This window comes from Lissotriton vulgaris, chromosome 5, assembly GCF_964263255.1.
Source record: "Lissotriton vulgaris chromosome 5, aLisVul1.2, whole genome shotgun sequence".
In the NCBI taxonomy this organism is placed as follows: domain Eukaryota; kingdom Metazoa; phylum Chordata; class Amphibia; order Caudata; family Salamandridae; genus Lissotriton; species Lissotriton vulgaris.
Window position 1 is genome coordinate 1,450,888,982 of NC_141693.1, and position 288,358 is coordinate 1,451,177,339.

Here is a 288,358-nt window from a genome sequence, read left to right on the forward strand (position 1 = left end):
TGCATTCTGCACTATTTGTAGGCGTTGAACTAATCTTTTATTTATGCCTAGATATAGTGCGTTGCAGTAATCAAGCCTCGAGGAGATGAGAGCCACCGTGATCTGTTTCCGGGCTTCAGGGGAGAGGTAGTGCGTGATCTTTCTCAAAATTCTTAGAACACCACAACAGGTAGAAACCGTCCTGCTGACTTGTTTGTCAAAGGAGAGAGTGGTGTCAAGAATTACGCCCAGATTGCGGGCGGTTTGAGACGGCGTGGGACAGGTTCTAAGGGCAGGAGGCCACCAGTACATTGACCAGACCTCCGGTTTACCTCCGAAGAAGAGTACTTCGGTTTTATCCCCCATTTAATTTCAGGAAGTTCTTAATCATCCAGCGCGCAACTGCTTCCATGCAATTCCTGAAATTAAGGGTCGTGATGTTCACTGATTGAGAGAGAGATACCATAATCTGAGTGTCGTCAGCGTACGACAGTACTTTCAACCCGAACGATCTTACAAGCCTGGCAAGTGGGGCCACATAGATGTTAAAGAGTGTGGGGCTCAAGGACGAGCCCTGAGGGACCCCACACTGCACAGGCTTAACGGGGGAGAGGAAGTCACCCAGGTTGACCCTTTGTTAACGCTGGTTGAGCAAATACGTCAGGAGGCTCAATGCTGGTCCCTCCACTCCCATCTCACTAAGGCGGGAACCCAGAATGGTGGGGGACAGAGGGTCAAATGCAGCTGTAAGGTCGAGGACCAGAAGGGTGGTCTGGCCACTGTCGACCTTAGCGCGAATGTTATTGATCACCACTGTAAGGGCGGACTCAGTGCTATGCGCCTTACGGAAGCCGTGCTGAGAGGGGTCAAGCAGGCTGGAATTATCCAGGAAGGTGCTCAGATGATGATTAAGGTGGGCCTCGAGTATCTTAGCGGGAGCAGGAAGCAGGGAAATGGGGCAAAAGTTTTTCAAGATCGCGGGGTCTAGAGTAGCCTTCTTCAAAAGGGGCTTGACAATCGGCATCTTCCATGAAGCCGGGAAGACACCTTTGGAGATTGCCAGATTCATCACCTCCAAAAGAGGTGGCAGTAAAACCTCTCTACACTCCTTAAGAATCTTTAGAGGACTAGGATCCAAGGGGGATCTGGATTTAAGCTTATCCAAGAGTCGATTCATGTGTTCAGGAATGAGAGGGGGGAAGTTAGAGAGGTTGTTGCGAGGTCCATTAGCCGGACCTTCCAAAGGAGGAACAGCCAAGAGGGGGACAGCCTCTAGATCTAGATTAAGGACTTCTAGGGCTGTGTGAATGTCCATAATCTTGGTGTAGAAGAAAGTGGAAATCTGATCGCACAGATTCTGGGTTGCAACAATAGGATTGGGTGGCTGAGAGAGAGACAGAGCATCTACGATTTTAAATAGTTCTCTGGGGAGGCTGTCATTTTTGTAAAATGTGCTTTCTTTTCTGCCAATACCGCGGCTTTGTACCCCTTAAGCAGACTTTTATGTTTAGCCCTTTCCTTCGCATCAAGATGGGACCTCCAGAGTCTCTCTTGTTTCCTACAATCCTGCCTTAGCAGTCTGAAAACCAGGGGGCCGAAGGACGTTTCCTGGCGGAATAATGCTGCTCAGCCGGGGCTAAGATATCAATAGCATTCGAAATAGAATTGGCCAGATCAAGGGCAGCCGTGTCAGTGTCAATTGTCAGAGGGGGCTTGAGATTGGTCATCACAGTGGCAAGGGACTCATTATTCAGGCCCCTGCAGTTCCTTTTCAGTTCACAGTTGTTGGGGTCCACTATGGGCACAGAGAGAGGTCGAGGTGTGAACTCAAGTGGGACAGCCATGTGATCTGACCAAGATAAGGCTAGGGGGGACCTATTTCCAGCCTGGGGTCGTTAGTGAATACCCCGTCCAAGGTATGGCCGGCTAAGTGAGTGGAGCTTCCGACCCCTTGCTACAGGCCACAGGCCGCCAGAGAGCCTAACAGGAATACGGTGTCACCCGAATTCGAATTTTCCACATGGAAATTGAAATCACCAAGGATAGTCAGGTTTGGCTTATTCAATGTACGGTTCCAAAATTCCCAAAAGGTCATGGCTAGTGCACAACCCACTTATGGTTACTTTCACATACAATGTACTGTAGTGCTATCATTACGACTTGTTTCTCTACGAATTTCTTTGGGTCTTCCTTATTTCCGTTGCTCCTTGTGATTAAATCTGCTTTTGTAATTTGCCATATGAAATAACTTCCAGTTGAGATCTTGTTCTCTGTATACATTTGTCATTAGCTAGGCATCTTCAGCTGAGTTTGTCAGTTTTGGCATTCAGAGATCCTGCCAGGTGCTGAACCACTGGGAAAATGCCCTGATGTTCCAGCCAGGTCCAGAGACACAAGTCTTCTTGGCAAAGGGTCCACAATCCCACCCCACCGTGTATGTTGCAGTACCATATGACATTGGTGTTGTCCGTGGCCATCTGCACAAGCCTTTCATTGATGGAGGGTAGAAAAGCTTTTGATGCCAGTCAATCGTCCGGAGCTTCAAAAGGTTAATGTGGAGTCCAGATGCCGTCTGAGATCAGAGGCCTCTGATCACCAACTCTCCCAGATGGTCACTCCCGCTCAGGAGTGACACATTCGTCACTACTGTCAGAACTGGTTGGAGAAGGGAGAGAGGCCTGCCTCAGACCCAATCGCGTTTCGTTAACGACCACAGCAGCTCTTTTGCAGTGCCCTCCAATATCTGAAACAAGCAGGATTTTGGAAACCATGAGGTCCTGGAGCCTTAGAGTCAGCCTCACCAAAACCCAGGATGTAAGCCGAAACACTGGTATCATAGCCTCAATATCCTCGAGTCGCCAATATGGAAATATAAGCCTGAAACAGCACTGATTACAGAAGAGCGCTAATGAAAGGGAGCACTTGAGAAGGGATCAGGTGTGACTTCAACAAGTTGATAGTGAAACACAAAGAGCACAGAAGGTTCCCGTAGTCAGGAGTTGGGAGACAACAGCCTGGGATGAGCCCATTTTCAACAGACACTTGTTGAGATAAGGGAAGACTGGCACTCCTGATTGACAAAGGTGAGCTGTAACCACCGCCATCACCTTGGTGAAAACCCAAGGGGTGTTGGTAAGGCCAAAGGGTAGCAGGGCAAACTGAAAATGCTTGTGGCCTACCGAGAACCACAGGTAATATCTGTGGGTAGGAAGGACTGGGGTGTGGAAACGAGCATCCTGCAAGTCCAACACCACCATCCAGTCATCCGGGTCCAGGAAAGACAGAATTTGTGCAAGGGTAAGCATTTTTAATTTCTCCTTCTTCATGAAGAAATTGAGAGGACGCAGGTCTAGGATAGGCCTCCGTCCGTTTTGAGCACCAAAATGTAGCGGGAATAACAACTACAACCTACTTCTGTTGCCGGCAGCCTCTCTACAGGTTCCTTGGCCAAGTGAGCCACCACTTCCTGGTGGAGTAAACAAAAGATAGTCCTTTGTCAGCCTGTCGGAAGTGGGTGGTATGATTGGAGGGGTAGCCATGAATGGGAAGGAGTAGCCCCTATGGACAGTCTAGAGAGAACCCAGAGGTCTGATGTTATTAACCTCCAGTGGTGTAGCTGACGGCATATCCTACTGCCTACTGGGTGCCCATGATGGTCAGACAGCAAACTAAAGAGGCTTGGAGGATGCAGATTGCAGTTGGGTGGTTGACTAGGCCAACCTCTGGCTGCCTGACCTCATGTGGTGTGTGGGTGCTGCATTCTTGGCCACACAGGAGTTAGGAAGCTTGTGAGAGATAGTGACTTGATGGGTAGAGAAGCAGCCGGGGCAACGAAAGGTGGACTGGGGTTGACATGGGCCATGGAAAGGCCAAGGGACCTGGCCGTAGATCTGCTGTCCTTGGTGCGCTCCAGCGCCGAGTCTGCCTGGTCTCTGTAGTGACTGGAGCCATCAAAGGGCATATTCATAAGTGACGCTGGGGCATCCCCTGAAAAGCCAGTTGGCCTTAGCCAGGCATAGCACCAGTCCGGATCTATATGTGGATCCCAGGGGCTTGACTGGCAACGAGGGAGGACCCGCTGGTTGTAACTAGTAGGGGCTGCTTTTGAACCCGTGGGGCCCGAAAGCAAGCCAGTGGGGAAAAGTCACCAAAATATAAGCTGCATGGCCTCATAGAATTTCCGGAATGGTTCGGAATTGCTACGGCTCCTGGAAACTCATGGAGGTGTTGAAATGGCCCAGGCTCAACCGCGGAGCCAGGGCTCGTGTGACAACGATCCCACGTCTCTTCGGATGATTTTGACGGATAGGGTCAAGTTGAAGCCCTTATAGACTTCTTGCTCGTCTTCTTTGTGTGGGCTTACCAGAGTGGGACGACTTACACTTGAACGGAGATCTTTGGCTCCATGCCCAATTCGGGACCATCCGCATGACCGGGATCAAAACCGTCACGTTGTCCCACATCACGTGGAAAGAACTTGAGGGATCGCTAATTCAAGGCCTTGGGGTGCATGGCGTGACAATCGGCACATGTCTTGGCATCATGGTTGCGCTCAAGATACCAGAGACGGACGAGGTGTAGGTCCGTAACAGACATTTGCCAGTGACAGGCACCGAAGGGCTTGAATCCAGCCTTCCTCAACATTCCTGCCATACCTGAAGATAATGTTACAGGGAATAAGGGTCCCATTAAGTACACTTTTAGAGAACACAGAAAATTCTTTACACCGTTCTACGTGAAAATAATTGCACAATTTAATGAGAGATGTTATTTATTCACATCCTCATCCAAGCATATATATGCAAAAACGTATTCAATGGATATAAATAAATAATGTGCTCCAGAGTCGATCACAGAGAGTGATCGACTCTGGAGGGCTGAAGTCTGGTCCCGCGATTGAGTCACGGGCTGTTTTTTCCTGCATCGTTTGTACCACCTAGGAGCGATTCCTTGCCTTTACCTAAGTTATTGTGCATACCGTTGACCAGGTGTTAGCGCTCTCTCTGACAATAGGAGCCTACGGGCCCAACCTTCCTTTATATAGGTCTGCAAATATCCTCATCCAAGCATATTTATGCAAAAACGTATTCAATGGATATAAATAAACAATGTGCCCAGAGAATAGCGGGGGAAGAGGTGGGGTTGGTAAGTGGTTTGTGAGGATTGGGGTTAGGTGAATAGTTTCAAAGGTTCAATGTGGTCACAAAATGAATAGTTGACATCACATAGGTATGTTTTTAAGCCACATAAACAACATTTGCAGACCTATGCCATATACTAAAACACAATAACAATAATCTGTTGTTCATGGGTAGGTGAAGATATAAAAGTTGACGTTTTGACCCCCGAATGGCATAGGTTGAGTTCCACCTTATTATGGGGTCTTCCTCAGGACTAGAACGTGAAGTGGGGTGGGGAGGGGCACCAGAAAGTCGCCGTAAGTGTGGGGCTGAGTCAATAAAGGAAAGGTGGGCCCGTAGGCTCCTATTGTCAGAGAGCGCCCTAACACCTGGTCACAGGTATATACAATTACGTAGGTGAAGGCAAGGAATCACTCCTAGGTGGTACAAACGATCCAGGAAAAAACAGCCCGTGGCTCAATCGCGGGACCAGACTTCAGCCCTCCAGAGTCGATCACTCTCTGTGATCGAATCTGGAGCACATTGTTTATTTATATCCATTGAATACGTTTTTTCATATATATGCTTGGATGAGGATGTGAATAAATAACATCTCTCATTAAATTGTGTAATTATTTTCACAGAGAACAGTGTAAAGAATGTTCTGTGTTCTCTAAAAGTGTACTTACTGAGACCCTTTTCCCCCTGTAACACTGAATACCCAGGTCCCAGTACCTTTGGGTCTACCCTTCTATGTAATGATACCTGGAAAAAAGTCTAAGATAAACGTTGACAAAAAGTCAAAGACAGTCAAATAGTGATTGGGGGCAGATATCTCCAGATCTGCACTGACTGTCATGGAAAGAAAAGAACGGACATCAGCATGCCGGAGTGGCGATTATACAGGCACCTTGCACATCACATCTGGCGCGGACAACACTGATGCCAACACGAGAAGCCGAACGACGCCTCCTTCTAGTATTCAGAGGTACTGCTCACAAAAAATGTTTGGATCCAGTCTGACATTTATGGATAATTCTATGGTAAGGAATCTGCTTCTATAAGCCTCAATAAGATACAGCTCTTCTCATAACAGGGAAAATTTCAAGCACACAAATCAATAAAATAGGCCCTTTCCGAGAACCCTTTGGTAAAAAAATACATGATACCAATTACCGTGGAATCACCATGACTTTTTCCTTCAAATATTTCTACCAATTTGACAGAAACAGTTTTGCCATTGAAATAAAATTCCAAAATATTTACCAATTATTTAACATACAGTCATTGACTCAAATTTTGATGTCATTTTTCAAAACTACTGTAGTTCCAAAATGTATTTCAAAATGCCCTCATGTGCCTTGAACATTACCGTACGAGCATGGTCTTAAAATCATTTATGTTTTTAAAACAAAACTGCAAACTTAACAGGCATGACAAGTCACAATGAGGTCTACTTACGATCGGTTTGTCCCGGTGAGTGTCCACTGCTTCTACATTCAGGTTGATCATCTCCACTTTACATCCTTAAACAAATGGAAAAATAAAACCCAAAATTAGGACACTTCTTCTGACTGCTACAGCTTGATAAATGGTCTAGTCTGCTGAAACATTTTCAATGTAAATGTTCAAATTCCTTTGCTGATGTACATTAGGCTTTAGATTACACTGCAGCTGGTTTTCAGGCCACCGACTGGTGTATTTGCTGGTGTTTAAAAGACAAATATTACATGGTGAATACCGTCAGATGTGCCACACTTACTCTGGCGCATTGCGCATCGTATCGTGCATGGCAAACGACATCTCCAAAAACTATTTCAAAATGAAAACTTGTAGGTGGAATTGGAAAGAGTTAAAGGGAGTATGAAAATAGATTTAAGGAAGGGCACAAACGTACTAGACACAGATCTCACAAACACTTTGGAGAGAAAACTGAAGGACTAGAAGTAACAATGGTGGGGAACAGTTAATAAAAATATAACATAAAAATGTGGATGGCTGGGGTAATGGGGGAACACGAAATGGGCACAGGTATTCACCTTGGAAAATGCGACTGTTGTACAGAGGCACAAAATTAACACTATTAAAATATCTAAGCGTTTTCTGCAACTGTAATATTCGGTAAGGCACTACAATTAAAATAATCTTTAGTGTAAATCCATTTCTTTACTCGAAAATGCAAGAATTAATTTTTCCACTAAATCACAATCAATACCATTGACCTTTCTGATTATACGATTAGCACAATCTCAAGATTATTTCTGTTATAGTTTAGGAATGGCCGCAGTTTATAGGTTTCTATGTGGTGATCAAGACAAAAGCATGCTATCTTAGGACAAGCATCAAAGTAATAACATCTAATGAATGCTACCAACATTATTAATGTAGCCCTCTATTTGTTTAGCTTAAAACGTTGTGCAAGACAACCATTGCCTTCAATAACATTTGCAGACAGGCATAGCCAACCCAGATCTTCTCAATTACCAGAATAATTAATAGTGTTGGGCTAAGCACAACCAATCCCTATAATTCCCACCCCTCCAACTCCTCTACACACAATAAGTATTCTGGACTCACCTATGTATGCTGTGGGGTCACCACTTCCCTCCAAGAACATGATAGCTTGGACTAAGGTGCAAACTTACACTGCAGAGGCTAGAATGTCTTCAAAAGTCGAAGTCTGGTAAATACTCAAGCATTAGCAAACGTGACTAAAATACAATGATTGCTATGTCTGGTAAAGTTCAACTTAAACCCGGGATAGTTGTTTGAGGCAAAGATGAAATTGTGCAAGGCAGTCATTAAACATATATACCGTATGCAACAGGAGTCAGTTTGAATACGGTGTGGAGAGGACACTTCATGTAAGGCAACTCATCTGCAACAAAAAACATAATAAAACCTTTAACGTCCTATAACGCAGGCTTTTTAATTATTGTGCTCAACAAAGGTTAATGGGCAGCAAAGACTTAAGTAATCAAACAAATACATCAGGTAGACACTCACAACATGTGTTGCATACAATGAGAAAACCAACCATGACAGAACTGGGACTAGACAGAGGCACAAACACTGCAATGGACAGACAGTTAATTTATTGTATTTTATTTAGCATTGTTGTAATTTCAAACCACACACTTGATAGAAGTAAGGAAACTTCAACCATCTACAGAATTCCCATTTCCAGATGATGGAGACAGGGCCCAAAATTCGATAATGTGGAGCTTTGAGGGGGTAGTGATCTTCCCTTAATTTTGCTGTAAAGTGTTGGGAGTAATAGTAATTATTTCTTGAAAATGGCCGACCTGAATGAATGAATGAAACGGATCTTATCTTGCGCAAACTTAGCCCAGTGGGCGTCAAGGCGCCTAAATCAAATATAGTAGCTAAGCCCCCCACTCAACAGCATTCTCTCATTGATAGGCCCTCTTAAAGAGGCAGGTTTTAAGAGCCTTTTTGAATGACTCAATTGTGGGAAGGGTTTTTATTTCGATAGGGATCGAATTCCAGAGCTGAGGGGCAACCACGGAGAAAGCTCTGGCTCCCCATCTGGCTAGTTTAAAACGCGGAACAACCAGTTGACAGAGTCCCGCAGAACGAAGGCCTCTTGTAGGGACATAGCGCGTAAGGAGAGAGCCAATAGCACTAGAGGAGCCTTCTGTCAAAGCTCTGTAGGCCAAACACAGAATTTTAAAAGAGATTCTGTGCTGGACAGGTAGCCAATGAAGTTCTTTCCTGGCTGCAGTAGCGGAGGAGGTTTTAGGAAGGGCCAGGACAAAGCGAGCTGCAGCATTCTGCACAATCTGCAGTCGATGTATGAGGCTTTTATTGGCTTCCATATACAGAGAGTTGCAGTAATCTAACCTCGATCCTACCAAGGCAACTGCAACCTGTTTACGTGCCTGGGGGGGAAAGATACCCACGGATTTTGTTGAGTATCCTGATCACACCCCAGCAAGTGGCCACGGTCCTGTTGACTTGAAGGGAAAGGGAAAGCGAGGTGTCGAAAATTACGCCAAGGTTTCTGGCAGATTGGGAGGGGGTGGGGCAGATGCCAAGAGAAGGTGGCCACCACTCACTTGACCAAGCATCTTGGTCCTTCCCAAAGATCAACACCTCCGTCTTTTCGCCGTTCAGTTTCAGGGAATTTATAGTCATCCAGTCTGCCACATACTGCATGCATACCCTGAAACTGGCGGCAGATGTCCTGACAGAGGAGTGAGCCAGCGACACCATAATCTGGGTGTCGTCTGCATAGGACACCACCTCCATCCCCTGCGATCTTACTAGTCTTGCCAGTGGAGCCACATAGATGTTAAACAGGGTCGGACTTAAAGCCGACCCTTGTGGCACCCCACACTGCAATGACTTGGCAGGGGAGAGGTGGTTCCCGAGCATCACTCTCTGCTCCCTTTCCAACAGAAAGGAGTTGAGGAGACTCAAGGCCGGTCCCGTGACACCAGCTTCCCTGAGCCGAGATGTAAGAATGGCCGGGGACAGGGTGTCAAACGCGGCCGTGAGGTCCAACAAAACCAAAACCGTGGTTTGGCCAGAGTCCACTTTGCGTCGGATGTTATTGACCACACAAGTGAGGGCGGACTCAGTACTATGATGTTTTCTAAAACCGTGTTGCGTGTTGTCAAGGTATTCGGATGATTCAAGGAAGGAGGACAGATGGAAATTCAGATGCGCCTCAAGCATCTTGGCGGGGGCAGGGGGGAGGGAGATCGGCCTGAATTTTTCAGCAAGGCCGGATCGAGGGACGGCTTCTTAAGGAGAGGTTTCACAATCGCCTTCTTCCACACAGAAGGAAAAAAACCCTGGGTAATAGCCTTATTCATTACCTCAAGCATAGGAGGAAGAAGGCTATTTCTACACTCTTTCAGTTTTTTCAGAGGTAGAGGGTCCAGGGGGGAAGCAGATTTGGTCCTGTCAAGAACTCAGGTGTCTGGCTAGGGAGAAAGGGATCAGCAACTTTGATCGCTGTTATGTTATGTTAACAATTTATGTATTAAGCGCTTGTACGCCCATAGGCTTCATGGCGCTATCGAAGGGAAACATAACACGCAAAATACTCAGAAATAGGCCTGATGAAATAGCCATGTCTTAAGAGATTGTCTGAAAGTAAGAAGATTTGGATTCATTCTCAAAGAAAGTGGTAAAGAGTTCCAAAAGGGGGCTGCGAGATGGTCAAAGCAGCAGCCGCCCAGACGTTTTTTCTTAAAGGTCGGGACAAGCAATAAAGCTTTGTGGGCAGATCGAAGATTCAAAGAAGGATTGTATCTAGAAACAAGATTTTTTATGAATTTTGGGCCTATGTTTTGTAGGGTCTTAAAAATAATACTTCCTGTTTTAAAGGCAATCCGCTGTTTCACAGGTAGCCAATGCAGTTGTTTCAGACCCGGTCTAATAGACTGCCATTTTGGTTGTTGCAGGATAAGCCTGGCAGCTTGGTTCTGTACAAGTTGGAGTCTTTTTAACAGGCCCGCTGGAAGTCCAAGATAAATACTGTTTGAAAAGTTCAGTCGGGACAGAACAAGGGCAATGATAACCTGGGTAAGTGCAGGTAGTGTCAGAAACTGGGCTATTTTTTTTATTTTCCTGAGTTGAAAGAAACTAGCGGAGACCACTGTACCAACTTGTCCCTTAAAGGAGAGATCAGCACTAAGTGTGACTCCCAGACTTTTAACCGAAACAGATTTCGTTGGTGGAACTCCCATACTAGATGGCCAAAAGAGTGGATTCCAACTTAAATCACTTTTCCCAGGCAAGATTAATTCTGTCTTGCCTGGGTTCAGCTTCAAGTGGTTAAGGTTCATCCAACTCTGAATGTATGTCATGATGTTCTGGAATTCCACCACGGAGTCTGTGTTATTCAAAGGAAAGACAAGTTGGAGATCATCCGCATAGTTGTAGATGGTAACTTTGGCATTCCTTAAGAAATGTAATAGTGGGCGAAGATAAAGATGGAAAAGTAAAGGTGATAATGATGAACCTTGAGGTACCCCGCATGTAATGGGAGTTGTGAAAGCTGTGAAAGCGCCAAGTCGCACCGATTGCGAGTGTCCTGTGATGAAGGAAGTGATCCAGCTTAAGGCCGGGCCCCTAAGGCCGGCTTGTTCGACACGACTGATAAGAATGGAGTAGTCAACCGTGTCGAACGCTGCCGACAGGTCAAGAAGCTCAAGGGCCTGATGGATGCCTCTGTCAGCATTGTGTCTTAGAGTGTTTTGGACAGCTAGGATCACGGCTTCCGTCAAATGACAGGGGCGGAAGCCGGCCTGGTTAGGTTCCAGGTATTCGGATTCTTCAATAAATTTGGACATGCACGAGAAGACATGGGCTTCCAGAATTTTTGATGCATAGGGTAGGAGAGAAATAGGTCTATAGTTCATTGGGTCATGTGGGTCTGCTCCTAATTTTTTAATCAGTGGGATGAGCAAGGCTTTCTTAAAGCTGCTCGGTACTTTGCCTTGCAAAAGGGATTCATTTAACATCGGGAGAACGCCATGTGGGATACTCAGCACCACCTCTCTAAAAATATATGGAGGGCAGATGTCATCAGGTGATCCCGACTTGACCGGTGCCTTACCGGGCGGAGCATTAAGGCCAAATTAAGAAGTTTGCATTCTACTCTCTGATAGATCATTAGGGACAATGATAATGGGGAGATATGGTAGGTGTTTTTCAGCCCTTTGCAGTCTCTGGGGCATGCTTAGCATTTCTGTGGAGAGACTAGAGAAGGCACAATTGCAACAAACAATGTGAGAAAGGGTGACAGATCACACGAGCCCCACCTGTACTGTCTGCAGAAGCAGCAAAAGTGAAGGAAGAGGTTGTTGGTTAATATTTTATGGAATACAGGACTAGTCGAGTAAAAGGGACATAGACTTCTAAACAAGATCGATTTATATGCAAGAGCTCCAACAATAGAAACCCAGCCAAATGGTAGCACCGAGGTTCTTGTAGAAGCAGGGATCCAGTTTTCTGTTTGCCCTCTACTGAAGTAAGACAATTTTAGCTCATTCATGGGTGTAAATTAGAGAGGCAGCATTTGTCATGGTGTAATTGCCCATTCTTGATGTGCATCAGAGCGTCATGTGGGCACAAATGGTATCGTAATTTGCGAAGTAAATGTACAAAATGCTCCAATGAGCAAAAGTGCTATTCATTAAAACAGGTACCGAAGCACTGTAGTGCAGTTAAGGCATAACAGTAAAGCAGTGCTGTTAAGAGAAACAAAAAGTAAAATATTCCATAGTGAATCCCACCAACAAGACCGACTTGTACTGCACAAAACATGAGCAAAATGTTAATATTTAAACAATAATTAGCAAGTAGAATCAACATGAAGTACCCAATAGGTAGACGAACAAAGCCTTTTCATTGTGATTTTAGACAAACGCATTTTTTAATTTAAGAAATCTGGAGCAGAAGTCATTCTAAACAACTGGTATTCCATTATTTCCATCAAGTTAAATGCTACATTAAAGGCAGAATCTAACCACACACAGCAAACTATTTATGTAACTCTCTAAAACACATTCCCAATTAGGTGTCTTTTTTACAAGGGTCTTTTCGAGGCACAAGTCTGACAAACATTTAGCAAAAGCAATCTGTGCAGACACGTTCAAGTTGCACATACAGGTACTGCACATGCCTACATAAAAGTCTCTACATTCGGTGAACTGCTACTTTACACATTTTTGAGATGTAAGATATGAAAGAGTAGACGTCCCTAGGTATCGAATATGGGAGCTTGGAATTACGAGGTAATGGAAGAGTTAACGAAATTTGAATCTCACATCAGTAAGTCCTTTACTCATACAAATTACACCTTTTTCGTGAATCTTTGCAAACCTGGCACCAGTTATTTGCAAAGCATACAGTAAGTTTAAGAAACTTAATGAATCATGAAAAACACAATGAAAGATCAACTTGGCAGAATCTTGTACCTGCACTCTGATCTAGGAAGTAGGCCAGAAGACAGCGCATGACTGCTTGATGGCAGACAACCAGGACATTGCCTTGTCGTTCCAGCTCCATGATGACCGGTTCCAATCGCTGAACCAAATCTTGGTACGACTAGGGAAAAATATTCATATTACCAAAAGATATAAGAAACAAATGCACACCCTCTAAACACTTTTGGGATCAAAACCACATCACATCAGCAGATTTTGAACAATCTTCATGTAAGTACTGTAAACCACAACTGCATTCTTCCTGAACTACATAGTGAACAATCATGACCAATGCTGCAGAAAAGTCGGTCACGGACGACCTTGACCTGAGGTATTTAGAAACAAATGTTACAAAGGTGTGACTCTATTCTGGTCACATCTCCTGTACCTCACCATGGCTTTGTTGTGTGAACTCTTGCTCACACCAAGCGGACAGCGATAACTCTGCACAACAGACATTCATTTAAATACTAAAATGCAGCCGCATAGCTCTAAAAACTGGAGATAAAACCAAACCCATTTTAGTACATTGAGAAGGAGCCTAGAGCATGTACGCTAAACCATATGCACCAGAACCACCAACGCTTCCCTTTCTCTTATTAACCATCATTAGCCCGGTTCAAAGCTCCTCTCCCCGCATTTGATTAATACAGCACCAATAAAAGAAGTATTCTGCACCAGGAGCCTCCCGAAGCAAGGTCCTTGTTTATTAGAATTCTAATAGTGTAAAAAGAGAAAAGGTAACTTAACAATGTATTGGGGTGCAACCCACGGCATCCACTACTCAGGAGTTACGCATTGAAAAGACAAATGAATTACCATTGACACAAATCACCTTTAAAAACAAGTTACTTACCTCCGGTAATGATCTTCCTGGTTAACACTAACTGCAGATTCATCACTTTTTGCATTATCCCCCGGTACCAGGCTGGATTCAGAAAGGTTCAGAGCATTCTGCTCACTGCTCGTTGGAGTTGTTCCACAATGAAAATGACTAGCGGCACTCATGCACTGTGACCTTAGTTACTTTCAAGGCTGCCCACGCCCCAGACAGTAAGTCCTTCTGCAAATTTGGTATATTAAGAGTGTGGCTCTCTAGATTGAGACCATTTTAGATGGAAAAGAAAAGGGAGGTGGGAAGGTTGAAGAAGAATCTGTGGGTAAATACAGTATCCACCTGAAAGATGGTTACCAAAGGTAAGTAACTTGTTCTTCTGATGAATACTTCTAAATGCAGATTCCTCAAACTTGTGAATAGACATTAGAGCAGTACCTCCCATGGTGGTGTGTCGGAACAGCCTCACACCAAAAAGTTCTGCAGAACTTAACAGGTAAAATGCCACTCTCAAAAGACCCGACTGTCGAGGTAGTAGTGCTTCCCGAAGGTGCGCACTGAAGCCCATGAAGGTGCCCGACAGACTTCCAGGACAGGCAATCCACACGCTAGAGAAATGCTAGCAGCTCTGACCCTTGTGGAATGGCCACAGAGCTTTGGCTTTTTCACCAGTGCATAGTAGATTTTTGTGCAGAGAACAATCCATTGGTTAGATGGCCCACTTCTGCATTGCTTTGTCCTGCTTTGGTCCAGAAACCCTACAAAGAGCTGGACATCCGCTTGACAGTCCTTTCATATGATCTATATAGAAGCTCAATGGCCTTATAGGGTGTAGGAAAGTGCCTCTTTGGATATGGTTACCCCCCACTTTTTGCCTCGTATCTGATGCAAATTTGACTGGAAGTGTGCTGGAGACCAGCTAGTCAGGTCCCCAGCACCAGTGTTTTCCCTAAACTGTATGCTTATTCAATAATTGGCACTACCTTTAGACCCTTGTAAATACCTAGTATTTGGAACCCCTGGTACCTAGTGCATTGGACCTAAAGAGCGTCCTTAACAGCTGCAGCACAGGGTGCGCTCCCCGCCCATCCCTCCCCAAGTTCACACAAACCACCACAGCAGTCTACGTGTCTTGGAACAGAGAAAATCGAAGAGCTGACATGGCCCACATCCCTGTGTGTCATGCCAGCCAAGCACAGCACGTGTACAGGTAAGTCACCCCTACGGCTGGCCTTACAGACCGAAGGCAGGGAGCACTATAACCATTTGTGGGTATATCTATCTGAGTGGATGTGTCCCAGTATATCTAAGGTCACAGTTAGATATTACAAATGCGTAGGGAAGCCATAACGGGTACATGGGCTGTACACTCTTGATTACGAGTTCCCTTCCTACATGATACCTTCACTGTACTCCAAGGTGTTTGGTACCAAATACCTTGTCTTAAGAAACCCACACTGATGCCAGTGCTGGATTTATTTATCAATAAATGCATGCAAAGGGCAACTTAGAGGTGCCCACTAAAAACCTACCGACTACTAGTGTGTTGACGGACTGGTCTTAACCAGCCAGCCACCATAGACAAGTTTCTGGCATCCTGAGGTGAGAGCCTTCACTCTTGGAGGTAAGGAGCAAAGCCTGCTCTAGGCGGAGGTGTTCACACCTCCTCCACGCAGGATGGATATTCCAGGGAGGGGTAGCTTCAAGGGCCCTGCCACCTTTGTTATGAGATCCCAGGCCTCTTCAAATAGTGGAGGTGCCCAATCCCCTGTCCGTACCCTAATTTGTGGCGACAATACAGGTGGGAAAAATTTGTAATGTTAGGGGGGGGTGCGCCCACATTCAGCCAGCACCACCCCAAGGGCGGGCCAGCTAATGTGAACTTCACTTTTCCAACTCTTCCATCTGGTTTTGGAAGGAATTAGCCTTCTAGTGAAAGGGTTATGCCCACCTCCCACAGAAATGGTCATATGGAGGGCGTAGACACCCCACCTAAGGTAGGTAGTTCATTGTCCACTACCTGTCACGCCCCGTAAACGCCCTTGAATTTAGTATGTGGACACCCTGAACCCTTGAACTCAGACTCGATGGATCAACAGTAGATTGAGTCACTGCCTGGCGAGAACTGCAGCAGAACTTTGGCACAAAACTTATGCCATCCTCAGACCTCTCTTGACAATCACGACAGAGTGAGTCGTCCTGGAAGCTGGAAAAATATCAAAGCCTTGGGTAAAATGTCAGCAAACACTGAAGGTTTTCCTTGGAGTAGAGGAGCTTTCCTGCGTGCTGCAGGCACCGACATGCAGAGTCCGATCCACCGTCTTGCAGCTTCCCGGCCCGACCGCAGCAGCAGATGACCAGGAGAAGGCACTCATGCTCTGGAAGGTAAGATAAGTCACCCCACAGAGTGAAGACACCAGGACCAACCGGAGCTGTGCAGCACCAAGGCCAGGGTACCAGACGCCCTGCAGCAAACACCGACCGGGAGTGTCTACTCTGGAATCTCACTGCACCAAGACCAAGCAGCTGTTGAGGGTCATCAGGATCACTGAGACACACTTCGAGTGTGGCCCAGCTGACTTGATTTGTCCTCTCCCAGCAGTCTGTGCCTGACCGCGAGGTGCCTTTCTGCACACCCAGCCCTTCTGACCAAACCCCTCTGCTCCCAAGCCCCCAGCCCAATGATCTGTCTGTGCACCCGGGCTCCATGACCCTTGGCGACCTGAGCCCCATTTGGGAGCCCTCAGTCGTGCCCGCAAGACCCCCTGTGTAGCTACATTTCAGGTGGCCCCCTCCTCTTTACCGCCAGCTACCAGCCTCACAACTGCCCTGCTCCCGGTAGAACCCAGGCAGCTCCCAAAGAACTGCAGGTAGTACTGCCAACCTCGACCCAATACTATCCTGATCCAAGAAGGTGAACCCCTGAAACCGACTGTACCTACCTTTATGTACCTTTGACTTTCCTCCCATAGGATTGCATTGTGCCTAAAAGCACACAGGTTCTAAAGTGTTAATTGCATGTGAAAATTTATATCTAAAACTGTTCTTACCTTGAAACTAAGTTCTTGAGTTTACATTATATATAAAAAGGTGTTTTTTTCTAAATTCGTCTCTGATTTATTCTTTGAGTTTGCCTCTGTGAGTACAACTAATGCTTAGCACTACTCTCTGATAAGACTAACTGTTTGCCCACACAACCACAACAGAGCATTAGTATCATCTACTTAGGCTTTCTAAACCAAGTGGGGACCAACTAGACTCTCGGCACAGAGTACTTTGTTGTAGAACATTATATAGCTAGCCACCTTCCTACATAGGGACGAAGCAATAGAGTTTCTGTTCCACCTTAGGGTGTGAGGCGGAGCAAAGAACACTAGACGAGTGACAGCCTGACCGTTCTAATACGAGTGACTACTTTGGGAAGAAATAAAGCCAAGGTAAGTAGAACAAGCTTGCCAGGAAAGAAGGTAGTGTAAGGTGGATTTACACAGAGCCTAAAGCTTGTGCACACATCTAGCCAATGTTATGGTGATGTTCACACATCCAGCAAATGCTATGGTGATGAAAAAGAGTGTTTTCAATGTCAAAAGTCTCAAGGGAGAACAGAGGTGCACATCAAGAAAGCAAGGACTACATTCAAGACCTTTAGGGGCATCACAATAAGGTTTGGTAGAATCAAATGTTGCAAACCTTTCAATAAAGTGATCACCACCAGTGGTTTGAATAATGAAAGCTGTTCCGGCAATCACAAGAAGGCTAAAAAATTAAAAACAGTTCTTTTTGCAGAAGCCTGGATATAATCTTACCCCTCTGGCTAGGCTAGGACCTCTCTGACAGCGCTTAGAGACCTGCTGGTGATAATGCGCTCAACAAATTTCAATTAACAATAACAATAACAAAAGAGCCAAGGTAAATTCCCTTAACGGTGCCAAACAAAGTCCTTGCTGGGCTAGAGACAAAATATAGTAAAATATCGGACAACTTTGCTTGTAAAAGGTAAATCTGTTTGGGGCCGACCCAATCCACAAATTTGTCCAAATGGTTGTCGTATACTGATTCTGTGAAGGAATGTCTCGCCGCCAAGATGAAGTCATGACAGGTTGAAGGAGGTCAACTGTCGCTGCTCAATCTCCAAGCATGGTGATGTAAAGTTGTGCATGCCCAGATGCAATATGCTGCCCTGTTGCCCCGCTGCTGTGACAGAAGGCCCCTTAAAGCAGAAGTTTGAAAGAAAGACTGATACCATGCCCAGGAGTTCCACGAACCACAATCTCCCACCCCAATCTGGTGCTATTGGATGACTTGGACCCAGTTGTTCCAGATCTTCTTCAGAACTCATGGCAGGGGAGCGAAGGTATACAGGAGGTCTGAACGCCAGTCTAGACTAAAGTCATCTCCAAGGAAGAGCTACTTTACTAAGTTCAGTGCAGACATGCTGACATTGCATCTTCTCAGTACTGGAGAAAAGTTCGAGTCAAGGCTCTTCCCTTTGTTGGAAGTTGCCCCGCGCCACTTCTGAGTGCAACTTGAAATTTGTGATCCGCAGGAGACATCTGGTTGAGTTTGTCCGTTCTAGCATTTAAAGATGCAGCCAGGAGGGTCACCACCAATAAATTCCTTGGCGGTGCAGCCACTTCCAAAGGTGCTGCTCCGCCTGAAACAGGGCCAAGACCCCAATTCACCCTGCTTATTACAGTACCACATGGCGGTGATGTCTGTAAGCACCGGCACCAACCGCCCTTTGATGGAAGGCAGGAAAGACTTCAATGCCATGTGAATCATCCTGAACTTCAACAAGCTGAAGTGGAGTTCAGTCTCTACTGAAGACCAGAGGCCTCTAATATCTACCTTTCCCAGATAGCCTCCCCAACCAAGCAGTGATACATCCTTGAACACCGTCAGTTCTGGGTGGGCCAAGGAGAGGGGCTACCACTGACCCACTCATGGTCCAGCAGCCACCACTTAAGATCTTTTTTTCTTGACACAATGCAGCAAGTTTCCCTGATGTTGTGCCCATTGAGGTTTCAGGTCCCATCTGTAGAGCCCGCATATGCCATCTTACATGTTTCACCGGCAGGATGCAAGAGACTAGCAGACCCAGTGCCTTCAGTGTCATCTGTACTGAAACATCGGGATCATAGGCCCAATGCCCCGGACTCCCTGTTCTGGTTGGAAACCCAAAAAACAGTATTGTATCCAGAATAGCTCAGATGAAAGGGAGCGTCTGCAAAGGAGTTAGGTGTGATTTCAACCTATTGGTATTGAACCCTAAGGATGTTAGGAGGTTCTTTGTCGTCTAGAGGTGGTTTACAAATGCCTAGGATGAGCTAACCTTCAAAAGCCAGTCTTTGAAGTAAGAGAGATACAGGTACCTTTTGCTAGATATGCTTCAACCACCACCATCACTTTTGTGAACAACAGAGAGACACTGGTGAGCCCAAAAGGGATGCCTGCAAACTAAAAATCGTCCTGGTCCACTGTGAATCATTGGTAGTGTCTGAGGGCCTACTGGATGGGATGTGAAGATAAGCATTCTTCAGGTCCAAAGCCACCATCCAGTCTTCATGGTCTAAACCAGATAGAACCAGGCTTAAAGGAGTATCTTGAAAATGTCCCTCCGCAGGAAGGTGTTGAAGTTTTAAAATAGGATGAAGACTGCAGTTCTTCGTCACATGGCAATAGTGGGAATACCACCCAGTTCCTACTTCCAAGGCTAGAATCCTCTATATGGCCCCATCGGCCAAAAGGCCCTGCACTTCCTACCGTTAGACAGGCAGACAGATGGTTCTACATCAGCCAACCTGTAAGAGGTGGAAGACGTTGTAAGGCGGAAAGGAATGAAAGAGCATAGTCCTGATGGAAGTTTGGAGCACCTATTCGTCTGTGGCCCTGCCCTTGGAGTAAATATTCTACCTACGTTTTGGCAAGGAAATACTAAAGCGGTTTTGTGGTTGAAGCCATTGGAGGAGCCGAGCACTGCACTTTGTCCCTGCTGTCCTCTTTGTCTCCGAAATGCGTGGCCTCAGACACAAAAGATCTGAAAAGCTTGAGTTCTGGAGAAAGGGCCTAGCATTAATGTAGAGGAAATCTTCACTGTAGCCACTCAGCTCAAAATTGCAGGTGAATTTATGTTGTGGGAGCAGAAGCGCGTACTGTGAATCTACTCTGTTCAAAATGCTCCAAGGCAGAATCTGCTTTATCCCAAAAAAAGGCGAGCTCTGCAAAAAGTCATGTCCGTTAAAGAGGTCTGATCTCGGGGTAGTGGCCAATCCACGGAACGTGATGGCCATGAGCTAGAGGAGCTCCGGTACCCGTGACTCTCTCCAAAACATCCTCATCGACTATTCGTATCCCGAGTAGCGGGAAACCTGAGGCAGGGATCGTTGCTGCGGCTGAGCCCTACTTCGGCGGCCAGGACCCGACACGCTGTGGTAGCGAGCGTAGGGCAGGGTGACGTGAATCATCGAGTTGCCCCGCGACGCAAGCCCGCGGTTGAAGCATGGGCCCTAAATGCAGAATAGACTTGGCGTAGAAGAATCCAGCACTTCGACACAGCGCAGTGGCCTCTGTGACGGGGCGGGGGGAGGAGTGTTTGCAGCAACTTTGGAGACATGCGCGGTGCAAAGGTGATCGCCGCAATCGCCCAACTGTAGCTGCTCCTGGCAGAAGAGGCCCACACGATCGTCCCAGAGGGCCAGATATACCGAGATGAGCCCGGCATCCCGCCGCCCCATGGACTAGGTGGCGGACGCCGGTGACATCGGAATCCCCCACCCCTCCTGCAACCGTGAAAGGAGCCCCGGCCCGACCCCCTTCCTCCTCCCCTCCCCCTCCTGGCAAGCATCGGAAATAACTACAAGGGCCCAGAGGCCCACCACAGACCTCCACAGGGACTGAACAAAAGAGGCCTTCACGAGTGGAGTCGGTGGGGGCACTGCAGCGGATTGCCCCAGAGGAGACAAAGAAGTGTACTGAGGGCCTGGTGGATGCCTAGCTCCCTCTGGACCCAGCAAAAGTGTGCTAGAGGGCGCCTGGAGACTGGAGGGCAGACGACTGGAGGGCAGACAACTTACTGGCAGCCACAAGCAGCAACCTTTGGTGAGTGAACTGGCTGCTGTCCCCCTTGATCAATGGGCGCTCCGGACACCCTACATTGGAACCCATAATCTTGAGGGCCTTCCACACAGCATATACGTTGATAACATTGCAGTCAAGAATCCTGATTCCTTCACTGGCATAACAAGGGGTCCTGAGCACCAAAACTGCACAACCCATCACCTCGCTGAGGACTGGGGGTACAGGGGAGCCACTGAGAGATTGTCGGGGACCAGAGGCAACAAACCAGTACAGCAGAACAAGCTGGATGAATACACCTTCACTAAATCAGTCCCGCCAGAACCCCAACAAGAGGCTACCGCCAAGACGAGTGTCGAAGGGTGCCAGGCAGAACGGACACTACAGGATGTAATGGACGCTATCCTGGGGGTTCGGGTCACCCTTGAACAAAGGACAGATGCGATTACAATGGAGGCAACACTCCTATTCTATTCTATTCTGGGTTTGGTAAAGCGCAACAGCTGCCCCAGCAATGGGGCGACCCGGCCCTGAGAGAAGTCACAGAACCTACCAGGAAGAGGAAGGGGGGGAAGAGGAACAGAACTAGCCGGAAGGAAATAGGAGGGTCTTGATTGCCTTACGGAAGGCAGAAAGGCTGTCTATGGAGCGTATGTGAAGAGGGAGAGCGTTCCACAGCTTGGGTCCCAGGACCCTGAAGGAGCGACCTCCAGTGCGGCAAAGCTTTGCTCGGGGTACACTCAGAAGGAGCTGGTTAGAGGAGCGCAACTCACGGCTAGGAACATAGGGGCAGATGAGGTTTTGTAGGAGAGTGGGGCTTCCCTGCTTGAAGATTTTGAAGATCGTGATGAGGGCTTTAAATTGAACTCTGGATTCAACGGGCAGCCAGTGAAGTTTGCGGATGGTGGCTCTGGCTGAGCATCTGCGGGGAAGGCCGACCAACGTTCTTGCCGCCGCATTTTGCACGCGTTGAAATCTAGCAGTTTCTGCTTTGTTTGCGCCTAGGAGGAGGACGTTCGCGTAGTCCAGGCGAGATAAGATAGTCGCTTGGACAATCAGCTGGCGAACCTTCGGGTCGAAAAAGCCAAGTATGGGACTAAGATTTCTCAGAAGACCTATGCAGGTGGCTGCCACCTTTTTGGTGTGTGTCTGGAAGCTGAGAGTGGCGTCCATCCAGACTCCCAGATTTTTGACACTGGATTTAGGGAGTGGGGTGGTACCAAGGGATGACGGCCACCAGTGCTCGTTCCAAAGGCTGGTGTTTCTGCCAAGGAGGAGCACCTCGGTTTTCCCGGCGTTCAGTTGTAGGTAATTGTCCGTCATCCATTGTGCCACTGCTGCCAGGCCATTTCTGAACCTGGAGGCCGCGATGGAGGGGCTTTCAGTGAGGGTGATGACCAACTGGGTGTCGTCGGCATACGACACCAGCGTCAACCCCTACTCTTTGGCCACTTCCGCAAGAGGCTGTACGTATAGGTTGAAGAGGGAGGGGCTCAACGCTGAGCCCGGGGAACTCCCTGTGTTATGGGATAGGGTTTGGAGAGAAAAGGGGGGCTGACACCCGGAAGGATCTGTCCTTGAGGAAGGAGCGGAACCAGGTTAAAGCAAGGCCAGACACGCCGGTCATCTCCAGACGTTTAAGAAGAGTGTCGTGGGATACCGTATCAAAGGCTGCGCTGAGATCAAGAAGGATCAGCGCAGCACTCTGACCGGAGTCTAAAATAGTCCGGAGATATTCGGTGGTGGCCAATAGAGCAGACTCCGTGCTGTGGCCAGTCTGAAACCATTTTGGGATGGGTCCAGGATGCCATTTAGGTCCACATGTTTGGAGAGAATGCCGTTGACATGGGCTTCTGCTATTTTAGACAGCCAGGGGAGAAGGGATATAGGTCGGACGTTTTCCGGCTTCGAAGGATCCAGGGAGGGTTTTTTGATAATGGGCGATACCCATGCCTGTTTCCAGGCTGTAGGAACAGTGGCGGATGAGAAGGAAAGATTGAGTATTTCGATCATGGGGGGTAGGAAGAAGTCAAGTGAGTCCATAAAATGAGTAGGGCTCATAGGATCCCCGGGGGAGCCAGATTTCACTTTTTTGCATAGTTTGATTAGGTCGACAGCAGAGATATCAGGGATTTGGTTGAGAGGGGTGATATTGAAGGTGAGATTGGTGGGTTCAATGGGGTGAAGAGGGTCCTGAGAGAAGGTTTTGTAGATATTCTGGACTTTCTCTACAAAATATGTGGCAAGCTGTTCGCATTGTTCAGTGGATGCAATTTTGGGAGAGGGTGACCTAGGGCTCTGAAGCTCTTTGACTAGTTTGAAAATTATTTTAGCTGGATTTGGATTGGAGCTGATTTTGTCAGCATAAAAGGCTGCGCGTGCAGTACGGATAGCTTTTTGATATGTTTTAAGTTTAGATAAAAAGTTGATTTTATCCTGACAGTCAAAGTCTTTTCTCCAATGACGCTCAGCTCTTTTGCATTCCTTGCACACCCTTCCCTAGTAGAGGACACCTCCCAGCTACAGCGCAAAGTCAAAGACCTTCTGGAAATTTGCGGAGGAAAAGTTGATTACGAAGCGCGCACCCGCAGTAAAAATGCGCGCATTATTGGGGTTCCGGAAAAAGCAGAGGGGCAGGAGACGGACCTCTTTGTAGAAGATCTCATACTCATCCACCTCCAGCTGAAGGGACTGTCCAAATTATTTGTGATAGAACGGGCCCACCGAGTACCGGGAGGGAAGCTAAAGCCAGGGAAGCCGCCTCGGCCGATCCTGGCAAAAATACTGAACTTTCGCGACCGAGATGTCATCCTCCAAACTCTACTCTGAAGGAACCACATTTTCTTCTATGGAGCAATTCAATTTGCAAAGGCCTTTAAATAATAAATGGCAAATAAGTAATAGGCGAGTGTTTATGAATCAGCTTCATGCAAGGGATGCATACAGAAGCAGACCACTGAATAAATACATTGATCATCATTCTTCTCTCCTGGAAATCAGAGATTCAAGAGTACACTAGAGGCTGCCTTACCAGGGGGATCTTAAATGTGTTTGCTTTTGTGCTGAAGATCTTCTAGAGCAGTTCATTTTTCTTTGGTCCTCCAAGACTCTTTACTGCTCAAATGCCTCAATGTAAAACAAGTCATGGCAAACAGTCCCACATATACTGACCAAGAGTCACAACACTAGTCCAGTGTGTAGCACAGATTCGTTCAGCCCCAAAAAATAAAAAAAGCGTTTACACCAAGGTATATTGAGAACTGCTTCAAATGACTCTTACCAAGCAGACAAATGAGCATAGTAGCTTTTTATATTAAATATACAAATAAACTGGATTCTTTAAGTGTATACTATAAATAGGTGTAATATTCATTTTCACATAAGATTTCATCTATTACAAAAAAAGTGTTCGCGGATTCTCAGTTAGAGCGGAACTAGTCAGTATTGATGACAATTATGATTTCAAGATGGAGAAAGCATATTCAAATATTGTTATGCCACCGTCCGTCCTTTTTAAAAAAAAAAAAAAGTGTAAAGCTTTATTTTTCAGTTTTACACATACATGGACAAGGTGTATAGTACATTGCAGTATAGAGTATCGGCATCAGCAAAAAATATATGCATTGTGATATGCATGACATGATACATCCATTGGTGTAGGTGAACATTGGAGCGCGGGGAAAAAAATCAAAGACACACCATAAGACATTTAACATGGCACTTGCAATACACGGAAATATTTGTTACCATCAGCCCTCCTTAGTGCAAATAAAACTTCAGTGCGAGTACTAGGTAATAAAGACTTTTCAACTCCATGGATGCCTGTCTCAAACAATGCTCCTAGCCGACCCCCTCGGGAACGATACCACTAGCTGTCTGCGATTTATGCTCAGATTGTTTCTTAGCAATGTAAGTCTTGTATGGTCCCCAAATGTCCACCGGCCTTGAACTAGGGATCAACGTGGCGTATTCCTCGCTATGAGTGTTGCAAAATGCTAAGCTGCGAAGCCATGACTGTAGCGAAGGGGCCCTATTGCTACCCCATAGTAATGCAACCTCCTGTTTAGCTAACAGGAAACCTAGCGCTGCCAATTTCCTGACCTTCCTAGGAAAATTGACCACATACCCCAACAGTGTGATCTCAGCGGTTGGTAACAGCGGCATGGAGAGATGTCCCCTAGTGTGACGTGCACCTGAGTCCAGTATTGCTGTATTTTAGGACATGTCCAAGAGAGGTGGGCAAAGTTGGCAAATGGAGCCAAGCATTTCTGGCAATGGTGAGGCCTGGTGTGGTCTATCCTATGGGACCATGTGGGTGTGTGGTACATTCTGCGGAGAAACTTAAAATGAAGCAGCTTATGCATGCTATTCAATGAGACCTCTTTAGTTGCCCTGCAGCATTGTTCCCACTGGTCGTCTGTAATAGGCCTGCCCAAATCTTCAGGCCGTGCGTGTTTTAGCATCAGAGAATGGCCTGGACATCACACATTGTTTGTATAGTTTAGAGATCAAATGTGCGCCTGTAGGACATTCGATAAGCATGGTCAGTGGTGGAGCCGGCTTGGGAGCCGACGGAAAGGAAGGGAACGTGGCCCGAAGCATGGAATGCATACGCTTCAGAACAAAGGTGTCCATAAAGGAGCACTCACTGAATCGAGCCTCTTCCGACACCGAGAAGACATGATCATAAGGAAACAGGTCGCCTATCATGTGGATGTGAAATTTCTCAAGTGTACGCTAAATCAAAACCTCCCCCATTATGAGAAGCAAAGAAGGATTAGGTAGTGGCAACGCCGGAGAGTATAACTGGATGAGGCCCAACAGCCTACGTAGCCTGTCCCACACCCAGCAGGTGGTGGAGACCGTTTGGATGTCGCGGGATTCCTGGGGAAGCCCGTGGGCAGGTGAGCGGAAAGCTTCCGCGGGAGTACCAGATCAGCTTCCGGTTTCAAATATGTGCGTCCGGGTGGTATCAGGCATATGCATAACAACATTGTGCAGACAGGTAATACAAATACATGTCCTGAACCCCAAAGCCTCCCCTCTCATACGGCAGGGTCAAGGCCTGCCATTTCACATGCGGTATCTTCTCCCCCAAAAAGAGACGCAAGAGGAGAGTACGCAGTTGCAGAAAAAAAGGTCTGAGTGAGAGGAATAGGAATATTATTAAAAAGGTATAAAAACCGAGGAAAGACCACCATTTTAATTATAGCCACTCTCCAGGAAATTGACAGAGGCAACCGCAGCCATTTCACAATCTGTGATTCCAGGGAGCTAATAGCCCTACCATAATTCAGTCTGATCATAGCGGCGGTGTCCAGATAGATATAAACTTTGAGATACTTGACAGCGTTTTGGCACCACTCAAGTGGAAAGTCGCAGTCCCAGGAAGTTGTGCTAGCAGTCAACAGGAAAACAACCGATTTATGTCGATTGACGCTGAGACCTGAGAACCTACCAAATCGAATAATTTCCCGAATAAGGGGTTCGAGGTTGAGATGAGGCAGTCTGACATATAAAATGGTATCGTCAGTGTAGAGAGAAACCAGAAGAGGCCCAGTGTGAAATTGTAAGCCGCAGTGTAAATGTTTTTCTTGAAAGTGTTGAACTAGTGGGTCCATTGCCAGTATAAAAAGTAACGGGGATAAGGGGCATCCCTGCCTCGTGCCGCAAGATAGATTAAAAGGACCAGAAAGTGTACCATTCAGGCGCAGTCTAGCTGTTGGTTCGGTGTATAAGAGAGCAACCGTAGAGACAAAACATTCGGGCATACCCATACGACGCATGCCCGATAGGGAAAAGGGCCATTCTAGGAAGTCGAATGCCTTCTCGGCATCAAGGAGCACAGCGGCGGCCGGCGTGTCAGGATCAATCCTGTGCAGCACTGTGAAAAGAGTCCGCAAGTTAAGTGTTGTAGATCTATGAGGCACGAACCGATTGGGCTGGAGAGACGATGGATTCCATTAATAAAGATAACCGAATTGCGATTACCTTCGCCAATATTTTATAATCAAGATTCAGTAGTGACAGCGGCCTATAGGAGCTGCATATCTCGGGGTCTTTGCCCGGTATGGGCAGAAGGATAATTACAGCTTCCCTGAACGCTGGAGGAAGTCTACCCACTTCCAGAGTCTCAGCATACACCTCAACTAATCTTGGGACCAAGATATCTTTATACGCTTTGTAAAAATCGGCCGAGAATCCGTTGAGACCAGGAGCAGAAGAGCAACGCAAAGCTTAAATCACCTCCAAAATGCTATCCTGAGATATGGGAACGGATAGGAAGTCCTGCATATACCGTTCTAAGGAGACCAATGCAATTTCCGCAAGATATTCCCCTTGTTCTCGCAAGTCCCCTGTAATTCTGGAGGTGTATAATGGTTTGTAGTACGAGAGGAACGTGTCGCATATGTCTGGAGTGGAGTGCAATATCGTGTTGTTCGGTCTGATGAGTTCAGTGATGTAAGCTTTATCCTGGGGAGGGTGTGTGCTAGGATCTTTCCGGGTTGCTCGCCCTCCCCATATCGCCTAGCGACATGTTTGTTAAGGAACAATAGCTCTCGTTCCGCTGCCTCCCTAAATTCAAGCAGTAAAGCTAAGCGCCAGGAGTCCCCGGCCTCCGATGCCGTTACCATTAAATCTCGGTCCAGAGCAGCGATGTCTGTCTCAATACGGTTTAGAGTAGAGCGGAGATCTTGCAGGACCCCTGCATGTTTAGCAATACAGACGCCCCTGATATATGCCTTAAACCTTTCCCAAAGTACCGCCCAGGTGTCCACCGACCCAGTGTTAATTTCAAAATAGTCCTCAATAGCCTCTCAAGTTCCTCATGAAAAACCTGATCTGAAAGAGCGCTTGCGGGAAAGCGCCACTGCCGTTCATACCCTCCCGGTCTGGGAACGTTAATCTAATGCACGACCGGAGAGTGATCTGAGAGTGTGCGTGGTAGAGTAACCAATCCACCCGTCCAGCCAGCAACTCCAGGGGAACCAACCAATAGTCTAACCTAGTCCATGTGTCCAGAATAGTGTGTGTAATCTACAAGATGAGGGTGTAGTTTGTTTTCAACATCTATTAAGGAGAAGTGGCTACTTATGTCTTTAAGCGCCAGTCATGAGCGGGGTTTAGTGTCAGGAGAGGAAGAAGTGCTATCCCTGGACGGATCCAACAATAAATTGAAATCTCTCCCTATTATCAGAAGCCCAGGGTCCAGTGTCAATAGTCGCACCTGCAATGCATGGTAGAAATCAGGGGAATCCACATTAGGACCATAAACATAGACCAAAGAGATTTTATGTCCCTTCAATGTACCGGTCACAATCAACGTCCGGCCCTCGCCGTCCACCATCATCTTGTGTAAAGAGAAGGGGATTCTTCTATGTATGAATATGGCAACCCCCTGGCATACCTACTGTAATTGGAAAAAAATCTATGGGAACCCCAGTTCGCTGCAACAGGAGACAGGTGTGTCTCTTGCAAGAACACAAAATCAATGTTATGCCTTGCGATGTAATTAAGAACTTGTGTTAATTTTCATGTGTTGTTCAGACCCCTAACCTTCCATGAAATCAAGGAAAGCGCTGAAGGACCGGGCTGACAACCTAGATGTACCATTGGAGAGCAATCACAACAAACGCACAGCAATGTAAATCAACCTCGTGCCGTATACCAGGAACCTGAGCAAGTACTACTAAAGTTACATGAAAAACAAGCAAATGTCTCACCCACCACCCAGCCCCATACCAACCCCTGCGAGGCAGAACCCAACTCCCTTCACCAAATGACGGTGCAATGCAATCGACCAAATCAGTGCAGGAAACAAATTTACACACCACAAATTTATCCTGAAAAGTAAAGAAACCTTGGTATTCACAATGAGGCGCAGCAACGCCACGCCGGTCAGGCATTTTGGAACGCGATAATATCAAACAGAATAAATTTGCACTCATAATACAAACACAGCAGCACACAAAAATGAATGCAATGTCAATTCAACCAGTCCCGGGATTAGAGAAGAGCTTAACGCTGGCTTCCGACCCACTTTGCGGAGGGGAAGTGGAACGCGGGGTGGGCGACGCTTTGGTAGGTTTTTTCTTGTACACTTGACAAAACTCCTGTGCCTCCGCCCGTGTCTCAAAGATGCGGAACCTGCCGTCCACATCTACCTTCAACCTCGCCGGGTAGAGCATGCCGTACTTAAGACCCATATTTTTCAGGGTGGCCTTACCTCCATGGAACTTGCGCCTCGCCTCCTGGATCATGATGGTGAAGTCGGGGAAAAAGGACAACTGACTCCCCTGCCACTGGACATCCCCACGGTCCCGAGCTGAGCAGAGGCCTCCCTAAAGTTCATGAGTCTGGCGATAATGGATCTTAAGTACGGCAATAATGGGTCGCGGAGGAAGGCCCGGGCGAGGGCCCAGCGATCTGTGAGTGCGCTCTACTACAAATCCCTGCAGGAAGGTCTCTCTCCCAAACAACTCAGTTAGTAGTTGCTCCACAAAAGTGTCCCTGCGCCCGGTGGTGCCAGTCTCCGGCACTCCAATAATTTGGATGTTATTCCGGCGACTGCGAGCCTCCAAATCCTCATTCTTAATTGCCACATCCTTAAGAATCTTCTCCACCCTTTCCAGCCGTTTCTGTGAGGTCGATGCCCCGTCCTCAATGTCCGAGACCCTCGCCTCCACCACATCCAACCTCCGGTCGTGCGCCTGGACTTTTGCACCCATGTCAGCCAATTTCTTGTCTAGCGCATCAAATCTGCCGTCCAGCGTCTTGAAACCAGCTCTCGACTCTTTTAGCGTAGCTGCAGTAAGGGAGGCGGAGTCTTCTGAGCCTTGTGCACCATCCGCCATGTCGGGAGGGTAGTCTGAGGTGGGGCAGGGGGCTTTATCGAATTGAAGTGTGCGTTGTTTAGGGTCTTTTCTCCCCATGATGCAGGGAGAGTAAAGGTGCCCCCAATTGCCGCAGGAGCCATACGGGTGTAGCAAATCAGCAGGTTCGGAGATGTTCAGGGGCGTCGCGTGGGAACACCCCAACAGAAGAGCAACTCAATGGAACCTCCCAGCGGTCGGCGGTGGAGTAGGGCATCTATGGCAGCACTGAGAAATGGTAGGATTCTGGCAGCATCCCAGGAAGGCGAGAGAACGGCAGCGCAGCCCAGACCCCCCACACAGAGAAGAGAGCAAACGAGAGCGTAGGTTGTTTAGTCAATGATGGAATGCAAAATGGCCACAGTGGAGTGAGCGAGGAAATGTCGGTGAGCAGCAGGGACAGTACATGTGTGTTAGGCCAGTCCACAATGATGTAACAGCTGTGGCCCAGTGCTCGAGTAAAATAGATCCCCTATGACCCCCAACCAGCAGAGAGCCAAACACGAGGAAGCAGACGGTGTACAGCAGCGTTGTATAGCCGGGGAGGGAATCTCGGTGCTCCACACCTGATCGCGCTCACCTCCCTTAAACTTGGCAGCGCTCCCCTCTAGCTCACCCGATGGGGCCCAGTGCCAACGCAGCCCCCGGTCTCAACAGCAAGGCCCCCTTGCTAGCCCGCCTCACCCCCGCCAGAACCAGTACGCTGAGGCCCAGCGCAGCGACGCCCACAAGGCCTACGGAGCCCCGCGAACGTCCCACACACAGCGGGACCCGGCAAACAGTACCAGAGGGGGGGACGGGAGGGGGAAGCTGATCCAATGGGGCAGGGGGAAGCCAAAATCGGCACCGAGCACCCACCAGGGCCACTCTCACCGCTATCCTCAGCGTCCGCTCCACATCCGGGGAAAGGCAGACAGGCTGCACCCATCTCACGTGCAGGCTCTCCGCATATCAGCTCCGCCTCACACAGCGAGCCGCTCTGTGCCTCAAATTGTTCCACTCATGCTCCCGGGACAGATGGAGGGTGACTGCCGGTAGGGGATCGCTCCCACATCATGAAAAACGGATTATATCGGAGCCCGTATGGCGGAGCTTCAAGCAAAGGCGGCCTTCTTGGTCGCCTCCGTGGCCACGCCCCTAATGCCACCGTCCGTCCTTGACTTGTTCTTCTAAACTCATGCCACAAAATCAGTTAATTGGTCATGGTCTGTGTTTCCTTAAAAAGATATACACTGGGTATACTGCAACTCAATGAAGGGAGCTTGGGCCAGACACTAGAGTATCGTATTCATTTTAATCTAGACCAAAACAATTTATTCCAAGATTGGGCATTTATGTCCGGAAATGAACAGACACAACTCTACTACCAGTGAGAGAACATCTGGGAATTGTTTGTAGGGGGAGATATACGACCTTGCTATGCTATGGTCTGCGATGATTATTCACAAGGGATGTGACAGTTGATGCACAACTGTTATGTTCACAGAACTTTGTTTTTTCTGCTCTTTTTCCGTTCTGTGCGTTATAAAAGGACCACAATTCAGCCTGCTAATTTTTTGTATACATATCTCTACCTCTAATTCTCCCGACGGACTTGTATGCTTTGATTTGAAAAATAAACAATAATTAAATAAATTTACAAAAACAAAGAATAAATACCCAAAGAACATCTGCGAATTTTTCTGGGGCTGAAGAAAAAATATACACATTAATACTTCTGGAATCATCGATGACTTTTGACTACATGTTATTACCATAACATCTGCAAACCAGGGAAGGAATAAAAAGGTGCAACTTTTTCTTTGTTTACATTATTCCTGGAAAGCACATCAACCAATTAAACAGATCTCCATTCATATCAAAGAACACAGACATCACTTGTGTAATCCCACTTCTCCATTTATATTGAATGCATACTCTTCTTAATAACTACTCCGCAAAGTATAGCCTGCCTTAACAGTCATTATTGACGCGTAGACTATTCTAATGCCGTACACAAAGGCTTACGAGCCAAATCCCTGTGCTAACTTCCATTGGCCCAGAACCAAGTTACAGACTGTTTTGGTCTCATGCAATCCGATCGCGAGTCCGCTGCAAAAGGAAAAAGGGAAGAAGTCCATTGTGCTTCACCCGCCCCGCTGCCGCTTCGACCGAGACGCAAGCAAACTCGTGGCTGCAGACTCAAGCAGACTACACCCTCCTCCGTACGGATTAATCCTTTCCAATACGGAGTACCATCCCTTGTGACTCCACCCTGACGGCTACTCCAAGCGTAGCCAGCATCCAGTTACCCGAACCCGTGAGAACTATCTCTCCACCGTTCAGAACTACTACTGCCAACTCCTAGCGACTGCTCCAAATTAGTGCCAGGCTGTCGCATTGTAATGCAGGCATTAATTATAAAACTGTCCTGATGATGATCCCAGTGTATTATGAGCCCTTAGGGATCGAAACGTCGACGCACTATACAGTGTAACATATGATTTAATATATATACTTGAAATTGTTTACACTGTAGGTTGAATTTGTTGAAAACATTTACTGTAACTGCAAATCACCCTCTGGCTCTAAACTTGTTTCTTGCCTGAAAAACTTTCTTTTCTCTTCTATCTCTCTCGCTGTGATTGGTTTTTCTAACTTTTTTTGGGATAGGTACAGGATTGTGCCCCATCTCGCCACTTACCTTGGCCCCCCTTTGGGTCAACACGATTCTACATTATTCCTTAAATAAACTCACGCCCGGCTGGGCGTTGAAAAATATAGCCCTGACTGTAGTCTATATTATTATCCTCTTGTCTTATTGTAAACCCTCAGGACCACTGTTTTCTGTAATAAGGTAACTAACCCATGGTCCGAAGGCCTCCGACTGGGTTCCCTTGTGTTCTAAAAACGATAAGACAATGTACAGCAGAGATGGACATAGTAAATCCGCTACCTTGAAAAACAAGCCAAGTAAGGGCTGACCATAGAAACAACAACGCAAACATACCAGGGTGTACCCAAGATTGCGCCAATAGTAGTAAGCATGCCGCACAGCTACTCCTGGCCCTGGCGCAAAACGAGGACAGGGCGTCATCTGAGAAAGAACTGCGCCTGAAGTGAAGGAACAAGGGCCCCGAGAGACAGTGGCCATTAAAAGAAGAGCAGTCATTATAGAGAAGAGGATCACTAACGCTGAAAAAACAGAAAGACCTCGTCAAGGCAGGCAAGGGAGAGACCGTATGGCAAAGACCCCATGCCTGAGAAGCACTACAGACAAGTGGAGCCAATTGCAACCGAAGTGCAATAGAGCGATGCTAACGGGAGGATAGCAGCAGAAAAATAGGACAGCCTGACCCCCAGAAGGATGTCCGTGAAGAAGACATAGGAGTGTACCAAGGCTAAGTCAGTCACCCCAAAGCCAGCAAATACCCCACATAGGAGAAGTCTCAACCCCTGCAAGGGGGGTCCTCTTGGGTAAAACACACATTCAGAGGAGTGGAAGGATGACAGAACCAGCCATCCGGCTGTACTGAACGAATACTGAAATGGCGGAACAACCACTTACACTATCCAGGCACTATGGAAAAACCCAGGATTTTTTTTTGTTTTGTTTTTTTGAAAAAAAATCTAACCAACAAGGCAACATTGCCCATGCAGAAGAAAAACACGAGGCAGGAAGTCATGCCGCAAGAGTTAAGGTAGTCCAGACAAGAGGCGGGAGACCGCAGAATGGTCGAAAAGGTCCTCGCCATTAAATGGCAGATCCCTAAGAGCATCCCAAACATTGTCTGGGAAACTACTGTCGCGCAGCCATGCATGGCGGCACAAAGCCACAGTCCAAGCAAGAACTCGTCCCACCGAGTCAGCGGCGTCAAGGGCGGAGCAGAGGGAAAATTGCAACATTCCGCTGCCATCATGCAGAAGACGAAGCAATTCTACCAGTGGCCCTTCTGGAATAGAAGGAAGAAGGTTCTCAACCAAGTCCCAAAGAGTAGAGTATGTGCATGCGAACACGCAAGCCGTATTTAATGCGCGGATACCAGCACTGGTGGAGACGAAAAGCTGGCGACCACACATTTCCAACCACCTAGACTCCCTGGTGGGGGGTAACAGTGGCAAGGCGGAAAAAGACTAAGTCAAAAGCCGCCTGAACAACTAGGCCATGAGCTCTAGGGTGAAGGGACAGGCAGAGCGGATCATACGGGGCAGGACGGTGTCGACGTACAATGGCCCGATCAACAGGGTCACCAGAGGAAGGCCTTGCTCATGTGCCAAGCATGATGTCAAACAAAGGCGCCCCAAGGGGCAGCAAAGGCTTTACCTCAACTGGCTCCATGTGGATAAGATCCAACAAAGGATCAGAAGGCAGGGAATCCACAGGGGGCTGAAAACGAAGAATAGATGCCACCCTGTGAATAGCCCGTGTGCGTAGGCAGCACTAGCCTCTGTTGCCAACCAGGGAGGTGACAATCAACCATTGGTAGAAGATAGTTAGAGACTAACCCATCTACTAGACAGCAAAAGTGGAGGAGCCGGAGGCTGATCCGAAGGCCACGCAACACCAGGTACCTGCACCATTGACCGAAACTACCTCAGATCTTGGGAGTCCAGAGGTATGTCAACCTCTTGCAAAAGAGGAGGCATAGGCACTGGCCCCGGTGACGACCGATGCCGCGTGCGAGTCGCATCGATGTCTAAGGAGTTGGGTGGGACACCAACCTAATGCAAAAGAGGAGGCGTTAACGTCGGCACCGGTGCCGACCGACGCCGAGTCGTAGTCATCTGGACGTCGATGACCTCCAAAGGGGACGTGGCCATGGGGCCATCCGACGTCGACCTCACTGCAACATGTGGGGAGGAAACACGTCAACAGGGCGTCGAGCCCGGCACCACCTCAGATGTCTTTGCAGGAAGCTGCTCAGGGCTATGCTGTGACTGTAGGGGTGGTCTGGACGGGTGACTGAGAGGGCCCTCTGGGTCATGTCCTGTCGGAGTCGTATCGGCTCCGGAACCGGAGTCGATGCACACAGCCAGTGCAGAGGACGAATCCACCGGCGAGGACCCGACACGAGTGCCTTCCACCTCTATGGACCCGAAGGCACACCAGGGTGAGGGGGTGACCCAAAGTAAGAGTGGAGTGCTTTGGAATAAGCCTCCATTTCGGCACGCGTCACTCCGACACCCGGAAAGGGAGGGTACGGAGGAGGCGATTGCCGGACGCCTGTGCCTGGCAGGGAGAGAGAGGAACGGGCATCAGCATGACACGTATGGGAGGAAGACCTCCGCGACTTAGGTTTGTGCTTACTCGCCTCCGAATGACGTCCGCGGAAACTACCTCGGGAATGGGTTTGATCCCGAGAGGGAGAGCGTTGAGGCGAAGGTGCAGGACCGGACTGCCGTGTGGCCAGTAGTTTCATACAACGCTCCCGTAAGGACTTCAGTTTCATTTGTTGACCGACGTCGCACTCTTTGGAGTCGTGGTGCACTCCTACAAACTACATTCAGATGGCGTGCGGGTCCGTTACAGACATCTGACGTGCACAGGTCTCACATGCCTTAAAGCCAAAAGGCTTTGCACACTGTTCCGGGACGCCGAAGGCGTAGAGAAGACCCGAAAAACAGGCCAAGGAACCGCTGGTTTTCCAGGATCCGCGTTGGGGTGCCAAAAAGAAGAAAAACGGAGGTCAGCCCGCCGGGAGGGGCATATACGGCTCCGCTGACATCATGTCCAAGGACAACGTCGGGGCAGAGCCGTGCGGCGCCGCCGCCTGGCGCGCATAGGTGCTGCTCCGGAAAGTTCTCCATATACAGTCTGACGCCTGGGGGTATTCTAAGTTAAGGAATCTGCTGCTTGATGTCTCTATCCGATAAACAGAGATAACTTACTTCTGTTGTGAAATGCAGACAATAAGCTTGAATGCCGGGAGGGGCATATACGGCTCCGCTGACATCATGTCCAAGGACAACGTCGGGGCAGAGCCGTGCGGCGCCGCCCCCTGGCGCGCATAGGTGCTGCTCCGGAAAGTTCTCCATATACAGTCTGACGCCTGGGGGTATTCTAAGTTAAGGAATCTGCTGCTTGATGTCTCTATCCGATATACAGAGATAACTTACTTCTGTTGTGAAATGCAGGCCATAAGCTTGAATGCCAGTTACACAAACAATATGTTTATCTATCCAAGGTTGATAGAATATGTACCAATAAATTGGCTAACTGGTATTTATAGCACTTGAAAAGAAACTGCATTATTAGGCTGTCTAAATCAAAATATTAATCATTATTGAAAATAATTCTTTCATATAAGAATTTATTTTGTTTTATTTGGCAGGCTCACAATTAGAAAGTGAAGCAAATCTTAATCACCATGGATGATGAACAAATAAAAAGAGGGAAGCATTCCTTTGTTGGGTGCTAGAGTAATGTAATGTAATGTAATGTATAATGTATAGGCATTTATATAGCGCACTACTTACCCAGAGGGTCCCAAGGCGCTTCGACCGCTGCGAAACCCTTCCTGACTTCCCTGAGAGATGGTCCCTTAATGGGTATCTCCAGGGTGAGACCAGGCATCCCCGGCGGTCTGGTGGGGCCGTAAGTGAAGATGAGGCAAGCTAATGCCCAGAGTTGCCGAGTGTGATCGCTGATCAGAGTGGGCACCGAGGAGAGAGAATTATCGAGTCCGCTGACCCTGGTCCAGAAACCAGCCGCTCCGGGAATCGAACCCTGGTCCCGGGCCGTCCTCTGCTCTCGGGTCTGCCGCCTCTAACCAGTGTAACTAGAGTAACTTAGATAGAAAGGTGCCCACTTGAATATGCCAAGACAAGCTTATACTGCTATTAGGTATATTGATAGACTAGGGCCACTGGAGAGAGCGGGCTCTTGGGGGGCGTCCAATGGCCCTGAGATATGTCCTGCAAGTTTTCATTCCTTTTGGGATAGCAGATGCTTTGTACAAATGATCCACAATAAATAAATGGGCTCAGCAGGGCATCTGAGTCAGTCAAGGAAGTGAGGAAAAACCAGGAAACAAAACCATCAATCTACCAGATGTTGATGTGATAGCAATACAACAGACTAGTTATGTAAGACGAAACGGGACGGAGTGGTATTTTTGTTGCAAGCTGTAAATCTGAACTTGTAACCTAGACATTTTAACAATTAACATCACTTGCAAGGAAAGTTCAAAGTAGCAGATCTTACAAAACAGTGTTCTGCTGGTTACTCACCTCGCCACCTGGATAGCGATAAAGGTATTTATCCTGATCTCTCATCACAAATTCATCCGGATGCTGCTCCTGAATCTCCTTGTAGGTCATCTCTTCGCACACACCCTAGAATATGAACAATATGAACAAACAGCAATAGTAAATTAGTTGTTATCAAGAGGGTATCATTCAATGACAACTTATGATGCAACTCCTCTAATCATGCTTTCATAAGGCAATCTATAGATTTGCTATCTAATCACAGCTAGATATCACCTACAGCCTTGGAATGTCTACACTTGTTAGTAGGTTTTGAAGCGATCACCTAGTCCATCCATACTTCCTGAATGAGCAACCAAGCCCAGAGATTGGCTTTTTCATACACTAGACTGCCATCGCTTTTTCGAACCGAGCACAGGCTGCATAACGTCTGCCATACACGAAGTACAGCAGAAGTGTGTGGTCTGCTAAGCATCTCCCCACAGCAGTGTTTTATTCAGCTTTGTGGTTCTTGTGGCCTTCTTGATTTGATTTGATTTGATTTGGGGTCTGAGTTAGAGTTTGGCAGATGATTACTTTATTATAAATGCGAAGGGTATCCTGTTGACCTTTTATTACAAGTGCCATACTATATAATGCAGTTGTAATAAGGCGGACACCAAGGTCTTCCTCAGATTTAATTCTGATCTAGGCGTGATATTAGATTATTTTCAGAACTTCCTGCTTATTGGGATTGTGACACATTGAGTGGCTCAGAATGCATTGAAGTTCAGTTGTAACAAGAGTCAGGTTGTAAACTCTCGGCACTAATCATTTCTGACTAGAATCAATGATGTTTCTTCCTAAACCTAAACCAAAGCACAACATCTGGGCTTTCTTTCCAACACGGTTTTCCTGGTTCCTGGAATTAATACAGTTGTGGCATGTTTTATTTTGACCCAACTGAAAGTATCCTGAAAAATTTTCAATTACTTACATAAGATTGACAAATTAGGAAAGTTAACACTTATCTTCTTCCTAAACAAATTACAGCTGAGCCCCTGAAATGGGAGTTCCCAAATTCCTAATGGAGATGTTGCATTTTGTGCAGAACACTGCCACCAGCCTACATTCTGGTCTTTGTCACTAAGACATCACATCCTGTTAGTCTGATCTGATAAAGAAGTCAATTTAAAAAGTTGTGTATACTGCCCTCTCAAAAAGAACGGAGATGCATGCAGCTGCCAAACGATCTGCAGAATCTCTGCTCACATGCAAGCAACTAAATTTAAAGGCTACATCTATCAACTACAGAAGCATCATCAGCAAGGACTCCAACAAAGCAGAGCACTCTCCATGGCCATAGAGCACTGAATTAACCCAAACAAATACACCCAGCAAACAACTCCAAGAAATATTCAGTCATCGACAACTTTAAGGACAAAGAAAATATAAACAGCATTTAACAGCACCTTGACAGCTCACTCGAACTGGACCTCCACATGACAATTCCATCTGCAACACTCAAATGATATGGTAGCTAGGAACATTCAAAGCAAATTATTGGAGCTGCCTCCCCCAGATGTATGAACCTCCTCGGTAAACTATTTTAAAAAGCAGCCTTTTCACAACTGTGTTTGAGGAACGTAAGATAATATCAGATCAGCAACCTGGCTTTAGACCAGTTAATGGCACGGAATCTGCCCCAATATTTACATGGGATGATCTACAGCTCATAGCAAAAAATAATGTCCCTGTTGCCCTACTACTCCTTGGTCCACCACCAGCATTTGACATATTCCTCTTGCAAACTCTCCTAGAGGCCTCAATATACTGAAATGCCTCGTACTTCAGGGAAAAGAAAAGCCTTGTATTCCTACCTCCTTTTATGTCAGCTCTTTACACCCAACTGTGTAAAGGTCTCATAAAGGATCCATCACTTCCTTTTCTTATTTAAAATCTACTTCACTCTTTTACTAAATAGGATAAAATCCTTCAATCTCTATAGTATAATTAGGCAGATAATACTCAAATTATCCTACAAATGGACAGAACAGAAGCCATCCAGTGGATGGGCGGGCTGCCTCCTAGCTATAAGATACATGGATGATGAACGGTCATCTGAAGCTTTACATCACAAAAACAGGGATCATAAACCTGTGGACAATGGTAAAAATATCAACCAAGGTTACTGCATGACCCTTCAACCATATTCAGAGAAGTGAACATAGAAGGAACCATGAATTCAAACCTGTTCCTGATACAACAAGTTAAAGTAATGGGAAGAACATTTCACACCTTGAAAATCTTACGCCAGATCTACCCATATCTTGGATACCAACAAAAGGTGGAAGCCATTCGCACACTTGTGATATCTAAGCTGAACTATGGCAGTGGCATCCATCTTGACACCGCTCTGCTTCATTATACAACAAATTAAGAATGCTGCAGCAAGTCTACTTCTCCATCTATACTGCAGGGAACACACATCAATCCTACAAGAACCACACCTGCTACCGGTAGCAAGAGAGAATGTTCAAAGGACTGCACGTAGTACCCTAGCCTCCCAAGGAAAAAGACTACTGTGCCCTAAAATAAAATGTACACCATACAAACAATACAGACAGCTATGCTCCAGACTGGCCCATAGCATCGTATTATAGCTTACCATACAGAATCCATAGGAGTATATCTTCTTTCAGTTCAAGCAGCAAAACTTTGGACCCCTCCACCAGCCAAGGTCTACTGTACTCAAGAACACTTAAAGTACAAGAGAGTGGTGAAAACCTGGCTGTTACCACGATAGCCACTCCCATTTGCCATTCCAACAAATTAGAGCATTGTAATCCTGTAGTTAATACATGCTGCTGGCTACAGCCTCCAGGAAGCTCCCTATCAAAACGGAACAGCCACCCCAGAACACCTACACTACTTCTGGCTGCTTCTCTGTTAAACACTAAGGGGTCTCACAGGAGCATGTATCAAAGACAGGCTGCATGACAAACATTAATCTAGCTTTAGCACATAGAAACAGGTGATCCAACGATTTCAGGATGGCTATATGAACCAGTGTCCTGTCCAGACCATTGCAACTAGCCTCCCCTACAGTAAGTGGAAAGGCAAATCACAAAGTAGGCCTACTATACAAAGATCTCTCAAACAATGCTGACTAACGAAGAACTAAAACTTTTTCCGGCACTGTAGGTTCACAAGCTATATACTCTGACCTTTGCTTCTCACCCTACCATGACAATCACACAAGAGGACTGTATCACCGTCCCTCCGGGCAGATCCTAAACCCTCTTTTCCGTCCTCCTAATACATGTACAGCCTCATAAAGCAGCAATATGATCAAACTTAATGCGATAACCAATACAGAAACCGGTCCGGAATCTACCTTATAATAACTACAAAAATAAACTAGCATTAGCAAAGTCAGTAGGTCTTCCTTTTGAACCTATTGGCTTTGACAGTGTTTTTTGCAGATACTGTACAGCACTGGCCACAGACAAAAAGAAGAAACCTAAAGGCACGATGACGCAACCATTGTTGCTAGTTGTGTCATTCTGTAAGTGGGTGCGTGTGTGCATCACCACGCATGGGTGTGCCTACAGAATGTCATAGGTATCAATTTCTTTATTTGAATTGAAGAAGGAAAGCTACTGAATAAGACGCAAGCCAGAGTGATAATAAAACCAAACAATGGTAAGCAATGAGTAGTCTGAAGCCCACTGCAAGTTTTTTAAAGCCCTTAATAGGTCTTTCTCAAACAGACAGCTTACATTGCCTGGTAGGCAAAACCAAAATAATGGAGCAGGGTTAGTAGGAGCTAACTAATGCCGCCAGCATATAGCAAAGCAAAACTAAAGCATGTATTCCTTATTCCTTTCATTCACCAAATTAAGTGCTTCATCCGATGGCCCAATAAGCGTACCTCAGTGGCCATCAAGCACAACATGAAAACACACATAGGTTTAATGTTTAGACAACCCTCTCCCAACCAAACACCCTACACGATGTTGCATGCTACCTATGTGGCATACCACTTCAGCACCCCACCTGGGAATAGTAAAATAAATATATATACACCGATGCTCTCAAATTCAGACAGTCTGTCAATTCTCACACCAATCTGGAAAAACATTACTTGCAAACTATAACCCAGTCAAGCGCCTACCATTCCAAAGTAAGATCAAATCAGAAGGCCATCAGAATCAGCTCCATGACAAAAATCATAAATAATGCCTTCCTTCAGAAAACCAAGGCCTCCTCCATGCTGATGCAGCATTCCACACCCTTGATCCAAGTGGTTGATTTGTAAAAAACATAAGTGCTGGGGCTATCGTCAGGAGGTAGCGTGTACCAGCCCATTTTCTTGATACCGCTGCCCAAAACACAACCAACTGCTAATGACAAAAATCATAAATAATGCCTTCCTTCAGAAAACCAAGGCCTCCTCCATGCTGATGCAGCATTCCACACCCTTGATCCAAGTGGTTGATTTGTAAAAAACATAAGTGCTGGGGCTATCGCCAGGAGGCAGCGTGTACCAGCCCATTTTCTTGATACTGCTGCCCAAAACAGAACCAACTTCTAACCATGGAAGTGGGGAGAGGATGCGGTGTAATGGCCAGAGCTGTAGACTTAGGAGCTGGGGAACCAGGATAAAGTCTTGGCGTCGGCCCAACATCCTGTGATTCTGGACAAATCACTTAATCTCCCCATATTGAATGTGTCCTTAACTGATGAAAAGCGCCTTTGTTGATGATTAAGTGCTGGTGCTGAGCACCGTAAACCACTGGTACAAATTACGCACGGCTTGATCCCCAAGTGAATGCAACAGTCTGGCACTGACCTACAATGGATGAGTTGTGCCTGATGAACATGTTGCAACAGGACAAAAGGAGCTCTTCTAGAACATGTCAATCCCACGCAGCATTCTCCAGCTATGCCTCCTTTTTTTCGAAGTTTTATATAGCGTTTCCTTGCCCGAAGGTATCAGGTATCAGAGCACTTTACATGAGCACCAGTTGCGTTACATAAGGACACATTCATTTTTGTTGGGCACGAGGAGATAAAGTGATTTGCCCAGAATCACAGGATGTTGAGCATCGTCGCAGAGAATCGAACCCGGTTCCCCAGATTTTAAGTCGACCACCCTCGCCGTTATGCCAAATCCTCTCTCCTTGCTCTCACTTTTAATTTTCAACATATTTCTGGCGCCAATTAATACCCTGCTCGCTGACATGATCAGCATTCGTTCGTGTGAAGAGGACGTGCATCTCAGGGCGTCACATCTGACCACAAAATAACCCAGGTGAAGAATTGCCTCCTCACTATCCAAGCCTTGATTTCTGTGGATTATCACAAATTGATACAAAGACTATAACAATAGGATTGAGGCAGCACTTTATTGGCCAGCCTCCCAGACACCTATTAGACTCCTCTGAAAAGCATCCTTCATAAAATGGCACACATCATTCATCGCATTTGTAGTTTAACAAGTTAACTCTAATGATCAGATACCGCTACTGGCTCCCCATACACATTTGCATCACCTTCAAGACCTGTTGAATAACCCCCACGGCAGTGTACTGTCTCCCCACCGTACCACTTTTATCCAAGATATGGTTTTCAGAAGGCTGCAAAAGACAAGCAGCAGCAGCAGAAACATCGGCAGCCCAAGGCCAGCCAAGGCAGAAAAGGGAAGATCGGAGAGCAATTTGCACCTCTTCGTGTTAAGGCATGGAATTCAATTAGTGAAAATAAGTCAAGCACCGTCTCGCCTCTATTTCAAAAAAGAGCTCAAACAAGATCGTATTTATTTTAACATTCATTTATTGAGTTTTTAAACACGAAAACGACAGTGTCTGGTGAAGTTTGAAGCCCCATTCATGAAGTGTACTAAAAAATATAAAAATAAAACCATATCTCAATAGTGGCGCCAATATATACTGCGTACAATGATTCACAGTGACAGTGTAGAGTTACATGTATGCACAGGGTAGCTGGCAAAACAGCATTCCAAGTGCAGTTGTCCTATGATGCTTAAGGGTCATCAATGGAAGGCCAGCAAAGATCCCCTCTGGCCAGCACATACAGACTGGGAAGGGACCCTTAGCGACAGGGTTTAAGGAACAGCAGACAAAAAGTACATTATTCATCAATGAATTAAGAAGAAGGTGTTAAAATCCATCAAGGACATTCTGAGTAGCTCAGCTACATCTGCCACACTAAGCAAGTAGTTGGTCTCGTCTGTGGAGGCAGTATGGTAGCATAGGTCTTAGCCCTTTGATTCCAAAAACATAACATCCTTAAAGCCAGGCCCGTTTCTTAAGAATGGGACCCCTCATCTCACAACACGCATTGATTAGGAAGCAGTATCAGTAAAGCAGCCAAATGCCTGATCACACTTGGGATGTCAGCGAGATAGCCTAGCAGCAAGATCAAGGGTGTGTTGGCCACACAGGCAGACATTATGTCATTAATGGCCCACATGTCCACAACTTCTGGGTTGAGGTCATATAGACAATGCCAGGCGTAAATATTTTGCAAGGTCAACTGTGCATCTAGCGTATCCTAAAGAGTGTGTAGTATCAATGCCATGTAACAACTTGTGTGTATAATATAATCTCAGGAAGTAAAAATGGAAGAGTTTATGTCTATAGTTTATAGATACATATTTTCTAATCTTAGGAGAACCTCCATACCCTTTCGGATACCGTCACACTGAGGTCAGCTTGATCAGGGTTGATGCTGTGACCAGAAGGCAGGCACATTTTATTTATAGCATTTCAAGAACTACTCACCAGTTGTTGGGGCTAGAGACATCTGAATCAGTGAGAACTCCTCAGGTTTGCAGGGTTTATTATACCAACATGTCATAGCAGCCTGTGTGCTGGTAATCTATAAACTAGGGTGTTAGTGTCATCACATCCACTAATATGTTTGAGGGTGAGGAAACGGCCTTCAAAGAAGAGATTTAGCAAACCCAGATGGCGTAGAGTAAATCTAAGGCCTACACGACTTTCTGGCCAACAATCACATCGCCCAATGCGTGCACCTGATCATCTCTATGAACCTGCCTGGTTTGAGCTGCTTAGTGGCTAGATGGTGTCCAGTGACGCCGGTGTCAATCTGGTCCCTATCAGTAAAGGCAGGGTTGCAATCCAAGAGTAAATTCATTAAATTGCAAAATGTGACTTTATAATTAAAAAAAAATAGCTCTCCAAATCAGGTACTGCAAAGCAGACTCATTCATATGGCCAGTGTGAGCAGGGGAATTACCCCCCCGCCCCCCCCCCCCCCCCCAAAATAAAAAATAACAGTCTTAGAGTTCGCACTCAGGTGAACATGTGTCTGCCAGGTGATATGAAAATATTGATGGAAAGGTAAAGAAACTTAGGGAGTACTGAGCTCAGGGAAAAGCAGGGCTGGAGTCAAGGTCAGAAGCAGGACTGGAATACACAGAACTATGAGTACAGACAAGAAGACTAGGAAAAGTCTGCACCCTATCTAGGTAAGACAGAAACATATTGTATATTAAAAGGCAGGTCATTAGGATTGAAGTAGGACTTGTTTCTATTATTGCCTTGCTATTAAAAAGCAGGATAAAAAACAGGACCAGATACTACAAAATAGCCAAAACTTAGGAAAATGGGTTCAGAAAATAAGGGAAACTGAATCAAAACAACAAGCCAGAATGACAGTACCAGGAAAACAACCGAGCACAAGGAGACTCATCAAACGTCAGTTGTGAGCCTCTGCACACTGAGCTCTCAGGGCTGAAATGAGGGTAGAAGCAAAGATGCAGTGAGAGTGCCAGATGTAAGCAATGAGGGAACTACCAACTGGAACTTGGAAAGGGGAAAACCAGCAACCTCAGAAGGCACGAGACAGTAATAGAAGGCCAGAAACGACATACGGATCGGAGACAAGAGATTAAAACGTCCAGAAGGCAGGTACAAAGGGGTCAGTATCCAGGATCCGGGGATTCAGATAGAGAATAGAGTGCCATCGCAAGGACATAATTGAGGCAGGGGTTGGAAACATAACGGACTACAGGGACAATGATGCATCTGGAAATGGAGTGGAGTCCTGGACTGGGATGTAATGTGCAGCTGGAAAAGCAAGTTGTTCGAAAGAGTTCTGTCATACAGCTGTACCCCAGCGTGCCCTCGAGAGTGCCACCAGATGGGAGGATGGCAGAGTCTTAACACAGACGTCCGATAGTGATCCACCCAGCTTCACATTCAGCCTGGCAAGAGCAGAAGCATTCTTAGAAAGCGAACTACTGTCCTACCTACATTCTCATTACGGTTTGTGTTACTAGTAAGCTACCCATACAACAAATAGTAAAGAATGAATGTACTGTCAGTCGTATCTCCAGCATCTTGGTGGAAATAAAAAAAAAAACTGTTCTTCTGTCTCCAGCTGATCTGTGAATGAAGGCAGCAGGAGGCTGGAAAGGGTAGGAATAATACAAACCACTTCCAGTCTGATTAAGAAGGTGTCGGTGGTGCCCATCGACAATCACAGACACAGTTAATTACTGACCATAGCATATTTTGCTAAATAATGAACTCTACACTACTTTCTGCTAATAATAATCAACCTAACTAAATATGCCAAAGCTAAGCTAATTATATGAAGCTCAGGATTTAGAGCTTCATAGGAAGTTGTATTGCTCTTTTAGGGTTTTGTAATTGATCTGCTTTGAAGTACATAAAAAGGCCGGGTGGCTACCCACACATCAAAGAAATCACAAAGCTTAGCAACTGTGAAGGGTGTATCAATAAGGCTTTTATAACAGGAGTGGGATTTTTACCTAGGGTGGGTGTTACTATTACACCTACACAGAAAACATTATTAGTGTTGACTTTTAAATAGTAAATAGATTTCCATGATACACTAGGCTCTAGGTGGGTCCATGGGTGCTTTTTCATCCAGGGCTAGGGATGGTGCTGGCCTTCACATCAGCAGATAATGAAATGGTGGTCCACCTTGAACTTTCCATTGAAATATATTGTTCCGGAGAGATGGACATTTAGTAGGTAAACTGATAGTTTTGGGTAGGTGGGATAGGTTGGGTGGCAGATTGCCATATGATCCGTCTTCTTCCTGAAAAAGTATTTATGCTACCAAAATGCAACAGAAACCCTTTCACATTTTATGTTACACACAGATTCACATAAACAGTATCAGAGAGTCATGCTTAAGCTAATATGATCTGCTTGGTGCAGAGCAACAGAAGCACTAGGAGATGTGGGAAAGAAGCGACAACCATATCACAAATTTGCTGTTTGCAGTTTCTTTCACTCTCTTATTACAGTAGTAAAGTAAGAATTATGTCCTGTACCAAAAATAAAAAGTTATAATCATGCTCACGTTAATAGAACTTGAGTCTTGATTTGTTTTTTTAAACCTTGACTATACAACTTCTCTCTAAAAGAATCTAATAGGGTAGGGAATTAAGAAAGGGGAAAAGTGGAATTGCTATCGTCTTATTTTTTTATTTAAATATAATTCTCATCCTTGCAGTCTGGCCATATAATGGTAAGCATGCCCTGCCTCAAGAATACAGAAATATAATTTTTACACATTCATGTTTCCTTCTCAAAATAAAACCTGAAAACCACCACCCTTGCAACAGCCCTCAACATCCCTTTTACAAACAACCAAGCAGAAACATTTAGCTTTCATCCCCACAATGAACAGATCATAAAGAATGTCACTCACTGCATCAATCTCATTCAAGATTTTCCACTGTTCATAGGCTACCCCAAGTGCTTCAGCCGTCTGGATCGTTCTCTTCAATTGGCTTGTCCAAACCTTCAAGTCAACAATTTCCTGCTCTTCAATAAACTGACGAAGTGCCTGGGAAAACTGAAACAAGGAGGTTTTTATCATTAAATACCACTTTAAGAAGAAGCACACGCTCCGGAAAAAAATTAATTTGATATGTTTTTGACAAGTCAAAGAACTGCCATCTATGAAGAATAACATTATGGTGGTGCCATGGTGAATATAAAATTTCCTAGCTATTGTGAAGGAAAGTCTCAATTCTATAAAGGACACAGAGGCGAGGATTATGCATTAAACGGTCTCCATTTATTGCTCAGTAGTCCATATTAACTTTATCAAGATCACAAACAATAGAACAAGAAGTCCCATGAGTCTTTATAACAAAAAACAATGTCTCCCATTCACAACTCTCTAACTCTCCATAAGACAATCCACAAGGAAACCCACTCTCACTTTTTGCGTGTGAAGAACAAGTTACTTACCTTCTGTAACTCTTTTTCTGGTAGTTACAGTATCTGCCTGTGGATTCCTCACCTTGTGAATATCCCCCTGCGTCAGCAGCATTCGGAAATTCTTTTTGTAGTTTCGCGTCGACGTGGACCGACGTCACAGAGGCACGGCATCGCGCGCGACTCCGCTGACGTCACCGACACCATATCAGGCCCACGCCAGCGTGATAACATCAGTTCTGCCCTTTTTTCCGTGCCTTCAAGGCACACGGACTGACCGATGACAGAAGAAATAAACACAGTATACACAGTACACAAATGTCAAAATAACACACATAGTGTGTAACCAAAGAAGGAAATTAAATGCGCAATAAACATAATAACCATTTCCTTTGACAATATATATATATATATATATATATATATATATATATATTACCTACTGGCGGTCGCCAGTAGGTATATATAGTTAGGATTTTTTCCCTATGGGATTTCTGAAAATTCTATGTCTAATAACTTTGGCGTTTGTGGACGGAATCGGCTGAAATTTTCAGGAAAATGGCACATTTTGTTTCTGAGCAGCTCCTGGAAATTTGGGGGGGGTTTCGTCAAGGGGGGGCTGAGAAAAAAGGGGGGTCCCAAAACGCGTTTTTAACATTGAGTTTTCCATAGGGCGGTTGGACTCACTTTTAGCTCGAACGGCTGAATGGATTTGCACGAAACTTGGCAAAATTGTAGGGACTGTTAGCCCGATGTGCCTTTGCTAGGTCTCAATATATGTGCTTCAGTGGATTTTGAGAAATTAACGTTTAAATCAAGATATATATCTGTAACAGCGCTCCGGGCAGCGCTCCGGTTCGCGAACTTTTCGCGTATCGGAACTTTGCGAAGCGAAGCTGATTGGCTCTCCGGTGTCTGTCAACATTCTAAACAGTCCGGTGCGGCCGCCATCTTGTCTCTCGGTAGGATCGAGAGACAAGAGGAGGCCAAAACAAAGGGGGAAATGAAGGAAAGGGGGCAAGGTAGACCCCTTCTGACCCCCTAGGATTGATGAGGGGGATATTATAGAGCCACGCCGGGCCCAAAAAAAAAAAAAAAAAAAATCAGATTTTTTCGCCGTAGAGACGCGTCTTGGTTCGCGAACCGGGCAGCTAACCGGGCAGCTAACCGGGAAGCTAACCGGCAGTGTAACCCAAAAAAAAAAAAAAAATCAGATTTTTTCGCCGTAGAGACGCGTCTTGGTACGCGAACCGGGCAGCTAACCGGGCAGCTAACCGGGAAGCTAACCGGCAGTGTAAGGGGAGTCTGAGGAGTAGCTGATTGGCTGTCAATATTGTAAACAGTCCGGAGCGGCCGCCATCTTGTCTCTCGGTAGGATCGAGAGACAAGAGGAGGCCAAAACAAAGGGGGAAATGAAGGAAAGAGGGCAAGGTAGACCCCTTCTGACCCCCTAGGATTGATGAGGGGGATATTATAAAGCCACGTGGGGCCAAAAAAAAACAAACAAAAAAATCCGATTTTTTCGCCGTAGAGACGCGTCTTGGTACGCGAACTGGGCAGCTAACCGGGCAGCTACCGGGAAGCTAATCGGCAGTGTAACGGGAGTCTGAGGAGAAGCTGATTGGCTGTTATCATTGTAAACAGTCTGGAGCGGCCGCCATCTTGTCTCTCTGTGGGATCGAGAGACAAGAGGTGGAAAAAAAAAAAGGTGTAAATGAATGAAAGGGGTAAGGCAGACCCCTCCTGAACCCCTAGGATTGATGAGGGGGCTATTAAAGTTCCCTGGGGGGTGAAAAAAAAAAAGTTGCGATTTTTCGCGGTAAAGGTGCTTCCTGGTACGTTAACCGGGCAGCTAACCGGCAGCGTAACGGGAGTCCGACATATTGTGTTTTTTGAACGTTTGTGATATGTGCACGTGTGGATTTTGTCTAATTAAGGTTAAAAAAATATATATATATCTTTAAGCGTGTTCTGGCGCGCTTACGTTTTGGGTTTGGTTTGCGCTGCAGAGACGATACGTCACGGTTATGCGATGCATCATGAGGCGTCTCACGGGCTACGTGATACGTCACTTAATAAAGAATATATTTTACAGCTATAGATATCAGCTTTTAAAAAACCAATGAAATTCACAGAAAAAACCATAGGTTATAGACCATATATAGTTAGGAATTTGCATTTACAAAACCTTGAAAATTCACTGAAAAAACCATAGGTTATAGACCATATATAGTTAGGGATTAGCATTTAAAAAACCTTATTTTATTTGCACAAAACCATTGAAATTCCATATATAGTTAGTTGCACTAACTATATATCGCGGACCCGCAATCCACTGCTAATGATGTCACATATTACATCATTCATGACATGGTCAGTGACATCACTGATGACATCACTGATGACATCTCTGATGACATCACTGATGACATCTCTGATGACATCTCTGATGACATCACTGATGACATCACTGATGACATCTCAAATGACATCACTGATGACATCACTGACATCTCATTTGACATTACTGATTAAGACATATTTTAACTTTACAGAAACATACAGTCACTGGGTGTTGTCATCAGTGATGTCATCAGTGATGTCATTTGAGATGTCATCAGTGATGTCATCAGTGATGTCACTGACCATGTCATGAATGATGTAATATGTGACATCATTAGCAGTGGATTGCGGGTCCGCGATATATAGTTAGTGCAACTAATGGAATTTCAATGGTTTTGTGCAAATAAAATAAGGTTTTTTAAATGCTAATCCCTAACTATATATGGTCTATAACCTATGGTTTTTTCAGTGAATATATATATATATATATATATATATACACACATATATATATATACATATATATATACACATTTACAATACAACAATACAAGTATAGTAGAGTAGAGTGGACAACGGGGAGGCGGTGGGTCAGTGAGGAATCCACAGGCAGATACTGTATCTACCAGAAAAAGCGTTATCGAAGGTAAGTAACTTGTTCTTCTGATAGATACATCTGCCAGTGGATTCCTCACCTTGTGAATAGAGTCCCACAGCAGTCCCCACTCCCGGAGGAGGGTGTCCACTCTCCTATACCAGAAAATCCTGGAGGACAGCACGCGCAAAGTGACCCTCCCTCCTCACTTCGGCATCTAAGCAGTAATGCTTCGCAAAAGTATGGAGGGAGGCCCAAGTCGCAGCTTTACAAATGTCCTCAAGTGGAACACCCCTAGACAAAGCAGATGTGGATGACTTTGCTCTAGTAGAGTGAGCTCTTCTACCCTCTGGAGGGTCCTTACCCACCAGGGCGTAGCAGATCTTAATGCAGAGGATAATCCACCTCGAGAGCGTGCGCTTGTGCACCACCTTCCCCTTCTTGCAGCCAGCAAAACCTACGAACAGCTGGTCATCCAACCTGAACTCTCGTGTCCTGTCCAGGTAAAAGCTCACCGCCCTCTTAGGGTCCAAGCGGTGAAGTCTCTCCTCCTCCTTGGAAGGGTGAGGGGGGTGGATGAAAGGTAGGGAGGGTAACAGACTGCCCCAGATGGAAAGGAGTTACCACCTTAGGCAGAAAAGCAGCCTTGGTCTTAGAACCATTCTTTCAGCATGAATGGTGAAAAACGGGGGCTTAAAACCAAGAGCTTGAAGCTCACTTACCCTCCTTGCCGAGGTAATTGCCACCAGAAAAATAGTCTTGAAAGACAAAAGTCTCAAGGGACATGTGTGTAAAGGCTCAAAAGGTGAACCCATTAAAAACTTAAGAACAAGGTTCAAGTCCCATTGAGGTACAATAAAAGGTGTAGGAGGAAATTTATTTGTAAGGCCCTTAATGAAACGCAAAACAATTGGAGATTTAAACAAAGAGGGCTGGTCTGGCAAACAAAGGAAAGCCGACAAGGCCGACAAATAACCTTTGATAGTTGCCACTGCAAAACCCTGCTGGGCCAAAGAAAGTGCGAATTGAAGTATATTGGACAAACCAGACCTTAAAGGGTCAACAGACTTCTCCCCACACCAAACAACAAACTTAGACCATCTATAAGAATAAATGCACTTGGTAGAGTCACGCCTGGCCGACAAGATGACATCTACCACATCGTGCGGAAGAGAAAAGGAAATCAGATTGCCCCTTTCAATCTCCAGGCATGAAGGTTTTAGGTCTGGAGGTGGGGGTGTAGAACCTGCCCCTCCATCAGGGAGAGGAGATCTGCCCTGTGAAGGAGACGGAGCCGAGGGCACGAGGAGAGGTGGAGAAGATCTGTATACCACACCCTTCTTGGCCAATCCGGGGCGATCAATGTGACTTGGGCCCGGTCTTGGCGAATCTTCCTCAGAACCCGAGGAATCAAGGGTATGGGAGGAAACGCGTAAAGGAGTTGCGAGTCCCAACTCAACTGAAGCGCGTCCCCCAAGGCTCCCTGCATCGGAAACTGGAGGCTGCAGAATGACGGGCAGTGAGCATTCTCGTGAGTGGCGAACAGGTCCACCCGAGGAGTTCTCCACGTCCGGAAGACGTGACGAACTACCTCCGGGTGAAGCCTCCACTCGTGGTCGGCGGAGAACTGCAAACTGAGACTGTCTGCACGAACGTTCAGAACTCCGGCCAGATGATTTGCCATCAGACAAATCTGATGGTCCTGAACCCAGGAATTGAGACGCAGAACCTCTCTGCAGAGACACTGCGACCCCACTCCTCCCTGTTTTTTGACATACCACATTGCGGTCGTGTTGTCCGTCAGGACTTGAACTGACTGACCGCGAAAGGAAGGGAGGAAGGCCTTGAGTGCCAGACGTATCGCCCGCAACTCTAGAAGGTTGATGTGAAGCAACCTTTCCTCTAGAGACCAAAGACCCTTGACCTCCAGATCCCCCAGATGAGCACCCCACCCTAGAGTGGATGCATCCGTTATCACTGAGGCCAATGATGGAGGTAGATGAAAAGGCTTTCCTTGTAACAGGCTGCCTTCCAAACTCCACCAAGATAGATCCGCTGCAGTTTCTCTCAAGATCCTCACGGACTCCCTGAGATCTCCGCCGTGCTGATACCACTGCCTGCGGAGGCACCACTGGAGTGCTCTCATGTGCCAGCGTGCATGGTTGACCAACAGAATGCAAGAAGCCATCAGACCGAGCAAGCGAAGGACCTTCAGGACTGGAACGACCGCTCCATTGAAAAACAAAGGAATCCTTTCCTGTATGTTGCGAATCCTTTGAGCAGGAGGAAATGCACGACACACAGTTGTATTCAGTACCGCACCTATGAACAGGTTGCGCTGGGAGGGCACCAGGTGAGATTTGGGTACATTTATCGAAAAACCCAACCTGTGCAACAACTGAGTTGTCTCCTGCAGATGATGCAGCACTATCTCTGGAGATTTTGCTTTGATCAGCCAATCGTCCAGATACGGGAATACAGGTATCCCCGACATTCTGAGATGCGCAGCCACCACTGCCATCACCTTGGTGAAGACTCCAGGCGCAGTAGTAAGACCAAACAGAAGGACCGCAAACTGGTAGTGTTGCGAACCAACCGTGAAACGGAGATACTTTCTGTGCGACTTCAGGATTGGGATGTGAAAATACGCATCCTGCAAGTCGATCGACACCATCCAGTCTTCTTCCAGCAGCGCTTGAAGAACCTGTGCAAGGGTGAGCATCTTTAACTTCTCCTGCTTCAGGTAAAGGTTCAAGATCCTGAGATCTAGGATGGGCCAGAGTCTGCCATCCTTCTTGGGGATCAGAAAATACCGGGAGTAGCACCCCTAACCCCTCTCCTGCTCTGGTACCACCTCTATCGCACCCTTTCTGAACAGAGCCAGGACTTCTTCCTGCAGGAGCAGCAGATGGTCCTCTGAACAAAAACCCTGGCAAGGAGGTTAATTTGGGGGAAATTCCCGAAAGGGAAGAGCATACCCATTCTCCACGAGATTGAGAACCCAAAGATCTGAGGTAATCAATTCCCAATCTCGTAGAAAATGGGTAAGCCGGCCCCCAACTGGACCCACATGATCCGGAATGGCGGATCTAGGGCTGCTTTGCTGCGGTGGCAGGGGGCTGGGAAGGGGAAGAGGAGGAGGAGGAGGCTTGACGACCTCTAGAACGAGCTTGTTGTCTTCCTCTGTATTATTTATACAGCGTATTCTGCTGCTGTTGTGGCTGCTGCTGCGATGTTTTATAGGAACGAAAGGAAGACCTGCCAAATCCTCTGAAGCGCCTTCCAGTAGTATCCCTGGTTAGAAGTCCCAAAAATTTCGCTGTGGCCCTACTATCTTTGAAACGTTCCAAGGCAGCGTCAGCCTTCTTGCCAAACAATCCAGAACCATCAAATGGCAAGTCCATCAGAGCAGACTGAACATCCGCAGAGAACTCCAATGTTTTTAGCCACGCAGCTCTTCTAGCGGCCACCGAAGAGCCCATGACTTTCGGCACCGAATCAGCCGTGTCCAGCCCACTCTGAATCACCTGTCTCGCAGCAGCCTGAGTGTCCGTAATTACTTCCTGAAAATCCTTTCTATCCACTTCAGGAATTTTTGGCACAAAATGCTTCACGGAATCCATCATGGCATGGATGTACCGTCCCATAAGACAAGTTGCGTTGGTAGATTTTAATGCCATACTGACTGAAGAGAAGACATTTTTGGCCGCCTGATCTTGCTTTCTGGACTCCTTTTCCCCAGGAACCTGCGGAAAAGCCCCCATAGACTTCTTTGAGCAGGCAGCCTGCACAACCAAACTCTCAGGCAGAGGGTGTGTTGATAAAAAGTCTGGGTCACCAGGTGCAACCCTATACCTACTCGCCACAGACCTTGAAACCGCAGGAGCTGTTAAAGGCTCCTTCCAGACCTCATAAATGGGTTCAGCCAAAGCATCATTAAATGGCAGCATTGGCTCAATAACAGAAGAAGGTGAGTGAAGGACCTCTGTAAGAATATTAGATTTATATTCAGCGGTGGGCAGAGTAATGTTCAACAAGCTTGCTGCCTTTTTAATAACAACGTGATATGGCATCACATCCTTGGAAGGCACATCTGACACAGAAGCCAAATCCCACTCAGGAGACAATTCAAGTCCACTGGCCTCTCTCAGGTCATCAAAAGGATCATCAGAATCCTGTAACTCCCCTTCCTCAACATCTGCATAACGATACCTTTCTTCCTCCAACAGCCTCTGGGCTTCACGCTTCGACCTTTCCTTCGTAAACTAAGCAGACGGATCCGGAACCGACTTCGTCGGGGCCGGAGCCGGCGTGGAACCCGAAGTCGGGCGAGGTAGCTTCATCCGAGGTCGAACAGAATCCTGCCTCGGAGTCGTGGGCACCGGCGTCGATGGAATCGGCGTCGATTGAATTCTGCGTCGAAGGCTTCGCCGGCGTCGGAAAATGCCACTGCGGTGCTAGAGCCGGCATGAAAGGCATGAAGGGCGCAGGAGCATAAGCCTGGGGAACACCCAAGTTAAATGCCATAGGACCCGTGGGACCAACAGGTGCACCAGAGGGGTACATCGCCCTGGAGTAAACTCCGAACATTGCATTCAGCAACTGGGATGGATCCTGACCTGGAGCCGGAAAGGCTGGATATGGACCCCCTGGTTGCTCCCGAGGAGGCGGAGTCGTCACAATGTCGATCTCCTCCTCGGCCTGTGGCACCGGGGTCGACGAACCCGCTGGCACCAACACCTCATCATCACCAACCTCCTCCAACTCACCTTCATTCTCCCGACCAGAAGGATTAGACGGATCCGGAGAAGGGTTTGCATGCTGCTTCGGCGAATCCGGTGAATTCAGACGCGAAGCCTCATCATCAGGTCCTGAGCTTCCGACGCCGAAACCTCCACTTCCTTACGAAGTAGCCTCAATTGCGACTTCGGCCTCAAGCTCGAGTCCTTTCCTGATTGATGACGTGACTCATGACTCCTCTTCTTATGCTTCTTTCTAGAAGACTTTGAAGCATGTGCAGATGACTACTCCGATCACGACCTCGATCGAGACCTCGACCTTGAACGTCGAGACCAAGACTTCGAAGTCTTCTCATCTTTCTTGTTTTTTAGCTTTGCAACAAGAAGCTTCGTCTCCCTCTCCCAGAGGGCCTTCGGAGTCATCTTCTTGCATGATGGGCAATCCTTGACGTCATGGTCGGAGCTTAGACACCAGACGCAGCACTCATGCGGGTCAGTTATAGACATAGTCTTGCCACATTCCCCGCAAGCCTTAAAACCAGTCTTCTTCGAAGACATCTCGACAGAAGAACGAAGATACAGTGAAAATAATCACAGAGTAACAAAGTTACTAGAAAGCTACTGTACGATCCCAGAAAACCGTTAGCGTCGACGACACGGAAAAAAGGGAACTGATGTCATCACGCCGGCGTGGGCCTAATATGGTGTTGGTGACGTCAGCGGAGTCGGGCGCAATGCCGTGCCTCTGTGACGTCGGTCCACGTCGTCGCGAAGCCACAAAAAGAATTTACGAATGCTTCTGACGCAGGGGGATATTCACAAGGTGAGAAATCCACTGGCAGATGTATCTATCAGAATTATACACATACATACATATACCTTAGGATATATATATATCCAGGTGTACCATTAATACTTTTGTATTCTTCTGCGTGGTATAATTCTCATCATAGTGTGCTTAATAGAAATTACACTTTCCTCACAACAGCCAGGAAATGTATATTCTACGTAAGGACCAGGGGCTCAGATTATGCAAGTTCAAAGAGTAATGATCACTAATGATGCCACCTGTCACTGGTTTGAAATATTAACATTTTGAAAGTTGAATCGGATGACCAGTCAGTTGCATTTAGAATCTCTTCCAAGCGACCTTCCAAATACAAGCATAAGATCAGATAAGTTGGTAAAGCGCTGGAATGCCGCGGTTTCTTGGTGCTGAAAGTGTGAAGAGGGACTGCACTGTTCTACCAATGACCTAGTTAGGGGGAACAACACGGATTTTAGCAATTTCCTAAAATAGCTGCCTGTTGGATTGTAGTCTCATAGTGATAGGCATCTGATTTCACAGTTTGCTGCACAGTGTGATAGACTCCTACCTCCCCCTCTTGCTCTTCGAATTTTAGAGATATGAATGAGACCCACATTTGTGGATCTAAGATTTCTCGTGGGAGTGTACCATGAAAACAATTTCTTAATATCAACCAAACCACCTCCATATAGTGCCTTACGAACCAAACAGAGGGCCTTAAATTCTACTTGTTGTTGGATAGGGAGCCAATGTTGGGACCTTATGCCAGGCAAGGAGGGATGGCCTTTAGGAATGTTTAATAAAAATCATGCAGCAGCATTTTGTAATGATTGTAATTTAGTCCTCTGCACCTTGTCAATGCCCATAAAAAGCATAGGCAAAGTCAATAGGTTTTGCCTATGAAAGATCTCTTTGATTTGTCAATGTTTTCTAGACATGCTGCACAGCAGTGTGGGCTAAATACAACCTGGCATAAAGTTTAAAAAAACAAAACAGCGCTACAACAGTGTTGACCGCGTACTAGCATTTTTTTCTTTCAGCCATGTTGCACAGCAGCCTGAGTTGCTATGCAATTTGTCTAGAAAAAAAACATTCACTTGATGTTTTTCATGGAGGACGGAAGTGCTGGAGGGTGAAAACAGTGATGGGGCAGTTAGCAACACAACAGACATGGGAAGGAGGACTTGGGGCAAGCAACACAAGGGAGGTGTGGGGGAGGGGTAGGGAGCAGCAACACGATGCAGAGCAGGCAGGGGTGGGAAGTAAAGGCGAGAATGGTGGGAGGAGGAGGAAACTGGATACACGTAGTCAAATAGAGTGCATGTAAGAAAATAAAGAAAAAATATCTGTGTTAGCCTGCAGCCAATGGAATGTCATTGGTCGCAGACAGTAAGCTGTGCCAGGTCAATACATCACAGAATGGACACACAGTGGAAGCGCATGTAGAAAGCAGGAGGCACTGATCAATCAGAAGTAGGGAAACAGGAGTGACCAAGAAGCCAAGTCCAGTATACAGTAAAAAAAAAAAAAAACTACGTTGGCACTGACCAATGGAAAAAATATTACATATTACCACATCCTCTGCCACTACATCGACTCAAGGAGAACCTTAATCGAATCCTCCCCTCCCCTTTTCAGTTACCCAATTTATGACTGAATAATGTTTAACCCATTTCAAACAACTTAAAATTGAAGTTTTAATGGAGGCCAACCTCGTTGACACGTGAGATAGTGGAGTGTACTGGATAAATAGCAAAGAGTCATTGTGATATATGAATGAGTTGTATAACGAAACAAAATCTGTTCGGTACCTGGCAACCTAAAACCTAGCAAAGAATAGCTGCCATTTATGAAGCAGATAAATGATGAAGGGTATTTGCTACCTGCGTGGTAAGCTGGCAACAAGAGAACAACCTGTACTATATAACAAGACCATCAGTAAATTAAAACAGTAAAAACATCAGTTAGATATCTATATGAGCAGACTGGTTCCAAGTGCTGCAAACTGTCTTTATTTAGATCATGGTATTTGTAATCAGCGACCATTCCGTTCACTGAGCTATGCTGCCGGCAATACTACTAAAGAAACTCTGCTAAGTGACGAAGAGCAAGACAAAGAAAGAAAACATTTTCTGCTTTTTAACGAGCTGATGGATAATTCGTGAAGAATATCTGCCCACTGGATAAATACGGAATACCTCTGCTGTCTAACTGGTATCTGGGTAAACAAGTTGGAGTCTCGGCGTCGGCTCAACAGCCTGTGATTCTGGGCAAATTCCTTAATCTCCCTTTCCTTCAAAAAGAAAGCATTTGAAACTGAGGAAAGTGATTGGTGTTCATTTAAAGCGCTGATTCATTCTGGTCGAGTTTGCACTATTAAAAATGCTAAAAATATAAGAAATGTCCAACAGGTGTCTTTTATTGTCCTCTTTCCTCTGCGCATGCTTAGTTCATCCTAGAACGTCGCACTCTGAGGATTCCAAGAGAAGCACCTAAGATATTGTTTGGTCATGGTGATTGCAGATTGTATTAAATAAAAAGCTCTTTCCCTGGAGTCTGCCACCCCGTTATTGTTCCTGATCACAACACTAGTCCCTTTTGCTAAAACAGCTTGTGGCAACCTCTGTTGTAACATGACAGTAGGGGTAGCACTCCAACCGTTCATGTCAAAGTCTGGCACTTGTGATCACGCAGTGTTAAAAGTAAAAAACACCAGGTCACGAAATATATTTTAAAAAAAGTTGGTAATCAACTCACACCTCACCTAGCATAACTTAAATCCTCTATTTCCCGAGCACAGGAGCCAGCCAATTTGCGTGCAGTTAAAGACAAGACAATGTCAATTTTTGGTAACAAACACACCGCACTGTCATGACCGTAAACTAGAGGACTTTCATCACCGTGAACTGGATGGGGGGTGGGGCCAGAAACAACCAATTGCCAGCCGTGGTCTGACATGTTGTGCCATATTCATTAAAAGAGGACAACAAGGCTAAAATAATAGACACAAAAAATATTTTTGGGACTCCTTCAGGACTTTTCCCAGTGCTCACAGGTCTCAAGTCGATGTGCTGGCAAAGTATTTAAAACAGACCAAACGACAAAGAGCACATATCTACCTACGTAGCAGCATAGAATTGGTAGGTGAAAGAGTGGCGCACTACCAGTAGCGTTATTACACTCAATGTATTAAAAAACATATGTTTGTTTGAAAAAGCAGCACAGTCAAGTGGCAAGCATTGTTTATTCGCTATTTGTACGTCCAATGCGAAACTGCTTGATGAAGACCTGGAAAACGTGCAATTCTATTGTACTGATAGTCTATAACTGTTATGGAGTCCTTTTCCCATAAACATTGTTGATCAGGTAATCCTCCTTCAGTTTTCACTATTTGGAGCAGTCAATATAAAGAAGCAATGACAGGGCTGGAGGCGTATGCCAGCAACATGGGGGGTGAAGAATAACAGTCAGCAAAAAGATGCGCTGGTTTTGGAGTGCTTCAGATTTAAAAAAAATAGAGGGAAGGGGCAGGACAGAGGGTGTGGTGTAACTGTCGACCTTCAAGCTGGGGAGCCAGGTTTGAGACTGGTTGTTAGCTCGCAAGCACGCTTGAAATGAAACAGTTTAAAAAATAATAGTTGTGGAAAAGCGGATGGAAACAGTACTCCAGCACCAGAAAACTGATAAGAGACGAACACGAGGAACAATATGCTACAGCCAATAAAAACAGAGGGAAAGTACAGGAACCAATAAAAAGCAAAGGGGTGGGATGTAAGACACTTAAGATTTATATTAAATACAATAGATTTCTCAAGCACAGGGCAAGTGCTGAGCAGGCGAAACCTAAAAAAGCGTTACGCTCTAAACTTGAATGTATCAATGCCTGTCTCACTCATTACCCAACAAACCCAAACTGAGATAGTGGGAGATGAAACTGGCTTGTAGGACTGCTTGACTGCAATCAACATTTGCCTAGTGCCAGGAGGCCTATTTCCTTAGTCACTACCTCATATACCCTAATGCACCTTACAACACACTTTGGGTTTTCAGCAAAACCAGGATATTGAAACACCCTAGTGTGAGATTTTGTATTTCTAGTCTCTGTGAAAGCAACCCCTTTAAGGCTGAAAATTCTGTAAGACATATCAAGTGCTCTATCATCAGACATGGAAGCATCGCTAACTTCACTGATATCCTTTTCAAGATAGGAACGGATTATTCTTCCAGCAGTCGCGATACTACTTTTAAGTATCATACACTTAAATATATTGGTTCTGGAGAGCAGCCCATTAAATGAAAAAGGACTTGCTAAAATCACCAATGTATATGTATTAACAGTGTGATAAGCAAGTCCCTTTTCTGTTACCTTTGATAGAAAATATATGTACCCTACATCAACCCCCCGATGGGACCCAGGTTCCATTTCAGCCACCAACTGTGTCATCTTCGCCCAGACAAACCTTATCATTTGGTTGTGGATTTTGAGACGGCTTTACTGAGCTTAGAAGCCCATTCTAAACTGTCCAAGACATCCCATTTTCCCTTGTTATCTTCCATGTCATCTTACGGAGAGTCCTGCCCAGCACCAACACATGACCTGATGTGAAGGTCCTTCAGATTATGCAGGTTCTGTTGAAGTAAGACTGGGATATCCCAAAACGTTCCAGAAGAACTGTAATCCAAACTTGCTATCTTCAAAGAAATGTTACTAACATTAGCTACGATTTTTGTCTCCTTACCTGTGCTTCGAGCCTTGTAATTATTGAGAAGGTCGGGGATGCAAATCCTTTGCTTTGGCTTCTGTCCTAAAGCGGAGCATCCATTATCTCTGCCATCAGGTCTGGTTTCCAACTGAAGAAACGCAGAATTTGATGGTCGAACTTAGATGTAAATAGATCTATCTGCCATGAACCGCCATATGGGCATTATCCTTCTGAACATTTCCAGACCTAGTTTCCATGCACTGAAATCTATATTGTGTCTGGAATTCCAGTGGTTCTTAACCTTTTGACTTCTGTAGATCCTCTCTTGAATCATTATTGGAATCCATGTTCCCCTCTCAGTCATGACTAGAAGCCAGGGACCCCACCTTAAACAATTTTGATAGTCTGAAACAATATACTAAAATACATAAACAAGAATTCAGCAAACAAATACACAAACGCTGAATTTAATTTACAAATATAAAAAAACAATCAAAATGTTCATTTTAATAGGAATCTTGGGGCTTTTCAAAATTCAACTGATGCCACCCATCGTCCATACTATGTTCTGTTTGAGGCATTTGCACTGCTCCAATAAATCAATCTGAGAACATTGAATTCATTGTTATCCTCCAATCACAAATTCCTTCAAATTTACTGAATGTTTTGCATGTTTTCACTTTTAAAAATTTGCTTCTTTAATTAGGTTATGTCAATTTCTGGAGCACACTTATCCCTAGTGAGGGTATTTAGACACTTGAGCGGTGTGTAGGCGAATGGTTCCTGCACACTTATTCAAAGAGCAATTTCTTCAGTCTCTTGAGGTACTCAAGAAGCCAGGAGGAGTCTCTGATGTGCTGTGGGAGGCAGTCGTATGTTTTGGGTGTGATGTAGGTGAATGAGAGACCTTCTGCTTTGCTTTTGTGGATGGAGGGGGTGTGAGAGTGAGACTGACTGGATGTGTCTTGCAAGATTGCGGAAGTGTATGCAGCTTTTCAGGTATGCGGGTCCAGGGTTGTGCTGTGCTTTGTAGGTGTGTGTGAGGAGTTTGAATTGGCTGCATTTGTGAATGGGGAGCCAGTGGAGCTCTCAGAGTTCAGGGGAGGTGAGATCTGAGTGCAGCGCGAGAGGTTGAGGATAAGTCTTCCTGTGGTGTTATGAATGATCTGAAGTCTGTGCAGGAGTTGCTTCGTGATTCCGAAGTAGAGTGCATTGCTGTAGTCAAGTCTGTTTTTGATGAGAGCTTGCGTGATAGCAGGTCTAGTGTTCTATTGCAGCAATTTGAAGATTTTTTGAAGAATTGACTGAATGTGGAAGCAGGTGGAGCTCATTGCATTGACTTGTGCGGTTATGTTGAGATTGTAATCCACAATGATCCCTAAGTTGCTGGCGTGGTCAGAAGAGGTTGGTCCTAGTTCTGTCAGCCATCAGGTGGCATTCCTTGGGGAGTTCTTGTTTCCAAAGAAGAGTGCCTCTATCTTTTCAGAGTTAAGATTCAAGCAGTTTGTTCTCATTCATTGTGCCACCATGGTCATGCAGTTGGTGAAGTTGGACCTGGTGGTGGTTGTCTTGTCCGTCAGGGAAAGGATGAGATGAATGTCTTCTGCATAGGAGATAACTGTGATGCCTTGGGATCGCAAGGTGTATGCGAGATGTGTCATATAGATGCTCTCCAGGACGATGCAGTGGGGGACTCACTAATTAGGTTCTTGATGGGTGGCAGTCTGACTCTTTAAGTTCTTTCTGTGAGGAAGGAGCAGATCCAGTGGAGTGCTACTCCTCGGATGCTGATCTTTTGGAGTCTTCTGATGAGCGTGTTGTGGGAAACTGTGTTGAATGCTAGAGAGATCCAGCAGGATGAGGGCCATGGTTTCTCCTCGTTCCAGAATAGTCCTGATGTCTTCATAGGCTGTGGTGAATTAAGTTTCTGTGCAGTGTGAAGCCTAATTGAGTGTTGTCGAGTAGATGATGGAGCTCGAGGTGGTTTGGGAGTTGCTTGTTGATGGAAGTCTCAATCACTTTAAGTGGATAGGGGAGCAGAGATATAGGACAGAAGTTGGCAGAAGGCTTCTTGAGCAGTGCATGGACTGCAGCAGGTCTCCAATCTTCTGGGAAGGTGGTTGAGGTGATGGAAGTGTTGATGAGTGAGGGCTGTGCTGATTGGTGATGTACCAAGGTTGTAGATGTGGTGAGGGCATGCAGTTGTTGGGGCCCCTGAGTGGATGGTCTGCAGGATTGTGGCAGTTTCTTCCCTGGTGACTGTCTTCCATCTGGTCAGATAACTGTCAGGATTGGTGATGGACAGATTAGCGGTTAGTTTACTAGGGTCTGGCTGTTGTGTTAAGTTGATGTAGATGGAAATGATTTTGCTGTGGGAGAAGTTGGATAGGTCGTCGCTGAGTTCTTGGGAGGGGGTGATGTTGACGGAGGGCATGGGTGTGGTGTAGTCCTTGATAATCTAGAAGATTTCCATGCAGCTGTTGCAGCTCCCTTCAATGTGGTTAGCCTGTGCTCTTTTATTGGTGTCTTAGTTGCTGGTGATAGTGTCCAAGTGCAGCTTTGTAGGGGATTCTGTCGGTTGCTTCTTGTCTGGCTCTCCCTTTTCTCTTCGAACTGTTTGCAGTGTCGTTTGGAATCCCGAAGGTCCCCTGTGTACCAACTGCCTTGCTTGTTGCTTCTTCGTTTGTTGAGTTTGATGGATTTAGGGAGTCTGCAGTGTTCTTGATCCAGTCGTTAAAGTTGACAATGTAATTGGAGAAGTTGGGGTTTGGGCGATTCGTGCGGAGGGCATTGACGAAGTATGATTCTGATATTCTGCCCCACTTCTGGGTTGATAGGCAGACGTTGGCAGAAGTGTAGGTTTACATTTGTTGATTTGGAAGTAGATTATGGAGTGGTCGGTCCAGGTAAGGTTGTGTTGTACTTGATGCTGTTCCATGTGGTAAAGATGGGATCCAGTGTGTACTTTGATGAATTAGGTTAGTCCAAGGTTGTTCAGGGTTTCGAGGAGTGATCTGGATCAGGGGTCAATGTGGTCTTCTAGGTAAAAGTTGAGGTCATTGAGGAGTATGAAGGATTTGGAGTTGATGGTGAGGGGGCATTGAAGCCAGTTACGAGGCTGATGAAAGTAGCTTGCGCTCCTGGTGGTCGGTATGCGATGGTACAGTTTTTTTAGAGATTTGCATTGTGAAGTGCAGGAGTTCTATGGATGGGGTGGTGCTTTCCGTGGCTGTTCAGAAGCTGATGAGTCTTTGCAGAGGAGTACGAGCCCCCCCAGCCCAGGCTTAGGAAGGCAGTCCTGTAATGCAGTCTTGTAGCCTTCTGGGATCGCCAAGTGGCGATGTCTGGTGCCAATGCTGGGTTGAGGCAGGTTTCTGTGAGGAAGAGAAGATCCGGTGGATTGCTGCTCAGGCAGGTTCCAGATTTTGGTTGCATGTTTGCTGATTGAGCGAGTGTTCAATAGAATGCATGTGCTTGAGTGCTGGGGTGGGGTGGGGGTTTGCTGTAATATGTGTTGTGTGAGGGTGTTGATGGTGTTGCTGGTGCTTGCATGGGTAGGCTGCTGCAGATGTAGTGGTAGTGGGTGCAGGTGAAGCCTCCTATGGTGTGGGGCGCAGGTGACGGCTCCTACTGTGATGTGTGGTGCAGTGCGACAGCAGTGGGAGGAAGGACTCCTGTCTCGAGCAACTGGAGGAGTGCTGCAGTTTATCGCTGGGGGGCAACTGGACTAGAGTTCCTGGCACTGGGCGCACACAGGCATGTCTTTGGTGCATAAATGCAGCTGCCGCAATTTAGTATGTACTGGTAGGGAGGGAGGGAGGGAGGAGGCATGGGGGCATAGGGCAGGGCTATTCAAGAGTGGGAAAGAATATGCAGGATGAAGATGCTGAAAGAAGAAACAGATAACTAGCAGGGGAGGTGGAAATGAGGCAGGATGGAGTATGGGGGGCTCAGGCTAGTACACAGAGGAGAGCAAAAGGCATGAAAAAGAGCAAGAGAGAGGGGGAGAGAGAGAGAGAGAGCGAGTGAGAGAGTACAAGAGCAAGCGCGAGAGAGAAAGCACGCGAGAGAGAAAGCACGAGAGAGAGAGAGAGAGCACAAGAGAGAGAGAGAGAGAGAGAGAGACCTGGCCAAAAGAGACTGAACTGGGGATTTGTTCTCCATCTTCAATATTATAGAGCATACAACCTTGACTCTATTCAGACTTTTCAATTTCTAACAGTTCCAGGCAGCTGATGTGAAAGTGCCTCTCCTGCTCCGACCATGGGCCACCTGCCCTGCGAAACTTTCTTACATCGGGCTTCTCTGGTATAGATTAGATTATGGCTCTGCCATTCCAGGCCTCCATATGGTTCAAATACCATTGAAGTTCCGTCCTGGCTGCTATTGTGAGTTGCATCTCTGCCGCGTAGGTTAGTCCTTTCGTCAATTGGGTGGCTTTCAGTCTCTGCAGTGATCATTAGTGTAGCGGACCTGGGAAAAATCACCTGGAGAAACAATGCCAGAAGTCCCACAATTCTGGATAGATGCCTCAGAATGCTCTGATCCTGATGCTCCTTCACAAAAATCGTAATTTTTTCCCTGGAAAAGTTTCAACGTCCCCTCTACTGTGCCTAAGGAAAATCCCAAGAAGATGATATTTTGAAAAGGTTAAAACTTCAATGTCGGTGCATCGAGTATGAACCCCAGGTTCTGGAACAGTGACGTGGACATCAATGGGTCCTCCCTCCATTGTACGGCGTCCAGATTCAGGTATGTGTGCGCACGTATTCGAAGCCCTTCAATTTTTTCAAAACCTGCTTGAAATGCACTTTAACACAAGGAGGAACTCCCTTTTAAGGCTGCCTGTCTGCGACTTATGTGGGCCTTTTAACTAGGTGCTTTGACCAATTGCCTGGTCTTGATCTTGATGCAATGGTTCCCCATCAGTGTCAAATGAATCTTCAGTAGCATATGCTGTTGAACAGAAGTTTTAATACTGAATCTCCTCACTATCTGGCTGAGAAACTGCCCGTACACCAGGTGATCGATCAAATCACAGGACAGAAATCTTGCTCATATACAGTGACAGCATTTCAGAAGCACTTCACCCTGACCCAATAGTTCCCAGGTTGTGTTCACATGATCTAGAATTCCCTATCCGTAAACTGCTCATAACCAACTTCCACATGGTTTTCAGAAAATATCTAAAACTATTTCTATTCAGCCATTACCTCTCAACGTCAATGTTGTAAGGCTGTTTTGCACAGAGCTAAGGATGCACTATTCTGCAGTGTCTCCTATTCACTTCTACTGTCCGTGGCTTCTTATTCCCCCATATGCATTCCTTCCCAACAATACCATTACAGATTGATTTTGATATGAAGAATGTAATTCCAACACCATCTGCATCCATGTTCCCACATAATGTATGTGCCATGCGTATTGTAAATTTCCTGTTAACACCTGCATGGTTTTGCAAATTAGCTCCATTAACCCATTTGTGGCTGCTATTTTCCATTTCTCAAATTTATTATTAGGTCTTTGATTGTTCTTAATACTTTTTTCCTGATGCACCACGGAACTCAGTAAATATTTAACAAAACTTTTTAAATGTAAAATTGAAATATTTTACTGGAAAGCACACAATTCTCACAGGGAGAGTTTGTCTGGTCAGCTCTTGACTAGAGCCTTCAACTAGATTATCCGAATTCCTTGTCGGCGACGGCTACTGGAGGAGACAAGAGTCATCTAGGAACGTGCAAGCGAAAGGTAAGGTGTATTTGCAAGGGAAACCCGTATGTCATAGTTTCCCATAGCACTGCACTGCTTGTCACATATTTAAAAATGATGGCACCATTAACACACTGAAAAACGTTAAAATGATTTCTCTCTATTTTCCTTCAATCGATTGGATAGAGCCACTTTCTGGTCGTTCATGTATATAGGTTTACGTTTTATTGATTGGCATGAACCTTACATTATTTTAACTTGTTGATATTGGAACTGTTGATTCTTGCACCCAGGAGCAGCTCACTAGAAAGAGCCTTAAGCTTGGCCTACATTACCAACGGAGAAACAGGAATGCTTGAAGGGATCTTTGGTTTGCACTCGTTGGCGACTTAGTTAGGACAGATATCCAAGTCTCTACCCAACGTCCCATCTAAGACTATTAGGGTGACCATCCTGTATCTCTAGTAAAATATATGCCAATTTCTAATAAAACAACTCACGAGGTTTGTATAGGTTGTAACTTGTACACTCAAGCAAACAGAGAACTTTTAAATCACAAAAATGTCTGTTTCTTGCAAAAATACGTAGGAGACAAAAGATCAGGAAACTGCAGAATGTTATTAAATCTGACATCAGTAGCAACTGTTTTAAACCGAGTTCAGAATTGGCAGGAATGCGTTGCAAAGCACTACATATTAACAAGTATTATAACTTTCAAATTTATACCTGTTTTCCGCGTGCTGAGAGGCCAGAATCCCCACCAATTCTGCCCATAAGATTGCATTCGCTTTCACCATGCCGGCAGAGGTAGATTGTGCGTGACTGGACGTGGATGTTCATGAGATAGTAGACTATTTTGCTTTGAATGTAATCCTGGATTTTATTTACCAAGAACCGCTGTCCCACATTTATCACTTTGATGAGGGAGTGGTCTCTACAAAATAAATAAATAAATAAATAAATAAATAAATAAATAAATAATGACACCACTATTTTATGTGTGAATGAAGTGCTTCGACTACCACCCTCTTTCTGGACCTTTCCTGCCCAGACTCATACGACCCAGCATGCCTCACATCACACGTCACTTAGAGGGTTTCAATACCTAACCACTGCTTGGCCTGTGCTCCACCTACCTACTGTAGGACTCGAGGCCAGAAAGACCGCAATGCCAATAGGTCTAGCACATTTTAAAAAGTATTGCTTTATTGATTTGTAACTGTGTGATTTTGTGGACAGAGGAGTGGGAGGATGCAAGAATGATTTAATAAGTGAATGTTAGCCCTCGTCACACTCCTATGGCCATTTCTTCTGAGTGCCTACTCATTCTACTCATTTTAAATGCCAAACCAGTCAGACGTGCATTTTTAGTAAACACGTATTGCAAGAAGTGGTCCCAAAGATGCACCTGGGTGTTTCCTCTCGATCTATGGCACCGAGCCAAAGCCTTTATGTGCAAGTGGAAGGTAAACCTCACGTGCTGTGTAAACCTTTGCCACGTGACCATGGTCATAAAGCTGTAAGGTAGTGGCATATCTAGTGCAAATGAATGAAACAAACTGTAGCTGCGAGAGAGAACATCACACAGGCAACCATAATGAGACCGGCCAGGCTGGCAAGGCAACTATAGCGAGACTGGCCAGGCTGGCAAGGAAACTATAGCGAGACGGGCCAGGCTGGCAAGGCAACTATAGCGAGACTGGCCAGGCTGGCAAGGCAACTATAGCGAGACTGGCAAAGCAACTATAGCGAGACTGGCCAGGCTGGCAAGGCAACTATAGTGAGACTGGCCAGGCTGGCAAGGCAACTATAGCGAGACTGGCCAGGCTGGCAAGGCAACTATAGTGAGACTGGCCAGGCTGGCAAGGCAGTCTCGGGCGGGAAGGCAACTAGGGCGAGGCAGTCTCGAGCTGGAAGGCAACTAGGGCGAGGCAGTCTCGGACGGGAAGACAACTTGGGCGAGGCAGTCTCGGGCGGGAAGGAAACTAGGGCGAGGCAGTCTCGGGCGGGAAGGCAACTAGGGCGAAGCAGTCTCGGGCGGGAAGGCAACTAGGGCGAGGCAGTCTCGGGCAGGAAGGCACCTAGGGCGAGGCAGACGGGCGGGAAGGCACCTAGGGCGAGGCAGACAGGCGGGAAGGCATCCACGGCGAGGCAGATATCCGGGAAAGCACCCAGGGCGAGGCAGATAGGCAGGAAGGCACCTAGGGCGAGGCAGACTGGCGGGAAGGCACCTAAGGCGAGGCAGACAGGCGGGAAGGCACCTAGGGCGAGGCAGACAGGCGGGAAGGCACCTAGGGAGAGGCAGATAGGCGGGAAGGCACCTAGGGCGAGGCAGTCGGGTGGGAAGGCCCCTAGGGTGAGGCAGACTGGCGGGAAGGCCCCTAGGGTGAGGCAGAAAAAGCGGTCTGTAGTCGGCTATTAAAAAAGAAACAGGTCTATGAGCTCTGTTTACATTTTGCGTGTGCCACACCTTATTCTTCCAAATAGGAAACAGGGTGCTGCTGAGTGACTGTGTTTGGGAGTCTGAATTTAAGGTTATCTTATGTCACTTCTGCAGCACCTGCCATTTTGGCGAGTCGACAACCAAGATTCAAAATGTGTAAATCTCTGCATGTCATAAATGGAAGTTTTGTGTGACTGATAAACTGAACCACATGAGTAGATGACCTGTTGTACACAATCTATTTTGCTTCAAGGATACCCCGAACGCATAATTTAAATACAGTTAATTTACTGTAACAATAAAAATGTCACTGTGGCCACAATTTGTGCCCTCTGCCAAGAATCAAAACACGTGCATTAATTTGTTTGTAATCACTTGCAAATCCCCCAAAGTACCATTAATCCACAAAGTTTTAAAACATGCAGCAGCAGGGTTCACAAGCCGACACCCATAGAGCTTACTTGTCGTAATCATCTGGGTCAAGAGGTTCATATGTGACTTTGTAGCACTCAATTCTTTTCAAGAAATCATCCATAACATTTTCACGATTTCTTTCAGGGTAATCGGGACTGGAAACTTTAACTTCCTGTACTCAAAAATACAAAAACGAAAAAAGCAATTAATGAAAGCCTAGTATTCCACGACGATTCAGAATTTGAAGTGTCACGCAAGGCATACTGTCGCAAAAAAAAAAAGAAAAAAAGGCATGGTCAAAAGAAACATACGAGGTAAAAAGACATAGCAAAAGTCACAAAAACTGGATTAAATCACGAAACAACGCACAAAGTTAGAGCAAGCCAATTGAGATTTTCACGGAGACGTTCACAGAGTCAAAGGCTGTACCAAATGACGAGAAACTAAGAGGAGAATCTGAGTAGCTTTGAAGTAAGGACAGTGTAACACTTTCACGCTTTTCATACTGCTGAGAAACAAGACGGACAGAACATGTCCTGTCAGACAGCATTAAGTTATGTCACCACAATTCTATGAGTTACTAAATACAACCGCTGCAAATGCAGGACTGGATTTAAAGCCTAACGATGAGGGGCACAGGACACTGGTCTTCAAGAGAGGGAACTCCAGCTGGGACAGCAGCAGCGACCACAGTAACAGCAGCACATGTTGTAAACACAAAGAATGCCACTGCAAACTGTAGGATTCGATAAGAGATTACCATGAATACCCTTCGCCTCCACTCTCCTCCAAGGTGAGCCGAACTGCGTTAAAATCCATTCACTGTGGCCTAGAGGGAAACGTGTAACACTTGGCTTGGTTATCGTGAACAGCTTAGCATATTCCAAGTATTAAGATTTTGCTTTGAGGTAAATAGCGTGCGTGTCATAAACGGCCTGGGCTGGTTTTGCTTCAAACATCCACCCGACTGAACCTGTACTAGCTGGCGGAAACTGAAACAAGTCTGAATAGCCTCTTACAATACCAACTCCTGGTACCTATTCGGAACTCCATCGGCACCTTCCAAGAAGGCTGAATGGTGCAGGCGACTAGCAGCAAATACTGCTATAGGAGCACAATGCATCTGCCATCACCTCTGCATTACAAGTAGGCGAGGCCAGGCAGGCAGGAGCCTGGCTACGGGCCAGCCGGAAGGAGTAGCACACTCCTGCCAAGTATCACGCATCAGGTGTGACACACGCATTTCAGTGCGGTGTTCCGCATCACCGCACTGAAATGCATTGTCACACATTTCTGCCGACTCGCCAGCTCGAGCCACAGGCGGCTCCTGTGCACAGCGCCTGCTGCTTCGAGTCCGAGAGCGTGCTGCAGCCAGTGCCAGCAGCTACTCTAGTTCATTATATTTAATCATGTTCATCATATGGCTGCTCTCAGCTCCTGGGCTGAGTGAGAGCGCGGCAGCCCTAGGCGGCTACAATGTAACATTAAACAATCCTCAGTGCTGGCTTCAGGCTGGCGCTGTAATTTCCTGCCGCGCTGCGGCTTAAAGTTTGACAGACACACACTGTTGCAATTAATTAACGGGGGGAGACAAGGCCGCCCTCTCAGTACAATGCTGTAACTGGCTGACACAGCCAGGTTTACTCACCAGGGGCACCAAGGTGATTCACTGGCTATAATCCGGATGTGACGCTAATTTGCTGTCACGTTCGGAGGAAGTAGTGTAAGTGAGCACACTGAGGCAGAAGCGGCGGGCCACTCAAATGGAGTGGGAGTCCTCGCCGTATTGGCTAACGTGCTGCACTGCTGTCTTCGTGCGCAGCTGAGCGCCGCCCGCAAATAAAACAGCGTTGGCGGCCAGCCCAGAGAGACCAAGGGCCGGCAGGGACTCACTCAGTCAGTAACCCCCATGACTCGCTCACTCGCCGCCGGCACCCGCCGCTCAAGAAGAGGCATTGGTCACGATGATTGCGGTCGGTGCCGGCGGCGCAAACTAAACTGCAACCAAGTAGGGGGGACAAGTGTGTCAGCAGCCACACGGTCGGAGAAGAAGACTGATGCAGTCCGGCTGCAGAGTGCATCGTGCTGCAGAGTGGCCTCCGGACGGACCAGGAAAACATCTCTAAACTCGACTAGTTCAAGTAAGTTTATAATTATACTGTTACATCAATGAGGCCGCATCTGAAAAATAAATTAATTCACAAAATGGCATCTCATCTGCAGGGCTGCTCACTCTGCACCGCCTGGCACCTTTCTCAGTGCCGACTAAACACTCTAATCTACTAATGCCAATCACTACTTGTGCTGCTGGCGAGACTGTCTGGTTGTTTCATTGGCCGCAGCACCGCAGACGTCATGTCCTGCCTCCTAAATAGACAGTGCCTGCGGTGTCCAAGAGAATGAAGGCAGCCGGCTGCAATCATTATGGTGCTCCTGGCTCTTCTCACAGCCGTCTGGTGCGGTCTCGAGCAGAGCTGATTAACTACTGCTAGCACAGGCCGGGCCGCCCTCGGACAGTTCATTCAATATAGCAACTGTGCCTGGTGGGGAGAGTGCAGTGCAGGGGTTGTCTGAGTCATGACCTGTGACCGATCGCCACACTAAATGACCGTCCGATTCATTGTAGTGGCTGCCAGGAGAGGACTCGGGGACTCGGAACAAGCTGCCTGAACTAACAGAGCACCGGCGGCATTAAACCAAGCATGATTGCTGTGGAGGGTGGTTCAAGGCATTCTAAGCGCAGAGTCAGTCGCAACCCTGTGGCTGCCTGGCCGAAGATCTGATCACCAAAAACATTTAGTAAATTAACTAGTTACCACTTGCCACCCCCACCAGAATAGTGTACTAGGTTAGTGGTGCACTTCAATTTCTAGTGCTGTGCAGTTATTTTATGATCCTTTTAAAGTATCTCGTCGAAATTAGTTTATTTTCCGATAATTATATGCTACCATAGCTGCCAAGTTTTCAGATCAGTACGTGTGACATTTTCATAATTTTAGTGCCATTATGAGTGACATTTGAGCCATAATGAGTGACACTTTCTCAAAAGTAAAATAAAGATTTAAAGATTAGGGAAGCATATAACTATCAGAAAATACACTAGGCTATCATCGCTGCCAAGGTTTCAGATCAGTACGTGTGACATTTTCATAATTTTAGTGCCATTAAGAGTGACATTTGAGCCATAATGAGTGACACTTTCTCAAAAGTAAAATAAAGCATTAAAGATTAGGGAAGCATATAATTATCAGAAAATACACTAATTTCGACAACGAGATACTTTAAAAGGATCTTAAAATAACTGCACAGCTCTAGAAATTAAAGTGCACCACTAACCTAGTACACTACTTGGGTGGGGTGGCAAGTGGTAACTAGTTTATTTACCAAATGTTTTTGGTGATCAAATCTTCGGCCAGGCAGCCGCAGAGCTGCAAATGAGCTTAGAATGCCTTGAACCACCCTCCACAGCAATCATTCTTGGTTTAATGCCGCCGGTGCTCTGTTAGTTCAGGCAGTGTGTCCCGAGTCCCAGAGTCCTCTCCTGGCAGCCACTGCAATGAATCGAATCGAATGTCCTTTAGTGTGGCGGTCGGTCACAGGTCATGGCTCCGACAACCCCTGCACTGCACTCTTCCCACCGGGCACAGTTGCTATATTGAATGAACTGTCCGCGGGCGGCCCGGACTGTGCTAGCAGTAGTCAATCAGCACTGCTCGAGACAGCACCAGGCCGCTGTGAGAAGAGCGCCATAATGATTGCGGCCGGCTACCTTCATACTCTTGGACACCGCAGGCACTGTCTATTTAGGAGGCAGGACATGACGTCTGCTGTGCCGTGGCCAATGAAACAACCAGACAGTTTCGACGGTAGTACAGGTAGTGATTGGCATTAGTAGATTAGAGTGTTTAGGCGGCACTGAGAAAGGTGTCAGGCCGTGCAGAGTGAGCAGCCCTGCAGATAAGATGCCATTTTGTGAATTAATTTATTTTTCAGATGCAGATGCGGCCTCATTGATGTAACAGTATAATTATAAACTTACTTGAACTAGTCAAGTTTAAAGATGTTTCCCGGTCCGTCCGGAGGCCGCTCTGCAGCATGCTGCACTCTACAGCCGGACAGCATCAGTCTTCTTCTCCGACCCTGTGGCTGCTGACACACTCGTCCCCCCACTTGGTTGCAGTTTAGTTTGCGTAGCCGGCACTGCCCGCGATCATCGTGACCAATGCCTCTTCTTGAACGGTGGGCGCTGGGGCGAATAAGCGAGACATGGGGGTCATTGACGGAGTGAGTCCCCGCTGGCCCAGGGGTCTCTCCGGGCTGGCCGCCAACGCGGTTTTATTTGCGGCCAGCACTCAGCTGCGCACAAAGACAGCAGTGCAGCACGCCAGCCAATACGGCGAGGACTCCCACTCCATTTGAGTGGCCCGCCGGTTCTGCCTCACAGTGTGCTCACTTACACTACTTCCTCCGAACGTGACAGCAGATTAGCGTCACATCCGGATTATAGCCAGTGAATCACCTGGGTGCCCCTGGTGAGTAAACCTAGCTGTGTCAGCCAGTTACAGCATTGTACTGAGAGGGCGGCCCTGCCTCCCCCGTTAATTAATTGCACAACAGTGTGTGTCTGTCAAACTTGAAGCCGCAGCAGGAAATTACAGCGCCGGCCTGGAGCCAGCACTGAGGATTGTTTACTGTTACATTGTAGCTGCCTAGGGCTGCCGCGCTCCCACTCAGCCCAGGAGCTGAGAGCAGCCATATGATTAACTATAATGAACTAGAGCAGCTGCTGGCACTGGCTGCAGCACGCTCTCGGACTCGAAGCAGCAGGAGCCGTGCACAGGCGCCGCCTGTGGCACGAGCTGGCGATTCGGCAGAAATGCGTGACAATGCATTTCAGTGCGGTGATGCGGAACACCGCACTGATATGAGTGTGTCACACCTGATGCGTGATAATTGGCAGGACTAAAGTAGCCACAGACGAACCAGGAAACTGTCCTATCTCGCCCTCCAGATGTAGTAAGACAAAAACAAACATCTTGCGAAAAGTAGAAGAGCTGTAAGAGCTTTAATACAACAAGAATTCTGAATTTTCTCCTTCAACTTAACTTGCAATTTTAATTAAAGGAAGGACAGGAAAGTGCACGTCAGGCACACTGCACCCATAAGACCTGCACACTGCCAACCTGCAACCTGAGAGCAAGCTCCGGACTACATTCTGTGACCTTGTAATGCAGGATTGTTTGCGTTGACGTATAGGACTTCTTCTGTACTCGTTTTGCGTTCTAAGTCAGGGAAGACCAGAGAAATAAGCACTGTCAAAGTCAAAAGGTCTGTTCTTGAAGTGCGTCTTTTCAAGCACAAATGCAAATTTGCTCAGGCAAAATGCTCTCATCCACAGTGCACAGCAGTCAACTGATAAAGTGCACTGCCCCACTGCACCTTCCTGTGCTATGGTAGGCAGACGAAACATATGATGGCACTTGAGCAGACCAATAGATTGTCACTCATTGCCACTTCAGTGGCATGCTAACATATGCTTCAGTGACTCACCAGAACAAAACTATTTTCTGCTTTAAATTAGCCTGTACGATGCGTTTCAATTTTCTGAAGCCCAAATAATTTGCAGCTATTATGCTGATAGCTAACATATTGGTTGTTTGACTTGTGCTCTACAATAGGCCTTCAAACAACTATTCAGCAAATTGGACAATATGAATCATCCTAAAAATGTATTCATTTTGTGTCTGAAAACAGATATAAACAGGTTAATGAAAGTCAGAACATTAATAATATGTTGGGAGCCGTTTGAAAATGCAATCTGCAAAGAACATAGGAATGATAATTGTGTGGCAGATCTGGAAATTGCATAATGAGTATTGAAACACTACCCTACCGTAGAATTCCAATAGCCTCTGACTATAGATGGGGGGCAATGGAAATATTAAATTCTGCAACTGTGCCATTTTCCGCACAGCTTGGATTTGCTGCACTTGCCACATAAATCGTAATTGACTTCATAATATCCTGATTTTAACAATAAAAAACTGGCTTCTAGCTCAAATTGTACTAACATTGCTGTCACATATGTTGACATGCTGTGGCATGCGCTTTCTAAAGACTAACAGATCAGCTTTCTGATGTAGATTGCTGTATTTAGGTATTGAGATGAGGGGAAACATTTATACAGATAGTATTAACATGTTAAAATGACAAAATCATGAAGTAATACTGCCACAATATGTGCCTCATAATTTGCCTTTTTTGCTGGATAATTTATTCAACCCTGCCGCACAATTTGGCCCTCCCCTGTATTAGAATTCCAGTGCTTCGAGCTATAGGCTAAATCTGTATTAGGTCTACTATTCTCCGGTAACTGAAAAGGAGGCAGAACTGGGATTCAGGATTGCCGGAGAGGAGCATCCATGAAGAATCTACATTCCTAATGTGCCATGGTTGTCACTTATAGAGTTGTAGGCAAGGTGTCAAGCTGTTTGTAACCAGTAGCAGTAGAGATTTAGAATCCTATAAACCCTATACTAACATTCGAATTATCCTCCTTCCCAAGCCCTTTAAGTTTAAACTTTCCTCCATAATACAGGTGCCTTGCAAGATAAAAGTACTGAATGTACAAACCATAATATTAGAAGCGATGACCTCTGGATCATCACACACCGACTCCACAAAGAACACCTAAATCGGAGAAAGGGAAATTAGCATGGTTTCCACAACAATTGTATCAAAGTAATCAGAAGACAGTTCTTTGTATACTAGAACAAACAAAATGCAATACAGAAAACAGTTCAGTACAGAACACAAGGCCTAGTAGTTATTTTCATCTCACCGCACAGATGTAACCCTTCGTGTTCATGTTAACGAACAAGTTACTTACCTTCGGTAACAATATATCTGTAAGAAACAGTAGTTAGTATTAGATTCCTTACCTTAGAATATCCCCAGGCGTCAGACTGGATCCGGAAATTTTTGCGTAGCAGTACACTTACGCGTCGGTAGGCGTCGTCTGCGGCTCCGCGTCCGTCGTCGGCGTCGTGATGTAGTCGGAGTACTTAGACGCTGCCTCCGCGTGCTGACGTCAGTTCTTAGACACAGCTTTTCCGCGCCAGAAACGCAGAGCCATGTTAAAAACCAGCACTGGTGCCATTGAAACTAGGGGCCTGAAAGGGGATGACCTTAACCCTAGATATCGGTTTGCAGAACGGGGAGGATGGGAGGGGCAGTAAGGAATCTAATTCTAACTACTGTTTCTTACAGATATATCGTTACCAAAGGTAAGTAACTTGTTGATCTGAAAGAAACAGGTTAGTATTAGATTCCTTACCTTAGAATAGATTCCCCAGCAATACCAACCCCGGTGGTGGGTCTGCGAACCAATAACCACACCAGAAAGTCCTCGAGGACGGAACGGCCAAAGAAGCCATCCCTCCGGACTTGGCTGTCCAGGCAGCAGTGTCTTGCAAACGTGTGCAGCGAGGCCCACGTAGCTGCCTGACAAATGTCCTGCAAGGGGACTCCCCGACCCAGGGCAGTAGTAGCTGCCGTGGCCAGAGTGGAATGGGCCCTCAGCCCAACAGGAGGTTCCTTCTTAGCCAAGGAGTAACAAGCCTTGATACACAAGGCGACCCACCGAGAGATGGTCCGCTTGTGTACCGCCCTTCCATTTTTAGCGCCCACGTAACCAACAAAGAGTTGGTCATCCACTCGAAACTGGCGTGTGCGATCCAGATAGAATGAGAGCGCACGTTTTGGGTCCAGACGGTGGAGCCGCTCTTCCTCTTTTGAGGGATGCGGAGGCGGAAAGAAGGTGGGCAAGGTGATAAACTGCCCGATGTGGAAGGCCGTGACAACCTTGGGCAGGGAAGAGGATCTTATCCGCAACACAACCTTGTCCGGATGGACAGAAAGGAAAGGAGGTTTGGATGAAAGAGCCTGGAGCTCACGCACTCTCCTGGCAGAGGTGAGTGCAACCAGGAAAGCAGTCTTCAGAGTAAGAAGGCGGAGAGGACAGTTGTGAAGTGGCTCAAAGGGAGCGCACATCAGATAGGTAAGAACCAGGTTCAAGTCCCACTGAGGCATCACAAACGGAACAGGTGGAAACGTGTTGCCTTTTAGAAAACGAGTTACAATAGGGGACTTGAACAAATAAAGTTGATCAGGCAGCCTTACAAAGGCTGAAAGGGCAGAAAGGTAGCTCTTGATAGTGCCCAGAGCAGAGCCCTGCTGGCAAGAGAAAGAAGGAAGAGAAGAACCTCAGAAAGAGGGGCAGAGAGAGGGTCCACAGCCTTTGCTGTGCACCATGCCACAAATCTGTTCCACCTGCAGGTGTCTATCGACTTTGTGGAGGGACGCATGGCTGCCAGAATGATATTACAGACTTCAGGAGGCAAGTCAAATGGCCTCAACTGTCGCCGCTCAATCTCCAAGCATGGAGGTGGAGACTGGACAGGTTCGGGTGGAGGACCGTCCCCTGCTGCTGCGACAGAAGGTCCTCCTGAAGAGGCAGACGAACCGGGGGGGATCGACTGACATACTGAGTAGCTCGGGATACCAGTACCTTCGGGCCCAGTCCGGAGCCACAAGGATGACTTGGGCCCAGTCGCTTTTGATCTTCTTCAGCACTCTGGGCAGAAGTGGTATAGGCGGAAAGGCGTACAACAGACCGCAACTCCACTCGCGACGAAAAGCGTCTCCGAGCGAGTGCCGCCTTGGAAATTCCAACTCGCAGAACAGATGAAATTGAGCGTTCTCTTCTGTGGCGACTAGATCTAACCAAGGCTCTCCCCACTGCAGAAAAAGACCTTGCGCCACGTCAGAGTTCAGACGCCATTCGTGATCCATCATGCACCGGCGGCTGAGTTCGTCTGCCCTGGCGTTCAGAGAACCTGCCAGGTGCTAAACCACCAGGGTCACACCCTGAAGTTTCAGCCACTGCCAGAGGCGCAGAGCCTCCTGGCATAGGGTCCACGACCCCACCCCGCCCTGTTTGTTGCAGTACCACATGGCGGTGGTGTTGTCCGTGAACACCTGCACTACACTCCCCCTGACAAAGGGGAGGAATGCCTTCAGTGCTAGACGAATCGCCCGCAGCTCCAAAAGGTTGATATGGAGCCGGGACTCCGCCGGAGACCAGAGGCCTCTGATCTCCGCCTCTCCCATGTGGCCTCCCCAGCCCTGGAGGGACGCGTCCGTCACAACCACGTGCTCCGGTTGGGGAAGGGAGAGGGATCTGCCGCTGACCCAATTGCGGTCCGTGAGCCACCACTGCAGCTGTCGCGCAGTGCCCTCCGAGATCAGAACATGGTCGGACAGGTTGCCCTGATGCTGGGCCCACTGAAACTTCAGGTCCCACTGCAGAGCCAGCATCCGCCACCGGGCGTGATGCACCAGAAGGATGCAGGAGGCCATCAGCCCCAGAAGCCGCAGCATCAACCTGACCGAGACCCGGTATAAAGGCTAAAAGAGTGGAATCAGAGCCTGAATATCCCGGACCCGCTGTTCGGGTGGATAAACCCGAAACTGCGCCGAGTCGAGAACCACTTCGATGAAGAGGAGCTTCTGAGAGGGGCACAGGTGTGACTTCGGCACATTGATGGAAAACCCCAGAAATGCAGTAGGTCTTCCGTTGTCTGGAGGTGGCGGACGACTGTCTGGGGCGAGCCCGCCTTCAACAACCAGTCGTGGAGGTAGGGGAAGCCTGAAACCCCTAACCGCGCAGATGAGCTGCGACCACCGCCATCACCTTTGCGAACACCCGTGGGGCACTGGTTAGGCCGAAGGGGAGCACGGTAAATTGAAAGTGCTCATGGCCTACCGTGAACCGTAGGTAGCGTCGGTGGGCCGGCAGGACGGGGATGTGGAAATAAGCGTTCTGCAAGTTCAACGCTACCATCCAGTCTCCTGGGTCTAGGGCAGCTAGGACCTAAGCCAGTGTCAGCATTTTGAATTTCTCTTTCCGGAGGAAGCCGTTGATGTTCCTTAGGTCCAAGATAGGGCGTAGGCCCCCTTTGCCCTTCTTGGGTACCAGAAAGTAGTGGGAGTAGCAACCACACTCTACTTCTGGCCCAGGAACGCGCTCGATGGCCCCCTTGGCCAAGAGGGCCGTAACTTCCTCCTGCAGAAGTCGCAAATGATCTCCCGATACGCGGTGGTATTGCGGTGGCATGGCTTGAGGGGTCGCCTCGAAGGGGAGGGAGTAGCCCCTTCAGACGATTTGCAGCACCCACCTGTCCGATGTGACAGTGCGCCAGTGGTGGAGGGGATGGCAAACCCTGCCCCCCACTGGCGTCACATGGGCCTGAAAGCACGGACTAGGAGGGTTTTGAGGCGGATGCTGCGGGGGAAGGTGTAGACTGGCCTCGCCGCTGTCCCCGACCGCCGTCACAGTGGTTTCCACGGCCGCCACTGCGTTGGACGTTAGTCTGCGGTGCGTGGCTGGCAGCACGTGTGGGGGCGCCCCTTCCTTGGCCAAGAAAGGAGCGAAAGGCACCAGTTTGCTGGCGCGGGCCGAGAGCCCCAAGGACCTGGCCGTAGCCCTTGAGTCCTTAAAGCGCTCAAGCGCATGGTCTGCCTTGTCGCCAAAAAGGCGAAGGCCATCAAACAGCATGTCCATGAGTGTATTCTGGACATCGGCCAAAAAGTTGGCGGACCTCAACCAGGTGTGGCGACGAATCGCCACTGTCGTTGCCATCGCTCTGCCCAGTGAGTTGGTGGTAACCAGCACACACTGAATAGAATACAGAGCCGCATCCCAGCCTTCCACAAGGGCTTGGCCAAGTTTGGCCTGTACCTCCAACGGGCACTCTGGCAGCACTTCCGCGACCGTGTCCCACAGAGAGTGGGTGTAGCGGCCCAAGAGGCATGCAGTGTTGGAAGACCGCAGTCCCAGACTCAGGGAGGAGAATACCTTCTTGCCGTACTGCTCATACCTCTTGGATTCCCTGTCCGGCGGAGCCGACGGGAATGCGGTCTGGGAATTGGAGGCCTGGAAGACCAGGCTCTCGGGGTGGGGTGGTTGGACAGGAAACATGGGTCCGGGGCCATGGGCGGTGGCGTCTGGCCACGTTCCAATCTACAGGCGAACCTGTAGCGGGCCTGGACCAAGTGTCCAAAAGAACGTCAATCAAGGCCTCATTAAACAGCAGCAGAGGCTCAGCCGAGCTTTACTGCGGTTTAAGGACTTCAGTGAGGAGGTTAGTCCTCACGGCCGCGACGGGGAGCTCAAGGCCCAAGTCCTTGGCCGCCCGCGTTAACACCACACTGTAGGTTGACCCCTCCTCCGAAGCCACGATAGGAGGCGAGACAAAACCAGTATCTGGCGAGCTGTCCAGACCACTGACTGCTCCTGAGGTGTGAGCCGGGAGCTAGCAAGTACATACTGCTTTTTAAATTGTGTATAGCTGTCATTTCGTGACCTGAGCGCTGCTGCCTTTTTAAAACTGGGGCCTTTACAATTTTATCTTTTTAATTGGAATCTGATTCCGTGGCGGGAGAGACAGGCTGACTAGAGTTCTGTGCCCTTAGCTACCTACAGGTCAGAGACTGGGAGGGGGGGAACTGCAACTAGATGGTCGCCTGGACGGCCGCCATCTTGAAGCAGGCCACGGCTGAACGGTCTAGTCTTTCTCCTCCCCTGGTCCAGAAAAGTCGGGATGATGCGACCGCGCGGCGGGTGCGCCGAAGCCGCGCAAAAGGCAAGCCCGTCTGCGGCCGTCCGCGCCGGACCTGCCCCTAGTGCCAGAAATCCTGGTCGAGAGGCCCCAAACACTGTAAGTCACCATACTTCCGACCGTGCGACCCTGTGGGCTTTAGGGGGAGAAGGCAGAACATTAGGCTGTGTTGGCCTAGAGATGTGTAAAAACTTGCTGCCTGGACCAGATCGCTGCCCGAGCTGCAGTAAAGTCTTTCATAAGGTTCTTTGGCGGTCCATTAGGACCATTCCCAATACAGATAGAGGGAAGGAGAAGGGGGAACATGCTGCGGTGAAATGCCTGCTGTTAAACGCCAGATCTTTAGTCAAACACAGCATTGAACTGGTGGACCTGATACAGGAAACTAAAGTAAAGTTAGCTTTCATAACGGAATCTTGAACCGATGCTGCATCAGGCCCAGACAATGTTAAAGCCACCCCCCGACTATGGGTGCCATGTCCAGAATAGATGTGAAAAGAGAGGTGGAGGATTGGCCATCCTCTACCAAAACTCAGTGAGAGGGAATTTCCAGCCGGCTGCGTCAGATCTAGGAGAAGCACTGGCTTTTAATTTTAATTTGTCTGATCATCAAACCCTCAGAGGCTGTTTAATCTATAGGCCCCCGGGGACCAAGGCCCCATTTTTAGCAGCATTAGGTATTGTGCTAGAAGAAGCAGTATGTGCTAAGGCATTTACAGTTTTAGGGGATTTAACTTTTTTTTGGATCGTGCATCGGGCACAGATACACGGGAACTTCTTGAGCTGATGGATGGGGTCGAGCTAAGGCAAATGATGACAGTCCCGACACATAAGGCTGGGCACACCCTAGACAGTGTTTTTTCCAACCATCACAACTTAGCTGTCACAGCAACTGGTCCAATCATGTTACAGTCTTTTTTAACATCACATTGATGCCCCCCCACAGACCAAGTAAGGTAAACAACCCAGCTAGGACAGTCAGGAAGTGGAACATAGAAGGTTCAGCCCTTGATAACCTACTATTATCCTCGATGGAGCCGCTTCCAGAAGATGTAGAGGAGGCGGCGACTGCCTATACCAACTGGGTAGACAATGCTTGTACGCGATTAGCACCACCAAAAACCTACCACTCAACTCGCTCTTGTCCATCGGCCCCGTGGTTTTCAGAGAAGATCAGGGATCATAAAGTTATCTGTAAGAAGTTAGAAAGAATCTGGCTGAAAAATTACTGCGAGGCGGACAAAAAGAGACTCAAATTGGAGCTGGTGGCGTATAAAGAGATGATTGGGAAGGCTAAACGCGTCTTTTTCACTAAGCGCATTAAAGAGGCGCGTAATTCCTCGAAGGAACTCTTTCAAGCTGTGTCATCGCTGGCAGCTCCTAAATCTGCAGCAGTACCCCCTAGTCAGGAACTATGCGAGGACCTGGCCAAATTTTTTCAGAACAAAGTGGAGACAATTTTCAACTCCTTGGATGACCAAGTAAAGGTCAACTCCCCAGAGATTAATCTAGGAAGTACAGTGACCAATAGGCAAGAAATCAGGCTAATAAACTTCTCCCCGATAAGCGAGGAGGAGGTCAGGAAACAGCTGCAGAGGCTAAAATCAGGCTCTCCTTGTGATCCCTGCCCAGCTACTGTAGCTAAATCAGCTGCATTTCTGATAGCCACTGTGCTCACCCCTCTATTCAATAACATGCTGGAAAGTGGGGAGTTTCCCTCCCGCTGGAAACAGGCATCCATCCTGCCTCTCTTAAAAAAAACAAATCTTGATGCGGCCGATTTGAACAACTATCGGCCCATTGCCAGGCTCCCACTGCCCGCTAAGATCATAGAGGGAATAATGAATACTCAGCTGAGTATTTTTTTGGAGGCTGGGCAACATCTGGATCCATCGCAGCATGGATTCCGGGCAAGTCACAGCACAGCCCTGATTAAGTCAGCAGAAGACATCAGAACAGTGATGGATGCAGGAGGCAGAGCCGCCTTGCTCCTGTTGGACCTGTCTGCGGCCTTTGATACGGTCCAACACAGGCTATTGGTGGACCGTATAGGGGCCTGTGGGATTCAGGGTAAAGCTCTTAAGATATTGCATGGTTTCCTTTCCAAAAGGAGACAGGTGGTGGCTCTAGGAGATCTAGAGTCGGACCCGTTTGTGCTCCCATGTGGGGTCCCTCAGGGGTCATCCCTGAGTCCGACTCTTTTTAACGTATATGTCTCCCCACTGGCCCCAGTTATTAGATCATTTGGTTTTAACTTAACTTCATACGCGGACGACACGCAGATTGTGGGGGTCGCTGCTACCCGGGGGAGAGGAAGGCATGGCCGACAGGTTTAAAGACTGCATGCGTGCGGTCAGCAGCTGGATGGCAGGGAACTGCCTAAAGCTGAATTCATCTAAGACAGAAGTTCTCCTGTTTGGGGCCAGGGAGAATTTCTGGACCCCAAGGTGGTGGCCAGAGGAAATGGGTGTGTCCCCCCTCACCAGTTGCTAAGGTCAAAAACCTTGGGATCCTGATGGATGATACACTGTCATTTAGGCCCCAAGTAAATGCGCTGTTCTCTGCAACCCACTATGTTCTGAAAACAGTACGCAAATTCTTACCTTTTCTCCCAGATGAGTGCAGGAAGACAGTGGTGACGGGACTGATTATGTCCCGCCTGGATTACTGTAACAGCTTGCTGCTTAATGCTTAACAAAGGCTGCTTAATAAACTTCAAATCCTGCAGAACGCGGCAGCCTGCCTGATTACGGGTACACCGAAATTTGCCTCGGTTGCCCAGGATCTGGTGAAATTACACTGGCTACCTGTGCGCAAAAGAATTACATTCAAAGCGCTTTGTGTAGTATTTAAGGCACTCAAAGGAGTAGGCCTTCATTGTATGACCCAGCTCTTCCAGTGGTACAAACCAGCAAGATCACTTAGATCAGCCGACCAGGGGATGATTGGGGTTCCGAGAGTCAGGAAAGCCCGCTGGGGGGCAAGGAGTTTCTCCCTGGGAGAAGCGAAAGCCTGGAACGCCCTGCCAATGGTCCTCAGAGTGGCACCGGATCTGATGTCCTTTCGGAGGGCCTTGAAAACATGGCTTTTTAAACAATAAGTTTCAGGTCAAGCTAAGGAGTGGTCAGTCAGCGCCAGGACACCGTCCGGTAACAGTGCGCTTTAAAAATGTGAAAAATAAATAAATAAAATCCCCAAGTCCACCTATCCAGTCCTCCTGGGACTCACACTCACGTGTCAAAGGGTCTTCAGACCCCTCCCAATACTCCTCATCACCCATCCCCTGATAATCAGGGTTGTCAAAAGATGGGTCCGGCTCGTTGAAGTAAAACTCCCAAGCGGCGTCGAAAGCGGTGCCCAGCGGCGCCGTTCCGACTCCGGAACCGGATTGAGGGAGGTATCGGGGACGGCACCACCCGAGGACGGCGCCGGAGGAGACATCTGGGGGACCGGCACCGGTGAGATCGTGAGGACAACCGGCGACAACCCAGATCCAGTGGGGCCCTGCGGCGCCGGACCCTGCAGCGCCGGCGGCATCGGGGCCGAAGCACCCGACCCGCTAGGGCCCCCAGACGGGTCCGCTGGGCCCGAAGGTGCCGCGGAGCCCATCAGAGGAGCGAGGGACCTCATGGCCATGAGGAAGCGCTCGATCTCCTCCGGCGTCGCGTGCTGCCCAGGGACCAGAGGGTGTGGGGCAGGCCGTGACGCCCACGAATCCGACGGAGCCACGTGGGCGTGTCACCCCAAACCCCCGGCCGCGTCGCGCGAGTCGGAAGAGCGATGACGTCTCTTCGACTTCTTGTGCTTACCTGACGACTTCGACCTGGAGGAGTGATTTCGACTCCCGGAGCTCTGATGGCTCTGTCCGGACCGGGACCTCTCGAGGCGCGGGCCGACTGCCGGAGTTCGAGCCGCTTGCGGGACCGCTCCCGCCTAGCTTTCGAAGTCAGGGCCCGGCAGTCTGAGCAGGTCTTGTCGTTGTGGTCGACGCCGAGACAGTGGAGACACCAACGGTGAGGGTCGGTGACCGACATCAGTCGGTCGTAATCCTCACAAGACTTGAAACCTGGCATCCCTATTGGCACCGTCCGGAGTCGAAGACTCAAGAAAAATGATCAAAAGGGATCGTAAAAAGTTTAGTCAAAAAACGACTAAGGTACCACTTTTTCCAGATCTGCACTGCTGGTGAGGAAAAAAGAAGAACTGACGTCAGCAAGCGGAGGCAGCGTCTAAGTACTCCGACGATGTCATCACGGCACCCACGACGGACACGGAGCAGCAGACGATGCCTACCGACGCGCAAGGGTACTGCTACGCAAAAATTTCCGGAGCCAGTCTGACGCCGGGGGATATTCTAAGGTAAGGAATCTAATACTAACCTGTTTCTTTCAGATACTGTTGAATATACCTACTGCAAAGAAAAAACAGCATGGCATAAACCACATATATGATATACTATGTATGACCATTGAGGAGAAAGGGTAGGGAGATCAAGACCGATTCAAAGCTACACCTCTTGTCAATTACCACCCACTTCCCTCATTCAACAGGAGAGCTAGTGCTGTGAAATCTGACCACCCCCTTTCCGCCTCCGAGTGGATGTGTATCACTAAAATTTGAAAAAAGATAGGAGATTCACATGGGGAGGAGGGTCCACAGTAAACTATAGGCTGTTTAAATAATATTTGGGAGTGGTGGGAGGAACAGAGTTAAGATTCTGGACAGTGCAAATCTACAGAGCACGATTTTCTGTTGAATATGTTGATTTGCTAATTACTGTAGATTTTATAATTATTTTTGAAAATTTGCCAAATATTTCCTAACGTTGTCTTAAATTGCTCTTCAGACCAGAGGCCCGATGTAGGTAAATCTCATTTACCGACTCTAGAATACCGAATTTTACCGATTCAGTATTATAGATTAGGGAAATGAGATGTAGCAAATAATTCGGTTACTTTTACAGAATTGGCATGATTCGGTAATTACCGAATCGGTATTTACTGATTCGGTAATTGCCATTGATTCCTATGGGCCTTAAGGCCCATAGGAATCAATGTCAATTACCGAATCGGTAAATACTGATTCGGTAAAATTACCGAATTGTCAAGGGGGACAGGGTGTCACTTTGACACCCTGTTGCACCCCTGATTCTGGCTTGTGTGCCATGTGATACACATACATTCCCTTAGGGCATGTATGTGTGCCACATGGCACAGGTGTACATGCACAGATGTGCATGCACACTGGAATTAGTTATTTACCACAAAATATTATTTTGTGGTAAATAACGAATTCTTAAGGGCCTGTGGCACTGTTTTCAGTGCCACCTACATCTAGATTTACCGATTCGGTACATTTATCGATTCTGTAAAATTTAAGGCCCCTACATATCAAAAACCAAATACCGGTCGGTAACGGCCGAAATCGGCCGTTACCGACCGGTATTTGGTGTCCTACATCGGGCCCCAAATGTGCAGGAACATGAGAAAATGGGGAGACATGACTGGCAAGGTGTGTAAGCATAGGAGAGCTGCCATCATTACAGTTTTTTTTTTAAAACAAACTTTATTGTCTTTTATTTTGCATACATTATACAACTTGAGAGAATCATTACATGCTAGCCTTGGTCAGGCAAACCAGCCCATGGACCTGTTGTTGCTGTCTATATCCTTGTTGTGCCTTGTCCGTTCATGGCAGTGCAGGATTGCCCCATCGTCCCTTTAATTACAGATTATATCCCCCAAAAACAAGGCCTCAAACAACAACTGCGACCCCCCCTCTACCCGCACTGCTGTCTTCCCCTGAGCATTGCTCCAATCGGTGAATATGCTCCCCGATATTCCAACCATAAGAAACAATGGTGCGGCGAGGGCTCCTGTGGAGTCCCCTTACTGTCCCCGAAGATGCCGACGCTAGACCCATTATTGCTTTTCTATTGGGGTACCGCATTTTACCGTTGCCCCGGGGGTGCATTACCTGTTGGATTCTCTCTGGTGTAGAAGCCTCTGAGCCCCTGTCCAGCCTCACTAAGTCTGTCACTAGACCCTCCCATGCTTGGGCCCTCTCCGGCATGCCCACTCCCCGCAGTGCGTTCCTAAGCAGTACTCTGCTCTCGCAACCCGCCCACTTCTCCATCTCGCGTCTCCACCTGAGATCATCGGGCCCCCGGTTTCTCCCAGCTACTAGTGATTTCCCGCTTCGCCAGAATGAATGCCAAATCCTGAAATCTGGATGTGGTTTTGGTTTTAGCAGAGTGTGGAAATAAGTGAAGCAGTACGTGAGCCGGTGTGCCTGGGACCACCCTTTCTGTTACCCTCGCTGTTACTTGTGTCACTTCTTGCCAGTATTGGGTGAGTGAGGGAAAGCTCCAAACCATATGTATAAACATCGCCCCCTGCTCCTGACACCACCATCATCTAGCATCCGCACCAGCAAAATATTGGTTAATAAGTTCTGGGGTTAAATAGGCTTGGTGGAGTATGTAAAAACTGATAAAACTAAACCGGGCATTTCGAGAAACTTTAGGAGCTCGCTCCGAAACATTGTCCCAGTCCTTATCTTCTAGGGGCCTGCCAGTGTCGTCCTCCCATTTGTGTTTCAGTCTATCTAGTGGTTGCGCGGAGTCACGGACCATAGCTCTGAATAAGCAGGCCACCACCTTGATGGTGCCTCCCGCTAGGTTCATGTATTCGCATGTGTGGTGCTGCGGAGGTTCGCCGTCCCTGCGTCCCAGTGTCGCCATATTGCTCCAGTGATCGCCCCGTGTAGGAGGAAGTGTCCTGGTGGTATGTTCCAGTCTAATCTGAAATCCTGAAAGGGAAGGAGCTCCCCATCCCGAAACAAATCCCCAACCTTTGTCGCCCCAGCTTCCCTCCATTCGTGCAGGCCTTGCCACTGCCCTCCGTGAGGGAGAGCCTCCAGTACCTGCACCTCCATCTCTGAGGAGTATGGGCACTTTGATTTAGTTTTCTGCAGGCATCGGCACCAACAGCGGTATATCACCCTATGCTCATTACTGTCAATTGGGTGGGGTCTAATCGTCCTCAGCAGGGTTCGAAACACTGCAGTCCCCTCCGGGGCAAACGGAGACATCCCCCTATATGGGTCCCCGGACCCCGTAATCCAATGTGTAAACCGCTGCAGCTGTCACGCCAGGTAGTAAGCTTCCATATCAGGCAGTGCCATGCCACCCCCTAATATGGGTCGCTTTAATGGAGCAAGGGCTACCCTTCTTCGTCCCGACTCCCATATAAAAGCCGACATGCAGGAGTCCAGCTCCCTGAAACAGGCCGTTGATATCCAAATTGGCAATTTAACGAAAAAGTAAAGCGTCCCATCAACGATAGTGGGAGCTTCCCCCAGAAGGCCATAGTTAACTTAAGCGAGCGGAGCGCCCTCCCTAAATTGCCCTCCTTCACGTCCTCCACCGTGTGGAATATGTGGACCCCAGATAGCGAAAGCAACGGGCTCCCATCTCAAAATCCCCAAATTCATAGGGGGTCTTGCGTCCCTCACCAGGGGGAAAAGCCTGGACATCAGCCAGTTCACACGTAGCCCCGACAAGGAGCCAAAGTGCTCCATCATTGCCTTAGCTCCCGGTAGGTCATCCTCTGCGTAATTGAGGAATAGTAGGTCGTCTGCGTATAGCGCCACTTGATGCCGTATCTCTCCCACCTGAATCCCCTGGTACATTCAAGGCTATCAAACGCCTTTTCCATGTCTATGGGAACACTGCCCCCCTCTGCTCCGCTCCTAATTCAATAATAGACAGTAGCCTGCGTATATTTAGGGTTGTATTTCGACAAGGTATGAATCCTGCCTGGTCCTGATGTACCAGTGGTACCATTGAGGTTCCGTGACGATTGTAAGTGGTGTTTTTGACTCGCACGAATATGGTCGAGTCTGGTATCTATGAACCGCAAATGACGTGTTTAGTGGGTGTACGCAGTTTCGCTGTGCTAACCTAAACCGTTCGTCTGTTTCGTGGGTTTCTATATCTGTACCCACGGGTTCCATCTTAGATACGGCATCCATTTTGTTTCTTGCCCTCAAGTAGCCAGCGAACGGACGCTGTCCGCTTCGCGACCCTGGGATTCCCAAGACTCTTGCGGAAGACACGTTTTCCTTTGAAAGTGTCTTTATGATGAGGGGGATGATACTGTAAGGCAGATGGCCCCGCTCGAGGCTCATCTTGCCGTGCCGGTCTATTGTCTCAGCAGTGCATCTCATTAGGCACGTCTCTTTGATGCTTGCAACTCGTGTTTCCCGACACCACCCCTTTTACACCCTTTCCGATCTCCCCACTGTTTCTGCCTTCCTCTGCACCTGTTTCTGTTCCTTCTTCGATCTGTTTACTGCCAATTGGAATGTACTAATGGTGGGAAGATGGGTTTTTACAGTTGGGAACCACCAAATGTTTCCGTACTTATGTTCCGGGCCCTGAATACATGAAGGCAACCCCTTCTGGCATTTATTATGGGAACCAAGTTGTAAACCTTTGTGTATCATGTTAACCTATGAGAGAAATGTGTATAAAAGGAGCGACCCACAGTAGCAATTTGAAGCAGTCTCCCAGAACTTACACGTGTTGTACTTCTTGTGACTTCTGTGTTCCCTGCAGTAATAAACCTCGAATCTTTGACGCCGAAGGAAGTGTCCCGTGTCTCTGTCATTGGTACGCCGGAACAGGTTACCCACGAATGTTTCAGGTGTTGTCCCCTGGCACCGCTGGGTCTTAGAAAAACCCAGACCTTCAGTTGGCGCCCAACGTGCGGCTGCATCAGTGGTACAGGTCCAAGCCCGACGATCGTGAGGAACTTCGTGTGAAATCTCCGAGGGAAGGTGCACCCCGCTTCATCGATCCTGTTGTCGAAACAAGTGGCCCAACGACTTTTCCCGCGAAGATTCCCGCCTCCTGACGGCTGCGACGGACTGCTGCCCTGACTGTAGACCTGTTTTGGCGCCTGGCGTAGACCTTGGTACAGCGAGACGATTGACGGGCCTTCCTGGTGACGCCATCGATCTTTGAGTTAAGTATTTGTGGGTCGCTCCCAGAGTCCTTAGTTGTGGGTGCTTAGTTGTTGCATGGTTCCATTGCATTTGTGGTTCTTAGTACTTGGTTCTTTGTTGTGATATTTGACGTCTGCAGTCGCCAAAAACCGAGGGTTTTTGCTCTTTGCAGGGACTTGGTAAATCCTGTAACCCTTGAAGTTTGTGAAACTCAGCTAGTGTGCAAGATGCCTGGCCGTAGTACTTTGTTCAGTTGTTTTGGTCGTTGTGGTGCGGATTCCCGACTGGAGGACTCGTGTCCGATACCTCCGGTCGGAACTCCAACTTACGAATTATATAGCAAGCATGGGTTAGGTCCGATTACCTTTAATGAATATTGGATTTGTTACACTAGAAAGGACGGTGTCCTAAGTTGGCCACCTCATGGTAGTTTCGAGACCCCGATTTTAGATAACCTCGAGGCTAAATTGTTTAAGAAAAAATCAAGGCCGGCCAAGTTTGATGCCTTTCGGTTGTGGCGCAAAGAAGCCAAACAGAAAGAAATCAGACAGACAAAACGTAATCAGAGAGATGGAGTGGCTACCATAGTAAAGAAAGCAGAACAGTTTCAGCGAGATAAGGAGGAAAAGGAAAAGGAAGTTTTCGATAGGCTTCAGCGTATGTCTATAGATAAATGTTACCCCGCTTTGCCAACGGAGTCGGATAAGAAGGAGGAATCAGTTGAGGACCCTCTAATGTCCTATCTTTTGAAATCACCACCTCCGTACGCACAGGGTACCGCAGCTCCTGTGGTTCCCCCTGTACCTGCTCCTGTGCCTGTTCCTCAACCGGTTCCTCAACCTGTACCCGTTCTTCCGATTGTTCCTGCTCCCTTGCCTACTGCTGTTCCTACTGCTCCACCGCTTGTCCTTCCCCATACTCCTGCTCCCGCTGCTGCTCCTGTTCTACTTACTCCTGCTGTTTCGTCTGTTTCTGACTCTTCTCTTGTTAATTCCCCTATGTTATACTTCTCCATCCACCCGACGTCGTACCCCCTCTGTTGCTGCTAGCTTCTTTAATTCTCTTGGACCTATTCTTGAGTCCGCTGGTTCGGACGGTCCCCAAAGACGTAGTCAGCTTCCCGGTAATAGGGAACGTGCTGCATTATATAATATGGCGATGGCTTGGATGAAATACCCTCTTAGAAATCCTCCACGCGCAGTGCTTGATACGTTCTGTCAATTCAATATACCAACACAAAGATACGTTTTCGAAGAAATGTGCAAAGTTTTGCGTGATCAAATATCGGCAGATGCATCGAACGATGTATTAACTGCCTTGACTAATCTACAGCTCCAGTTTTAGAGCGGAATGATTGTCGATTCAAATGTTCGACGCGCTGTTGAGCAATTATTATCTTTTCGTCCCTCTATAATGCCTCGAGCATTGTTTGTAGAAGACATTGAGGGACCACTAGAAGCACCTGGTCAGTATCCCATGCGTGAAGTTCCACCAGTGTGGATGCCGGGTAATGCTGCAGCTCAACCTCCGATCTTGCCACATTTCCAGAGAGTGTGGATACATCTCCTGTGGAAACGATCGGAAGTTCTCCAGGTGAAACAATCTTTGCCTGACCCTCGCAAAAATCCTGCAGGGTATTATAAAGAATTATCGCAGCTCGTAGATGCTACGATAATGAATCTTGCCGATATCGATATGCTGTTTGGCAATGTCGTACCGCAACCGGTATGGGCAAAGATTCGTCAAGAAAACCATGTGGCAGAATTAGGTGGTGATTGGGCTGCTCTTATCGCGGCAGACACACGACAAATTGGTGGGGCTAAACCCGAACAGCTTGTTACGGCTTTGCCTCAGAGAATTATCGCTCTAATGAAAACGCTTATGCCAGCCATGAAGGTAAATTGGGACAAACTGTCCGCTTGCAAACAAAAGAAGGATGAGAGCGTCTCTGATTTCTTTACGAGATTTGAGGAGGCTTTCATTGACCACAGTGGTCAAGACATGGGTACCGAAGGTGGTCAGAGGTTGTTTGTGGATAAATTTGTTTCAAATTTACTGCCTGACTTGAGCAACAAATTACGAAATTCTGAAAGTGCGTGGGCTGTTTCTACTTCTGCTCAAATATTGGCTATGGCTCAATATTATGAGAATAGGCAGAAAGAGGAGAACGATCGTGCTGACAAGAAAACGAAAGAGCTTAAAACTAAAGTGTTGTTGCAACAGGCGTATCCTCCGCGTTCGAATCAGAATGACTCGCAACAACGTAATCGATCGCAGTCTCAGTCAAATAGGTCACAATCACGAAATGATTCCTCTTCACAGAGATCGTCGTTAGGGTACAATCAGTGTGCCTATTGTAGACAGGAGGGTCATTTGAAATTAGATTGTCCAGTCCTCAATGAGCGTAATAGTGGTAATTCGTCTAGAGGAGGTCGTGGTGGTTCTCAACAGACATCACGTGGTAGAGGTCGCGGTGCTCAGAACGATCGTTCCACTAACACTTCTGACTCCAATAATTGTTTTGATCAGCGTGGATCGTCACAAGGGCGATCTGCTCAGTGCAATGTGGATGATTATTACGTCGATCAGGATGCTGACGACGGCAATTACTAGGACAGCCATAGACAAGTAGAGGGAGTAGTATCAGTTCCGGTTGATCAGAGAGGGCCTTACGTCGCAGTTGCCACCTCGGGCGTCGTTGAGCCTTTTCTGTTGGACACTGGTGCAGCGAAAAGTTCCATAAAGCATTCGAAACCCCCTGGCGCACCTTTGTCTGGCTTAACAAATTTTTCCGTTGGATTCTCTGGCGCCCCTGTTAGCAATCCGGTTTCACGCCCTTTGCCTCTTACAATTGGGCCGCGTGAGCTCAAAGCTCTGCTGATTTTGACCACTGGGTGTGGTGAAAATCTCTTGGGCCTGGATTTGCTAAAACGTTTGTATGCAACTTTGTATTGTTCTCCTGCGGGAGTGAAGCTTACTTTGGGTGAGAGAGTTATCTCTCCAATGTACTTGTCTCTCGATAAGCTTCCACCGGAATGGAGTTCTCTTCCTGCATCTTTGTGGGCAACAGGTCCCAATGACGTGGGCCTGCTTGACATCTCCCCTTATGTTGTTCACTTGAAATCTAATGTGCGATTGCCACGTATTCCCCAGTATCGTATCTCCCTTGATGGTGAACGAGCATTGTTAGCTATTATCTATGACCTGATTGAGAAAGATGTTATCGAGGAGACACGGGGAAACGTGTGCAACAGTCCTGTGTTGCCCATTCTGAAACGTACTGATCCTTCGAAACCACCTGTTTATCGTTTTGTTATCGATTTACGGGAGGTAAATAAAATTGTGATTCCTCAGTTCCCTGTTGTGCCTGACATCACGGCGCTACTGACTCTGATTCCAGCCTCGGCATCTTGGTTTTCGGTGATCGATCTGAAGAATGCGTTCTTCAGCATCCCGATTGCTGAGGAAAGCAGAGACCTTTTCGGTTTCTCTCTTGGTGGTCGCAGCTTCCGGTTTAAACGTGCTCCTCAGGGCTACTGTGAAAGTCCATCGATATACAGTCAAGCCTTGAAGGGCCAACTAGATGCGTTTGTGTTGCCGGCTGGTGCAGCCTTGATCCAATATGTTGACGACTTATTGGTGGCTGCAGATACTCAGGACATTTGCAAAATTGCCACGGTATCGTTGTTGCAACATCTCTGTGACTTACATCACAAGGTGTCTCCTTCCAAACTTCAATATAGTTGTCAAGAAGTATCCTATCTAGGTCACTTATTGTCAAAGGAGGGAAGAAGGTTGACCCCAGAGAGAATTGCAGCGATTGCCCGAATGACTGTGCCAACAACTCAGAGAGATGTGCGTGCCTTTTTAGGTATCACGTCATACTGCAGGCAATGGATTCCGAATTTTTCATTGCTAGCGAAACCATTGGTGGCTCTTACGTGCAAGGATGTTCCAACTCCTTTACCATGGACGGAAGAATGTCAGAAAAGTTTTTCTGAATTGCGTGACGCGTTGTGTTCGGCTCCTGTGTTAGGTACCCCTGACTACAGCAAGCCGTTTACACTATACGTGCACGAGAGAGAAGGTTGTGCGTTGAGTGTTTTGACGCAACCTTTTGGTGGTAAGCAGCGTCCATGTGCATATTTTTCCTCGACCTTGGACCCAGTAGCTAGAGCATTGCCGAGTTATTTGAGAGCAACAGCGGCAGCTGCAGTGTCCATCCGACAATCAGCAGGATTGGTCATGGATAATATGCTTACGGTGATGGTTCCACATGCAGTTGACACTCTCTTAAATCGTACGAAAACTCAGCACTTGACGAGTGCAAGGTTGTCTGGGTACGAGTTGACGCTTTTGACAAGTCATATTCAGATAAAACGTTGTAATGTCCTGAACCCGGCGACTTTGTTGCCCATTAGCATGGAGTCAGACGAAGTAACCCCTCATGACTGCTACTTGCGGACTGAGGAGGAAACAAAAGGTCGTGTGGACCTTAAAAACACTCCTTTGGAAGATCCCGATGGGACCTTGTATGTGGATGGTTCATGTTTTAAATTGCCGAATGGTGATGTGACGACTGCGTATGCTGTGGTAACTTTGAATACTGTTGTGGAAGCTGCGAGATTGAATCAGAACTCTGCCCAAGCTGCAGAACTGATCGCTTTGACTAGAGTGTGTGTGTTGTCGAAAGGGAAACGGGTGAATGTGTTTACCGATAGCCAATACGCTTTTGGCGTTGCCCATAGCTTTGGACGATTGTGGAGAGAGAGAGGTTTTATGACATCGCATGGCACTAAGATTCAACATGGACAGCTTGTGAATGATCTTTTGGATGCACTTACGTTACCTAAGCAGGTGGCGATTGTTAAATGTAGTGCGCATCGTAAGGTGACGGATGATGTTGGTCGTGGTAATGCGTTTGCAGATGAGACTGCTAAGGAGACTGCCCGGAACCTTAGCACTAGGATGTATGTGACGAGTTCGGTTAGATGGCCTACAGAGACTAGTATGTGCGAGGATACCATCGAGAGTGTGAAAACGATACAGAATGAGGCCACCGAGACTGAAAAGACGAAGTGGAAAGAGAGTACGGGAAAGTTGGATGTGAATGGTTGTTGGATTGATTTGTCAGAGCATAAGAGATGGATGTTGCCAGATGCGTATGTGCTAGCTGTTGTGACGATGGCACATGGGTTAGCACATATTAGCGCGAAAGGTATTTGTAAGTTGTTGTCCCCTGTGTGGAAGAATGATGGTATCACTAAATGTGCTGAGAGATTGGTGAAGAATTGCATGATATGTATGATGTACAATCCTGGTAAGGGAACCCCTACACCTCCTGGCCATTTTGCTCCCCCTTCATGTCCGTTTGAAGAGATCCAGCTAGACTTCATCCATATGGAGCGATGCAATAACCTGAAATACGTTTTAGTTGTGGTTTGAGCATTCTCCCGATGGATCGAAGCCTACCCTCTCAAAGACAATACAGCTCTGTCCACTGCGAAAATCCTACTGAAGGAATACTTTCCTCGGTATGGAATGCCACGGATTGTATGGTCTGATAACGGAAGTGAGTTTGTAGGGAGTGTGATGAAGAGTGTGTGTAAGGGCCTTGGAATTACTCAAAAATTCCATAGCGCCAATCATCCCCAGTCAGCAGGTTTGGTTGAAGGGTATAATGGCACCCTTAAACTCAAACTAGCGAAGATTCAGGCTACGACTGGTCTTTCGTGGCCTGACGCTTTGCCTCTAGCTCTGTTGTCAACAAGGGCGACTGTACACTCCCGAGTAGGGCTCAGCCCCTATGAAATAGTGTTCGGCCGTCCTGCGAATGTTTGGGGGGTCCCTAGACCGAGTGTGTTTTCTGATCTTGAGTATCCGATGTTGATTGATTATCTTCATGATCTGACTGCTAAACTGAGGTTAATTCACCAACAGGTCTTTGAAGCACTGCCGACGCAGACGGAGGGTCCAGGCCACCAGCTCCAGCCCGGAGACTGGGTGGTGACGAGGAACTTTGGAAGAAAAAGAAACCTCGAGCCTCGTTTTACTGGACCCTTCCAGGTCCTCCTTGCCACGAGAACTGCTGTCCGTTTGGAAGGCCGGAAGAACTGGGTGCATGCCACCCACACCAAAAAAGGTACCTATACCTTTACCGGCGGACTCGTGGGTGAGGAAAGGCATTGCTTCATCTGAAACGGAAAGATTGCAGACCTTCGTACCTTTTAGCGACGCCGAACCTGTCGGAGAATCCTCAGTGCAGCAGAACGACATTGTTGAACATTTGTCACCGCAAAGCTCAAGATCTGAACAATTGACTGATCAACAGAACTCTATTCCCTCATCGGATCCATTGTTTGACGAACAGACACGTCCGGGAAAGAGCCGATACTTTTTGCGATCCAACACCAAGGAAAAATAAAATTTGCTCTTATTCCTCGGCATTTACGTTACCCCATTGACACGATCAGTCTAAAACACTCGTATAACCATGATTTTGTAAATATTGAGTTTTTTCCACATCTGTGTTTTTGCTTCCACAGCTGAAAGACTTTGTGCATATTTGTGAAATTAAGATACCTTCCATCCAGGTGTACCGTAGGGCCGCGCGTGTACTTCCTTCTGGTTAGTAGGTCTTGACACTAGGTCAAAGACCGTCGGTTCCTGGGAACTCCTAGGGATTGACTACTGCTACACAGAACGAAGTGCGTCAAGAAACGTTGCGGACGGTTTTAGGGGATGGCGTTTTCGAAACTTGTGGACTTGGAAAAAGCTCAGGCGCAAAGATTCAAACTGCAACAAATTACCCGTACCAAATGCTTTATGTTTCAGGTGTTCCTTCTGTTTTTAATTGTTTCCTCGTTATTGGCGGGTAGGGTGTATTATATGATACAGTACTTCCTACCTTCTGCCATACCTACTCCTACTTCTGAACCTAAACTTACCACCACTGTGTCCCCTCATTCCTTTCACATCTTACCTCAACACGAGCAGGCTAGACGTGCAGAATTCAGAAATAATTCCTTTATTCAGCTCCTACATCAGCATCAGTTAGTGGTTATTACCCCCAGGTCCCTTATGTCCTCGGCCCATTCATTACTAATGGAGATTACTATCTCCTGACAGAAAATAAAAACAAGAGGAATGCTGGGATATACCTACTGCCCCTCCCCCCGGGAGTATAAAGGTAGTATCTACCCAGCAGCCCTCCTGTTCTTTTTTTCTGTCTTCGACAGAATGGCTGATGGATGCTGTTGGTGTGGGGGGACTGCACCTGCTCCTGCTGGGCTTGAGTGGCGTTCGGTCCTCCTGTGGCTCCTCCTGTCCGGCTGCCTGGCTTCTCGGGCAGGGGTGAGGTTCCTGTTGTGTCTCCCCCCCGGCCTGCCGGGCTTGCTGGGGGGGATTGACTTCTTCACGGCCGCTGTTTCCGGTTTGCCGGCCCTTTGCGGCTGGTGCGCCGCCTCCCGGTTGCTTCCGGGTCGCTGGGAGCGTCTCCCCGAGCCTGGCCGGGTGGGAGACGCGCTGCGCTGCATTTCGATTCCCGGATCCGGCTGTGGGTGTGTGGGGGCCTTGCTGGTGCTGCTCCGGCCCCCGCTCCGGGTGAGTCCCGCTTTGCGGTGTTTTTCCTCTTGTCTGGTGTTTCGTGGGGGTCGTTGCAGTTGGGTTCTGACCCCCAGCTGCACGAGAGTCCTCTGCTTTCCGCATGATGGCAGGCTAGCCTTCTGGACATTGCCTAGTTGCAGTGCGGAGTCTCCTGGAGATGCCGGGGATTGTCCCCGAGGCTTCATACATGCTACTGCTTGCACACTTGCCTGGAGCGCTTCTGTTCCTCCCTTCTGCCTCGGATGTCTCGAGGCTGCCGCTGCTGCTGAGGCCTGCCTGGGTGCGTGGTGCTCGGTCTCCGGCTGCAGTTCCCTGGCTTCCCCCGGAGGGTGCTCGGGGGCGGCGATTTCTTGTTCCAGTGTTTCCAGATGGTGCCTGTGTTTGTGGCGTTGTTGCACTTGCTGCCTCCTTTGGTGCTGGATAGTGGCTGGGGTTCTGCTTCCTGTGAATTGCTGTTTACCCTGTGCTGTTTTTTCCTCTGTCACGCATTTGGCGTTTGTCGGGGAATCTGTGTGTGGTCACTCTCTTCTCCCAGCGTCTGTGTGATGTTGGCCTGTGACTTTCTGTCCGGGGTGCGCACTGTACTGTTGTTATGCCTTGTGCTGCCCCGCTTCTGTGGCTCTGCGCTGTTGGGAGCGCGTTTGCTGCTACTGTTGCGTGACAGCTGGGCCGGTGCTCTGCCCCCTACTCTCCTGGGGTTGGGGGGGGGGTGTGCTTCCTGCCTCTGTGGTGGGGCTGCTCTGTCCCTGTCGCTCTGCCTGTCGTGCCCTTTCGGGTTGGTCGGACGACTTGGCGGTGGGTGGTCCATGTTCTGGTCTCGACGGGGGCGCCCTTCCTCCGGTGTTTCTCGGCGGTTCTCCTTTTCTCGGGGTTCCTTCTGACTGGGCAGGGTTCCTCAGAGTCTGCGGGTGCTTGTGTTCTGTGGGCTGCCTCTGGAGTCTTTTGGGCTGCCTCCCTTGGTTCGTGCCTCCCTTCGCCTCTCCACGCTTCTTGCTGGGTCGCTGGGCTTTGGGTCTCGGTTTCTGGGGTGCTTTCCTGGGCCCGGGTCTGGGGAGTGTGTGCGCTGCTGCCTGCCGTGGTGGCTGGTTGGGCTGTTCCTATGGCCCCTGTTTTGTTCGGGGTCTGGTGGCTATGTGGTCCTCTTCCCTTCTGGGTGTGCGGTTTCCTTTGCCCTTCCTGTGCACTTGTTGTGCGGAGGTCGGTGCGAGTGGCTGTGCGGTGTGCTTTCCTTGTTCTCTTTGCTACCTGTTCCGCTGCGGCTGGGTGTGGGTGCCTGTCTCCTTGTTATGGGCTCCTCGCTGCCGTGTTGCTGCTCGTCCGCCTTCTGGGTTGCCTTGGCTGGCGCTTCCTTTTTCTGTGTTGATTGGCGCTTTGGCCTCTGTCGGTCCTCCGGTCCCCTGTGCGGCGTTTGGTTGGCCTCCGCTCTGGCGGTTTTGCGCCTCTGTTCGGTGTCGGGGCTTGCTTGTGGGCTCTGTGCTGCCTTTCCTTTTGGGGTTTCCCTTCTTCGGGGGTTCCCCTGCTCTTGACGCCTCTGGGGGTGTTTGCCCTTTCGGCTTCTGGCTTGGGTTCCGGTCGCCTCTGTGGTGGCTGGTTCTTTTTGCTGCTCCTGCCTTTGCTTGCTCGTGGGTTCCCTGTGTGGTTGGGGTTCCCCTGCCTGCTGGTTGGCGCCTTGCCCTCTGGTGCTCTGGTGCCGGTGTGTCTTCTTTTCTGCTTCGGCGGCCTGTTTGGGTTGCCTTTGGCTCCGGCTCTCTGCCCCGTCTGGTGGTGGGTCGTTGTTCCTGCTTCTTGGGCCGCTGCGCGGTGGGTCCTGTGGGCTCCCCTCGTGCGGGTTGGCCTGCCGTCCTGTTCTTCCTCGGTGGTCTTGCCTCCTCTGCGGGCTGGCTGTGGTGGCCTCTGCCCTGCTTCGGGTCCTGGTTCTTCCCTTCCGGGTTCCTGGTCCTCTCCCTCCTTTGCCTTGGCCGCGCCTGGTTCCTCTCGTGGGTGCCGTTGGTTCTTTGGGGTGCTCTCTCCCCTCTGCCTCTGCTTGGGTGGCTTTTTGGCTGCCTTGGGTGCGGCGGTTCGGCTCCTCCCGGCCTGCTCCTGTTGTCGGGCGTGGTGCGTTGTGGGGGCCTGCTTGGTCCTTCTGGTGCTGTGGCCTTCCCCTTGCTGGCTGTTCCTGGCTTCCCCTCCTGTATCGGCTGTATTGGCTGCCTGGGGTCTCCTGGCGGCTGCGGGGTCCTGTCATGCCTCCTTGTCTCGGGGTTGGTGTGTGTGGTCCCCACGCTCCGCTGTCTGATCGGTCGCTTGGTCTGGCCTGGTGGTTTTCTGCCTGGCCGCCTGGGGCGGTGGGGTGCGATTGGCTGCTTCCTGGGGGTTTCTCCGCTGCCTCTTCTGGTTTTGGTGGTGGTGCGGAGTGGCCGTTGTTGTTGCCTCTCCTGGGCCTATGGATTCTTGTCTCACTGTATGTCTGCTGGGTCTGCCTCCCGGCCTGCCGGGCTTGCTGGGTGGCATGGCTTCCTCCTGGCCGGTGTTCCGGGTTCTCGGCCCTTTGGGGCGGGGGCACCGACTCCCCGTTTTCTTCGGGGTCGCTCTGCGCGTCTCCCCGTTGCTTGGCCGTGTGGGAGGCGCGCTGCGCTGGTTGCTGTGGCCTGCGTTTGCTTCTGCTTGGCTTTCGGCCGTGGCTTTCTGTGGGGGCCTGTTGCCTTGGGCTTCCTCCCTGTTGGCTCCTGTTCTGGGCTGGTCTGCCTTCTGTTTGTGCGTCCTGCTCTGGGTGCCTGGTTGTGCTCTTTCTGCGGTCCTGGACTGCCTGGTGGAGTGTCTTCGGGGAGTTTCATGGGTGGCTTGGCGCTTCTTTGCGGGTGCCCTGTATGCCTGTGGGGTGTCTGGTCCGTGCGTCGTGGGGTTCCGGTTGCTTTTGGTTGTGGTGTGTTCCGGTCTGGTTCTTGTTTCTGGCCGTCACACTGTTGCCTTCTTGTTTACCCTTCTTGCCTCTTCTGGGGTTCGTTGGGGCTTCGGCGGGGCTGTTGGCTCTCGGGCCTGTGCTCTGTTGGGGTCTTGCCCTGTTTGTCCTTCCCTTGTTTTGGGTTGGTTCTGCGGGTTGCTTTGGCTTCGGCTTGGGCTTCCTGCCTGTATCCCTGGTTGCGGCTTTCGCCGTGCGGGGTTCGTCCCCTGTGCTGGCCCTGCCTTGGGTCTTGCCGGGCTGTGGGTTGTGGTTTGCTTGTGCTTTCCTCCCTGGCTGCGGTTGCTTCTGTGAGGTCCTCTGGGGTGGTTTTGCCTCTGTCTCTCTGGCCTCTGGGTTTCTGCCCCGGCCCTTTGCTTGGGCTGTTTGGGGTCTTTGTGCATGGCCTTTTTCTGCTTTGGCTTGGCTTGGCTGTGGTTGTTGTGTCCTTAGTGGTTCCCTTGCTGTTGTCTTGGGTCCTCCGGGTCCTTGGCCCGTCCGGTTGCTCTCCTGCTTTGGTGTTCAGGTTTGCCTTCTTCGGGCTGTTGATTCCTGCTCCCGTTTCCTCCGCTTTGACTGGAGTTCTGTTTTGGGGTTCCTGGGGTTCCTTCGGTTCCCTTTCCTCTTTTTCCGGGTCTCTTGTCCCGGTTGGTTGCCCTTGTTGGTTGTTCCTGCTCGGGTTTCCTGGAGGTGCGGGTTCCCTTTGCCTTGTGTCCTCGTCTTGCGGGTCCTGGTGGCTGGGCTTCCTCTGGTTTGCTCTTCGTTCCCTGGTGTCTGGGGTTTCTCTCTTTCCCTGGCCTTGGGCTCGGTCTTGCCTTTCGGGTCGGGTTCTGGTGGGCTTCCGCTGTTTTTCTTGGTTGGGCCATTTGTGCCTCTGGTCCGCTTGTCTCCTGCCGGTTCTGGCGTGGGTTGTCTTCTCCTTCCAGTTTCTGGCTTTTTGACCTGGTGGTTCTTGGCCTTTCTCTTCGTTTGGCCTCTCTTCTGCTGTTGTCCCCTTGCCTGTGGTGGCTTGGGTGTCTGTGTTCGCCCTGTCGCTGGTTGGCTGTCGGGTGTTCCTGCGGTGGGCTGGTTGGCCTCTGTGGTGGCCGGTCTGGTCGTCTGGCTGTGCGCCCTTGCTCTTGTTGGGTGTCTGCTGGTCTGGTAGGGGTCCCTCTTGTCGGGGGCTCTGCCTGGGGTTTCCCCGGTTCTTCCTTTTTCCTTCTGCGGTTGCTGCCTTGGTGTGGTTTCCTGGGTTGGCTTATGTTGGGTTGGGAAGGCCGGCTTTTTACTGCTTTGGTATTTCTCCATTAGTAATGAATGGGCCGAGGACATAAGGGACCTGGGGGTAATGCTACATTACTTACCGGTAATCCTCATTACTCCTGGTCCCGTTGTCCTCGGCCCATTCATACGCCCCTCCCTCCCTCCCGGGCGGCCGGCCTTCCTGTCTGGGCTTGTTTGTACAGGAGGGCTGCTGGGTAGATACTACCTTTATACTCCCGGGGGGAGGGGCAGTAGGTATATCCCAGCATTCCTCTTGTTTTTATTTTCTGTCAGGAGATAGTAATCTCCATTAGTAATGAATGGGCCGAGGACAACGGGACAGGAGTAATGAGGATTACCGGTAAGTAATGTAGCAATACTACTAATTGTTGGGTGTGTGGGTTAATGCCACATACCACGGATAAGGGAATTCCATATCTGGTCCTTCCTTATAGTTCCCAGGGTTCAGCTCGAGCATTCCAAACAATGTTTCGAAGCGCACTAGATTCCTACCCCAATCGAGAGCCACGTCCTTCCCACTTTGGTCCTGGTCCGTATCACAAGCCTTTGGCCAGAGCGATTGCTGATTTAGATAGGGATATCTATGAGCCGTCGCTCATCCCAGAGGAAGAGGTGCGAGCCTATAGGGACCTGAGTGAGTCTGAGTATAGTGCGCTCGTGGGTGAAAGACAGCTTAGAAGCTCGTCTCCGATATGGATCGTACCCCACCTTGGTAATTTCTGTCTAACAGGTCGTGGCCGAAGACCGAGAGCTCATCTTGGAGAGAGTGCTTGCTCCGAGACGTATGTCTTGCCGATGCTCTCGTCCCCTGTGTTTCTGACTGCCAAGGGTACGTACTTTGTCTGTCATGATCGTGCGTATACGTGGTTGCCCTCCGACTTTGCGGGCACATGTTATATCGCAAATTTGTTGCCTCCGACATTCACCGTAGATGCAGACTATCACAAGATTAGAGTTGGAAGGGGCGTGATTAGCGAAGAGGACACTGCTGGTCAAGAGGCAGGAGACTTTTTCAAGGGTTTCTTTCCCTTTTGGGGGCCTATGGTCAATAGTAGGAACCTGAGACAGCTGACCCGAGTAGTGGAATCGACAGCTAATATCACTGCCAGTGCCCTTGGTAATATCACCGCAGAACTTCAGGCGGATAGGCTTATGACGTTACAAAACTGTATGGTTTTAGACGTTGTTTTAGCAGATCGAGGTGGAGTATGTAAGGTGATCCATTCGAGCTGCTGTATTTTCATTCCAGATAACGCTCCGACTGTCTATCAAGCCATCTCAAAATTGCATAAGATCTCTGAGTCCATACACGTGGACGTAGGGGATTGGACGCTACTTGGGTGGTTTTGGGGCCTAATGTCGACTTGGGGTTGGAAGATTCTGATGATCATCGGAGTTGTTGCGGCGTTTCTGTTCACGTGTTGCCTTTGTGTGCAGTGTGGTCCTGCCTTATGTGGCCTCTGTGCTACGACGTGTATAAGACAGCCGCCTGTTACCAAAGGAGCTCAGATGGATAGGATCATGCTACAGCAACATCTAGATGGTCTGATTAATATAGAATATGATTCTGACTAGTGCTTGCCTACATGAGGGCAAAAGGAGCGTCTGAGGTTCCGTGACGATTGTAAGTGGTGTTTTTGACTCGCACGAATATGGTCGAGTCTGGTATCTATGAACCGTAAATGACGTGTTTAGTGGGTGTACGCAGTTTCGCTGTGCTAACCTAAACCGTTCGTCTGTTTCGTGGGTTTCTATATCTGTACCCACGGGTTCCATCTTAGATACGGCATCCATTTTGTTTCTTGCCCTCAAGTAGCCAGCGAACGGACGCTGTCCGCTTCGCGACCCTGGGATTCCCAAGACTCTTGCGGAAGACACGTTTTCCTTTGAAAGTGTCTTTATGATGAGGGGGATGATACTGTAAGGCAGATGGCCCCGCTCGAGGCTCATCTTGCCGTGCCGGTCTATTGTCTCAGCCGTGCATCTCATTAGGCACGTCTCTTTGATGCTTGCAACTCGTGTTTCCCGACACCACCCCTTTTACACCCTTTCCGATCTCCCCACTGTTTCTGCCTTCCTCTGCACCTGTTTCTGTTCCTTCTTCGATCTGTTTACTGCCAATTGGAATGTACTAATGGTGGGAAGATGGGTTTTTACAGTTGGGAACCACCAAATGTTTCCGTACTTATGTTCCGGGCCCTGAATACATGAAGGCAACCCCTTCTGGCGTTTATTATGGGAACCAAGTTGTAAACCTTTGTGTATCATGTTAACCTATGAGAGAAATGTGTATAAAAGGAGCGACCCACAGTAGCAATTTGAAGCAGTCTCCCAGAACTTACACGTGTTGTACTTCTTGTGACTTCTGTGTTCCCTGCAGTAATAAACCTCGAATCTTTGACGCCGAAGGAAGTGTCCCGTGTCTCTGTCATTGGTACGCCGGAACAGGTTACCCACGAAGGTTTCAGGTGTTGTCCCCTGGCACCGCTGGGTCTTAGAAAAACCCAGTCCTTCAACCATATAGGGGAGTAGGCGCGTAGCCCTTATTTTACTTAGAATTTTAAAGTTGAGATTGAGCATCGACAATGGGCGATATGATTCGCACTCCAGGGGGAACTTGTCCGGCTTCAGGATCGGGACTACAACCGTCTCTCTAGTCGTACCCGGCAGGCAGTCCTTCGACCTGGCCTCCGCGTACATCTCCACTAGCCTGGGGGTCAGCATATCCAAGTACGTGGCATAAAACTCTTTAGGGAGCCCATCCGTGCCTGGTGTTTACCCTCTCGCCAGTGCTTTAATAGCTACTCTGATTTCTCTGTCTGAGATTGCTGCCCCCAGGGGCTCCACCTCCTCATCCGTCAGGGCATGCATCGGAAGGTCCGCCAGGTACTTCTCCATGTCCCCCTCCTCCCTGGGTCCTGTGCTCCTGTATAGGTGCTCATAGTACCCCCAGAAACTCTCATTAATGTTGTCCTGCAGATACAGATGTCGCCCTCCTGGACCTGTTAACTCTAGAATGGCGTGCTCCCTACGGGTAGGGGTAGCAAGCCACGCCAGCAATCTGCCTGCCTTATCTCTCTCCGCATGTGTTCTATCCATGTAGGCTCGGTGATCGAAGCACATCTATCTCTCCTCCTGTAGCGCCTCCTCCTCCTTCGCTTCGAGCAACTCCTGCCGTAGGACCGGAGCATTTGGACGTCTGCACTCCACTTCCCTCAACATCCGGTCTGCCCTTTCCACATCCGTCACTAGTGTACGCCTCACCCCTATGGACAGTGCCATGGGGCCTTATCCCAGCCCCCAGTATATCTGCTGGTCGTTAATGCAGTGCTATCACCCACCAGGGCTCATCATAGGCCCCCCGCCGGCATGGCGTGCCTCGCCCCTCCGTATCCGCCACTCCCCTCGCTGTTTGCCTTGCACTGCAATGTGGTGCGACTCCTGGAACCTTCTTAAAGGCACTAAGCTCCCTCTGTTGTGCCCCTCCGTGTGCCTTTCCTTGCCTGCAGCGGTGACCTGTGATCTCCTCCATGCAGTCTCCGCCCTGCCTCAAGCAGCCGCCATTTCACCGCTCTGCCGCTCCGCCATGAGGGGTACAGGTCGCCATGCGTGTCAGGCTGTATCGGCTGCGCGTACAGTTCAGTCCTTCCTACTTCAGCCCAGGTCCTCCGGGTCCCCGTCAGGTCCGGGAGGTTAGCTTTCTAGCTTGTGGGCTATTATGCGCCAGGCCCCAGGCTCCTCTCAGTCCTCGCATAGAGCTGCCCCCCTACTTGCAGTGTTCCCAGCTCCCAACTCCGCCGGCGTCCACCTTCTGTTTTCCGCAGCGGCAAATCAGAGCAGGCAACAGGCAGCCATCCACCGCTGTCTTTGCTGCGTGGCCGCTATTTTCTGCGGTCCGTGGCTTTGCAGGTCCGTCGGTTCTATTAGTCCAGGGGAGGGCTGCCAAACATCTATAACATGTGCCCCCGGTGCCCCCGAGGTTCCGACACCCCAGGCCGGTCACTGTACTCGGGCCCCTCTATAGCGGGCAGGATGGTACTGGAGAGGGGATCACCGGCGGGGGCTCCGATTCAGGCTCCCGTCTCCATTGGCATCAGCCCACGCCCCCTCATCATTACACAGTTGGCGGACTATTGATTCAGTTTATTCTAGTGCTTTTATACAATGAGCCAGATCAAAAGCAATTCAGTTGGAAGCAACACTCTGCATAATTTGAGACCACATAGGTAGAAAAATGATCTTTCAACAATTTCAGTGGAAAGATTAGCAGCTGGTCTTACATGAACAAATAATTCACTTCAAAGATGAGGTGCAAGAAGCTCAAAAGAACAGAAACAAGAAGCAACACAAGGAAAAAGAGGAACAGCTAATAAAGAGGCAGAACACACAATCCCCCTGGGGACATAGGGCAAGAACAAAGATCGTAACTAAAGAGGCCAAGAAGTCATAACTCTGTGATTGATGAGCCTGAGAGGTGGCCCAACCCAGAGGAGAATGCCCTGGAATGTTTGAACAAAGATGTAAGGAAACCGGTTCCTCTGGTGCCTCACACACCGCCCGCCTTTTGAGTATGTCCTTTGACTAGCATTCATTTACTTGTATGTGGGTTACCAGCTCTTGTTATTTTAACTAATTACTTTAAAAAGTAGCACTCTATTGTGTTTTTATTAGATTAACGTTCATTGAGTTGTTCCTCACTTCTATTTTAAGTCCTTTTAGTTTCTTAGTAAGCACTTAAGCAAGGGGAGCCTCCCCTAGAGGCAAAGGATAGGCCACAGTTAGTGATTTTTGTGAGAAGTTGGCCTGGTATATAATGCTCACTAGTTCTAGTGATCACTCTGTACCATGCCAAGCAACCCTTATGATGATCGGTTGTAAGTCAACCTCATAGACCAGTTATCCTAGTGGTAACGTGGACAAAGCAGTCTTAGGCTAAACTCTGAAAGGCATGTGAAGCCAGCTGTATTACCATACACAACCCCCTTGAATACCAGATGAAAGGACACCACACAGACATATTGAAAATATATATATATTTATTAACTACAAATATCCCCTGAACTCTTTATGAGCACAGAAGCACAAGCGTTAAACAAAACACAGTTTAAAATACACAAAAGTTGCAGAATATGGATGAGCCCTTGGGGCCACCTAAACCATATACTAAGAAAGTGGTATAAGAGATACCAATCTAAAAGGAAACAGGCCTAGGGCCTTGGGAATCGCTGGAGCTGATCGGGACTAGCAATGACTAAGTCGGGAAAGGCCCGCGGGACTCGGGTGAAGTGTTTAAAGTGCACGCACTCAGCAATAGAAAGTCTATGGTGCGTAAAAGTTAGAAAGTTAGTTAGTTAGGAACCTTCAGAGTGACCTAGACAGCTGAAACTTGAGACACAGGCCCTAGAGGTGTGTACCAGTGTGGGAACACTGGCGTTGCTGAGTTACCTCACCCACAGGAAGCGGGTGCATAGGGTTGAAGTAGTGTCGGGTTTCGTCACGCTGGTCGATGGTGCTTGGAGCTGAAGTTGCTGCAGGCGGCTCGATGTGAAGAGTTCCGGTGGATCCAAGGGTGGATCTGAAGATGTGAAGACCTGAAAGCAGAGGGGACAATGTTCAAAATCACTAGCCAGTGACTACCGTGGAACCAGATTGGAACCAGGCGATGTCGGGTGCAAACAGGCGTTGAGGTGTAGCTTCTCTCTGCAGCCGCGTGGACACAGGGGGTCGAGGACGTCCAGGAGTCGATCACGAGCTGTCCCACGCAGGCTTCTCGCTGTTGGCGGTGTCGGCAACTTGATTGGAGCAAACAGGCCTTGGCTAATGCAAGCCACGCAGGATTCGAAAAAGGCTTACCACTCGGACCAGCAAGGTCAGAGCGGGTGCTCCTTTTTACAGGAGCGAGGGCAGGTCTGGAGCAACCAGACCCGAATTGTAGTTCGTCGGTTTCGTCGCCAAGATGGCCGCTGACCACGTGGCTAGTGGCCGGGATGGCGCGTCGAGTGGCACAATGCAAAAGGGCCCCACGCAGATCGTGGAGATGCTGGGGGGCTGATCTTCGGTGCAAGGGCTGCTCGGTGGTGGGGGTTCTCAGTCCCCAAAGCGCAACGTCGAGGATGCCTCTGAGGCTGCGCAGTCAGCTTTTCGAGTGTCTTCCAAGAGGTCCAGTCCCACGTCTCTCGGTGCCTCCACGGGCCCCTTCTTTGCAGGGACTGTGGATCGGGCTGTGAGAAGTCTGGGAGTCTGGGTCTTGTCAGGCTCTGGGCTCCGGCGAGAGGCGGCGGCAAAGCAGACGTCGAGTTGCTGGTTGGTGCCTGTGTTCACAGGGTGGCCACTCCTAGGCCACAAGGGAGATTCTCTTCAGTCTTCTGTGCAGCAGAATGTCAAAGTCCAGTCGTCTTCTTCGTTTAAAGTTGATTTCAGGATGATCTGCGGTGCTCTGGCACTGCTCCCACTCTTATTCCCAATCTGAGGGGTGGATCACCTGCTAGGTCCCTCCTCTGGGTGGGACCAGGAAGGGGGGCGGTTACACCCCCTTTCCTTTGTCCAGCTCCTCGCCAGGCCTGGGTCTGGAAAGTCCCAGGACCGGTTTGGACTGGCTTATGCACGGGGACACCTTGTGTGCCCCGGGCATGTCTCAATCTATTCAGCCCTGTCCTACCCAATACACAAAATCCTGTCTGGGGTGGTGCTCGCACCTCCCAAGGCAGGAAACCCTTTGTCCAAGCCTCCCTCGCTGGAAGGACTCCCAGCAGCAGGAGGTCAGACTTGTGTCTGTGGTGGCAGCATCCATTTTGTGATGCTGAGGCTCTGGTTAACTTTAACCGGGGTTAAGGCTACACACATGTCGTGTCCCTCTAGAAGGGTGGAATGCTATCCCCGTCGACAGAACTGTCGAGGGGATAGTATTCCAAATCGTATGACACCTTACTTGACATGTTTTGATAAAGCCAAACCAAAGTTAGCAAATAACCGCGAGGATTATAATGCACTTAAGAGTATAAGGTATGGCAATATCCCAGAACAGCTAAGGGAGTGGTTCCCGACAGCTGCAGACAGGTTCAGCTCATGCTAGAGCACCATCTCACATATTTCCAAGCACTCTGCCTCCAGGATTGATGAGGCCTTCCATAGGAGTGGCTGATAGGAACATATGTGTCCAGTTAAGGTTAGATACAGAGATACTATATCTAAGCAAGAGGTGATTACACCAACTTACCCCAGCTGAGTGATCAGCCAGTTGTGTCAAAATATGGAGGCCAGGCCAGGGTGGCACAATACATGCTGCAGCCCCTGGTAGGCCTTGGAAACACCTATGCCCTGGGTACCTAGGGTACACTGTTACAGGGGCCAATAAGGTGAACCAGTTCCAATTGTGTATGCACCTAAGGTACATGGAGTCCATTTTAAGGAGAGAGCAATTAGCCTGGTGCTCTGAATAGCAGGATCCCAGGCCAACTATGTCAAAAACCAGCTAAACACCAGGCAAAAAGTTTGGGGGTTACCATAGTCAGATGTCCACCTTCCTACATAACCCCCCCCGCCCCCCAAACGAAAGGAGGTAAGGCTATCCTTGACCAGGTAAGCCTATATTGCCTAAGTGGCCATATAAGGAAGTACCAGCTCTGGCTTGGTAACCCCCTGTCTCATGGTCCACTAAGCAATCCCTCACCCTAAGGGTATCTGAGGGTCTCCACCATAGGGAATCTCTACCTGTGGTGTGTCTTTGCAAAGTCAAAGGCTGGTGTTGAGATGGAGTACTGAAGTGAGATTCCTCTGTAGGACTCAGCTTCCTCCAATCACTCTCCATCATGTGTGCCTTTCTTTCTTTGACTGAGTTGCACTGTGCTCTCAGGGTCAACCTCTGGCTACCTAAAGCTGGAGGCTGGGTCCCTCTGTTTGGCTTACTGGAGGGACAGTTCAGGTGTGGGCCCTTAGGGTCCCAGGTTTGGCTGTGCCCAACAGAATCCATGTGTGGGAGGTCCCTAACTACTTTTAAGGGGGCTTCCTCAGGAGTTTTTAAAGTTTTCACCTCACTAGGGCTACTAGTTTTGGTGCCCCTAATCTGTTGATGGGGGGGCTTTATTTGACAGGGGGCCCTTTGGGTCTCACTGTCCTTGTTGTCCTCTGCAGCCCTGGGCCGAGTAAGGCAAGGTAGAGGGGGCAGGTTACCTGCTCCAGACTGGGTCCCACCTGAGAAGGGTCCACTGCCATGAGAGGCTCTGTCAGGCCAGGCCTAACAACCTCTGGGACAGATCCTTCATCAGGGGTAAGATCAGTTCCCTGAGGAGGCTGATCCTTTCCTAAAGTCTGGTGGGAGGGAGATTTCTCTTCCTCCTCAATGCTCTCAGTTTGGGTGGAGTGATCCATCATTTCAGGCTTCACTACCCATGTATCAGTTTGAGTTTGGGCTGTGGCCATCACAGCCCCACCAATCTTTTCAGGAGGAGACTCAGTTTGGGTATGGGCTGTTACCATCACAGCCCTGCTACTCTTTTCAGGAGGAAAGTTAGCTAAAAAAGGGGCTGAGATTTGCTCAGCCCTACAAACCTTTTCAGGAAGGACATCTGGGATTGAGGCTGTAACCATCACAGCCCCACTAACATTTCCATGAAGATTTACCATTTTAGAATGGGTTTGTTGTTCAACCTCAGCCCAGACTGAGATTTCCAAATTATTACCCAGTAGGCAATCTACAGGCAGGTTTGCGGACACTGCCACTCTCTTTGGGCCAGTGACACCTCCCCAGCTAAGATTGACTACTGCCATGGGGTGATTGGTTTCTATGCCATCAATGTTTGTCACCTGATATGTGGCATCAGGTAAAAGTTGCCTTGAGGGGACTAGACATTCAGCCACCATGGTGATGCTAGCCCCTGTGTCTCTGAAGGCCTCAACTTTCAAGCCATTGATGAGGGGCTCCTGTCTATACTTGCTCAAAGTGTTTGGGCAAGCAGTGAAATTGGCAAACCCCATGCCAGTCTCATAGACAAGAGTATCTGAGGTAGGGGACCTGGTTAGTCCAGGATCCACCTGAGCTCCAAAAGTAAATCCACCCAAATTCTTGGGGGTGCTCCCACCACCTGGGGGACCACTGCTAACAGTGACAGGAGGTGTTGGAGCCTTACTTGGAGGTATATTCTCTTTGCCATTCTTGGGACAACAGCTGTCTGTTTTGTAATGCCAAACCTGTTTACAGGCATGACAATAAGGCTTTTTCTGGGTTGAAGAAGTGTCTTGGGACCCACCCCCATTCTTCGAGTTTTGGGGCCCTGGGGAAGTCTTTTCCTTGCTTTTATCCCCACCCTTCTCTTGAGGCTTGGCAGTCTCTTTCTTTTGGTCACCACCCTGGTTCTTAGGCCTGATCCTGGTTCTGATCCATTTGTCTGCCCTCTTACCCATTTCTTGTGGAGAGGTCAGATCAGAGTCAACCAGGTGCTGATGTAGAAGCTGATTTTGACAATTACTTAAGATTTGTTCTCTCATAATTAAATTATACAATCCTGTATAGTCAGTAACCTTACTTCCCAGCAACCAGCGCTCCAGAGCAATAGTGGCACATTCAACAAATTCAGACCAGTCCTGAGTCTGTGTCTTCTGGGTGTCTCTGAACATTAACCTGTACTGTTCAGTGGTTAAGCCTAACCCATCAATCAGAGCACTCTTCAGGACCAGGTAGTTTCTAGAATCCCCATCACTAACTGTGAGGAGTCTGTCTCGGCTTCTACCTTCAAAGGAGAGCCACAAGATTGCTGCCCATTGCTCCTGAGGGATCTGCTGTACCTTGCAGGCTCTCTCAAGTGCAGTCATCCATTTGTGGATATCATCCCCAGCTTTGTAGGGGGACACAATCTTACTCAGGTTTCTGGTATCAAAAGACTTGTCTTTATCCTTAGGGATAGTGCTGCCACCAGTGGATCCTAATCAACTCTCTCTAGGCTGTCTTGCTCTAGCAAGCTTCTCTTGGGCCAGGGCAACCTCTAATTCTTGTCTTTGGATCCTAAGTTCAGCCTCTCTCATTTTGGCCTCATGTTCCCTTCTCTGAGGGCTAGTCATCTCCCTTCTGGAGTGACCATGAGAACCTCTAGAAGCCTGGGAGGTATTGGATTCACCTGAGTGATTCCTCCTCCTCCTATGCCCCTGGTTAAGTCCACTTGGGTGCCTGGGCAAGGTCATCCTTGCTTCAGTCCCAAATATACTTAAGTTAGCCTGGTTGAGCCTACTGACTAGCACCTGGCTATTTCTACCATCATCAGAATCACTGCTCCCCCTTCTGTCTCTTCTTCCTCTTCCTCCTCTGGATCTACCTGAGGAGCTCCAGTGATGGGGACATCCTCATCTACCAGGACTATAGGGACAGGGGCATCAGTATTGTCATCTTCAGTGGGAGAGCCTCCTTCAGCATTCCCTGTGGGGTCTGCTTTAGAGGTCTTTAGAGCCTCAGACTGGTCTAAGAGCTCTCTAAGGTGGTCTGTAGTAGGGGAAGGCCCTGTCTTCAGACACCTTAAGGCACAAAGCTGCCTTAATTCCTTAAAGGAAAAGATAGCAAATTTGGATGGTGCCCTTGGAGGGTCACTCTCAACAGAGACATTCCCAGTGGAACCCTCTGCTCCAGACATTGCTCTAGTGTGGGTGGATATGTTGCAATCTACCTACACTGGTGTTTACCTACTAAACCTATCTAGTAGTTGTAGTCAGGGTGTGCTACTCCCTATCCTCTACAACAACTAAGTTCAGTAGAACTTTTGTATACTAGTCTTGTTTTATATGTACCTAGCAGGTACCTGTATGATCTTTCAAATGATAATCTCAAAGATTGTAATGGTAAAACAACAGCAAGCTCAGATCCCAATCCGCTGCTCACCAATGTGAGAAGTTGGCCTGGTATATAATGCTCACTAGTTCTAGTGATCACTCTGTACCATACCAAGCAACCCTTATGATGATCGGTTGTAAGTCAACCTTATAGACCAGTTATCCTAGTAGTAACATGGACAAAGCAGTCTTAGGCTAAACTCTGAAAGGCATGTGAATCCAGCTGTATTACCATACACAACCCCCTTGAATACCAGATGAAAGGACACCACACAGATATATATTGAAAATATATATATATTTATTACCTACAAATATCCCCTGAACTCTTTATGAGCACAGAAGCACAAGCGTTAAACAAAACACAGTTTAAAATACACAAAAGTTGCACAATATGGATGAGCCCTATGGGCCACCTAAACCATATACTAAGAAAGTGGTATAAGAGATACCAATCTAAAAGGAAACAGGCCTAGGGCCTTGGGAATCGCTGGAGCTGATCGGGACTAGCAGTGACTAAGTCGGGAAAGGCCAGCGGGACTCGGGTGCAGTGTTTAAAGTGCACGCACTCACCAATTCAAAGTCTATGGTGCGTAAAAGTTAGAAAGTTAGTTAGTTAGGAACCTACTGAGTGACCTAGAAAGCTGAAACTTGAGACACAGGCCCTAGAGGTGTGTACCAGTGTGGGAACACCGGGGTTGCTGAGTTATCTCACCCACAGGAAGTGGGTGCATAGGGTCGAAGTAGTTTCGGGTTTCGTCACGCTGGTCAATGGTGCTTGGAGCTGAAGATGCTGCAGGCGGCTCGATGTGAAGAGTTCCGGTGGATCCAAGGGTGGATCTGAAGATGTGAAGACCTGAAAGCAGAGGGGACAATGTTCAAAGTCACTAGCCAGTGACTACCGTGGAACCAGATTGGAACCAGGCGATGTCGTGTGCAAACAGGCGTTGAGGTGTAGCTTCTCTCTGCAGCCACGTGGACACCGGGGGTCGAGGACGTCCAGGAGTCGATCACGAGCTGTCCCAAGCAGGCTTCTCGCTGTTGGCGGTGTCGGCAACTTGATAGGAGCAAACAGGCCTTGGCTAATGCAAGCCACGCAGGAATCGAAAAAGGCTTACCACTCGGACCAGCAAGGTCAGAGCGGGTGCTCCCTTTTACAGGAGCGAGGGCAAGTCTAAAGCAACCAGACCCCCAGTGTAGTTCGTCGGTTTCGTCGCCAAGATGGCCGCTGACCACGTGGCTAGTGGCCGGGATGGCGCGTCGAGTGGCACAATGCAAAAGGGCCCCACGCAGATCGTGGAGATGCTGGGGGGCTGATCTTCGGTGCAAGGGCTGCTCGGTGGTGGGGGTTCTCAGTCCCCAAAGTACAACGTTGAGGATGCCTCTGAGGCTGCGCAGTCAGCTTTTTGAGTGTCTTCCAAGAGGTCCGGTCCCACGTCTCTCGGTCCTCCACGGGTCCCTTCTTTGCAGGGACTGTGGATCGGGCTGTGAGAAGTCTGGGAGTCTGGGTCTTGTCAGGCTCTGGGCTCGGGCTCCGGCGGGAGGCGGCGGCAAAGCAGACGTCGAGTTGCTGGTTGGTGCCTGTGTTCACAGGGTGGCCACTCCTAGGCCACAAGGGAGATTCTCTTCAGTCTTCTGTGCAGCAGAATGTCAAAGTCCAGTCGTCTTCTTCGTTTAAAGTTGATTTCAGGATGATCTGCGGTGCTCTGCCACTGCTCCCACTCTTATTCCCAATCTGAGGGGTGGATCACCTGCTAGGTCCCTCCTCTGGGTGGGACCAGGAAGGGGGGCGGTTACACCCCCTTTCCTTTGTCCAGCTCCTCGCCAGGCCTGGGTCTGGAAAGTCCCAGGACCAGTTTGGACTGGCTTATGCATGGGGACACCTTGTGTGCCCCGGGCATGTCTCAATCTATTCAGCCCTGTCCTACCCAATACACAAAATCCTGTCTGGGGTGGTGCTCGCACCTCCCAAGGCAGGAAACCCTTTGTCCAAGCCTCCCTCGCTGGAAGGACTCCCAGCAGCAGGAGGTCAGACTTGTGTCTGTGGTGGCAGCATCCATTTTGTGATGCTGAGGCTCTGGTTAACTTTAACCGGGGTTAAGGCTACACACATGTCGTGTCCCTCTAGAAGGGAGGAATGCTATCGCCGTCGACAGAACTGTCGAGGGGATAGTATTCCAAATCGTATGACACCTTACTCGACATGTTTTGATAAAGCCAAACCAAAGTTAGCAAATAACCGCGAGGATTATAATGCACTTAAGAGTATATGGTATGGCAATATCCCAGAACAGCTAAGGGAGTGGTTCCCGACAGCTGCAGACAGGCTCAGCTCATGCTAGAGCACCATCTCACATATTTCCAAGCACTCTGCCTCCAGGATTGATGAGGCTTCCATAGGAGTGGCTGATAGGAACATATGTGTCCAGTTAAGGTTAGATCTAGAGATACTATATCTAAGCAAGAGGTGATTACACCAACTTACCCCAGCTGAGTGATCAGCCAGTTGTGTCAAAATATGGAGGCCAGGCCAGGGGTGGCACAATACATGCTGCAGCCCCTGGTAGGCCTTGGAAACACCTATGCCCTGGGTACCTAGGGTACACTGTTACAGGGGCCAATAAGGTGAACCAGTTCCAATTGTGTATGCACCTAAGGTACATGGAGTACGTTTTAAGGAGAGAGCAATTAGCCTGGGGCCCTGAATAGCAGGATCCCAGGCCAACTATGTCAAAAACCAGCTAAACACCAGGCAAAAGGTTTGGGGGTAACCATGGTCAGATGTCCACCTTCCTACAATTTTGGTCACCTATAATTCATCTTCTTTTATTTATAATGCAATGCATTGAAAAACGGACGCTATCAAGTGCGGGGAGGGTATGGTTGGGCTTAAGACAGAGCACGGATGCACACAGCGGGTACACCTGCACTGTGCCAAAACCAAGTCCATTTGCACCCACCTTTGACCTGGCTAACAGCCCCAGGACCTCTGTCTCCATAATAAAATCTTCCCTCTATGGGTTACTGGAGCTTCAACCTACCAGTCAAGCAAGACCATTTTCATCCACCATTCAACCGGTCTCCAAACTTTTTTATCCCTTTAATCCAGGAGTGTGGCCACCACCTTTTCTCCCCTCCCCCAGGAAATTTCATTCACAAGTAAATCCTCCGAACAGCTTGAGCGATCCACTTTCAGTGCGTTCTCTACCTCGCCAGAATCACTAGGTTGTTCATCTCCTAGAATCAATTGAAATAGGCATCCCCTTAGAATCTTGACTACATGACCAGTCAGACCCTGATCCTGCTTACAAGTTTGTACTGAACTCCTCAGAAGAAGGGGTAGGGCCATATTTTTTCGAACCGATGTGTTATTACCTTGATAACCTCTGAGAAAACATCCTTTGCATAAACTATGCAGTTAAAAGTAGCAAGAGATAACTATGCCACCTTCTCGAGTGATCTTATTTAGGGCCCACTGCCTCTCTTGCAATTTTACCAAAGTGCTGGCCTCCTTTGCCACTGCTTTTTTCATGAAATATGCAGACTTCATGGCTTTGGAAGGCCAGGGCATGTCTTTAAGATGGCTTAACTAAAGCTGATGCTAATAATTCATTATCCACTTGCCATCCCTGGGTTGAATGACCAAACAATCCTCCCGGTTATAAACAGGTAGTTTACTTGACCCCATTTGTTTCTCGGCTAAATCTCTAGTCGCCTCCTCCTATTGTTTTAATGTGGACAAACCACTAAGTTATTCCCTTCTACTTAACTTTGCAGCCTGCCTGCTCTCTTGTAGCTGGTGTTCCTCCCTGCCTCACAAGCACAGGAGCTGGTCTGGAGTCACTTCCTTCTCGTTCTTGAAGCAGGGGCCTTACTGTTTGGGCTTAAAGGCAGCAGGTTTTAAGGTTTAGTATGCCCAAAGGACAAGTAGGCCTAGGCCCAACCCCCCTGAAGTACAAACCCTTTGGCTACCAGTTTACTGTACAACTGTGAAAGGGTTGCCTGCCACTAAAATAAGATTTTTATGTCTAAATAGCTTCACCTTGTATAAATGATTCATTAATGCAAAACCTTTACTATTCAGGCCAGCCCTGTAGCACAAGTTACTACTTGTGTAACAATATATCTGTAAGAGACATTAATTAGTGATAGATTCCTTACCTTAGAATAGATACCCCAGCAATACCAACCCTGGTGGTGGTTCTGCGAACAAGATTACACCAGAAAGTCACGGAGAACAGAAAGGCCAAAGAAGCAGTCTCTCCGGACCGGATTTTCAAGGCAGTAATGCTTGGTAAAACTGTGCAGCGAGGCCCACGTAGCAGCCTGACAAATGTCCTGAAAGGCAGCGCCGCGTCCCAAGGCAGTAGTTGCCTCTGTTGCCCTGGTAGAATGGGCACGCAGCCCCACAGGAGGTTCCTTTTGGCAACTGAGTAACATGCTTTGATGCACAGAACGACCCACCGGGAGATGGTGCATTTGTGCACGGCCCGACCCTTTTAGGTGCCCATGTAGCCAACAAGAGCTGGTCATCCACCCGGAACTGTTGTGTGCACTTCAGAAGAATGAGAGTGCATATTCTGGGTCCAGACGGTGGAGCCTCTCTTCCTTTTTTTGAAGGATGTGGAGTCGGAAAGAAGGTGGGCAAAGTGTTGATCTGTGAACCATGCCATATATTTGTTCCACCTGCAGGCATATACCATCTTAGTGGAGGGACGCCTGGCTGCCAGAATGACATCACAGACTTCGGGAGGAAAATCAAAAGCTGCCAACTGTCGCCGCTCAATCTCCATGCATGGACTGGAGGCTGAACAGGTTTGGGTGGAGGACTGTCCCCTGCTGCTGAGACAGAAGATCCTCCCGAAGAGGCAGTCGGATCAGGGGATCGATTGCCATGCTGAGTAACTCGAGATACCAGTATCTTCGAGCCTAAGCGGAACCACAAGGATGAGTAGAGCCCGGTCACGCCGAATCTTCTTCAGCACTCTGGCCAGAAGTGGTATAGGTGAAAAGGCGTACAACAGACCACAACTCCACTCGCGACGAAAAGCGTCGCAGAGTGAGTGCCGCCTTGTTAATTCCAATGTGCAGAACTGATGACATTGTGTGTTCTCTTTGATGGCGAATAGATCGATCCATTGCTCTCCCCACCGCAGAAAGAGACCTTGCGGCACGTCCGAGTCCAGACGCCATTCGTAATCCATCATGCACCGGCAGCTGAGTACCTCTGCCCTGGCATTCAGAGAACCTGCCAGGTGTTGAACCACCAAGGTAATGCTCTGATGTTTCAGCCATGTCCAGAGGCGCAGAGCCTCCTGACATAGGGTCAGTGACCACACCTCGCGCGGTTTGTTGCAATACCACATGGCGAGGGTGTTGTTCGTGAACACCTGCACTACACTTCCCCGGACAGGGGAAAAGAATGCCTGCAGTGCCAGACGGATCACCCGAAGCTCCAAGATGCTGATATGGAGCCGGGATTCCGCCGTAGACCAGAGGCCTCTGATCTCCGCCTCTCCCAAGTGGCCGCCCAGCCCAGGAGGGATGCATCCGTCACCACTGTATGCTCTGGTTGGGGAAGGGAGAGGGATATGCCGCTGACTCAACACTGGTCAGTGAACCACCACTGCAAGTCTAGTGCAGTGCCCTCCATGAAGTGGACGTAGTCAGACAGGTGTGCCCACTGGAACTTCAAGTCCCACTGCAGAGCCCGCATATGCCATCTGGCATGATTGAGCAGCTGGATGCAAGAGGCTATGAGGCACAGCAGCCTCAGTGTCTTTCTGACCGAAACCCAGGACAAGGGCTGAAAGATCTGAATCATAGCCAGGGTGTTCCGGACTCGCTGTTCTGGAGGGAAACCGGAAATTACGCCATGGCCAGAACCACTCCGATGAAGAGGAGCTTCTGAGAGGAAATCAGATGTGACTTTGGCTCGTTGATGGAGAACCCCAGTAAATGCAGGAGGTCTGCAGTAGTCCGGAGGTGGGAGAGGACTGCCTGGGGCGGGCCCACCTTCAACAACCAGTCGTCGAGATAGGGGAAAAACTGAAACCCCCTATCTGCGCAGACGAGCTGCGACCACAGCCATCACTTTAGTGAACACCCGAGGGGCGCTGGTAAGGCCCAAAGAGGGGAGCCCAGTCAACTGAAAGCGCTCATGGCCAACCGTGAACTGCAGGTAATGCAGGTGGGTCGGCAGGACGTGAAAGTAGGCGTCCTGCAAGTGTTACACTACCATCGAGTCTTGCGGGTCCAGGAAACTATTGACGTTCCGAAGGTGGGCCCCATAGGCCAAGGGCGCCACAACTTCATATTTGCAAGGCATCAAGTGATCCCCGACCTGCAGCGGTACTGATAGGGCATAGCAGGAGGAAGAGTCTTGAAGCGGAGGAGTAGCCCCTTCGGACTGTTTGCAGAACCCATCTGTCCAAAGTGATGGCGCGCCAGTGGGGGAGGTGCTGGCGAATCCTGTCGCCCACTGGCGTGTGGTGGGCCTGAAACTGTTGACTGAAAAGCAGCCAGGAAGGCCATGAGGCAGAAGGTAGGGGTGGCAGTGGACTGTCTGCCTGCTAGCCTTGGGACCCACCCTGCTGTCATAAAAATTGCTCTGCTTATGGAGGATGCAGGGTCAAGACAACAAGGGATAGTGAATCCTGCTGCATCTGTGCCGTTGGCAAGTGCTTGGGAGGGAACTTTCCAAGCCTCCGCTAGTCACTGGCAGCACCGGCGCCACCGTGTCCCACACAGGGTTGGAATAGAGGGCCAAAGCGGAAGGCGCCGTGCGATGAAACTGGGGTTGCCTCGTATGCACAGGCGCCCCTGCGTTGTGTTTAAAGTGCGTCATTGAAGGGTAGTAGCGGCTCTGTAGAGGAGTTTTGCCCGGGTAGGCACTGTAGGGAATTTGAGGGCAGGAGTCTCCCCTATGCCGTATCGCAGATTGAACCCACCACCTCCGTAGCTACAGAGGAGAAGTCCAGCGTGCAGGGAATTTTTTTTATATGGTCAATCTAGTTTAGATCATCCTCATAGCGAGCTGCGAGAAGGTCCTCAGACCCCTCCCAGTACCCTCCTTTGGTCAGGAACAGGAATTGGAGGCAGGCTCTATATAATCTGGTCCTGGAGGCAACAACGCCGTGGCTGTGACACCATGGCCTCGCTGATACCAATGCTGGATCCGAAGGTGGCGCTGAGGTCGGAGCCGATGCCGGATCCGAAAGCGGCGCTGAGGCCGGAGCCGATGCCGGATCCAAAGATCTCACCGAGGCCGGAGCTGATGCGGGATCCGAAACCCGCACCTAAGCCAAAGTCAACTGCGGTGCCGAGGCCAACTGCGGTGCCGAGGCAACGGCAGTGCCACGGCTGGAGCCAACGGCTGCGCAACGGCCGGAGTCGACAGCCACACCAACCACCCAAGGGGTCCGCGGGGCCCAACGATCCCAAAAATGCGGGTAAGCCGCAGGCCACAACGGAGGCCCCAAAGGAGCCGCGGGGGATTGACCACATGCCCCCTCCACCGAGGCCCATGACCGGTGAGGGGTAGACGAAGAGCAACGCCGCTCCTTCGACTTTTAATGATGCTGGACTTACCGGTCCCCGATTCCGATGAACGATGGTGTTGGCTGTGCCACCGATCTCTTGACCTCCCATGGGAGCGGGACCTTGAGTGGCGCGGTACCGAGTGCCGTGGCTCAAACAACTTCAGAGAACGCTCCCGTAAGCCTTCTGTGCCATAGCCCGACAATTGGGGCACGTCTCGGGGAGATGGCATGCTCCAAGCAGAAGAGACACACTGAACAGGTCCATCACCGACATGGTCTGACCGCAGTTTCACCAGGACCTAACCCGGGTATCCCTACTGCACCAAAAAGTCGAATTCTCGACAAAAACATGAGACAAGTCTCATAAACAAGTCAAGTTTATGGACTAGAAGTGCCGCTCTCTCACGGATCTGCGCTTGCTCGCGCCAAAAAAGAAAGCACTGACGTCAACACAGCGCCTAGGTAGTCTCCGTGACGTCATCTCAGCGCTTACAACGCCAGCAACGGACGCGGGGCCACACAACGCCACCTACCAACGCGCAGAGGTACTGCTGACGAAAAACTTTCCAGATCCAGTCTGACACGGTACAAAAGGGGGTGGTGATGTACGGAGCATCTGAATCAATCAAACACTCACACCCAGTCAAAAGATCTGGGTTTAACCCATCACCGTTCTTTAGCCCACTCTGCCACAACAGTTCAGACATGGCTATAAGCAAATCAGACTGACCCTGTGCCTCATGGGAACAGTCCAGCCCGAACTGCCAAGCCATGTCTTCCCTGGACCGGAAACAAGCCTCCGAGGACCGGTTTCTGGCATTCCAGCCGTCTTCAGCCCGGCTTGCTTGAATCCAGTGGCAAAGTGAGCAAGGGACTCACGTCTGAGCATACCTTGCCACACTTATGGCAGCCAAAAGCGGTACAAAAGGGGGTTGGTGATGGACGGAGCATCCGAATCAATCAAACCCTCACACCCAGTCAAAAGATCTGGGTTTAATCCATCACTGTTCTATAGCCCACTCTGCCACCCCAGTTCAGACATGGCTATATGCAAATCAGTCTGACCCTGTGCCTCATGGGAACAGTCCACCCCGAACTGCCAAGCCATGCCTTCCCTGGACCGGAAACAAGCTTCCGAGGACCGGTTTCTGGCATTCCAGCCATCTTCAGCCCGGCTTGCTTGAATCCAGTGGCAAAGTGAGCAAGGGACTCACGTCTGAGCAGACCCTGCCACACTTATGGCGGCCAAAAGCAGTACAAAAGGGGGTGGTGATGGACGGAGCATCTGAATCAATCAAACACTCACACCCAGTCAAAAGATCTGGGTTTAATCCATCACCGTACTTTAGCCCACTCTGCCACCCCAGTTCAGACATGGCTATGTGCAAATCAGTCTGACCCTGTGCCTCAGGGTCCTCATGGGAACAGTCCAGCCCGAACTGCCAAGCCATGTCTTCCCTGGACCGGAAACAAGCTTCCGAGGACCGGTTTCTGGCATTCCAGCCGTCTTCAGCCCGGCTTGCTTGAATCCAGTGGCAAAGTGAGCAAGAGAATCACGTCTGAGCATACCCTGCCACACTTATGGCGGCCAAAAGCGGTACAAAAGGGGGTGGTGATGGACGGAGCATCTGAATCAATCAAACACTCACACCCAATCAAAAGATCTGGGTTTAATCCAGTATGACACCTGGGGATATTCTAAGGTGAGGAATCTATCACTAACTTGTCTCTTTCAAATAGTACATGCAGTGAGATATGAGCTCAGCTAATATTACGGACAGTGAGTTCAGTACAAAAACTTGTAAACATATGCAAAATGTAACTATTTGTGGCTACTTGAAAAGCTCCCTGGTTATATGAAGAAGAAGCTCGAAAGGAAGATTAGTGATTTTTTTGGATGTCAAATAAAATATACACACACAATCTTAAACATGAAAATAGCGTTTTGCTAAACTGTTGCTCAACTTTAAATAACAATACTCTCAGGCATCTTTTAGTAAAATGTATTTGATATATGTCAATATTGTAAAAAATGTAATTGAGGACAAATCACTGTAAACCCATTAGGAGAATCCTGAAAATAAACTAGGAGGGCAAATCTTAAACTCAAGAAGCAAAAGTTCACAAGCAGATATATATGTCCTTGCACTGGTGCAAGTATGTACAGTTACAGGAATTGGCAAACGTTTACCAAAGTATGCCTGGAAACTGGACCCCTAGCAAACTTTTATTAATTTTGTTTTAGCATGAACAAATATTCATGGACTCATGTCCGAATCCCAGCAGGATCAGTCAGCCTTTAATCCGGTCAAAGTTAGTGAAAGGACTACAGCTGACTTGAGGAACAATAAACACTTCCTTTTTTGTTTTTGTTTGCACACCACCACCCTAGGGGGAATTTGTGCTTTACATATACACATGCTAGGTTATGTCAGGTTTGTTAATGTCAAAATCTGCTGAGCATTTAATTTTTCTACCTCCAAGTGTTAAACTTCTGCACTTGGTACAAATACACTTACTACCTTTTCTAGGGAAGAGTTTGGCAAACACTTCATGAATACCCTTCAACATGCAAATTAGTAGGTATGGAAAAACTCACAGGGCATTCCAACCTTAAAACTATCTCTGCACACCTACTTCCAGCCTTTGTATGTAGATTTATAGAAATGAGAGAGTTGGACTTGGCCCTTTCTGCAGGGTCATCTCCGCACTTTTTGAGTTCACGCTCCTGGGTTTTCTGAACCCGTTTTGTTGACTTTTAGGACAATGAGCACTTTACATGTGCTAACCAGTACTAAGTGCTTGTCCTCTCTCCTTAAAAACATAGTAGAATTGGCTTAAACCCAATTGGCCTCTTTATTTGACTTGAAGTCCCTAGTAAAGTGGTGCTACTTGTACCCAGGGACTGTAAATTAAATACTCCTAGTGGGCCTGCAGCACTAATTGTGCCACCCACTTAAGTAGCCTTTAAACAATTGTCTAGCAGGGCTCTATACTCCCTCCCCATGTATGAAACAATGCTTGGACTTCACGGAAATATTTAGGAAGAGACTGGACCAACAATGGGCAGGGTCTGGCTTCTCATACACTGTGGCAAGCTCTTGTAACCCAATAAAAACCCATACCAAACAGTCAAAATACTAACACAATAACTGTTCTCACAATGCACACGACGGGGAGTGCCGCAAAGCAAAGATTTTGTAAAGCTATTTTTGTAAAGCTTTTTTGACTGATCTTTACACAAACACATGCAAAATAATAATTTCCCCCGTCTAGATTACATATTTAAAAAAGAGAAACAAAAAGACCATGGTCTGTTTTAGACGTCTCCCCATGAGTCATGACCGTAATTGCCCGTGCACATTAAGAACTTTTTTTAAGGAGGAGTGTGCCTAATGACGCTTAAGTCGTTGCTGATATTCTATTTCCATGCTAACATTTTAAGGTAAATTTGTTTTATTGTGCATGTATACTCAGTGGATTCAATCCTATCGCATTAAAGCGCAACTATACATTTAACATCTGAAAACAATGTGGAATATTCTAGTTGCAACTTCATTTTTCCAACTGACCTACAATAAATATGGAAAATTACGAATAGCAATTAAAAAAGGAATAGAGATAAATGCAGTGTAAATGCCATTACAAAAAATCCAAGAAACCAGGTGATTTATTTGAATGGGAAGCATCATTTTAAGATTACAGACCGAGAAACTTGCCAAGCACTATCTACTGGCTGATTTGAGACTCAGCCGGTTCAAAGTGGAATTCAAGGAACAGTTCGGGAGTGTTAGTGGCGAGTGCGTGGCTAATCTTGAAGGGCACATGCCGGGATGACGTCACAGACTCACCTTGAAAGCGCTCTCCTTGGCAAAGTTAAGGATCATGTCTCGTCGCTCGCGGGTTGTGTTGGTTGCATCAAATACCTGGCACAAAAAAACACAACCAAGAAAAGTGAGTCAGTCATAAAAAACAGATTTGAGAAAGATTAAATATAGAAATAAATTGTTGATTTCTTACAGCTATTTGACCACCTTCCTCCAGCAGATACGTTTTTACATCTTGCAGGGCTACCAAAGCACACTGTCTATAAAGAAAGAGAGCATTATAAATCACAAGCATCGATGAAACACTACTCTGACATTTTGTAAACTACGGTGGCAGGGCAGGGCAGAGCACAAAGAATCGGTCAAAAGAAAGAGATGATCTAGTGGTCACTTTTTCCCCCACTATGGAACCATGAGTGAATACCCGAGTGAGCTCAGCTCAGATTTTTGAATTGTGTGATCCTGGGCAAACCATGGCGTCCAGGAGTGCTTTTTTTTTTTATTAATAGGATGTCCCATAACTGAAGGGTCGAATTAACAAGCACAGCCAACAGCGCTGACCTGAGTATTCAACAGTAAGCCAAAACTATTTGGCTTTACTATTTTTTTTCTGTTAATTAGACCAAAAGCTGCAGGCATTCCCCGGTGGGAGGCAGGATGAGTGAGGACCTGGTCACTGTGTGCAACATAGGTGAGAGGCCACTCTTAGGCAATTGCATGAAGCTGCAGGCATGATTTTATTTAGCAAAAAAGAAAACTTTGTGGAGTAACGATTTGGATAGTAATTTAGATCTAATACAAGTCTAAAAACACATGTAAAGCAACATAAAGCTTGTCCATACTAAGCCACAGTGACCACACACACAATAAGGATGAAGACAAAGATTGGTGAACAAAACGACTTGGAAACACGACTTAAGCAAGAGTCAGGTCATATGAAAGAGGTAGCGATTATCTACTGGCTAATGATTGAAATCGAGGAGGGAGATTTTACTTTGCCTGCGGAACTATGGGGGAAATACTTGCCGGAGTCATCGTTGGAACACCAATGGCAAGTATCTACGTCTATGCTATTTAAAATAGTAAAGCCTGCATACCTGAGGAGAAATCATCTCTTTTCTATTTACGGATCGTACTGGTCTTCCCAGAAATTGTCAAAGTTTGGGAGAGGAGGTGAAGTTGCCTGTCCAAAGTGTGGTAGGATGAAAGAGGATGATTTCCACATGTTTGTAGAATGCCCGGAATTACAGGTATTCTGGAGTAAAGTGAGTAGGGTATGGTCTGAAATGCTGGAGCTCAATATCGAGTTAAGTGTTATGCATGCTATTTTTGGACACTCTGGAATCAGTGTCTAAAACTACTAAAAACCAGGCAAGGCTTCTTTTTTATGGTATTCTACTGGTGCAGACAGAGATTTAAATTGTGGGTTGCAGCTGCCCCGCCCCAAGTTGGATAACTGGTTGCATTCCATTAAACATATAGCCACTTCAGATATGAAGAGCTCTAGAAATCTCGACTTCTGGCTCCCTTTTTAGGTCTCGCTTAAACAGCGCGCATGCGCTGCATAGGCAAAAATACCTTTTCCGGTCGCCATGGCTTTTCAGCCAAACACGTGCACGTGTCCCATTGCCTTTAATGGCAACGCGTGCACGTGAGGCGATTTACTTGTGGGAGCGAGCACCACATATGGTAGCAATTATCGCTCCCACAAATAAATCACGCAGGCCACCCTCCTCCCCCCTGCTTCTAGCGCGCATGCACACACACAACTCCAGGGCTTGTTTTTCGCGCGTGCGGACAATGATCGTTTATATTTCATTGTTTTTCACAGAGATAGGTACTTTCCACATTCTCTGATTAATTTAAATGAATACAGAACTAATCAAAGGACTATGCCCGCCCTCCTTCAACCCGCAGATCAAGGCGTCCAGTCCTCATACCCCCGTTCTGCCCACAATAGCAGTGTCACCCAGCCACTGACACACAAAAAGGTTCAAGGACGTCTCTTGTGTAATAAAAACACCCTCTGTAGTGCTACAGTCCAACACTTGCTGTGGCCCTGTGGGTCATCCCACTTCCGTTCATTTTTGGGAGGCTCGCCATCTCATGTTTTAGGCACAGGCCTGTTTCCGCCGCTCCCCCCCCCCCCCCCCCCCCACCCAAACGTAGACATTTGCTCTGTGTCCTCCTGGCCTTATATTTTGGGAATGGGTTTTCAGTCTCATAAAAAATTACCCTTAAAACACTGTTGGGCCCAATCAGCTAAAACACCGCAGGCAGCTGTGAGTGCCTAGAAACAGGGACTGTCCATCTACCTTTTTCTGGCGTGGAACTTGAAACCTCCGCTTCGTGTGCATGAACCCACTGGGCAGTTCTCAGTGTGAAACAAAGTACTTTCATGCACATTTACATGAAAATAATGTCACTCAGGTTACAGGGCTTTCCTCCATCCCCAGGTCACGGCTCTTAGCCAGGGTGCGGCGTGTGCACGTGGATGTCCTGTGAACATGCATGCATGTCAGCAATGCAGGTGACATAAAAGGGGGGGCTGCATTACAGATGGTGCTGCGGACTCTGTCACAACATTGCGCTCGTCTGGATGGGCCAAACTGTAGGCATTGCCTTTTAGGCGCTGTGTGGCTATGTTCTATGGACTGCAGGGGCTCGGTATAGCGCTCCAGTGCCCACATCTGGCTTCTGAGGGCTGTATGCATGAGACAGAAATGTAAAAGCAGAGCCGTGTCTTTCAGATGTGAAGGCCGTGGGCCGATAAGTCTTCCGTAGAGTCGGTTTTACCCCTACATGGCAGGCTGTACCCGCAGGGGCATTCTGCGCATAGCTCACTGACTGCAGCTTCTGGTCGCCGCTTCGCCGCTATGGATCTGCGACTTATCCGATGAAGCACCAAGGACAGTGTCCATGTATTCACTGATCAGGCGCTAAAAGGACGAGCTTAGATCCCGTCTCAAAGACAGCGAGCACCCAGAATACTTTCAGCGCCTCTAGACGCCTTACTTTGGGGCAGATCATCAATGAAACGTGATACAAATAGCATTTCCCGATTTGTGCCATTCCGTTTAATGCCGCGTGTCGCAGGCATTTGCACTTAGGTCAGACTACATCTATGCGAGCTGTGAGTTTAAAGAATGGACGCTCGTGGAGCAAATGTTCATCAGATCACTTCATGGCCTTGTCCGCGGTTCGAAACACTCAATACATTCTGCGATCCTTTTGCATAAGCTACAAAGCCCTGGCTGTAAAAAACAAAACAAAAAAACAGAATACCCAATCAAAACCTTACCAAGGATGAAAAGTGCAAAATTCTGAGCCATTATTTCCCTGGCCAAATCGTTCCAAACAAAATACAAGAAAGATACATTCTCAGTTTCGCCCATGAGTTTGTACCTCTTCAGGACATATAAATCAACAAATATTTCCACTAGGCGGCCAGTGCGCCTCCTCTGCGTTTCCCTTCACCCACCTTTCATGCAGCAATCATCTTGGCCTGTTTGCCAAGCCAGGGATGCATTATTGCTAATATGCCTAGTCTATGCTCTTTGCAGCTCTGCACTGCTTCCCAGGAGGAGGTCTGCGCGCCACAAATACAATAAGCACCACAAAATAAAATAAAACTGGGTTTTAACCAAGAGAATTGGAAAGAAAATCACCCTTAAGAATCAATTTCACTTTCTTTCTCCATCACATTTCTGGCCGGCGTCCTGCGCCCTCCAGTGCCTCAGATATGTCTTTTAATGTTATGCTTTTCATATTCAACCCCAAGGTGTAATGTCTGCACTGTGATATGATGGCGAAAGAAATCTCATCTAATGTGGCCGCCTTGCTGCCTTTATTTCCATTTCAGAGCGGCAAAGGAGCCGGGGAGTGGGACAAGTAGCTGGGGCTGATGCAAGGCCAGACGCTGGGAATAACTGCAAAGTGAAAGATAAGAACAGGAGATAAGAAACGAGTCTCACTCCAGCAGGAACCACAAACTCTCACATCTCACCCTTTGCGGGACATTGTGAAGAGTCCCCCACAGGAGGAGAGGACCCCCACGTCCAGTCCCTGTTCTGGAGACCTTGCTCCACAGTATCAAACCTCACAAACTGAGAAGCGAAGTCAGACAAGGGTCAATTAACAGGCTGGAGTTTTGCACAAGAGCACGCAAGCTTCACAAGCCCCCACCTCACTGCGAGCCTTTACTGCCAGTGCAGTGTAAGAAGTCCCAATGAGTATATGAGTAAATGATATGAGTTGTATCCTTCATGCCAAGGGGCAGAGAAGGACCACCTCTTCTAAACACAAGGTAGCCGCTTGCAGCCCCGTGGATAGCTGAACCTACACACTGCGGACCAGCCAGTGAAGGCCTTGGGTACAACTAAGGGTATTTGACAATGCACACACCATAGATTATAGGAAGAGAACATATGCACGAAGGAAGGACACAGTGCCACATCTTCTCATTTTCAAAAAATTCTCTGGTGTTGGAAAATTTCGTTTGATTGGTCAACACAATGGGGTCTGTCTAAAGAGCATCAAATCACAGAATAAAAAACTTATATAGTCAACAAATGCACATGGAAATTCTTGATTATCATATTAAGAGGAAGAGCAGGGTCTGATCACCCATCAAAGGAATAATTCACAGATTTTTCAGTGAGACAGATTTCAGAGAGTTGCCACTGGTTTACCCATCGTAACACTGGCACATGTGATAGCCCTTTTGTAGCGAAAAGTGTGTAAAGTATTTCAAGCAGCATCAAACAACACTGAAACTAAGAAATCACACAATAAAACAGGGGAAACCAGATGCATAAATACACCAAGCATTTGCAATGCAATAGGTCTCGCATTTACGTGAGTTTGAGCTATTAACATTGCAAATAACAATGCCTTTTATTTTTGTTTTTAAAACATAAATAAAAGGCATTGTCATTTACAATGCCACTAGCTTAAACTCTCGTAAATGCGAGACCTATTGCGTTGCAAATGCTTGTTTCAAATGGTGTGATGTTTTAAATATAACAGGAGAAATTCAGAGGTCCTATGATTAGGCCTTCTCAGCCTCAGCAGGTTTTTGGTTAGGTTCTCTTTGTCTAGTCACCCGGTTGGAAAGTGAGAAGGCTGAGACAAACAACAAGCATTTGCAATGCAATAGGTCTCGCATTAGGAAAGTGTGAGCTATTGGTATTGTAAATGACAATTTTTTTTAATATGGGTTGGCTTTGAAAATATAAAAATTAATAGCATTGTTATTCACAAAGCCAATAGCTTACACTTTCCTAATGTGAGTCCTATTGGCTATGGTAATGCTTGTTGGTAGCAGGCAAGGACAGTGCTGTTGTGGTGCTGAGTGATGCTGTTGTGGTGCTGAGTGATGATGTGGTTGGGCTGAGTGATGTGTTGGTGTATTAGAGTGATGTGGTGGTGTCCCAGAGTGATGTGATGGTGTCCTATAGTGGTGTGGTGGTGTCCTAGAGTGATATGGTGGTGTCCCTGAGTGATGTGGTGGTGTTGTGTGGCGTGCAGCAGTGTGAGGCGTGTAGCAGTGTGTGGCATGCAGCAGTGTGCGGCGTGCAGCAGTGTGTGGCGTGCAGCCGTGTGAGGCGTGCAGCCGTGTGAGGTGTGCAGCCGTGTGAGGCGTGCAGCCGTGTGAGGCACACAGCCGTGTGAGGCGTGCAGCCGTGTGAGGCGTGCAGCAGTGTGTGGCGTGCAGCAGTGTGAGGCGTGCAGCAGTGTGAGGCGTGCAGCAGTGTGAGGCGTGCAGCAGTGTGAGGCGTGCAGCAGTGTGTGGCGTGCAGCAGAGTGAGTAATGCAGCAGTGTGCAGCATGCAGGTGTGTGATGCGTGCAGCAGTGTGAAGCAGTGTGAGGCGTGCAGCAGTGTGAGACGTGCAGCAGTGTGAGGCGTGCAGCAGTGTGAGGCATGCAGCAGTGAGGCATGCAGCAGTGAGGCATGCAGCAGTGTGAGGCATGCAGCAGTGTGAGGCATGCAGCAGTGTGAGGCATGCAGCAGTGTGAGGCATGCAGCAGTGTGAGGCATGCAGCAGTGTGAGGCATGCAGCAGTGTGAGGCGTGCAGCAGTATGCGGTGTGCAGCAGAGTGAGGCGTGCAGCAGTGTGCAGCATGCAGCAGTGTGAGTAATGCAGCATTTTGAGGCGTGCAGCATTTTGAGGCGTGCAGCAGTGTGAGTAATGCAGCAGTGTGAGTAATGCAGCAGTGTGAGCCTTGCAGCAGTGTGAGCCGTGCAGCAGTGTGAGCCGTGCAGCAGTGTGAGGCGTGCAGCAGTGTGAGGCATGCAGCAGTGTGAGGCGTGCAGCAGTGTGAGGCGTGCAGCAGTGTGAGGCGTGCAGCAGTGTGAGGCGTGCAGCAGTGTGAGGCGTGCAGCAGTGTGTGGCGTGCAGCAGTGTGTGGCGTGCAGCAGTGTGAGTCGTGCGGTAGCGTGCAGCATGCAGCGGTGAAAGCGTGCGCTGACGACTGGTGGTGTGTGTGGAGATCTCTGCCCTTAATTGGCGAAGAAATGCAGGTTCATACTTTGACATTTCCTCTCCATAAAGAGACCACATATTTCTTAGATGTTGTGTTGCCTGTACTTTGAAGGAAGTTAAGGAAATGACCCTAGGTACCTAGTTAAGCTTCACTTCTAAGGTATTGGAGGAGTGCGGCTGTGGGGCGGAGCGGGAAGAGCTGCTACAGCCACCACAAATTCAGATTCCATACTTATGCAGCGCAGACACTGCAGGTTTTCTTCTTTATATTCTGGCACTTGTAGACCTCTTTATTTACTTTCACAACGAAAAAGGATACATTATACAAAAGGAAAAAAAAGGCGAGTACAAGTGTTACTGGCAAAACACAATTTCCAATAGGTACATATACAGTTATGGCAAGCCATCAGGGATCATGACCGCAATATACTGGCAGTCTGTCCACTCCACCAATGGCCGGGGGTGGGGATATATGGGAGCAAGGTATGAATGAACTAGTATTTAGGCGTATCAGACTCATGTTTTCGCTTAAGTTCCTGACGGTTCGCTTTTGAAGATGTCTTGCTATAATTTGTTGCCCATGCCTCTCAGCATCATTATATTGTAACAGATACGCCCTCAATGTGCCCTCTCGTTCTGTGAGCCGCGATGCCCGTAGCTTCATCATTGCTTGTAATCCTATCTTTAGCCCGGTCTTTCTCAGCTAGCATAGGAAACATGCAGAAACGGATTGCAACTCTGCGCCTTGGCAAGGGCAGTGCAATCGCAGCAAATCTTTTGAAGCTGTTGGAAAGCCTTTAAACATAACCCAAGACATCTCGGTCAATGCGTCTTCACGTAATTGTAGATGTAATTCGTAGAATGTTGGCTCAAAAAACATGGATTGGCGAGTAGAGGAAAACAACATCCTTATTTGCACAATGAAGATGTACTATTAGCTTTAAATTAATGTCACCTCAAGACCTACATAAATACACTGCAAGGATTAACAAGACGGAGGGCATTGCTGTGGGGAGGGGGGAGGAGAAATGCGACATGGCCGCAGCAGGGGGCGGAGCGGGGAGAGCAGCGATGAGGGAGAGACACGACCTGGCGGCCGTGAATAGTGTGAAGCAGCAGGGGCCTTTGAAGTGAAGCTAAGCTTCACTTCAAAGGTGTGGGAGGAGTGCGGCTGAAGCAGAGCGCACGCTGGGGGAAGTTTGTGGGGCGGAGAGGGAAGAGCTGCTGGGGAACAGATGGCTGGCGATTTGATGCTGTGCAAGCGCATTGACCTAAAAGCGCACGGGCACAGCATCAAATCGCCAGTCTAGTTAAACCTCTGTTTGAGCCCTATAGTCTTGCTCCGCTCAATGCGCAAGCTCATTGATAGGCGAGACCTAAAAACAATACAGGGAAGACAGAGGTTAAGTCCGAGGCCATATAGAGCTACGATCGCCATCTCTCTTTCCAACTTGTTAAAAAGCACATGAGTTCAGGTCTCCATCACCCATCAAAATGTGCAAGTGGAAGAAACGTCATTGTTTTTTCTTTCCATTAAAGACGCTATTGAGGACTTTATAAAGAATTAAAAAAACAAGCATTTACAATGCAATGGTTTCGCCTTTGGAAAAGTTAGAGCTATTGGTATTGTAAATGACAAATTTTGTATTTATGTGTTGGTTTTGAAAACAGATAAATACATGGCATTGTCATTTACATTGCCATTAGCTTAATCTCTCGCATATGTGAGACCTATTGTACCCTACGGACGAGCTCACGAGACAGCAAGTACTACTACACACACACACCCAGAGCCACACACACACACACCCAGAGCCAGCCACACACACACCCTGAGCCAGCCACACACACACCCAGAGCCACACACACACACACACACACGCAGAGACGCACATACACACACACACACCCAGAGCCACACACACACCCAGAGCCACTCACACACACACCCAGAGCCACACACACACACACACCCAGAGCCACACACACACACACACCCAGAGCCACACACACACACACCCAGAGCCACACACACACACACCCAGAGCCACACACACACATAGAGCCACAAACACACCCAGAGCCACACACACACACACACACACACACACCCAGAGCCACACACACACACACCCAGACAGCACCATACATAAATCTTAAAAGTACACAATCCGTTGTGTGTCGGGGTCGATGCCCCGCACACCGCCCTACTCTACACCTGCTAACATGTGCTGCATCAATGCCCACAGAAGAGTGCCACAGCCCAGCCACCGCCCTGCATCTCTGGCGCTGCACAGATAAACAACTGTCTATATATGTGATACCAATGCAGCAAACCCGGCTGCCGCATCATTAGAGACAGGCACGCATCCTTTTATCGTCGTCCTGCTACTATAATGCTTCCTATAAATGACTTTGATGTGCAAAGTGAAGTAGTGTGGCTCACTGGTTAGAGGCCGCAGACCCGAGAGCAGAGGACGGCCTGGGACCAGGGTTCGATTCCCGGCGCGGCAGGTTTCTGGACCAGGGTCAGCGGACTCGATAATTCTCTCGCCTCGGTGCCCACTCTGATCAGCGATCACACTCGGCAACTCTGGGCATTAGCTTGCCTCATCTTCACTAACGGCCCCACCAGACCGCCGGGGATGCCTGGTCTCACCCTGGAGATACCCATTAAGGGACCATCTCTCAGGGAAGCCAGGAAGGGTTTCGCAGCGGTCGAAGCGCCTTGGGACCCTATGGGTAAGTAGTGCGCTATATAAATGCCAATACATACATACACACAATGCCTTTCCCACGTTTCACGTCTCTACCAGGACAGGTCCCACCAACAGGGTCTATACCCCAAAAGCTTTACTGTCATCTTTCCGATATCGACAAAATGGGTGCCAAACAGAAGGTGGGTTGCATTAATCTATGTAAGCATTTGGAGACAAGTCAGCCTGCACTATGAGTAATTGTGCGCTCCAGCAGCTTATTAATTCCTGTCTCAAGTCCTCTCTCAACCACGAGGGCCCTAATGCTCATAACACCAAGAAACTACAGTGCTCACATTTGGGCTCAATTGGTGGTAAAAGCTCCGAGTGTCACAATCTTGGCCCAGTAACTCCTGTCTCCCATGGCCTTCCTGAATTAAAAAGCCCCCACATACACCCTCACTTTATCGAATTCAAGTGCATGTCATCAGAGCTTTCAGGTAAACCACTAGCAAGAGAAAGATTTAAACGAGAAACATGGGCACACGTTTACATCTCAAAGCATTCTGGGATTTGCAGTCTTTTTCTTCCTGTGCGCGAACTGTTTAAGCAATCCATAATTTTTTGACAATGCTAAACTAGAAACTAGGTCACTTGAGCATTAGGTAGGGCATCAGCGCCCTGTCAGCAGGTGGGATGCGGCGCGAGGAAGGAGACGAATGGGCAAGAAGGCGCAACATGCAGAGGGACACTTAGCTGGACTGGGAGATTAGTCCAAATACACCCACAGGCAACACACCTTCAAAGGATCGCAACATCAGCACTTTTCTAAAGCGGCAGCTGCAGGGAAAACTTTGCAGAGGCGCACACTCATTACCAGGGCCCTCGGACGCAGCCCAGAAAATAATCAGCAGGTTCCTCTTTTGAAGAAAACACTCCTGCGTACAAAACAAAACCACCTGCAACCCCCCCCAGGCCACTTTGCTGAGGACTGGCAACCGGCTTCTTAGTGCAAGGTGAAACAGGGCCGTGCACCTGCAGCCTTGACGTCCTCTAACATGGGCTCGGGCAAACCAGGGATGGGGCTCTCGCTGCCCGGACACACACAGCAACAAGCTCGCCCTCAACAGCACAGGCAAGCACACAGGGGCACAGTGACTATTCGGCACGCATAAACCAGGGACGGGGTCTCTCTCCCCGGACACACACAGCAACATGCTCGCACACCAGCACATACAAGCACACAGGGGCACAGTGACTATTCGGCACGCATAAACCAGGGAAGGGGTCTCTCTCCCCGGACACACACAGTAACATGCTCGCACACCAGCACATACAAGCACACAGGGCACAATGTACTCTTCAACACGCATAAACCAGAGACTAGGCTCTCTCTGCTCTGGACACAAGCAACAACATTCCCGCATACAACGGCACATGCAAGCACACAGGGGCACAGTGCACTATTCGGCACGCATAAACCAGGGACTTAACGGGCTCTCTCTGTATCGGACACACGCAGCAACATGAGTCGAACGGGCACACGGACAGCGGGAAGGGGCGGGCTAACGGGCACACGGACAGCGGGAAGGGGGAGGGGGCAAGGGAAACAAATAAAGACAAACAGAAAGCAATACATTGAAAAAAGGCGAGAGAAGAAAACAAATGAAATGAAAATACCATGGACGCGGGCGCCGGAGGGGGGAGCGGAACACGGGAGGTGCTGGAGGACACCGAGGCTCATGGCGTTCAGGCACAGGGGGGGAGACCACACCTACGGCATCATGGAGACATCCTCGGGGGCTGCTGAAGCCAAACAAGAGAAAAGGGTCCGAGCTGCGGAGCTTCCCAAGTAAGCTACTGCCCGGCCGCCATCTTCGGAGGAAAAAAAAAAACACCCGCCCGCATGACGCACGAAATGGGCGGGATGAGTAAAAATCGCCGGAACGCCCACGAATCTGCTCGGGGAATGAGTGACGTATCCCTGTTCCAATGGCTAGCCTCCATTTATGGAGCTAGCCAATGGAACAGAGAGGCGGAATAAAGCCCCATACTTGTAAACAAAAGTTTTCGCCTGCGCGAAACGCTGCTGCGCAGCTGTTCGCCAGGCGAAACCTAAAAACAATAAAGATGAAGACAACAGACATGTTAAGAGGACACATTACAGGCAGTGTCTAAAGCTGGGCAGTAAAGATGGTTCCCGAGGAACATAGTTTTTACCAACAGTTTCTTGAAAACACTGGAAGAGGAGCAGTTTCTAAGTCACCTGGAAAATCAAAATAAGTCTTGGCTGCAATAAGAGGGTGCCAAGTTATTTGGTTTGCCAATGTTTGTTTGCATTGGCTTTCTTTAGATCAAATCTATGTGCAGACGAATGGACACTGAACACATATTTTTCCCTTGATGAGCCTGCTATTGAGGGTTGTATTTGGGAGTCACATACAGTTACTGGTTTGCTTCCAATAGATTGAGTCTGTATCAATGCATTCTCATGTTTTGATCCTCGTACGTCTGTGAGGGGTTCCTGCCCTGACTACAGTGGACAGGATAGGACTGGGTGCTAGTGTTATCTGAATACATATATGATGAGCAGTCGCACACTTATTCTGGGTCATAGAAACGATGGACGAGAACTGGAAGTGCCCCTGTTTGGTGTGGCGCTCAGTGACACTCCAGCCCCATGGCAGAAGGTGCAAAAGCAATAAATCAGTATGCAAGAACACTGAAGTAATACGTCAAACGCAATCCCGGATAGCAGCCAAAGTGAGAGAGAAGAACGCGCTCGCGGCCTGGAACTAGATGAACAAGGAAGAACCGTGGTCAGGCGATGCATAAACACACGTGTATTTACCTAAAAACTGTGCCAAGAAGTAGATCCAAAGACAACTCTGAGCTGAAAGAAGAGCAATGTAACAAGGTGAAGTTTGGCCAGCTAAAAACAACGTAATCCTGAGGATTGATAACGGTACAATAAGCTTTGAAGCCCGTGTATTCGTATTTGCCACGCTGACAGCCTCTTCTGAGAGGTCCGTCTTTTTACATGCGGATTTTACTCTGAAGTGCTACAGCCAGAAATGTGACATTCACGCGTTTGTTTGGTCGCAAGAGGTCTTGCTTTATTAACAGTCTGATCTCTCCTGGTACGTATTCACTTGCCCCGCACTCATTCGGGGTTTTGATAAACTTATGGTCCAAGTCGAACAGTGGTTTGTGTTGAATGATTAAAGAAAAGAAACGAATACGTGTGAAGTCTGCAAGTGCATGTGGGGACCCAGCCTTTCTTTGCTTAGGAGGTCTGTCCTTTGAAGATGTTAGCAATATTTTTACGAGCATTTTTGGTTTGCGTTTTTCAAAATGTTTGTTGTGCGCAACCTGCAGGCACATGAGTAAAACGTTTTTGTTTTTTTATATATTGCCTTGACGTAATTAAATGTGCACATTTCTCTGCCAAAGGGGCGATTTTGTTCTGCTTTCGCCTGTGTCAAACCAAAAATATGTATATTTAAACCCATGAAATATTACAAGGTGATAAGGACCAGTGTACAGAAGGCACTAAATACGTTAAACTAGAATTTACCCGACGCTTGATACACAACGGGGGATCTTTGCATTTAAGCAAGCCCGCGCACACACACCTTCCACCACCCTGACACCATGCCCTTGCTCTCTACACCCTAACTGTTTACACCTTTGCAGAGGGTTTAGCACTTCTTTTAGAAGAAAGGAGGCCCGCCGGATGAAGCGAACGAGTAAATATGTATCTGTAATAGCTTTGGTCTCTGGGCTCAAATGATACTCCTAGGTTTTTTTTGCCTGCAATCTTTTTTTTTTAGGAAGCCAGTGAAATAGCTTAGCTGGTGAAGTGCTTCCTACCCTACAATGACCACCCAGGGTTCCCTGTAGTAGGTGTCGAATTGTATTTTAATGTTTTATCACTATGACCAAGAAAGTGTAAACAAGCACTGCTTGTCCTAAGATGGCTAGCCCTTTTTAGGGTGCAGCTTGCGAGAGTATGCGCCAACAGACTCTCGCTTGAGACACTATTGTTTAAAAATGAAAAAGGGCTTGAAGCCCGCCTGTTGCTCACCATCTGTTGGCTTCAGTGTTCCTCTTCTTTGCAGCCTCCTTAATTATCACTGCATGCCAATCAATCCTCTGATCCTTTGTGTGGAGAACAGACCTAGCACAGATGGATTCAAGTTAATCCATGCCCGTCCACTGCTCTTGATTTAACGGAGGTTCTTTTTCTTCTCACCGTGCTCTCTCTGTGTCTGCTGCTCCCACCAAGGCGCTTTTTTTGAGTCGAGCCTAGCACAGCGCGCATGAGTTGCCCTACGAGATGACCTTTAGAAATTGGTCTGCACTTTTCAAGCACTCATGCTTGTGGCGGCATCCACCTTGCGGGAGCGAGCAGCGGTGCACAGGGGCCATCTGTTTTCAATTAGCGTGGTCGCGCGTGCTTGTTTTAAGAATGCAAGCGATAGTTGCCATATTTGGGAGCACTTGAACGCAGAGCTCCCGTTAAAACATATTGAGGTTTATGTAGTGTTTTTTCAGCATTGAAATGAGTTGGTCGCTTTGGACTAACCTATAGGAAAATGTTGTAGTTATTTCTGCCGGTTGGAGAAAAGGCCATTGTGCGCCAAACAAATGTGACTGACTTCTGCCTAGGCCTCCTAGCCTCACAGAGGTAACTCACAATTCTATGTTGGTCAAGTCCTGCTGTGAAGACCCAAACTGGTAACAATGTGCACGTCGTATTGTATGGACCGTTTGTTAAACGTGCTGCTGTGAGTGGCCGTTGCACACCAGACCCCTGCAGCTACAGGCTGATCCACAAACAAACATTGCACAACTGTCAATGCAGGATTGGACGAGCTGCCTACTCGAGCTGTAGGCTGACTGCCTTTACATACCTGCTTCTCGTGTGTGCACTCATGTAGCATTTCCACATAGTTTCCAGTCGTTAGTCGAACTAGCTCCGTCTTTCTTCCTTCAGAGTTGGGTATTCCAATCCTTGGGCCTACATATCTTGTTGCTATAGTCTCAAGCCCACACATCGAGCGACCCCTGCAGGCCCAGATGCACGGCTCTGCCGATGCACCTCTATTTCACCTCTGGGTCCAACACACATCTCTGTTACTCCAGCCCTGACATGCAAAGCCCTTGCTATGCAAGGGCCAACAGCTCTGTTGATTCACTCCAATCCTAATCTGAAGCACCCCTATTCATGTTTTAATACTTTCTATTTTCACATAATTATGGGTTTACCCCATTTGCCACATAATCCACAATATAGTGCATAGTCTCTCTATTTTAACAAAATAAAAACTTTGTACCTAGCTCAAACGGATGAAAAGTAACAACAAATATGGCGACTTGGTTTCCTGCAGACCGGAAGGCTTTGTGCAAAGGTTGACGGGTCATCTTTTAGTAGCTTATTTCTGTACTTGGTACTAGTAGGGTGATCTATTTTTCCTGACACTGTTACAGGTGTAAAAATGACAAAATAATGAAGTAAAGCGATCAAGAAATGTGCTGCATTATGCTGCATAATTTGCCTTTTCCTGCTGCACAAGCATAGCCAAATAGGTTTCGCCTTTGGGACCTTATAAGTATTTAGTTATGCAGCACAATATCCTTGGTGCAACAACATCAACTGTTGCATGGCTGAACACTTATAAAGGTCCCAAAGGCGAGAACTATTGGCTATGCCAATGCTTGTTCTTGTTGAATTAGGAAGAAAAAACACCTCTCCATCGTCGCAAACCTGTTTTCCTTTCTTCTGCACCAGGGCATTTTATTTCATTTTACGACCCTGTGGCTGCTGCAAAAATCTTTGCACTGTACATCAGTGCAACCAGTTCTAATTTAATAATTTGTGTGACCAAATGTGTGGCTGCTATGAACATGAAATCCCTGCAGCACAGGTCAGTAAGTGACTGGGCCATAACGTCTGGTGTAGCTGTAGCACCAGGAGAAGACTATTCCGGATGAGTGGATTATTTACAATCAGAGGCAGCCACAATAGAGTCATTCGGATGAGACAGACAAAAAATTGTTGCTTGTTTCCAGAGTAGCACCGAAATTGCTTTCCCTGGATAGTGGATAATGGGGCCCACGAGGCCTGTGCGTGAATATCAGGGACCTCCTTTATCTGAATGAGGGGGTATTTATGTCAGAAGGGGCTTTGGGGACAGATGAAGATTAAATAGGGTTTTGGTGTGAGAACTGTAGTGATTTGTCACATGAATGAAACTGTTCTTTGCAGTTGGGCCTTTAAAATGAATATACAGGTAGCTTTTGGAGAGGTCGCCTTGAGGCAAAGAGGGATCAGGGCCAACTCAGCCGTTCAACTTTCCAGTGTAAAAACCGTGAATGCCACTAGACTGGGTAATACTGTTCTAGCAATGTGAATGTGCAATATGAAACTCTGTTCCTAATGTTAACATAATTATTTAAGTTGCAGGCAGAATGTCGCAGTAAATCCGGCTTGCCTCCCAGGCATTGTTCAACTCTCTTCAGCCTACTGGCTGGCTGGACCTTCGCTTCCATCCAGCCACTCCGTGTACTATCAGTAAAGTGCAGTATTCTGCAGGGCGCTCTCACAGTGGAGGCATTCTTGTACATATTTATTAGCTTTTAAGACCTTGAGATTTATTTCCTTGCAGGCTCCAGTAGTTGCATTCTACTTTCCCCTTTTCCACATACATGGAAACTGGAGCGAAGTTCAAAAACGTTCTGTTTATCCTAAGATGTGGCAACCAGTGCTTGAAATGGAAATTTAAAAGTGCAGGTACCCTATACCAGAGTACCCTCCAATTACAAGTATTGCGCCTCTCCTTAGAAGTGCAGGTACTTACTCCCTCTCAATTAAAGCAGTGCAGGTACCCCGTACCGGATATTAACGCCCATCTAAAGCACTGGTTGCAACAGCTGTAGGAAGCAGCCAGAGCCATGCCTCCCCTAGCCCTTTGGCTTGCACATTGACATACCCCTGCTTCCAAGGTGTCCACGTGCCTGCATAAATCCGCGCAGATGTTTATTAAGCTCTCAAAGAGGAATGCATAGTGCACCCCCGTTAGTGAATTCTGAAACACATAACACCACCTAATTAAACACAACTTAATATTTAATATCGGGCACTTTCGCTTTTGCTCGTATTTTGTGTGTCAAGGAAATTGGAGCAACCCACTGTTTTCTAAATTGTCAGCCCACGCAACACCGTTCTCTTTCCAATGTTCTATGCTTGCCAATGACCAATCGTCGTGGAACAGACTGACACAGCACCAAAAAAAGAACTTTCTTTCCCGCCCAACCTCTGCCCTCCCATGTTAATGGGTAATCTGCTGAGGCACTGATTACAAAGAGAAGGAGGACAAACTGGTGAACGTTAACTTTGGTATGCTACCTTTTTCCTCCAAGCTCCTGCTCGGTCTCTTTGTTTTTGCAACTAAATTGAAGGCAGGTTAACGCTGTAGAGTCAGGCCCTTCTACTCGTTTGTTAATTCCGGTTACTTCAATCTGAGTAGGTGAGATGGAGCGCCCCTCTACCTTAGTGTTCCATCTTGGCTTTATGAATGCTTGCTCAGCTAAGGATGTCTTCATCATCTGGAGGCAAATGCATATATTTTTTTCTCTCTTTACTAAATCTAAACTATGGGGTATTTTTCACTCTTTCCTTTTTCTCTTCTTCCCCTCTTATTTTTCCACCCTTTAGTCTTTATTCTTTTAGTTGTTTCCCCATATTGCATGTGCTTTCTTCGTCTATAGCTCTAATAGATACCCTTCTCCACTCTTTATCTCTCTACTTCCTTTCTCCCTCCGTCTTAATTATTGTTTTGCCACCAACTGCAGTTGCAAAATCTTTATAGTGCCGCTTGTGCCTCTGTTGGGCAGGTCCATTTTTGTGTTGTCTTTGTGTGCATGTATATCTGTAGGTCTTACCCTATAGGTCTTGCTATGGGTTGCTTGTTTCTGTGTGTGCATGTTAATACGATTAGCTTTAATTTTGCAATGCATGCAGTCAAAAACATGAACGATTCTGATTTCTTTACATGTTCACATTAAATCCAGACCTAATGGCTTGCCAATTACTTTTTTTGTTCATGTTGCTGTTCAGAATTGGCAATAGGAATTGGCAAAGCCAAAAGATCGGATAACAAAGGCGAGGCCCATTGGCTTTGCTAATGCGTGCTTGTTTCTGTTCGGTTCTACCAACCAGACAGCCCAGCTTGCACTGTCTGGGATATAAAATGCCCATTGTGAATAGGAGCCCACCCATTGCTTACCACTGGTTCACTTTATTGCCACTGTGCAATCTGCTTACTTCTTATGCGATGGCTTACCTTCCCCTTGTGTTTGTTCCTCCTGTGGAGCATATTCCGTTTACGATCCACCTGATTGAATGACTTGCATCTTTTCACAGCTCACATTTAGAGAATTACCTTTTTTCCATTCAGCGCTTCTTGAAAGTACATGTGTTTTCTAGCGCTCTTCAAGTGCTGCTTCCCCTCCCAAAAGACCTCTCGCTGCCTGCATTGTGTTGCTCTCCACCTCTCCCAGCTTATTTGTAAAAGCACAGTAACAGGGATATTTCTGCTGGAGTATGGATGAAGAAGAGCAGACTTTTCAGGTGTTTTTTTATGTCCTGCATTCAACATATTTCATGAAAGTACAATCTTTAGCACACAAAGGCACTTGTGATGTTGTGGGAAGACTATTTGCTGCGCCCACTCAGCTGGTGCACGAGGAAGAAGATTTATTTAGCATAAAACTGCTCTTGGAAGACCATAACTGTTTCCCGGGCTACTACAGAGGACCAAATAGTCAAATCCTGTAGAAAGTAAATTAGGCCTTGGCAAGCATTTCTCCTTACATGCTGACATATCTTTATTCTTTTCAAATTATGATAAGTTTTCTGAAAGAAAATTATTTGAAAAATAAACCATGACATTTATAAATAATGAAAATACCGATTTCAATGTACAGTTTTGAGATATCAAAAGATATGCATTTGGTTTTCTTCAGTGTTCAGGTTTTTCTATTTTACCTTCTTTAGAAAAAAGTACTTCACAGACAAACATTGGCAAAGCCAAAATCTCACCACACGCATTATAAAGGCGAGACCGGTTGGCTCTGCCAATGCTAGTCTTTGCCTGCACTGTTGCAGTGAGCCTTCTGCCTCATTGTACTTATTCGAAGCTTTCATTGCTTTGGTACTCGGGTGAGACAGTAGATTACACAGTATCCTTTTTATAATAAAGAAAATAGCGTGTGTTTATGGACAGCATAATCGCTAAGCTTTAGGGAGTCAAACAACAATTATCATGATCATAAGCAGTGTGTTTTCCATGGGAGAATAAATGCTTCCATGCCGTGTCTCAAAAGGGAAGAATGTTTGTCTAATGCCATAAACCTGTCCCAGCGGCAAAAAGTGCTACTCAGATTCATTTATTTATTTCAATTTACTGATCCATATTAGATCAGTAAATAAAAAAAACGTAGTCACGCCATTTTGTAGGTGCACACATGCATTGGGGTGCATGCGCATGAATAAACCAAACATGATCAAGCCTATGAAATAGATTTTGGAAAAGGGGTTGGTGATGGACAGAGTTTCTGAATGATGCAGAATACTCTTACCCAGTCAAGAGATCAGGGCTTGATCCATCACCGTTTTTTAGTTCACTGCACCATCCCAGCTCAGAACCTGGCTACATGCAAATTAGTCTGTTCCTGGCCCAGTGCATGATGGGAACAGGGCAAACCAAACTACCAAGCCAATTCTTATACTGGGAAGGAAGCAAGCTTCCGGGGACCGGTTTCTGGCATTTCAGCCGTCGTCGGCCCGGCTTGCTTGAATCATCACAGACTGGCTTCGATCTTTTGCGACGCCTCAAAAACGAATTAGTGAACTTATTTAGTATTTGTGAGCTTCAAGCACCCCACTTGTTACCTTTCTCGTTAATAGTCAGCTCATCAACGAATTAAAGGATATCACAGGCCCCTAACGATCTTCCCAAAATTTGCTAAGTATTGATTTACTGGTTTTGTAGCTAAAAATTCACCGGAGATATTCCTTTGATCCATCTTATATTTTTGGGCTGCTTGTTGTTAGCCATTCTGTTTATGAAATATCGTTTGATTGACTGTGTCTTTTCTCTTAAATTAATTTTCATGACAATAAACAAGGCTGAATAGTAAATAAAGCTATTACATTTTAATTGTAATGTGTGCATGTTCAGCTATATTTATTTTTTAGATGTGTATGCTGTTATAAAGGACGCCTTGTCAAGGGTAGTAGGCGCGCTATAAATGCAATTTGAACACAAATAGGCCAGAGGGAAAGTTAATAAAAGAAGCATCTGCAATACAATAGGTCTCACATTTGTTAAAGTTGGAGCTCTTGGCTTGAAAATGACAATGTTTTATACTTTTGCTTTTTTACAACAGTGATAATAGGGCAGTGCAAAAATAACAATCCCACTGCAAATAAAAAAACAAAAGTCAAAAACATTGTCGTTTTTAACACAAACAGCTCTAACTTTAGCAAATGCGAGACCTATTGAATTGCAAATGCTTGTTAATTACTGCATGTATCGCACGCAACAGCCACCACTCCTGAGACTCGGAATAGTCGGCCTTGGGTGAATTTACATCCATTCCATAAGAACAGCATTTTCCCAAGTTGAATTGGAATGCAGCATGAACTCTCACCAAGCAGACTTTACATGTGGGCATGGTTGTGTGGAGTAGGAATGAAGAGTTGTTGGGAAACTGTCAGGTCTTAGAGTCTCAAAAACGGTGTGGGAAGGAGTCTAAGGAGAAATATAAGGTGGGAAAAGAAGGTGTGTCAAAGGCAGTGTAAGAAAAGCATAGGACATGAAGAGACACTGTGGAGAAGAGCACTGACAAAGGGACAGAAGGCGTGTAGAGGGATATCGGAGTTGAGGAGACCAACTACTCTTATACTGCACTACTCATACTGCACGGTACAAACACTACAGCAACTACTAGGGGTAAGCTCCATGAACATGCAAGCAGACCAGAGTTAAACCCACTTTCAGGGACAGACCGGCACTGCTGTGAAAATAGACACAACAAGAACTGAGCTAGCTAGGTCATGGCAAGAACACACTCAAACGGCAGACCAGAAGCTCAATGACTTAGCAAACGACAGGCACAAGAAACCATACCGACTGAAAGAACAGGCACACTAGGGTACGAACACAGTGCAGTGTCAGACAGGCATCCATGGGACTAGCCACAGACCAAGTCCTATGAAAACACATCCAAGGGTAGGCACAGAGATGTACCTTGTGAGGATCAACAAAAAAACCTCAAGGAGTAGGTACACCCCAAGCACCAAGCACAAATGTAAGCACTTTAAACACACCACATGAACACGATACACCCTCAGGCAGAGCAAGGGGCACAGATCAATACCTCGGTATCAAGACACACATTCAGAGACAGACAGATGCTACAGAAAGGAAAGTACTGGTTGAGGGCTAGGGCAGGCAGATAGAAAGCAGCGTCTTAGAGGCCCAGACTGGCCAGAAAAAGTGTAGGGGATTGAGGAGGGAGGCAGGGCTCTTACTAGTGGTCACATTCTTGGTTTGTAGAGGGTTTTTCTGCTGTGGCAGGAAAAGAAGGACACTAGATATGCAGCAAGACTTTAAAATATGGGCATGAAGTACAAGTTACTTACCATCAGTAATGCCTTATCTGGTAGAGACATGATCTAGCCACAGGCTGGATCTGTAAGATTTTTCTTAGCAGTTCCCCTGTGCGCCGGTAGGTGCACTGGAAGTCTCTGCGCGAAGGAGTCTGCTTCATCATCATGACGTCCGAGTCGTCAATATAACCTTCACTCCGGCATGCGGACATCAGCATTTTTCACAACTTTCCATGTCAGAAGCGTGGAGAACTGTAGTGACCGACCATGGTGTGTTAAAGAAACTAGGGCCCTAAAGGGGAACAGCCCTGACACTAAAAGACAATTCCGCAGTGCAGGGAGGATGGGTGGGTCTGTAAAGAATCTGCGGCAAGATCATGTCTCTACCAGATAAGGACCTACCGAAGATAAGTAACTTGTCAATATGATAGAAACATCTAGCCGCAGATTCCTTACCTTCGAACAGATACCAAAGCAATACCTTCCCAAGAGGTCGGACTGCAGAAAAGCTATAAACCAGGAAATCCTGTAAGACAGAGCGACCAAACAGGCACTCCCTGTGAACCTGAGAATCCAGGCAATAGTGTCTGGCAAACATGTGCAGAGATGCCCACGTGGCCACTTGACAGACATCAGAAATAGGAACACCAAGCTGGAGGATTGTGGTGGCTGCTGTCACCCTGTTGGAATGGGCCCTCAGGCCTTTGGGAGGCTGCTTCTTTGTTAAGGTATAACATATTTTGATGCAGAGGCTAACCCAGCTGGATATGGTCCACTTTTGGACAGCGCACCCCTTCTTTGCTACCACATATCCTTTAAAGAGTTGGTCATCGACCCAGAACTCTTTTGTGCGATCAAGGTATAACGATAATGCTCTTTTTGGGTCCAGTTGGTGGAGACGCTCCTCTTCTTTGGAAGGACGCGGAGGTGCATACAAAGTGGCAGAGTAACTGTCTGTTCCAGATGGAAGGGAGTCACAACCTTGGGGAAAAAAGGATGCCCTAGTTCTCAGTACCACTTTGTCCGGGAAGACTGTCAGGTAAGGAGGCTGGAATGGCAGTGCCCGTAGTTCGCTCACCCTCCTGGCAGAGGGAATTGCTTTCAAAAATCTGTTTTGATAGTGAGCAACCGTAGGGGACAGTTGTGAAGCAGCTCAAACGGTAAGCAATTCAAGAATGGAAGGACCAAATAAAGGTCCCATTGTGGCATAAGAAAAGGGGGAAACAATTTGGTTAACGCCTTCAAAAATCTCTGTACCAGAGGGGACTTAAAAAGTGAAGGCTGATCTGGCAGCCGAAAAAAAAAGCAGAGCAGGCTGAAAGGTTGCCCTTCTAGGTGCCCAAAGCAGAGCCCTGCTCGGACAAAGAGAGTATAAACAGGAGAATATTCACCAGAGAGGCAGCAAAGGGGTAAATAGACCTTTCAGTACAACATTGATATAATTTGTTCTATCGGCAGGCATATACCGATTTTGTGGAGGGATGCCTGGCAGCCAAAATAACCCCGGAGACTTTGGGAGGAAGGTCAAAAGCTGTTAACTGTCGCCCCTCAATTGCCATGCAAGGAGGCGGAGAGTGGACCGTTTCGGGTGGAGCACCCTCCCCTGCTGCTGCGACAGAAGATCCTTCCGAAGGGTCAGCCTGATTGGAGGTGCGATGATCATTCAGAAGCTATGGATACCAAACTTTCTGTGCCCAATCCAGAGCAACAAGTATGACTTGTGCCCGATCGCTCCTGACCTTCTTGAGCACTCTTGTCAGGAGTGGTATGCGCAGAAAGGTGCATAGGAGACCTGATTGCTGACATTGCATGTTCTCCCTGGAGGAAAAACAGATCGAGCCAAGGTTTTCCCCACCGCTGAAAAAGACGTTGTGCCACCTCCGGATGGAGAAGCCACTCCAGCTCCTCAAGGCACATTCGACTGAGTTCATCCGCTCTGGCGTTCAGAGAACCAGCCAGATGTTGAAACACCAGGGAAATGCCCTGTTCCAGCCAAGTCCAGAGGCACAGAGCCTCTTAACAGAGTCCACGAGCGCACTCCGCTTTATTTGTTGTAGTACCACATGGTGGTAGTGTTGTCTGTAAACACCTGAACTAGCCTTTCCTTGATGGATGGAAAAAAGGGCTTCATTGCCAGTCGAATCGCACAAAGTTCCAATAGGTTGATATGGAGCCTGTCTTCTGCTGGAGACCATAGATCTCGGATGTCCACCTCCCCCAGATGGCAGCTCCATCCCATAAGAAACACAACCATCACTACTGTGAGATCTGGGTGGGGAAGTGAGAGGGGTCTGCCTCTGACCCAATCGTTTGTCAGCCACCACTGCAGGTCTTTCGCAGTGCCCTCTGATACCTGAACCAGGTCGGTGAGATCTCCTTAATGCTGTGCCCATTGGAAATTCAGGTCCCACAGCAGAGCCCACATGCGCCTCCGTGCATGGTCCACCAGTAGGCTGAAGAAGACTATGAGGGCCAACAGCCTCAGAGTCATTCTCACAGAAACCTAGGATAGAGGCTGAAACATCCACATCCTAGCCTGAATATACTTGAGTCGCTGTTCGGGAGGCTATGCCCAAAACTGCACTATGTCCAGAACCGCCCCAATAAAAGGGAATGTCTGAGAGGGAGTCCAGTGTGATTTGGGCACAGAGACAAGGAACCCCAGAGAATGTATGAAGTTCGGCATAGTCTGGAGGTGGGAGACGACTACTTGGGATGAGCTCGCCTTCAAAAAACAGTCGTCAAGAAAGAAGAAGACTGGAACTCCTGATATCCACAGATGGGCTGCGATCACCGCCATCACCTTTGTGAACACCCAAGGAGCACTGGTGGGGATGAAGGGGAGCACCGCAAACTGAAAGTGCTCCTGGCCCACCGCAATCATTAGGTAGCGGTGATGGGCAGGCAGAACGGGGTTATGAAAATAGGCATCCTGCATGTCCAGTGCTACCATCCAATCTCCCAGGTCCAGGGCAGACAGGACCTGAGAGAGGGTGAGCATATAGAACTTCTCCTTTTTGAGGAAGTAGTGGAGGGCTCTAAGGTTGAGGATAGGACGATGGCCTCCATCCTTCTTTGGGACCAGAAAGTAGCGGGAATAACAACTACAGCCTACTTGTGACCCAGGAACCCTCTCAATAGCGACCTTGGCCAAGAGAGTTTTGACTTCCTCGCGGAGTACAGCAAGGTGATCCTCAGTCAGCCGATCGTACATAGGGGGAGGGTAGTGTCTAAGTGGGGGAGGGGGGGGGGGGGGGAGTAGTCCCTTCGGACTATTTGCAACATTCACCTGTACGAGGTAATGTTTCGCCAGTGGTGGAGATGATGGCTCATTCTGCCACCAAATAGTCACGAATAATCCTGGGGGATTGGACTAGAAAGGTTTTGCGGTGGACGAGGGGATTGTGGCTTGGCCCGAATTCTGGCCTCCCGACCCACAGGGTCATGGTGAACCGCCTCCGCGGCCCCGCAAAGGCAGCTGCACTTGCGGGTCCCTCTGGCTGGAATAGGGTTGGTGCGGCTGGTAGTCCCTTCCATAGCCACAAAAGGAGCGAAAAGAAGTAACAGGCTGGGATGTTGTGGTGAGGCCGAAGGACTTGACCGGAACCAGGGAGTCCTTGAAACGCTCAAGGGCAGCATATGCTTTGTCTCCGAAATGAGGGGAGCCATCAAAGGACATGTCCAAGAATGTTACCTTGGACATCCCCCCCGAAAAACCAGATGTCCTCAGCCAGGCATGGTGATGTATGGCCACCGTCGGGGCAATCGCTCTGCCCAGCGAGTCTGTCGTGTTCAAGCCATATCAGATGGTGAACTTTGCGAACCTGCTGCAGGTCTCCAGTCTGAAATGGCTTGGGAGAGTAGGATCTGGTCCACCTCCGAGACCCTGGGCAGTACCTGCGCAACTGTGCTTCATATTGAATGGGAGTAAGGGCCCAAAAGGCATGCGGGGTTCACCGACTGCAATGACAGAAAAAATTTTCTATCCAAAGTTTCCAGTCTCTTGGATTCCCTGTCCGGTGGTGTGGAAGGGAATGCACCACCGGAAGTGGAATCTTGAACCACCAATCTATGTGGGGTGGGGCGGACCGTGAGCAAAACAGGATCCCCCAGTGCAGGGCAAAGCAGTGGGCAATCAAACTATTCACAGGAGCCCCTGTGCTGGCTTTGGACCAGGTGCCCAGAAGGACGTCCGCTAAGGACTCATTGAAAGGCAGCAAGGGTTCCGAGCTGGAGACACCAGGCTGCAAGACCTCTATCAAGAAGTTAGTCTTGACTGCCACCATAGGGAGCTGCAGGTCCAAGAACTCATCAGCCCTACCCTCCACCATAGCAAATGATGCCCCCCTCCTCCGTAGCCAGGTAAGGTGGAGACAGCATGCCAGAATCTGCGGAGGTGTCCAGACCACTGAAATCACCCAGTTCCTCGTACCAGTCCATGTCTTATGGTTGCAGGATTTCTAAGGGATCCTGCTCCCCCTCCCAATCCTCCTCATCCATTCCTTTTTTTTTAAAACTCTTTATTAGTGACTGCAGTGAAAACTTGCACTGACACAAAGAAATGTATACATCACAGTCAGTTTTTCAATTTTCACCCCTATATCACATGTGGTAAGTATCAGTCTCTTGAAAAAACTCCTTGAACAAGGAAGGGCAGAGCAATTTTCTCCATCATCAGAGGCCTGTTTCATACACAGACTATGTGGCGTAAGTCTTCCCTATGTACATCATTATCATTATCAAAACATACGAACATCGCTCCCCCAACAATACCCCCTCCCCATTCCCACCCTCTCCTGGTCGCTTCAGAATCATCTAGGTGACTCCCTCGGGGCAAGCAATAAAGACTGTCAATCTGCAGCGTCAGGGTGTAATTATCATGTGCACCTTCTTGGGGACGGGGCTTCCTCCCAGCCGAATTCCTCCACCTCAGGCGAACTATTGAGACCCTACCACCTGAGAGATGATCAAGTCAGGCCCTTCCAACTCCAGTATCATCCCATCCCACTCCATTGCTATGGGTTGTTTCCTATGACCTCTCTCCTCCTCCCTGCTTAGGGCCGCTCCCTCCGCACAACCCCATTGCACTAGATCCGATTGCCATGCAGTTAACCTAGGGGGCCTGGGGAACTTCCATCTCATCATTATGTTCCTGATCGCCAGAATGAGGGCCAGGTCTAGGAATTTCAACTCAACCTTCAATGTCTTACATCTTTTACGTAACCCCACCAAACAATACAAAGCTTCCACCGGAACTAGAAATTGTGTAACTGTATGGAGCACCTGGCATAGTTCGGCCCAGTAGCTCCGTAATCGTGGGCAGGACCACAGCATGTGAATGAAGTCAGCTTCATCTCCCTGACAATGGAGGCAGCAATGTGGGGAGTCTGGAAACATACGATGTATCCGCTTGGGGGTTAAGTATGCCCTGTGGAGCACCATCGCCTGAATACATTTAAATTTAGCATTACGCGATATTCTTTTTGGGTGCTCTAGTATAAGCTGCCACGCCTTATCTGTTAATTCCGAGTTGGAATCCTGAGCCCAGGTCACCCTTAGGGTCGCGAGTGGAATCGCTGCATGTTCCCTAATCCCGGTGTATAACCAGCGTACAAGGTGTCCCCCCGCCCCCATATAATACAATAAATAAACCAATTTGTGTTGTGTAGGCTTGCGTCGTAATGGTGCCCATGTGTTCCTTATGTAGTGTGACACAGTGACGTGTAATAAGTATAATCTTGGAGGAGCCCCTGTCATCTGTATGAAGGAGTCGTGATCCAACAACGTCTCATCGCCAAAAAAAGCACCTAGATCTTCTATACCGTTTTCCGTCCAGAGACGCAACGCATGTCGTGTAAGTCTACCCTGCGGTGTCGGAATGCCCAACAAGGGAATATTCGCCGCATATGGAGGTACTGCAGAAGTATATGACAGGGCTTTCTTCCAGCATATCAATGCTGTGTGCAGGAGGGGAGAGCAGTCCAGGGGTATCTGGGCCCTCGGTAATAATAAAGAGTGGAGTTCCCCGCGGTCCAGACGTTCTTTCGTAAAATCAATCTCATGTAGGTTCCTGCCAGCGGTCCAATATGAAAACCATTGAAGTTGGCTGGCATAATAGCCCCTAAAATCCGGTACACCAAGTCCCCCCAACCTAGTCCCTAATTGGAGTTTACGCAAACTAATACGTCTCAAACCAGCACCCCACATAAGGCTGTTCGAGAGAGTATTTATTGCATTAAAAATATATTGGGGAAGGATCACTGGTATATTCTCCTCATCCATTCCTAACTCTTCAGAATAGGGCAGGGTGAACGGGAAGAAGCCGGACAGCTCCGTTGGGCCGGTCTCTGCGTTCGAGGATGCCCTACCGGTTTCGTGTCGCTGGGAATGAGGATTGGGGAGGCACCGCCAGTGTGCGCCAGTGACGCAGAGGACCTCAGCGGAGTACACAGCTTCGGGGAAGGTCACTGTGGAGGTGCGACCGGCGCCAGTCCGGACCCGGAACGGGTCCAGTTGGAGGCCTTGGCACCAAAGCTGCGGAATCCATGGTGACTCCCCGGTCATCTGAGCCTGCGGGCCCGAAGGCGCACTGACAGGGTCAGGCCGCCCAAATGCGGTGCACATGGGATCATAAAACTCCTTAAGCTTGGCGGGGGTAGCTCCCGATCCCGGTAAGGCAGGGAAGCACGGATCCTTCCCATGCACCATCTCTGCAGAGTGGGCCTCGAATGCTGAGGGTTCTCCACCTTGTCGCGGGACGGGTGGGGCATAGTCTAAGCAGGCTTCGACTTCTGGTGTTGCCTCTTGCCTGACTTCAAAGATTTTGACGAAGAGGACTTTGATTCAACGGAGCGGTGCTCAGACCTTTCTCTCGACCGCGACCAGGACCAAGATCGGCAAGGCGACCTTTGTGAGGCCAGATGCTGGGCCGCGATCAGCTTTAGGGACCACACCCCGAAAGTCTTCGGTGCCATGACACAGCAATTGGAGCACAACTTCATGTTGTGGTTGCGCTCCAGGCACACACACCAAGTGGGGGGTCCGTGACCGACATGGGGCAGTGACAGGTGCTGCTCGGCTTGAACCCAGAGGTCTTCTTACTAGACATCTTAACACACCAAAAGGAGTCACCAAAAACTCAAAAAAAGTCTGGCAAAAAATGACAGTGAGTAAGCTCTCTTTAATGGATCTGCACTAGCTGGCGCGGAAAGAAAAGAACTGACGTCAGCGCACCGGAGTGGAGGTTATATTGAGGACCCAGACATCACAACGATGACTAATACGACTCATATGACATCACAAGGAGTTAACAGATGCCACCTACAGGCGCGCTGGGGTACTTCTAAGAAAAATGTTCCGGATGCCTGGAAGTTTAAAGGTAAGGTATCTGCGGCTAGATGTCTCTATCAGATGAAAGTAACGATCTGCGGAGCAATGGAAACAGTGAAGATATTTTAGCAACCACCTTCTCGAAATCCATTGACCCAATGCATATTAGCTCTAAAATTAACAGAACACGATTGAACAGTAGTCTGATCACGTTCAGTCAGGGGTCAAAGCAAAGTTAGAATCCAAGATTAATCTGCGGATGTGTTAAGCAACAGACATTGCTTGCATGCTGGGGGGCTTCTCCTGGACATCTGATAACTGCATTTTGACCTCTCCCAAATAAAACTTCACCCTCTCCATCCACAGGAGCCTGATCTACCAGTGACTTTCCCCTCCACTCTTCAACAATAGGCTGCCTGCTAACCAATACATAAAATATTATTCACAACTCGGCATGCACCTGCATATCATTCGCACCATCAGACTTTTCCATGGACAGGCCTTCACGTGTCACAGGGGAAAATGCAGTCACTTCAGTACTCTGAGACCGGTTACATGGTCAGCAACAGCAAGTAAAATATATAGCAACCATGTTTTCAGCCACCATCAAAGAATATTTAAAAGGCTGAAGGCTGTGGCAGGAGAAAGCGGCCAAAGTAGAAACCAAAAGGTTCTAATATAGCCTCCAGTCATGCAGGTTGCTGGGCTTTCACATTGGGCAAGTCTGAAGGCCATGTAAAAATGGTCTTAATAGCTTTAGAATTCAGCAAATGCTGTCAGAGGTGCCATGATAGTAACAGTGACAGGAGCAGCAATATGAAGAGGGTTAAGGAGAGGAACACACTGGCAGCAGTTCCACTAACTCCCCTGCTACTGACAGTCATCCAGGCAGCAAGATGTTACACTGGTGTTGGCAAGATGCGTGGGTATTGGAAACAATGAATGCATGTCCCTTTATTTTGAGCTTGATTTAACTCAGGAGCTCCGTGCGGCTGCCACTGACACATTGTTAAGACCTGCCACAATGCACTTTACAGAACACAGCACGTTCATTAACATCACTATGCTTGTGTGCCAAGGAATAAAGAACGACTCCTTTAAGTTTTTACCAAAGTAAGTTTTAGAATAACCAGCCATGATATACCGTGGAAATTATCTAAAATGGGACAACAGCTCATGGAGCCAATGCCTTAAAGAGGTAAACCTAAACAAGTCAAAAACTTAAGAGGGTTGACAAGAAGACTTACTCTATATAGATGGTCTTGAGTATGTGGGTGTGATGCGTCTAGTAATGACTTGTGTAGTCAGGCCTAAACGGCTAGATAATCATGCACATTAAATGGATCTTTAGTCCCACGTATTACAATGCGACATGTGAAATGCCTTGTGTTTAACATAATTCAGAACACTGGGGTTCAATTGTTTCTAGATAATCTCAATATTTGTTTCTAACTAAACCAAGGTACAAACAGCAAAAGTAGTTGGACAAGGATCACAAAATCTGGTTGAGAGGTACAACTCTAATAACAACTATTAGAACATAGCTCCTTCACACAATTAAACACCCCACTTGTTTTTAATGAGCATGCGCTTCGAAGAGGATTATCCTTGCATGCAAACCCTCGGCGGACTTACTTTCGAATTCTCATGGCTTCCTCATTGTCGTGCCGAAAGAAATCATAGGACTTGTACGACCTAACTGCTTCCCGGCGATACATTCCTAAATTGAATACTGGATGGGAAAAATGTGGGTAAAGGTTAAACTTGGGGATCCTTTACAGGGCGTAGAGGAAGTATGAGAAAATTAGGGAACACATTAAAATGGCTAAAAAACATTGATCGACAGAAGGAAGAGAGAGAGAGAAGAAGTGAGATGCAGGAAAGGAGAGAGTGGAAGACAGAAATAAGACGAGTGTAAGAAAGAGGATAGAAAGAAGGGAAAAAGAAGGGACAGAAAGGGGAGAAGGGTTGACGCATGGTGGTAAAGAGATGGAGTGCGAAATGGAGAATGAAAAAGGAGGTAGAAGGAATCAGAGAAGACACACAGCAACAGAGGTGCAAGGGTAGAGATTCAGACAGATATCTGTGTACCTTTAAAACAAACTGGTTTCAGTTTTAGACATCGAAGACATTGTAGAAGCAAAACACCAAAAACTTTAGCATAGAGCGGTCAACTCAGTGGCTCATCCAGGAAACATTGTTAATAACGTAAAGGCGGCAATGCATTATAGAGGTAACATCTTTGGTGTAAAACTCACCTTTTGTAGGCACACCAATCCAGTTTAGGTAGCGGGTTAACTTTTTAGACATGTAGGTCTTCCCCCTGGCTGGCAGGCCGATCATTACAATCAAAGTGGGTGAGTTGGTCATGTATGACGCCCAAGCTGTGGGAAAAAGGAAGTCATATGGAGAATATATAGTTATTTGGGTTGTCCAGGGGCAGACATAATCCCAGAGAAGGTTAAACAGCTTTACAGAGTTTGAAAGGCATCTTAAATTAGTAGCTTAATATTTACAGCAATAATTTTAAAGTATGTGTACTTGAGTTTCAGGCAGGGTGGGAGGAGAAGATTCAGCACTGACAAGGGGCGGGCAAGAGAGGCACCACAGGCAAGGGGTGGGTGGTCAATAGGCACCGCGGACAAGGGGTGGGTGGGTGGTCAAGAGGCACCGTGGGCAAGGGGTGGGTGGGTGGTCAAGAGGCACCATGGGCATGTATGGTCAAGAGGCACTGGGGGAAGGGGTGGGTGGGTGGTCAAGAGGCACTGGGGGAAGGGGTGGGTGGGTTGGAGTGTGCAAGAGGCACCACAGGAAACAGGTGGGTGGGTAAGAGACACCGCAGGCAAGTGCGGGTGGGCAAGAGGCAGGTGGGAAGGCAAAAGAGACACCACAGGCAAGGGGCGGGGGGCAGGGAAAAGAGGCACTGCAGGCATGGGGCGACAGGGCAGGGAAAAGAGGCCCCACGGGCAAGGGGCGGGGGGCAGGAAAAAGAGGGCCAGCAGGAAAGGGCCGGGTGGGCGGGAAATAGAGGCTCTGCGGGCATGGGGAGGGTGGCCGGGGAAAAGAGGCACCGCGGGCATGGGGAGGGTGGGTGATCATGAGGCACCACGGGCAAGGGGTGGGTGGGTGGTCAAAAGGCACTGGCGGAAGGGGTGGGCGGGCTAGCGTGGGCAAGAGGCACCACAGGAAAGGGGTGGGAGGGTAAGAGATACCGCAGGCAAGGGGCGGGTGGGTGGGGAAAAGGGGCACACCCGACAAGGGCGGGTGGGAGGCTAAAAGGGGCACCGCCAGCAAGGGGCAGTTGGGCGGGGAAAAGGGGCACAGCCGACAAGGGGCAGGTGGGTGGGGAAAAGGGGCATCGCTGATAAAAGGATGGTGGCAACGAAAAGAAGGCTCTGCCGACAAGGGGCGGGGAAAGGAGGTGGTCATGAGGCACCACGGGCAAGGGGTGGGTGGGTGGTCAAAAGGCACTGGCGGAAGGGGTGGGTGGGCTGGCGTGGGCAAGAGGCACCACAGGAAAGGGGTGGGAGGGTAAGAGATACCGCGGGCAAGGGGCAGGTGGTTGGGGAAAAGGGGCACCGCCAAGGGGCTGCTGGGTGGGGAAAAGGGGCACCGCTGACAAGGGGCATGTAGGAGGGGAAAAGGGGCACACCAGACAAGGGGCGGGTGGGAGGCTAAAAGGGGCACCGCCAACAAGGGGCGGGTGGGTGGGGAAAAGGGGCACAGCCGACAAAGGGCGGGTGGGTGGGGAAAAGGGGCACCGCCAAGGGGCGGGTGGGTGGGGAAAAGGGGCACCGCTGACAAGGGGCATGTGGGAGGGGAAAAGGGGCACACCCGACAAGGGGCGGGTGGGAGGCTAAAAGGGGCACCGCCAACAAGGGGCGGTTGGGCGGGGAAAAGGGGCACAGCCGACAAGGGGCAGGTGAGCGGGTAAAAGGGGTATCACTGATAAAAGGATGGTGGCAAGGAAAAGAAGGCTCTGCCGACAAGGGGCGGGGAAAGGAGGTGCTGCAGTCAAGGTGCGGGTAGGTCGGGAAAAGAGGCACCACAGACAAGGGTGGGTGGGAAAAGAGGCACCACAGACAGGGGCAGGTGGGTGGGGAAAAGAGGCACCACAGACAGCTGAGGGTGGGCGGGGAAAAGAGGCTCCGCCGACAAGGGGCGGTTGGGCAGGGAAAAGAGGCACCCCTGACAAGGGGCAGATGGGCGACAAAAAGAGGCACCGCTGCTAGGGGGGGGGGGGAGGTGCAATGAAATGAGGCACCGCAGGCAAGGGATAGGTGCGCGGGGAAAAGAGGTACAGCAGGCAATGTGCGATTGGGCAGGGAAAAGAAGCACCGCAGGCAAGGGGCGGGCGGGGAAAAAAGCACCGCAGGGAAGGAAGGGGTGGGCGGGGAAAAGAGGCAACACAGACAGGGGGAGCAGAAACGGACAAGGGAGGAGCGGAAACAGACAAGGGGGGGAAGAAACAGACAAGGGGGGGAAAGAAACAGACAAGGGGGGGAAAGAAACAGACAAGGGGGGGAAAGAAACAGACAAGGGGGGGGAAAGAAGCAGACAAGGGGGAAGCAGAAACAGACAAGGGGAAGCAGAAACAGACAAGGGGGAAGCAGAAACAGACAAGGGGGAAGCAGAAACAGACAAGGGGGGAGCAGAAACAGACAGGGTGGAGCAGAAACAGACAGGGTGGAGCAGAAACAGACACACAGACATGGGGGACAGAAACAGACAAGGGGGAAGCAGAAACATACCAGGTGGAGCAGAAACAGACAGGGTGGAGCAGAAACAGACACACAGACATGGGGGACAGAAACAGACAAGGGGGAGCAGAAATAGCAAGGGGGAGCAGAAAGACAAACAGACATGGGGAACAGAAACAGACAAATGGAGAGCAAAAATAGACAAATGGGGAGCAAAAACAGACAAATGGGGAGCAAAAACAGACAAATGGGGAGCAAAAACAGACAAATGGGGAGCAAAAACAGACAAAATGGGGAGCAAAAACAGACAAATGGGGAGCAAAAACAGACAAATGAGGAGAAGAAACAGACAAGGGATGGGTGAGTGGGGGGAGAAACAGACATTGAGAAACAGACAAGGGGGTTAGAAACAGACAAGGGGTGGGGGGGTTAGAAACAGACAAGGGGGTTAGAAACAAACAAGGGGTGGGGGGGTTAGAAACAGACAAGGGGGTTGGAAACAGACAAGGGGTGGGGGGTGTTAGAAACAGACAAGGGGTATTAGAAACAGACAAGGGGTGGGTGGGTGGGGGTATTAGAAACAGACAAGGGGTGGGTGGGTGGGGGTATTAGAAACAGACAAGGGGTGGGTGGGTGGGTGGGGGTTTTAGAAACAGACAAGGGGTGGGTTGGTGGGGTTAGAAACAGACAAGGGGTGGGGGAGAAGAAACGGACAAGGGGTGGGTGGATGGAGGAGAAGAAACGGACAAGGGGTGGTGGGTGGAGGAGAAGAAACGGACAAGGGGTGGGTGGTTGGAGGAGAAGAAACGGACAAGGGGTGGGTGGGTGGGGGAGAAGAAACGGACAAGGGGTGGGTGGGTGGGGGAGAAGAAACGGACAAGGGGTGGGTGGGTGGGGGAGAAGAAACGGACAAGGGGTGGGTGGGTGGGGGAGAAGAAACGGACAAGGGGTGGGTGGGTGGGGGAGAAGAAATGGACAAGGGGTGGGTGGGTGGGGGGAGAAGAAACGGGCAAGGGGTGGGTTGGTGGGGGAGAAGAAACGGACAAGGGGTGGGTGGGTGGGTGGGAGAGAAGTAACGGACAAGGGATGGGTGGGTGGGGGAGAAGAAACGGACAAGGGGTGGGTGGGTGGGTGGGGGAGAAGAAACGGACAAGGGGTGGGTGGGAGGGGAGAAGAAACGGACAAGGGGTTGGTGGGAGGGGAGAAGAAACGGACAAGGGGTGGGTGGGAGGGGAGAAGAAACGGACAAGGGGTGGGTGGGAGGGGAGAAGAAACGGACAAGGGGTGGGTGGGAGGGGAGAAGAAACGGACAATTTGAGAAGAAACGGACAAGGGGTGGGTGGGGGGAGAAGAAACGGACAAGGATGGGGGAGAAGAAACGGACAAGGGGTGTGTGGGTGGCTGTGTGGGGGAGAAGAAACAGACAAGGGGTGGGTTTTGAAGCACTATTGAAGAAAGGGCCTGTAGTATTTGCATATTGGTCACCATTTAATTTTATATTCATTTTCATATTTGCAAATAATTAATTTTAGAACTGCAGCAACGGCAGAAAACATCTGTAAAGAGGATATTTGAAGAAAGTACCTGAAATATTCTGTTTGCTTTGAAGGGCTCATGCATAACAAGAATTTGCCAAATCAATAGGTCTTGCCTTTGAAACCTGTTGTCTTTTCCAATGGTTTTAGGGCTCGCCTGCTGATGCGCATGCGCATAGCTGGCGAGCTATATTGCAGCTTAAACAGAGTTTACCTAACTCGGCGATTTGTTGCAGTGCCCGAAGCGCGTGCACATCAAAGCCACCAGCCTCCTCAGGCATCTCAAGCCTCCCCCATCCGGCATTTCTCCTCCCTTAATTATTCACTGCAGGGCCGGCCGGCCAGCACATCAAAGGCTGCTGCTCCCGGCCCTATTCTTCCCTTCTTGCTTCTCCCCGCCCCCCCTTCCCACCACAGCAATGCCGAGGGCTTGTTTATAGTGCAGCTTAACCATCTCGCACGCTGCTCTTAAAACAATGTTGGTCATGATATAATTAAACGCTCAAATTATTTTATCAGGGCCACACAGAATTTTATAAAGTCTTTTGCTGTCATTTTTGTTTTATGCTGATTGCTATTTTACACCTTTCACATGCTGGCGATTTGCTTCAAAGGAATACATTTATCCTGCCTCCCGTTACTAGAGCTTTCTCCTCTTCTGCTATATATGGGTTTTAGTTGAATTTCATTGATCTCTTTTACTAATGATTTATAAAAAGTGCCACATACAACACAGCTCCACCTACACAGCTCCACCGATGCACCCACCACACAGCTCCACCGATGCACCCACCACATAGCTCCACAGAGGCACCCACCACACAGCTCCACCGAGGCACCCACCACACAGCTCAAGCGATGCAGCCACCACACAGCTCCACCGACACAGCTCCACCAATGCACCCACCACACAGCTCCACCGATGCACCCACCACACAGCTCCACCGAGGCACCCACCACACAGCTCCACCGATGCACCCACCACACAGCTCCACCGATGCACCCACCACACAGCTCCACTGATGCAACCCCCACACAGCTCCACCGATGCACCCACCACAGAGCTCCACAGATGCCCCCACCACACAGCTCCACCGACACAGCTCCACCGATGCACCCACCACACAGCTCCATCTACACAGCTCCAAAGATGCACCCACCACACAGCTCCACTGATGCAACCACCACACAGCTCCACCGACACAGCTCCACCGATGCACCCACCAGAGAGCTCCACAGATGCACCCACCACACAGCTCCACCGACACAGCTCCACCGATGCACCCACCACACAGCTCCGACACAGCTCCACCGATGCACCCACCACACAGCTCCACCTACACAGCCCTACCGATGCACCCACCACACAGCTCCACCGAGGCACTTACCACACAGCTCCACCGAGGCACTCACCACACAGCTCCACCGATGCACCCACCACACAGCTCCACCGATGCACCCACCACACAGCTCCACCGATGCACCCACCACACAGCTCCACCGAGGCACCCACCACACAGCTCCACCGAGGCACCCACCACACAGCTCCACCGAGGCACCCACCACACAGCTCCACCGATGCACCCACCACACAGCTCTACCTAGGCACCCACCACACAGCTCCACAGATACACCCACCACACAGCTCCACAGATACACCCACCACACAGCTCCACAGATGCACCCACCACACAGCTCCACAGATGCACACACCACACAGCTCCACAGATGCACCCACCCTCTGCCGAGGCACCCACCACACAGCTCCGCCGAGGCACCCACCACACAGCTCCACAGATGCACACACCACACAGCTCCACAGAAGCACCCACCCTCCGCCGAGGCACCCACCACACAGCTCCGCCGAGGCACCCACCACACAGCTCCGCCAAGGCACCCACCACACAGCTACACTGATGCACCCACCACACAGCTACACCAACTAAGCTCCACCAATGCACCCACCACACAGCTCCACCAATGCACCCACTAAGCTCCACTGATGCACTCACCACACAGCTCCATCGATGCACCCACCACACAGCTCCACTGATGCACCCACCACCCAGCTCCACCGGTGCACCCACCACACAGCTCCACCTACACAGCTCCACCGAGGCACCCAGCTCCACCGAGGCACCCACCACACAGCTCCACCGATGCACCCACCACACAGCTCCACTGATGCAGCCACCACACAGCTCCATCGACACAGCTCCACTGATGCACCCACCACCCAGCTCCACCGATGCGCCCACCACACAGCTCCACCGATGCACCCACCACACAGCTCCACCGATGCACCCACCACACAGCTCCACCGATGCACCCACCACACAGCTCCACCGAGGCACCCACCATACAGCTCCACCAAGGCACCCACCACACAGCTCCACCGACGCACCCACTAAACGGCTCCACCGATGCACCCACCACACGGCTCCACAGATGCACCCACCACACAGCTCCACAGATGCACCCACCACACAGCTCCACAGATGCACCCACCACACAGCTCCACAGATGCACCCACCACACAGCTCCACATATGCACCCACTACACAGCTCCACAGATGCACCCACCACCACCGATGCACCCACCACACAGCTCCACAGAGGCACCCACCACACAGCTCCACCGATGCACCCACCACACAGCTCCACAGATGCACCCACCACCACAGATGCACCCACCACCACAAATGCACCCACCACACAGCTCCACAGAGGCACCCACCACACAGCTCCACCGATGCACCCACCACACAGCTCCACAGATGCACCCACCACACAGCTCAAGCGATGCAGCCACCACACAGCTCCACCGACACAGCTCCACGGATGCACCCACCACACAGCTCCACCGAGGCACCCACCACACAACTCTGAGGCACCCACCACACAGCTCCACCGAGGCACCCACCACACAGCTCCACCGAGGCACCCACCATACAGCTCCACCGATGCACCCACCACACAGCTCCACCGATGCACCCACCACACAGCTCCACCGATGCACCCACCACACAGCTCCACCGATGCACCCACCACACAGCTCCACCGAGGCACCCACCATACAGCTCCACCAAGGCACCCACCACACAGCTCCACCGACGCACCCACTAAACGGCTCCACCGATGCACCCACCACACGGCTCCACAGATGCACCCACCACACAGCTCCACCGAGGCACCCACCACACAGCTCCACCGAGGCACCCACCACACAGCTCCACCGAGGCACCCACCACACAGCTCCACCGATGCACCCACCACACAGCTCTACCTAGGCACCCACCACACAGCTCCACAGATACACCCACCACGCAGCTCCACAGATACACCCACCACACAGCTCCACAGATGCACCCACCACACAGCTCCACAGATGCACACACCACACAGCTCCACAGATGCACTCACCCTCTGCCGAGGCACCCACCACACAGCTCCGCCGAGGCACCCACCACACAGCTCCACAGATGCACACACCACACAGCTCCACAGAAGCACCCACCCTCCGCCGAGGCACCCACCACACAGCTCCGCCGAGGCACCCACCACACAGCTCCGCCAAGGCACCCACCACACAGCTACACTGATGCACCCACCACACAGCTACACCAACTAAGCTCCACCAATGCACCCACCACACAGCTCCACCAATGCACCCACTAAGCTCCACTGATGCACTCACCACACAGCTCCATCGATGCACCCACCACACAGCTCCACTGATGCACCCACCACCCAGCTCCACCGGTGCACCCACCACACAGCTCCACCTACACAGCTCCACCGAGGCACCCAGCTCCACCGAGGCACCCACCACACAGCTCCACCGATGCACCCACCACACAGCTCCACTGATGCAGCCACCACACAGCTCCATCGACACAGCTCCACTGATGCACCCACCACCCAGCTCCACCGATGCGCCCACCACACAGCTCCACCGATGCACCCACCACACAGCTCCACCGATGCACCCACCACACAGCTCCACCGATGCACCCACCACACAGCTCCACCGAGGCACCCACCATACAGCTCCACCAAGGCACCCACCACACAGCTCCACCGACGCACCCACTAAACGGCTCCACCGATGCACCCACCACACGGCTCCACAGATGCACCCACCACACAGCTCCACAGATGCACCCACCACACAGCTCCACAGATGCACCCACCACACAGCTCCACAGATGCACCCACCACACAGCTCCACATATGCACCCACTACACAGCTCCACAGATGCACCCACCACCACCGATGCACCCACCACACAGCTCCACAGAGGCACCCACCACACAGCTCCACCGATGCACCCACCACACAGCTCCACAGATGCACCCACCACCACAGATGCACCCACCACCACAGATGCACCCACCACACAGCTCCACAGAGGCACCCACCACACAGCTCCACAGAGGCACCCACCACACAGCTCCACAGATGCACCCACCACACAGCTCAAGCGATGCACCCACCACACAGCTCAAGCGATGCAGCCACCACACAGCTCCACCGACACAGCTCCACGGATGCACCCACCACACAGCTCCACCGAGGCACCCACCACACAACTCTGAGGCACCCACCACACAGCTCCACCGAGGCACCCACCACACAGCTCCACCGAGGCACCCACCATACAGCTCCACCGATGCACCCACCACACAGCTCCACCGATGCACCCACCACACAGCTCCACCGATGCACCCACCACACAGCTCCACCGATGCACCCACCACACAGCTCCACCGAGGCACCCACCATACAGCTCCACCAAGGCACCCACCACACAGCTCCACCAACGCACCCACTAAACGGCTCCACCGATGCACCCACCACACGGCTCCACAGATGCACCCACCACACAGCTCCACAGATGCACCCACCACACAGCTCCACAGATGCACCCACCACACAGCTCCACAGATGCACCCACCACACAGCTCCACATATGCACCCACCACCACCGATGCACCCACCACACAGCTCCACAGAGGCACCCACCACACAGCTCCACCGATGCACCCACCACACAGCTCCACAGATGCACCCACCACCACAGATGCACCCACCACCACAGATGCACCCACCACACAGCTCCACAGAGGCACCCACCACACAGCTCCACCGATGCACCCACCACACAGCTCCACAGATGCACCCACCACACAGCTCAAGGAGATGCAGCCACCACACAGCTCCACCGACACAGCTCCACGGATGCACCCACCACACAGCTCCACCGAGGCACCCACCACACAACTCTGAGGCACCCACCACACAGCTCCACCGAGGCACCCACCACACAGCTCCACCGAGGCACCCACCAAACAGCTCCACCGATGCACCCACCACACAGCTCCACCGATGCACCCACCACACAGCTCCACCGATGCACCCACCACACAGCTCCACCGAGGCACCCACCACACAGCTCCACCGAGGCACCCACCACACAGCTCCACCGAGGCACCCACCACACAGCTCCACCGAGGCACCCACCACACAGCTCCACCGAGGCACCCACCACACAGCTCCACCGATGCACCCACCACACAGCTCCAAAGATGAACCCACCTCACAGCTCCACTGATGCAACCACCACACAGCTCCACCGACACAGCTCCACCGATGCACCCACCACACAGCTCCACTGATGCAACCACCACACAGCTCCACCACACAGCTCCACCGACACAGCTCCACCGATGCACCCACCAGAGCTCCACAGATGCCCCCACCACACAGCTCCACCGATGCACCCACCGCACAGCTCCACCGATGCACCCATCGCACAGCTCCAACGATGCACCAACTAAGCTCCACCGATGCACCCACCACACCTCTCCACCGACACAGCTCCACCGATGCACCCACCACACAGCTCCACTGATGCAACCACCACACAGCTCCACCGACACAGCTCCAACGATGCACCCACCACACAGCTCTACTGATGCAACCACCACACAGCTCCACCAACACCGCTTCACCGATGCACCCACCACAGAGCTCCACAGATGCCCCCACCACACAGCTCCACTGATGCACCCACCACACAGCTCCACTGATGCACCCACCACACAGCTCCACCGATGCACCCACCACACAGCTCCACAGATGCACCCACCACACAGCTCCACAGAAGCACCCACCACACAGCTCTGCGGATGCACCCACCAGAAAGCTCAGCGGATGCACCAACAACACAGCTCCGCCGAGGCACCCACCACACAGCTTCGCCGAGGCACCCACCACACAGCTCCGCCGAGGCACCCACCACACAGCTCCACCAATGCACCCACCACACAGCTCCACCGATGCACCCACCACACAGCTCCACCGATGCACCCACCACACAGCTCTACCGATGCACCCACCACACAGCTCTACCAATGCACCCACCACACAGCTCTACCAATGCACCCACCACACAGCTCTACCAATGCATCCACCACACAGCTCCACCAACACAGCTTCACTGATGCACCCACCACAGAGCTCCACAGATGCCCCCACCACACAGCTCCACTGATGCACCCACCACACAGCTCCACCGATGCAGCCACCACACAGCTCCACCGATGCAGCCACCACACAGCTCCACCGATGCAGCCACCACACAGCTCCACCGATGCAGCCACCACACAGCTCCACCGATGCAGCCACCACACAGCTCCACCGATGCAGCCACCACACAGCTCCACCGATGCAGCCACCACACAGCTCCACCGATGCACCCAGCTCCACCGATGCACCACCACACTTCTCCACCGACACAGCTCCACCGATGCACCCACTACACAGATCCACCGATGCACCCACACACAGCTCCACCGAGGCACCCACTACACAGCTCCACCGATGCACCCACCACACAGCTCCACCGATGCACCCACCACACAGCTCCACCGACACAGCTCCACCGATGCACCCACCACACAGCTCCACCGATGCAGCCACCACACAGATCCACCGATGCACCCACACACAGCTCCACCGAGGCACCCACCACACAGCTCCACCGATGCACCCACCACACAGCTCCACCGATGCACCCACCACACAGCTCCACCGATGCACCCACCACACAGCTCCACCGACACAGCTCCACCGATGCAGGCACCACACAGCTCCACCGATGCAGCCACCACACAGATCCACCGATGCAGCCACCACACAGATCCACCGATGCACCCAGCTCCACCGATGCACCCACCACACAGCTCCACCGACACAGCTCCACCGATGCACCCACCACACAGCTCCACCTACACAGCTCCACCGAGGCACCCACCACACAGCTCTACCGATGCACCCACCACAAAGCTCCGCAGAGGCACTCACCGCACAGCTCCACCGATGCACCCACCACACAGCTCCACCAATGCTCCAACTAAGCTCCACCAATGCACCCACCAAACAGCTCCACCGATGCACCCACCACACAGCTCCACAGATGCACCCACCACACAGCTCCACAGAAGCACCCACCACACAGCTCTGCGGATGCACCCACCAGAAAGCTCAGCGGATGCACCAACAACACAGCTCCGCCGAGGCACCCACCACACAGCTCTGCCGAGGCACCCACCACACAGCTCCACCGATGCACCCACCACACAGCTCCACCGATGCACCCACCACACAGCTCTACCAATGCACCCACCACACAGCTCTACCAATGCACCCACCACACAGCTCTACCAATGCATCCACCACACAGCTCCACCAATGCACTCACCACACAGCTCCACCGATGCACCAACTAAGCTCCACCGATGCACCCACCACACCTCTCCACCGACACAGCTCCACTGATGCACCCACCACACAGCTCCACTGATGCAACCAACACACAGCTCCACCGACACAGCTCCACCGATGCACCCACCACACAGCTCTACTGATGCAACCACCACACAGCTCCACCAACACAGCTTCACCGATGCACCCACCACAGAGCTCCACAGATGCCCCCACCACACAGCTCCACTGATGCACCCACCACACAGCTCCACCGATGCACCCACCACACAGCTCCACCGATGCACTCACCACACAGCTCCACCGATGCAGCCACCACACAGCTCCACCGATGCAGCCACCACACAGCTCCACCGATGCAGCCACCACACAGCTCCACCGATGCAGCCACCACACAGCTCCACCGATGCAGCCACCACACAGCTCCACCGATGCACCCAGCTCCACCGATGCACCACCACACTTCTCCACCGACACAGCTCCACCGATGCACCCACTACACAGATCCACCGATGCACCCACACACAGCTCCACCGAGGCACCCACTACACAGCTCCACCGATGCACCCACCACACAGCTCCACCGATGCACCCACCACACAGCTCCACCGACACAGCTCCACCGATGCACCCACAACACAGCTCCACCGATGCAGCCACCACACAGATCCACCGATGCACCCACACACAGCTCCACAGAGGCACCCACCACACAGCTCCACCGATGCACCCACCACACAGCTCCACCGATGCAGGCACCACACAGCTCCACCGATGCAGGCACCACACAGCTCCACCGATGCAGCCACCACACAGATCCACTGATGCAGCCACCACACAGCTCCACCGATGCACCCAGCTCCACCGATGCACCCACCACACAGCTCCACCGACACAGCTCCACCGATGCACCCACCACACAGCTCCACCTACACAGCTCCACCGAGGCACCCACCACACAGCTCTACCGATGCACCCACCACAAAGCTCCGCCGAGGCACTCACCGCACAGCTCCACCAATGCTCCAACTAAGCTCCACCAATGCACCCACCAAACAGCTCCACCGATGCACACACCACTCAGCGCAACCACAGCATCACTCAGCGCAACCACAGCATCACTCAGCACCACCACAGCATCACTCAGCGCAACCACAGCATCACTGGTTCAAATATGTTCTTTCAATGTTTCAAGCTGTTTTCAAGCTTTCACGCTTTATTACAAATCACAAACAGATGTTAATATTTCCCTTCTGTACTTGGATTTTCGTCACAATAAAAAACACGGAACATAATCTTCACAAATGTTATTTACAAAAGTTTAAGCTATTGCCATTATAAATTAAATAAATAATTTAAGTATTAATTATTTAAAAAAATTAAAAGCCATTGTTATTTGTAATATCAATACATCTAAGTCACGTAAATACAAAACATGTTGCATTACAAATGCTTTAGGGATCACATTTGCAAAAGTTATAACTATTGGCATTGTAAGTGACAAACCTATGAATTTAGCTATTAAAAAAAACATTAATAAAAAAAAATGATTTATAACACCAATAGCTCAAACTTTCCTAATGCGAGCCCTATTGCATTTCCAATGCTTGTTTAACAATGCTGTCTAGCATCCAAAATCCAAGTGGGGAAGTAGGGGGAGTGGGGAGGAGCAACAGGCAAGAGAGAATGAGGGTGGGGGATAGAGGGAAGCAACACAGTGACCAGTGATAGGGAGGAGAAACAACGGGGGAGAGGGCAATGTGTAGCAGGCAGGGAGAAGCGCACAGGTGAGAGAAAGCAGCATGAAGCATGGTGAGTAGAAGTGACGCACATTAGGAAGGCAGCTGGAATCCACCTACAATCTTGTGGAGGGCTTAAGGCAAAAGAAACAAGCATTGGCATAGCCAATAGGTCTTGCTTTTGGGATCTTATAAGTGTTTAGCCATGCAACAGTTGGTGTTGTTACACCAAGGATATTGTGCTGCATAACTAAATACTTATAAGGTCCCAAAAGCGAGACCTATTGGCTATGCCAATGATTGTTTGTCATGATGCTCTCCAGCACAAACCCAGACGAATCTTGTGATGAAAAGGAAAGCTCCATATTGTCTCGAATATGAGAGCAGGCTGCAAGATGGTGTTTTCAGCTCTGACTTTACATCACAGATTATGGACTTTCAGTTTCAAAGTGATAAATGATAATGTGGATGAAAGCTGAATCCCTTGTATATTACACATGTTTTTACAATACTGTTTCTACATTGGGAATACCAAAATTGTTAACAGATCTCACAGTTCATGCCGTTGCATGTCTGTTTCTTTTTTTTTTAATGAATTTAATGAGCGTGAATTATGTTTGAGAATGTCAGGGGCTGCCTCCACAGTCTGCACACCCTTACGTGGCACATATTATATATGTTTTTGTTTATTATAAGCCTCATTAGCTCGGGCGCCAGCCTCGCCAAAACATGGGGAGGGCTTTTACAATGGGGTTTGCCCTCCAAGGGCTCTTATTCCGCTCATACCATACCTATCTGCTGCTTATTGAGTTCGGTAACAATAAACATTAGCTCCAAGCTGCCTCTCGGTATACATAGATGTTACATCTGGCAGCCGCCCGCCTGTTTAGCGCGGATGGAGCGCATCTTTTCCCACTCTCTGTTGGCAGTATCCGCTTTCTTTGAAATTCGAGAGAATACTGGAATGGTAGTGGTGGCAAAACAGATTAAAGCCTGCTTATGGCCGATGCAAAGATAACGAAAGGCCTGCGGATTTAGAAAGCGCAGGACTGGTGTGGAAACTACATGTCACATCGCTTCTCTCTTCACATCCCTGTTCACATCCTTTTTTGTCGGGGTCTTTTCCTGAGGAGCGCGCCTACAGTGTGATAAGTTTGTAGTGTGCATGTTACACTCACCTAACTCAAGATAGCATACGGACATGCCATATCTGTGGGTCGCTTTACATAATGATGTCACCTTTCTGGAAACCATCACAGAAATCTCAGATTTCTCTTCCTGAGAAGATTGCCCTTAGACAATTCAGTTCTTTTTGTGCGTATGTGTGTGTAATGCACCACAAAACAACATAAACTGTCTGTCGAGTGAGTAGCTGTCACTAGTACAGCAGGTGAAAAAGCACCAGGACACAGGCTTAAGGGGCGCACTGCGCCCCAATTATGGTTGTGCACTACTAAACTCATGGAGGCACTGAGGACTACGAGGCATAATATGAAGACAGGCGATAAAATTATCGCAGTTTTAGTGGCAGAAAACTGCAGCTAAAACGGCGATAATGGGCTTGATAATATGCTCTATGGAATTCCAAATGAAGCCCATGTTGAATGTGAAGGACATCAAACATGGGTTTCATTTGGAATTCCATAGAGCATATTATCAAGCCCATTATCGCCGTTTTAGCGGAAGAAAACTGCAGCTAAAAGGGCGATAATGGACTTGATAATATGCTCTATGGAATTCCAATTGAAGCCCATGTTAAATGTGAAGGAAATCAAACATAGGCTTCAATTGGAATTCCATAGAGCATATTATCAAGCCCATTATCGCCGTTTTAGCGGAAGAAAACTGCAGCTAAAAGGGCGATAATGGGCTTGATAATATGCTCTATGGAATTCCAATTGAAGCCCATGTTAAATGTGAAGGAAATCAAACATCGGCTTCAATTGGAATTCCATAGAGCATATTATCAAGCCCATTATCGCAGTTTTAGCAGCAGTTTTCTGCCGCTAAAACTGCGATAATTTTATTGCCTGTCTTGAGAATATGCCCCTACATTCCTTGCATTCAGTCTGGAATAAAAACGCCACTACTTGGTGGGCATCACACACTAAGCTTAACCGTGTGCAAAACATAGGTTTCCTTTATTATTCTAGGGAGTTGGGGTGTATTACTATACAAGGTGTTGAATCTCAATGGGAACTGCCTTAAACTTAAGAAATAAAACCTGGCTGATTCCTGTTTTCAGTTTTTCTATATGGTTTACATTTTTTCCCCATGTGCGTACAAACGCGAAATACAAATATAGCAGAAACATGTACCTTGCGTTTGAAGTATTTATTCATTATGTAATTTTTCTGGCCGTTTCAGTGAGAAGGTGGCACAACATCATTTAAAAGTCTCTGAAGCGCATTTTGCCCGGGTCCTATTTTTTTGGTACATATTCGTTAATCTTATACATACATTTTCTTGAATTTGGCTTTAGAAGATGCCATTCTAAGCTCCCTAAGAACAATGTGACTTTTTGTAGACATTCTTTGTTAGTTGCAAAAGGATGTTATTTTAATTCCTTATCACAAGAAGTGCATTTATCTGGTAGAGTGCCGTAAGAGTACTTTATGCTGATAGTTCAACGCACCCTTTTAAACGTTGGACGTTGTACATATCTGTCGTGTGTCCAGCTCCTGCTAGTATCTTCACTTGAAATACACACTTCTGGAGCATGGCATGAGGCATATCACTCTCGAGGGCCACAACCTGCGACCGTATTTTAGAGGAGGGAGTGACACTACTGGCAGGAATGCAATACTGATCTGCTTTGGATTGGGATGTGTAACTAAGATTTAGACTCAACATGAAGGTTTTTTTCATTGAAAAAATGAAGAAGATGTGTTTTCCAGTTAACCTGCCTAGAAAGAGCAGTGCTCTTATGTTATTACAGCGTAAGCTGAGCTCCCAGCTTCACAGGTGCAGAATTCAATACACAAACATTGGCAAAACCAATACGTTTCACCTGCGCAAGATTTATCAGCTTTGTCAATGATGTTTTAGTAATGTTGCACAGCAGCAGAGCTGCTGTGCAACATGACTAAAAGTAAAAATATTGTTTTAAATGCACTATGACGCAGTTAGTAGTGGCAACCAGGACGCAAGTCCTAAAAAAAGAAGTGGGGGGGACTCCCCGAGTTAGGTAGTATCACAGGAAGTGACATCACGGTGCAACATCACATATCAGTAAGTGACGGCACAGGTCTGCAGTCTCAGCGGAGAGGCCAATGATTGCAAGGGCAGAGCACCTGCAAAACACCCTTTGAGCAAGTTATTTTTTTATACTTTCAACCATACTGCACAACAGCTGTGCTGCTGCACAAAAAAGTTTTAAAAAATTGTCATAGCAAGATAATGGAGCTATTTGGTTTTGTCAATTATTTTGGCATGTTATCCAGCAGTGCAACTGCTGTGCAGCGTGGCTCAGAGTAAAAAAAAAAAGAAAGCTCTGATGCAGCCAGCGTTGACCATGTCATAGTACTTTTTACTTACAGCTGTACTGCTATACAACATGGTTAAAAAACACATTGACTAAGGCAATAGATCTCACATTGGTGAGACCTATTGACTTTGCCACTGCTTGTTTTTAATGTTGCGCAGAAAGCAGTGTGATAGAACGTGACAGCTGAGAGGAAAATGAAAAAAAAGGCATCAGACAAGGCACATGTGGGCCCAAACCTGTTTGAACGAGAACCGGCATGGCTGGCTGTGACGGGAAAGGAAGTCACTGAGCAAGCGGTATTCATTGTGAACGGAACCAAAAGTTTGCAGGGCAGTGGTCCGGACAGTTCATATCTCCTTGGCACTTGCGCCATGCAGGGGCAGCATTCATCTGTAAGAACAGCAGCTGCCATTCCTGTGGTAGCCACGATAAAGACAAGCTTCGAGTTTTAAAAGACGAATAGGGAAAGAGAACTCCGACTGAGCTTCACAGCGATATTCATTAACGGGGGTTGAAAACACAGTTTACATTCGAATGCGAGAGTCTCTCAGCCAGGTCGGGATGGAGAGCGAAGAGACGATGTGTGAGCACGAGCACAACCAGCCACCAAAGCCAGGCCTTCTGATGAGGAGCTGGGCAGCTCGAAATGGAATCATACCGTATTCAAATGTGAACTAAAACAAGAATTGGTCACACGCGCGCCTCGCGCTTAAAGTAAAAAAAAAAACAAGCCCTGGAGTTGTGTGTGCGTGCGCGTGGTAGAAGGGGGAAGGAGGAGGGGGGCTACGATATTTGCTTGCGGGAGAAATAATTGCTACCATATGGTGGCGCGCGCTCCCGCAAGTAAATCGCCTCACGTGCTCGCGTTGCCATTGAAGGCAATGGAACGCGTGCACGTCTTTGGCTGAAAAGCCAAATTGATCAGAAAAGGTATTTTTGCCTTTGTAGCGCATACGCGCTACGTAGGCAAGACCTAAAAAGTAGATCCCTAAAAGTGTGCAGTTAAAGAGCACAAGTAAATTGGCAATGTGCTTGGGGCAGGACAAACACAAGGTGAACATGGCAAGCCCAGTGAAGAAGCAATCAAATTAGAGTGAAAAGTAAGACAGCCAATGGTAAACAATGGGCAAGCTCCAGGCCCCTGTATGTTCTCCGTATCTTGCAAAAGACAGCACATGTGAGGACTAGCAGGCTCAATCTAAATATAGTTCTGGTTCAGGCTTTGGCCAACACGTTAAAGCTTTTGAAGGGTCTTTTGTTATCTTTAGAGTAAATCCAAAAAACATGCCTGCCCTGGCTTCACTAAAGAATCAATACACATATTATGCTACCAACAGAACAATTGTACAACCAAAAAGCAGTGCATCGATCTAACCCGATCGTACTTTCAAGGTAGGTCATTTCACATTAGCCCTTGTCCACAAAAATGAATGCCAGTGCCATCAGATGCAACCAACAGCATTGGTGGCACCATCCACTGCCAAGACTTACTTTATTGTAACTGGATCAAATATACCTAATGACAACAAGAGCTGTGGCTGGACTGTAAACATTGCATTGGCATAAGCAGATAGTTTGATGTCTGTTCTATTAATTCTCAGAGCTGAAATGTATTAATTCATTAGAAGATGTTTCAAATATGGTTTGAGGTACAAAGCAAAGAAATCGGTGGACAATGGACATCATTGATGTGCTCTCCTTTGAACTCCAAATACAGCAACTATAGTCACTGTACAGGAGCGGCCGGCACAGCTCGTGGGTGGGGGAAGGTCAGAACATGAAGCAGGCAACCAGGCTCCCACACCTAAGCCAATCACAAACCTCCAATGGAGCGTTGTGATAGGTCTGAGCGCCGGAACACGGCACTCAGCCAGGGGCTGTAGGGGTGGGCATTTTCTCCATGCAGGCTGCAATGCAGCTTGCATGGAGAACAGGGGGGGTGCATGGCTGTTTTGGACGGCCCGAGAGGGCCATCGAACAGTCATTGCGCACAGGAGTGTTCTGCCACTCCTCCCATGCAGCTCCGCCCGCCTCCTCACACACTGCTGCAGCAGGAGCAAAAAATTAAAATTCTGCTATTATCATTTTATTTTTTATTTTCTTTGCTGCTCCTGGTAGTGAGGCGACACTCCTCTGCCTTAACGGAGGAGCCAGCACTGTTCCTGTAGATCTAATCCAAATGATTAGTCCTTCATAAAGAAGTAAGGAAGCATAACTGTTAATAAAATAAAAGAGCACACAAAAATGGCAAAGTACTTGCCATAAAAAGCCAACTGACCTCATCAAAGGCCTTCTTAGCATCAAGCATTTTTATTGCAGTTGGATTACCTGTAACAATAGCAACATTCAGATTTGATGTAGCCAAATTCATGTGATTAGTAAAATCTTGTGTTCAGTCAAAACCATGCTGCATGGGTTTGCTCACCCTTTAGTCCAAGGTGTAATTCTGTTTACCATTATTTTCATAAAAATCTACGAATCACAGTTTATTAAAGAGAGATAGCCTGTATAACAGACAGTCTTTGGTAACTTTACCCTTTTCAGAAACACAACAATATTCGTTTCTTTTCAAGAAGGGAGGGGTGACGTCCCAGCATCCAAAGAAACACGGTTAGAAAATGGGTTGCTAGGAATTGAGAGAAGCTCTTACAGAAATACAATGGTATTGAATGGACCCTACAGCCTCACCATTAGGTAAACTGATTTTTGCAGTTACAACTTCCTGTACAGTAAGGCTGTCCAGCAAATTCTGTTGTGTCTCTGTTAAGTTAAAGAGGTTATATGAAATACGATAAAGATGGGTCTGGTTTCTATTAGGTTTGTATCTTCATAACACAGTTTTATATATCACTCTCTAAAAGCGTCTGCAATATCGCTTAGTCTGCAGAATTCATGGCACTGCGAGTCTATAATAGTTTCTATAGTATTCTCAATAGACACTCTTGATCTTAAGGGCGAAAGGTTTCCTCATTGTCTCATGGTTTTCAAAGCATTCACTACGATTTTCAAACAAATTGCACATCAACTTTCCCCATATATTTTTCTTCAGCTAATGCACATCAACTTACCCCATATGTATTCATTCATATGTACTTCAGTTCTAATACGTTTGTCATACATTTTTTGATGGACCATAACTGATAGGCCAATGTGAATCATTAGGTCTATATTTAAATAGTGTAGCTCTTAAATAATCTCCATCAAATTTAGCCTACATGTCCCTAGAGAGGGTAAATGATAATATAGCTCTGCATAGGACTGCTTTCAGTCAGTCCCACGCCATAGTAATGCTTTTTGATTTGGAGTTAACTTCCAGGAAACCCATAATTATTTTAGAACTACACAAGATAATTTACCTTAAAAAGGAATTTTCTATCAAAAGTTTATTTTCATATGGTGTATGGTATTTGAAAAGGTTTTCCAGAGGTTAAAAGCATTAAGACATTATGATTCAATATCAAATTATACAAATACAAATATACAAATAGTTGACAGAAAAGAAAGATTTTGGGTTACTAAAAAAGCATCTACTCGAGAGTAGTTATTAAGTGAAGAAGCCTAAAACGTAATGTAGTCTTTTCAGATAGTCACGGTGCCACACATCAACAAGATCATACCTAACAAGATGTGCTGCACAAGATAATTGCATGTGCGGAACATTTCCTACATTTGAATAATCTTTATAGGTTTGAATTGACAGGTTAAAATCATTCCAAAGAATAAAAGTAGCTTCCCACAAGGAAAGTTCCAACACATGTCTCAGAAATGGGAACCAGTCGTAACCACACAGAGTGAACTACGCAGAGCTGAACCACCCATGTCTAAACCACATACGAAATGAAATGAATTTGTAATTGTAAAGCGCACTTATACCCCAATCGGGGTTCCTGGCGCTATACGCATACAGCTGTGGAACCCTTCCTGGCTTTTCCCTGTGAAATGTCCACTCCTGGGCACCCCCAAGGTGAAGCCAGGCATCCCAGCGCTGTTGTGGAGATTAAGCACGCTATTGCCCAGAGTAGCAGAGGGGGACCCATGGTTAGAATAGGCACAGAGGGGAGGATTATCAGGTCCGAGGAAATTGAGCCCAAGACCTGCCGAGGCACATATGCTTGGTTAAGGCATCTGCGGGGTCCAGTTGCTGCTGCTGCCGGGTGGAAGAGCAGGAAGAGGAAGGATCGGGACGAGGCGGAGAGGTAAATCTGGTTTTGCGGGAGTGGGTGGTAGTTTGTAGGGCTTGTGGTGTAGTTTTCAGGGCTGAGATGGGGTCAGGGTAGTTTACAGGGACGAGGGAAGGGGGGTCAGGAGTTTTAGGGCTCAGGCAGGGGACGGAGGTGGGGGTAGATTATTTGGGTTGGGGGCGTTTTGGGGTTGGGGTAGTTTCAGGGCTGGGGGAGGACGTTTTAGGGCTCAGGGCAGAGGACAGGAAAGGGGCAGCTTTAAGGCTGTGGGGGAGGCTGAGGTAGGTGGGTTTAGGTTTTAGGGGGAGGGGGCTTGTTTCAGGGCTCATGGAGGGGGCTGGGTTCGAGTCATTTTAAGGGGGCTGAGTTGTAGGGCTTGGGGTCAGGGACAGGATAGAGGCAGTTTTCAGGTCGAGGGGGCAGTTGGGCTGGGGTCATGGGGAGGTAGAGATTTTAAGTTTAGGGTGTTTTTAGGATATAGGGCAGTGGGGCAGGAGTGTGATCCTTACCACACATGCCCATTTACAAAACAAGTCTATCACAAAATTGCATGGTAAAGGCATGCTTGGTAAAGACGGTCAGGTGTATACCTCGTGGTTAAGGCATGCGTTGTAGAAGCATGTGTTTTTCCATTACACATCATTTTGAAATACTAAAGGATCATCAATATTTAGGGCATAACTGTGATGGAACATAATTACTTCCTAAGTCTGGCAATTAGCCATCTTCCTGGATGATGTTTACCTTGCAGCACTGCTAACTGCCGTTGACTAATAAAGTGACACCTAGTCAGGATTTCTTGAGAAGATACACCAAAAATATTGAAGCCAATTTGTGCCAGTATCCCTGAAACTATTTTGGTGTTTCTTGTAAGAAAACGGTTTCGAGGGCTCAGCTCAAATATTACACCATTTATTCACAGATCTTAGTCCATTTACATTACAGATAAATATTTATAAACTATTCATTAAGTCATTCCATCCCTGTTGCTGGGCGATTTTTTAGTAGATTCACAAAAAGAAATTAAGGTCTTGCTGCTATCAAAGTTATTCATCATCTTTGCATGTTACACTCTAACCACACTAATCACCCCTGCATCTCCACATCTCACCTAAACGTCCTCTGCAAAGGGAGACCCTCTTGTCTACCTTACCAAAATCCACTAGAGCACCTGCCGAAGGCAGTCAGAGCTCCAGATATAAACCTCATGTGAAAGAAGGGAATGAGATGGAATAAACTTGCCACTGCAGGCATTAATAATTATGTGTGCTCATTATAGATCATTCTATGCCTTCCCCCTACCACTATCCCAACATAGCCGATCTTAGGGTACTAAACCAACAATGTGACAGTTAATATTTTTAATCCATATTTGAAGTATATCATTTAGAACATTTCTCAAACAATCTGTGTGCTTTGGTTTCCAATATACAAAACTGTGTACATGAATTGAAAGTGATTTTCAGTTTTGCCAGCTCTGGAAAACCTGTGCTCCTACTGATTGAAAAGCAGGTATCATTTTTCGTAATTGCTGATAGTGTCTCACCGTGACATGGTAGGAGTCAAAACAAAACAAAAAGAAAAATTGGATTAGAGGGCCATTCTGCCTGGAAAAACTGCTAATGAAAAATTAAATTGGTAATGTAACTAAGGATGGTCCGTCGATTGCTCTGGTCCGGAGTGGATTTGGTCTACTGAAATGGAACACAATGGGCCGCTTGGATTCAACAGTCAATGTCCTTGTCCCTTAGCACAGTAGAAGGCTGCTGAAATAACTGCATAACAAACCTACGTATATCACACCCCCTCTCCCCCACAATCCTTCAGGTACCCCCAGAATGCGGATGTTATTGAATCACATTCTATTTTCCATGTCTTCAAGCTCTACAGCAAGATCATCTGCTTTTTTTGCTTTGTTCGGATACAGTTAGCTGCATACGGTGTGTTAGGACTTTCAATTTGCGAGTACATTCTTCGACTTCTTGCGCAAAGAGCAGCAATCTCTTTAGAGACATTACGAAACACTGCCTGTGCCTTCCGAAATGCAGTCCATGAAACAGTATGATGTTTCCTGTAGTCCTAAATATAAATATGACATACAAAGAATTTAAAGTGAGTTGCTGAGCAGGACTCTGGACAAGATTCTCTACCTTACTTTTTGTCTCAGCAATAGGTTCTGGCTGTGATGCAATACCCAAGCTAATAAAGTCAGAGTTACTAGGACTGGTATGCAGTATAAAAAGTCTTAGCAGTATGATCCCATAACAGAAGATCCTCCTTAGATTGATTACAATAGTTAGGTACCTAAGAAGCACTTTCTTCTATGAACTCGCCCTACCACGCTGGTTTCTACTGTTTTACTACTATGCTGTCCAAATTTGTCTTCTGTGTCAGTTCGTACTTAGCAGGCATCTGTCTCGATTGTAAACATGAAAGAAATTTTAAAAAACGATAGAGAACCATGAAATGTGTTCTCTAGTGGTATCGGATTAGAAAATCTGATGCCTACCAGTCAGGAATTATTGAGTCGTTAAAGTTATTTTTTGTTTGTTGCCCATAGCCCTTTCCATTATATCACCAGAGTTGGAACTTGCGTTTGCTCCTTTGTCAGTCGCAATATTCTTAGATTCTACCACAGCAATAACATGAGGTATCCCACCCACCACCTCAATGATATCAGTTTTAATATTGCAAATCAGGGATTCATTCAGTATATAAGAAGTGGAGGGTCCCATTTCATCCAGCTGAGCTCACCTAACTATAAACTATCCGACCTGCTGTAAATTATCTGTGACTTCTTAGGTAGTGAGAGTGGAAGGTATAGAGCCTTTAAATAAAGAAACTGATCGTACCTGCTCATTGTTTGGGTGCTCTACCATTTTATTCTTAATAGCCTCATCCCTGTTCTGTCTTTGCTGCACATTCAGTTTCAACTTGTTTTCATGGTTGAGTTGAGAGGGGATGAACCTGGTAGCCACCCAGTCATGTAAACCACTGCAGATTCTCTTGAGACATGCATACGCTGGAAAGTCCTGATGCTCTTCAATGGTAACAAAGGAGTGTTGCTGCTTTTTCTCACGCCTCATAGTTTTACAGGCACACATACCTGGTACTTCGCAGGTCCAGACAGGACCCCCTCACCACTACCACTTCTTCCCATGCTAGTATGCAATTCCTCAGTAATATCAATCGGGCCTCCACAAAGAGCCATACACCAGAAGAAGAAAGAGAACCAGTCGGAAATCAATTTTCAAACAGATATAACAATAGTGCGAGAGGGCAGGGAAAGGGCAGAGAAGCTCTAAAGGACACGTAAGTGCTTAATTGCTTAGCTCATTCCCTTACTACTGCGAATTTTCTTTTTCAATGTTTTTTCACCTTAACAACCTCCTTGAATTTCCATGCATCGCAACCCCCTGCTCCTTTCTAGACAGATATCCACAGTAGCACAGAGTACTGACCACTTGAAGGAAACATTTGAAGGGGCAGAGCGGATCTAGCCTCTGTTCCATTACACAGATTCAAGCCACCAGCTTGAATCACCAAATATTATAGCCACAACTAAGGTCATTGCCATGGATGCGATACAGTGCAAACAACTGTTGCAAACATCCACTCAGATGTTCTTTATCCATTATCAATGGCAGGTGTCCTAGGCACCCCTCATCCTTAGGTGACTCATTGGCTTTACAGCAACAAGTTTTGCAGAGCATTATCCAGTTTCCCATCATTTCCTATATTTATCTACAATCATGAGGCCACTGAAAGCAGATAAGTAGGGGTTCACAAAAACTTTAAATAAAATCAAAACATTTGCCGACATTGAAATTATGTCCCCAAGGTGCCCAAAATCATCTGGCCGATGATCTTCACATACAGTGTTCAATAACAGGTTACATTGGGAATATATTTGAATAATCCTCCGTAGAACATAAGACAATGAAAGGCATTGGTGTGACTCATATCTTATGAGCTACCTTTTTTATTATGACAGATAATTGATTAGCTGTTTAAAGGTAATTGTTCTTTCAGGTAAACATTAAAATAAGTGATAATTATGTATTTGTTTGCCTAAGAATCAAGCATTGCTTCTTTTAGCTTCACTCAGCCTTAAATCCACGCACTGCATTTACTCACAACAAAACCAACACCACTGCTTTGCTCCTAACGGATTGCTTTTCCATCCAAGAGCACTTGTATGGCTCCTGATCTCAATAAAACATACACAATTATTTACTTAAGAACATTTGATTTCTTTACACCTCACTTCCTATACCGCTGCTGTTTTTCAGTGGAGTGGTAGGAGGTAGCGACGGAAAAGTCACCCATCACATGATTTATTACACTCGATCCTCTGACCTCAAAAACCCTGGCCAGAACGGAACGTCCTTGTTACCCTCACCAGGAAGTGAAAAGTAAACAAAACTAGAGTTTGTATGCAACTACTGTTTGGAATAGATCACACAAGGACAATCACCTGCTTCTCATTGCCCAAGAATGCGACCTTGAACAAGGCTTTTAAACTAACAAAATAAACAAGTGCTGAATAACCGATAGCTGTGGTGCCTGTGCATGCACAATGCTCTCCAGTGCTGGAGTAAGAAAGAGTTAGGCCTGAAAAATATGCCTACATAGCCTACTAATTCCTAGAACGTTAGCGTTTATCTTTAACGTACACGAGCGAGCTAGTAATCACCTGCGTCTGGGACTTCTCTTTGTCCACACAGCTTTCACACAACTGAAACCATATTTATTTATTTATTTATTTTGTGCTTTATAGAGCGCGAACTTGACCCGTTAGGGTATCAGAGCACTTTACAAGGGTCATAGAGTTATACAATCAATCAATCAATCAATCAAAGACATTTATAGAGTGCACTACTTACCCGTAGGGTCTCAAGACGCTTGGGGGGGGGGGGGCGTTACTGCTCAAACAGCCAGGTCTTGAGCTTCTTTCTGAAGGAGAGGTGGTCTTGGGTCAGGCGCAGGTTAAGCATCACATAATATTCACACAGTGCAGGAAATAAGATTGATAGAGGACAAGTGTGTACAGATGATATTTACAATTACATAAAAACAGGGTCCCAGGTATCTTGGGGGAAAAACTAGGTAGTCAAGGGGAGGCCAAAGCCAGACGTTAAACAGCGTCTCAGTGGTGGTGGATGGCAAAAGTTAAACTAGGAATTTACCCATAAGGTAGGTTTTGGCTTCCTTCTTGAAGCGTGCCAGAGAAAGGATTCTTCTAACGGCCGGTGGGAGAGAGTTCCATATTCTTGGTGCTGCCCCGGAGAAGGCCCGATTGTACTTTTTTTCCCCCCGAAAACGTGCAGGTTGGAGGAGGAGGTCGCTAGAGGACCGGAAGATTTTGCTTCCTCCAGATATCACAAGTTTCTAAGCAAGATATGCCGGGGAATTGGAGTATAGCACCTTGTGCGTGATGCATGCCAGTTTCAGCTGTATCCTGGTCTCCAGAGGAAGCCAGTTCAGAGCTTTCAGGTGTGGAGTAATGTGGTCGAACTCCCTTGTGCCGGTAAGTAATCTGACGGCCGCGTTGAGGCAGGCTTTCAAAGGTGCCAGGGAGGTCAAGGGTAACCCAGAGAGAGTGGAACAGCCATATTCCAGTCTAGAGATGACAAGTGCTTGGACTGTCATTTTTAGGCCAGGGGCGTCAAGGAAGGGTGTCAGTTTCCTTAGGTAGCTCAGGTGGAACCTGGCTCATTTGGCCATCAAGTTGATATGATCTTGCATGTTTAGATTGCAGTCCAGGGTTACTCCCAGGGATATGGCTGATTCTAGGATGGTCGGTGGGCAGTTTAAGGCTGTGATGGACTTTATCCATAGCTGAAGCTCAGAATTGATTTTTGTAAGGGAGATTAAGAGAAATTCAGTTTTCTTTGCGTTCAATTTAAGATGATTTGAGGCAAGCCATTGGACAGTCAGTTTCAAGGTCCCATTCAGGGAGAGGATCTCCTCAAGAGAGGAGACTTTGATGTAGATCTGGGTATCGTCAGCAAACATATGATAGGAGATATTTGCAGTGCGTAGAACATCGGTAAGCGGTTCTAGATAAAGGTTGAAGAGGGTGGGGAACAGGGTTGATCCTTGAGGGAATCTGACAGAGACCGGAGAGGGAGCAGACATATTACCGTTAATTAGGAATCTCTGTGATCGGTTTTGTAAGAAGGATCTAAACTATTTTAGAACAGAGCCATCCAATCCCATCCTTAGTTTGAGGCGTTCAAGTAGCTTTTCGTGGTTGACCGTGTCGAAGACTGAGGATACGGTGCAGCCAGTTCCCAGAACGGGAAGAGGGAAGGAAGAATTGAGAAAAACCTTCAGGTGCATTCCGCACACTTTCAGAAGCTTGGACTCATAGCTGCCAAGGTCTCACATTTTCATAATTTTAGTTTAATTATCAGTGACATTTAATGACTATGAGTGACACTTTCTGGAGCGCAAAATCAAGCCATGAAAATGAGGGAAATAGGTATAGGATGAATAAATAAGACTTAACCCAAACAAGTACAGCGTCTTGTTAAAAAAACTGTAAATATCACAAATGAACACCCACTCAAACACTAATAAAATTATTAACCCCGAGCAGGCCGCCACCGTTGGTGCGCCGCTACCTGTCCAACCTCGCGGGCATCGGCACACATCATACTATGACTCACCGGCTATCACAGAGGCTCTGCTGACTTTGGTGACACGGCTGGCGATGAAAGTAATTGGACGGGCAGCGGCACCACATATAGTCGGACACAGAGTTACCCCGACCGTCCCAACACGAGTTGGTGGGCTTTATGTCACGTGACTCATCAGACTAACTTTAGTTCTAACAGGGCAGGCAGCTTAAGATCATGACTGCGTGCTAGAAAGTAGACACAAACTGTGTGCCCAGTTGCCGACACGCAACACCGGTCTGTGCAAATTGTGACAGCTCCCTGTGGTTGCATTGTTTGGCGCTGACAAATAATTTCATGTGATTCTAGTTAAATAAGTCAACTTACTTCCCGCAGCATCGCTAGGGCAGCACCGCCAGTCCAGACTCACTGCCCAGTGGCGGAACATTTGACGGGGTTATGGCAGGCCAACTGGCTGGCACACATGATGACTGGCTGCAGCACTACCAGTCACTCAGCTGGCAGTCCGAGTTGAGTCACACTCCCCGCAGCGCCCGCGATGCCAGTCATCATGCAGCGCCGGGGCCCGGCGGGCCGAGATGATGATCTTCTGTTCTGTCAGGCTCAGCCAGAGTTGAGTACTCCAACTCACTCTGCCCGCCGTCGTCCAGCGGGGCGGCTCAGGGGGTGCGCTGCGGCTGGCTGCCTGGTGGAAGTTAATCCTGCTCAGAGGCAGCTCAACTTGGTGGAACTGCGCAGCACCAGCCAGCAGCAGTTCTGCTGAGGCAGCACTCAGTGCAGCTTAGCTGAGCGGCGAGCACACGACTTGACTGCACTCACTCCAATGCACGAGTGACCTCACTTAGTCCCTGCTTTGTGCAGGAGAACCGCCGTGAGGTCTCATCCGGATAATGTAGAGGTCCTGGAACTCTGGTGCGTGGGGGCTGTTTGTCAGTTTCACAGTCTGCAGAGCGGCACGGTGCCGGGAAAATTAATTAAGCAGTGAGGCCGCAAATTGTAAAAATGTAGCTAGCACTGCAGCACTTGGACTTCCAGCCAGAACTGCATGATTCTTAACTGTTTATGAGCCAGAGAGCGCTCAGCGGCCTGCTAGCAGCAAGTGACCTGCTGGGAGCAGCAGAGCGGTGGCCGCTAGTAGTAGCACCCAAGACAGTTGCATTAAAATGCATGAAAAAGCGTTTCAGTGTGGTCATGCCGAACACCACACTGAAATGCGTTAGTGTCACGCGTGATGCGTGATACTTGGCTGGACTGAGGACTGTCAGCTTTCACGAAATGCATGGAGCACTCAAACTTAGTTTGTTGGGCTGTCGAAAAACCTTATTTCAGGAGAAGGGTTTGAGAAGGAGAGTTTGAGTGGGAGGAGCCATGTAGATGTAATATTTACTCCTAAAACGTTTGTATTTCGATAGATGGATAGCAAGCATTTTGGGTGACTGCACTTAGGCATATAATTGGATGGTGTTAGACCTGGCATCCTTGGCATGGTTTCCCCTAACTTTTTGCCTCCATACCTCCTGTTTTTGCTGACCTTAGGATTCTGTGCACTTTACCACTACTAACCAGTGTTGAAGTGCTAGTGCTCTTTCCCTATAATATGGTAGCATCGCCTTATCCACAATTGGCATATTTAAATTTACTTGTAAATCCCTAGTAATGTGCACTACCTTTAAATTAAATGCTACTAGGGGCCCTTATTGTGCCATCCACTTGAGTAGCCCGTTAAACAAGTCTCAAGCCAGCCATTGCAGAGCCCGTTTGTGCAGTTTTAAACTGCCATGTCGACTTGGCAAGTTAAACCTCTTGCCAAGCCCAAACCTTCCTTTTTAATGCATATAAGTCACTCGTAGGCTAGGCTCTGGGCAGACCAGAGTCCAATGTATTTGAAAGACAGGGCATGTATTTTTAAGGTTTACATGTCCTGGTAGTGAAAAACTCAAAAATTTGCTTTTTACTACTACAGGGTCTGTATCTCCCATAGGCCAACATTGGATTACCTTATTCCATTTTATAAGCAGAACATAGAACAGAGGCTATAACTGGTTCGTGTTTGGTGTCTCTAGAATCGAAAATTTAAAGTCCTAACTCCTAGTAAAGTCGGATTTTAAATTACAATTCTGAAAATTCCACTTTTAGAAAGTAATGGGAGGGGAAGGGATTTGTTTGGTGTTTGAGCTCAAGGGCTTTTTAAAACAGGAGTTGTGGGGTGATGAGGGTGTTGATAGTTGGTGTGGCATACATTGTTTAGTACAATGAAGGTTAAGCAGTGAGTAGTTAGCTGAGCTGTCGCTTTCTTCTGTTGCAGAGACCCCTGCGAAGAGCTTTTCAGGCTCGAAATGCATTGGGCATAAAGTAATGAGCCTACTTTGTTGCATGTTTCACCTTGATTTTTTTGTGTTGCTGTGTAATGACTGGATGGGCACACAGGATACATATGAAAAAGTCAAATAAAGAAACAAGGTGAAACCATGCTGTCTCCGCAGTGACTTAATAAGTTTGGAGGAGTTTATGAAAAAGGAATTGTATAATTACTGGTATCAAGTGTATGGACTACTAAAGAGTAAATGGTTTAAAGTGAGTGATGGTTTCCCACGCTGCAGTGCAACAGACGGGTGCGCGATTTATGTGCCCTGAAGTATACTTTTGTAAGAGCTGTGATCTGGGGCGGTTCACAGTGTCTGATCACACGTATCTACAGATGACAGTATTTTCGATTAATGAATCTACCAAGGGAAGTAGTGCATTCTTATTATATATATATATATATATATATATATATATCCCTATTACTTTTAGAAAGTTGGCATTTTCTTGTCTTAGCCATTTGGCGCCTTCAGCCGGACTCTGATCACATGTCTTGAGAGGGTGACAGCTGGGCTGTGTTCTACCAAGACAGCCCCCCACCCCTATAGTGAGTCTGGAGCCAGGGCAGGAAAGGAGGAGAGCATCCGTGCATTTCATTGGCATCCCTACGAAGTCTCCCCACTTTAAAGGCACCAATGGGTATAAGAACTGGAATTCAGACACCACATCCTCAGTACACTTCTGGACCTGTAGATACCCTGCCAGGAAGAAGGACTTATGTGCTGCTGAAAGGGCTGCCACTCTGCTGGACTGCTACTCTGCTTGGCTCCTGCTTTGTTGACCTTGTGCCCTCTTGCCTGGGTTAGAGGGAATGGGCCTGCATCTTTGACCCCAGAACCCAGAATTACTCCAAGGTCTAGTTGGCTGGCATTTTGATTTTAAGCCTCAGGGATATTACAGGCTTCCAACAACCTTGCACCTGGACTCTGTCACCTGTTGTGGACCCTTGGAAGTGGGCCTAAGAAGCTTACCAGCAGAACCAATGCATCTTCTCTGTTGAGCGCTGCATCTTCAGGCCAACGAACGTATCACTGCTGTTACAGCTCGTCTACAACACTGACCTCTGCACCAAAACTCAGGGGAAACAAAGCATCGCCCCAGCTGTGCCCAACATCCTCAACTTCCTGAGCAAGCATTCAATGTCCCCATCGACGGGGATCATCAACAACGACACACAGGACCTCGCACCGCAGTTTCACCACATCTCAAAACCAATGCAATGCTTTGACTGCACAACGCTTCTTGTCTCAGTTCCATTGAACACTCCCCACCAGGATCTTAAAGGTACTTTGTTCAACAGGCCTAATCTGGTACCTGCAGCTGCCTCGTGCTCAGTCACGGTTGACCTGAACTTGTAACTCTGTCCCAGTCTGGCATGACCAGATATCCTTTGTTACTGCTTTGTGCTTTTTGGTGCTATTATTTCATCATAAGTGGGATGGGTATGCCCAGACGTGGGTCCCTTGGCCGCTGTGCCACTGGATTCAAGCTAGCCTGGCTGATATGGTGTGATACCCCAAAAACAGTTCCAAGATGCTGGTTTCCGGTCCAGGTAGGACCAGGCTTGGCAGTCCAAGCTGGACTGTTCCAATGAATTGCAGGATCAAGACTGATTTTCATATGGCTGGGTCCAAACAGGGGTGGCATAGTGATAAAAAAACTACGGATTTGACCAATTTGACTAAGAGGCTGTAGTCACCCAAATTCTGGAACCAGCTCAACAGGCTCTCCAGTCTTTAAAGATCCAGAGGTAATAACATTTGTAGTTCTGATTAACTCTTAATCCAAAGTTCTAGATTACAGCCACAATGGCTGTAATCCATTGTTGACCCAGTGTACCCTCCGGGTACCCCCTGTACCAGTGAAGTCCCAGCCAAACAAAAATGTTGCCTGCCCAGTTTCAGGATATAGACCCTTGAAGTTTGGTCACTTAGGAGAGGTTGGTGTGGGTGACATCTTCATACCAGAACAATTGCCCTTTCTACTGATGTGAGCCCAAATGAGACCTTAACTGATCTCTGCTTGACCTATGCTCGGTATAGATTCTGGCTACAAGACTCTTAGTAGCTCAGAGAAAGTGAAAATTAACACTTTGCCATCAGAACATTTGTACTTTGATCTTGAGTTGCATCTCTTTGCCAGGTTCAATGGTGACATTTAAGGCTTCAGTGATTTTAGGTCATTTTTTTTTTTAATTTGTCAAATGTGTTCAAACTCACGGAGTTGTCTAGTGTTGTTCCTGTGAGATTATAGGATTTGGTACATTACAAGATAGAAGCGGATTCAAAGCCCAGGAACAGAGGAAAAGCCTCTCCCCCCTTCCTCCCGGCAGTTTTAGCTGATGCAGGGAATAGTTAAATAAAGATTCCTAGCCCAGAGGAAGCATAGATGGATAAAGAGGTTCAGCTGTGGGAAGCTTAGCTCAGACAAATGATAGCACATGGCTTATCAGTTTAAGTTGAGGGCAGGCAGATTACAGTGAAAGCAAAAAGCAACAGTAATATGCAACAATAACAACAAGAAGAAAAGATTGTTGCCTTCTCTCAAGAATCCCTTGATCAAAGCCGACCTGCAGAAGGATTGCCAAACGGGCTGTACAAACGCTTTCAAATGTTTTTTCCTACTGTTCCTCGGTGCTCTCGGCTTGTAAGTCAGCTGTGTTTACTGGCAACGAACACAAGGAAAACAAGTAGCAGTACTCGAGGAACTGCTGAGACCCACATCCCGTCGCCACAAACAATGTGTGATCCTCCCACCTCCAAAATGATCACACGAATTCAAGTATTGGAAAAAGGCTCTGCAAGTAAAAATAAATGCACGCACCGAGACAAATTGAAAAAAAAAAAATGAGTTTGAGTATTGGAAAAAGGCTCTGCAAGTAAAAATAAATGCACGCACGGAGACAAAGTGAAATAAAGAATGGCAGCCGAAGCAAATACAAACAAGCAGCAATTGGCCACGGCCTGCCTGTGAGGCTCAAAGTGTTAGAAGGCAGGTCTTGGGCAGAGGCAGAGTACTTCCCTTGATCAAAGCCGACTTGCAGAAGGATTGCCAAACGGGCTGTACAAACGCTTTCAAAAGTGTTTTCCTACTGTTCCTCTGTGCTCTCGGCTTGTAAGTCAGCTGTGTTTACTGGCAACGAACACAAGGAAAACAAGTAGCAGTACTCGAGGAACTGCTGAGACCCACATCCCGTCGCCACAAACAATGTGTGATCTTCCCACCTCCAAAATGATCACACGAGTTCAAGTATTGGAAAAAGGCTCTGCAAGTAAAAATAAATGCACGCACGGAGACAAAGTGAAATAAAGAAAGGCAGCCGAAGCAAATACAAACAAGCAGCAATTGGCCACGGCCTGCCTGCGAGGCTCAAAGTGTTAGAAGGCAGGTCTTGGGCAGAGGCAGAGTACTGACTTAGGAATGACTGTGAGGCGCATTGGTGTGAAGCACATCAAAGGGCTTCTCCTCCCCTAATTAGGTGAGGAGAAGCCGTTTCGGGAAACTGAAAGTACGGCCGGCCTGCGGCCGGCCATGAATAATTAGGGGAGGGGAAGCCCTTTGATGTGCTGGGCTGGCCCTGAATGCGCGTGCATGTTTAATCACGTGGTTCACGTGAACTGCATGAAAACCGCGGGGCTGAAAGCCCTTTGGTTTGACGATGTTTTCGCCACTTGAATTCTCGCTCTGCTCGATGCGCTTGCGCACATCGATAGGTCGCGAGACCTAAAAAATGGTTATGACACCGAAATTAGTCAACATCAAATCATAAAAACAAAGCATCTCTTTGGGAAAAGGCTCACATTATAATGAACCCCGACTTATTGGGTGAGCATTAATGGACACAAATTGGAGTCAAACCCGTGGGTTACTCATTTCAATTCACTGTCAGAAAAGGAAGAATTTAAAAATTAGGACCAAATAATTAGTTTAATGTTAGCTAGTTAGTGATGTCCTTCTGGACTCTGGAGGAGAACAGATTCTAAGAGAAAACTTGTTTGAATGCAGGCACACCAAATCGGGGTCTTGGACTGCAATAGAGCAAAGCCTGATGTTGTGTAGATTTTCAATTTTCAGGGGAACATTTTTGGTGCTTTCTCTGCTCCAGTATATTGGAACGTTCTCAAATAACTTGGTTTCCTAATTTCAACCGTTTGTCATCTCTAATATCATGTCTTTGTTGTAGAATATGATTATCTGGTTCACTCTATATTCTTAAATTGGTAGCTCCTTAGTGTGTGTCAGCACCAACTCAGAGGATAAGCGGGCCTTCTAACATAGGTGTGGTCCAGTTGCTTCGATGTGGTTCCATTCAGGCCAATTATTAGCTTAATTGTTCCCTGGCCAAGCTATCTTAGAAAATGAGGTGGCTGTGCAATTCTAGTCTTTGCTGGAGCAATGCCTAGTTGTATTAAGGACACTCAGATAGGCTTTCCTCCTTCTGTGTATTGGTCCAGGATAACCGGAGGTGCCATTAGGATGGGGGAGAAGGGGGGGAGGTGTTGGGGACCTGGAACTGTTTAATATATCAGTAGTGTCTGACATTTTTCTTAGAATAAAAAGCCAGCGTTCACTCAACCTCTTATGTCTCCATCGCGGATAATTTGTACAATGTCCTAGAGTTTGCTTCTGTCATGTAGCCTATTTATTATCTACATTGAGTGACTGCCTTCCATCATCTGTTCCCTGGCCTCCAGCACCACACGTGGATGGAGATGATACCCAGATCCTCCGTTAGTTTAGGGACCATTTTGGTACAATTTTCATCAAAGTAAGCAGAGTGTCAGAGTTGATGGTGACCAAATAAGGACTGACTAGCCCAAGTGTAACTTTGAAAAGACAGAGGTGATTGTCATCAGGGGCAGAGTTGACCATCGAGGACCTACCTTTTCGCCAGTGGAGTTACTGCCATGCCCAAATCCATGAATACATTGTATGACTCGGTTTGAAAAAGAAAGATAACAGTTGGACTTCAAGTTCAAGTGCAGCCTTAGTCAGCATTTTCTTTTTGGTTTGCACATTCTATACAAAATATTGCCTCTTTTCGATGTGTGGCCAGTGATTGCGCGGATTACAGTCTTCCTCTTAGAAAGTTATGATGCTTTTCATTTGAGAATTAATAAACCTCTATTAATTAGGCTCAAGGAGAAACATAACTCTGCTGCTGCTGTCATCCATAGAGGTGGTTATTAAGAGCACGGTTCCACCTTCACTTTTACTGATTACTAACCCGAATAAGGAAAAGAACACAACTTAAATCTGGAAAATAAGTACACACGATTCATCCATCCATTCTTTCAGCAAAATTGGTTACTGATGCACCATCTCATCAGTTGTTGGTTTCTTCATTGCGCTTAGATTTTTAAAAACATGAATGGGTAAGAAACTCTTTTCTGTGCTTGGCCTATGGTAAGTGCCCCTTACTTACACCTCAGAATGAATCTCCCATATAGAACTACCAAAGGCAGTCTCACCTAAGTAATGCTGGCACAGCAAGGCCTCTTCATCAGCATCCACACAGCCATATGCTGCAAGAACTTCTCAATGACACCACAACTTCACAAGAGATGAATAGGTGGCTGCTTCCGGTGTCCAAATAAGAGACTGAGAAGGCTCCCAGTAGCCACAATGTAACCTGAATGCTGATGTTCCGGCTTGGCCATGTGATACAAGGGCCTAGACTTCTGTTGCGTGTGTACACACACATACACACACATACACACACGTAAACGCACGTGCACACACGTACACACACACGTACACACACACACACTCCTTGTCAGGAGAGCAACACTCATTTTATTCTGCTGTCCGTGCTGGAAGGAGCTTTGTACCAATTACTTGCAGCACAAGCTACCGAAATGTCCAAAACTACACACTTCATGGCTTACTATTTTAGCAGCAGCAAGTGGATTTGTTATCCGTGCAGAAGTCAAGCACATACATTTCCACCAGAAGTCTCAAGTAACTTATTTGCATCTCATGTAAATAGTTGCTCCTACCTGGTTATATCTGTATATTGGAAAACTCTAAAAACGTAAATGTCTTTAAACCTAATGGGTGCTAAGTACAGCCTCGAACTGTCCTCAGCCACTTTGGTTTTGTACCGAGGCCGGCTCCAGGTCTAGCATCCACCTGTGTTGGGAGTGCTGCTGTTTCCCCCACGACATGGCTCGACTGGGGGTTGGCAGCGGAAGCGCTTCCACTGCCAACCCCCGGCGATCTGATGACATCATTGTGACGTCAGTGACCAACTTCATCTAATTGTTTTAATAGTGCCAGGAATTGCTGAAAGCCATTTGCTTTCAGTGCATCCAGGAGAGAGGACGTGTAAAGGAATTCCTTCTCTCGGGGGGAGTTGGGTTGCAGAACTCAGTTATTCCTGTGGAATCCTGCTACACGACCCCGGTTGGAGCAGGAATCCACTCCACTAGACCACCAGAGTTTTCTTTGTTGTTGGGGAAGTGGCCCCTTGGCAAGGGTCACTCACCCTGGGTGGGGGAAGGGAGGGAAAATTATGAGATGGTCAAAACCTACTAGACGTCAGGGATAATATTTGGGGAATAACTGCAGGGAGAAACCCCTTGGGCAAGGGTAGCGCCCCTTAATATTTTTTGTAACCCCCCTGCCCAAGTGCAGATGGGCCATTTTTAGTCCCACCTGCACTCTGGGGGCAATCCCACTAGACACTAGGGATTGTGTTCTGAAGGGGAGTGACCCTTGGGGACCATATTTTGTTATGCCCCCACCCCAAAAAAAGGCAGATTGGGCATGGGCATTTTTAGGTTGATCTGCCCTCTTGGAGGGAGGGGGAGGCTCACTATACATCAGAGATTTTGTATGGGAGCTTCACTTTGGGCAAGGGTTGATCTCTCTTTGAGGGACATATTTTTGCATTCTACTCTCTCCCTTGAGGCCAGATGCTTTTGTTCTTTTTTGAGTGGACTGTGCCTCGGGGCGGGGGGGTAAAACTGAAGTAATCTGGAAATATGGTTATGTATGTGGTGGGGAGATCTGCTTCTGCGGTAAGGTTTGCGTCCATCTAGCGGTGTCTGTTTTTGCCATTGTCACGCCTCCTTTCGGGGTAAATATAAGTGAATTTTGCTTCATATTTTATAATTTTTTTATTGTAGAGACAATTTTTGCTTAGTCTTGGGGTGAATCCTGTTTGCAGGTGCAGCTTTGCCAGCTCTCTAGTTTTTGGAGTCGTCTTTGGTAAGCAACTTATTTTGTATTTTTTTCATCTAATGCGTATCCTTGGCCTGTTTGCATAATTGTTTTGACTGCTGTACTAATGTTTGAATCGTTAGCGTTTTGTGTGATTGTCTCTCACAGTAACGTATTGATTCCGTACTGCCTTGTGATATGTACTTTGTACCTACTGACGTTTTCTTCACGATTACTATATGCTAGTAGGTTTATTTCCTGTTCGATAAAACCAGTTTGTTTATTACTTATTTTACACAGTGTTGGTTATTATTGACTTATTTGTTGTGTTAATTATATTAGCAAAGATTATGGAAACCACAGGTTGACCGCACAGCAGGTGATTAGTTTGCTTTTCGAATCTTCCACTGACTATGGTTCTAAGTCTGCGTCTGTGGCAGAGGACGAAGTCCAAGATTCTGGCAGTGAATTGTCTGTTCGAGAGGAACCGTCCGATGAAGTAGAAGAAGTGCCTCTTCTAGATTAGGACATTGTATGCTGATAGTGCAGGAAAAAAAAATCTGGATTGGAGCCTGGGGGTGAAAGGCTGCCCATTGTAACTGCTGAGCTTTGGGTTGCCCCAAACGTAGTGCAGCCTATGTTGCCTGTCTTTAGTGGTATTGCAGGGTCTAGAGTCAATACTGAAAACTTTTTGCCTATGTTTTTCAGTTGTGTATGGACAATTTAGTTTTGGTTGACATTGTTGACCAGACTAATATGTATGCTGAAAAGTGTTTGAGGGACAACAGTGCCAGACTTAAGTCCTACTCTAGAGCTAGCCAGTAGCTTCCCACAAATCGGAGTGAGCTGAAGAAGTTCTGAGATTTACCTTTTTTGATGATATTGAAGCGGTCACCCTCTTCATATTGGTCTACTAGCCCCTTGATGGCTACGGAATCAGCTCTCCTGTTCACTACTGAAACTATCTGCTCAGCCCTAGACCAAGGCAAGAAGGCCATCCTGATATTACTAGATCTGTCGGCGGCCTTCGACACGGTCTCACAGGTTATCTTAATAGACCGGCTAGTAACATCTGGCATCACAGGCACAGTCCTGGAGTGGATAAAGAACTTTCTAAGTGAACGGAGACAAGTGGTGACCTTGGGGGAATTCCGTTCCAGTGAGAAACCACTGTCGACGGGAGTACCTCAAGGTTCCAGCTTGAGTCCGACATTGTTTAATGTCTACACCGCACCCCTGATAAAGTTGATATCGTCATTTGGCATGGATGTAATAGCATATGCCGACGATACACAACTTATCCTGGTAATGGATAAAGATAACCAGGTATGGGAGGAAAAACTCAAATGTTGCCTAACGGCCACTTTTGACTGGATGCGGAGAAACCATTTAAAATGCAACACAGGCAAAACTGAGATCATGCCAATAGGCCCATAAAATGATTTCATTCCCTATGGTGGCCTGAGAAGGCAGAAATACCGCCTCACACTACCATCTCGGCCCGCAACCTTGGGGTACACTTTGACGCCGACCTGTCCTTCAAACAACAGGCGTCAAAAGTGGCAGGCACTTGTTTTGGGGTGATAAAGGGGCTCAGGAAGTTCTTTGACTTGCTGCCCTTTGAAGCAAGGAAAACAGTTACGGTTGCATTAGTGACATCACGCATTGAATATTGCAACAGCCTGTATGCTGGAACCAATAAAGTGGTCACCCATAAACTCCAGATGGTGCAACATGCAGCAGCAAGGCTGGTTTTATAATGGCCGAGAAAATCCTCAGCAAACAAAGCCCTTAACGCACTACATTGGCTACCTATAACAAAAAGGGTCCTGTTTAAAGTGCTGATAATTACCTTTCGAGCTGTCCACGACCTAGGCCCACTATACCTAAGAAAAAAATTTGTGAGATACTGTCCAACTCGAGCATTACGATCCTCAAATGCCAAATTACTGACCGTCCCAGGGTTTAGACTCAAAACCCGAGGGGGCAAGTCCCTGGCGGTACTAGGTGCAAAAGCGTGGAATATCCTCCCTCCACACCTGAGAGCATTGGACAGGGAATCAGAATTCCGTAAACAATTAAAAACCTGGATCTATAACCTTCAAGACACAACTGCCAGAGCTCTAGTGTGATTCCGGTCCTGGTTAAGCCAAGCAGTAAGGCAACATGACACCAGGTTGACCATACATGGGCGCCGAGATGCTCCTTGGAGCGATTGTTGCGCGGTATAAATGGGCAATTACATTACATTACATGGCAACTGCTATATTTCCTGCAACCGTGATAGGTATTTGCTTCTGCTAGGATGCTACATTCAGTTGAGAATGCTTCTGCATTGCAATGGGACCACACAGATTATGACTGTTTCTTCAAAATTCGGCCTGTCCTTGATAATTTTGTAGACCGTTTTTCAGAGATCTGTGTTCCAAGGAAAGACATAGCTGTGGATGAGTCTTTGGTCCTGTTCAAGGGCCATTTGGTATTTAGGCAGTACATTCCTAGCAAAGGGTACGCTGTGAAATTAAGATGTATATGCTGTCTAACAGTAGTACTGGATATGTCTATACTTTTAGGCTATACACCGATAGGGATTCGTCTATTCACATCGCTGGTTGTGCATCCACTTTTAGGGTCAGTGACAAAATTGTGTGGGAACTTGACAGAGGACTTTTTTAACAAAGGTAACCATGTATATGTAGATAACTCCTACAATGGTGTGCTATTGTTCAAGGAATTGTTCTAAATGGACACTGTTGCATGTGCCAAACTCCGCTTCAAGGTAAATGTTACCCTAAAGAGCTTGTATGTATAAAGCTTCGGAAGAGACAGTGGAGTGCCTTGAGTGGTGATGAACCTCTAGCTGTGACATTTTCAGACAGGAGAGATATCTCCATGCTGACAACCACTCATGATTAAAGTACTTAACATGCAACTGCTTGCTGAAGTGCACAACCCTGTGAGCATTTTAGACTACAAGAAGCACATGGGTGGTGTAGATAGAGTAGATCAGGGGATGGAGTTTGCTGTGCTGTTTGTAAGTCATACATTTGGTATAAGCAGTTGGCTGTTCATTTGTTTTATTTGGCAAGCTTCAATGCTTTTGTTGCAGAGACCAGACTGCCGCCGCTGATCGCCCCCTCCTCGCCTGACTCTCGGAGGGGACGGGCGGCTCCACCATCTTGGGCGGGTCTGTCCTCGGCGCTGCAGCGCTTTGGCTCCTCCCCCCCTGGCTTAGCTCTTAAGGAGCTCATTCACCTGGGCTCACCGACCTGCTGCTGATCTCCCGAGGCGACTCCGGGAGCAACGAGACTTTCAAAGCAACCTTGCTTTTTTAAAAACTTGCCCACACACCTGCACTGCGCCTCAATCCCGGCGCTCGGATCCTTCCTGGCTGCCCCTTCCCTGCACGAGACCAGAGACCAGACCGCCGCCGCTGATCGCCCCCTCCTCGCCTGACTCTCGGAGGGGACGGGCGGCTCCACCATCTTGGGCGGGTCTGTCCTCGGCGCTGCAGCGCCTTGGCTCCTCCCCCCCTGGCTTAGCTCTTAAGGAGCTCATTCACCTGGGCTCACCGACCTGCTGCTGATCTCCCGAGGCGACTCCGGGAGCAACGAGACTTTCAAAGCAACCTTGCTTTTTTAAAAACTTGCCCACACACCTGCACTGCGCCTCGATCCCGGCGCTCGGATCCTTCCTGGCTGCCCCTTCCCTGCACGAGACCAGAGACCAGACCGCCGCCGCTGATCGCCCCCTCCTCGCCTGACTCTCGGAGGGGACGGGCGGCTCCACCATCTTGGGCGGGTCTGTCCTCGGCGCTGCAGCGCTTTAGCTCCTCCACCCCCTGTCACGCCCCCTTGACCCTCCCTCTTCATGTGTCGTCCCCACATAACTGTTCCTGTCTTCCGGCGGCGCAGCGGGCGGGCGCAGCGGGCGCGACGAAGGCGCGCCGAAGTTGCGCCTAAGTTAAGCCCGTCTGCGCCCGTCCGCGACGGGCCGGGACCTGGGGCCACACACTCTGCCTCTCGCCTGGTTTACACTACTGCCCAACTTACTGCACTATCTGCCTTTCCCTCTCCTGCCCCTCTCCCCCTTCATCACCTACAATCACTTGGTATTCTCTCTTCTCCCCTACTTCACCCGACTCTTTTCTCTTCCGACTCCCCTCCTCTCCCCTCTATTTCACCTCCGGTTCCTCGTTCCCCTTCGGCCCCTACGGTTGCCTCTGCCTACCTACTCAACACCCGGTCCGCAGTTAAACACCAGACAGCACTTTTTAATCTTTTAACCACTGATTTTTCAGACTTTTTATTTCTGACCGAAACCTGGTTCACTACTGACTCTCTCCCTGATCTTCTAGCCATCCTCCCTGACACCTACTATGCCCTCCGAGCTGACCGCCCGGATGGCAAGGCCGGCGGGGGGGTGGCGATGATTGTCCGGTCAAAGGACAACAATTTCCATGATGAGAGCACACATTATACTCAACATTTGTACCTGCTTCTGACATCCAACATGCTAGCTGCTCCCTGATATAATGGTAACTCTCCTATCTGGAGATATACGCTGCGCTTTCACAGCATTTTTAAACAGACTGGGGGCTGTGTACACACAGTTGCCAGGCGCATGCACCAGAGAACAGTGTCTCCCGCATTGGGCATGCTTCCCGGCGCTGTTGTTGAATATTGAATAATAACGCAGGTCGGCCCTCTCCGAAGGGGGTTTATAGCTGCATCTAACTTCAGTTTAGAATATTCTTTTCTCTTTCCATTATATTGCATAACGCAATGCTGAAACTAGCGAGTAGTTAAGGATTGACGCCTGACTACCGCCCGCGCATGCGCGAGGGAGCAGTGTCTCCTATCGCGTTTTTCTTCGTTTCTTCGCTGCCTGGAAGTTATTTAAATGTTCGGGGCGCTCTGCTTGATACCTCCCATTCCGCTTGGCTCACATGCTGGGGTACCGACGGACAGGTTAGTGTCTGAATGCTTTGACCTCCTGATAATTGCAGACTAGACAGCTGCCATAAGCATTTTAAAATTGAATGGAGCCTGCATGGTCCCAGCTTTTTGTATGTCTGTGAAGTCTCTGGGAACTTACCTGATTTACATCCCATTTCACCTTAGAAGTTTCTGGGTAGTCCAACTGAGTCACCATAGGACCACCTCCCAGCCTATATCTACAACTTGAGCATATGTTTGGGATGTAGCAGTTGTTTAATGAGAACAGCAATTGCTAGATATAGACACTCCCCAGGGTCTATATTAAGTCTCGCCACATGAGACATTTCGCAAGAGATGCGATTTTACAATGTCGCTGGTGTTGGTGTGTGGGGACCTGGGCTTGGCGGAGGGGTGCGCACCACAGTTTAGTTGGGTTCAGTGTGTAGAGCGATTGGCTTGGGCACCGTAAAGTTTTTACTTACTGTGTACTTTTTCTACACCATAGAGCGGGGCCTCCTACTCCCGAGCGGTTGCCGGGTGAGGTGAGGCCTTCACCCACACAAGGCTGGGTGAGTATCACTTAGAGGAAATGCCTCTAGGCGATTGAGCTTTCATGCTTTTTTCTATATATGCGGAATATAATGTATTCACGCAGGTATGTTCCTGTATGCGGTTTTCTGTATTCAGGTAGTTATGTAGGTGTAATTCTATGTTGTTGTTGTACAATCATTTTTTGTTTGTCGACAGGAAGAAGACAGTCTTCTCCCACTAGTGGACGCCTAAAACGTTTGGATTGATAAGTATCAGTTTCTTACCCAACACTTTTATTGTGGTTACAGTTGCAGTAGCTTTTGGAGTTTTATGGTCCTGAAGAAAGCCGGGAGAACTTCCCACAGGCTGAAACATGTCGACCGTCCTGCACAGCGCCATAGGGTAGATTTTCTCACCAGGCGTTTTTAATTAATCTCTTGACACCAAGGTTTATGTATGTACATTCTGCCAGGACTAAGGTAGTCAATTTTATTTCACTTTCAAATTCACTATTTATCACTTGAGCACTGCACATTAGTATGTCCACTTTTTGGCATACACTATGGCTAGATCACTGACATCCATTTCCACTGCGGCACTATATGGCCATAAGTGTTATGGTATGATCATTGACTCCCACATGACGCAAACTCCACCAAGAAGGGTGGTCTGATGGGATTATTTCTAGCTATAAGTTGCCATTTATTACCTTCGGCACAGATGCGCACTTGCATGCTATTGGTTTCCAGTTACTGGTACAGCTACACACCATTGCTCGACCTGGTCTGCTTTGTTGTATGTTTCATAGTTTAAATAGGGGTGATAGCAGACAGGTCGGTAAATATGCCCCTTGACCCTCCACAAACCTTTTTGTTTTTTGTATTGAGAGCAACTTTTTAGTTGCGGGTCCATTAAATTCAGGTGCAATCATTGGTTATTCGCACCTTGTTAGCTCCCCTAACTTGATTGTGTGTGTGCTCCTTCTCTGCCCGGCCCCTCTCCTCCTCATCCCTTCCCAGGTGACATTTGGTGACTATTTTCACTTCTATTACTCATTCCCATGACATTCAGCTTGCGGAAACTATGACTCTCCAGTCTAGTCGCCTTAGAACTTTGTATGAATTTCTTTCAGGTTGTTGATGTACTACACATTAATACACAAACATAGGCGCAGTCCGGCTCTGTTCCTACATGAGTATGTGTATTTATTTCCTATAGTATTTTTACTGTTTGTTTGCATCGACAATATAATTATAACAATTTCCATGATGAGAGCACACATTATACTCAACATTTGTACCTGCTTCTGACATCCAACATGCTAGCTGCTCCCTGATATAATGGTAACTCTCCTATCTGGAGATATACGCTGCGCTTTCACAGCATTTTTGAACAGACTGGGGGCTGTGTACACACAGTTGCCAGGCGCATGCACCAGAGAACAGTGTCTCCCGCATTGGGCATGCTTCCCGGCGCTGTTGTTGAATATTGAATAATAACGCAGGTCGGCCCTCTCCGAAGGGGGTTTATAGCTGCATCTAACTTCAGTTTAGAATATTCTTTTCTCTTTCCATTATATTGCATAACGCAATGCTGAAACTAGCGAGTAGTTAAGGATTGACGCCTGACTACCGCCCGCGCATGCGCGAGGGAGCAGTGTCTCCTATCGCGTTTTTCTTCGTTTCTTCGCTGCCTGGAAGTTATTTAAATGTTCGGGGCGCTCTGCTTGATACCTCCCATTCCGCTTGGCTCCCATGCTGGGGTACCGACGGACAGGTTAGTGTCTGAATGCTTTGACCTCCTGATAATTGCAGACTAGACAGCTGCCATAAGCATTTTAAAATTGAATGGAGCCTGCATGGTCCCAGCTTTTTGTATGTCTGTGAAGTCTCTGGGAACTTACCTGATTTACATCCCATTTCACCTTAGAAGTTTCTGGGTAGTCCAACTGAGTCACCATAGGACCACCTCCCAGCCTATATCTACAACTTGAGCATATGTTTGGGATGTAGCAGTTGTTTAATGAGAACAGCAATTGCTAGATATAGACACTCCCCAGGGTCTATATTAAGTCTCGCCACATGAGACATTTCGCAAGAGATGCGATTTTACAATGTCGCTGGTGTTGGTGTGTGGGGACCTGGGCTTGGCGGAGGGGTGCGCACCACAGTTTAGTTGGGTTCAGTGTGTAGAGCGATTGGCTTGGGCACCGTAAAGTTTTTACTTACTGTGTACTTTTTCTACACCATAGAGCGGGGCCTCCTACTCCCGAGCGGTTGCCGGGTGAGGTGAGGCCTTCACCCACACAAGGCTGGGTGAGTATCACTTAGAGGAAATGCCTCTAGGCGATTGAGCTATCATGCTTTTTTCTATATATGCGGAATATAATGTATTCACGCAGGTATGTTCCTGTATGCGGTTTTCTGTATTCAGGTAGTTATGTAGGTGTAATTCTATGTTGTTGTTGTACAATCATTTTTTGTTTGTCGACAGGAAGAAGACAGTCTTCTCCCACTAGTGGACGCCTAAAACGTTTGGATTGATAAGTATCAGTTTCTTACCCAACACTTTTATTGTGGTTACAGTTGCAGTAGCTTTTGGAGTTTTATGGTCCTGAAGAAAGCCGGGAGAACTTCCCACAGGCTGAAACATGTCGACCGTCCTGCACAGCGCCATAGGGTAGATTTTCTCACCAGGCGTTTTTAATTAATCTCTTGACACCAAGGTTTATGTATGTACATTCTGCCAGGACTAAGGTAGTCAATTTTATTTCCCTTTCAAATTCACTATTTATCACTTGAGCACTGCACATTAGTATGTCCACTTTTTGGCATACACTATGGCTAGATCACTGACATCCATTTCCACTGCGGCACTATATGGCCATAAGTGTTATGGTATGATCATTGACTCCCACATGACGCAAACTCCACCAAGAAGGGTGGTCTGATGAGATTATTTCTAGCTAGAAGTTGCCATTTATTACCTTCGGCACAGATGCGCACTTGCATGCTATTGGTTTCCAGTTACTGGTACAGCTACACACCATTGCTCGACCTGGTCTGCTTTGTTGTATGTTTCATAGTTTAAATAGGGGTGATAGCAGACAGGTCGGTAAATATGCCCCTTGACCCTCCACAAACCTTTTTGTTTTTTGTATTGAGAGCAACTTTTTAGTTGCGGGTCCATTAAATTCAGGTGCAATCATTGGTTATTCGCACCTTGTTAGCTCCCCTAACTTGATTGTGTGTGTGCTCCTTCTCTGCCCGGCCCCTCTCCTCCTCATCCCTTCCCAGGTGACATTTGGTGACTATTTTCACTTCTATTACTCATTCCCATGACATTCAGCTTGCGGAAACTATGACTCTCCAGTCTAGTCGCCTTAGAACTTTGTATGAATTTCTTTCAGGTTGTTGATGTACTACACATTAATACACAAACATAGGCGCAGTCCGGCTCTGTTCCTACATGAGTATGTGTATTTATTTCCTATAGTATTTTTACTGTTTGTTTGCATCGACAATATAATTATAACAATTTCCATGATGAGAGCACACATTATACTCAACATTTGTACCTGCTTCTGACATCCAACATGCTAGCTGCTCCCTGATATAATGGTAACTCTCCTATCTGGAGATATACGCTGCGCTTTCACAGCATTTTTGAACAGACTGGGGGCTGTGTACACACAGTTGCCAGGCGCATGCACCAGAGAACAGTGTCTCCCGCATTGGGCATGCTTCCCGGCGCTGTTGTTGAATATTGAATAATAACGCAGGTCGGCCCTCTCCGAAGGGGGTTTATAGCTGCATCTAACTTCAGTTTAGAATATTCTTTTCTCTTTCCATTATATTGCATAACGCAATGCTGAAACTAGCGAGTAGTTAAGGATTGACGCCTGACTACCGCCCGCGCATGCGCGAGGGAGCAGTGTCTCCTATCGCGTTTTTCTTCGTTTCTTCGCTGCCTGGAAGTTATTTAAATGTTCGGGGCGCTCTGCTTGATACCTCCCATTCCGCTTGGCTCACATGCTGGGGTACCGACGGACAGGTTAGTGTCTGAATGCTTTGACCTCCTGATAATTGCAGACTAGACAGCTGCCATAAGCATTTTAAAATCGAATGGAGCCTGCATGGTCCCAGCTTTTTGTATGTCTGTGAAGTCTCTGGGAACTTACCTGATTTACATCCCATTTCACCTTAGAAGTTTCTGGGTAGTCCAACTGAGTCACCATAGGACCACCTCCCAGCCTATATCTACAACTTGAGCATATGTTTGGGATGTAGCAGTTGTTTAATGAGAACAGCAATTGCTAGATATAGACACTCCCCAGGGTCTATATTAAGTCTCGCCACATGAGACATTTCGCAAGAGATGCGATTTTACAATGTCGCTGGTGTTGGTGTGTGGGGACCTGGGCTTGGCGGAGGGGTGCGCACCACAGTTTAGTTGGGTTCAGTGTGTAGAGCGATTGGCTTGGGCACCGTAAAGTTTTTACTTACTGTGTACTTTTTCTACACCATAGAGCGGGGCCTCCTACTCCCGAGCGGTTGCCGGGTGAGGTGAGGCCTTCACCCACACAAGGCTGGGTGAGTATCACTTAGAAGAAATGCCTCTCGGCGATTGAGCTATCATGCTTTTTTCTATATATGCGGAATATAATGTATTCACGCAGGTATGTTCCTGTATGCGGTTTTCTGTATTCAGGTAGTTATGTAGGTGTAATTCTATGTTGTTGTTGTACAATCATTTTTTGTTTGTCGACAGGAAGAAGACAGTCTTCTCCCACTAGTGGACGCCTAAAACGTTTGGATTGATAAGTATCAGTTTCTTACCCAACACTTTTATTGTGGTTACAGTTGCAGTAGCTTTTGGAGTTTTATGGTCCTGAAGAAAGCCGGGAGAACTTCCCACAGGCTGAAACATGTCGACCGTCCTGCACAGCGCCATAGGGTAGATTTTCTCACCAGGCGTTTTTAATTAATCTCTTGACACCAAGGTTTATGTATGTACATTCTGCCAGGACTAAGGTAGTCAATTTTATTTCACTTTCAAATTCACTATTTATCACTTGAGCACTGCACATTAGTATGTCCACTTTTTGGCATACACTATGGCTAGATCACTGACATCCATTTCCACTGCGGCACTATATGGCCATAAGTGTTATGGTATGATCATTGACTCCCACATGACGCAAACTCCACCAAGAAGGGTGGTCTGATGGGATTATTTCTAGCTATAAGTTGCCATTTATTACCTTCGGCACAGATGCGCACTTGCATGCTATTGGTTTCCAGTTACTGGTACAGCTACACACCATTGCTCGACCTGGTCTGCTTTGTTGTATGTTTCGATGATTGTCCGGTCGCCACTTAAATTTCAGCTCCTTCCTCACCCCCCCATTCCTAACGTGGACTACCTGGTGGCCCGTTCCCTCAACCTTCCTTCCCCCCTCACTGTGGTTCTTGTCTATCGCCCCCCTCAATCGATGCCTTCTTTTGTAGCCTCCATCCAGGAGTTGCTGGCCACCCTCGTGGTCAACAACTCCTCTGTGCTCCTTCTTGGTGACTTTAACTTCTGGCCAGGAGACCCTAAGGAAGATCTTTCTTCAAAAGACTTCTCTGCCACTCTTCAATGTCTGAACCTTACCTCTTACGTCACAGCCCCGACCCACGTGCATGGCCATATACTTGACCAAATCTGGTCGTCTTGTCCCCTTGCTTTACCTCCCTCCATCTCTCCTTGTGTCTGGTCCGATCACTCTATTATTTCCTTTTCTGTTCACTTAGGTGTGGTTGACAAACCCTCTCCCCCTAAAAACCTTCTAGCCCGCAACTGGAACCAAACCGACCTTGATTCCCTTTCACTCTCTTTGGTTTCTTCCGCTCCTGATCTTACTTGTCTCCCCCTTGAATCCCAGGCCAAAGCCTTAAGTACATGGGTTGCTGCTTCGTGTGCCCGTGTGGCCCTGCTTAAAAAGATCAAAGCGGTTCGTCCATACGACGCGCACAAATGGTTCTCCACTGAGCTCAAAGCACTAAAACTTGATCTCAGGCGGGCGGAACGCCTCTGGAGACGTCAGTATTCCCCTCCTCTGCGAGTTCAGTACAGACAACTCCTTACCAACTACAAAAAAGCAGTCCTTAATGCCAAAACCTCTTATTTCACGGAGAGAGTATCGCTCTCCGTGAATAAATCCCGCAAAATCTTCTCTTTGGTTCGCAATCTTGCCACTTTTGATCGCTCCTCCCCCGGCTTGGTTCCCTCCCAACCCCTCTGTCTTTCACTCAATAACTTTTTTATCGACAAGATTGCGAAAATTAAAGCTAACATTCCTACTGTGCCTCAGCCTATCCTCACCAGCCCTGCCACTCCCCCTTCTTCTTCCCTCGACACTTTACCCCCTATCTCCCCTGACTTGTTTCACAACTATCTGTCTAAAGTTAAATCTGGTTCTCCTTTGGACGGCGCTCCTGCGCGTATCCTCAAAATCCTCTTCACCAATTGTCCTGGTCCTCCCCTCTCTCTTCTCAACTCCTCACTGGCCTCCGGTGCTGTCCCCTCTTCCTTTAAATCTGCTGTTGTGCTCCCTATTCTAAAAAAACCTGGTCTAGATCCTTCCCTCCCCGCTAATTTCCGTCCCATTTCCCTTCTCCCCTACTTGGGTAAGATCCTAGAGACCCACGTCACCTCCTGCCTCTCCTCATACATCGAGGACAATGGCCTTTTAGCTTCCCACCAGGCGGGCTTCCGCCCTGGCCATTCTACAGAAGCGGTGGTTCTAGCGGTCTTGGATGAACTCAAGGGCAAGGCAGATGTTAACCTTCCCCAAGCCTTGGTGCTTCTTGACTTGTCCGCTGCGTTTGACACGGTCGACCATTCCATTCTTCTCGACCGTGTCTGCGCAGCGGGCATTCGGGGCGCGGCCTTCTCCTGGCTAGCATCCTTTCTTCAGGATAGGCATCAGGCTGTTCATCTCTCTGGTTTCTCTGCCCCCTCCTGTCCGGTCACCTGTGGTGTTCCTCAGGGCTCCTCTCTTTCCCCTCTCCTCTTTAATCTGTACATCTGTCCCCTTGTTTCTACTCTTCTCAAGCTGGGGGTCTCTGTTTATAATTACGCAGATGACCTCCAGCTTGTCTTTGATCTGTCTTCTTCTCCCGATTCTATTCCCAAGTTCAGTTCCACCCTTATCTTTATCTCTGAGTGGATGAGCGCCAACCATCTTAAGCTCAACCCCGATAAGACGGAACTTGTCCTCACGGGTGGCCCTTCTAACCCTTGGTCCCCTGCACATTGGCCCCCTTCTTTTGCCCCCCCCCCCCACGCCCTCTTCCTCTGTTCGTACCCTTGGCATTAAAGTCAGCTCTGACTTAACCATGCACAGCCAGATCAGCTCTGTTGTGTCTTCATGTTTCCTTTCCCTCCGTCTTATTCGGAAAATATCTCGCTTTTTCACCATCGACGCGCTTAAAACCATAGTCTTGGCTTTAGTCATCTCACGCCTCGACTATGGCAATGGCCTGTACGTGGGCATCCCCTCCCACGAATCCCGACGTTTACAGGCCATTCAAAACCAGGCTGCCCGTCTCATTCTCTCCCTCCCCAAATCCTCTCACATTACCCCGGCTTTGAAATCCCTTCACTGGCTCCCCATCCGCTTCAGATCCCTTTTCAAACTTGCTTGCTTTGCCTTTCGTGCCCACTCTCGCTCTGCCCGTGCTTACATCACTTCCCTCATTTCTTCCTATGTTCCCAGTCGCACCCTCCGCTCTTCCTCTCTCTCCCTTCTTCACATTCCCCGCTTCCGCAAATCCAGATCCGGGGGCACTCGTCTTTCCGTCTTGGCTCCCCAGTTCTGGAATAGTCTCCCACTTCATCTTCGCTCCATTCCTATTTTTAGCCACTTCCGTAAAGCCTTAAAAACTTTTCTTTTTTCTTTGGCTTTCCCTTCTTAGGTTCCCTTGTGTCCCCCTCTGTGAGTTCTGACCCAGGTCCCCCAGCGCCAGGAAGCCGCTTGGCAGCAGTGCGCTTTATTAAATATTGTTTTCATTTCATTTCATTTCAATCAAGGATTGTTCTCTAGATTCAAAGAGGACCTGTCTTCGGTTTCAGCAGTCTGTAGTAAACAGCCTTGCAGTAGTTGAGCAGGCAAACATTTCTAGAGTTGGAGTGGTGGAGGATGTGGCTAGATTCAAAGATAGATAATTTCCGGATTACATTCCTTTCACACCCTAAAAAACTCTTTCCCTGTAGAAGATGTAGAGTCTGTGTCCGAAGAGGTGTGCAAAAGGAGAGTCATATGTACAACCCAGAGTGTCCTAATCCTGTGCTATGTGTGCACACATGTACTAAATAGTAACACACACTAGTGAAGTACTGGGTGAAACTGTGAGAGTAAAAGTGAACTGACTGGTCTGTATAGTTTTATAACTTTTGTTTTCATTCAGTTTTGTTTCGGTTGTTTGATGTTGTTAGAACAGTTTTGTTTGCAGTCATAGTTAGTTTTCATATCTTTCAAATTAGTTTGTGTTTTCTTGTTTGTTAAAAAAAAATGGATGGTGGTGTGTGTAGACTGGTGCTTGGCTGGCAGTGTGCGCTGGACTGGTGATTGGCTGGCGGTGTGCATTAACAGGGACTTGGTTGGCAGTGTGCCTGGACTGGCGCTCTGCTGGTGGTGTGTATAGTCTGGCACCTGGCTGGTGGTGTGTAAACTGAAGCTTGGCTGAAGTGTGTAGGCTGGCGCTTGGCCGGCGGTGTGGGTGTAGAATGGTGCTTGGCCGACGCTGCATGCAGACAGGTATTTGGCTGGTGGTGTGTGTGTATGTGACTGGCGGTGTGTATGGACTGGCGTTTGGTTGCCAAGGTGTGGGTGTGTTGTCACCAGAGTCAAGTCACTACACATACTGCCACTGAAAAGCCAGTCTACACATTCCATCAGCTTCCAGGCAGTGTAACAGTTGTGTCCGAACTGGCATCTGGCTGGTGGTGTGTGTGGTTGTTCTCCAATCCACATGCTCTGTCTCCTGCCAGGAGGTGTGATTGCTGTGCCAGTCTTGTGGGCGTATGAAAGTGGGTGACCCTTGAAAGGCACGGTTTGTTGATGTGAGTGTTGTAATGTGCTAGACCAAAAGCTGGCGGTGTGAATGGTTGTGTGTGTCCTGAGCTGCGAGTCATTGGTACAGTAGCCTGAACTTTCAAATATATTATTAACAGTGAATTTCATTTTTGTGAATTCTTTGGTTAATAAAATTTACATTTTGAACTTTTCATTTACCCTCAATTCCAACCAGACTGTGTGTGGACTTGGAGTAGATGGTTGTGCAGTAATATTTATCTTTTCTGACTTTCTCCGCCCTGGTGTGCATGGTCTCTAGGGAAAATATACCAACTCTAGACATTTTCGTAAACTAGACATCAGGGGCACTCCAGAGGGACTCGAGCGGATCCTTCAAAGTACTGGAATCTGCTGGGAACCTCACATTTCCTACCACTCAGAGTGCCTACAAATCTCATGATAAAAATGGTACCTCACCTGTCTGGGTTGGCCTAGTACCCGCAAAAGGGAGGGGTCCAAGACGCAATATCAACAAAAGGGGTAACTGCAGTTTTTGGGCATGGGCTCAGTGGCCACCCAGGAAAACCTACCATACCCAGTCATTTCTTAAAACTAGACATCCAGGGGAGTACATAGTGGTGTGCCTCTCACGGATTCTACAAGGTTTTCTAACCCACAATGTCCTGCAAACCTCAATATTTGACAAAACATCGCACATTCTCCTTGCATTTCTGTGATGTATTCTTCCAGAATAAGAAGTAATCCACACAATTCCACCCATCCACGGTCTCCCTGCTTGTCTCAATATAAATGCTGCCCCTGCTTGCGTGGCTGGGCTTAGTGTCTTTGACAGCAACTAACATCAATGGCAGTCCTTGCAAAGAGACACTCAATGACCTTGGTTTGATCTCTTCCTGGCCCGGCCACACAAGTAAGGTACTATTTTTATCAGGACACTTGGGGGAATGGTAGGTGGTAGGAAATTAGTTGCTCCGTGAAGATTCCAAAACTTTCCATCACAGACAGGTGAGAAAAATGTGTTTTCTATTCAAAGTTTTGAGGTTTGCAAGGGCTTCTGGGTAGGAAACTCTAGTGGGAGCCACACAAGTCACCGCACCCGAACTCTCCTAAGTGTCCAATTTTCACAAATATACAGGTTTAGCAAGTTTTCCTAGGTGCCAGATAAGCTAGGCCCAAAATCCACAGCTAGGCACACTGCAAAAAAAGGGTCAGTTTTCAGTGGAAAAAATGTGATGTATCCATTTTGTGTTTTGGTTATTGCAGGCACTAGGCCTACCCACACACGTGTGGTACCATTTTTATTGGGAGACTTAGGGGAAATAGTAATAGTATGACAAGTGTTATTAACAATTGTATTTTCTGCATTTGTGATTTCCAAATGTAACCCAATGTGTAAGAAAAAGGACCTTTTGAGAAAAGGCCTCTAATTTCACATGCTAGTATAGGTACCCAAACATTCAGAGATGTGCAAATAACCACTGCTTCTAAACTCCATACCTTGTGCCCATTTTGGAAATACATAGGCTTTCTTGATCCCTACGTTTCACTCTTTATATTTTACTATATAAATTGCTCTATACCCGGTACAAAATGAAAAATCATTGCAAGGTGCAATTCAGTTATTGGCTCTGGGTACCTCGAGTTCTTGGAAAACCCACAAATACTATAAATTCCCACAACTAGACGGGTCCAGCAGATGTAATGGTGTATTGCTTTTGTAAATAGGCCATCATGATGAGAAGTTACAACTGAACACATGGTCACATATGGATGTTTTTTCCTGCTACTTTTAAACCGGTTTGTTTTATTTCAACACTTAAGTATCTTTCGGAAAACCTTGAGGATCTACACAAATGACCCCTTGTTGAATTTAGAATGCGGTCTAGTTTTCAGGAATGTATAGCTCTCCAGGATCCACCATAGGATTCAAACCAGTTCCCACCATATACCGGAAGCAGGTTGAAACCTAAAGAAATATGGGCAATCTCCCAGTAAAATGCCAAAACTGCAGTAAAAAGGAAATGGTTTTCTGAATCAAGTCTGCCTGCTCTTGAAAGCTGGGAAGATAGTGATCTAAGCATCACAAATCTTGTGTTGCTGCCATTTGTAGGAAAAATCCAGACACGCAGCACTTGGTCTCCATTTTAACCCCAAAACATGTGAAATCTATCTATATGTTGGCTAATTTCTAGACCCCCTCTAGGGAAATCTACAAACCATGGGTGCCTTTAGAATACCCAGGATGTTGAAAAAAGGATACAAATTTGGTGTGGACAGTTTGTGTGAAAAAAAAATTATGGAGGCCTAACCACAAACTATCCCAAGTAGCCAATAAAATGCTTAGTGCTGGGGAGGATAGGCCTAGCAGCGAAAGGGTTAACTTCTTTTTCGGCACCGGGAAGATTTTAACCCTTCTTTGATACAGACTTATTAAGCTTGTCTGACATACATGGTGATCTCTTGTTTTTTCATCTACATGCCCTGATAAGCAGTCTCTTCTGGCTTCTGGTGCTCTCACTAACTTCAACTGAGTCCACTACTGTTGTTGTGGATTGCAGCTTCTTCCAGTCAGCCCAGTAAAGCAGAAGCAGGGCATAAGTCGAACGCCAATGATAACCTGCTCAACTTCACTGTTGCTGATCTCACAGTAGGTGAGTCAAGATTCATCAGAGTCCAGTAACCTCTTGAAGTGTTGTGGGTCCCCTATAGGTCCCACTGTAGTTTTGTCTTTTGGTAGCCCAAGTACATACTGGATAGGCCGCTTCTGCATTGCAAGAGTTACGCAGTAAGACGCTTGTTTTTGTGCCACTATTTTCTAAATAAGCTGCACAAGTTTTATTTTTCTGTTCTTTTGCAGAGATTCAGTCTGTACATCAAGCAAGGCCAAATAACATGCTGCGCTGTTTTTCTGTGGTTGGACACTAACACCTATACACAGTAGAGAACTCCAGCTGTTGTTTTTTTAACAGAGTGAGTTATCATATAAGCAAACACTTGCAGCTCAAAAAACAGAACAAGACAAGGTTTACAGAGAAAAGGTAATGAGACGAACAAGCTACGAGCCGGTGATGTAGACCAACTGATTAGGCGACTCTCAGGTATGGAGTTTGGCACTATTCCCAGACAACTTTACTATAATATAGTATATATCTAGCGAGGGTAGGCTTAGGCTTTTTTTGTCATCGGAATATGATTGGGCTTTTAATTGTGTACAGTTTATTAATTATGCTAATCACATTATTGACTTGCATATGTTTTTTCTAATTGCAACACAGCTTTTGTAGGATAAAGCATGTTTGTTTCAATGAAAATTGTAAACTTTGCATGTCTCATTTTGTTGTGGATGTGTGTGCGGAACGAAAGGCGATGACCTGCTACCATGATCCCCGAGAAGATCTAGAGTGTTGTGCTCTGAGGTGCCAAATCCCTTGTCTCTCTGGAATGGCTAGGCGAGCAAGTGAGACACTATTTGCTAGTCGGATTTGGGCCCATAGGCACTTATTTGGTATGGTGACTCACTCCCTACATACTGATGTTCTATGGTCCCAGGCATAGTTCTGTTTCTGAGCAGAATCCCTGCAACAGAAGTACAACAGCTGAGGGAGCAGAGCTGACTGGGAGCTGGCTAGGGAAAGCCAGGGTGATGCCAGGTCATAACACGGGAGTAGCACAGAGTTCCTACTAATTTTATGTCTTGTTCACTCTTACAGCTTCTTTAATTTAAGGCACAATCCATCTTCCGCCAAATTAATCTAGGCAGAACAAAAAAAAAACGAATAGGAAACTCTATGGTGCTGCAACTTGTTCGCTCCTTCATTAGGGAATATCGACTGTTGGGTGCAGAACTGCTTTGACGACCTCAATATAAGAATCGAAACCTGAAAGGCAACTCAACCTAGCAGCCATCATGTCTGGCCACACTGGGAAAAGAAGATAAACCTCCATGCAAAAGTTTAATTTCAAGGCAAACAGCATAGAGAACATTATCTGCAACGACTGGTGCCATGAGTCATTGCGGAAGATTAGCAATGTATTACTTTCAAAGTAGCATTGAACATGCTGTCAGCTGAGAGAGCCGATTGTGTGACAGGTCAAAGTACATGTGGTGATTCCTTCCGTTTTACTTAGGCTAACACAAGATGCATGGCACTTGGAAGGGCTGCCTTGTGAAAAATAAATACAAACTTGGTGAACATTATCGGCGCCATCTTGCCCCTTTCCAGGCCCATTCGTGCGCGTAAGCGGCAGCCATTTTGAGCACCATGGCCTCCCTGCCCCTCACTAATAGCCAGCGCGTCTCTCTCTCTCTTAACCTCGCAAGCATTCCCCCGCACGCTGACAACCCCCCCGCTCTCTCATGCCTTGGGTCATAAACCCCTCTCCAGCGCAGCTTCACCACGGAACCCCATCCTGTTCCCAGCGCGACACCTCCCTTCATTCCTTTCATGGCCTCAAACCCTTTTGATGCAAACCCCCTTTTCCTGTGTCCCCGTTTGTCTTCCTCGTTCCCAGGCTGCCACCTGACCCTGCGGATACTGTTTATTACCCCGTACAGTAGGAAGCTTCCCCTCCCCATCAAAAGACCCCCGAACCGATCAAAGCCCCCACCCCATGAGATCCGATCAACCCCACGCATTCCGTGAATCGGCGGAATGCCCTGCTGTGCGACCACCATCACCTGTTGTGACCGGGGTGGGGAATCCAACTGTAAATGTATGTGGGAACGGGTCTGGAGGGGAGATTCCGAGGATGCTCTTTCAAGTATTAAGATATTACGAGAATGTGTTATGTGCAATAAAGGTCGTAAACTCTAGTATAAGAGGCCCGGCCTCAGAGATGTGGTTAGAGCACCTCGTGACGATACTTGCTGTCTGAATTGATGTGTTCTCCTCCGGAGAGAATAAAATCCTCGTTTCCCGCCTTCCAGTCTCCAGCGCCTGCTTCTTCATTGATTAATATTGGTGGGTCATAGAGGCGATACCGCCGGGCAACATAAAAGGGTCTTTGGTTACCGGTTGTCTTTGGAACCCTTTTTAACAATTGGCGCCCAACGTGGGGCCCATCAGCGACTCGTGGATCCAGTGGGAGAGGTCCTGACGACAGAGTGAACGACTGCAACGATCGGAAGGTACCCTGTCCGATAGACCCTCGTCTGACAGCCGATCATCCGAACTTCACTGGTTCCGAACAGACCTCTCTCGAGTGATCTGCGGTCCTGACTGGGAACCATCAGGAGTGCCACGAGAAGTACGAAGAGAAGAGGACGATCGGGCGCTGGATTCGGAAGACGAGAAACTGTCCATGCGGTCCGGGTAAGGTCGTGTAAACACGACGAATTGCGAAAGTGATAGATAATTGAAAGAAATTGATAATTGTTGTGAAAATACTAGTATTACTCTTTGTTAATTTATTGGAGATTCACTGTCTACAAACGGAGAAACAACAGGCTCTCCCTTTATAAACAGCGAAGGATAGGTACGCACCCGTCGGACCTATTTTTCTCCCCCACTGAACAATTGCCCCTTCGCCCCATTGATTAACTGTTATAGATTGTTTTCTGGAGATTCTCTGTCTGAAAACAGGGAAGATTAGGTCCCCTCTTTACAGATAGTGAAAGGGTAGGTGACGCGAACCTTTGCGAGCCTACTTATTCTCCCCATTGACCATATTGATTTTTTATTTTTGACCTAACGTTGATTGATTGCTCAGAATTGGTTCATGAGGTATTCACTACGTGCAAACAACGTAGAATAGAAATATTCTGTCTAGTCTTTGCGCGCAGTGATAAGATAGGTAGTGCTGATTATTATCCCATTGTGATCCGTCATGCCTGTCTTCTCCCCACTGGTCAGTAGCCTGTTTAACCCGGACCGCTTATTAGAGATGAACCATCCGGCTCCGCTGGAAGGCACCCCTAATAAGGACATGTTCATGAAGCATGGATTAATTGCTATAGCCTATAGTGAGCTGTGGCATAAATATACGAAAAAGGATCGAGAAAGACAGTGGCCACTGAGAGGATCCTTTGATCTCGACAAAATAGAAACAGTAGAACTAGCCCTTCGTAGGAATGAAACAACACCTATTATGCTCGATAGTCTCGGTATGTGGCGCAAAGAAGCCACGCAACGAAGGGAAAACGACGAATTTAGAAAAGGTGAAGGGACACGACGGACAAACCTCCAAACGTCTAGTAGGCAAAGGGAAGGGCCAGCGATGGCACAGCCCCGAGGAGTAGACATGAAAAGCGAATGGTGTAAGGGGATGTGCCGACAAGCCAACCCCGGAACACAACGACCTGAAGGTAATCCCCCGACATTACGCACAGGACGGACAGATTTAAAACAAAACCAATGTGCTTTCTGTAAATGTCTTGGACACTGGAAAGCCCAATGCCCGACTCTGCAAAGCATAGGTAAGAATGAAGGGGTGACAGAAAGGACGGACCGACAGAAAGGAAAAAGACGTGAGATAAAAACCAATCAGACTAGTGCAGACAGAACAGACAGGACCACCCCGTTCGATTATGCTCGGTGGCACAGATTTCGTCAGACAAATTTTAACGACATGTTGGAGTTCTGGGACTGATTGCTCTCTGTTGCTCCCCCACTCTGAAAAACAAACACAACTGCAGGTCAGTGTAAACAACCCCCCCGTTAGAGAAAAGATTCAAGAAAGCCAAGCGTCTATTATATAACTTAGGATTTAATTACGGTAAAACACACAACCAACAGTAAATAGAATAACTAGTAGAACTCTCTAAAAAGCAAACTTGACTAATAGGAAAAATACAAAACATGTTATGCTCACTCCGGAAGTCCTCGAAACGTAATGGCCCTTTCGATGGTCCCGCCCATCCGAAACACATAGCACGTGTGGGGCGGGGCCTGCCAGCAACCATGGGCCAAAAAGAGATCGCTGGCGAGAAGGTACTGGAGACTCCACCAAGCAGGCAATGAAATGGTCTTCCCATACTGCCCTTCCAGGGATGGCGTCCCCCGGGCCGCGAGTAGGGAGGGGGCGGATGAAAATGACCCCCTCCCTCATATCTCCTGGTCCGGCCATCACGAATTCCTCCATCGAACGGATGCAGGGTGGGCAGGGAGGAAGAGGCGACGCGGACGAGCCTCTTCCACCTCCACAGGTAGGAGGCTTCCCTGCCCTGGCCCGACGCCGATGTCCTCCAGCCGGGCGACGGCCATATACCTACGCTGCACAGGAAATATAATGTCCGGCTGGTATATTTCCGCAACACAGGACATACAATGCCCGACTCGTATATTTTCTCAGTACAGGACATACAAGACCCGGCTGGTATACTTGCGTAGTACAGGACATACAATGTCCGACGGGCATATTTACGGAGTACCGGATGTACAGTGGTCCCCCAAGAGTCGGAATCAGGGGTGTAGGGTGGTCATCATGTGCGCCCCTGATTCCAAGAGACGGCGTAGGATGCACCGGGAGAGGAAGACGGCACGGTGAGCCTCCCTCACCTCCCCAGATGAAGGCTCCACTGCTGCACCCTGGCGCTCCGAACCAAAATGTCCTGCTCCAACCGCATGATGCTCTGTTTTTCGCCATCACAAGAAGTTTTCCTCCGCTCCTGATGGATACGGCAAAGGTTGCTACAGGGCCTCAAAATGGCGTCTGGGCCCTTGAAAGGCGGGTCTAGGCCGCTGGAGTAACTTTGTCCGAAATTGCAACTCGGGCGCTTGCCCACCTGGGCGCAAGCCCCCACCATCGACAAAACATCCCCTCGACTTTGAAGATTCTACCAAAGTCCCAAGAGCCCTCGGCCCCTTCAGGCTTCCGGTGAGGAACAGCTGCATTGATCTCAAATGAAATAACCACGGCACAGCAACAAGATGGCGGTGCTCTCGTGTCTGCATCAGCTTCCGTCTGAACCACCCAGGAACATTATGGGCTAACGAACTCGAGCAAGTTCCGGCTGAACATCAACATGACCCGGTAAGAGAGACTTTACCCCCTCCCTCTCTTGATTGACGGTCCACACCACCAGCCCCTTTGTTAGCACAGTTTTCTTTTGGACTACCGAAAGGGACTCTGGTCCAACCGCCAATTGTCGGGGATATTTTGCCCCTGATGCTACTTCCGGACTAAACCGTCCTCGCCCAAAATGGCGCTGGTATCAATGGAACTTACGGGTGCCTCATGGTGTTCCTTAGCTAATGAAACTTGATGTACTAAGATATATATGTATATATATGAACCATTGCGCACTCAATGTTAAAGGGAGGAGGGTGCACTTGGCAAACATTTAAGAAGAGGTTCTGTAAAAATGTTGATTTCAATGAACAATTTATTTTTGATATTTGTTGTAACTGATACATAACGTCGCTCATGATGCACGCCCGCGGTTTGCATTTAGGAAATGTGATTACGATGAGCTTGACTGTGTTTCCATCTATGAACTGAAATGCCCCTGATTCCTTCGTCACGCAATGAAATGTTTTTGGTTACTTACAAATAATTAATTAGACCTTTTTACATGTTCTTGTACTACAAAATAACCCCCTACTGTATGTGCTTCCATCGACGACATGTCAGGCCAAAATATGAATTGCGCTCTCACCTTTTACGTACTGAATAACTCTACAAATAAAAGTCTTAGAAGCTATGGATAGGCTCCGCGTACTTTTGTAAATACGGGTATCGGTGGGAGGGTTTTTCTGTGCGCAACTGTTCTGCTCTCTTTTTAAGGTTATCCGAGAAATGGTTGTTCGGCCCTGGGTTGATGGTCAAAACGAAGGTATGATACGCTGCTTATGAAGAAGGACCTCGACTTCAGAGAATGGGTAAAGTAAAATGGTGTGATTGATAAATTGCTATAAGGATATGGTGGTCGAAGGTACTAAGGTACAGGGTTGAACAAAGAACTGGTATGCCTTAAGAACATCACAGCTTTGGGAATGATTTTGGGACCCCGATGACCGGATACATCTACAAAACCGGGTACCTCGCGCTAGGCACCTCTGATTCCTCTTTTTAGCGTTTTTCACTACACACGATCCTTAACGCCATCCTCGAACCTCCCCATGAACCACCTATCACATTGCCTGCCCCCATGACTTTAAGAAGCCAGAACCCTAAGGGATTATATCCCGAAGAGACAAGTACGATTATGTGGTAAGTAAAGGATTTTCGTGCCCTTACATTTGATGTGTTCGAATGTTGTCCCCCTACCTCCCCTTTTTCTCCCCCTTTTTCCCTCTGCAGGTTACATTAGAATCCCGATTAGAGTATCATAAGGGATCTGGAACCACGTCACGCCCGATGCATGAAGACGGACTAGCGCTACAAAATGGCACAACAAGGACGCTCTCACGACCTTTTTTACCAAATCTAACGCTTTTCTGTCCCAAAACTGCATGCTTCCCACCTCCTAACACAGACCCGAAACGTCTAACGTTGGGTAACGCACTGAATAGCCCAAACAATACACGGTCATTCTCTATGTCACACGTGTACTGTTCGGCCTATTGTCTCTCTCTCTCTCTCTCTCTCTCTCTCTCTCTCTCTCTCTTTCTCTCACTCACTCTTCCACCCCTCCACACTTTCCCTCTTCCTAGCAACTGGCACCTAATTGGCGAACCTGGTGCACCTCCTGATTGGCCCCAAATACCACAAGTATTTGTGCAAATCTGTCCTAAATAAAATTGTATTGGTACCACGTTACTACCTCTCCTTTTCTACTAAAATATGGATGAAATTTAAATTGGCCGATAGGAAAGGGACAGGTAAGACGACTAAGGTTCCCTAAATTTGACCCACTCTCAGGGAACTATTTGTCAGTGGCTCCTATGATAAAAATGTGTCTGTGGTGATGCGACCATCCCCATTGAAAATTGTCTCCGTACCCCAAGCTGTAAGAAATGATCGAGACACCCCCATCTACCCAAAATGCCCCCAGTTTGGTATCCATCAGATCCCTCCTTCCCCGAGGATAAGTTTAATAATTATTGCAAACCACCCCTCCCGAGTTTTTGTAGTAACCAGGTTGCGAGGATTTATATAGAAAGTTAGAAGGATGTGTGCAAAGTTGAAAAATTAGATTGAAAAACGAAAGAACTTGTTGCAGTAGGCATGGTTGAAAATAAGATGTTTTTTTGTAATGCAGACTCGTTTAGCCTATGTTCATCCCTCAGAAGGATGCTTATCAGACTATGGTGAATAGCACGTTGCACTTTTTGTAAAATACAAGGCCCTGAAGACTAGCCTAGCCTTGCAAGACTCGTACTAGGGAAATGGGTCTCTGCCAGAAGAACTGACATCTACTATAATAGACATATGACAAATGAACGTAATAATCATCAAAGCGTCAAAGAATTAGCCAACAAAAGGAAGTTGCAAGGAATCCAGCAAACCCATCATCAATTGTTTATACGTAAGCCGCAAAAATCTCAAATGTAGCGAGTGCTTACGCTAGTCGCTTGGTGTTGGGAAAGAAAATAGATTCATGTAATTACCTTTTTCTGCAAAATCTCTAAAGACTGTCTTTTCAACACTCATTTAAGGATATCACTGTCGGAGGAGAAAGAGACCGGATGTGGGAGCACGCGGCCTGACTGCGGATTGTGGAACGTCAGCAACGGAGGCCAAGGCGAGACCACGGCAGTAAGGAGTCGCAGGACGGGGCACTGTTTCAAACAAAGCTAAGGAAAGGGCTGACCTGAAGCCCCTGCTCTATGATCAACGTGTGCCAAAAAGCCCCCGCTCTCTGAACATGGTCTCGGACTCGCCTGACGCAAAACTCTCCGCCCCCCCCCCCTGATCTGTTCCCGACTTGGCCTTGCTCCATCCCCTCTTCCTCCGACCTACCATAAGGACTGTTCACACCCGCACCTTTCCACCCGAACTCCCAAGTTCCTCCAAATCCTACTGAGCTACCCAGAGAAGAGTACTCCCTACGTCAGAAGGGAGGGAGCTCCGACTAAGTAGACCACGAACTGTGTTAAATCCCAGAACGGTGACCTAGAACTCCACCAAGGGTCGCCCCCGAAGAAAAGATGAACAAAGTCTGTGGTTCTGCCCGCTACCAAGCACCTTGGAGATGATGGAAGCAACAGGAAATGCCCACCACAGAGACTCAAGAAACGAACTGATCTCACAATTACCCCCAACGACTCGATCCACATGAACATTTCTGTTGATAGGTAATCCAGGTGTTCAACAGTGCCGACAGAAGACGACAAAAGGACAACGAAGAACTCTGATATTTTTACTGTATCTCCTTTCTCTCCCAATCACCATTGGACTGACTATGCACCCACCGTATACAAAAAGGACTTATTTATATGATAATTTACCAGTTCTTATTCTATGATCTGTACCCAACGCCCTCGCTACGTGATTCTAGTCTGATATTGCATTACGATGACTTTTTCCTGCAACCAACTTAACAATGAACCCGCCTACTGACTGATGAGATTTTTCAATATGATGTTTATAATGTGATGTTTACGTACAGTTCTTTCACCCAAGTCCCCTCTCCCTTACTTATGATCACTGCATATAGGGGTAGATAGGAAATAGGCCAGCAAGATGTCTTGGAAATGTTAAAGGGAGGACTGTGAAAAATAAATACAAACTTGGTGAACATTATCGGCGCCATCTTGCCACTTTCCAGGCCCATTCGTGCGCGTAAGCGGCAGCCATTTTGAGCACCATGGCCTCCCTGCCCCTCACTAATAGCCAGCGCGTCTCTCTCTCTCTTAACCTCGCAAGCATTCCCCCGCACGCTGACAACCCCCCCGCTCTCTCATGCCTTGGGTCATAAACCCCTCTCCAGCGCAGCTTCACCACGGAACCCCATCCTGTTCCCAGCGCGACACCTCCCTTCATTCCTTTCATGGCCTCAAACCCTTTTGATGCAAACCCCCTTTTCCTGTGTCCCCGTTTGTCTTCCTCGTTCCCAGGCTGCCACCTGACCCTGCGGATACTGTTTATTACCCCGTACAGTAGGAAGCTTCCCCTCCCCATCAAAAGACCCCCGAACCGATCAAAGCCCCCACCCCATGAGATCCGATCAACCCCACGCATTCCGTGAATCGGCGGAATGCCCTGCTGTGCGACCACCATCACCTGTTGTGACCGGGGTGGGGAATCCAACTGTAAATGTATGTGGGAACGGGTCTGGAGGGGAGATTCCGAGGATGCTCTTTCAAGTATTAAGATATTACGAGAATGTGTTATGTGCAATAAAGGTCGTAAACTCTAGTATAAGAGGCCCGGCCTCAGAGATGTGGTTAGAGCACCTCGTGACGATACTTGCTGTCTGAATTGATGTGTTCTCCTCCGGAGAGAATAAAATCCTCGTTTCCCGCCTTCCAGTCTCCAGCGCCTGCTTCTTCATTGATTAATATTGGTGGGTCATAGAGGCGATACCGCCGGGCAACATAAAAGGGTCTTTGGTTACCGGTTGTCTTTGGAACCCTTTTTAACAGCCTCTTAGTGCACACCTTGCTGCAAAAGTACCAAGCAAGCCACTGGATCTCTGGGTACATAGGGCGGTGGCATACCAAGGGTTAATCAGTAAATTACTAATGGCAGAAACCCATTCCAGCTGCCCCTATAACAAAACAGAGGGTCATCTGAATTGACAGCTTTGGGTAAAGGTAGTGTGGTGGATTATAAAACAAGATTATAAAAGAAAACCCTACACCAGAAAAGATCAGTTTGATGACCTGGGTAACTATTGTCAGAATGCAAGCTTGCCTTTGTAACTGAAGCGGAGAGGTTTGTGTGTAACTCGACCCTTTCAGTCTCTAGCTGACAGCACCTAATGGATATTATAAAGCTGTGTTGATGGCTTGAAATTTGCCAGTGCTATAAACTGTACTGTAAAGGATACAAAATAGTGTGTGATTGAGAGTGCCATACAGTTTGGAACAGAATTTCCACACTGAAATTACTTCTCCAAGAACTCAGGAAACATTAACCAAACTGGTCGAACATTCAGATTTCAGGAGCAGTTGGCTGGTTATGTGCATGGTGAATTCAGATAACTCTGGCCCAGTAGTTTTATAGCCTGGGGAGGGTGTGGGAAGTGAGTAGAGTGAAATAATTTATAACTGGGTCATGCAGGAGACGTTTTGTAGCTGCATAACAGGGATGGTAGAATTTCTCCCACCAGAACAGGTGACTGCAGCCAGCAGTACACTTCCACCTGTTTTGCAAGGTGTAGTAAGAGCCCACATGACCCTATATAAGGGCATCCCCTTTAACTTGGGTACAAACTAGGGCAGTACCACGTCTTCTAAATATTTTCTATACAAGTTGTTTTCCTCCCCATCACGCTGCACACCTGTATAACCTCCACCACAAGGATGGTCATGGGAAGGAGCGAGCCAACAATGTTGTGGATCTCCCTCTGCCCAGCCGCTCCCTCTAAAATGTTCATTGTCACAAGACAGGTTGTTTGTTCTGCTATTGATAAGAACGACCCCATTTGTTTGGGTTAGGTCAATATGCTTAATATTATCCCAAAAATAATATTAAAGTGCAGAAAACACCAATGTTCGATCACATTATCTGGAGGAGCACGGTCACTTCGCAGCCATGCCATTGTTATAGTAACCAAAGAGGTGAGACTTAATGGCAACCCCACCCCAGCCAATTTGGAAAGGTAGTGCAACAATGATTATTATAATAACCAGCTGTTATACTCTATCAGTTGAAAAGCTTCATTTACTACCTGCTCAAGGTCTCATCCACTAGTTCCCTCCTGTACCAATTTGGGATATTTCCAGGAAGGCTACAGTGACACTACTGCCCTAAACTATTGAGTGTGCACTAGGTGACAAGTTGGTACTGCCAGCCAAGTTGTGAGAAATAAATAGCATTGGTGCCCTCACAAAAGTAAAGAGCCATCTAAACCCACTCCTCACCTACATAATCTCCATACAGAGTGGAGATTTCAGGCTAGGCCACAGCATCATAACCATTTTTTTTATGGGCAGTGGGGCATTTGGATGGGTGGGCCAACACCCCACTGGGTTTGCAGCCTGCAATTAGGGAAGAATTTCTGCATATTTGGAAAAAATGTAGACCTCCCATTTGATGGTCTTAACTGAAGCTATGGGGGTTGGGTAAACTCACTAGACTGCACAGTTGAATATGCAGTCCGTGAGGTTCTGTCACATCGTTGTTGCTTTTGGTGTCCCAAACTACTACATCTCAAACTGCACATCACGGAAATAGTTAGGACAGCCAGATTATAGCTGAGGTTACTCTGTTACCTCAAGCCTCTCACCCCTAAACAAGACCAGAGTATTAAAACTATCAGGAGGAGGAAGGTATTCTAGAAGTGCTAAATCCCTAATACAAGACCCAGCCAGATTAAAAACAAGCATTTGCAATGCAATAGGTCTCACATTTATGCGAGTTTAGGCTATTGGCATTGTAAATGACAATGCCTTTTATTTAGGTTTTAAAAAATAAAAATAATAGGAATTGCCATTTACAATGCCAATAGCTTAAACTTGCGTAAATGCGAGACCTATTGCATTGCAAATGTTTGTTCTACTATGACACACCCCTGTCAGAGCCTGGACATAACTTACCTAAAGAACAGAAGCCCTTGGTGTGAGGTGAGAGAGACTGCCTCCCAGCACGAACCTAGCAGCAGCACGATGATGGATAGTGATTTGGCACAGCAGTTGCATAGTAATGCACTGCGAGGCCTATAGCAACTGCAGCATTTTCTCCACTTTGGTAATGTTTCTTCTTAGGGGATTAGTTGCAAGTACATCTGTGTGTATGTCAGCGTTTGTAATTACAGCATAGGCCCTGCGGCACCTCCAAAATAATCATGCTGGAATTCAGAAGGTGTAGAAGAATAAAGATGCCTTTAAATTTTGTTTATATCTAGTCACATTTGCTGCACGTTTAAAGACGGAGGTCATGTGTAAGGCTATGGCTCTGACAAATCGCTGCTTATTTTCTTAAAAGACAGTTTGGTATTTGTTTTCTTTTTCAAACTGAAAAGTTAAAGGATTTTCTTATGTGAACTCTGGATTAATCCTGCTTGAAACAATGAGCGGGAAAGCAGAGGCTGTAAAGTGCCATATTTTCCCTAACACAACAAAATTTAAATACATGTAATGAACGCCATTTTGTCAAAAAAATTAGAAAAGCTCAAGTGAAGCACATTTTATAATAATTGTGAAGTGCAATGGAAACACACATTTTAGTAAGATCAAAACAAGCACAAATTAAATATTCAGTGAAACCAGATTGTTCTTCATAAGTACCTAGAAACCTTGGAAATGTCACACACAGGCAATCTGTAAACTATGCAGCTATGACTCTCCTCTTGCGCCCCTGTGATGCCCTGGCAAGTTAAACCAAGATTGGGGATCATCCAATGATACGGAGGGACGCTCTCCTCTCATTTCCCCTCAATAACAGCTCTCCCTGGAGGGCTGGGTCATTCTGCACACACATATCCCACGCCTGCCCCTCGCATCACCTGACTGCTCTCCAGGCAGCAGCAGTTCGCTCGGTCTTCTAGTCTAGATCCCAACCTGAGTGAGGGTTCTTTGCCGCCCCCTCCAAAACACGACTAGGCCAATCATAACAAAAAAAATGAATAACTAGTCTGCCCCTCAAAATTGACAGCACGTTTTCACAGGCGGCGGCACCGCATTCACAAATTTTACCCACACACAGGCAAATAAAGCCTAAATTTGTGCAACCCGCCAGGGGAGTTATTTCCCCGCACTAATAAGAAAAACCTCACCCATTTGTGAGGGAAATGCCCCAATCTGAGAGTATTGTTCTAGGATTAATACCACAGTGATCCACTGTTTTACAAACATACTGTACCACCCAGGCTCTCTGTTTGTGAGCGTGCCAGTGGCGGCGCCTGCAGTCTTCGCCCGTTTCTTGGAAGCCTGTTCACAGACCGGAGTCTGTTCGTGCACCGGTCTGTACCACTTGGGGAGGCAACACAGCAACAATAAGGCTCGCTGGCGGCAGCGCTTCGCGCTGCAACGCCAGGCGAGCCCTAAAAAGGAAAAAACACAAAACCTGCACTTTTGCCGGAACCGCTCTAAAAATGTGGAACTCCCTACCACCCTCAACGAGAGCAATTAGCTGCTACAGGCTCTTTAGGAAGAAAGTTAAAGCCCGACTACTAGAAAACCAGATATCATAAGAGAACTGTGTATAACTGTTATTCATACTAGTTCATTTTGTATCTTGTTTTGTACCATGCTCTCTCATTTCTATGTACATTGTATCAGAAATATTTGCTGCTTACTGTAAAGCAATTTATTGTGGACGAGAGGCAACAGAAATTAGATCAAGTTATAAAAGCAAAATCAGATTGACGAAGTGAGTCTTGTGTTGGTATTCTTCTTTTATTTTCAGTCATGTTGTTGGTATGCACAGAAATAGAATCAGCCTGATTATATTTCTGTGCATACCAATAACACGACTGAAAAAAGAAGAAAACCAACACAAGACTCACTTCGTCAATCTTATTTTGCTTTTATAACTTGATCTAATTTATGTTGCCTCTCATCCACAATAAATTGCTATATGTTCCATGATCTACTGGCAGCAGGTCATTTGAGGTGGGCAATATACGATAATAATCCAGTGACTGGTCCTGGTGGTGCTGTCTGCTAGAACCCAGCTGCTTGCTCCTACAGGAATTTTACTGTAAAGCAATCCTCTACAGATCTTTGTACAGCACTCTGATACCTTGATGGTCATTGTTCACGCTATATGAAACACTATAATTAAATGCATAAATAAATAGATCCCACGAGCCATGGGGCTCAACAAATCTCACTTGGCATCACTCAAACTATATCTCTACACAGCAGCCAGCAAGCTCACTAATGCTTACAGATTTAAGCCGGACACCTGTCACAGCACTCCTGGGACGGCTTATCTTGAACACCAAGCTGCCTATCACCTACAGGCCAGTCCATCTTAAAACATCTGAATAGTTTCTTCAGATCTCTGTTAAAAAAAACATCCTAAGAAAGTCGTGCTCAACATTTTTTACACACATAAATTCAAGAAGACATTCACAATTAAATGCTGCTTCTTGGGTAATGTGCCTAAGAATGAAATGTTCATTCATTATGCAATAGAAGAGTCTGTTCGATTATAATATTTTTTCAAAACTGCCAAAACAGCGCCTCCTCTTATATGAGCACACCTCAAATACCACAACAGCAGTGTTGATCCTTCTACATCAACGATTTATGCAATACATCTTAGACTGTAACCTTGAAATCACGATCCCTTAACCACCTTAGCATTATGCAGTAAATTGTATATTTGCTGCATTAACTTCACGACCGTGTTTCTAATTGATTAATGCCTTTCAACCCGTGGGACTCAAATTGGCACTTTGTGCAATAAAACGAATGCTGTACAGTGTTCCAACACTCTTTCCACAATTCTGAAGATAATCTTTATTTAGCATGCAAGCAAAATTAAGGTGCAGAGAACTGAATCTGTGCCCACCAATACTGGTCACGGGAGAGTAGAACAGGAGATTATTTTATAGAAGGAGATATTACTGCTCTGGGCAATCCACCCTGTAGGCAGGTTGGATGGAGTTGTGGATGTGGGTTGTGGATGGGAAAATAGATTGTTCACTTAAAGGTGCATGCATTGCTAGTGTGGTATACACAAACACCGACAATGCCTTTCCCCCAAACCTATTGCACTTTTTAAACTATTCCAATTTATAAGGGTGGAATTTGTGTGTGAAGGTGCCAAAGTACTTCAATTTTCCAAGCAGTGTGGTACAAGGGATTTCTTCATATGGAAAAAAGTTTTTGATTTCAACAAATGAAAGTTGAGGTATGGGTATATTCAAATGTTCATTTTCTCTAAACCAACATTTACGGATTGCCTATATGTCTAACAATGAGCAGGCAGAGGGTTATGGAGAAAATGCATACCAAGAGAATTTATGAAAGTTGCATATGGACTTTGCGAATTGGGTGTAATGAGAAAACCTACTAAGAAGAGGCAGATTCTTACAACGGATTAGACTGTCATATAGGCACAAAAACCTGATTTATTCAATATGATGTTTAAGAGACTCAAAAGTGTCAAACACCTGAAGGTAGACAAGTTTAAACAGAACAAATATAAACAGCAAGAACATATTGCGCATCCTTAAAATCTAGACAGTGAATATGTAGTATTTGTTGTCTGCTTTACAATATTTAAAGTCAAGCCACCTAGATTATTCACCCTATTTGTTGTCTGCTTTACAATATTTCAAGTCAAGCCACCTAGACTATTCATATTATATGTAACTATTATACAAAGAGCACACGTCTACCATGCAGTTTATGACTTAAAGGTCGTTATTGTACTTACAGCCCTTTTTCTCTGTAAGCCGCAACGATGATCCTTTGCTTTCATTGTTGTTGACCTGTCCCAGATCGTAGTCATTCATGTCCGACATTGTTTAGGATTCACAGGTGCACAGGCTGTTTATATGGGCTCTATTCAGAAACACAGTTAAAAAAAAAAAGACAATATGTTTTCCTATTATCTTAGGTGCAAAGAAATATATTGGATGCCAGGAAACACAATTTAAGCCTTCATTCCAACTGAATTGTGATGCACACCGATCCTTTATTTTAAAGGTTTTATATAGCGCTGGCTGGACCCGGGGGTATCAGAGCGATTTACATGAGTGAGGATAGTACAGGAATAATACAGTTGTTCATAACGTAGAGATCACACAGGTCAGATTATAAAGAACAAGTAGCATAATATAAATTAGCATATGTCAAACCAAAAGAGAAATGAAACATAAATAAAATGGATACATGTAGTCGAATTATATACAGTAGCCTGAGATGGAGGGAGGCTAGGTGGGTGGAGGGAGGGGAGCCGTGAAGGGGGGGGGGGATAAGAGAAAAATAGACCAGGGAAGGGGCCATAGTGATTAACTGGAAGGAAGAGGGTAAGAAAGGGGGAAGGCAGGGAGGGAAAAGGAGCGGAAGGGAGAGAGTAGGAAACAGTGGGGAAAGGAAAGGATTATGGACCTCAATATTTCTTGAACAAGTGCAGTTTGAGGTCTTTTTTAAAGCTGATGTAGAAGGGGTTACAGCGCAGGTCTTTAGGGAGGGCATATCCGGAGAAAGAGCGAGATTGTGTGTTTTTTTTTGTCAGGAGTGGGACGAGGAGGAGAGCGCTGGTGCTTCTCAACGGTCGGGGCAACCTGCTTTGTTGAGTTTATCAGTGAGATACAGCTTGGCCTTTCCGTGAAGGGCTTTGTGCGTAATGCATGCCATCTTGTAGGTAGATCTGCCTTTGATGGGCAGCCATTTAAGGGCCTTAAGGGATGGGGAGGTATGGTCAAAGCGTTTGCAGTCTGTGATTAGCCTGGCCGCTAGGTTTAGAACAGATTTGACTGGGGCTAGGTGAACCTTTGGGGTTCCGGAGAGAAGACAAGAGATTGAACAACTGATTTAAAGTAGTCGACTGGGATGAAGGGTTTGATTTTTTTGAGATGGCATAGAGTAAAGAGAGCTCCTTTGGCCAAGTTTTTTATGTGAGCCTGGTGGGTTAGGCTTTTGTCAATGGTGATGCCAAGTGATTTTACTTAGTTTGACAAGATGAGCAGACAGTTGAGGGCATTAAAGGTCACATTTTTCAAGTCCTTTGGACAGTGATGGGGTGGAGATTATTAAGGTCTTTGGGGTCAGCATTGCGATTTTTAAGAATGGGAGAGATTTGTCTGAGTTGGAGGGAGGGCGGTACACATCCTGAGGTAAGGGAGGAGTTGATGATAGAGGTCCAATAAGGAGCAATGATGTACTTAAGCTCCAGGACAAGGTTAGCAGGGAGAGGGTCTTTGGTGTGTGAGGATGGTTTACGTTTAGAGATGTTACAGACTTCAAGCTCCGTTACAGGGTGGAAATTATGCCGGAGGCACTGTTCTTAGGATGTGAGTTAGAAAGGCTGGCAGCCGGAGGGGTAGTGGCAGGAAGGAGGAGTTGGGGGAGGGGGGCTAGGTAATAGGGAGAGAGTTCGAGAAGTAGAGTCAGCGATAGATAGGGGATAAGGAGAGATCTGAGATGCAAGGAAGGATTGGCCTAATAAGGCTATTTTTTTCGGAGAAGAAGTTAGCAATTTCTTAGCATCTGTCAGTTGTGGCCATCCGGGTTGGAGGGGCAGAAGAAGTTTGGTTTTGAACTATGTTGAACAGATCTCTGGGTCTATGTTTCGCACGACCGAGTTGTGTACGGAAGAAAGAAGCCTTTTCCAAGAAAATGTGTTTCTTGTACATGGCTCTAGCGCACCTGAGGAGAGCAAGATGGGCGGGGGGAGGGTATGGTCTCCATGTTCTTTCTGTAAGTCTAAGTACACGTCTTTCGTCATTGAGGTTGGAATTGAACCACAATTTTGATGGAATGTTTCTTAGGGTTTAAAGTTTGGACGGGGCAATTTGGTCTAAGACATCGATGACCGTTTTATTAAAATGCTTGTGAGTTTGTTAGCATTTAGGAAGAGAGGGGTGAGAAGAAGTGTTTTGAGTTTAGACCCAAGTTCACAAGGGGGAATGCGATTAAGATTTCTAGTCCATATTGTGGCTTTAATGTTATTGGTGGGGGGGTGGAGCTGAGGTGGCGATAGAGAACAAAATGAAGTGATGGTCAGAACAGTCGATGGGGATGATGTTGGAGAGGGAAGCCAAGTCGTTGTTGGCAATGTTGGCCTCAAAAGCGGCCCCCCCGGAGTGGGAGGGAGAATGGCAGAGTTGTTTGAGTTCACCGATCTCAAGAAGATTGGTGGGGAGATTGACTGAGGGGGTCATCAGTCACATTCCAGTGGAGACTGAAATCTCCAAGGAAGAGACTTTTTGAGTTAGAGATAGACAATTGAGTAAGAAGTTCAGATAGTTCCTCAACTAAGGGAAGTGGGTCACCAGGAATGTGGTAGATATTATGCAGTCGAATCGGGGGAGAACCCTTGAGACTTAAGTTAGTCTTCAAGGTATTCAAAGGTTTTGCCGTTGGGATTCGTTAATCCACCCCCTATTCTCCCAGGTCGGTCTTTTCCGATGATAGCGTAACCCGGGGGGGGGGGGAGTGAGAAACCACGGGGGGAGGGGGAGTGAGTAACAGGAGGGGGAGTGAGTAACCGGTGGGGGGGGGGGGTAAGTCAGGGCTAAAAGTAGAGAGGTCATTGAGCCAGGTTTCTGTGAGGAAGGCGATGTTGATAGCTTCGCTTGATATTTCGATTGCATGTTGGATGGCCGAACGGCAGTTCACGAGCATGCAGTCGAGGGGTTTAGGGAAGTCTTTGTGGGGAGAGCGTGAATGGATGGTGGTACATTGGGGTGAAGGTCTGGAGGAGAAGGGAGAAGAGGGGAATCTGCTGGTCCCCACAATAATGGGAATGTTGGAGTGTGGGGGGAGGAACGTTAATCGAGGAATTAGGGAGGTAGGAGTTGCAGAGGTCATGGATGTCGGAAGAGATGACTCTATGCACGGTGGGGTCTATGGGTATGGCAGCCAAGGGGTGTAGTGTTCCCCGGATTAGGATTAGAGAAGCATTGTGAGCCAGGGACGACTGAGTTAGAGCGGTTAAAGATGGACTTGGAGTAGAGGGAGTTAAAATCTTCTCTCAGCCATGTGAGTTCAGTCGTCAATGTTGAGAGGTTGCGTTCAATGAGGGACAGACTCTGGATTAAAGGAATAGGGGTTTTAGATTTGGCTGTCTGACGCTCAGCGGGACGGCACTGTGGAAGGCAGGACGCTCAACAGAAACTACTCCACCCCTCCCATCTAAATGCAGCCAGCTAACACCAGGCTCTGGAGACAGCCCAGACCCTGTCACTTTTCCCAGACATCTGACTACACATCTTCAGCAGCACACAGCAAGGTTTGGGTAAGAAAATAGTCACTTTCTAAAAGTGCTATTTCCAAGCTCAGAGTCTAAAAATCATTCCTCTAAAAGAATGCATTACGAACTCCTGAGTTCAGGGACACTCGTCTGGAATCTCTACCATTTTCCCTGGGTCAGATACAAATATAAGATGTCATATTTATCAGAAGGAGCACTTGCACTGTGGCACTGATCAGCAGTGGCACAGTGCTCTGAGAAAAATGGAAAGGGAGACCCACGCCAAGGATGCTAGGTCTAACACGTGTCCCCCCCAGCTGAAAGGTGGAGAGAGCTACCCATCCCTTTGGGAGTGCTCTTCACTACAGCAGAAAAATCTGGACAGACCGTCAGCGTTGGCGTGGTCTGTGCCAGGGCGGTGTTCCACCGTGAAGTCCATCCCCTGTAGGGAAATGGACCACCTCAAGAGTTTTAGATTCTCACCCCTCATCTGCATTAACCATTCGAGGGGCCTTTGGTCTGTCTGAACCCGGAAGTGAGTCCCAAACAAGTATGGTCTCAGCGTCTTTAGTGCCCAGACGACAGCAAAGGCCTCACGCTCAATGGTACTCCACCTTTTTTCCCGGGGTAGTAACCTCCTGCTAATGAAGGCTACAGGTTGGTCTAGGCCCTCCTCATTCAGCTGTGATAGAACAGCCCTGTGCCATGCTCTGAAGCGTCCGTCTAGACAATAAATTCCTTTGAGAAGTCAGGTGCCCGAAGTACTGGTGCTGTGCACATGGCAGTCTTCAAGGTATCAAAAGCTTTCTGACAGGTGTCCGTCCAAATCACACTCTTGGGTTGTTTCTTGGAGGCCAGTTCTGTCAAGGGCCCTACAATGCTGCCATGCCCCTTGACAAATCTCCTATAATAGCCAGTAAAACCTGGGAAGGCCGTGACCTCTGTCTGGGTCTTGGGAGGTTCCCAAGCTAGGATGGCATCAATCTTGGGTTGGAGGGGCGCTACTTGGCCGCTCCCTACCTGGTGCCCCAAGTACACCACTGAACCCTGCCCAATCTGGCACTTACTGGCCTTGATTGTGAGGCCTGCTCTGCGCAGTGGTTGCAATTTTAAATTCCTTACAAAAATTCTTCAGCTCCTTACGGGAGTAATTTTCCAATTGTTCTTCCTCAAAGGTACAGCTTTCGACTGGCCCTGTAAGACTCATAGTTGCCGTTGTGATGGTACTCTCTCGAATTAGCTTCCAGAGTAGTCAACAAAAAAAACTTAAATCCCAAAAACTAAGTGGTTACGTTATGGCCTGCACTCGCTAGGTAGTAGGTCAGTAAATCACTGTACATAAACCATAAATGCAAGTTTGTATGCCTTCGCTGCCACCAGTGTTAGATTTGGCTGTCTCTGGTTGGCAGATGTAGTTACTTCTGACCAAGCAGGGACCCACCTCCTCTAGTTAGGGTAAAAGGTTACCCCCTTACTAGCATTGCCAAGCGATTAGACTTATCTTCGAAGACGGGTATAACGCATTTATGACCATGTACAGTAATATCTTGGCACTCTACAAATGGACACCACACCAGTTGTATGTGAAAATATAGCGTTCTTTATATAATCTTTATCATCAGGCCAATAACAGTAAAAAAGAATCCACAATAAGTTAAAAGAAAAGGTGATAGTAAGTGCGCTGCAACGAGACTCAGTTCAGTTCGGTTTCGAGTGGCTGGTGCAACTCGGATTCTCACAGTCGACAGGGGGGTAATGTGGAATCAGCGGGTACGATGCATAGGATAGAACGAGTCGGTTCAGGGGAATCGCGATGAGAAGCTGCTTGACTTTAGATGTTGGTAAGAGGCGTACGAGCCGCGCTGAAATACTGCTGGGCTGTAGATGTTGGTACGAAGCGTACTTGATGTTCGGCTCGAGGCGTATGAGCCGCGCTGAAATACTGCTGAGCTGTAGATGTTGGTACGAGGCGTACGAGCCGCGCTGAAATACTGCTGGGCTGTAGATGTTGGTACGAGGCGTACTTGATGTTCGGCTTAGGCGTACGAGCCGCGTTGAAATACTGCTGGGCTGTAGAGGTGCAATGCGATGCGTATAGGAGGTGCGGTTCGTAGGGTGTGAGCCGCGACGAAGCCAGCAGGGCTCGTCAGATGCAATGTAATGCGTACAGGAGGTATGGTTCGTAGGGTGCGAGCCACGACGAAGCCAGCAGGGCTCGTCAGATGCGATGCAATGCGTACAGAAGGTACGGTTCGTAGGGGGCGAGCCGCGACGAAGTTAGCAGGGCTCGTCAGATGCGATGCAATGCGTACAGAAGGTAGAGTTTGTAGGGGCGAGCCGCGAAGAAGTCAGCAGGGCTCATCAGATGCGATGCAATGCGTACAGTAGGTACGGTTCGTAGCGGGCGAGCCACGATGAAGTCAGCAGGGCTCGTCAGATGCGATGCAATGCGTACAGGAGGTACGGTTCGTAGGGTGCAAGCCGCGACGAAGTCAGCAGGGCTCGTCAGATGAGATACAGTCTCAATACTCCACATGCGTACAGGAGGTACGGTTCGTAGGGTGCGAGCAGCGACGAAGTCAGCATGGCTCGTCAGATGCGATGCAATGCGTACAGGAGGTACGGTCCGTAGGATGTGAGCCTCTTCGAGGTCAGCAGGGCTCTTCTTAGTCCAAAGCAATCTAATTAACTACAGCCAAAAAGGCCCCTAGTTATAGGGCAAAAGGGGTCTTTGAAGTTGTTTGATCCGGCAGGGAGTTCCCCGGTACCCAGGTCCTTGTTGTGGGTGTTTCCTGCCAGATGACCCCTCTTTCCTTTGAAGGAGGGAGGCAGGGTTGTCAGACGCTCAGCGGGAAGTGGGGCCAACACTGTGGAAGGCAGGACGCTCAACAGAAACTACTCCACCCCTCCCATCTAAATGCAGCCAGCTAACACCAGGCTCTGGAGACAGCCCAGATCCTGTCACTCTTCCCAGGCATCTGACTACACATCTTCAGCAGCACACAGCAAGGTTTGGGTAAGAAAATAGTCACTTTCTAAAAGTGCTATTTCCAAGCTCAGAGTCTAAAAATCATTCCCCATAAAGAATGCATTACGAACTCCTGAGTTCAGGGACACTCGTCTGGAATCTCTACCATTTTCCCTGGGTCAGATACGAATATAAGATGTCATATTTATCAGAAGGAGCACTTGCCCTGATCAGCAGTGGCACAGTGCTCAGAGCATCTTGTCCAGCACAAAAATAGGTCATACACGTAGGAGGCATAATGAAAATGGAAAGGGAGACCCACGCCAAGGATGCCAGGGCTAACAAGGGGAGAACACGGCTGGGAAATGGGTTCATTGTTGGTCGGGGGAGAAAATCTGGTGTGAGGAGATGGAGACAGTTCGGGCAGGGGGATAAGAGGAGTGCACAGGTTGTAGGATGCATTGAGGTCATTCCTAGAATCAGGAGATGTTGTTTGAGATGATCAGAGGCCGTGAAGGGGGTGGGTGTGGACGACAGCGGGTGTAGAGGGAGGACTCCAGTTCTGAGAGGGTGAGAAAGGGGTCGGGCCGATGGGGGAAATTTGGGGGTTCTAGGGAGGGGGGTAAGGCAGTAGGAATGTGGTCTGGGGAAGCATAAGGGGTTGGAGGAAGAAACTAAAAACCTGCCTCTTTACTTGGTGATGGGTTTTTTCTCTACTCCTTCTTACACTCTCTCCACAGCGCGGGGACACGCCGGGAGGCGTCACCAGGCGCTCTACAAGCTCCTTTAAATTAAATTAAATTAAAGGGAGACGGTCATTGGAGAACGAGTGAGTTTGGGAGATGGATGGTGTTCTTTGGAACCGGGGGGGGGGGAGGAAGGGTCTCAGGGGGACTGAGTGATTGGAAGTAGAGAATTGGGGGACAGCTTTAGCAGTGGAGACATCTAGGGGAGGCAGGATTAGAGGCGATGGAGAGAGCCAAAGGGAGTTGAGGGGTTGGGTAGAAGGGGGGTCATTAACTCTACCCTTGCCCCCGCACAAATCATACTTGCTTACTTCTGTCAGGAGTGCACAGCATCTGCAATAGTTAGGCTCTGAAAATGTTGCTCTTACTGCGTGCTTGATAAACAAACAAGTATCTGGTGGTTTGACTTGAAAAAGAGAAGTTACTATTTTCCCTTGATTGCAAAATCTGTTTTTCTGTGTAATATTAGTAAAATTTGCATTTTCAAAGTATTAATTTGCTTAAATTGTTTTTTGGGGCCCAAGTGTTAAGGTGTTGTGTGAGCTTTCCTGGATGTAAATGTTTATAAAAGTGTTTTGCAACAGAAAACCATTTTGCTATGTGCTCTTTGTTGCTTCCTCAACGTTGTCTAATGTTGTTAAAAATTACATTGTGAAGAAGGGTTTCTGGCACAGTGGAATGGCCACTTGGCTGGCTATGCGCCAGACTGACTAGCCCATGAGAAATTGCATACATTTTACAAGGGGCCACAAAGTTTTGTTCATGATGTGACTGAGGGCTGCATTGATGCTAGTACTGTGGCAGTCATGAAGGGGGTGAGGTTGCTGCAGTATGGTTGGTGTAGGGGAAGCAAAGCATATACTTCTAGTGAATGAAGTGCCTAATGTGAAACCAGAAAACCTGGAATTAATCTGGACTTCCCCAAATTGTGTGATCCCAGGCCATTGTTTTATTTCACTATCCTTCCTTTCTGTTTATTATTGCATATAAGAGAATCTCAAAATGCAAGACTTCAGGATCCTCGCTGTGCAAAGCCTTCTGTGTTCGATTTGATAAACTATAACGTTGTTCATTTATAATAGACACCCAGGCCACTCAAAGAGTGCATGTAACGAACTTGCCTCTTAGTTCACTATTGGCACTGTTTTCGGGTGGGGAGAATGGATGTTTCTGAGTTTATGTTTGACAGCTATCACTTTTAAAAGAAAATACTTCTCAATGCACTAATATAAATTGGATGTACTAAAGTGAAATAGTTCTGCATGTTAATGGAATACACTTTTTGATTTTTGAAGACACTGTATCATAATTTTACACTTTTGCTTCAAGATGTCTTTAAAAATGAAGGTGTTCCTAAAGTTAAGCAGAGCAGGATAACCTACTTCCTTTCTGTAACTTCAATTAAGGTTTAAATAAAGGCTTGCCTGTTTATTTTACATCTTTTTAATAATAGTGCTGAGGGAAAACAGCAATCCAGTGCTGTTGTTGACCAGGCAGCCACAAGTAAAAGGTCAGAAGGGCCGCATGCGGCCCCCAAGTTGTACTTGGAGTATCACTGGTCTAGCCTGACCCATCTGAGCATGTTGTGACAACGTAGTAGATTTTGGTCCACAATTCCCAGGGCTTCATATACCCAGGTGTCAGTGGTTTAGGACATCAGAGGTAAAAAAAAAAAAGGGGGTGACTGTCTTAAGCGACACCCCTCTTTTGGCCTGTTAGGTCCTGGGTAGGCATGGGCAGGAACTTCTGTTCTTGTGAAGGCAAATCACACCACTCTGCGCAAAGATCTACCATCTTCAAGACCTATAGGACATAAACGCAATGTTCCACGTAGAAAAATCCTGAAACTGTACAACTTTTTAACAATCATAAATATGATAGATATTTTTATAGACCAACAGTTCTCACTCCTATATGCACCCTAACAAGTAAAGTCAAAAATCTGCCTGCCACTACCAACAAGCCTCAACTGCCCTTTTTGTCCCGACTCGTGTCCTTTCACTCTACTCCCTCACTGTCCTTTCACTTACCCTACCACACTCCTCCTAAAGACACTGCTATATGTCACCTCAGCCAAGTATGTCTATCCAACAATTCAGTACTGCTCAAGTAAACACCACAGATCATCTACCTTTGTATTTCTGTCCAATTGGACTATACATTATGGTATCTCCTAAAGGCTGAGCAATGTCGCAAGGGTAAACATTCTGTCATTATTGGGTTGGCTCATTTTGCATTTTCTGGTCGCTTGGAGTGTGTTGCTTCTAGGATGACTGCATATAATATTGCACTGGTACCACTATTGCCACAACATAGCTATATGCTTACATGACCGCTCACACGATCACTACTCACCCCAACCACCTAAATTACCAAATACATGAACTTCTTATGGACATATGGTATGACAGATTGCATGAGAGTTTGTGTCAGTTTTATATAACACACTACATGGTAAATTCAATAGCAAACTACTAACAAGCTTTGTTGCAACTGTGTGATAAAAATCATGGCAAACAGTAACAACCTGTATGACAAATGTCTTTAATGTTGTTAATTGTTCCAGGGAGTAGCATGTTATTCACTTGTAAACGGCAATACCGCCTCTACAATGGTATTGAGGGCTATGTAAATACCAATATAATACACGATAAAAAGTTCCTAATAGCGGTAAAGTATCCCATATAACTCAAAACACATAACTTTAGCCTTCATATTTAGGGAACTGCATAAAATGTGCACGAAATAAATAACAAAAATGCATAACGCACCGTAACCCTTATGCAGGACTAACTCACTAACACTTGGCTCCCATGGAGTTGCATGCTACCCCTTCACAAAGTGGTTAAGTGACTCATCAGGGGTAGTAAGCACCACATAAATACCCATAGACCCCCTTGTCTGCAGCCTGATTATCTTTTTATAAAGCTCTAATTAAGACCCTCTCACATACCCTGCTGGCCAGCTAAATATCCAATACACCATATAAACACTCCTCCCTATGCACCACACAATCTGAAAGGACATCCACCAGTCCCTATCCCCGGTCTATAACAGTTCATCACCGACGTCCCACGTGATCTACAGCCACAACCTCAATCCTCTCCCTAGAGACCATATGGACATGTCCTCTCTGCACCCATGCAAAAAGTATAGATTAGTCCCCTCTGCCTCCCACCCACACTCCTTAGACTCAGGCATCCAAACCTGCTGACAGGTGTTTAAAGTCACACTATAAACATGTACTCTACGTCTTGCCTAAAACATCCTATAAGCATGTCATTCATGACACTGCGAATCACCCTATGAACACGTTTTCTTTTTCCACATAGCTCAAGAACAGTCTCAATACTCCACACGTTCTCCCCAAAACACAGGTAATCAATGTCCCTCACGCTGCCGCAACAAATGTCCAGAATCAAGCTGTTCACGTAACATGGGTAGGACATCTCTACCCTACAGCCTCCCCACACCTGTTATACGCTGCTCTTTCCACCCCCGTACAAGACCTAGAGACAGGATCACCCGGAACACTACAGGTAAACCAAACTGCAAAGACCGGCTTTTTTAACCTAATCAACCATGCGACAGACAGGTCCTTTTTATCACCGCATACACTTATGGAAAGTTCATCTGAGCTCACAAGAGCCAAACCTGTTCCACGGCACACAACCTATAAACATATACTTGCCCCAACACACCTGTCGCACATCATGCAGCCCGAACATCCCTTGAGTCCCTCTCTACACATAAGCAATTGTCACTTGCCTGTCTCGCCCGCACAATCATTTGCATAGGTACTATTCCCCCAAATGACAAAGCCAGCTCCTTCCTGATCCACGGCAAACAAACTGTATAATTGTCCTCCGAGCCCTAGGTGCATCCTTTATTACATCTAATCCATTAAGAATACCACGCGACCCCCTGACAAGTCAAAGCTCCATCCCGCATTCACTAGCGATATAGCTCCTTTTTCTTGCCTTAACCGGTTGCTCCTTTCCTCCCAGCTCCTGTGCCTTTCCTTGTTTCCCGTTCCTGACCGCTCACCTTCAGCTCCTCTTCTGCTGTCACTCAGTAGTCCGCTAGCGGGTCCTGTAACTATGGAACCCAGCACCGGAAATGACGAACACCACTCCCACGGCGAGCCCCCTCATGTGATGTTTCGCAAGACTGAACGACCTTCAAGATAGACAAAGAAAGAGGACAGCTACTGCAGCGTTATTTTCTTCGGGCACATGTCAGCCATCTTAAACGAAACTATTTACTCTTATTTACTGTTTAGAAGTTTGAAACATACAGAACACATACTTGAGAGACTAACATTTATATGTGAAATGTTGAAATGTATAAGTAGTAAACGTTTTTAAACAAAAGTAAAGATGAATAATCCGTGTATGCCATACACAGCCTATTAGGAAGGTAAAGGTATGGCTAGGTGGCAGCCCTTCCTAGGTAAATACTGATGTGCTGCTTCAGTCCAGGTTTTCTCATTGAGTTTTGGGACTTGTAGTCTTGTGTTCCATTACAAACAGGACTTACAAGTTCCAGAATTCAAAGAAAAAAAACCTGTGTCCTTGCATAACGTAACTGGTGCTCATGTAAAGCGCTCCAATACCTACTGGTCAAGTTTGCGCTATTAAAAAAAACAAAAAACTTGCCCTAAAGAAAGTGGGCAGTTATTTCTTATTTGCAGTTTTTTGTATAGACCGAACTTGACCCCTAGGTATTGGAGCGGTTAACATGAGGGCCAATTACATTACACAGGGACACATTCATTAGGTCTCAGCTAGACAGCGCCTGCATTGTTTTGAAGAGACATGTTGTATATACTTAGTGGGCTTCAGCTCACTCACAGGCTTCCTATTTGCTGGCTCCATTGTCCCTCTCACAATCTTCCTACCCAGTTGTCCATAGCTTGCATGGTTCTTACCTCTTTATGTGTTTAGCACTCTCCAAGAGCAGGGACCAATTACAACTATCCATCCCCAGATCCCATCAAAGTAACTGTCTTTGGGACTACTTTTTTAATAGATTTTTAGCACTTGACACAAGCCCTCGCTCCTAGGACCGTTTCTCTGTGCATTCAAAAACTTAGGTAAAATGTCAGACACTGTTTACCGAGTGACGTTTACTTTTCTTTCTCTGACTTCAAATCGAGAGGCATTGCGGGTCCTGAACATTGTTCTCTATTATTTGTCCAATACAACCGACTTTCACCAGCTGCTCCATTCATTTTAGTCCCCCCTTTGTTTCTTCTATTAAACGGCATGCAGGGAAGTGCTCCTGCAGAGGCTGACACATTAAATTATTAATAGTCACAGACAGTACATAAAGTACAAAAATGCATGTCTTACATTATACAAATTTCCTTCCTGAAGAGTTCAGTTTGGCGAATTATTTCAAACAGTTGTTGGACTCTCCCGTACAACTGCTATTCTGAAACTGGCAAAATACTCCCATTTAAATCAGATCTTACGCGTCATCCTTCTTTTATTTCAATCCAAAGAGCGACAATGCAGATCTTTGTAGTAATTTGGTGGCCCGGGCATCTCTTTCCTCTTTAGTGGCTTCTGCTGAATCGGACGGTGATGCTTGTTTTTTTGCTTTGTTTTGTTGTATGGGAAAATCGAGCCCTAAAAATATTCCATGGGTATTAGAATAGTCGACTAGATTAAGTGACATGAAGTGGTTGAAATGCACTCTGTTCAGACACCAATGGTTCCTGTTCTGATGCTTGGCCCTGACTGATGGGCAAGACAGCCTCATCGGTAGGTGTAGGAGCTGAAGATTGCAGGGGTGGGTTTTTGGAATGTAACAAATACAGTGTGATGGACTGTCCGAGATGAGGAGCAGTCACCATGTGTCCTTTGCATGTCACAACCATCAAAGAATCGCTAGCAAAAGGAGTGTCTGTTTTCCGCTTTAATTTCTGCCTGACCAGGACTAAGTCATCTCCATTGAAACCTGACCCTTGGGCTCTCCAACACCTATTAGCATATATCTTCATCTTGCCCTTCCAAGAAGTGTTGTTTACGTGAACCTTGTCAGCACTCAAGAATCACTCTGCTATCCATTGTGGCAGTTTGGTTTGATGGCTCTCCCGAAATGCAAGGTGGCAGGGCTTTCACCCACTGTGGAGTGAGGAGTTCAACTATAAGCACAGAGGGCTTGACACAGGGCTTGCTTTAATTCAATCCCCTACAGGGAGGCTCGCTGAATAACCCTTTTAAGGGTACCCATGAATCGTTCCATGACACCAATTCTTTTGATGCTTGATGTTCATTCTGACTAGGACCTCTATGGACTCAAAGCTGTTGAACTGCAGCCAGTTGTCAGATTTGAGAATGGCAGGGATACCTCCTGTAGCAAAGATGTTGTCTAGTCGCTCAATTACCTTGTCATGGGTTGTTGATGATAACTCCTCTACCAAAGGGAAACGTGAACATTCATGAATAACTAAAATAAGATGATGTTAGTTTCCTAGGGGCCCAAACATATCAACTGCAATCCTTTCCCAAATCTTTGCATGAAGGTCAGACATAGTCAGTGGATGTTGATTCACTATGGGGGAAAGGCAGTTGCAAAGATGATACTATTTGAGTTCCATATCAACTCTCTCATCTAAGTGCGTGAACTGCAAATAGTCTCTTAGGGCTCTTCTGGTAGTTGCAATACCACATTGTCTTTCATGGGCTAGTTCAATGACCTGGTGTCTTAGGATCTCAGGTATGACAATTCTTGGGCCGCCCAGTACAACACCTTCTTTGGTCATAGACAGTTTATCCTGTACATTTTTGAATTTTTTTGAAATTCAACATCATCAGCAAGAGATCAAACACACCTTTTCCGGGATTGAGACAGAATTATGTTTTTGAGAATATCCATGTTCTTGTATGCATGAGTGGCCCCAATAATCTGTTTGATTGATATGGTCGCTGTCCTACTAGACTTGAGAAGGAGGTTGATGTACTTCTCAGTTGTCTTAGATGTCGAACTGTGACGATGTAGTACTATTCATAAAAATTAATCAGCAGGGTTCTGGTCTTTACCCGGCTTGTGTTCAATTGCATAATTATACTCTTGTAGTCTCAGAAACCACCTCTCAATGCAAGGGTGCATCTTGGCTTTCGGATTTCGAAGATGGTGAACAACTCTTTGTGGTGTGTTATGATCGTGAAACTGTTCACAGGCCCACACTACAGCCAGATTCTACTTCTCCGGATGCAGATAGGTATGTTCTGTGTCAGACATGCTATGACTGGCATAGGCCACAATGTGTCCCTGAGCATCCAGACAGCCATTATATCAAGCAAGGATTGCCCCCAGCCCCACCAGGCTTGCATCTACTGTGATCTCATTGTGTAGTTTTGGGTCCAAGTAGGCCATCTTGGGTTAAATTCTCCATTGCATGTTTTATTCTTTTGAAACTTTGACCACATTCAACAGACCATTGGAATGGCGCATTTCCTTTTTCAATTCTCCCAATGGACCCCTTACAGTGGCAACATCATGAATATACATTGAGCAATAACTTGTCATACCTAGAAAGGATCGTAGCACAGGACATCTTACGGGGGCAAGAAGCTGACATGCTTTCACTTTTCAGGGTCAGGAGTCATCCCCCCTTCAGAAAATATGTGACCAAAGAATTTAAATTTTGTCTTGTGAAACTCACACTTTGCGGCGTTCAGCGTGAGACCTGCATCAGCAAGTACTTGGCACTCTTGTATAAAAGACTTGTCATGTTCCTTGCAGTGTTGCTCCAAATACCAATATGTCATCACTATAATTAAAAGCATTGGTGACAAGTTGAAGTATTCAAGACAATCCCACAAATTATCGTTTAATTGCCTTAACGGATGTGGGGGCTAAAATATTCGCTAGTTGTCTTTTGGAAGAACTGGAAGCATGGGCCCTGAGAAAGGATTTTATTCCAAATTTACAAACTGGTTTTAGAAAGGGAGAATCGGCTAACACAAATTTGATTTTATTGACGTTATTGGGCGATAGGGCCAAATATAGGAAACAAAAGTTGTATATTTGTTTCATTGATTTAAAAGCCGCCTTTGATTCTGTACAGCGAAATCTATTATGGTCGAAGTTAACCAATTGGGGTATATCTAACACCTTACATGATTACATTATTATACTCCAATACATGGGTACGGACCAAAGTTGGTGATGGAAGACACACAACTCGTCGTCTCAAGACCAATATTGGATCGAAACAAGGTTGTGTCTTGGCACCTTGTCTTTTTAATCGTTTTATGTCTGATCTCCCAGTTCATTTTAAACATGTCAATGCCCATTCTCCTGCTATTTTAGGCAAGGAGATTAAATATCTACAATATGCCAACTACACCATTTTATTAAGCCAATCTGTTATAGGACTAAAAATATTATTAGATTCTTTTAACCAATATGTTTCTCAAAATGGTCTAAAAATAAATACAAAAGGACAAAAATAATGACTGTAGGAGAAACGAAATTAGGAATGAAAGAATGGAATACCAATGGTTTGGTCATTGAATGTGTAAAATCCTACAAATATTTAGGAATCACATTTGACGATAGTATGTCATATAGGCAGCATTTTAATAACCTTGAAGCTAAGGGAACATCACTATCATTTGCTTTTAGAAAATTGAGAAATAAGCTATCATGCCCAAATTACGATCACCTGTTGAAGGTTATAAAAGCAAAGCTGATTCCATCCTTGGATTACGGTTCCATTATTTTCCGCGGCAAAGGCGTGAAAACCCTTGACGACATTGAAAGAAGGACAAATAAATCAGTTTTTAGGATTCCCAGATATATTAGCCGTGCCTATATAAGACTAGAATTTGGTCTAAAAAGACAAATAATGGCCCGACAATCTACATTTAAAAAAATCTTATTGTCATTGTCTCGTGCTGAAGAGGGTTCCCTTGCAAATCAGTGTTGGCATTAGATGATGAGAAGTGAATACGCGAGTATTGGCAAACATCCTTAAATGAGTGTCTACGTAATTTTGATTGTCCAAACCTAGAAGTCGAAATCAGGAGTAACGTGCTTTATAAAAAATCAATTAAGCAATCAGCTATTTTATTGTCGACTATAATAGGTAAAGATGAACTTAGGAAAAAAAACACTTATGGTCAATTGCAAATTCCTTTGGTAAACTATCTCCCCAACCATATTTGTTGTTCCATTTAAAACCCTTAATTAAGAATAAATGTATGCTACTACGGTTCGGGAGATATCCGACTAAAGATTGAATACCACAATGGGAAAACAAGTGGCCCTCTAAATTGTGAAGGTTATGTGGTTCTTGTGAGAAAGCCTTAGTGCATATAGTAACTTTATGCCCCAAATTGTGAGAGGAGCGGAACACTATATTAAAGTCTATTTTTAATGAATTGGGGGAAAGATCTTGTAGAAACACCATCATCTTATGTCTAAATGGAGCCACCACCCATCTTATTTCCCGATTTGTTAAGTTTATTTTTTATAGATGAAAAGAAAATTTGTAATATTGACAAATGGAGTGAAGATATGAAAATTATTTATAATGCTGCAATGTATTTCTTAAGTTATGCACAGTCTTTAAACCATAGTCGTTAAGGTTTTCTAGCCCAAGTGTACTGTTGCTGTGCGTTATATTGCTATTGAATGTTTTTAGGGATAGTGCTGCCATCCTTTAAATTAAAACAGTTAAAGTCTGCTTAGATGAAACACATACCATCTCTGAGGTTTGAACAATTGTATTTTACTAAGATGTCTTCTTTTTTGTCCCTGCTTACATTGTTATAAAGTACCTTTTAGACTGATGTATCGCATATTGTGAATTAAAGTTGCCAGCACTAACGGCCAGATGTAGGTATCCAAATACCGGTCGGAAACAGCCGACAATACCGATTTTTGGCCGTTTCCGACCGGTATTTGGATATTGAGATGTAGGGGCATGTTCAATTACAGAATCGGTAATTATACCGAATTTGTAAATTTTCTGATTCGGTAAAATACCGAATTGGTAAAATCAATCAATCAATCAGGAGTTTGTTAAAGCGCGACTACTCACCCGTGAGGGTCTCAAGGCGCTAGGGGTGGGTGGGGGGAAGATGGGTGCAGGTTCCATTCCATCAAGGAGGGGGTCTGTCGAAGAGCCAGGTTTTGAGGTTTCTTGCGAAGATGGGGAGCGATGTTGTCTGTCTGAGGTGGAGCGGAAGGGCGTTCCATGCTTTGGCCGCAAGGAAGGAGAAGGAACGGCCTCCCGATCTGGTCTTTCTGGTGCGAGGGACCACGGCGTAGGAAAGCTGGGCTGATCGTAGGGTCCTTTGGGGTGCGTGGAATTTGAGTCGGCTGTTCAGGTATGCTGGTCCGGTGCCGTGGAGGGCCTTGTGTGCGTGGGTGAGCATCTTAAAGGTGATTCTCGCCTCGACGGGGAGCCAGTGGAGTGTGCGCAGGTGCTGGGAGATGTGGCAGTGTTTTGGCAGGTTGAGGACCAGTCTTGCTGCGGCGTTCTGGATGTTCTGTAGCTTGCGGATGAGGTTTTTGTTTATTCCGGCGTAGAGTGCGTTGCGGTAGTCGAGTCTGCTGGTGACCAGGGCGTGAGTGACTGTCTTTCGGTGTTCGAGGGGGATCCATTTGAAGGTCTTACGAAGGAGGCGGAGGGTGTGGAAGCAGGAAGATGAGACAGAGTTGATCTGGCGGTCCATTTTGAGCTCAGAGTCCAGGATGATTCCCAGGTTGCGTGCGTGGTCTGTGGGGGTTGGCGGGTTTCCGAGGGCGGTGGGCCACCAGGTGTCGCTCCAGGCGTCGGGGTTTGGGCCCATGATGAGTACTTCTGTTTTGTTTGTGTTTAGTTGTAGGCAGCTGTTTTTCATCCATTTGGCGACAGCTTCCATGCCTTCTCGAAAGTTGCGTCTGGCGGTGTTGGGCTCGTTGGATAGGGAGAGGATGAGCTGGGTGTCGTCTGCGTATGACAAGATGTTGAGTCCGTAGGTTCTGACGATGGGGGCAAGTGGAGCCATGTAGACGTTGCAGAGCGTCGGGCTGAGGGAGGAGCCCTGGGGGACTCCGCAGGTGGTAGGTGTGGGGTCCGAGAGGAAAGGGGGGAGTCTGACCCGCTGCGTCCTGCCGGAGAGGAAGGAGCAGATCCAGTCGAGGGCCTTGTCCTTGATTCCTGCATCGTAGAATCTGCGTATTAGGGTGCGGTGGGAGACTGTGTCGAACGCCGCTGATAGGTCGAGGAGGATGAGGGCTACTGTTTCTCCTTTGTCCAGTAAGGTGCGGATGTCGTCTGCTGCGGCGAGGAGGGCGGTTTCCGTACTGTGTTTTTTTCTGAAGCTGGATTGGGAGGAGTCGAGGATGTTGTGTTCTTCAATGAATGTGGCGAGTTGGCTGTTGATGGCTTTCTTGATGACTTTCGCTGGGAACGGGAGCAGGGAGATGGGTCTGTAGTTTTTGAGGTCGGTGGGGTCCGCTGAGGGTTTATTCAGGAGGGGGTTGACCTCGGCGTGTTTCCAGTCATCGGGAAACGAGGCGGTCGCCAGGGAGCGGTTGAAGGTGTGGCAGAGCATGGGTGCGATGGTGTTGGCGGCTCTGTTGAAGATGTGGTGGGGGCAGGGGTCCGTGGGGGCCCCTGAGTGGATTGACTTCATTGTCTTCAGTGTGTCTTTGGTGGTGAGGGCTGTCCAGTCATCAATCGCTGGTTTCCGGGTGTCGGGGTGGTTGGTGAGGGTTCAGTGTGTTGGTTGTCTTCGTCAAAGTTGTCGTAGATGCTCTTGATTTTGTGATGGAAAAAGATGCTGAGTTTGTCGCAGAGGTCTTGTGAGAGAGGGATGTCGGTAGACTCGCTGGTGGGTTGGGCGAACTCCTTGATGATGCTGAAGAGTTCCTTGTTGTTGTGTGCGTGGGTGGAGATTCTGTCTTCAATAGCTTTTTTCCTCGTTTCTCTGATGAGTTGATGGTGGGCGTTGGTGGCGGCTCTGAAGTTGTTGTGGGCTTCTGTGGATTTGGTGTTTCTCCAGGTCTTTTCGAGGCGGCGGCATGTGCGCCTGGACTCTCGAAGTTCGGTGGTAAACCATCTGGCTTTCTTGGCACGAGTATTGTTGTTTTTCTTGAGGGGGGCTATGGTGTTGGTGCTGTCCGAGATCCATCTATGCAGGGTTCGGGCTGCGGTGTTGGGGTCGTCGTTTTCCGCGATGGTTGGGGTGGAGTTGTTGAGTGAGGAGGTGAGCTGGTCATCAGTGATTTTGGTCCAGTTTCTTTGTGGAAGCAGGTGCTGGAGTCTGTGGATGGTGGGTGTTCTGAAGGTGAAGTGGACGCAACGATGGTCGGTCCATGGGAGTTCAGTGGTGTGGCTGAAGGTGATGGAGTTTCCTGCAGTGAAGAGGGGGTCGAGGGTGTGTCCTGATGAGTGCGTGGGCTCGGTCACGATCTGGCGGAGTCCAATGTTGTGAAGGTTGTCCAGGAGGCATGTGGTGTTGGGGTCCAGTTGATTGTCGAGGTGGAAGTTGAGGTCTCCCAGCAGGGTGTAGTTGGTGGATGCGATGGCCTGCAGGGAGATAATGTCCGTGATGGAGTTGGCGAAGGGTCCGCGGGGTCTAGGGGGTCGGTAGATGAGGGTTCCTCGGAGGGCGGCGGTGGGGCTGGCCAGTATCTTGAAGTGAAGGTGTTCCATCAGTTTTGTGGACTCGTCAGGGAGTGTGCTCAGGCGGAGGCTGGATTTGTGGACGATGGCGATTCCTCCTCCTGGGTGGGTGGGGCGGTCCTTCCTGGAGATCTTGTATCCTTGGGGGATGGCGATGGCGATGTCCGGTCCCGAGGTGGTGTTGGTCCAGGTTTCGGTGAAGAATGCTACATCTGGGGTGGTGCTGTTGAGGAGGTCCCAGATTTCTGTGGCGTGTTTGTGGAGGGATCGGACGTTAAGGAGGATGCATTGCAGGGTCTTTGGTTCGGTTGTGTTCTTGTGGACGGGTTGTGCTGGATCTGTGTTCTTGGCGGTGCTGCAGGTGTGCCGGCAGCGGTGACAGTTGAAGGGTCCATATGTGTCGGCTGGTGATGCTAGCTTGCAGTTGTTGTTGCAGCCTGGGTTGAGTGCGTGGAGTGCTGCTGGGTCGTAGCGTTGGCGGGGCAGAGATCCAGGGTTCCTGGTGCTGGTCGCGGAGGGGTCGCAGACGGGCGCAGACGTGCTTGCCTTTGACGCGCCTTCGGTGCACCAGCGGCGCGCCCGCAGCCCGCGCCCGCTGCGCGGCGCGCAGTGGCCGCCATTAAGTAGGGGTCGGGGAGGGCTGGACAGCTGGGAGGCGGGAGGGGAGCTGGATTGGGCAGGTCGCGCTGTGGGGGGAGGGGCCACGGGGGCAGCAGTGGCGGGGAAAGGTAAAGGGAGGAAAGAAGGGATAAAGAAAAAAGGGGAAATAAGCAGAAATAAGGCACAAAAGAGCAGAGATACAGAAAAGAGCAGAAAGGTGAAAGATAGAAAGGGTGGAAAAACGAGTGAAAACGAGTGAAGGAGCAGAGGGAGAGAAAGGGAAAATGGGCAGAAATAAGGCACAAAAGAGCAGAGGTGCAGAAAGGTGAAAGATAGAAAGGGGAGAAAAACGAGTGAAAACGAGTGAAAAAGAGTGAGGGAGCAGAGGGAGAGAAAGGGAAAATGGGCAGAAATAAGGCGCAAAAGAGCAGAGGTGCAGAAAGGTGAAAGATAGAAAGGGGAGAAAAACGAGTGAAGAAGCAGAAAGAAAGAAAGGAGACAGAGGTCCACTGGACCACCAGGGATGAGGCGCAGGGAAACCTGCAGGTGGAGGAGTGCCTCGATCACCAACACTCAAGAGTGCAGGGGCAGGGGCACCTCACTTAATGGTGGAGCTGCGAGGGTGGGAGAGCAATTTCACTGACAATGAGTCAGTGGTCTTGCTCGCCTGTCCCCGCAGTGGCCGCCATTAAGTAGGGGTCGGGGAGGGCTGGACAGCTGGTAGGCGGGAGGGGAGCTGGATTGGGCCGATCGCGCTGGGGGTGAGGGGCCGCGGGGGCAGCAGCGGTGGGGAAAGGTAAAGGGAGGAAAGAAGGGATAAAGAAAAAAGGGAAAATAAGCAGAAATAAGGCACAAAAGAGCAGAGATGCAGAAAGGTGAAAGATAGAAAGGGTAGAAAAACGAGTGAAAACGAGTGAAGGAGCAGAGGGAGAGAAAGGGAAAATGGGCAGGAATAAGGCACAAAAGAGCAGAGTTGCAGAAAGGTGAAAGATAGAAAGGGGAGAAAAACGAGTGAAAATGAGTGAGGGAGCAGAGGGAGAGAAAGGGAAAATGGGCAGAAATAAGGCGCAAAAGAGCAGAGGTGCAGAAAGGTGAAAGATAGAAAGGGGAGAAAACGAGTGAAGAAGCAGAAAGAAAGAAAGGAGACAGAGGTCCACTGAACCACCAGGGATGAGGCGCAGGGAAGCCTGCGGGTGGAGGAGGGCCTCGATCACCAACACTCAAGAGTGCAGGGGCAGGGGCACCTCAATTAATGGTGGAGCTGCGAGGGTGGGAGAGCAATTTCACTGACAATGAGTCAGTGGTCTTGCCGGTTCTGTAATTCAATATGTAGGTAGCACTGTAATCAGTGGTACAAGGGTTTAAGAATTTGTTATTTACCACCATCTAGAAGTTGGTGGTAAATAATAAAAACCCTTCAAAAAGCATTTTATTTTGCTTTAAAAAACGTGCCGTAAGGCAGACGTCTTCAATCTGTGGGGCGCGACCCCCAGGGGGTCGTGGGGCCACTGGGAAGGGGGTCGCAGAACAGATTTTCACAGTTTTCCTTAGTGGTGTCAGGCTGATTGAGGGTGGTGGAGGCCTAATTCACACCGAGGTGTGAAACACATCAAAGCCTCATTAACAAGTAAAAGGTCTTTTAAAGACCTGTGAAGTACTCGGGTGTGGCTTTGTGTGTGTCCAGTGAAGCTGTTTCAGCCGGGCTCACATACACGAGGGGAGGGGTGGGGTGGCTGGGGGAGGAGGCTGTAGCCCTTTGAGGTCAAAGGGCGTTGCGCGCCTGGAGCTATGGGTCCCGCCAGTAAAGCACGTGAAAGGTCCTCATTGGTTCAAGTCCCACGAGCCCTCAAACCTGGTGCCTGTGCGGGAGAAATGTGCCTGAGAGTCTGTTCTTCAAGGTGAGATGTTACAGCCTGTCTGCCACCCCCCAACCCCCGACTCCAGCAGGGAGGCACAGAGATGCCCTCCCATGAGAGAGGTAGAAGAAGGAAGAAGACACAGAGAGATACCTGACCCCCTCAACCCCCCATGAGAGAGGCACAGAAAAGGTGGGTGAATGAATGATGGATGGATGAAAGGGTGGATGGATGAATGATGAATGTATGGATGAAAGGGTGGATGGCTGTATGGATGGACAGATGGAAGGATGAAAGGGTGGATGGATGAAGGATGGATGGATGTAAGGATGAAAGGGTGGATGGATGAAGGATGGATGGATGGATATGTGAAAAGGTGGGTGGATGAATGATGAGTGGATGGATAGATGAAAGTGTGGATAGATGAAGGATGGATGGATGGATGAAGGATGCATGTATGGATAGAAGGATGAAAGGGTGGATGGATGTATGGATGGATAAAAGGTTGGATGTATGAAGGATGGATGGATGGATGTGTGAAAAGGTGGGTGGATGAATGATGAGTGGATGGCTGGATTAAAGGGTGGATGAATGAAGGATGTATGTATGGATGGATTAATGAAAGGGTAGATGGATGAAGAATGGATGTATGGATGGATAAAAGGTTGCATGGATGGATGAATGAATGATGGATGGATGGATGGATGGATGGATGGATGTGTGAAAAGGTGGGTGGATGAATGATGGGTGGATGGATGGATAGATTAAAGTGTGGGTGGAGGAAGGATGGCTGTATGGATGGAAGGATGAAAGGGTGGATGGATGAAGGATTGATGTATGGATGGAAGGATGAAAGGGTGAACGGGTGAAGGATAGATGAATGGAAGGAAGAAAGTGTGGATGTAGGAAGGATGGATGTATGGATGGAAGGATGAAAGGGTGGATGGATGAAGGATGGATGGATGGATGTGTGAAAGGGTGGGTGGACGAATGATGGATGGATGGATGTGATGAGGTCTAACAGGCGCATTTATGGTTGTCGATAGTTGCTGGTGATGAGGAGTACCAGTTTCTAGAAACTTTTGTCCGAAGGGGGTCCTTATGCCTAAAAATGTTTTACAAGGGGGTCTCAGCATCAAAAAGTTTGAAGACCTCTGCCCTACGGGCATGTATGTCAGCAACATGTACACCCATGCACAATTGAGGGGTGCAACAGGGTGTCAAAGTGACACCCTGTCCCCCTTGCAAATTCGGTAATTTTACCGAATCGGTATTTACCGATTCGGTAATTGGCACTGATTCCTATGGGCCTCAAGGCCATAGGAATCAATGGAAATTACTGAATCGGTAAATACCGATTTGGTAATTACCGAATCATTCTGATTCGGTAATTTCAAAAGGGAAATTACCTACATCCCATTTACCTACTCAGGTAAATCGAGATTACCTACATCTGGCCCTTAGTATTTTATTTTTATTGCTAAAGTCTATTAGTACAAATGCACTTTATTGCTAATGTAATTCCTAATGCAATTTTACTATGGTTGGTTCTTTTTTATGTATCTTTCACTGTTCTAAAGTTTTTGGGTATATTGACAACTTTAGCTGCTAGCACAGGTACTTTAGTTTCTGCTGCTAAAAGTTTACTAGCAGAATTGCACTTTATTGCTAAAGTTGTTTTAAATGTTATTTTATTGGGTGTTTTTATCTTTGCAGTTCCCATTGTTTTAAAGTCTTTCTTAGAGTAACATATTGTATACTTTAAACTATAGCTGCTGGCACAATGCACTTTATTTTTGCTTGCTGATCACTTGTAGCCAAATAAACTATGTTAGGTTGAAGTATTCGAAGTATAACATCATGAAAAATTTCAGCAGCTGACGACACTCCAAAGCTCACCCTTTTGTATCTGAGCAAACCAACATGAGTCGATAAAGTAGTGATGTACCTTCAATTCTCTTCCAACTTGAGTTGATGATATCCCTTGTTCAGGTCAAGATGGAAGAAAACTTTGGCAACGTTAAGTAGCTTGATCCTGTCCACTGTATGTGGACTAGGATGCCTTTCTCTATCAATTGCATTGTTGGCCTGGCGCATATCTACATAGATGCGCACTTCACTCTCACGGTCCTTTTTTGGCACCGTCACTATGAGCAACAGCCTTTGCATAGGACCAGTGGATCTCTGAATGATGTCATTCTTCAACAGCATTTCTAGTTAGTTCTCAACAGCTTCTCGCAGGTGGAAAGCAACTCTGGAGTGCCTTTGAGCACAGGTTGAACATCCTCATTGATGTGAAGTCATACTGTCATTGTCTTGAGCCTGCCCAGTACATGAAAAAATGACGGGAAGTAACTCACAACTTCGGACTGAGTGTGGAGGTTGTAATTGATAGAAATCTGTCCCATGCCAGCAGTGATGGCCAAGCTGAGTAGGCAAGAGCGGGACAAAGCACCTTGAAGAACATGAATTGTCACTTGCAATGCTACTGCTTTATGTCTCAAAGTTGCTGTGAATGACCCTTGACTTTGCAACAGTTTAGAAGTGGCCCATGTATACACTTTCATGTTTGAAAGGTTGAGACATGGCACAGGAGATAGGCTGTTGAACTTTTCAACTGGCATGATGTTAATCGACGCACCACTGTCTATAATGAAGGTTATGGGGCAACCGTTTACCTTTATTGTAACCTTGGGCAAATGTCCAAATGAGTTTTGCTGTTTTGTTTGGTGGTTTGCTTTTATCACTGGTTTCTACTTGCAAGCAACCAGCCCTACGTGTGCCCATTGTTCGATGACATCAGCCCACATCTGTCTTCCTCAATGGCACTCGATAATGATGTTGATGAGCCTCTTTTGGAGGAACTTGACGACAATCGACTTTGTCTGGTTTCTACTTGTCATAACTGAGCCACCTTTTTGTTTTGTGGGCATAGCGAGAAGGCTTATGGAACTTTCTGGGATCCATTTTCTCTTTGGAAACCTTATGAAATAGTTCTCCTTACCGCAGCCGTTTCATGTTTGTCCTATGGCTGGACATCTGTCTTCATGTGAATATGAAAATCCACATTGGAAGCACAACTCCTCTTCTGGGTAAACGACAACTTACTTGTGTCTACTCATGATATTTCATACTCTGCAGGACCAACGCTGATTAACTGTTCATCGTTCTAGCTTCCATGTCAGCGACATGTTGGTCCGCTCTATCGTCAGCGCTAGAGACCATCAGTACTTTCTCTAAGCTGAGCATCTCTTTCAACATGCGTCTTATGAAGGAGTGTGAAAGACAAAGAAAACACAAGGAGATGATGGACAGAGCACTGAAACTTTTCAGACACTACCCCCAGTCACAGATCTGGGTTGAATCCATCATCATTATTTAGCGCACTTCATCACCTCCGTTCAGACCCAGCTATATGCAAATCAATCTTGACCCTGTGTCTCATGGGAACAGTCCAGCCCAAACTGCCAATCCAGGTCTTCCCTGAACCGGAAACAAGCATCCTGGGACAGGTTTCTGGGTAACACCCTTCATCAGCCAGGCTAGCTTGAATCCAGTGGCAATGTAAGCAAGGGACCCACGTCTGGGCATACCCTGCCAAATTAGGGAGAACAAAGCAAACACAAGGAGATGATGGATGGAGCACTGACATTTTTCAGACACTCACCCCCAGTCACAGATCAGGGTTGAATCCATCGCAGTGGCCAAAAAATGCAACATATTATTTGGGTGATCTGATATTTTAGGTGCTGACACCTGTTCAATTTTTACATTTTGACACAAAAGCCACCACCAGTGAGCTGCAAGAATTCCTGCTCTGTAGCTTCTGGCTTTGCTCGCCAGAACTTGATGATGCTGGAGTGCAGAATGCTCAGGGTCATATGCAGCAGTGGAAACTTTCCTGAGACCACACAAAACCCCTTTGCTGCTTTTCGGTTTTTTATAACATTGGTAGCTTAGCATTTTGCAAAGCATTGAAGTTTAAAAATGTGATGCATTAAGCTCTGTAATTATTTTGCACACAGTACACCCTTATCTAATACCATAATACACAGTTTGCTATTATTTTATTTTTTACTCACACGATCACTAGAAAACCACCTCTATGGTTCTGGCTCAAATGCAGAAAATCACTGAAATTCGCTACTTATGAATAGCAGCGCACACAACACCCTCACATCATAACTTTCATCACTGGTCATGTGCTCATGACATCAACTTGCCAACAGAACGTAAATAAATTGTTGTGAACGTATCTAGGACCCTATTTACAACATTCCCGATTCATGCCCTTATGTGATTATATCAAATCATATCCTTATAAAGGCATAAGAATCATATCCATTTTAAGTCATAGCCAATGCAGTCCAAATAGGGCAAGGCGACTCCCATAGACTCCTAGAAAGCACAACGCGTTCTTAAACAAACCAAGCCTCCAGCAGCCCGGGAATTCCGCCTGCTTTGGTATTGATTTGTCCTAGAACTCCTGGAGTCCTGAAAGAGCTGCGAGTTCTTAGTGACGTCTTATTTCCAACCGTGCGTCAAACTCGGCACCTTCCAGGTATAAATATACCAACATCTGCCTTAAGCAACACACAGTGATTTGGAGCAGATCGGCTATCTACTTGCCCGATGCCCTGCTGATGCGAGTGCCGAAGGAAGCAGACCCTCCCTGCTGACGCACTGAGAGAGATGCTGTCTTTTCTCCTGCCGAGAAATCCAGCTCCAGTGTTTCCCTGTCACCCTCGCGGGTTGCTGGGAGATCGAGTCCCGAGAGAGAGATACAAGACCTTCTTCATTCTATACCGAAGGTTCGGAGCTGATTAGACCCTTAGAGAATTCTTGATTCAGATTCTTGGCAAAAAACTATAACTCATCTACTCCTTCCCAAGTACTAGGCTTAGGTTAGGTACACCGGGGTAGGCGTATCTTAGAAACACCAGTTGAGTACGTTTAGTCATTATTTTATCATTGTATGTATTTTATCCATTTTAAGTATCTTATGGCTTTGAAACCATATAAATGCTATTACAGTATTATTTCATAATACTAATTTTACTGTACGCATTTTACTTTATGACAAGTATTGCAACTGTGGCAATTCACTTCTCTTGCATGAGAAAGAAGACTGCTCAATAAATAACCACTTTTATTGAAAACGCCCGTCTCTCTATTTCTCTGCACTCCTGGTGAAACTAAGCATGCACGATTGACTGAGTGAAATAGCTATCTATTGTTTCCGCGACTCTGGAGATATTCCTTATTTCAGAGGGATCAAAGTTGTCATGTCATATGGTTGTCAGAAGCGAATCCCTTCTTGTGTATTCGAGAAAGTTTCGAGTGACCTCTGAGCTAGCTGGCACACACAATTAAGTCTAACATATTCAATAGAGACCTAGTCGACCTAAGTCCTACGTCTAAACTATCGTTTATGTTTTTCCAATGCGCAGAGCCTATTCGGAATATAGGAACTACACTACATGGCGCCCAACGTTTGGTAAGGCGATAATTTAACGCTAGATCTAAAGTAACTCAGTTGTGCTTTTTCACACAGACCCCTTTTCCCGTAAAAACTCCAATAGACGTCTGGAGTGGGTAAGAGGTTAATATCCGCCAAAACCTAGTAGGAAGAGATTATGTATTAGTTTTTGGTTTAGTCAACGTTAAAGGATACAGTGTTCCAAAATATTGTGCACCTAATCTTTGTTTCCTTGAAACTTGATCTGCAAACTTTCAGTCAGTAAAATGGCAGAAAGTGACGAAGAAAGGGAGAGAGCTAGACTAGCAACTCAACTTTTGGCGGAAGACCCAAGTCTGCAACAAAATGAACCGAATGCAATACTCATCCCGGTAAATGTAAGGAAAACCATAACTATAAAACTTATAGAAAATGGAGTATCATCAAGAGGTGGTACAGTCATATTTGTTGTCGAGGCACATGAATATCGGCAGACAGAGGTATTCTATTCATGGATAACTTTTCCAGCAGCAAATGCTGTGACACGCGAGTTCCACTACTACAAAATAGAGGAATCTCCAGAGGAATACGCTCCTTTCGAGGAAGTTGAAATTCCACTAACTTACTAAGAGCATGAGCTCTGGTTTAATGGCGCCCTAAAACATCAAAATCACATTACCAGGCTCGGTCCACTAGGTAGACCTGGAGCCTCATAGCCGGTTCTAGCCAGCTATACACCACATCCTGACATTGAAAAAATGTCAAGCGAAGAACTTTTAGTTCAGCTAAAACAACTAATTAAAATACATAGACATTTGGTACAATATGTCATGCGGATTTTAACAGTCCAACCAGCAATAAACATTCCACAGCACACCCCTCATTAGGGGAACACAAATAAAATTACACCACAGACTATTCAATCAGTCATTGGCAAGTTACCCACAAAACGGCAACAAATTCCATTCTGATTAGGTCAAAAAATTACTCAGATAGAGGCAGTATTTCCTGATACTACCCCTCACGAAAAACACAGAATTCTGACAATCTGCCTACCAATGAGGATTGCACCACATGTGGAGGACTGTGACACTTGGGGAACAGTCTTTGCTTCAATCTACACAAAAACACATGGTGTTTTGCCCATGGCGGTTATACCAGACGTACTAAGACAGATTCAAAATTAATACGGTCCAGAACCTGCTTTAAATCTAGGTATGAAATTACTGAAAGACTTTAAGCAAGTCTCGGCTATACTACCAGCCAACATAAAAGGAGAAGCAGCATCCGTGGCGATCCGCCAAAAATTAAAAGAAACAGATATAGCAGACCAACCTTTTGAACTTGCCAGAATAATTGAAAAATCCTATGAAGAATTAGGTAGAGATAGTTTGGGTGGGAAACCACTAAAACCACAACTAACTGAAAATCCTGAAAAAACATTTATTAAAAATAATCTCAATTCTCAAAAAAAGAAGTGGGAGGGTAATATGCGAACCACTCCCAGAGAAAAACATTTTCAGACCAGAGGAAGGTCTCCCCAACGAAGAGATAGATCTCCAGAACGGGGGGCAAGTCTCCACAACGGGAGCCCTCTGAAAAAAGATATAACTTAGAAATAGGGACAATTTAAGAAAACCTGACAGATACCAAGATATTGATGCAAGTCCCTCTCGATCTTTTCAGACTTCCTCACAGAAATCGGAAAGAAGAGGACGGTCAGAACATAAAGAAGAGCGCGTCAAGTCCAAAGACAAAGAACCTGCTCATCAAAGTAAAAAAATACTATTTCCCAAAAAGAAGGTAGCCAGTATTAAAGTAAAACATGCAGAGGATCCTGAAGACACAACTCAAGTACGGAGAGTGGGCCCAAACAATGCTAGACAGCGCAGCAGAAGTGACTATAGCTCGCAAGATCCTGATGAATCTTCTGAAGACAGTGGACACGAATAAATACTTTCAGGTGGAAACTGCACACACCAGAGTTAGCGTGCCCTATAAACTATATGAAATAACATTACGTATAGAGGGGGACAAAACTAGGAAAATAAAAGGTCTCTTTTGGGAGAATCCATCTAAAGGCTATGATATCCTTCTAGCAGAGAAAGACTGGCCACCAGAGTTTGTTAGGGAGTGCCCAGTGGAGAAGTGTGGCTCAATGGTTAGAGCGGCAGACCCTGATACAGAGGTCTAGCCCGGGACCAGGGTTCAATTCCCTGCCTCGGCGGGTCTTGGGCTCAAAAATTCAACGGACCTGATAATTCTCGCCTCAGTGCCTATTCCAATCATGGAGTCCCACTCTGCAACTCTGGGCAATAGCTTGCTTAATCTCCACAACGGCCCCCACAACGCTAAGGATGCCTGGCCTCCACTTTGGGGGTGCCCAGGAGTGAACGCCTCACAGGGAAAGCCAGGATGGGTTCCACAAGCGCCTTGAGACCTTTGCGGGTGAGTAGTGCGCTATACAAGTATCAATTTACAATTGTTACACATGGCGAAGAAATGATTATGCCTGCCTTCTCAAATCACATTCCAATTCATTAAAAATACACATATGCAAGAAAATGAGCAGTGGCCCAAGCCCCTGCATTATATAAAACTCATGTAAGATGGGATGAGGAATCTCCTCACCATAAAATCCAGTTAAAAAATCAACCTACTGCACAAAGGCAGTATCCTGTTAAGCAAGAAGCTAAAAAACAAGTCAGGGAGATCTTAGATCAACTTGAGTACCAGGGGGTGATTGAAACATGCACCTCACAAATGAACAATCCTTTGTTTCCTGTCTCCAAACCAGACAATTCATATTGTCTAGTATTGGACTACAGACACCTAAACTGTTGTTGCAAAACATTTGCAGTACAAAACTCACACAGTGCAGCACTAATGAATAATATTGTGCGCAAAAAACATTAGATATTTCAAATGGTTTTTTTCTGTCAAAACATTGCACCAGAAAGCAGGTATTTAACCGCTTTCTCCAGCATGAGGGCCCTAAAGCAATTTTGACGTCTCCCATAGGGATTTAAGAATATCCCAGGAGGATTTTCAGCCAGAGTAACTACAAATGTATGATGATGAGGCATTATCTTATGTCAATGACATCTATCTTACAGACAATGACCTGGAGACACACTTGAAAAGAGTGAACACCATCATACTTGGGTTCGCATCTGAAGGGTACAAAATTAACTTTAAAAAGTCACGAATTGCCCAACACACTGTCCTATTTTTAGGATATGATTTATCAAGTGAAGGCAAAAGCCTAGCAGACAACTTCTTAGAGAAGTGTGCAGTACTCCAAGCTCCAAAAACGCTGAAAAACTTACAATCAATTCTAGGTTTCCTGAACTTCGGAAGAACTTACATTCCAAATTATGCAGAGAGGGTTAAAGCACTCTACGAATAAAAAAAACTGATTTTAAACAAACTAATTGGACTCAGAAACATACAGAAATTTTAAGATCATTACAAACAGACATGTTAACTAAAACAAAACTGCAAACATGCGCAAACGAACACAACCTTGTAACCCGAGTCATCCCAGGAAGATCCGATTTACATACCTGACCTCTAATGAGAGAGAAACGGTACCAATAGCTTATAAATCACACTTGTACACACAAGCTGAAATGAAATTCAGTTCTAGTGAAAAAATTCTGACTGCGGTTCAAACGGCTGTAGCAAAAGAAAAAGCCCTGGCTCAGGGAAGAGCATATCTGTTTTAACAGCAGTATCAGCCCTGGAGGCAGTAACAAGACCGAGCATTCCAAATGCTATGGCATTAGATCCAAAATGGATACAATGGGTTAATTCTCTTGCTGCAACTGACGTGATACACGCATTTGATCCCAAAATGAAAAAACTAGAACATCTAGAATACGAACAAGAATGTCCTCTGTCGATCGAAATTCTATGTCAGGACCGGAGGCTTCGGATTATGCTTTTCTTCCTTCGCTTTATTACATATACAAAAAACACAGCAGCCTTAGAAAAGCTCCAATCCATGTTCAAACTGTAGAAAAACTCAGAACAAATGACTTTCCAAACTTTGTAAGTCCAGGACGAACTACAACTCCCATGAGCCTTCCTAGCACCCACTTCCATTATGTCCACTCCAGGTATGATAGCCAGTCCTTTCTCAACCTTCCTCCTCTTTCTTCGCTGCTCACGCAGCAGTCAGTTAAGTGATTTTTCTGGTTCTCGTTTTAAGGGTCTATTGTACTGTATTTGCCGTCTACAAGATTGACGGGGTTATCTTGGGCTCTGATTGTGATTCATTGTGGTTTTTTCCCCTACAGAGCCCCCAGTCGCGGGAGCGTTTACGCTCCTTTCGCGGCTCTTGTCCCGGCGGCGATGCGGTGATTGAAGCACCCGCCAGAGGGCGCTCGAACGTCTCGCCTGCTCCTCGGCGCGCTTCCCTTCACTCTGGGGAGCCGCGCTGATGAGACGGTCTGCGACGGAGCTTTGCCCTCTCCACCCTGCCTACGCCCGGTGCTCCGGGTCTGTATTTGGCCCTAATTAACCTACCTACGCCCTTCGGGGTCTGTATTTGGCGGCAGAGACCGCGATGAACGCCGATAGGCGAGTGTGCAAATTTTTTGTTTGTGTGGTTGGACGCGCATTGGGGGTGGACAGGCCCGGACCCTGTGTGGAGGGTCAGCGCGTTGGGGGGTTCGTGCAGTCCTACCTTGCCAGTCGTTTGGCCCAAAAAGGTATTGCAGCCTGATCGCCTGCCCATATCTTATTACCTGACACCCTCTGTAGGGGGGTAAGACTACAAGCGCAGTCTTGCGGCAAGTTCAGTTCTTAGCTTGGCAGCCAAGGAACAAGGCGGTTATTTTGAGAGGAGCCCCACTCCTACTTACAGGATGAGGAGTTTTATCAGGCAGTCGACAGCTCTATCTATCGCTGTGTGACGGAGGTGGTGGGTCCCATGGAGGACTGCCTGTCAGCGCGCATTGTCGAGGAATGCGCCAAACTTGCGCAGGCTCATTTGGGAGCTCCTACTTGTCTACCGAGCCCCTCAGGTGAGGGCCTTCCTGCCCCAAAGAAACCCTGCAGGGAGGGGGCACCAGAAGGGGGGCAATGGGTGGACAGGGACGCCTTTGAGCGTCTCAGAGACGCTTTTTTAGCCACAGTGACTTCTGTCCCCAGTGCGCCACTTTCGGGTCATCGGTGGTTTCGGAGACCGCACCTCCGTCTCCGTGGGTGGATTCCCCCGACACGGATGACGATGGGGAGTGGGTGCGCTCTTGGCGCCCCTCGAGCTCAGACGCGGAGTTGCCCCGGGACAGTTCCGGCATGTTGGACCCAGATGAGATTATACATCTGCGGTCTGCCGCCTGGACGCCGGGAGACACGGTGGCGAAGTTCGTGGCAGGTCGCCTGCGTAAGCCTTTGGAGAAGTAAGCCAGGGGATGCCTGCAAGGGGAGTGTCCGAGGCCCACGTTGGAGGGTAAGGTGGCCCTGATGCCCGAGTTAGACGCAAAAATGTCCACCTTCCTTGCAAAGTTTATGAAGGAACCCGCGTAAGGTCATTGACCGTTCCTGGCGGTCGTGCCAAGATAAATAGTTGGACGCGGTTGGGCCCGCCACGAAGATCCTCGACATGGCGGAAGAGGCGAAGGCCAACGGCACGGTTATTTCCCCTGAGGTTTTGTCAATCTGGGCTCAGCGAGTGATCATTTATTTGGGGAACGCCAACTGCGCCCTGTCCACCGAACGAAGGAGATCCCTGCTTATTAAGCTGGATCCGAAGTTAGGAGATTTGGCTTCTTTCGAAGCGGGGGCGGTTGCCCAGGGCGGCCTCTTTGGGGAGCCCTTCATTAAAGAGCTCTGCAAATTTGTATCCACCTTCACTTCGCTGGATAAGGCGCAGTCCAGCATTAAGTGTGTGTTCCAGCAGCGTTTTTCCCAAGGGGCCGGTCGGGGCAGGGGCCGCCCGACTGGCCGAGCAGGGCAGAATGCCAATAATAGAGGGAAAGGCTCCGGCAGAGGCCAATACCAGACCTCAGCAAACTTAAACAACTTTTACCCCACGAAAGGGCAGCGCTTCGGCGGTCGAGGCTACCGCAAGAACCCTGGACCCAACAATTCTAACGGTGAGTGTCCTTTCTTCGGACCAGGATCTCATGGGAGGCAGATTAGCGGCCTTTTACGAGGAGTGGGCGTCGCTTACTGCAAATGCCTGGGTTTTGCAAACCGTGCGGGGGCTCCACATAGAGTTCTACGACCGGCCCATTCAGGAGTTTTCTCCACGGCCGATAATTTTTTCCGAATCCGGCGCGCTTGATAGACGGGGAGGTCTCAGAGTTACTCCAAAAAGGAGCGATCCGCCTATCAACGTGGTATCCCGCTGGTTTCCTCAGCAATGTCTTCCTAGTAGACAAGACGGATGGAGGCAAACGTCCAGTGATCAACCTCAAGGAGTTCAACGGTTGGTTGGTCTACTGGCATTTCAAAATGGAGGGGATTCACCTCCTTCCGGATGTGCTCCTCCCACGAGATTGGATGGTGAGGCTGGATCTAAAAGACGCTTATTTGGTGGTGCCCATCCATCCTCCGCATCGGCGTTTCCTTTAGTTTTGCTGGAGGGACAGAGTGTTTGAGTTCACCGCCCTGCCCTTCGGTCTTTCCTCAGCCCCTTGGTGCTTCACGAAGGTGCGGCACCCGGTGGTGGAGTTCCTGCGGGGGCAGGGTATTCGGATGATCGTCTACCTGGACGACATCCTTTTGATGGCCCAGTGTCCAGTGGTCTTGACTGGTCAACTTCAGCAGGCGGTTCTGCTTCTCCAGAGGCTGGGATTCATCATCAACGGATCCAAGTCGGTCCTGGTTCCGTGTCAGAAAATTAAGTTTCTGGGTTTTGTCATAGACTCCGTAGGAGCCTCGCTCAGTCTACCCTCAAAGAAGATAGCCAAGATCAGGCATACATTATGACAGACGGTTTAAAAAGACCGGACCTCTTTGCGGCAGGTGGCCAGAGTGGTAGGACTTCTGTCATCCTCCATTCAGGCAATTTTCCCGGGGCCGTTGCACTACAGAGCGCCTCAAGGCCCAACATCTCCGAAGGGGCATGTCCTACGATCAGATGGTGCCCCTCTCCGTGGACGTGAAAGAGGAGATGTCCTTGTGGCTCTCACACATGGAAGCATGGAATGGTCGGGCGATCTTCGGGTCGGTTCCGGACCTTGTGATAGAGTCCGATGCCAGCAGGTCGGGTTGAGGTGCCCGTTGCGGGGAGTTCTCCACCAGCGGCGCTTGGTCATCCGACGAACAGCAGTTGCATATAAACTGTTTGGAGCTTCTAGCAAGGTCAGAGTCAGAGTCAGAGTCAAAAATACTTTATTTGATTAATTAAAATCATAAAAGTATACTACAGACACATTTAAAAATAAAGACATACATACATTTATAGGACAATACTGTTCAATACAAAGCAAGCATTTATAAAAACGTTAAAAACGGATAAGAACATTTGTGCAGGAAAAAGTCAGGTTACAATCAGGGTCAATTATTACTTTTGTCTTGTAAACAATGGGTCCGTCACTTTTGGTTCTATGGATAATTTCATTGCCATTCCCATATTACTTTGATTCTTCAGGGAAAAAGAATGTATGACACATAAGGGAAAGGTTGATCTAAGCCTTGGCTATTTACAGAATACATTCAGTGATTGAGATATTCAGTAATCTAAGCCGTTTGGCTCTCATTGCTGCTACCAAAAAGTTAGCAACCCCAAACATTACAATAGGGGTCTCCATAAGTTGTAGAAACAACAGGGCGGGTTTCACTTGCATAAATCCCCTGTTCCTCAAAAGTGGTAGGATATATTTTTCTCTCCCCTTCTCAAAAAAAGGACAGAAAAATACAAAATGAGTCAGATCTTGGTCAGTAAAAGCATCACATTTGCATGGGGCATGATCACTTGGCTTATTCCATTTCGGGTATTCACCCAGAAGAAGATGTATCTGGTTGAAACGGAATTTCGTGAGAAGCCACCGGTGATATGGCCTATTCACTACCATCAAATAAGGTTGAATGGACATGGTTGAGATTACGGTGTAGTGAGCCCTTACAGTGTTTTTCTCAATTTCCTGGGCTTCGCGATGCATGTTTCTAATTTTTAAAAATTGAGTTTTAATCCATGTAACATCATCTTTACATAGCCTTTCCGGATTACTGTACAATTCCGGGCGGCCCAACTGAGTAGCAACAGATTTTATATAGTTCAGCCATTTTATGTCTTTAACTCTATCTTTCCCCATGCAGTCACTGATGATTAGGCGGTTTAGAGTCAAGCTGGGGTTCAACCATAATTTCACCCAAAGAAGTAATGGGGCCAGCTTAAGGGTGTCCTCGATATATCCTTGCCCTAATTCCGACAGCACAGAGAAAGTGGGTGTAGACTGTGGTAGACCCAATAAAGAGCGCATAGACTTATTCTCTTCTTTCTGTATCGGGGCTAGGTCCCTATACCTCCAAATCCCAGCCCCGTATCTAGCCAGGGCCAGGGTTTTGGCTCTATACAGGGTGAGTATGGCTTCAGTAGGTTTCCCCCCCAATCTTTTAGCAAAGCCCAATATGGCTGCAAATGACCTTCGAATAGCCATCGCTTTATTTACGATCTGTGGGGTCCAGGTGCACAAATCATCAAAAATAACACCAAGGTATGTAAATGTTTTAACTTTGGTCAATATCACTCCATTACATCGCAGGGTTTTTGTAGTTTTCTTTCCTTTCCCTATAGACATAACGTGCAACTTTTCCATATTTACAACCAGGTCAAGTTTTTGCATAAAAGCCCCAAAAGAATCAAGGAGCAACTGTAAACCATTAGGGGTTCTGGCAATGAGGACCGTGTCATCGGCATACATCAGTACAGGCAAAGGTGACCCACCCATGTTAGGTATATCTGGGGTAGCTGTTGATAAAACCGAACACAGAGAGTTGATATACAATGAAAATAACATGGGGGCCAAAATGCACCCCTGTCTAACCCCTCTTGCTGATCTAAACCCAGCGGTGCATTTACCGTCCATTGTCATACGTACTGATGCAGTCAGGTCACTGTGCAGGTAGGCTAGAAAGTTTACCAATGCAGGGTCCAAACCCAACTCTGAGAGAATCGTCCACAGCTTTGACCTATTTACAAGGTCGAACGCTGTGGACAAGTCCATAAAAGCCAGATGGACCGACCCCCTAGCAGCGACAGTATATTTACAAATGGTCATGTATAAATTAAGACACTGTTCCTCAGTACCCCTCCCCGTTCTGAATCCATATTGGGTATTGCACAAAATTTCATTTTCCTTTTCCCACATGTTAATTTTATTTAAAATGACCTTGCCAAGAATCTTAAAGGACGAATCAAGTAACGATATCGGTCTATAACACCTAGGATCACCCCTTTGCCCCTTCTTAAAAATTGGGATGATGACCGAGTGAGACCAAGAAATCGGTATGTCAGAAGTTTTCATACATGCCAAATTAAAAACATTTGCAAGTACTATGGACCATATATAAGGATGTGCTTTGTACATATCAGTGGGAACCCCATCCGGGCCGGGGGCTTTCCCGCCAGCTGTATTTTCTATGGCATTAAGTACTTCTTTAACAGTTACCCTTAGTGGAGTGTCTGTGGTTAAGGAATCTATAGGGGTAAAAGGAGTAGTGGTGATCTTACTTCCATAGATGGTTTCAAAGTGGTCTAGCCATTGTTTCTCGGTGATGTTCACCTCTAGTGCTTCATTCTCTCTACCATTAAACAAGGGAGAGTTCACTATAGACCAAAATTTGGCACTATCCCTTAATGTTAGGTTATCATATAGTGCTTCCCAGGCTTTATCTCTCCGTGGACGTGAAAGAGGAGATGTCCTTGTGGCTCTCACACATGGAAGCATGGAATGGTCGGGCGATCTTCGGGTCGGTTCCGGACCTTGTGATAGAGTCCGATGCCAGCAGGTCGGGTTGAGGTGCCCGTTGCGGGGAGTTCTCCACCAGCGGCGCTTGGTCATCCGACGAACAGCAGTTGCATATAAACTGTTTGGAGCTTCTAGCAAGGTCAGAGTCAGAGTCAGAGTCAAAAATACTTTATTTGATTAATTAAAATCATAAAGGTATACTACAGACACATTTAAAAATAAAGACATACATACATTTATAGGACAATACTGTTCAATACAAAGCAAGCATTTATAAAAACGTTAAAAACGGATAAGAACATTTGTGCAGGAAAAAGTCAGGTTACAATCAGGGTCAATTATTACTTTTGTCTTGTAAACAATGGGTCCGTCACTTTTGGTTCTATGGATAATTTCATTGCCATTCCCATATTACTTTGATTCTTCAGGGAAAAAGAATGTATGACACATAAGGGAAAGGTTGATCTAAGCCTTGGCTATTTACAGAATACATTCAGTGATTGAGATATTCAGTAATCTAAGCCGTTTGGCTCTCATTGCTGCTACCAAAAAGTTAGCAACCCCAAACATTACAATAGGGGTCTCCATAAGTTGTAGAAACAACAGGGCGGGTTTCACTTGCATAAATCCCCTGTTCCTCAAAAGTGGTAGGATATATTTTTCTCTCCCCTTCTCAAAAAAAGGACAGAAAAATACAAAATGAGTCAGATCTTGGTCAGTAAAAGCATCACATTTGCATGGGGCATGATCACTTGGCTTATTCCATTTCGGGTATTCACCCAGAAGAAGATGTATCTGGTTGAAACGGAATTTCGTGAGAAGCCACCGGTGATATGGCCTATTCACTACCATCAAATAAGGTTGAATGGACATGGTTGAGATTACGGTGTAGTGAGCCCTTACAGTGTTTTTCTCAATTTCCTGGGCTTCGCGATGCATGTTTCTAATTTTTAGAAATTGAGTTTTAATCCATGTAACATCATCTTTACATAGCCTTTCCGGATTACTGTACAATTCCGGGCGGCCCAACTGAGTAGCAACAGATTTTATATAGTTCAGCCATTTTATGTCTTTAACTCTATCTTTCCCCATGCAGTCACTGATGATTAGGCGGTTTAGAGTCAAGCTGGGGTTCAACCATAATTTCACCCAAAGAAGTAATGGGGCCAGCTTAAGGGTGTCCTCGATATATCCTTGCCCTAATTCCGACAGCACAGAGAAAGTGGGTGTAGACTGTGGTAGACCCAATAAAGAGCGCATAGACTTATTCTCTTCTTTCTGTATCGGGGCTAGGTCCCTATACCTCCAAATCCCAGCCCCGTATCTAGCCAGGGCCAGGGTTTTGGCTCTATACAGGGTGAGTATGGCTTCAGTAGGTTTCCCCCCCAATCTTTTAGCAAAGCCCAATATGGCTGCAAATGACCTTCGAATAGCCATCGCTTTATTTACGATCTGTGGGGTCCAGGTGCACAAATCATCAAAAATAACACCAAGGTATGTAAATGTTTTAACTTTGGTCAATATCACTCCATTACATCGCAGGGTTTTTGTAGTTTTCTTTCCTTTCCCTATAGACATAACGTGCAACTTTTCCATATTTACAACCAGGTCAAGTTTTTGCATAAAAGCCCCAAAAGAATCAAGGAGCAACTGTAAACCATTAGGGGTTCTGGCAATGAGGACCGTGTCATCGGCATACATCAGTACAGGCAAAGGTGACCCACCCATGTTAGGTATATCTGGGGTAGCTGTTGATAAAACCGAACACAGAGAGTTGATATACAATGAAAATAACATGGGGGCCAAAATGCACCCCTGTCTAACCCCTCTTGCTGATCTAAACCCAGCGGTGCATTTACCGTCCATTGTCATACGTACTGATGCAGTCAGGTCACTGTGCAGGTAGGCTAGAAAGTTTACCAATGCAGGGTCCAAACCCAACTCTGAGAGAATCGTCCACAGCTTTGACCTATTTACAAGGTCGAACGCTGTGGACAAGTCCATAAAAGCCAGATGGACCGACCCCCTAGCAGCGACAGTATATTTACAAATGGTCATGTATAAATTAAGACACTGTTCCTCAGTACCCCTCCCCGTTCTGAATCCATATTGGGTATTGCACAAAATTTCATTTTCCTTTTCCCACATGTTAATTTTATTTAAAATGACCTTGCCAAGAATCTTAAAGGACGAATCAAGTAACGATATCGGTCTATAACACCTAGGATCACCCCTTTGCCCCTTCTTAAAAATTGGGATGATGACCGAGTGAGACCAAGAAATCGGTATGTCAGAAGTATTCATACATGCCAAATTAAAAACATTTGCAAGTACTATGGACCATATATAAGGATGTGCTTTGTACATATCAGTGGGAACCCCATCCGGACCGGGGGCTTTCCCGCCAGCTGTATTTTCTATGGCATTAAGTACTTCTTTAACAGTTACCCTTAGTGGAGTGTCTGTGGTTAAGGAATCTATAGGGGTAAAAGGAGTAGTGGTGATCTTACTTCCATAGATGGTTTCAAAGTGGTCTAGCCATTGTTTCTCGGTGATGTTCACCTCTAGTGCTTCATTCTCTCTACCATTAAACAAGGGAGAGTTCACTATAGACCAAAATTTGGCACTATCCCTTAATGTTAGGTTATCATATAGTGCTTCCCAGGCTTTATCTTTTATTTCTCTTTTTCGAGCCTCGGTCGTAATTTTATATTCTTTCCTTAATTTGGACACTTCTATTGAATTACGTGGCTTGCATTTCAGGGCTTCTAAAAGTTTTTTATGTGCCTTGGTACATTCGGCATTAAACCATCCCTGTGCTTTGCTTAACTTATTAGTGGGTTTGCATGTAAGTGTCACCGCTACATTTTTACATATGGTTTCAAAAGCTTTAATGACATTCCCTCCTGTGGTCAGTGGATCCCTGCATATATTTAGTTCAACACTTAATTTATCACACAAGTTATTAAAAAAGTCCTCAACGTTAATCCTAGACCATTTAACTCGTCTACCTTGGTCATGAGCCCGGATTGCAGTGGGGTAGATTGACTGCTGGCCAGTATTTATTATGGTAGGATTAATATTCGTCAGTTCCATAATAACCGGATTATGGTCACTAAATGCCGTCAAAGTGGCGTTATATGAGATGGCATTTTTGAGAATGCTAGGTGACCCAAAGATAAAGTCAATAATGGTATTACTACCTCTAGCACTATAAGTTACCACTCTGTCTTTTGGGTTCACAAAAGCGGGTTCTGACATATCCAAATTTATCAGCAATTCTTCTAGGGCACCCCCTTTTGCAGAGTGTTCAAAGTGCGGGTGGGTCAAATATTCATCTTCCTGGGAACCACCATTATAACAGTTTAGATGACAAAGGTGTGTGTTAAAATCACCAAAGAGTATATAGTGAACAAAAGTAGATTGACTCTTTTTATAATTGTTTAAAAAATCAGCCAACATTAGGATATTTTCACTTCCTTGTGAACCTTCAGTTGAATTATAAAAATTTACATAGAGGATTTTTTCCCCCGTATTCATCGTAACCTCTAGGATTAAACAGTTAGGAGAGTTGACATTTATAAATTTCATCGTCCCCGTGAGGCTTACCGAGATTAAGAGCGCTAAGCCTCCCTTGCTTCTGCCCCTATTTGACTTTTGCGCTGCTACAAAGAAGGATACATATCCTTCTACCCAAAAGTTACATTCGGTGTCCCAGGTTTCTTGTAATGCGACCACATCCTGTTGCTTAATAATTTCAAGCCATTGTGTATTATTCCTTTTGGCTTGTAGCCCGGAGATATTCCATGTCATTAGGTTCACAGTTCTGTTGACCACATTATTCCCTGGTTGTTCCTCCACCCCCTCCTGGGTGGTCAGTCAGATGTTAGTGTCAAGGTTTGTTAAGGCATCAAAGCAGTTTCTTAACTCCAAGCCAGGGGTCACAGCCACAGGGTGTTTGCTATCAAGGTTCAGTTTGGAACTTAGTGGTTGAGTTGCCCAGTTGGCTAGTTGTACTTTGTGTCTTGGGGTATTTTTCCTGTATGTTGTGTCATGGGTAATTTGTTGTATTGGACGGGGGTAGAAAAAGTCCAGTGGGACCGCACGTATTTGTCCTTGGGTAATGTTAGTGGCGTCCCAGAAAAGCCTTGTGCAGACATGTGGATTTCTGAAGTTGATAATGACACAATCACCAGAGAAGCGTTTGGCTGTCGGACCCAGCCAAGTAACTCTTCTCGCCAGGCTAATATGTGCTGAAACATCACTAGGGCCTGAGCAGTTTGTATCGCACCAGCTCTTAACATTTTCCATAAGAGTCAGTTGAGTTTCAGTTACTCCCGGAGTTAGCCTTGGAACGTTAACCAGTACTGCCACAAACGGGGTTGCCTCTGGGGGTAGATTTACCATAGGTTTAGGATATTGTCCATTACCCGTTCTGTTGTTAGAAATGTTATCAGGAGCCTCAACATTAGCCTCGTTCGTGTGGTTAGTTTTCGAGTCCGAGGTGTTCTGTCGAATAGAAAGCAATGTTTTATCAACAATTTTAGAATTGATTGCAGAACTCACTGTCGGGATAAGTGGCAAATGTACTGGATTGGACATGGTATCTGCACTATTGGTCTCCTCCATAGGTTGGCTATGTTGTTCTGTGGTCTGTTGTTGGTCTAGAGCAAGGCGCTCTGTTACCTTTTGAAGCAACAAAGAGTTCATCCTCTCACATCGGCTCATAATACCTGCTACACAATCTTTTAGGGTTTCTACTATATCACTTGAGATCTTAATCAGTGTAGATTCGATAGTATCTGATAGGACCCTTTCTACCATATCTTTAATTGAGCCTTCGAGCTTAGTTGATGGTTGTCGTGATTTAGTGTTGGCTCTATATTGAAAGGATTGTGTTTTGTGAGCTCTTGCTCTTTTTCTGCTTTTGCATATTTTAGGATCCCCCTCCAATGTTTGGACACGCACAGGGGTGTCAGGTACCACTATAGGAGGCTCATGGTGTACTGAGTTTTGGTCATCGTGTAGGATATCCTGGGCACTAGTAATGACAATGTTAGGTTCTAGGGGTATCCTTGACTCGTTGTGCTCGTTAGATACACCCTCCAGGCCGAGTTCGCGTTCTTTCTCGGCGATTTCTTTATTGAGTTTCCCCACAGCAGATGTAAGGTAAGTCAAGATACTTTCAGGTGCATTGGTTTTGCGTGCTATTTTGACTTTACTTGTGGCCCCTGTGATCGAGGTCTGTAGTTTTCTCTTACCCATTTCCAAGCTGTAGATTTTAGGGGACCGGCCTGTCCTGTCCTCTGTCGTCCCCTGACGGCCACAGACGGCCTGCCCTCTGCCCGGGCTCTGCCCGGCGCCACCCGCGCGCGTCCCGCGACGCGGAGGAAGCCTCCCGCTGAAGTAGCGGCCAAACCGGAAGTCCCCGCTAGGCTCCCTGGGAGCTGTAGTCTCAAACCGCGGGCCGCGAGATGGAGCAGTGCGGCGCGACGAGACTGCAGCGGTAGGAACCCAGGAGCCTTGTAGTTGGTGGCAGGTAGCGTGTTGCGCGTTCTCCTCCTTCCTCAGCACCTCTGTCACACGAGTGCCTCTCCCACGCTCCACCGAGGAAGCCTCCCGCTGAAGTAGCGGCCAAACCGGAAGTCCCCGCTAGGCTCCCTGGGAGCTGTATTCTCAAGCCGCGGGCCGCGAGATGGAGCAGTGCGGCGCGGCGAGACTGCAGCGGTAGGAACCCAGGAGCCTTGTAGTTGGTGGCAGGTAGCGTGTTGCGCGTTCTCCTCCTTCCTCAGCACCTCTGTCACACGAGTGCCTCTCCCCCGCTCCACCGAGGAAGCCTCCCGCTGAAGTAGCGGCCAAACCGCAAGGTCTTTCGTGGTCCGCTGCTGGACCAAGGAATCCGTGAAGTCCTGCGTTCTCTTAAAGATCGACAATGTCTCGGCAGTTCGATACGTCAATCACCTGGGAGGGATTTGGCGAAGGAGTTCTGGGACTATTGCCTCTCACATCACATATCGGTGATGGCGGAATATTTGCCGGGTCAGGCCAGTCAGGTGGCGGACTGGCACTCCAGGCACCTGAGGGATGCCAGTCAGTGGATGCTGGACATCCCGGTCTTCCAATGGCTGAACGCCCGCTAGGGTCCGTTTTCTTAAATTTTTTATCTGAATTGGCAACTAAGGCCTGGCTTATAGGACAATTAATGCTATGCGTTCCGCAATCTCAGCGGGTCACCAACCTGTGGAGGGTTCCCCGGTGGGAGAACATCCCTTTGTTTGCAGGCTCTTGCGAGGTGTTCGTCTCTCCTTACCTCCGGAGCCAAGGTATTCGGTCCTTTGGGACGTCAATGTAGTCTTGAACCTGTTTCTGTCCTGGCAGTCTAACGCATATTTGTCCTTGAAGGAGCTTTCAGCTAAGTTGGCTATGCTTCTGTGTTTGGTTTCTTGCCGGCGTGTGTCGGATGTGCGCGCCTTGGGCGTTTCGGCGCGGGTTTTTTCCCCTGACGGGGTAACTTTTACAGTGGGGCGATGCACAAAGTCAGCGTCACATACTATCTCGTACCCGGCCTTTGTGGACACTCCCAAGTTGTGCGTCGTGCAGTGCTTGAAGGCTTATGAGGACATGACGTTGGATATCCGCCCTCCGGGCGAACAACAATTGCTAATTGCCCTGTGGGTGCGTTGGGTCATGCAGGAGGCGGGCATTGATACTAAACGTTTTGGAGCTCACTCTGCCAAGGGAGCCATGGCTTCTAAGGCGTTTTCGGTGGGAGCTCGTTTGGAGGATTTAATGCGAGCAGCAGATTGGTCCTCGGATTCCACGTTTAAGAGGTTTTATTTTAAACCGGTGGTGGATCTAGCTCAATTGGTGGCGAGTAAGCTTTGAACTAGCATAATCCGAAGCCTCCGGTCCTGACATAGAATCGAAATTTGCCTAGCTTACGTAACGATAAGTTTCAATTCTATTAAGGACACGGAGGAGAGGATTATCCCACCCTGGAGTTCGACGTTACGAACCCGCCCGTATGCCAGTAAGTAAACTGTTTTCCATCTCTGTTTTTGTACATGTTCTGCTGCCAGTCTTGATGATATCCTCAGTTTGCATGCTGTCAGTGGGGTTGTGGTGCTTCACTTACGCTGTCGTTTTTTCCGCTAGGAAATGACGGTTCCAAGCAAGATCAATGAGGAATGTGCGTAACCAGAGGGAAGAAAGAGGAGGAAGGTTGAGGAAGGACTGGCTATCATACCTGGAGTGGACATAATGGAAGGACTAATGTTGTGGATGCTAGGAAGGCTCATGGGAGTTGTAGTTCGTCCTGGACTTACAAAGTTTGGAAAGTCGTTTGTTCTGAGTTTTTCTGCAGTTTGAATATGGATTGGAGCTTTTCGAAGGCTGCTGTGTTTTTTGTATATGTAATAAAGTGAAGGAAGAAAAGCATAATCCTCGCCTCCGTGTCCTTAATAGAATTGAAACTTACCGTTACGTAAGCTAGGCAAATTTCGATTCTACCTCTGGAACAGTACACCTGATAGATTTGCACAACACTACGTTGTGGATGAAAAAGTTTACAATGCAGCATGCACGATTGTTAAAGGTCGCTGGCGCATAGGTAAATTCAGACCAATGGTCACTAAAACTGAATCACTCAGAAACTGTACAGCTCAGCGAGCTGAACTACGAACTTTGAAGATGGCGCTTGAAAATGCTGATCGCGAATTCCCCACACTTATAGTGTGCGATTCGCATTACTGTGTCGAATCTTACAATAATTCCATGCAGACCTGGATTGAAAACGGTTACAAAGATGAGACAGGTGGAACAATAAAACATAAAAAAACTATGGGACAGGTAGTTCTTTTACAGAAAGAACTACGAAAGACTCACGTGATACATACGCAGAGTCTTCAACGTGATGGTGTTCACGTTGCAGGGAATTTATTGGCTAACAGAGCCACAGCGGCAGCTGGTCAACCGGCTTCCATAGCTACAAAAAAGTGTTCTAAAAAATAAATAGATGGAGAAACGCTACTAGCAGTAAGAGCCTCAATGGAAGGCAATTATGCGGCGTTACCTATAACCTATCCACTCGGAAATACATACATAATTGATGCGAACTCCGTTCCCTTTGCTCAAATCCCTGGAGTGGGGGATGGAGTAATTCCAAAAACGAACCGGAGGGCTTACTTGATTCAAGAAGCACACATGGGGATGGGTTTTAGGCACCAGGAGATCCTGAAATCTCTAATAGAATTGCAATCCAAATACTGGTGGCCGGAAATGAGCGTGCAAGTTTATAACTATGCAATGGATTGTCAAGACTGCAATAGAGATCGCAGTTATGAACCGGACCAGATATCTGATTCTAGCACAATAAGACCAGCCCAGACACCTCTATTAGACAGCATTAGACTATCTACACGAAGGCGTCTGACCAGACAAATGCGATCCCATAAATATTAAGACGAGATTCATTTGGATGTGGCCCCAGCGCTCGGCTGATGCCAGAACTGTTATAAAAGATTTGCGAGTCTTTATCGGCACATACGCAATTGGCATGCTACATTCTGACCAGGGTCCTGCGTTTAGCTCTCGAGCTAACAAGGAGGCCATGGCCAGCTTGGGCATTGCATTGCGGTACTTTAGTCCATTCCATCCTGAGGGAAATGTGGTAGTGGAGAGAAAAAACCGTGACATAAAGCAATCTATAACAGCGAGGGTATTAGGTTCGGGTGATGGGTGGGTCAAACATCTAATAAGTGTCCAACGTAGTCTTAATAATCTGCCAAGACAGTCTCTGGGTAGAATCACAACAAATGAACTTTTGTTTGGTACAAGAATGATAATCGAAGTTCTCGATTGTCAGACTTCAGTGGTGGAACAAAAAGCTTTTGATATCAAAGATCGTTTGGCTGTTTTACAGGACTTGAATGAAACAAGAAAAAGTCTAAGTAGCACAAAGCTAGAGCCAACGGCCACTGAAGAAAAAACATCTGTCCCAGCAAGACCTGTCTGGATTCAAAAGATTGGGGATCTGGTCAGAGAAAAGATCGCGGTGAAGAAGGAATTTGGGCCTTCTTAAAGAATAGTACCTGTCTTAGCTATCAGCGGAACAAAATCAGTAGTACTACCGCCCCTTGCTGGTAAAAAGGAGAACCGAGTTATATCAATCGACCTTGTAAAACCACAACTATGTGGCCAATAATAAGTAGTAGGCCCAGTGGACTCCCAAGATGTAGCAGAAGACCAAACCTTGCTACAATCCAAGAGGTTCAAACTGAAAGACTAATCACATTTGATAAACCTTGTACCTCTTGAAACCCAAATTGCAACAGTTCGTCAAGAAACACCGGTCTACAATGATGTAGCCTCTGACTATACTAATATGACAAAAGAAGAAGCAAATACAAAAATGAATGCGAATCCTGAAGCAATTCCAACAATTGACAGAACTGCATCTGGCTACTTTATCAACTTCGATGACTTTTCTGATGATACAAGTGAACATGGAGACAAACCAGCAAACACAACTTTCAAAGACAAAATTACAGAACTCTTTCATCAACTTGGAGAAACATATCTGATTTCACCCTAGATTGATCTGTGGATTGTGTTAGGTGTACTTTTCCTCCTGCTCTGTCTCATTTTAGTTTTAAGCTTGGGAAGTATGATTGATGACAAATACAGTACAATGGACACAGCAAGTCAGAACATCAACTTGGTTGTAAAACTTCACAGATCCTCTCACATTGAGAAAAGAAAACTATCATCAGTGAACATCACAGCCATTCCTATACCTGGTGGTGTAGCATGGGACAGTACTGATTACAAAATCTATGGCCCGGTTGAACTCTTGAAATATCCACATCAGTTCAAGGTTTCTTCAAGTGACTTTGCATCACCTAGTACTTTCTCTGATGATTGGGACTTTGAAAATGTTAACAATATGATGTCAGATTTAGAAATGTCAGCAAAATTTACAGAACAGGATTATTTACAAGGTTCATCAAATTATGAAGAAATGTATTGCTTTAATCATTATGGGCATCACTATTTGCATAAATCTGCTAATCCTAGAAATGTTTTCAGTTATAATCAATGGGAACATTGTCCAACTCCGCCAAGAGGCAGCTCGAAAACATTTTATGAGAAATTCCCATACTTCTCAGAGTTTAATATCACTGATCCAGAAACGTTTTATTTTAGAATTATGAATAAGACAGGAATGAAAAACATGTTGACAAATACTAAACTGATTTATTCTGAAAAGATTTATGAAAAAATGTCTACATTTGGTTTTGAATTTTGGAAAAACAACATTGAGACAAAAACTGTCTGGGGTACAAAAGAATGGCAGGTACAAGGTTTAGAATTAGAGCCTGCATGATCCCAGAACAAATAATGTTCCTGAATGACACCATTCAACAAACAACCTGTCTTGGCTAGCCAAGATAAAAGATATAAACAACCCGTCTATACCAAAGCCTATGCCTGATAGAAATAACACTGCAGATGAGGGGTTAGACGTGTCCTATATATAAAAAACAACACAGAACTAATCCTGATTGGAAAACATGGTTGATCTGGCCCACAGACACAAATAACTGTCAAAATAGATTCCTGAACAAAATACAGGGGCTCAAACAGAACAAGCCAGACCCAAGATATTCCCAGAGACAACATACAGGGATATAAACAACATACAGTGTAGGAAAACTATGCCTCCAATGGCTACAGAAATCCACACTACCCGAAATTAAGCAACACTTGACTTTACTTAAAGAAGGTGCTGACTTGCGAGATTTCTTACTGGGACCTCGCAAACAGTGTCAAAAACGTTTCATATACGCCGGTATATACGCAGCTTACAACGAAGCTTAGAAAGTAACGCAAATTGAAACTGCTGAAAATATACGAGAAATTGATTGTATTCATTTGGAAAAATCACTGTCTGTAGTGGACAATGTGTTAACGACTCTGTCCTCCAGAATTTATTCACTGGACAGCATTGTATCATCTGCTATTGATATAATAGAACAGGATATGCTAATGTTACAACATGGCCAGTCCCAAACACGTTCTATTGTACAGCTAGGCTGGACGTTACAAAACCTACGTTCAGGCTACGTGCCATGGCGTCTATTCAACACAACGTCATTATTTTCTATCTTTAACCTTACTGATATAAAAAAATCTCGTTGAGCACAAAGAGGGGCAGACTATACGGTGCTGAGCATTGAAAAACTAGAAATTTTGCCATTGACAGTCTCCGAAAAACCTGTAATTGAATGGATAATACATGGCACAATTACAATTCCGATAACGACTTTTCAGTTTCAATACTGCCAAAAGTATATACCAGCAGGCCTGTATGAAAGGTTGGGTAAAGGGTACATCAAGTCAACCTGGAATTTGCCTATACACATAGATGTTGGAGTGGGGGCAAGAAAGAAGTATTTCTTAGTGGTAACAACTGTAAAAATTCACTAAGCGGTACACTTCTGTGTCAAGGAATTAACTTGCATGGAGCCTGCGAAGATTCATCAAATAACCTTTCATGCCACCGGCACGGCACCCCTGCTACACAGATAGAGCCCTTTTTCTGACAACTTTCCAACGGCAGCTATGTTAGAATAAATGACCACAGCTGTTGTGGCATAGTGCCAAGAACGGCCTATCTCATGAGCGTTACTTCCAGGGTCACTTGCTGTATGCAAGTATTGTATCCAAACAGCAAACCAGACATGGAGGCAGCAATATGGCCTTCTTTGAATATCTCTCCTATTCAAATTGATACTTTAAGCAGAATGAAGTCTATTCTTTTACAAACAACTGTGCCTTTGACCTCGTCTAGAGAAACGTATGATCTGCAAGTTGCAAGGACAGCAGCAGAGATACATGCATTATTATCAACAAATTGCCCCGTGCATTTCGTAGAAATGTTAAATAAATTCTTAAACATGTCAGATACCAGTGGCATCGCACATGTATTTAAGACACATTTTTCGGGACTGTTAACACCCTTTGAAGCAGTCTTGAGCATCTTCCCGAATTTTGTGCACTCTGTGTTCGGCGGCCTGCCTCTCATCTTGTGACTCGTAGCAGGAATCTTATTTTTGTTCCTTCTGCTCCGATATGGCAAGTCAAGTCACAGGCAAAACGCAGGCTACAATGGAAGACACGATCCTAGCAATGAAATACCGAGAGCCGATTACTAAAGTCCTTGGCGTGGTTTCTTTGATTCAGACCAATCTGGCAAGATTGCATCTTACCTGTTCTACGATGCCTGCTTTGCGGAGAAGAATGCGTGTTAGACATCTGTCTCACACTCCCATCAGCAGTACCTATGGATGTCGATACTTTGCTTGGTTCGGTAACGGCTCATGCAACGTGTTGTCCCCAGCGGCTACCCATTCTGATGACGGCATTCGTTGAGACCTCACCATTATGATTAGGTGGCGGTGAGGTAAGAGATGAAAGCGGCACACATGTACAACCTTCCGTTACCATTGCTGATCTAAACACCGATGATGGCAATGCATCGCATGTATGCACTATTTTGACTTTTTCGGAGTTGGCCCAACTTTCACCTACTGTTGTAGACAAATTTTTTGCCGGCCTATCTGAGGTAATATTTGAAATAGCGAGCACACAGCGTCCCCTGAACTCTGAATTCGGCCTTCAGTTTTGATAAACAGAACTTCTAAAAAACATTGGAACTATTTTTCTGACCGAAAGCGAAATTATTTTTTCTCCAGTTCCCAAAATATTTACCTATTTGGCACATGATACTCTGCTTTAAGTAGAACTATTCTTAGAGAACAAGATTTCTATTTTTAAAATATCTAGAGACAACAGACTTAACCTCTAGCACATGTACAGTCTTGTATAAATATGTGATGTAATGGTCTCGACCTTCTCTTCTGTAGCAAGAGCCATTTCATAAATGTAAAATGTGTGATTCATTCAGTCAACATTCTAAATGTACAAAATATGCATTATCTGAATGACACCACTGCTTACAAAAAACGTACAGTATTATACCCATTTTTCGTTTATATACCAATTCAAAAGCTTACTACCTATTTTAGGGTGGGCTGGAAAACACATGCATCGTTATATGTTTAGTATTGCTTAGTTTTTAGAAATGATGGACATTATACGTGGAGTGGGTGTTGTAAACGTATCTAGGACCCTATTTACAACATTCCTGATTTATGCCCTTATGTGGTTATATCAAATCATATCCTTATAAAGGCATAAGAATCATATCCATATTAAGTCATAGCCAATGCAGTCCAAATACGGCAAGGCTACTCCCATAGACTCCTAGAAAGCACAACGCGTTCTTAAACAAACCAAGCCTCCAGCAGCCCGGGAATTCCCCCTGCTTTGGTATTGATTTGCCCTAGAACTCCTGGAGTCCTGAAAGAACTGCGAGTTCTTAGTGACGTCTTATTTCCAACCTTACGTCAAACTCGGCACCCTCCAGGTATAAATATACCAACATCTGCCTTAAGCAACACACGGTGGTTTGGAGCAGATCGGCTATCTACTTGCCCAACGCACAGCTGATGCGAGTGCCGCAGAAAGCTGACCCTCCCTGCTGACGCACTGAGAGAGACGCTGTCTCTTCTCCTGCCGAGAAATCCAGCTCCAGTGTTTCCCTGTCACCCTCACGGGTTGCTGGGAGATCGAGTCCTGAGAGAGAGATACAAGACCTCCTTCATTCTATACCCAAGATACGGAGCTGATTAGACCCTTGGAGAATTCTTGATTCAGATTCTTGGCAAAAAACTATAACTCATCTACTCCTTCCCAAGTACTAGGCTTAGGTTAGGTACACCGGGGTAAGTAGTAGTAAATCTTTATTCGGTTTCAATTTAAATGAAAAACCATAAAAGCGTTTACACAGTAAATGTCATCATTTAAAATTCATTTCAACAAAACTAGAACAGATTTAATATATTTTCATTTAAGATGAGTACCCTTATTCTTTGGTCCAAGTAGTCAAACATTATTATATTCAAGATTTACTCTATGTTTAAAAATACATTTTAAAAAGTGCTCACAGTTTTACATATTAGTTCAGAGCTTAAAAATTGCAGCCACAACATGGCGGGACGACAGGGGAATTAACCATAGCTTACGATGTGCGGAATAGTATTTGCAAAACAATACGGTGTGAATCGTTGACTGTTCAGATGTTTCGTCACACGGGCATTCCGTTAAGCTTTCTTCCCAGCTGTTTCTGTTAGGAAAGGCTACAACCCTGTGGAAAATGTTCAGCCTAAATCTTGCCAGTAAAAACCGCTCAAAGTGTGCCTCAACATAAGTTAAATATGGTTCCATTTCTAATGTGGTCATAACTGCCAAGGAGTGTTGCACTGATGGTTTCTTAATCTCTAGGCTGGTACGTAGCTCTTCTATGTGACTCAACGCCCTTATTTTTAGCTCTTTCTTCGGGATTTCAACAATTGTTTCAGGGTTGGAGTAGTACTCAGCCATCCCTAAATCAGTAAGAAGATTTTTTACGTATCTTAGCCATTCTATTTTTTCTACATGGTCCAGTGTCATACAGTCTGCCACAATCTCTTTGGTAAATGTATTTTTTGTTGACGTCCATATACGGCGCCAAAGGAGTATGGGTTCGATCTTTGCCAGATCCTCAATGTGGGGCATTCCCAGCTCTGCATGACAAGCGAAAGTAGATACTCTTTTTGGGACCGCCAAAAGGAATCTCATGAAAGTATTCTCCGCTACCTGCAAGGGCTTTGTGTTTTTATGTCCCCACAGGCCCGCCCCATAAAGTGCAATGGAATGGCATTTTGCTTTATAAATGCGGAGTAGTTCAACTGGTGGCCTTTTTCCTAATTTCTGGGCGAATTTTATAAGTGCCGCAATAGATCGCAAAAGTTGATGTTTGCGGGCTTCTATGGCCGCTTTCCAGTTAAGCTTCTCATCCATCATAATCCCCAGATAAGGGTATTGGGTGGTTGGTTCTAATTTTTCATTGTTTCTTTATTTGGCCTGCCACCATAACGTATGTCTTTTTTATATTTATGTGGAGATCTAAATTTCCCATGAATTTTGCGTACCTGTTCAGTGCTTTTTGTAGCTCTCGTGGGGTGCATGCTAATATCACCGCATCGTCAGCGTATAGGAGCGCAGGCACCAGGCCCCCCTCAACATCTCTACCTCAAGACCATTAGTGTAAAGGGAGAAGAGAAAGGGGGCCAGCACACATCCCTGCCTGACGCCGCGCTCCACTGTGAAGGGCTCTGACAATTCAGCCCGTACTCCAAAACGTACCCTAGAGGAGGCGTTGGAATATAGTTCTCTAAGAAAGGTTACAAGAACTGGATCTATTCCCATATCGATCAGAACTGACCACAGTTTTGCATGAGAAAAGCAGTTGAAAGCTGCAGAGAGGTCGACATATACCATGTACAGCTTTTCCCGCTTGGCTGACACGTACTTTCCCATCATCAGGGCCAGGTTCAGGGCTTGTTCCGTTGTCCCGAAGCCCTCTTGGAAACCATACTGGATATCCGAGAGGGTCCCGGTATCGTCTGCCCACTCCTGTAAGCGCTAGAGAACCACTCTGCCCAGTACTTTCCCCAGCGAATCCAGGAGTGAGATCAGGCAATAGCAGGACACCTCCTCTCTGTTTCCCTTCTTAAATATGGGTACCAAATTTGATTGGGTCCAAGATGTAAGCAGTCCACACTTCATTGTAGCGTCAAACACCCTTTTTATGATTGGGGCCCACAGATCTAATTTGAATTTGAAGAAATCGACTGGTACCCCATCCGGGCCAGGGGCTTTGCCACCTTTACTCGCTTTAACTGCGCTTATTACCTCATAGAGTTCTACTTCTAGTGCAATTGGAAATGGATTGCCCTGATTTTCCCTATTGTTTCCCTCTGTTAAAACTACTTCTGGAGGTTTACCAAAAAATTTTGAAAAATGGTTTACCCAGGTTGGTCCCTCGATAGCGACTTCTACTTTTGGGTGGTCCTTTGTATCCGTCAGAAAGGGTGCTTTCACCACCTTCCAGAATAGTTCGCTATTTCTACTTAGTGAGCTCTCATGGAGTTGGTTTCATAAGGCTTTCTTTAATTCCTCTTTTCTCATTTTACATGCCAACCTCTATGCCTTTCTCAGGGTTCTAACCTCCTCTTGATCTCTAATAGTTTTTGTTAGTGCTCTTTTTAAAGTTTTATGGGCCGCTGAGCAGTCGTGGCTAAACCATCCTTTTTTCCCTGCCATATCCCTTTTTGCTTCATTGTCAGACATTCATTTACCTTTTCCAGAATCTTCTTAAAATGGACTAGGACTTCCTCTTCTTTTATGTCAGTGTCTAAACACTTCACTATTGCCGGGTATGCCGCAGTTACCACTTTATTTGTTAATTCGTCAGGGTCTATCTTCCCCATCCAAGAGTGTAACCATTAGTTTTTTTTAGGTGTATGTTATTCTGGGCAAGGGTGGTCATTAAGGTTTGTGCTGATAGGTGAACCTGATCTATAATTAGGTCAAAGGCTAAAGCGGCATGATCGCTTAATGTATTTATTATCACTCTAAAATTCTTGGTCTTATTTTCAAGGGTCGCTGTGGTCAAAATGTAATCAATTGTTGATTCACTACCCCATCCGAGATAGGTAGGGTCCAATTTCCCACAGAGGGGTTTTATTTCATTTAGTATTACCAAATCCAGACTAGATAAAGTTTCATTTAAGAAGTCTCCACCACTGAGTGGCTAAAGTGGGTTATTTGCTCATCTGTTTCATACACCATACCGCAGATGTTACTATTATTCCTTTCACAGGGGTGGTGATTAAAGTCGTCACCCCACACAATACTTGGGGGTTCTGGGCCTTGTGTTTGTTTTGTCCAGGTAAGGAGTTTCTTACGGAGAGCCCCGAGTGTTTTTACTCTCTCGCTTTCCACTAAGTTGTCATACATATTTACGAGAAGAAGGACCCGCTTTGTCTGGAAGGACAGTCTCAAAATCTGATAATTGGGTTCTAAGCTGAGGGCGGTAATTTCTAGCCCTGGTATGGTATTCGCTATATAAGTTATATGCCCTCCTTTTGCCCTACCATGGGTGCCTGCAATACCTGGGGAAAAATACGTTTTATACCCCGTCAGATGCATTTCTGTAGTAAGCCAGGTCTCCTGGAGGGCTAACACTTGATAATCTTTAGCAAACTCTAAGACACTGCCATCCATAATTTTTGCACGGAGGCCCGCAATATTCCAGCACATAATTTGTATTTTTAATGCTTTCCGGCCAGGGTTTTGTCTTTTGTTCATACTACTATTCTTATTTAAGACAGGTGTCCCTAAAACCAAGTGTTGTTCCTCATTTATTAGATCGGATGTACTGCTAGTTGTGTTAGGATTTCCCCCCCCCCCTTACCCCCCCCCCCCCTCACGGGCAACACATTCGGTCGAGCCAACTGATTTTCGCCTTCTGGTTTGTGTCTTTCTGCGGGACCTTTAAGAATGGTGTCACCCTGCAGGCTGATGGACTCTACCAGAATCTGTTTCGCTAGGGAAGGTTGTTCTCTATCGAGTCAATCCACTTCCTCCAGCCCAAACAGCGTTGAAAAAGGATTAAAGGTGGGTATATTAAATTCTGGAAATGATTGGTAGTTGTTGTTCTGATTCCCTCACTGTGGCTGTGAATATACTGGTTGTGGAGGTTGGTTGGTTGAAAAAAAAGTTCTGGAAAGGTTGATAACCTACTTCTCTCCAGTCTGGGCGATATCTTTTCATTGGGTTATGTTTTGGATTTGTTATCAGTTCTTGTGGGTAAAAGTAACTAACATAGTGTGTGGAAATGTTATCTCCCCCTATGGCCTCATACCAGTCACCAATACACCTCACCGTTCTATGGTCCTTGAAGTTTATGATTATCACGTCCCCCCTCTTATCTTTTGGTCTTGATCCCACCCGGACAGCACGCCCACTGTTAAAATTTTCCCGTTTACATGTGCGGGAAGGGGTCTATTTTGCTTCAGCCAGTAGATGGTTTTGTTTTTTAGGGCATGGTAGTTCTCTCTAACCCCCTCTGCTAATTCCGAAACCCCGGTCATGATGATTGTGTATGGGGCTGATTCCGGGGGTAGATCCACTATCCTAGGTGTTGGTCTTTTTGGGCGCTGAGTTAACTGTTCCCCTATCTCCCTAACTAGTCTATTTTTCATGGGCGGATTAGTCTTCACTAAGGGGGAATTTGTTTCTGCTTGATTCTTCTCTACAACCTTTTTTCCCCTGTCGGTTTCAATAATTCCATTTTTTGCTTGGGTATTTACAGGTGGCTTAGGTTTTTCTTTATTGGTTGTTTCTTTTGAAGATTTTGCTATTGCTTTTTTCCCCTGCGTAGTACCAGATTTTGGGGGTACGCCACTAGTAGATGGTTGTTCTAGTAGTGGGACAATGGGAGCAATAGAATTTGCCATAGAATTCTTAGGCTGTGATGTTGACAATTTCGTTAAAGCCAAGGTGTTCCCTTCTATTTGCTTACCCAGCTTATCTAAATGTGTGCGTATTAATCTCGTTCTCTCCAGGAGAGGAAGCAGAAGTGACTTCACTATAACCTTTATTTTTGAGAGAAGTTCACTATCCACATTTTTTTTATTTTATTTATTTTTATTGCAAAGTCAAATAGCGTCATCATCAACTTACACATATATGCCTACAACCCTGAGGCCGGCTTGCAGTATGGAGTAAATGTAAACAAAGCGGAGACGTCGGAACCTTGTCCGGTTGTAGAGGTAGCTTCAATTATCAAAATGATCAATTATGTGGAGCGAATGAGTTCACAGTAAAAATACAATTTGCTTTTCGTGTTTTTTTGTTTTCATATTGAACTTAAACTAAAAGAAACTGCACACATGAATCAGTACGACAATAGGTTAGTCTTAGCGTGTTATCTAGCATCATAGTTGTCATGTGAGGGACCTGCTGTGCAAATCTCCCAAGACCCCATCCCGCCCGCATCTCCCCCCGTCAAATCCCACTGCTACATGACTAGCCCTGTTCCCTCCATGCAAATAGCCCACCATTGGTCTCGGCCCCTATTCAATGTTCTTCTTCATCATCAGAACCTTCAAGATCCTCTTCCGTCAACGGCTCACAAATATCCCCCCTATAGGAATTCCACGGCTGCCAGACCCCGTTCCATTTGCGCGGGTTGTCTCTTAATTTGTAGACTGCTCTTTCTGTCAACATAAGCATGTCCATGTTTCTGATCCACTGTGCCAGAGTGGGGAGATCTGCCGACCCCCATTTCTGTGCGATATCTCGTTTGGCTGTGACAAGCCCTATCGTGGTCCACACCCTTTCATAGAAAGTGAGATCTGTAAGCCCCACACATTCAGTAAACATACCCGCGGGTCCAGTGTGAGTGAGGTATGGAGTGTCTGTGCAATGGTACGTAGAACCCGCTGCCAGTAACTAACAACACATGGGCACTCCCACAGCGTGTGTATAAACGTGCCCTCTGCCCCGCAGCCCCTGAGACAATATGGGTGGTCCGCTCTTTGCAGTTTGTGCAGTGTCGTTCGGGTGTAATAAATCCTATGTAAAATTTTTAACTGCACCAAACGGAATTTGGACAATATACCTGCCTCACGTGGAGACGCCATGGCTGCGTTCCAGTCGGACTCGTCTAGATCTCCGACATCAGTCATCCACTTGTCTTTTAGCTTCTCCAGTGGGTCAGGTAAATTATTGATTAGTTTGCGATATGTTAGTGAGGTTGCGCCTTCCTGTATGAAGTCTGTGAGCAGACGGTCCTCCAGCGGGGAGGATTCCGGTGGGGACGTATCTGGTGGGATGGCTGCCTGTAGGGCATGTCTGATCTGTATGTATCTGTACAGTTCGTTATCCCCCAATTCATACTGTTCCTGAAGGGTCGCGAACGAAACCACTCCCTCTCTAGTCCACATGTCTCCCACAGTTGATATCCCAATGTTGTCCCATTGGGTAAAGCCCTTAGTGTGTCGTAGATGACCCAGTGCCTTGGTGTCCCACAGAGGTGTAAGTTTTGTGATGGTCCCATCCCAATGTAACTTCGCTTGTGCCTTGTACCACAGTTGAACGGTTCGTTTAGTGGGCCCTATGAGTTTTGCCGCAGTGCCTCGATGGTATAGTGGTGCCAGCAAACTATTCGTACCCAGTTGCGTCCTGTCTGCTTTAAATGCTGGATCGTCCTGCGGGGCGTGCACCCACTGATTAAGAATCTTGAGTTGGGCCGCCCAATAGTACAATTGCATATTGGGCAGTGCAATGCCTCCATCGTACCAGCTCCTATTTAGCTTTGTGTGCGAGATCCGAGCTGGCCGGTTCCCCCAGAGCAGACCCGTGATCTGTGCCGTTATTCTCTGTAGGAAGCACCCTGGTATCAATCGTGGGGCATTCTCAAGAACGTATAAAAAGCGCGGCAGGGCCATCATTTTAAATAATGCTGCCCTGCCCAGCAATGTCAGTGGGAGTTCTTTCCAGTGTTGCACATCGTTACGGAGTCGGAGCAAGGGAGGCTGCAAGTTGAGCCGCACGAACTCCGCCTCGTCACGAGTGATATGGATTCCCAGATATTTAAAGGAAGAGGGAGCTATCTCCAGCGGACAAGAATCTGGCAGTGGCGGGAGTGGCCCCTTAAGCTCAAAAAGTATCGATTTCGCCCAATTGATGGTATAACCTGATACTCGCCCATGTGAATTACAAAGTGCTAGGAGGTTGGGAAGGCTGTTTTCTAGGTCAGTAAGGTATATTAACATATCGTCCGCATAAAGGGACACTCTGTCTTCCCACTGTGGGTCCCATTGGATCCCCTTCAGGAGCTGCGTAGTACGGATAGTGACTGCCAGCGGTTCCAAAACCAGAGCAAAGAGGAGGGGCGAGAGTGGGCATCCCTGTCGTGTGCCACGTCCTAGACGTATGGCTCGAGAAATGTGGCCATTAGCTACCACCCTGGCCATGGGATCTTTATAGAGCATCTGTATCCAGGAAATAAATACTGGACCAAAGCCCATACGTCTGAGCACCGCGAAGAGGTAGTTCCACTCCACCAAGTCGAACGCCATCTTGGCGTCTAATGATAGGATCGCTGCCGGATCCTGCAACATTGAGAGTCTCGCCACAACTCCGTGTACCCTACGAAGGTTTAGGGCCGTGCTCCGATGCGGCATGAAACCGGATTGGTCCGGGTGAATCAGTTGACTTAAGCACGGCATGTCTGTTTGCCAGCACTTTAGCTATTATTTTGGCCTCCGGGTTTAGGAGGGAAATAGGCCTATACGATTTACAATCGCTGGGCGGTTTACCCGGTTTCGGGATAGCAACGATAGTCGCCATCCGTTGATCCGGTGGTGATGTTCCCTTCAACCTACTCTCCTCATACATCTGAAAAAGGGGCGTACTTAGAGATTCAGACATAATTTTAAACCACTCAATGGGCACCCCATTGGGGCCCAGAGCCTTACCCGAATGAAGGGAGTTAATGACCAATTGAATTTCGTCGATAGTCAAGGGGGCATCGACATCCTTCACTGCCTCGTCCGTCAGTTTTGGCAGAGGCACACATTCTAGGGCGTTCCGGGCCTCATCTTCCGTCACCACTATCGTTGGAGTGTATACGTCGTGAAAGTGGTCAGCCAGAACTTCTACTATGTCACCCGGTTGGGTGTGGACAATGCCACATGAGTCTGTAAGTTGTAATATGTTCCTACCCCCCCTTGTTTCTTATCCAACCATGCCAGGAGTTTGCTAGCTTTGTCCCCTATATCATAGACCCTGTGTTTGGTCGCGGTGATGTCCGCCAACGTCACACGTCTCAAGTGGTCGTTGAGGCGGCGCTGGTGTATCTGTAGGTCATGAAGTGTGTCCTCCGATGGGTCTGCCATATGGGCAGTGTTGGCCCTCTCAAGGCCCAACTCCAAGTCCAATGCTTCCTTCCTGTGTGCTTTCTTGTGGTTCGTTATTATTGCGATAGCCTGACCCCTGAACACCGTTTTGTAGGCTTCCCACAGTATGGAGGGGGAGTCCACCGAGGACTGGTTCTCCTCAAAGTAAAGCCGGGTCACTTTTTTCAGATCTTTACTTATCTGTGGGGCTTTAAGATACCCTGGAAAAATCGGATATACCCTCTTGCGTTTGGTACCTGCGCTAGTGACGGTCAGGGTGACCGGCGAGTGGTCCGAGACGCCTCTCGGCTGTATCTTTGCCTCGCCAATGTTAAGGAGAGCGTTACCCAGTGTGAAAAAGTAATCTATCCTTGAAAGACTATTGTGGGTTGCTGAGTAATAGGAGTATTGTTGCTGATCTGGGTGCAGTGTACGCCATACATCCACTAAACCCTGTGCGTCCAAAAAGGTCTGTAATCTGCTCGGGCCATCTGTATGTGTTCGTGCGGGTAATCGGTCGAGGGTGTCCGTGAGTGTCATGTTGAAGTCCCCACCTATGAGCAAATCCCCTTCAGGGAGATCCAGCAGGAATTTGCCGAGGTCCGGCAGAGCTACTGATTGTAGTGCCGGCGGAATATATACGGAGACCACATTTAGCAGTTTACCCTCCCATTGGCCATGCACTGCCGCGAAGCGGCCTTGATCATCTACTATTGTGGATTTCACTATGTATTGGGAGGATTTTCTTAGCAAAATACCTGTGCCATGTGACCCCGAGGTAAACTCCGCGTGTGCTATCATATGGTATCCCCGCCGATCCAGAGCCCGTGTGGCCGCCCCAACAAGTGTGTCTCCTGCAGAAGAACTAGGGCGGGTCCCTGTCTCTTAATGCCCTGCAACACCAGACCCCTCTTGATCTTGTCTCCTAGGCCCCTAACGTTCCACGACATGACGTGCAACGGGGCCGGTGTGGTGTGGTTATCTATCCTAGCCATAGGAAAAACTGGTGGGCAGTCGTGAGGCCTTTTTGCCATGAGTGAGATGGTGTACGGAGACGAGTGCAGGGCAGATGTGATTCCATCCAGCCTTCCGTCAACCGGCTGTCCCCACGACATATGATGCTTCCAAAATACTGAAACATACTAATAAACATGTGTGTGTGCAAAACAAAACCTCGCAGGACCAAGTGGTCCTGAATTGTAAACAGTCCTGAACCCCTACCCACCCCCCTCCCTGCCCCCCTGCTACACGGACTCCAAACAGCCCGCCCCCCCAACTGAGCAGAGTGCATATCCCATCCCCAAAACAGTGTACTTGCGCGTTGGGGTGAGGGACTCTCCGCTGCCGGCAGTCTCTCATTCACACCCTCGGAGGTCCGTCACCCAGTGTCCAATGGCGGGAAGTGCGTGTACAGCACTATATGTCTAATAAAACATACAAGTCTGGAGATTACTCTTCCTCATTGTCCTCTTGGCCGCCATCTGCTCCCAAGGACTCGCTGCTCTCTGGGTCCCCTCCCGAAGCCTGGGAGTCCGGATGTTGTTCCGTATTTTGGCCCTTCTTGGGTCGGTTGGTTCGCCGCGGGTGTTGTCCCGGTCTCCACCCCTCCAGCCAGTCCCGCACTGCCTCTGGGTTGTCGAAGAACCAAGTTTTGTTTTCCGCTACTACCCTGAGCCTCGCAGGGAAGAGCATGGAGTACGGTAGTTCTCGTGTCCTCAGTTCCTTTTTAACCTCGAAGAAGATTCTTCGCCTACGTGCGACATCCGCCGTATAATCGGGGAAGAAGGCAATGGTGGAGTTCTGAAGTTTAATAGGAGGAGATGTCCTGGCCGCCTGCAAGATGGCGTCCCGGTCGCGGAAATTGAACAAGCGGGCTAGTATGGGCCGCGGAGTCGCCCCTGGTTTCGGCTGGCCTCCCGGCACGCGGTGGGCTCTTTCCACGGAGAAAAAGGTGGACAAGCCCTTCGGTTTAAGTTCATCCGTGATTAAGCTCTCCACAAACAAGTCCATGGCTCTTATTCCTTCCGACTCCGGCACCACAATAATACGGATGTTGTTCCGCCTAGAACGCCCTTCTTGCTCATCAAGCTTCTCACGCAGCATTTTATTGTCTTGCGCCATCTTCCCCATTGCTTGTTAAAGTTCGGAGACGTCCTCCACTAGGGATTTTGTAACCACCTCCATGTCTTTAACCTTCTCCGACATTTTGTGGAGGTCGGCTCTAAGCAAAGTGACATCCGTGGAGATCGAACCCACTGCCGTCTGTAGTTGAGCCAAAGCATGCATCACATCATCCAACGTCGCCTTCTTTCCTCCCGGGGTATCTGCAGTTTTGCCCCCCGTATCTTTCCCCGTCACTGGGGAGGCAGTTGGTTTGTCGGAGGTGTATCGTTCAATGCCGGTCTGTGTGGCGCCGCCCTTGGGACCTTTCCCCGCCTTGCTTTTAGGTTTCGTGCTTTTCGTGCCTCTCCGCTCCAGGTTGTCCGGAGTGGCGCACTCACTCTCCCGAACCAGATGTACTCGTGTGCTGTGCTCAGGCCCTGGTAGGGTGTTCCGTAAGGCGAAGAATGCCAGTAGTCACTAAGTACGCAGTGACTTCTTCGGCCTATAAAATGGCGGCTGCCCTCCACCTTCTTAGGGTCTCCCACGCTTATGGCCGCCGATCCGACTTCAAGTAGGGCCGGGGCACCGGCGATAATGCTATATTCCGTCACACTTCTTTGAACCGTAGGCAGCGCCCAGTCCGGCTTCGCGAAGGTCGTGTGTTCGGCCGTCCTGTGCGGCTTGCGGGCACTTCCGGTCCTGATCCCTCGGATCAACCGCACTTCCTGCCGGGCCACTCGGCCAGGGAAGGACCCCGGCTCAGGAGGTTGGAGTAGGCCAAATCGCAGCCGCGACGTAACTTGGTCTCCGGACGTCGGATTTGAACGCCGCTTCTCGCTGCTTACACCGCCCGGTCCTGGGCTCCGGTACCCTCCTGTATGGCTTGAGAATTGTGACGGATTAAGTGTCGGATAGACGAAGAGGCCGCTTCAGCTGCGGAGCTCGTCCCTTATGCTGCCGCCATGATCGGCTGCTAGCCACGCCCCCCCACTCTCCAAATTTTGATCAGAAAGTGACCCTGTTATGTTATTCATTGTGGGTGGGTCATTAGACTTGGGAGACCGTGTGAGTGGGGGTGTTGAATCCAGGGTGATGGCCGTGCTTGGAGATGGGAGAGAGGGTCGTCTCTTTCTTTTTTTTTGACTGGTTTTCTACTTGTTCTAAAATTACCGGGGAAGGAACGGGTAGTTTGGGTGAGCTGGATAATCTCGATGGATTGGGGCTGACTAGGAGATTAGAGGGAGACGTCACATCATAGATGTTGGTCCTATTATTTCCCTCATCCCCTACGGCCCCGTGAGGGTGAGAGAAGTAATATTAGTGGGGGGGGGGGGGGGGGGGGGCGGTGACCCTCAAGGAATCTAAGGCTATCACGTTGGGTTAACATGCTTTCCCAATCAGTCCTAGGGAGGAGCGCTTACCGGTTAGTAAGTCCATAGATACGCGTTTTTCTGTGTCAGCAATTTCCTTTTCTAGGACAATAGTCACCCGCCTGAAAAATTGGTCTATTGTACCTGTTACTGCCTCCTTTGATGTATTGACAGTTATGTTCCTTGATTTCCCAGTGTCTGAGGACATGGTTGTGCAGGGATGACAGCTTCAATATATAAGCACAGTTAACGGCGAACAATAAACAATGTCTTGTAGTTCGTTGCGCTGTAACTGATTTCCAACGGATGGTAATGAGGGAGTAGGTCTCTTACTGGGAATCAAATGTTAGGGGGGTTGCCCGTCCCTTATCGACCTTTGACGGCCTTAGACGGCCCGCCCTTTGCCCGGGCTTAGCCCCGGGCTACGTCCCGCGCGCGTCCCGCGATGCGCGTTAGCAGATCAGGCTTTGATGTATAAGGGGGCGTGGCACTGGGAGGGGGCGCGGCTCGGCCGGGAAGAGGAACCAGCTGTAGATGTTTCACGGAATGCTGGTCCTCGCAGTCCCGGTCCCCGCACCTCTCGCCTCTGCAGCCACGCTGGTCCGGTCTATCTAGCAGCAACAGCAGGGTCCACGAAGGGCAGGGACCTCCACGCACTCCACGAGTTCAATGATTAGGTTTCCAAGGTCTCAGTCCAATCTCGAGCGGTACACCGGGGTAGGCGTATCTTAGAAACACCAGTTGAGTACGTTTAGTCATTATTTTATCATTGTATGTATTTTATCCATTTTAAGTATATTATGGCTTAGAAACCATATAAATGCTTTTACAGTATTATTTCATAATACTCATTTTACTGTACGCACTTTACTTTATGACAAGTATTGCAATTGTGGCA

General features: G+C 47.4%; 1 protein-coding gene across 1 annotated transcript; it reads right to left on the reverse strand.

Moving 5' to 3' along the window:
- Positions 1–616: 616 nt before the first annotated feature.
- On the reverse strand, positions 617–235,745 carry LOC147712728 (6-phosphofructo-2-kinase/fructose-2,6-bisphosphatase 2-like). Its single transcript, XM_086919698.1, has 15 exons — positions 235,647–235,745; positions 224,403–224,530; positions 154,127–154,252; positions 153,504–153,600; positions 123,871–123,937; positions 123,702–123,776; positions 75,656–75,712; positions 69,070–69,194; positions 66,892–67,099; positions 46,751–46,897; positions 37,055–37,159; positions 13,055–13,184; positions 7,915–7,977; positions 6,561–6,625; positions 617–1,363 (listed from the first exon to the last, which is right to left on the reverse strand). The coding sequence occupies exons 2-15, from the start codon at positions 224,488–224,490 to the stop codon at positions 617–619; spliced, it is 2,100 nt and encodes a 699-aa protein (XP_086775824.1). The 5' UTR covers positions 224,491–224,530; positions 235,647–235,745.
- Positions 235,746–288,358: the final 52,613 nt, after the last annotated feature.

Coding starts and splice junctions, on each gene's coding strand:
- LOC147712728 (XM_086919698.1), bottom strand. CDS start 224,490: ATGTCGGACATGAATGACTACGATCTGGGACAGGTCAACAACAATGAA. Junction 123,938..153,503: donor GAAGCCATGAGAATTCGAAA/GTAAGTCCGCCG, acceptor CTTTCTTTATAG/ACAGTGTGCTTTGGTAGCCC. Junction 46,898..66,891: donor TCTCAGCACGCGGAAAACAG/GTATAAATTTGA, acceptor TCCTTGTTTCAG/TTTTCCCAGGCACTTCGTCA.